At 46.9% G+C, this 264,309-nt stretch overlaps 10 protein-coding genes and 2 long non-coding RNA genes across 16 annotated transcripts; 4 read left to right on the plus strand and 8 right to left on the minus strand.

The window, feature by feature from the left end:
* Positions 1–4,556: 4,556 nt before the first annotated feature.
* LOC143785186 (uncharacterized) lies at positions 4,557–8,045 on the plus strand. The gene is made up of 2 exons (XR_013217956.1): positions 4,557–5,961; positions 7,828–8,045. It is a non-coding gene; the product is annotated as an uncharacterized LOC143785186 (long non-coding RNA).
* Positions 8,046–11,718: 3,673 nt separating this feature from the next.
* LOC143785188 (apoptosis-associated speck-like protein containing a CARD) lies at positions 11,719–29,209 on the plus strand. The gene is made up of 5 exons (XM_077273900.1): positions 11,719–12,057; positions 23,549–23,608; positions 23,930–23,959; positions 26,072–26,341; positions 28,486–29,209. Exons 1-4 carry the CDS (start codon positions 11,790–11,792, stop codon positions 26,332–26,334), a joined length of 621 nt encoding a protein of 206 aa, XP_077130015.1. The 5' UTR covers positions 11,719–11,789; the 3' UTR covers positions 26,335–26,341; positions 28,486–29,209.
* LOC143785187 (NACHT, LRR and PYD domains-containing protein 1b allele 3-like) lies at positions 25,316–47,578 on the minus strand. 4 transcript variants are annotated; one of them, XM_077273899.1, is made up of 10 exons: positions 47,373–47,575; positions 45,400–45,505; positions 43,925–43,977; positions 43,077–43,309; positions 42,545–42,831; positions 41,174–41,299; positions 40,880–41,027; positions 38,717–38,755; positions 25,584–25,649; positions 25,317–25,489 (listed from the first exon to the last, which is right to left on the minus strand). In XM_077273899.1, exons 2-9 carry the CDS (start codon positions 45,487–45,489, stop codon positions 25,633–25,635), a joined length of 993 nt encoding a protein of 330 aa, XP_077130014.1. In that variant the 5' UTR covers positions 45,490–45,505; positions 47,373–47,575; the 3' UTR covers positions 25,317–25,489; positions 25,584–25,632. The 4 variants fall into 4 exon arrangements, with proteins under 4 accessions (XP_077130013.1, XP_077130014.1, XP_077130012.1 ...); XM_077273898.1 differs by having other exon boundaries at positions 25,316–25,649; XM_077273897.1 differs by lacking the exons at positions 25,317–25,489; positions 25,584–25,649 and adding an exon at positions 37,541–38,374 and having other exon boundaries at positions 38,717–38,752; positions 47,373–47,578.
* Positions 47,579–67,163: 19,585 nt separating this feature from the next.
* UBE2T (ubiquitin conjugating enzyme E2 T) lies at positions 67,164–67,947 on the minus strand. The gene has a single exon (XM_077273903.1). The coding sequence runs from the start codon at positions 67,846–67,848 to the stop codon at positions 67,306–67,308; it is 543 nt and encodes a 180-aa protein (XP_077130018.1). The 5' UTR covers positions 67,849–67,947; the 3' UTR covers positions 67,164–67,305.
* A 23,709-nt stretch (positions 67,948–91,656) lies between these two features.
* LOC143785191 (apoptosis-associated speck-like protein containing a CARD) lies at positions 91,657–105,893 on the minus strand. Of its 2 annotated transcripts, XM_077273904.1 has the most exons (4): positions 105,319–105,890; positions 101,450–101,506; positions 97,774–97,812; positions 91,657–92,066 (listed from the first exon to the last, which is right to left on the minus strand). In XM_077273904.1, exons 1-4 carry the CDS (start codon positions 105,593–105,595, stop codon positions 91,804–91,806), a joined length of 636 nt encoding a protein of 211 aa, XP_077130019.1. In that variant the 5' UTR covers positions 105,596–105,890; the 3' UTR covers positions 91,657–91,803. The 2 variants fall into 2 exon arrangements, with proteins under 2 accessions (XP_077130019.1, XP_077130020.1); XM_077273905.1 differs by lacking the exon at positions 97,774–97,812 and having other exon boundaries at positions 105,319–105,893.
* Positions 105,894–120,284: 14,391 nt separating this feature from the next.
* LOC143785320 (apoptosis-associated speck-like protein containing a CARD) lies at positions 120,285–137,041 on the minus strand. The gene is made up of 7 exons (XM_077274069.1): positions 136,746–137,041; positions 132,672–132,719; positions 131,846–131,884; positions 131,458–131,710; positions 125,402–125,470; positions 124,760–124,779; positions 120,285–121,276 (listed from the first exon to the last, which is right to left on the minus strand). Exons 1-7 carry the CDS (start codon positions 137,020–137,022, stop codon positions 121,005–121,007), a joined length of 978 nt encoding a protein of 325 aa, XP_077130184.1. The 5' UTR covers positions 137,023–137,041; the 3' UTR covers positions 120,285–121,004.
* Positions 126,963–157,918, plus strand: TRIM72 (tripartite motif containing 72). The gene is made up of 9 exons (XM_077273909.1): positions 126,963–127,285; positions 131,533–131,915; positions 148,199–148,362; positions 151,622–152,018; positions 153,206–153,301; positions 155,446–155,676; positions 156,736–156,758; positions 156,863–156,981; positions 157,188–157,918. Exons 4-9 carry the CDS (start codon positions 151,623–151,625, stop codon positions 157,751–157,753), a joined length of 1,431 nt encoding a protein of 476 aa, XP_077130024.1. The 5' UTR covers positions 126,963–127,285; positions 131,533–131,915; positions 148,199–148,362; position 151,622; the 3' UTR covers positions 157,754–157,918.
* Positions 157,919–159,500: 1,582 nt separating this feature from the next.
* LOC143785197 (beta-2-microglobulin-like) lies at positions 159,501–167,522 on the plus strand. Its single transcript, XM_077273910.1, has 4 exons — positions 159,501–159,652; positions 165,683–165,958; positions 166,381–166,403; positions 166,613–167,522. The coding sequence occupies exons 1-3, from the start codon at positions 159,583–159,585 to the stop codon at positions 166,389–166,391; spliced, it is 357 nt and encodes a 118-aa protein (XP_077130025.1). The 5' UTR covers positions 159,501–159,582; the 3' UTR covers positions 166,392–166,403; positions 166,613–167,522.
* Positions 167,523–176,297: 8,775 nt separating this feature from the next.
* TNFRSF12A (TNF receptor superfamily member 12A) lies at positions 176,298–190,816 on the minus strand. Its single transcript, XM_077273913.1, has 6 exons — positions 190,694–190,816; positions 190,021–190,297; positions 181,344–181,445; positions 181,123–181,260; positions 176,906–176,960; positions 176,298–176,716 (listed from the first exon to the last, which is right to left on the minus strand). The coding sequence occupies exons 2-5, from the start codon at positions 190,094–190,096 to the stop codon at positions 176,908–176,910; spliced, it is 369 nt and encodes a 122-aa protein (XP_077130028.1). The 5' UTR covers positions 190,097–190,297; positions 190,694–190,816; the 3' UTR covers positions 176,298–176,716; positions 176,906–176,907.
* Positions 190,817–205,625: 14,809 nt separating this feature from the next.
* Positions 205,626–220,743, minus strand: LOC143785200 (gap junction beta-1 protein-like). Its single transcript, XM_077273914.1, has 2 exons — positions 220,488–220,743; positions 205,626–207,364 (listed from the first exon to the last, which is right to left on the minus strand). Exon 2 carries the CDS (start codon positions 207,362–207,364, stop codon positions 206,639–206,641), a length of 726 nt encoding a protein of 241 aa, XP_077130029.1. The 5' UTR covers positions 220,488–220,743; the 3' UTR covers positions 205,626–206,638.
* A 33,426-nt stretch (positions 220,744–254,169) lies between these two features.
* Positions 254,170–256,563, minus strand: LOC143785203 (uncharacterized). Its single transcript, XM_077273917.1, has 2 exons — positions 256,432–256,563; positions 254,170–255,681 (listed from the first exon to the last, which is right to left on the minus strand). The coding sequence occupies exon 2, from the start codon at positions 255,635–255,637 to the stop codon at positions 254,711–254,713; it is 927 nt and encodes a 308-aa protein (XP_077130032.1). The 5' UTR covers positions 255,638–255,681; positions 256,432–256,563; the 3' UTR covers positions 254,170–254,710.
* Positions 256,564–258,095: 1,532 nt separating this feature from the next.
* LOC143785204 (uncharacterized) lies at positions 258,096–261,414 on the minus strand. Its single transcript, XR_013217957.1, has 2 exons — positions 261,282–261,414; positions 258,096–259,315 (listed from the first exon to the last, which is right to left on the minus strand). It is a non-coding gene; the product is annotated as an uncharacterized LOC143785204 (long non-coding RNA).
* Positions 261,415–264,309: the final 2,895 nt, after the last annotated feature.

Consider the following 264,309-nt stretch of genomic DNA (forward strand, 5'->3'; position numbering starts at 1 on the left):
TGAGAATGAATAAGAGCAACAGTAAGTTTTTTTGCAGAGTCGAAAGTAAGAAAAGGTTGAATTCTAGAAATGTTTTTGCGTTGTAGATGAGCAAGCCAGCGATCAGATGAGTGAATGACCTGAATCAAGGATGAGCCCAAGGCAGCGGACATGTTGCTTGGGAGTAATGGTGGAACCACACACGGAGATGGCAATGTCAGGCAAAGGTAGGTTAGTAGAGGGAGAGAACACGAGGAGTTCAGTTTTTGACAGGTTCAGTTTCAGATAGAGGGAGGACATGATGTTGGAGAGAGTGCTAAAACAATCACTGGTGTTTTGTAATGATGCAGGCATGATATCAGGAGAAGTGTATAATTGGGTGTCATCAGCATAGAGATGGTACTGGATACCAAATCTACTGATTGTCCAATAGGGGCGGTATACAAAGAGAAGAGAAGGGGGGCCTAGGACTGATCCTTGAGGAACCCCAACAGTAAGGGGAAGATGAGAGGAGGAAGAACCAGCAAAACATACAGGGAAGGATCGGTCAGAGAGATAGGAGGAAAACCAGGAGAGAACGGTGTCCTTGATGCCGATGGAGCGGAGCATAGTGAGGAGGAGCTGATGATCCACAGTGTCGAATGCTGCGGAGAGATCCAAGAGAATTAGCATGGAGTAGTGACCATTAGATTTAGCTGTTAGTAGGTCATTAGAGACTTTAGTGAGGGCAGTGTCAGTAGCGTGTAAAGAGCGGAAACTGGAATTAAGAGGGTTGAGAAGTTATCTGTGAGATGGCGGATTAGATGGGAGTGGACCAGGCCTTCCAGGAGTTTAGAGATGAAGGGAAGATTAGAGACAAGTCTATAATTAACGGCACAGTTTTGGTCGAGGGATGGTTTTTTAAGTATTGGATGTATGATGGCATGTTTAAATGAGGAGGGGAAAAATACCGGAAGAGAGAAAGGTTGAACATTTTTGTTAGATGAGAGGTGACAGCAGGGGAAAGGGACTGGAGGAGATGTGAAGGAATGGGGTCACTGGTGTAAGTAGTGGGGCAAGAAGATACAAGGAGCCTGATTACTTCTTCTGTGACTGGATGACAGAGTGAGCGAGATGCAGTGGGGAGGGAGGACAGTGCATGGTATGAAGGGATTGGGAGAAAATTTCCTGTCGACTATGGTCAGTTTCATGGGTTCATCATGGGAGCTGTTCACATTGAGGTCTTGCCAAAGGGTCCTTGTGTTGAGGTGACCAGGGTGGTAGTCATGGCAAGGGGCTGCTGTCTTAGCACACCCTGGCAAAAAAATAATGTCTCATCTGTTGTGTGATGTGTGCAATGCAAGTCACTCACTGCTAGATTGATGTGCTCCTTGGGTTGCAGGGTCCCGGTTCCAGATATCATCACACACTGACAGAGTCCAAGTCTATTTTTAACAAACCAACATTACAGTAATTCTCATTGATCATAGATCCTTTCCTCTGTTCTGTGCCTTGCTCTCCTGGCAATCTTTGATCCGGTACTGTGGCTTCCCAACTAGCCAGACTAGTTCTTGCCTGGGGGTTCCCGCCTGTTTTCCCTCTGAGGGCGAAATAAAGGATGTCTTTTCCAGACCGTAGATCTTGGATGTTCGGGGATTTCCCACTGAACCTAGTCACTGCCGCTCTCATGCTGCTCCTGTTCCCTCGTACTCGTATGACTTGGAGTTCTTAGACGGAGCCGCATCCTCAGGACACAGATGCATCTGCATACGACGGTGCAGGAGCGTGTGGTCAGTCATGGGATTGAGCCAGAAGCTGAAAACGTTTCAACATTACGTCTGTCTGAAGCTGCATTCATATATGATGTGATAATTTTATGTAAATAACAACCCAACCACCTACAAAGCTGACATAAAAGAAGCCCTCATCCTCCTCCCATCAGTTTTTGTCGTCTTCATATATTGCAGTCATCATATTATACAGCACTGTGTACTTACTTGCTCCTTTTGTCCTTCTACCCAGATAATTCTTTTCTATAGGATCTATGGCCTCAAGTGATAATCTTCTAAAGGTACCGTCACACTAGGCGATATCGCCAGCAATCCGTGACGTTGCAGCGACCTGGATGGCGATATCGCTGTATTTGACACGCAGCAGCGATCTGGATCCCGCTGTGAAATTGCTGGTCGCTGCTAGAAGGTCTGCACATTATTTGGTCGCTAGGTCGCCGTGTATCGCCGTGTTTGACAGCAAAAGCGACGATACCAGCGATATTTTACACTGGTAACCAGGGTAAACATCGGGTTACTAAGCGCAGGGCCGCGCTTAGTAACCCGATGTTTACCCTGGTTACCAGCGTAAAAGTTAAAAAAACAAACAGTACATACTCACCAGCGCGTCCCCCAGCCTCTGCTTCCTGACACTAAAGCGCCGGCCCTAAACTGAAAGTGAAAGCAACAGCGGTGACGTCACCGCTCTGCTGTTAGGGCCGGAGCTCAGTCAGCGTCAGGATGCAGAGGCTGGGGGACGCGCAGGTGAGCATGTACTGTTTGTTTTTTTAACTTTTACGCTGGTAACCAGGGTAAACATCGGGTTACTAAGCGCGGCCCTGCGCTTAGCAACCCGATGTTTACCCTGGTTACCCGGGGACCTCGGCATCGCTGGTCGCTGGAGAGCTGTCTGTGTGACAGCTCTCCAGCGACCACACAGCGACGCTGCAGCGATCGGCATTGCTGTCGCTATCGCTGCAGCGTCGCTTAGTGTGACGGTACCTTAAGTGCTATGTAGAAACTGGAAGTCTCTTCCCTCCATGAGTCACGATTAGAAATACAATCCTACATCACTGACAAAAGAAACTCGGCCGGAGTGAAGTGTAAGCAGCGCACAAACTATCGGCGTGCAGCAAGTCTACCTGGTAGTGGAGACGACCGCCGGAGTGACAAGTCGGGTAGACCACTCGGCACGAGGATGTTTCTCGTCACTGAGGTTCACTGCACTCTCACTCCTCATACACCAAAGTACAGCCCAGATTTTGGTTCTGTCGACCGTCTCTTTTAGAAGTTACAGCAATTTTTCCTGGTAAAGTAGCTAGTGAATCACCCGGTATATTGCCGTGTTTCTCCTGAAGAAAATCTAAATCATAGGATAGATAAAAGTTTTACAAATGTATAAGTTAAGTAAAAGGCCCAGAATTGTTCCCAGCGTAAAGAGGTTAAATAGCGTAAATGTGCGATAGTGCCAAGGGGGAGGAGCACATTTCTGCCTCATTGCTCCAGTCCTCACTTTTTCCACCATATGCCATTGTGATAGGACTCAGATCATGTAGTAGGATACTAGATACTGACACTATACTGCTCATTATACTGAAGCCACGCCCCACACAGTGATTGACAGAACACACTGCAGCATGTGTGCAGAGTATGCGCAGCGTGTGTGCTGCAGGAGTGTGTGCAGTGTGTGTGCTGCAGGAGTGTGTGCTGCAGGAGTGTGCACAGCAGGCTGGCAATTGAAGTGCTCCTGCACTGCTCCTATGACTGGAAGCCACAGATGCAGGGAGGTTGTAATTTTATTTTCTCATTGTAGCAGTAATCTGGGCAGACATCTATATGAATTTTACATGTGGATTACCCCCTGTAGCAGTAAGATGGGCAGACATCATCTGTATGAATTTTACATGTGGATTACCCCCTGTAGCAGTAAGCTGGGCAGACATCTATATTAGTTTTACATGCGGATTACCCCCTGCAGCAGTAAGCTGGGCAGACATCTACATGAATTTTACATGCGGATTACATCCTGTAGCAGTAAGCTGGGCAGACATCTACATGAATTTTACATGCGGATTACCCCCTGTAGCAGTAAGCTAGGCAGACATCTACATGAATTTTACATGTGGATTACCCCCTGTAGCAGTAAGCTGGGCAGACATCTACATGAATTTTACATGCGGATTACCCCCTGTAGCAGTAAGCTAGGCAGACATCTACATGAATTTTACATGTGGATTACCCCCTGTAGCAGTAAGCTAGGCAGATATCATCTATATGAATTTTACATGTGGATTACATCCTGTAGCAGTAAGATGGGCAGACCTCTACATGAATTTTACATGCGGATTACCCCCTGTAGCAGTAAGCTGGGCAGACATCATCTATATGAATTTTACATGTGGATTACATCCTGTAGCAGTAAGATGGGCAGACATCTATATGAATTTTACATGTGGATTACCCCCTGTAGCAGTAAGCTGGGCAGACATCATCTATATGAATTTTACATGTGGATTACCCCCTGTAGCAGTAAGCTGGGCAGACATCTATATAAGTTTTACATGCGGATTACCCCCTGTAGCAGTAATCTGGGCAGACATCATCTATATGAGTATTACATGCGGATTACCCCCTGTAGCAGTAAGCTGGGCAGACATCATCTATATGGAATTTACATGCAGATTACCCCCTGTAGCAGTAAGCTGGGCAGACATCATCTATATGAGTATTACATGTGGATTACCCCCTGTAGCAGTAAGCTGGGCAGACATCATCTATATGAGTATTACATGTGGATTACCCCATCGCAGTAAGCTCTGCAGACATCTATATGGATTTTACATGCGGATTACCCCCTGTAGCAGTAAGCTGGGCAGACATCTATATGAATTTTACATGCGGATTACCCCCTGTAGCAGTAAGCTGGGCAGACATCATCTATATGGAATTTACATGCGGATTACCCCCTGTAGCAGTAAGCTGGGCAGACATCATCTATATGAGTTTTATATGCGGATTACCCCCTGTATCTGCAGGTAAACAGTGTTTCTTGCCATTTCAGAAATAAACCAGACTGGTGGGTAATGAGTGGACAGCATCCTTCCGTATTCTCCCACCACACGTTATCTGTTTTTTTCTTCCTCTTAGGTTGCAGCAGAGCTGTGTTTTCCGTGTGCTGTGGAGTTCTGCAGCCGTGTCTCCCGCGGGTGGGGTGCTGCTTTACGTCCTTCGCACCGCCCTCCTCGCAGGCTCTACAAGTCTGGGTTTGCAGGTATTTCCGGCACTTGCAGCCAGGCTTGTTAGGACAAAGCCTGGGCTGGGGCCGGCTCATCTGTACGGTAAGCTCCGGACACCAGACTTTGGACTGTTTGTTATTGATTTTCGGTATTTCACTCCCATTTGTTTCTGTGCTGCTTTTTTAATATTACAGAAAATCTTTGATTCTGCACCTAAAAATGCAACAGCGTTTTATTTTCTTCATGCTTTTTTTTTTTTCAGAAGAAGCCTATAGAGAAAAAATGCACCCAAACCGCAGAATTCAGCATCGTCTTCAGACCACAGGGAGCGGAGATTTCACGGAATCACGTCCACTTTGCTTGGACATTTAGACCGTGTTCACATGTAGGGATTTGTTGCTGCTTTTTTTTTTTTTGCACAGAAATTCTGCTGTCCAAGTAAAGTGGATGTATTTCATGAGAACGGCGCCCCCTGTGGTCTGAAGATGTCTATCCCTAATGTACATTGGCCACTTTACAGCTAATTTCTCCCGCACAGTAACAATGTAAATGTTTGTATGACGACCCTCCCACCCTGTAGCGCGGACTCCGAGAGTCGTGCTCCAACCTGCCGTGAACGAAGGTGACGACAGAGATAAGACTCTGTCACTAGTAAAGCCCTGCTGTATTCATGATCTGCAGCAGAAGGCGCTGTCACCATGTGACTGATCGCAGAGGGGACGCTGAGAACAGAGCTGTTCTCCAGGGAAGTTTCTAGAGAGAACACAAGAGTCCCACCGCTCCTTTTTGCTGCACTCGATCTCAGCGTCCTGTGAGGAGGAAACATTGGTGGCAGAGGAGAAGCAGAGTCTGCCTCAGGGGAAGAGCAGAGCCAGTGGAGGAGAGGAGACAGCCACACACTGGATGGTGTGAACAGCGCCCTGGCCAGAGTGACGCAGAGATGATCACCGGCCCTGAAGCCATCTGACACTACAGGATCCCTTCTAGCTGCGGAACATGTAAGACAAAAGACGCGGAAAGTGTAAGACAAAAGATGCCATTATTCTCACTACTCTGATTATTCTCACTATTCTCATTATTCTTTTTACTCTGATTATTCTCACAGTTCTCATTATTCTCACTATTCTCATTATGCTGATTATTCTCACTATTCTCACTATTCTCATTATGCTTATTATTCTCACTGTTCTCATTATTCTCACTATTCTCATTCCACATCCAGTTGATGACGACCAGTCCAATGACATCTGCACATTTCTCTGCTGTTCTAGTTAAGCATTGGATAATCTTCATATGTAGCAATCGTACTACAATTATTGCACAGAACCGTTGTAAAACCGTTCTTTATAACCTCCATTCTGTGTACAGTAAACAGTTACAGTGCCCTGAAAAAAGTATTCACACCCCATGAACTTTTTCACATTTTTTCTCATTACATCCAGAAACCTAGATGTAATGTATTTCGATTTTCTGTGACACAAACACTAAGTAACAGTATTTGTGACGTGTAAAGGAAATTATAGAGTTTTTAAATTATTTTAGAAATATAAATCTAATACTTGTTTTGTCCATTTGTATTCATCCCCCCGGAGTCAGCACTTTGTAGGACCACCTTTCTCTGCATTTACTGCTGCCGTCTTTTGGGGTCTGTCTCTACCAGTTTTGCACAGAGGTGACATTTTTACCCCGTCTTCTTTTCTGCACACTCTCTCTCGCACTAGGTCAGATTTGTGGAGTATACGACTAATAGTCGTCCTGTGGACAGATTCTCCCCTGAGCTGTGGATCTGCGGCTCCTCCAGTGACCATGGGCCTCTCTGCTGCTGCTTCTCTAGTTTGTGCTCTCCTTGCTTGGGATGTCAGGTCAGGTGGACGGCCATGTCTTGGGAGGTTTGCAGTTGCTCCATATTCCTTCTATTTTTGGATGATACATGGCACAGTATTCGGTAAGATGTTCAGAGCTTGGGTTATTTGTTTTATGACCTAACTCTGCTTTCTTCTTCTCCACATCTTTATCCCTGACCTGTCTGGTGGGCTCCTTCTTTGTTTTCATCATGCTGTTTGATCTCTAATGTTCTCACACAAACCTCTAAGGCCTTCACAGAACAGCTGTAGTTATACTGAGAAGAAATTACACCCAGGTGGACTCAATGTACTTATTATGTGACTTTTGGAGTCGATTGGTCACTCAGCATTTTACTTAGGGGCATCAGACTACAGGGGGCTGAATATTAATGCACAGAACCATTATCTGATTTATATTTGTAAAATAATTAGAAAACCCTGTATCATTTCCTTTACATGTCACAAATACTTGCTCTTAGTGTTGCATCATAAAAAATACATTTCAGTTTTTGGGTGTAACGTGAAAAATGTGGAAAAGTTCACGGGGTATGAATACTTTTTCAAGGCGCTGTATACACATCAAGTGCTAATATGGTGTCAGCAGGGAAAGATATACCAGTATAAGCAATATTTGCCAATTCTCCTGCAACATCTGGGAAAAGCGGAGACCTTTGAGACACAAGGAGTCATCAAACCTCGAGGCGCCACCTAACTTCCTAGAACAATGATTTTCAGATTGTTTCCTGTTCCGATTGTGCTTTCGAGGAGCCTGGACATAAAGAAGCCGGGTGTGGGGGACCGGTGCTGACAATTTCCAGCAGTGAAACATGAATGGGTCACTGAGGGCATGGAGACTGTGCTCACACGTTGGGTCCACACGTGACTTTGGTGCAGGTCTCGCCGCAGGTTTCCCACATGTTGCAGTTTTGCCTAATTACTGTCTCTGTTATCTCTCTCATGGTCCGCATCGGAAGTTTGTGATAAATTATTGTAAAAGATAAAATATTTCTTACTTTACAGGATTTAAAGTTTTATCGTTTCCGGGAGCTGAAGTTTAAAGTCTCATGACTTGTGGAGTCCAAGCAGTAGGAGATCATTTTCCTCCGAGTCCATTAATTTGTGCTCCAGGTCCAGTAGAAGTCTCCGTATATTAGTCTCTGCAGCTCTTCCTCCCTCCAGCGACACAAGTGTCCAAGAAACTGACCAGTCTTAGGAACAAGGTGGAGATCAAGAAGAGCGTAGTACCAGTAGCGTAGCTACCAGGGGGGCAGAGGGGGCGGTCGCCCCGGGCCCTGTGCTCTGAGGGGGCCCACCCGGAGCTACGCTACTGTCAGGGCCGGCGTTAGGGGCCCCTGCCTCCGGTCAATGATTATCTTTCATTTCCCCTGCGTTTGTACTGTGTATGTAGCTAAAGTAACATGCACGGTACAAACACTCACAGGGAGTCAGCAGAGAGAAGGAAGAGAAGGCCTCCAATCAGAGTGCAGGGAGTGAGTCATGTGATCGCTCTTCTGCAGTCTGTGGAGGAGAGGGGGAAGGGAGGTCACTCACCCAATCCCGGCTGAGCGCGCTCTGCTCAAAGCTCCTGTGCTGCAGAGAAGTGATCAGCTCGAGCAGCAGCAGCCAGGGACGCAGGGGGTCTCTGCCTGTGACTGTGAGCTGAGCTCACTGCCTGCACATGATGTCTGCAGCATCTGACTGGGAGGAGCCTGAGGAGCAGCCCCCAGGACCAGAGGACACTCTCCACACAGCATGATGAGTATCTTGGCACATGTCATTTGCTATTTCATATGTCTGATCTGTTGCCTTGAATACATACATACAGGCACAGTATATAAAGCAATGAAGGTTCTTAAAGGGAACCTGTCACCCCGTTTTTTAAAGATGAGATAAAAATAGCGTTAAATAGGGGCAGAGCTGGGCTTTACATTAGTGTCTTTTTTGTGCCTTTATTACCCACTTATGCTGCTGAAATACCTTTGTAAAGTCGCCGTTTTGGGCTGTCACGCTGGTCTGGTCAAATGGGCGTGGTGACATCGTTGTTTCTTTCCCCAGATCTTGCTTATCTGTCCGTTGGTGGTGTAGTGGTGTGCGCATGTCCAGCTGCCGAATCCACTGTGCAGATGAAGGAAAAGAGCGCGATCTGCGCTATTCCCCTGGTGACCGGTGGGGGCGGCCATCTTCCTGAGGCTGCACGTGCGCAGATGGAGCGCTCTGCTGCACGGGGCTTCAGGAAAATGGCCGCGGGATGCCGCGCGTGCGCAGATGGAGATCGCGGCGGCCATTTTCCTGAAGCCCCGGGAAGCCGAGCACTCCATCTGCGCATGTGCGGCCAGAGGAAGATGGCCGCCCCCACCGATCACCAGGGGAATAGCGCAGATCGCGCTCTTTTCCTTCACCTGCGCAGTGGATGCGACAGCTGGACATGCGCACACCACTACGCCACCAACGGACAGATAAGCAAGATCTGGGAGAAGAAACAGCGATGTCACCACGCCCATTTGACCAGACCAGCGTGAGTGACAGCCCAAAATGGCGACTTTACAAAGGTATTTCGGCAGCATAGCTGGGGAATAAAGGCACAAAAAAGACACTAATGTAAAGCCCAGCTCTGCCCCTATTTAACGCTATTTTTATCTCATCTTTAAAAAACGGGGTGACAGGTTCCCTTTAAACTTGTACGTCTTGTTTATCCTGCAATCTGGACAGACACTGAACACTGACATGTGATCGATAAGTGTCTTGCACATAATGTATTTACTGCTGATTAGCTTATGAGAAGGAGAATGATTATTTTCTTAAGTTTGCGAGCGGCTGGAATCTTGCAGGACGGCTTTTACATGTGGGAGCCTGTCATCATATAAGGTCTGGCCAGCATCTGTACGCCCTCACATAGTGTTCTAGAATGCTCTCTATGTCCCCAATCCTCTATGCAAGGCACAAAAAAGAGCTTTTATTATAATCGCGGATGGCGCGGTCCGGGCGTCACAGTCTTGATCCGGCGCCGACCCTCTTCCTGTGATCGCTGTCCCTCTTCGTGTGGAAGATGCGTCCTACATCCTGCATTCAGTATCCTCTATCACACTCCCATGCAGGTGCACTTCTCTTTGCCCTGCTGAAGTCAGAGCACAGTATTGTAGTGCGCATGCGCCAGCTTTATTTCCAGGTAATCAGCGCCCTTTGGCCTTTCCCAGCGCACATGCACTACAGCACTTGGCTCTGCTTTCAGCAGCGCAGACAGAAGTGTGCCTGCACAGGAGCGCGATGGGTGACACTGTGTGGATGACGTAGGATGTGTCATCCAGATGAAGCAGTAATGGAGGATGGCGATCTTAAGTCAAGACCAGCTATGCCTTGGTGAGAGCCATTGGTGAGTATAATGAGAGGTCATTTTTATGCCTCGCGGAGGGGATTGGGGACACATTTACAGCCTTCCTTATAGAGGCTGCCTATGGGAGCTGCATTATACTATATAGTCTTCCTATGTGAAGGGCATTACACTATAGGGTCTGCCTATGGGGAGTGCATGATACTATATGGAGGCCTATGGGGAATGTATTATACCATATTGAGGACTATCTGGTGTATTATGCTATATGGAGGCTATCTAGAGGGCCATCATTCAGTGTGGAGATTACAGCGACGGGGCCATCATACAGTGTGGGAGCCAGTTTGGGGGATATTAACAGGTCAGTATATACAGTGAGGGGGCATCATACTGTGTATAGGGGAACTGTACAGTGGGGGAGACTCGGGACTTTATTAAATGTAAAGTGGGCACTTATTCTTACAGGGGAACTCAGGTTACTGTGACTATCAAAGGGTCACACACAGAGGGTATTATTACTTTCTAGGGGACAAAATGTGGGCACTGTTTTCTAGGGCACTTGCACCTGGCATTACTATATTATAGAGGGGTGCTTTAGAATTTAGAGGGCACAGAGAACCACACAGCAGGTGCAGTAATAGGGACACATACGGCAGCAGCGGCTCAGTATTGGGGTATCAGGGGCAGTAATAGGGACACATATGGCAGCAGTGGCTCAGTATTGGGGTATCAGGTGCAGTAATAGGGACACATACGGCAGAGGCTCAGTATTGGGGTATCAGGTGCAGTAATAGGGACACGTACGGCAGCAGTGGCTCAGTATTCGGGTATCAGGTGCAGTAATAGGGACACATACGGCAGGAGCGGCTCAGTATTGGGGTATCAGGTGCAGTAATAGGGTCACATACGGCAGCAGCGGCTCAGTATTGGGGTATCAGGGGCAGTAATAGGGACACATATGGCAGCAGTGGCTCAGTATTGGGGTATCAGGTGCAGTAGTAGGGACACATACGGCAGCAGTGGCTCAGTATTAGGGTATCAGGTGCAAGTAATAGGGACACATACGGCAGCAGCGGCTCAGTATTGGGGTATCAGGGGCAGTAATAGGGACACATATGGCAGCAGCGGCTCAGTATTGGGGTATCAGCAGGATGAGGAGGTTGTGCAGGTTGGGAATAGATGGTGATGGGACTGGAATGTGAGAAGTGAAACGTGTCTTTGTTGTATTCTCTGCAGATGAGTTGTAGCTGGAAGAAGTTGTCATGTCGGTCTGGGCCAGATGGAAAAGACGGGAAAAATGAACGATTCCATCAGAAAGAACGTCAGCGGTAATTCATTATCTGTAACTGTGCAGTGATCTGTTATATGTTCTGTAGGACTGGTATCTACCACTGACCATATGGCGGTAATATCAGTGTTGGTCTTTATATAGAGATTATCTTCAGTAACAGCGCGGTCATCTGCTGAGGTTCTCCTCCACTATTAGGGCGCATCACTGAATTGTAATGAAGGTTACCTGGTTAGGGGCCCACTCAGAAGCTTCGCCCCCCCTGGACCAAAACCCTAGCTACGCCTCTGCGTAGTACCGTCCATACTTTCCATTGATCTGCTGCGGAGGAACCAGATCATTCGTAGAGTCACTATTTAGGAGGCGATGAGGAGAACTATAAGGGATGTCCTGATCGACACACTTGAGAATTTGGGTAAAACGGCATTTAAGAAGTTTAAGAACAAGTTAAATGACCTGGAAGAACACAAAAGTATCCCCAGAGGTCGGTTGGAGTTTGTGGACCCTGAAGACCTGGCTGATCTCATTATTCGCTACTACACAGATACCAATTGGATTCATGTGACCTTAAAGGTACTAGAAGCCATAAATGAGAATGGGGAGGCGATGAAACTAAGGAACGCCTTTAAGACAGGTAAGAACCAGAAAATCTGGTTATAATACGAGCAGCAGTCCCGGTATTACTATCAGAAGACATAGAGAAAATACTAGAACTGGAGGGCGGTAGACCTGAATCTGTCACTTATCAGGAGCCGAATAACACACAGTACAAGAAATGTAGATGTTATCTGCAGTCCCTATGATAACTCTGCTTGTGTGGCCTATGACCCTTCACTCAGCACCCCATCAAGGATGGAGCAGTGACTTAGGCTACGTTCACATTTGCGGTCGGCGCCGCAGCGTCGGGCGCCGCAGCGTCGCCGCATGCGTCATGCGCCCCTATATTTAACATGGGGGCGCATGGACATGCGTCGCACTTGCGTTTTGCGCCGCATGCGTCCCTGCGGCGCCCGCGTCCGGGCGCAGAGAACGCAGCAAGTTGCATTTTTGCTGCGTCCAAAATCAATGAAAAAAAGGACGCATGCGGCGCAAAACGCAGCGTTGTGCATGCGTTTTGCTGCGTTTTTGTTTGCGTTGTGCGTTGCGGCGCCGACGCTGCGGCGCACAACGCAAATGTGAACGTAGCCTTACATGGACTAAGTAGGGTTCAAATGGAGCAGATGTTTACTCAACACAAAGCAACTAGCAAAGGGGTCACAGGTCTTCAAGAATTGTGTGTTATTGTCAGCTACACAGTATTGAGGTACAGAACTGGTGGGTTATACAGCAGAGAAAAGATTCGGAGCTTGGTGGGTATATGTCAGAGCTGAGGCACAGAGCTTGGTGGTTACATAGGACTGCAGGTGGCATCTACTATATTATCTGTACTCAGAGAGTTATCACTGTGTTATCTGTGGTGTTACATAGGACTGCAGGTGGCATCTACTACATTATCTGTACTCAGAGAGTTATCACTGTGTTATCGGTGGTGTTACATAGGACTGCAGGTGGCATCTACTATATTATCTGTACTCAGAGAGTTATCACTGTGTTATCTGTGGTGTTACATAGGACTGCAGGTGGCATCTACTATATTATCTGTACTCAGAGAGTTATCACTGTGTTATCGGTGGTGTTACATAGGACTGCAGGTGACATCTACTACATTATCTGTACTCAGAGAGTTATCCCTGTGTTATCTGTGGTGTTACATAGGACTGCAGGTGACATCTACTACATTATCTGTACTCAGAGAGTTATCCCTGTGTTATCTGTGGTGTTACATAGGACTGCAGGTGGCATCTACTATATTATCTGTACTCAGAGAGTTATCACTGTGTTATCTGTGGTGTTACATAGGACTGCAGGTGACATCTACTACATTATCTGTACTCAGAGAGTTATCACTGTGTTATCTGTGGTGTTACATAGGACTGCAGGTGGCATCTACTATATTATCTGTACTCAGAGAGTTATCACTGTGTTATCGGTGGTGTTACATAGGACTGCAGGTGGCATCTACTATATTATCTGTACTCAGAGTGATCACTGTGTTATCTGTGGGGTTACATAGGACTGCAGGTGGCATCTACTATATTATCTGTACTCAGAGAGTTATCACTGTGTTATCGGTGGTGTTACATAGGACTGCAGGTGGCATCTACTATATTATCTGTACTCAGAGAGTTATCACTGTGTTATCGGTGGTGTTACATAGGACTGCAGGTGACATCTACTACATTATCTGTACTCAGAGATATCACTGTGTTATCTGTAGTGTTACATAGGACTGCAGGTGACATTTACTACATTACCTGTACTCAGAGAGTGATCACTGTGTTATCTGTGGTGTTACATAGGACTGCAGGTGACACCTAGTATATTATCTGTACTCAGAGAGTGATCACTGTGTTATCTGTGGTGTTACATAGGACTGCAGGTGACATCTTCTACATTATATATACTCAGAGTTATCACTGTGTTATCTGTGGTGTTACATAGGACTGCAGGTGACATCTTCTACATTATATATACTCAGAGATATCACTGTTATCTGTGGTGTTACATAGGACTGCAGGTGACATCTACTACATTATCTGTACTCAGAGAGTTATCACTGTGTTATCTGTGGTGTTACATAGGACTGCAGGGTACATCTACTACATTATCTGTACTCAGAGAGATATCACTGTGTTATCTGTGGTGTTACATAGGACTGCAGGTGACATCTACTACATTATCTGTACTCAGAGAGTTATCACTGTGTTATCTGTGGTGTTACACAGGACTGAGTGTGGAGGACAGGTGCGCACAATCAGTCACACCCTGCTGGGAGCAGCACCTGTATTGTGAGCTCCAGGACTTCCAGCAGGAGGCCCAGAGTCTGCCTCTCTTCTCCCCAGGGAGAGGCAGGCTTCCTGGGAGGCCGACATGGCTTCCCAGGCTTCTGTTCCCCGGTCTGTGCCGGCGGGGGACAGAGAGCAGCAACAGCAACTGGCCCAAGAGGGACTGAGGAGGTCAGGACGGGTGAAGAAAACCTTACCCACCTACTCCAACCCTGAGACGGCTCATCGTCCGCCCAGAGAGGGAGACAGGGGCGCCCCAGGCCCCAGGAAGGAGAGCCCAGGAACATCCTGGGGGGAGAGGAGCTCCGGCGAGTCCACGAGTACCTTCTCCTCCCGAGTGGTCGCCATGCTACGTGAGTATGAGGACGCCGGCAAAGCACTGACCGAGCTGAAGGAGAAGCTGCGGGAGGCTCGGATCCTGAATACCCGAGCCTCTAGCAAGGAGAAACCTGTGACCTCCCAGAGGTTAAGAGCCCTCAGAGATGAGGTGGCCCGGTTAGTGCTCCTCCGGGAGGGGATTGAGAAAAGCGCAGGTCCCTTCCTGGAGAGGTTTAAGAACCAGCGGCGGTTCTCAGAAATGAAGGGGTTAAATACCTCAGGAGAACCGCCAGCCGGCGTCCTAAGCGACGAGGAGGAGGAGGACGCCGATGTGGTCGTGACTGGAGTCCTACAAGCTGGAACCAGCCGGGAGAGTGAGCTGCAGAGCCGACAACAGGGAAGCGGCCTCCCGGCACGGCAGAGGACTCCGACAGCACAGGCTGGAGTGTCAGCGGAGGAAGAGGAGGAGGGCGGTCTGCTACAGGAGATCAGACAGCTGGAGTCTCCAGTGAACCTGGACCGCTTCTCCTTCGGTGAGGACGAGCCAGCAGAGGAAACCAAGAAGAGGAAGAAGAAGACGACGGAGACCGCACGGGAGGTGGTGAGTTACAAATATGTACCGATGGATGATGTTACACCTACCACCTCCTGTGTAAACCCCACCAAACCTAAACGCACGGGCTCTGCAGTGGGTCCGGGGCATAGGCAAGGTGGGGAGAGGAGGAGGACGTCCGGCGGTGCTGCCGTCTGTGCGGGGAACAGTGCAGGGGGCGAGGCTGTGGAGGTACTCACGGCGCCGGACATAGGGGACCCCGAGGAGTTTCCCTCCCTGCCCTCTGCGGCTAAGCCGGTTATCACCGGGGCTGAGGGGGGTGAGGTGGGTGTCCACGCCGTTGCGAAAGGGGGACGGTGTGGGCAGACTCCATCCCTGCTCACTACGGCTGAGCCGGCCGACGCCGGGGCTGTGGGGGGCAGGTCCGAGGAACATGGTGCGGCGAAAGGAGGGCGCACTGTTGTGACAGGGGCGCAGTGCGCCTTAAAGGAGAACAGGCACGCAGCTGTGACAGGAGAGCAGCGTGTCCAAAAAGGACAGAAAAAGGATAAATCATCTGCAGGGAACAAGAGGCGCCCTGCTGTGACAGGGGGACAGAGTGCTCCAGCGCCCCAGCATGACACCAGGACTGCGAAGTCTGTGGGTGCGGGGCAGGCGGCGCCCCCCAACGAGCAGCGGGCCCAAAATAATAAAGTGCAAACTGCTGCAGTGGGGGGGCAAGGCGCTCCAAGGACACAACAGAGAGTCAGCACCAATCAAGGGAAATCGAGTGTGGTGCTGCACCCCTCCCCCGGTCCGGCAGGTGTGAGTGCAGAAAAGCTAGCAGACACAAGTGAGGAAGGAATGGATGTGACTGTGGCAGGTGCAGAGAACACTGGGACAAATGGTGGTGAGAATACTGGAAAAAAAGTGACGGGAAGTGGTGGCAGTGGTAAGAAGAATGAAAGCAGCTGTGCAGGAAATGATGGGAGTAGTAGTGGAGTGAATGATGGGAGTAGTAGTGGAGTGAATGATGGGAGTAGTGGTGGAGTGAATGGTGGGAATAGTGGTGGAATGAATGATGGGAGCAGTGGTGGAGTAAATGATGGGAGTAGTGATGTTGCAAATGATGGGAGTAGTGGAGGAGTGAATGAGGAGAGCATTACTGGTGTTGGTGGAGGGGAAGCAGGTAGTGGTCCCGCTGCCCCCCCAGCGGTGGCGGGGGCTTCAGCCCCAAGCTATTCAGCAGCTGTCACTGCTGGGGGTAGTAGTGCGCCCTTGTCTGGTGACCCTGAGGATGGTGACTTGCAACAGCGCTTCCTGGACGCCCTGAGGAGAGGGGAGAGTTCCATCAATGTAGAGGGGAGGGAGGTTGATCTGTCTTTCTGGATAGAGAGACACGGTCTTTCCGCCTTCCGAGATAGAGGGGCAGAGACTGTCTGGTCTCTGCCGACACCGGGGCAGAGGAGCAACCGTAGGAACGTGGCCCGTCTCCAGTGGGTAAGCAAGGATGCCTGTCCTGATCGGTCAAAGGTTGCTGAGCTCCTGCTGGGGATGGGCTTCGTGGCATATGACATCTTCGCCTTGATCCATCCCTATGGGACCTCCTACTTCGATGTCAGCTTCGTGAGACCGGAGGGCCTTGAGCTTTTCTGGTCTCGCCATGAGCTGGCTCGGGGTCGCCCCGAATGGCAGGGTTTCCTCGCTGTGGCAATATCTCGCCAGAACTCAGTCAGGAAGGTGACCGTTTTGACCAGTAACGAGTCACTTTCCTGTGTCGACATCTCCACCTGGGTTGGACGATACGGCGACATCGTCGGTATTCCCGAGAAGACCCTCGATGAGCATGGTATCTGGTCAGGAGCCTGGACCTTCATGGTGAAATTGAAGGTTTCAGGAAACACCGTTACCCATATCCCTTCCTCAACATTTTTGGGGAGGGACAGGATCTTGATTTTCTACCGGGGGCAGCCTAAGGTCTGTCACAGGTGCGGCAGCCCCACACACTTCAGTGCGCAGTGTACCACCCAGAAATGCGCACTGTGTGGGGACCTCGGCCATCTTGCTGCTACCTGTGGCAGGATTAGGTGTAACCTGTGTGGTGACCTCGGTCACCCGTTCAGTCGCTGTCCGCGTTCCTTTGCCAATGCGGTCCTGAAAGCGGCGAGTGCGGGACAGGCGAAAGCCGGGACTAATCTCGCCGGTGAAGGGACCAGCAGAGGCGGAGGAGGCAGGGAACCGGTGAGGAGCAGGCTGCCGCCATCCAATATCAGGCGGCAGGAGCAGCGCCATGGGAAAAGGGGGCAGGGAGTAATGACCCTAAACTCTGACCCGGGTGCTCCACTTGCAGCTGAGGATCCTAAAGACAGCGAATTGAGCGAGGAAGTCAAGAGACTTGAAAGAGAGGAGCAAAAGGACGCCATGTCTGCCCAGGAACCTTCATCCGGTGACAGTCTGGATGAGGGAGAGGGGGAGTGGTCACAGCAAAAGAAAAAGGGTAACAGGAAAACAACTAAGGATAAGAGGGGGTCCGGGCCTCGAGCCTCCTCCTCGGAGTGCGACCCCTCTGACTCCGTGGCCCTGATCCAGGTGCCATTGGAAGGTCCAGCCGCCCCCCCTCTGGTGGATCTCTCTAACCGGTTCCGGGCCCTCCAGGACTCCCCTCCAGAGGGGGGCGATGGGGACCCGGGGCCGGAGGTTGCGGACGGGGTTGTTGGGGCTCAGGAGGTCGCTGGGTCTTCTTCTCAGGGGGCAAATACAAAGCCTTCTGGGGGGGGGACTACCTCGGGACCACCAGACAAGGGCCAGAGTGTATGTAAGGAGAGAATGGATGAGTCAGTTTGTCTTAAGCGCACTAAAAACTCATCATTGTCAGAGGAAGAGGGTGAAACTGTTGGGGGTGGGAAGAAAAAGGCTATCTAATTCAATCAATCATGATGGCGGCACCCACCCCGTTGACGCTGGCAACCATTAATGTTGCCAGCATAAAGTCAGAAGCGGCAAGGTACACGGCCTTTCATTTTCTCGGCCAACTTGACGCCGACATTTTGTTTTTGCAGGAGACCAGGTTGACCGACCTATCAACCATGCATAAAGCAAGGCGGGAGTGGAGGCACGGGCCCTCCTACTGGTCTCTCGCGGCCGAGCCGTATAGCGGGGTGGCGGTCCTTTTTAAGACCGCAGCGGTTGAATGCAGACGATTGATCGAGTTAGAAATGGGGAGATGCTTGATCCTAGATGTCTCCATGGGGGGACAGGAGCTTCGGCTCATTAACATCTACAGTCCCCAGTCCAAGTGGGACCGCAAGTGTCTCTTCATGAAGATCAAACCTTACTTATTTTCGAGTCGGCAGGTGGTCTTTGGAGGGGATTTCAACAATGTCACGAGACCCTGTGATAGAGGAGGTTCCGTAGACCGGCTGGCTTACGATTGCGTCGCGCTAAATAGGATAGTAAGTGAGGCACGCCTGGTGGATGTCCACATCCGGCACAACACAGGCCACGCGGGGTTCACCTATTTTAGAGGTAGTCAGTGCAGGTCTAGGATAGACAGGTTTTATTTGAAGGAGGAGGCCGTTTCCTCGCCGTTGTCGGTTGTGGAGGTGGAATTCTCCGATCACTGTTTGATTATGTTTTCTCTGAGCGTTACAGAGACTCCTCGGATGGGAAGAGGTTATTGGAAGCTGAATTCGTCACTCCTTGAGGAAGAAGCTGTAAGACGGTCCTTTGAGGAATTTCTTCAGAGCCAGGTACCGCTGCTGGGCCTAAGTAACACTAAGTCGGAGTGGTGGGAGATGTTCAAACATCGGGTGGCGAGATTCTTCCGGCAACTCTCGAACCTCAGAAGCCTGAACAGGGATCGCCTGTATCAGAGCCTGAGGAGGAAACTCGAGCAACTTGTCTCGACTGGGGGTAGCCGCGAGGCGATCTCCAGTGTGAAATCCTTGCTAAAGAGGTGTCAGTACGATAGGCACGCATCTTTGGTTTTTGAGAGGGACTACGGGAAGTACTACTCGCCCGACCCCTACAGAAGCTGCAAGATGTCAGTGAATAGTAAGATAGTGACGGGGCTGATGGACAGTACGGGATCCCTGAGAAGGTCCAGATCAGGGATCTTGGAGGTCGTCAGTTCATACTACTCGCACCTCTTGGGAAGGAAGGAACTGGATCGTGACAGGATGTCGGCTTTCCTGGCTGAAGCTGTTCCTGAGCCAGGGGCTGACCTCTCGCTGGGCGGTTTGGCAGAAGCGATCAAAGAAGAGGAAGTGAGACTGGCGATCGATGGGCTCCGGCCCAAAAAATCGCCAGGTCCGGATGGCTTAACATCCGAGTTCTTTAAGACCTTTAGGGACTCCTTGGTCCCCCTCTTGACTCAGGTGTTTAATGAGTGTCTCTCCTCGGGCACTCTGCCGAGATCATTAAGGAGGTCGGCTCTGATCATTTTGTCAAAGGGTAAGGATCCATCACGCATTGAGAATTGGCGTCCCATATCACTTCTCAATGTGGACAGGAAGGTTTTGGCTAAGATACTCTTCAACAGGCTGGTGAAATTTGCGCCGCGGCTCCTTTCGGAGGCCCAGCACTGTTGCGTTCCTGGCCGTAGCACTTTCAGTGCTGTTCTGGGTGTCCGAGAGGCCGTGGAGCAAGGCAGGGCGGGCCTTTGGAAGGGGTTCTTGCTGACCCTGGATCAGGCAAAAGCCTTTGATCGGGTTGACCACGAGTACCTCTGGTCCACTCTTTTGAGGTATGGTCTGCCTGGAGGGTTTGTGGACTGGCTTAAGACCTTGTACGCAGGGGCTGAGACTTTCCCTCTGGTAAACGGGTGGATTGGACAACCTTTCGGGGTAGAGTCCGGTGTCCGCCAGGGCTGCCCTCTTAGCCCTTTGCTTTACGCGTTTGCGATCGATCCCTTCCTCAGAAGGGTCGATTGTGGGCCGTTGGCGGGGGTGGGGATGGGCGGGGTGGTGCCGGAGGCTATCCTGAGGGTAGTGGCCTACGCGGATGACGTCACGGTCTTTGTTTCTTCGCAAGAGGAGGCGATGGTGGTGATGTCAGAAGTGGAGAGCTACTCGGAGGCATCCGGGTCCAAGGTCAACCAGGACAAGTGTGAGAGTCTCTGGCTGGGAGGCGGGGATCCCGCGTTTGATCTTCCGGACACCCTCCCCGAACCCCAAGAACATGCCAAAGTCCTAGGCATCGAATTTGGCCAGGGTGATTACCCCACGAAAAACTGGGAAGGCAGAATCAAAGGTGTCGCCCAAAGAGTGGACCAATGGAAGGGTTGGTCTTTGACCCTGAGGGAAAGGGTTGACCTGTGCAAAGCTTTCCTGCTCCCCTTGCTAATCTACCTGGGCAGCGTCTGTGTCTTACCAGAGCCTCTCTGGACACGGGTCTACAGTCTGTTCTTCCAGATGTTATGGGGGAATAGACTGAATCTAGTCAAACGGGAGGTCACTTACCGCACGAGGAGACTAGGGGGGTTGAATATGGTAAACCCCGTGGTGTTCCTAGTGAACACCTTTTTGAAAGTTAACGTGGCAAACCTCTGGAAAGAGAGGGCTCCTCCGTGGGTATTCTCCTGCAAGGGATGGTTTCAGCCTTTCTTCCAGGAATGGGAGACAGGGGGAAGATTGAAGGATCTCCGCACACCGCACGGGCATCTCCCGGCTTATGTTACCCCGGTTCTGAAAATGATGCGCCGGTGGGGTCTGGGAATGTGGGAAGTGAGGTCCCTCCCGAGGAAACTCCTCGACATGCGGGTCTTGCTTTCGCATTTTCAGAAACCATTGGTCCTCAAGGACTGCCCAAGTCGGGATCTAGAGGTTGGGTTAAGTTTGCTAAATTCTAGCAGGATCCCCAAGAAGTATTGGGACTTGACTTGGCGCTGCTTCCAAGGTAAGTTGTATGTGAAGGACAATTTGAAGCACAGGAGCTCCGTGGACAGGAATTGTCCCCGTGAGGCTTGCGCTACCATGCTGGAAAGCATGGAGCACTTCCTGCTTCATTGTCCTTTTAATACAGAGGTGTACAACAGGCTGGGCGCTTCCATTGGTTGGCCGCGGCTGGCCACTCTGTCCTATGCCGAGTGGGCCTATGGAGCGTTCAGAGACCTCGGGAGAAGGGACCGAGCCACTTTATTCTTAGTCAGCGCAGTGGTCAGGTACTTCACGTGGAACGCACGAGTTTTAGTTTCGACGCAGCATAAAATCCTCCGTGTAGATGAAGTTTGTAGCAGCATCCTAGGTGCCCTGGTGAAGGTGCGTTCTCTGGAGTGCGAAAGACTGGGTGCCCGGAGGGCGGCCCATCTCTGGAGGGGTTTCTCCTTCGGGGTGCCTTAGTCCGTTAGCGCTCCTATATCCTGGTGGTGGGCTGATATCTTTACACCCTAGATTTTTGTTTTGTATCTCTGTTCCCTGAATAGAAGGTTTGCAGGCATCGAACTTGAGCCTTGGGTGGTGAGTATGTAGGTTGTGAAGTTGGTTTATGTATATATTGTATATAGTGTATTGTATATATTGTATATAGTGTGTATAATAGAGGGTCTTAGTTAGGTTGGGTGGGGGATTGGGGGGTTTCAACAGCGGTGATATGAGACTGATCTGGCCTGGCCCAGGCCCCGCCTGGGGAAAAACTTTGGGGCCTGATCCTAGCTCGGATAATTCCTGAACTTTGTGGCCAGAGCTGGATCAGGGGTGGCGGGATAGTTAGTGTAGGTGTGTGTATATATATATATATATATATATAAAATAAAAAAAAAAAAAAATAAAAAAAAAAAAAAAATTTAATAATAATAATTTTGTATAGTGTATTGTATTTAGGTTTGTTGTAGGGTGTATGTGGCGGTGCAAGCGGGTGGCTGTAAGGTAAGGCAGTGGGACCAGTAGGGTTTTGCTGTGTTTGCGGCGTTGTATAAATCTGTATATAATGTGTTTATAGTGTATATATTGTTTATATTGTATATAGGACGGTGTGAATGTAGTTGGGGTTGTATATAGTAGTATGAATGAAGCTGGGCCGGGGGTCTTGTATGATTTTATTACTATTTATAATTTTTACAGGGGTATTAATGTAAGTTATGAGTATTTTGTTTGTTGTCTTTTCTTTTTGCTTTCTTTATTTAATTGGAATTTTCTTTCTTGTCCCTGATTAGTAGGTTTCTTTTTTGTCTTTTGTGGCCGTCTGATTGGAGCTTTGTTCTTATGTTTTGTTTTGTTGTGTTCTATTTGTAGTGTATCATAGTTAGTGTCATGTGAAAGTATTTTATTTAATAAAAGACTCACTGTGTTATCTGTGGTGTTACATAGGACTGCAGGTGACATCTTCTACATTATATATACTCAGAGTTATCACTGTGTTATCTGTGGTGTTACATAGGACTGCAGGTGACATCTTCTACATTATATATACTCAGTTATCACTGTGTTATCTGTGGTGTTACATAGGACTGCGGGTGACATCTACTACATTATCTGTACTCAGAGAGTTATCACTGTGTTATCTGTGGTGTTACATAGGACTGCAGGTGACATCTTCTACATTATATATACTCAGAGTTATCACTGTGTTATCTGTGGTGTTACATAGGACTGCAGGTGACATCTACTACATTATCTGTACTCAGAGTTATCACTGTATTATCTGTGGTGTTACATAGGACTGCAGGTGACATCTTCTACATTATCTGTATATAGAGTGATCGCTGTGTTATCAGTGGTGTTACATAGGACTGCAGGTGACATCTACTACATTATATATACTCAGAGTTATCACTGTGTTATCTGTGGTGTTACATAGGACTGCAGGTGACATCTACTACATTATCTGTACTCAGAGATATCACTGTGTTATCTGTGGTGTTACATAGGACTGCCGGTGACATCTACTACATAAGGCTACGTTCACATTTGCGGTGTGCGCCGCAGCGTCGCCGCCGCAACGCACAGCGCAAATGTGAACACATGCACAACGCTGCGTTTTGCGCCGCATGCGTCCTTTTTTTCATTGATTTTGGACGCAGCAAAAATGCAACTTGCTGCGTCCTCCGCGACCCGACGCGGGCGCCGCAGGGACGCATGCGGCGCAAAAAGCAAGTGCACCGCATGTCCATGCGCCCCCATGTTAAATATAGGGGCGCATGATGCATGCGGCGCCGCTGCGGCGCCCGCCGCTGCGGCGGGCGCCGCTAATGTGAACGTAGCCTTATCTGTACTCAGAGAGTTATCACTGTGTTATCTGTGGTGTTACATAGGACTGCCGGTGACATCTACTACATTATCTGTACTCAGAGGTCTCAGTGCTGTACACGGATCGCGGTGCTGGTGAATGTTGCGCTCTGTGGTTGTGCGGGATGTTTGGGTCTGGACTCATTACTTCTGGTCGGTGTCTTTCAGTGAATGGTCGCGCTCCTCAGGAGTCAGCCATGGGGGCGAATCCAGGATCAGTAACAAGAGGTGAGCAGTAAACTGAAGCTTTGTCTTTTTTGGTTTTCTGCATCATTCACCGCTCAGTGATGATAAATCGGTAATTTAATTTTACAGGTTGATATAATGATGTGATCTATGTATAATATAATCTTCACGGATTATCACAGAATATTATTAGAGAAACTGTAACAGTGAATATTGATTATACCGGGCTGTACATTGTATCATTCTTACATTCATTGTGGTCATTTATTTTGGAACATTTTGATACTCTGTAAATGACAATGTGACACTAAAGCTCTCATTATCTGGGCTGATCCCTTTTCTTCTGTGATCTTTTTTTTTCAGGATCAATTAAGGAAACAGCGACATCGAGATGTAAGACTCCTTATAATTTCTTTATCAGTATTATCTCAGTATCTGTGCGCACACCGCGTCCTATAAAACGCTGAAACAATGACCAGAGGCTCTACAATGTCACAACCACTTCTTTCACGGCCTTGCAGCATTTGTTACGTCCATGTTCACACTGAGGTTCTTGCGTTTTTCAAGCAGAAGCTGTTTCTTTGCAGCCTTTTGGTCAGACAGCGCCCAGTTTCCAGAGGTTTCCTTCAGGATACTCATTATAAGGCTGCGTTCACATGATGAGCTTTTGATGTTGCAGATTTTCGGCACAATTTCTGCTCCTCCATTAAGTAAAATATGTTACTTTCATTTTTTTAAAAATATGCTGCGTAAAAACTGACCAAAAGCTCATCGTGGGAACGTAGTGATACGCATTTTTCCAAACGTCGCCAGGAAGAAAAAAAAGCTCCAAAAACTCCTTATAGGAACAGCAAAATCGATTTTCCATAGAATTTAATTAGAAAAGTTTAATTAAATCAAGAAGACAAAAAACGGCACTATTCTGACCGCACACCTTGAGCAGTATTCAGCGGAGACTTGATAGCAGCTTGCTAGTATCGTGGTATACAGGTGCTCCACCCAAGGAAAACAAGTCCTTGGTGCAAACTTCAGAAAGAGGAAAGGGTGGCTCTCTGACTCACGTCAGTATCTTGTATAAACTTTTATTCTTACAGCACTTTATACAACAGAGAACCAGGGATGGTATTCCTTCAGGATGACAGCCGTTTCGCGCTGCACTAGCACTTCAATGGGTACGTGCAGTGCGAAACCGCCGTCGTCCTGATGGAATACCGTTCCCAGCTCCACGTTGTATGAAGTGCTGGACTCATTGAAGCGCTAGTGCAGTGTTAAACGGTTATCATCCTGAAGGAATAGCGTCCCCGACTCCACGTTGTATAAAGTGCTGGACCCATTGAAGCGCTAGTGCAGTGTGAAACGGCCATCATCTTGAAGGAATTCTATCCCCGACTCCACGTTGTATAAAGTGCTGGACCCGTTGAAGCACCACTGCAGAGTGAAACGGGAGTCTTCCTGAAGGAATACTGTCCCCGGCTCCATGTTGCATAAAGTGCTGGACCCATCGAAACGCTAGTGCTGTGCGAAACGGCCGTCTTCCTGAAGGAATACCGTCCTCGGCTCCATGTTGTATAAAGTGCTGGATCCATCGAAACACTAGTGCTATGCGAAACAGCCGTTTTCCTGAAGGAATACCATCCCCAGCTCCATGTTGTATAAAGTACTGGACCCATGGAAGCGCTAGTGCAGTGTGAAACGGCAGGCTTCCTGAAGGAATACCGTCCCCAGCTCCATGTTGCATAAAGTGCTATAAGAATAAAAGTTTATACAAGCTACTGACGTGAGTCAGAGTGCCACCCTTTCCTCTTTCTGATGTTTGCACCACACACTGCATCTAGTCATATTCCGGCTCTTCTTAACGCTCCTTTATTGCTCTCTGACATCCTTCTTTCCTTCTCAGGACTCATGTACGCTCACATCTTCACACTATGACCACCCAGCATTTATAGTCATTATTAACCCTGATCTCTTCCCCCTCCTGTCCCAACGTAGCTTAAGAACTTTACACTAAGACACTCACATTCGGCCTTGGAGGAAGTTCTACGTCAACCCTGGCACATGTGTTTTCTTCAGTGGCACAAAACATCTAAGGAGAAAATGACATCTGTTAGAAAATTTCTATTACCATAAGATTAAGCTTAAGACCAGAGCTGACCAACAAGATTTTCAGGAGCTTGTGGTCCAGCGGCCACATCGTTAGTCACCGACTGCCGACCAGAGCCCCGTGAATCTCCATAATCCAAACCTTCCACTTCTGTCTCCAAGACTCCTCTCATGTTGCACCAGTTCTCTAGAATGCACTACCCCAGATAATCCAGATGGTTCCCATTATCGACAGTTTTAAGCCTGGCCTAAAATCACATCTTATTTAGGCCAGCTTATCACCCCCTAATCTAACTCTTCTCAGTTCTTTCTCTACTTTATTTCTTCTGGTCCCTTCTTTCATCTGTTAGAAAGATCGGATGAAGTGAGGATATCAATGACAGAAAATCTCATGTTTTATTACAGATGAGGAGCATTTTGTGGACCAACATCGAGAGGCTCTGATAGGACGGGTGACTCTGGTGGATCCGGTCCTGAAGGATCTCTACAGGAATGGTCTCCTGTCACGTGAAGAACGTGACCGCCTGAGCCGGATGAGGCCGTGCTATAAACAGATGCAGGAACTCTTCTGCTACGCTGCGTCCTGGGAAAGTGACAAGAAGGATCAGTTCTGGGACTCTCTGAGAGATCATAACCGGCCACTATTAAGAAGTCTAGAAAGAACATGAAGGAGAGGTGTTGTGAATTTGGATTCTGGGCTCCCCCGGTGGCCGCTTGTGGAATTGGACTTGTCATCCTCTTTCCTGTTTCACCTGGTTCCATCAGTAGTGGGTGTCGCTATTTAAGCTCATTTCTCTGGTGGTTTCTTGCCGGTCAACAATGTTATCTGATGCCTCTCAGTGCTTGTTCCTGCTTCTAGACAACTACTAGATAAGTTGGACTTTTGTCCATGTTTTGTTTTGCCTATTTGTTCCAGTTCACAGCTGAAGTTTTGTTACTGTGTCTGGAAAGCTCTCGTTGATCAGGGATTGCTACTCTGGCGTTATGAGTTAATGCCAGAGTTTAAGGTAATCTCTGGATGGTGTTTTGTTAGTGTTTTTCTGCTGACCATGAAAGTATACTATCTGTCTTCTGCTATCTAGTAAGCGGACCTCAAATTTGCTAAGACTATTTTCCTGCTGCGTTTGTTGTTTCATCTGAACTCACCGTCATTATATGTGGGGGGCTACTGTCTTCTTTGGAATATTTCTCTAGAGGTGAGCCAGGTCTTATATTTCCCTCTGCTAGCTATTTAGGTCTTAGGCCAGAGCTGGGCATCTAGCGATAAATAGGAAATGCTACCTGGCTATTTCTAGTTGCGCGGCAGGCTTAGTTCATGGTCAGTATAGTTCCATCTTCCGAGAGCTTGTCCCTCTATAGGCTTGCTATGATCTCTGCCTGCAGAGATCATGACAGTTTGACCGGCCAATAAAGTGTTAAAGACCCAGGTTGAGAAAGGAGAGTTATAAGAAGTCTGCTGGAATTTTTTTTTTTTTTTCCTCCGGTCAGGTGGAATCCTCGGATTGTCCTGGAGTGGATGCGGTGGTGGAGAGATTGCATCACATCTGGGGGCAGGTTATGGACAATTTGAAGTTGTCCCAGGAGAAGACTCAGCGTTTTGCCAACCGTCATCGTCGTGTTGGTTCTCGGCTTTGTGTTGGAGATTTGGTGTGGTTGTCTTCTCGTTTTGTCCCTATGAGGGTCTCTTCTCCTAAGTTTAAACCTCGGTTCATCGGCCCTTATAGAATATTGGAGATTCTTAATCCTGTTTCTTTCCGTTTGGACCTCCCTGCGTCCTTTTCCATTCATAACGTTTTTCATCGGTCGTTATTGCGCAGGTATGAGGTACCTGTTGTACCTTCAGTTGAGCCTCCTGCTCCGGTGTTGGTTGAGGGTGAGTTGGAGTACGTTGTGGAGAAAATTTTGGACTCTCGTGTTTCCAGACGGAGACTCCAGTATCTGGTCAACTGGAAGGGTTACGGCCAGGAGGATAATTCTTGGGTCAATGCATCTGATGTTCATGCTTCTGATCTTGTTCGTGCCTTCCATAGGGCTCATCCTGGTCGCCCTGGTGGATCTGGTGAGGGTTCGGTGCCCCCTCCTTGAGGGGGGGGTACTGTTGTGAATTTGGATTCTGGGCTCCCCCGGTGGCCGCTTGTGGAATTGGACTTGTCATCCTCCTTCCTGTTTCACCTGGTTCCATCAGTAGTGGGTGTCGCTATTTAAGCTCATTTCTCTGGTGGTTTCTTGCCGGTCAACAATGTTATCTGATGCCTCTCAGTGCTTGTTCCTGCTTCTAGACAACTACTAGATAAGTTGGACTTTTGTCCATGTTTTGTTTTGCCTATTTGTTCCAGTTCACAGCTGAAGTTTTGTTACTGTGTCTGGAAAGCTCTCGTTGATCAGGGATTGCTACTCTGGCGTTATGAGTTAATGCCAGAGTTTAAGGTAATCTCTGGATGGTGTTTTGTTAGTGTTTTTCTGCTGACCATGAAAGTATACTATCTGTCTTCTGCTATCTAGTAAGCGGACCTCAAATTTGCTAAGACTATTTTCCTGCTGCGTTTGTTGTTTCATCTGAACTCACCGTCATTATATGTGGGGGGCTACTGTCTTCTTTGGAATATTTCTCTAGAGGTGAGCCAGGTCTTATATTTCCCTCTGCTAGCTATTTAGGTCTTAGGCCAGAGCTGGGCATCTAGCGATAAATAGGAAATGCTACCTGGCTATTTCTAGTTGCGCGGCAGGCTTAGTTCATGGTCAGTATAGTTCCATCTTCCGAGAGCTTGTCCCTCTATAGGCTTGCTATGATCTCTGCCTGCAGAGATCATGACAGAGAGGTCTGGTGTTCGGAAGAGGTGGACTGAAGGCAAAGATTTCAAGGAGTTTTCAAATTTTAGAAAAGCGAACGCTAACAAAGCAAATAGTGGTAAAGAAACAAGTAGATATAGCACTCATCCTCCCCCGATGCAGCGACAACTGCCAGCAACCACTGCTCCAGTCTTTGGCTGCAGCGATGACAGAGAGATCAAAGCAGTGGCTGGACCGGGGGAGGGTGAGAACTTTGTTGTTTTTGTTTACTACTATGAGATTTGTTGGGGCCTAATTCTCTAAAAATGGAAACCCCCTTTAATTACTGTACATTGAGGATTTTATTGTCTGAGCTGCAATATTTCTTTAAAGTCTAATGGAAGCGGCCTGGATTTTTTGTTAGAGCGCCAGCTCCTGGGATCAGGGTCACGTAGACTGTCTAATATCTCAGGGTCTTCATACTTTGGTCCATTATCCGGGAAGTTCATGACTTTCTTGAAGTCTCTTACATCTTAAATGTGTCTAAAAGAAAATAAAACTTCCAGCGCAAATCTTACGTGTCTGAACGGTCTCTAATAACTGATATGGTGAACGGCATTCTGGGAATAGTCGTCTTTATACCGGACCCTCATCTGATGTAGGAAGAACTATCGGAAGCTATTCAGGAAAAATCACCTAATAAAAACTTAAAATCCAAAACCTGACAACTTTCTACAGACCCAGTACTCTTCACACCCAGTTTGCCGCCCCTGAATTAACCAGTTCATAACTGAGCCATTTACTCCCCTTCTTGACTAAGAACATCGATCGGATATTCAAATAATTTTGGCCTTTATCTTTCACAACACGGGCCTCATTTTTATATTCATTTTTATACTCCCTTTTTTTTTTTGCACTCAAATCAGGGAAAATATATATAGAAAAATAGGAAATACGTGTCTGATTTTTTAATTTTTAATTGACTATCAGAAAGGATCACTAAATTGTGTTCCCTCCTTTCCATGGTAATTATTTTTATACATTGGACACATTTTTTTCGATGGGGGTTGGGCTAGAAAAAGAAATTAAGATTGACGGTGTTCTTTTTTTTTTTTTTATTAAACATTTTCTGCTATTTTTGTTTTATAAATATGGTGCTGCCCCATAAATAAGATCTTAAAATGACACCTCCGTTCTCTCCCCAAATAATTTTAACACATCAATATATTTTTTGTTTTGCTGTTAATCCTTGTAACTAGGGCTGGGTATATTATCCCCAGTTACAGTAGAATGCGGCCTCCTGGCTACATAGTAGAGTTGTCTGAGTTTCCTAGGACCCAGCAGCTACTGCTCCCTCCCTGGACCTAGTGATCACATGTTCACTGGGTCCAGAGAAGGAAGCAGGGTAAGTGCTACTGTTTCCTAATCTGTACACATAAGTGCTGATTCAACACTGTGTATACAGAGATGGAGAAAATAAATAAATCGTGCTTATCTTCTGTCTGGGATGTCTGGCTGAGTGACAGCAGCTCCCCTCCCCCACAGCAGCACAATCAAATTCGGGTAGTGAGCAGATTGGTATGACGTCTTGTACCTCTTCTGACTATCTTGATTTTGAAGTTAAGGACTATGGAAAATCTAAATTCAGTCGTCTTCATTAAGAAAAGAGAAAAATCTAAAATTCTGCCCAAATTATCAATATTACATGTATGGCAGCTAGACTTGACGATGATTTTGTTGCCATCGGTCCTATATTATTTTCACTCCTCTTCAATTCAACTTTTTGAGGTGACAGGTTTAATCCCTTCACATAAATAGGTGATATTTATCTTATTACATGACGTGGTGCTGGTAGAGTGTAAAGGGAACGTGATCACAAGGGAATTTCTAAGAAAATAATCCTTTTGACATTAGCATTAGAGATATCTCCCAAAACTATTTATACAACGCAGGTTCCAGCTGGAAAGAGCCCTGTGATCCCTGATATTCAGCTTTACACTTGTGAAGAATGGACAACACAAAAAGAACAGAAAAATAAAGAAATCCAGAAAAGCAGAATTACACAATAACACATTTATCAAAACAAATATGATAGAACAAACTTTACATTATGACATAAAATAATGAACAATTATAGCAATAACATGTAGTAACCTGCACATCACATTCTCAGCATTTCACAGGGGACAGATCGGAAGAGACGACAGCGGAAAGCACAAGAAAAGCCGCCCGAGTCTCAGATCTTCTTACATAGATAAGTAAACAGATCCTGTATTATACCCCAGAGCTGCACTCACTATTCTGCTGGTGCAGTCACTGTGTACATACATTACATTACTGATCCTGAGTTACATCCTGTATTATACTCCGGAGCTGCACTCACTATTCTGCTGGTGCAGTCACTGTGCACATACATTACTGATCCTGAGTTACATCCTGTATTATACCCCAGAGCTGCACTCACTATTCTGCTGGTGCAGTCACTGTGTACATACATTACATTACTGATCCTGAGTTACATCCTGTATTATACTCCGGAGCTGCACTCACTATTCTGCTGGTGCAGTCACTGTGTACATACATTACATTACTGATCCGGAGTTACATCCTGTATTATACTCCAGAGCTGCACTCACTATTCTGCTGGTGCAGTCACTGTGTACATACATTACTGATCCTGAGTTACATCCTGTATTATACCCCAGAGCTGCACTCACTATTCTGCTGGTGCAGTCACTGTGTACATACATTACATTACTGATCCTGAGTTACCTCCTGTATTATACCTCAGAGCTGCACTCACTATTCTGCTGGTGCAGTCACTGTGTACATACATTACATTACTGATCCTGAGTTACATCCTGTATTATACTCCGGAGCTGCACTCACTATTCTGCTGGTGCAGTCACTGTGTACATACATTATATTACTGATCCTGAGTTACCTCCTGTGTTATACCCCAGAGCTGCACTCACTATTCTGCTGGTGCGGTCACTGTGTACATACATTACATTACTGATCCTGAGTTACCTCCTGTATTATACCCCAGAGCTGCACTCACTATTCTGCTGGTGCAGTCACTGTGCACATACATTACATTACTGATCCTGAGTTACATCCTGTATTATACCCCAGAGCTGCACTCACTATTCTGCTGGTGCAGTCACTGTGTACATACATTACATTACTGATCCTGAGTTACATCCTGTATTATACTCCAGAGCTGCACTCACTATTCTGCTGGTGCAGTCACTGTGTACATATATTATATTACTGATCCTGAGTTACATCCTGTATTATACTCCAGAGCTGCACTCACTATTCTGCTGGTGCAGTCACTGTGTACATACATTACATTACTGATCCTGAGTTACATCCTGTATTATACTCCAGAGCTGCACTCACTATTCTGCTGGTGCAGCCACTGTGTACATACATTACATTACTGATCCTGAGTTACATCCTGTATTATACTCCAGAGCTGCACTCACTATTCTGCAGGTGCAGTCACTGTGTACATACATTACATTACTGATCCTGAGCTACATCCTGTATTATACTCCAGAGCTGCACTCACTATTCTGCTGGTGCAGTCACTGTGTACATACATTACATTACTGATCTTGAGTTACATCCTGTATTATACCCCAGAGCTGCACTCACTATTCTGCTGGTGCGGTCACTGTGTACATACATTACATTACTGATCCTGAGTTACATCCTGTATTATACCCCAGAGCTGCAATCACTATTCTGCTTGTACAGTCACTGTGTACATACATTACATTACTGATCCTGAGTTACCTCCTGTATTATACTGCAGAGCTGCACTCACTATTCTGCTGGTGCAGTCACTGTGTACATACATTACATTACTGATCCTGAGTTACCTCCTGTATTATACTCCAGAGCTGCACTCACTATGCTGCTGGTGCAGTCACTGTGTACATACATTACATTACTGATCCTGAGTTACATCCTGTATTATACCCCAGAGCTGCACTCACTATTCTGCTGGTGCAGTCACTGTGTACATACATTACATTACTGATCCTGAGTTACATCCTGTATTATACTACAGAGCTGCACTCACTATTCTGCTGGTGCAGTCACTGTGTACATACATTACATTACTGACCCTGAGTTACCTCCTGTATTATACCCCAGAGCTGCACTCACTATTCTGCTGGTGCAGTCACTGTGTACATACATTACATTACTGATCCTGAGTTACATCCTGTATTATACTCCAGAGCTGCACTCACTATTCTGCTGGTGCAGTCACTGTGTACATACATTACATTACTGACCCTGAGTTACCTCCTGTATTATACTCCAGAGCTCCACTCGCTATTCTGCTGGTGCCGTTGGATCACCCCCAAGGGCTAGGGGTACTCGGTACCGGGTCTTTCGGTTCTCGGGGGGATGTCACCGTGGCTGACCCGGTCCGTGGCCCTCGGGAGGTCCGTGAAAAAGAGGGGAAAGGTCTTTAAAGGGGAAATGTTTGTGACGCCACCTGTGTTATTCGGTCAGGGTGACCGACGCTGCTTTAAGGGGTCCGCTGGGGTGATGTTATGGCAGCTAGATGGTATACCTTCCCACAGGTGAAGTGTATCCCCAGGGCTTCCCAGTGTGTAGATGGTGAATGGTGAGAGGCGCAGTGAAGAACGAGGACACAAGGTTGCAGTCTCTTTACCTTTTACTCAAGGCTTCAGCATCCACAGTCCTGAGCACCAGATCACAGGGCAGGCAGAGTCCGGCCGGTTTAAAGGCAAATCCAGAGTCCCCTTATCCAGGTGGATATCAGTAGTCTTCCTCTAGCGCTTGGTGTTGTAGTACCTTACTGCTGAGCCTCTCATAAGGTCCTCACAACTGTTGTAGATGTTCTAGATGTTGTGTCTCTCTCTGTCCCCCAGATGGATAGGACAAACCCGTATGACCGGTGGCCTGAGGCTTTTTACAGGGACTCTATCACGCCCCAGCCTCTCGTGGGTGCCACCTTGCCTCCTGGGTATAGGGTGGACAGATAACGTGGAATTAGCTGTCCTGCCGGTCTCTGGAGCAAGGCATAAAGGACTGTTGCTCCCTCGGTGTTCCGGCTACCGGATCCTGCGCCTCAGAAGGAGGTAGCCTGTGTTGGGCAGAACTCCTTCTGGTTTCCTCTCCTTTTGCTATGACTTCTTCTCACGCTTTACAATACAGTTCTCCTTCAGTGTCTCTTTCTTAGGGGCTGCCGCACAAGGGGCAGGTGCAGCTCCGTGACCTTCTGTCTAGGCCTCTGACAGGATCCCACCCCTGTCAGGGACCAACTACCTGAGCGGAGCTCAGCTAGCAGCTGCCTGAGTGAAGCTCAGCCAGCTTCTGCCTAACTTCCTATCCAGACCACCAGTTTTACCTAATTGTGAAGAGTGCCCTAATAAATAGGAGCATAGCTCCCCCTGGTGGACTGGAGTATGAAGTGTGTTGTGTGTTGGTGTTACCTGGTAAAGAGATCTCTTTTATTGTCTCCAAACGTAACATCACTCCCCCCCCCCCCAGAGGAGAATGATATTACTGCAACAACCGGGACCCTGGGGCGCTGTACAGTCACTGTGTACATACATTACATTACTGATCCTGAGTTACATCCTGTAATATACCCCAGAGCTGCACTCACTATTCTGCTGGTGCAGTCACTGTGCACATACATTACATTACTGATCCTGAGTTATTTCCTGTATTATACCCCAGAGCTGCACTCACTATTCTGCTGGTGCAGTCACAGTGCACATACATTACATTACTGATCCTGTGTTACATCCTGTATTATACCCCAGAGCTGCACTCACTATTCTGCTGGTACAGCCACTGTGTACATACATTACATTACTGATCCTGAGTTACATCCTGTATTATACTCCAGAGCTGCACTCACTATTCTGCTGGTGCAGTCACTGTGTACATACATTACATTACTGATCCTGAGTTATATCCTGTAATATACCCCAGAGCTGCACTCACTATTCTGCTGGTGCAGTCACTGTGCACATACATTACATTACTGATACTGAGTTATTTCCTGTATTATACCCCAGAGCTGCACTCACTATTCTGCTGGTGCAGTCACAGTGCACATACATTACATTACTGATCCTGTGTTACATCCTGTATTATACCCCAGAGCTGCACTCACTATTCTGCTGGAGCAGCCACTGTGTACATAAATTACATTACATTACTGATCCTGAGTTACATCCTGTATTATACCCCAAAGCTGCACTCACTATTCTGCTGGTGCAGTCACTGTGTACATACATTACATTACTGATCCTGAGTTACATCTTGTATTATACTCCAGAGCTGCACTCACTATTCTGCTGGTGCAGTCACTGTGTACATACATTACATTACTGATGCTGAGTCACATCATGTATTATACCCCAGAGCTGCACTCACTATTCTGCTGGTGCAGTCACTGTGTACATACATTACATTACTGATCCTGAGTTACATCCTGTATTATACCCCAAAGCTGCACTCACTATTCTGCTGGTGCAGTCACTGTGTACATACATTACATTACTGATCCTGAGTTACATCCTGTATTATACCCCAGAGCTGCACTCACTATTCTGCTGGTGCAGTCACTGTGTACATACATTACATTACTGATCCTGAGTTACATCCTGTATTATACTCCAGAGCTGCACTCAGTATTCTGCTGGTGCAGTCACTGTGTACATACATTACATTACTGATCCTGAGTTACCTCCTGTATTTTACTCCAGAGCTGCACTCACTATTCTGCTGGTGCAGTCACTGTGTACATACATTACATTATTGATCCTGAGTTACATCCTGTATTATACTCCAGAGCTGCACTCAGTATTCTGCTGGTGCAGTCACTGTGTACATACATTACATTACTGATTCTGAGTTACCGCCTGTATTCTACCCCAGAGCTGCACTCACTATTCTGCTGGTGCAGTCACTGTGTACATACATCACATTACTGATCCTGAGTTACATCCTGTATTATACCCCAGAGCTGCACTCACTATTCTGCTGGTGCAGTCACTGTGTACATTACATTACTGATCCTGAGTTACATCCTGTATTATATCCCAGAGCTGCACTCACTATTCTGCTGGTGCAGTCACTGTGTACATACATTACATTACTGATCCTGAGTTACATCCTGTATTATACCCCAGAGCTGCACTCACTATTCTGCTGGTGCAGTCACTGTGTACATTACATTACTGATCCTGAGTTACATCCTGTATTATATCCCAGAGCTGCACTCACTATTCTGCTGGTGCAGTCACTGTGTACATACATTACATTACTGATCCTGAGTTACCTCCTGTATTATACCCCAGAGCTGCACTCACTATTCTGCTGGTGCAGTCACTGTGTACATACATTACATTACTGATCCTGAGTTACATCCTGTATTATACTCCAGAGCTGCACTCACTATTCTGCTGGTGCAGTCACTGTGTACATACATTACATTACTGATCCTGAGTTACCGCCTGTATTCTACCCCAGAGCTGCACTCACTATTCTGCTGGTGCAGTCACTGTGTACATACATTACATTACTGATCCTGAGTTACATCCTGTATTATACCCCAGAGCTGCACTCACTATTCTGCTGGTGCAGTCACTGTGTACATACATTACATTACTGATCCTGAGTTACATCCTGTATTATACCCCAGAGCTGCACTCACTATTCTGCTGGTGCAGTCACTGTGTACATTACATTACTGATCCTGAGTTACATCCTGTATTATATCCCAGAGCTGCACTCACTATTCTGCTGGTGCAGTCACTGTGTACATACATTACATTACTGATCCTGAGTTACATCCTGTATTATATCCCAGAGCTGCACTCACTATTCTGCTGGTGCAGTCACTGTGTACATTACATTACTGATCCTGAGTTACATCCTGTATTATATCCCAGAGCTGCACTAACTATTCTGCTGGTGCAGTCACTGTGTACATACATTACATTACTGATCCTGAGTTACATCCTGTATTATACTCCAGAGCTGCACTCACTATTCTGCTGGTGCAGTCACTGTGTACATACATTACATTACTGATCCTGAGTTACCTCCTGTATTATACTCCAGAGCTGCACTCACTATTCTGCTGGTGCAGTCACTGTGTACATACATTACATTACTGATCCTGAGTTACCTCCTGTATTATACTCCAGAGCTGCACTCACTATTCTGCTGGTGCAGTCACTGTGTACATTACATTACTGATCCTGAGTTACATCCTGTATTATATCCCAGAGCTGCACTCACTATTCTGCTGGTGCAGTCACTGTGTACATACATTACTGATCCTGAGTTACATCCTGTATTATACCCCAGAGCTGCACTCACTATTCTGCTGGTGCAGTCACTGTGTACATACATTACATTACTGATCCTGAGTTACATCCTGTATTATACCCCAGAGCTGCACTCACTATTCTGCTGGTGCAGTCACTGTGTACATACATTACATTACTGATCCTGAGTTACCGCCTGTATTCTACCCCAGAGCTGCACTCACTATTCTGCTGGTGCAGTCACTGTGTACATACATTACATTACTGATCCTGAGTTACATCCTGTATTATACCCCAGAGCTGCACTCACTATTCTGCTGGTGCAGTCAGTGTGTACATACATTACATTACTGATCCTGAGTTACATCCTGTATTATACCCCAGAGCTGCACTCACTATTCTGCTGGTGCAGTCACTGTGTACATACATTACATTACTGATCCTGAGTTACATCCTGTATTATACCCCAGAGCTGCACTCACTATTCTGCTGGTGCAGTCACTGTGTACATACATTACATTACTGATCCTGAGTTACCTCCTGTATTATACCCCAGAGCTGCACTCACTATTCTGCTGGTGCAGTCACTGTGTACATACATTACATTACTGATCCTGAGTTATTTCCTGTATTATACCCCAGAGCTGCACTCACTATTCTGCTGGTGCAGTCACTGTGTACATACATTACATTACTGATCCTGAGTTATTTCCTGTATTATACCCCAGAGCTGCACTCACTATTCTGCTGGTGCAGTCACTGTGTACATACATTACATTACTGATCCTGAGTTATTTCCTGTATTATACCCCAGAGCTGCACTCACTATTCTGCTGGTGCAGTCACTGTGTACATACATTACATTACTGATCCTGAGTTACCGCCTGTATTCTACCCCAGAGCTGCACTCACTATTCTGCTATGAATATTAGCTGTATAGTTGGAGTTTCCTGTATTCTGTCGATTGCAGGGTCCTTATCTTACTAACACAATGTACTGTCATCAGTTCCCTTTGATGGTCACACACCGGGCGTCATTGACTAGGGGCCTCATACACAGTTGAAAGTTGTCCAAAGTGGCCAAGTTTGACCATTAAGAATGATTGTCGGCTGCATGAGTGACATTAACCATTATTTGCCTGACGAACGTTCGTTATCGGACAAAAGAATGATCGGACATGTTGGATATATTTATATATATTATAATCACTGTCTGTAATATCAAATGAATAAAATCTAACATGGCTGATTATTGTTATTACGGCTGACATACAAGCGACAGGTGACTTCCCCACCATTGCCCAGTGTGTCCGTAGTCCGATGGTCTCCGCGGTCTCACTTCTCCCTCCCGATCTCCTTGATGGTGGTCTTATGGTGCAGCCTCACAGCCTGGTAGAACTTGTCCTTGTCTCTCCGGCTCCAGCCGTCCACAGACGTGAAGATCTCCCTCATCTTCTCCTGAGACGTGGGCTTACTCCTCACCATACTGCAGGCTTCTTCTGACAGCAGATTCTGCCTCCTGAGCTCGTCCAGGATGGGCGCGACGTGTCTCACCTTCTGTATTAGGTCTGTACGATGTTTATCGATGAAGTGTTCTGCAGGATCTGCGGCAAATATCAGAATATAACGACCACCATCCCACAGATGTCACCTACACCTGCCTGCCTCTTTACTGGAGGTCTGCACCTGCTTCTCAGGTCTCCTGCTGGGTAGTGGAAGGCTCCTAAACAAGTCTGTGCACCCTGGAGGGGCAGTCTGCTGTACAGCAACCACTTCTACTCAAATGTCGGTGGATAAAACAACGTCTTCTCCGTACATTTCTTACAGTTGATGCCTTATGCCATTTCGGGGAGGTGGTAACTTATTTTGGGTGAGTTGCGATAATAATGTAGGACGCTAGATAAAGAGACACGAGTGTCAGCGACAGGAGGATATAATGGCGTTACCTCTCTGGGCGGCTTCTCCTGACAGTTCTTCAATATCTGCTGTGAAGAAACAGAAAATTGGTGTGAACAGGAGCTGAAATCTGTGCAGACGGCTCCCACCATTGTGGACCCAGACCAGAGACTTCAGGGCCTAAACATCTTGTTATCCCATATAAGAAGATCAATATATAACTTAAGGCCAGTAATAGCTGGGGCCCCTGTTGCAGATTTTGCTTCAGCTACAAATTACATCCCCAGATCCTAATTGTGTAAATGCCGGACAAATCTAATACCAAAGGGAACATGTACTCAGAGAATGATGGATTCATAGACCAGACTTTTGTGTTACATAGGGATTTTTTTCATACTACGATCTTTATAAAAAAAAAAAACTAAAATAGCAATCTCACAAATTTTCACATTGGCCATTGGGGTTAATTTAGACTCATACTTCCTGTCCTGTACTATGTCTGATAACACCTCTATATACAGCTCACCTCCTCCTCCTGTACAGTGACTGATAACACCTCTATATACAGTAGATAACACAGGATCCACCATTCACAATAGGTGATGTCACAGCTCACCTCCACCTCCTCCTCCTGTACAATGACTGATAACACCTCTATATACAGTAGATAACACAGGATCCACCATTCACAATAGGTGATGTCACAGCTCACCTCCACCTCCTCCTGTACAATGACTGATAACACCTCTATATACAGTAGATAACACAGGGTCCACCATTCACAATAGTTGATGTCACAGCTCACCTCCTCCTCCTGTACAATGACTGCTAACACCTCTATATACAGTATATAACACAGGATCCACCATTCACAATAGGTGATATCACAGCTCACCTCCACCTCCTCCTCCTGTACAGTGACTGATAACGCCTCTATATACAGTAGATAACACTGGATCCACCATTCACAATAGGTGATGTCACAGCTCACCTCCTCCTCCTGTACAGTGACTGATAACACCTCTATATACAGTAGATAACACAGGATCCACCATTCACAATAGTTGATGTCACAGCTCACCTCCTCCTCCTGTACAATGACTGCTAACACCTCTATATACAGTATATAACACAGGATCCACCATTCACAATAGGTGATATCACAGCTCACCTCCACCTCCTCCTCCTGTACAGTGACTGATAACGCCTCTATATACAGTAGATAACACAGGAGCCACCATTCACAATAGGTGATGTCACAGCTCACCCTCCTCCTCCTCTTGTACAATGACTGATAACATTTAACATAAAAACCTGATTTAATCAATAGGGTATTTACTGATGACACATTCCCTTTAAGTGAGCCACCTCAGAAGCTGCAGTATCTCCCACACCAGGACTACTGTCAGTGCGTACAGGAGATCCTGCAGGTCACTACTTGTGGTGGAGCCATCTCCTGATCACCCCGGGACATGGCAGGACGAGAAGGCACCTGATCACCCCGGGACATGGCAGCACGAGAAGGCACCTGATCACCCCAGGACATGGCAGGACGAGAAGGCACCTTATCACCCCGGGACATGGCAGGACGAGAAGGCACCTTATCACCCCGGGACATGGCAGGACGAGAAGGCACCTGATCACCCCGGGACATGGCAGGACGAGAAGGCACCTGATCACCCCAGGACATGGCAGGACGAGAAGGCACCTTATCACCCCGGGACATGGCAGGACGAGGAGGCACCTTATCACCCCGGGACATGGCAGGACGAGAAGGCACCTGATCACCCCGGGACATGGCAGGACGAGAAGGCACCTGATCACCCCAGGACATGGCAGGACGAGAAGGCACCTTATCACCCCGGGACATGGCAGGACGAGAAGGCACCTTATCACCCCGGGACATGGCAGGACGAGAAGGCACCTGATCACCCCGGGACATGGCAGGACGAGAAGGCACCTGATCACCCCAGGACATGGCAGGACGAGAAGGCACCTTATCACCCCGGGACATGGCAGGACGAGGAGGCACCTTATCACCCCGGGACATGGCAGGACGAGAAGGCACCTGATCACCCCGGGACATGGCAGGACGAGAAGGCATCTGATCACCCCAGGACATGGCAGGATAAGAAGGCACCTAATGTGATGGGGCACACTCTGCGCACACACGGCCCGCACCATAATACATGCTGGAGATAAAGCCGCCATACCTCTGGTTAGAAGTCCCTTCCACAAAAGTTCTGAGTCCAGACTCTTTTCTGTCTTCACGTTCAAAGAGATCTCCTCCGCGCTGTGGGAGATATTGATTTCACTGAACGGGTAATCTTCCATTTCTTTATGAGTCGTGAACTGCAAGATCTGCGAGAAACAGGACAAGACTCCAGTTATTCTGAGCCACCGGAGCGTCGACAGAAAAAAAAAAAACATTTATGACATTGGAAAGCTTCAGTTTTAGTTAATCTGCACATAACGTCTGCTGCGTCCCACGACCCTGATACTGTTACCTTAGGCCAGATGTTAGAGGTTGGCTTCCCGCTGATGATGTAGTTGGTTTTGGTGAACAAATTGTTGATTGCTCCGGGTTTATTAATGTTCTTAAACCCCTGAAGTTCCTTCAAGTCATCAAGTGTCTGGGAATTAAAAAAAAATGTTCAGATCAGCCACATGACAGAAATATAGAGTGAAATGGAAATAATAGCCGGTGAATGTAACCTCTACTGCGGGTAAAATCCTAAGAGACGCTGTCCTGGAGTATGTCACCAAGACCCAGCATCAGCACGGGCTTATGAGGGATCGGTTCCATCAGACTCATCTGATCGGCTTCTAAGAGGAGGTACGTTCCACACTGGACCAGGGAAGTGCAGTGGATGTTGTCTATATGGACTTTTCAAAGGTGTTTGATACGGGGCCACATAAAAAATTGGTATATAAAATGAGAGTAGTAAGACTAGTGGAAAATGCGTAAAATTAGTTTAACAACTGGCTCAGTGATAGGAAACAAAGGATGGTGACTAGTGGAACATTGGATTAGTGGATTATGTAACAGTGGGATATCACAGGGGTCAGTATCGGGTCACAGGGGTCAGTATTGGGTAGCACAGGGGTCAGTATTGTGCCCTCTTCTTTTTAATATATTTATTAACGACCTTGTAGGGGGCATACAAAGTAGAATTACAATATTTGCAGAGGATACTAAACTCTGCAGGGAAATCGTCACAGAGGAGGAAAATTTAATGTTACAGATGGATTTATATAAGCTGAAACATACCAACTGAAGTTTAATGTAGATATTTGTGAGGCCATGCACTTGGGTATAGAAACTAAAATGTATAATTATGTATGAGATTGTAAAACACTGGGTAAAAACGTCACTGAAAAAGACTTGTGTGTACGGGGGGACATCAAACTGAGCTTTAGTGACCAATGCCAGACAGCTGCTGCCAAGGCTAATAAAATAATGGGATGCATTCAAAGAGGCATCGACGCTCATGACAAGAACATGGTTTTGCCCCTATACAAGTCACTAGGGTGGACACACTTAGAATACTGGGTACAATTTTGGTCTCTTGAGTATAGGAAGGACAGCGGTGAACTAGAGTGGGTGCAGAGAAAAGCGTTCAAAGTTAATAAGGGAACAGGTGGTCTGCAGAAGTCAGGTTATCAACAAACTTGGGGTTATGCAGTTTGCCCAGTTGTGAAGATAGATAACCCTCATCCTATAGATATGCCATAAATGTAGGAGACCTCAATAGTCCTGTGTAATCATTGGCGGAGGGTTTCCATAGATGAGTTGGACCTGATGTGACAGTGTAACCTCCTGCTTATTAGCCGCGTTCTGCCATATTACACAATGATGCTCCGAGCCATGACGTTACCTCCAATCTGTGTCTGTCGGCAGGAATCAGGTAGAGGTGAATCCTGAACTCCTTAAGTTTATCGTTGTCGGCACAGAGCACCCGGCCGTATAGCACAATCTTCCCATTAAACGGGTACGGCTTCTTTCTCCTCCAAACAGATGTAACATATTCCCCAATAGGAGCAACGCAGGAGAAAGTGGGGTGCTCCAGGACCACATAGGAAGGGTCAATGCTACTTGGGGTTCTCAGGGAAACTTTACCGTCTTTTAAGTGACCGATTTTAATCATCGATTTGTCTCTAAAACCTGTAAATAAGAAAGGAGAATTAATAATTGTATCAAGGCAGCGCGAGAGAAGATCAGCGCCGGTGGAGCCGCTGACCGCAACTAAAGAAGGAGACCGCAAGACCCGACATGGAGACACTGTAATATCCCAGGGCTCGGCGGTCAGGCGCTGCAGTGATTGGCTGCAGTGGTCACATGCTGTAGACGCAATCACCACTGCAGCAATGGCAACCAAGGCCGACGGGCCGCATCGGAGGCAGCCTTACCGTCCAGACATACATAATGTGGCAGGTAGACGGCCGACACTTCGCCAGAAATGACTTGGACGTTGAATATGGGACCCAGCAGTTCATATCCGTGTCCCTGGATCAGGCGGAAGAACTCGTCCCCATACTCCAGTGAATACTCCAGGATCGCTTCATTCTCCACCTCGAACTTTACACCAGTTTCTTGGCAATAGAATATGGACTTGACACCGGCATCGACGTTCAATTCAATCCTTAAAAGAAGGAATTTCCATAAGTTCTCGGGGCGTCATTTTCTGTTGGGGTTTTAAAATATTCTATTTTGTCATCTTTTAAATATGAATGTGGCGGCAGCGGCGTATTGTTCAGCGAGTGTTGTGCAGGGGTCCGAGGCTCTCATGGTAAATGTGCTGAACGCTGTCATGATACCAAACTGCAGGGAAATCTGTCAACAGGTTGCCTGCTGCATTTTCAATAAGATAAGTGTTTTATCAGCAGGAGATTCTCACTACAGAACTAGGTGCCTCGTGCCTCCTGGTCCAACCACACTCACACCACTGATTAGCAGTTTTCTATCCCTCCAGAGTGTACACAGAAAGCTGCTAATCAGCGGTGTGGGTGGAGTTATTTAGAGAAACCGACAAATCAGTGGTGTGGGCGGAGTTATTTAGAGAAAGCGGCCAATCAGTGGCGTGGGAGGGGTTACACACAGCTCAGCATTCCGAGCTCTGCGCCACCTGCATCAGAGAACACTGATTGTATCACAACTGTAGCACCCAGTAAGCCGAGTGATACATCGCCAGTATCAGGGTCTTTGTACAAATCCATTGAGAAAAAAACAAATCTTTTCGGGTTGTGACATTTTTTACCTGTATCTGTTGTGGCCGATGACTTGTGCTTCTAAACCAGAAAGTTCAGTGACCTAAATCAGGAAAGAAAATACCAAAATTATATGAAGTTGCATCAATAAAACAATATGTCCTATGGTTGGAGATCAGCGATGTCCCTGTCACCCGTCGCACAATGATGGCGGAACCACACAGGGGTCATTAGTAGTTTTCCTAATGTTAGATGAGATATAATGGCGGTGTAGCCGCACCATGCACCCGGCTGACCTGCGGATACTCTGGTATCTCATTATTAGTGGCTGGTCTTATACTACAACCCAAGTGTTACATTGTAGAAGGAATCATCTTAATGAAACATATTTATAGGGTAATCTTTGGCCATGGAGTTTGGCAGCGAGAACGATCCTATCACCCAGTGAAATCTTTGCCTCCATCAATGGCTGCGGTTCTGATGCTGCTGGTTAGAGGATTGGATCTTGGGCTATAAATGGCGTCTTCCATGGCCTTTAAATGTCCCTTCTGAATGGTTTTCCAATGTACATGTGGCAGACTAGTGGTCATTGCACTTAGGTGAAGTTGTCGGGTTGAGGCGTCCTGAATATCTATTATGTTGACCCATCTCTATGTACCGTGCGTTTGATGGGACTGTCCTGGTGTTTGGCACTGAGGAGATAGTTTGTTCTCACCCAAGAGGTTCCAGGAGCTCGGGGGACAAGGCATTAGGTGTGTGGAGACTGAGCAGAGCCGTATGGGTGGGTATGTCGGTGTAAGCAAGCACTCCAAGCATCGCTCCATTCGGGGTCAGTGACAGAGGGCATGCAGGCAGGTTGGATCTTCATGCCATCTACGAGCCTGCCATGCCGGAAAGGACAAGTGTACTCACTAAATGGTGCAACGCATCTGGTTTACATAGGCGTTTGTCTCTGGGGAAGGAACCATTGCCCAGCAGTAATGATTTATAGAAGAGCCTCCCATGTGGCCGGACTGTGCCAGAGAAGGTGAGAGGCCTACCAGTATCATCCAGAGGGTACTAAGTGAGTATATCCCCCCTGAGCAAAGATAAAGAAGGTAAAGAGCTGCCAAGACTGCGACAGACAACCACACCCAAGATGGCATGAGCCCTAGGGCCGGTGAGCCGTCAGGGAAGTGCCACTACCGAGTGCCAGTGACTGGCAGAGGATTATCCTGGAGGGACTGGGTCCTGAAGAAGGACAGCAAGGCCAAATTACTGGACAGGAAAGAGACTTTCGCTATCGTCTGTGAAAAGTTCCATGCAGCGATTTCTTTGTGGGTCCAACCAAGTAGATGAGCACCAATGCCTCAATGTTCTCCTCCAGACCGAAGTGGGAAATCTCCCTGAATAGGACATCCAAAGTTTTCCATCAGTGACGCACCCTGACACACTGCAGGCCTGATAATGTGACCCTTCAGTGTGCGTCGTTATGGACCGTGTAGAAATCACTAGGGCAAGTGACATTCATATAGTATTTCTTTACCTTTACTGGGGGTCCGGCTGCCATCTTCTGTCCAGCAATGAGCTTTGTTGACGATGTGCCGACTGTTGTTTCTCGGCACGGCTCTTTCATGACGTGTCAACAAAATCTGCAAACCAGAAAATAGTAAAAATTCTCGCTAACATCGGTTACCTAAATTGTTTAGTTTTGACTTTGCACTTCAGGTTTCTAACTCGCTGACATCACCGAGGAGGATCATCATTGACTACACATCATCATTGACTACACATCATCATTGACTACACATCGTCATGGCACATACAAAACCTGGGATAAAAAGACTGCAGTGAGAAAATAAATGGTAACGCATGTAAAAAAAAACATAGGGTATGTAGTTATCAAAGAAATGTAAAGCCATCCCACTGCGACAAGGTGAATCCAATCAGGATGGTCCCTAACTCTAGGGATTCACCTCACTATGTGCCAACCAGGTCTCAAAATAGAAGGGGGTCAGAACAAGACCAGTGGCTGACTGTAATGGGACCTGCCCATGGAAAAGGTGGGTATAAAGGTGCACAATCCAGTGGGGGGGGAGGGTCACAGACCCTCAAATATACTGGGTACAAAAAGCTGAAGCAAAACCAAAAATAAGGCCACCAAATAGCAAGGCGAGTCACTAGCGTCAGGGACCATCCAGATTGGATATACCTTGTCGTAGTGGGAAAGTTTTTGCACTTTTTTTTATAACAAATTCCACTATGCTTTTTTTACTTGTGTTACCATTTCTTTACTTTAATCATTTTTAGACGAAGAGTTCCTTCCTGACAACAAATATGACAATCAGAAAAAAAAATCCCTGAATCAATGGTCCCAACTGCAGAAATGTAATCTCCATAGTGCACCTGCTTTTACAGTAAAGAATCCCCATCCCCGATGATGACAAAAACCTTGAAAAGTCGCTACGTTTTTGCATAACACAATTGAATCAGTTCCGCTGAAATGGGCGGACTGGGGGAGAAGCGAGGGCATGGCGGACAATACTGCGAAACACCATGTTTAAACACCATATTGCAAGGCTCGTTAAAGGGTCAATATTGACTTTTAGGATCGCTGCTTCCAATAGGTGGCTCTAGAGTTCAAGTCCTCTTCCTCTCTGAAGAGACAATTTGCATATTAAATTTCCCAGAGGTGCGTGCAAGGCGTTTAAGTCTCCTCATACTGGCATGCCAGAGCTGTCACTCTCCACGAGGAGAAACCTTACCCCTTAGATCCCACTATATGACATATGACCACTATAGTCAATCGCGGGCTGTATTGGGGCCCCACTGTGGTCAGGTCTATAGTGGTCACATTTCAAGAAAAAAATGTTGAAAAGATGACATTAAAGCAGATAAATGGAGGATAGCTATACCCTCCAGTGCACCGCAGTGACATTAATACTTGGATCTCAGCTCCCAAGCAGGAAATGGAAGAGACTGGAAAGATTACACAATATATAGGCGACAACACCTATGTACACGACATGACGGGGTCTAGGAAATAATATGGAAACGAACCCGATCGTAAATACACTCTATTATATACCGTATGTAAAATAGCAAATGTAAGGAGCAGCATGTAGGAGCCCAGCAGGGCTGGGGCAAGGAGGTCCCACCAGTAACTAACAGCCCAGCGCATACTGTAAGGACTAGATGTAATGTCATAGCACAGATAAATCACAGCTTAGAAGAGAAGATTAGTATTAGAGGATCTGAGAATACAGAAAAGCCACTGTTCCAAAGTCCTAATACAATATGCAGCCAAGACTCCTCCGTGCAAGGAAGCCACGACAGGACCACCAGGGAACGGTCAATGAGACTACATAAAAGGTAAAATAATGCCCCATGTAGAAAGAAGACACTAACAAAAGTGACAAATAGATATAAAATAATACCGAAGAGCAGCCAAGTAGTGGTCAGAGATTATAAGACCCTCCCTGGAAACAGAGACCCCAAGATAAATAAAATTATACTTACTGGTTTAAGCCAGAAAATGAAGCAGTTGAGTGACTGCTTGGGTATATAGGCACATAAAGGAGAGCCACGTAGCCACAAGGTGACCTCACTCACTGGGAGGTGTTAGTGGTAGGATAGGTGGAGGTGGGACAACCATCGCTCCTCCTCAGATAATAGAAGAGGTTTCTCGGAGGACCTTCCTCACCCCACGCAGGGAAGGGACTAGGAATGGAGGCAATGTCAGTGGTGGGACTGTAGGTGCCCGTACTTCTTTATGCTACATTCATTAGCTGTAATTATAATTCTGAAACATAAAGTGTATTTTCTCTGCTCTCGTGACTCTACCAAGAAAATATTCAGAGATCTGACTACAGGATACAGCAACCAATAAAGGATGTATGGGATCCTGACGAAAAATCTGTAATAAGACCCCCATCTAGGATGTGACATCTCTAATACTGGCCTCTTTATTAGCTTTTATGCCACTTTTAGTCACCATGGCCTGAGTTAAAAAAGGTAAGGATAGAAAAACTACTTTTATTTAGTCATGAAGAGAGAGGTTTAAGTGGGGGACATAATTAAGTACACTGCTCAAAAAAATAAAGGGAACGCTAAAATCCCACATCCTAGATATCACTGAATTAAATATTCCAGTTGCAAATCTTTATTTATTACATAGTGGAATGCGGTGAGAACAATAAAACATAAAGATTGAAATAAATAAAAATAAATGTCACTTGGAGGTCTGGATTTGGAATCAAAGTGGAAAATCAAATTACAGGCTGATCCAACTTCAGTGGAAATGCCTCAAGACAAGGAAATGATGCTCAGTAGTGTGTGTGGCCTCCACGTGCCTGTATGACCTCCCTACAACACCTGGGCATGCTCCTGATGAGGCGGCGGATGGTCTCCTGAGGGATCTCCTCCCAAACCTGGACTAAAGCATCCGCCAACTCATGGGCTGTCTGTGGTGTTGGTGGATGAAACGAGACATGATGTCCCAGATGTGCTCGATTGGATTCAGGTCTGGGGAACGGGTGGGCCAGTCCATAGATTCAATGCCTTCATCATGCAGGAACTGCTGACACACTCCAGCCACACGAGACCTAGCAGTGTCATGAATCAGAAGGGACCCAGGGCCAACCGCACAATGGGTTTCACAATGTGTCTGAGGATCTCATCCTGGTACCTAATGGCAATCAGGGTACCTCTGTGAGGCTCTCCTAAGAAATGCCTCACCACACCATTACTGACCCACTGCCAAACCGGTCATGGTGGAGGATGTTGCAGTCAGGAGAAAATTCTCCACGGTGTCTCCAGACTCTGTCACATGTGCTCAGTGTGAACCTGCTCTCATCCGTGAAGAGCACAGAGCGCCAATGACGAATCTGTCAATATTGGTGTTCTCTGGTAAATCCAATCGCCCATCATGGTGTTGGACTGTAAGCACAACACCCACTTGTGGACGTCAGGCCCTCATACCACACTCATGGAGTCTGGGCAGCATGGTGGCTCAGTAGTTAACACTGGAGCTGGGGTTCTGGGTTCAAATCCCACCAAGGACAACATCTGCCATAAGTTTGTATGTTCTCCTCGTGTTTGTGTGGGTTTCCATCCACATTCCAAAATCATACCGATAGGGAATTTAGATAGTGAGCCCCATTGGGGACAGCGATGATAATATTTGTAAAGCGCTGTGGAATAGGATAGTGCTATATCAGCAATGCATAATAAATAATAGTCTGTTTCTGACAGTTTGAGCAGACACATGGATGTTAGTGGCCTGCTGAAGGCCATTTTTCAGGGCTCTGGCACTGCTATTCCTTGCACAAAGGAGGAGGTAGCGATCCTGCTGTAGGGTTGTTGCCCTCCTACGGCCCCTCCACGTCTCCTGGTATCTGCTCCATGCTTTGGACACTGTGCTGACAAACACAGCTACCCTTCTTGCCACAGTTCGCACTGATGTGCCATCCTTTATGAGCTGCACTACCTGAGCCACTTCTGTGTGTTGTAGACACCACTTCATGCTATTGTACAGTACCTTTAGGGGTGAGAGCCATGATGAAATGTAAAAGTGACCAAAACAACAGCCAAAAAGGATAAGAACAGAGAAATGGTCTGTGGTCTCCCCCTGCAGAACCGCTTCTTTATAGGGGTTGTCTTGCTAATTGCCGATCATTTCTAGCTGTTGTCTGTTCCACTTGCACATCAGCAAGAGAAATTAATTCACAATTGGTGTTGCTTCATAACTAAACAGGTTGATTTCACAGAAGTGTGATTGACTTAGGGTTACATTGTGTTGTTTAAGTGTTCCCTTTATTTTTTGAGCAGTGTATATAGTGATCGACACTGGGGATGATTTTCTTGTAGTTGTACTTGTATCTCTTCCCTTTACTCGATATCTTCTCTCATCCCTCAGATGAATTTCATGGACATGTGCCTTTTCTTCCAGCCGTACAATGTAAGAATACAATGATAAGAATACAGCAATAGTGTGACAAAATTTACTTTATATTGAGGAGATGGACCCCATTAATGGAAATATGGATGAGTGATTGAGAATCTACTTATATTTTCTTTAAAGAAAAAAACAATTACAGCAATGAAGTAGTTTAAGTCACTTAAACAAGTCAGCAACAACCTGGTGCTGTTTACAGTTTAGTCTTCTCCAATATCGAATTCACCCAACAGTCATTTGTACAGAGGCCCCAGACAGATGATGTCGGGGAGATAAGGATCCAGCAAGTCCAATTTTTTTTTGTTGACGTTCGTCTCTAAGAGACGTCTGGCAATGGCTCTTTCATAAATATCAAATGAGCGCTAGGCACAGCGAGCACTCCTGTATATATGGGACACCTCTTCCGACAAGCCTACAACCTGCAGTAACCACCGATCAACCAACCGCAGCATGACCAGCTCTACCCTCACCTACTGTATCCTCACCCATCCCTTGTAGGTTGTGAGCCTTCGCGGGCAGGGTCCTCTCTCCTCCTGTACCAGTTATGACTTGTATTGTTTAAGATTACTGCACTTTTTATTATGTATACCCCTCCTCACATGTAAAGCGCCATGGAATAAATGGCGCTATAACAATAAATAATAATAATAATATGGGGCGTTGGGCGCGATAACTGACATTCGAACCGTTTTCAGCTGTACATGGGGGTTTTAGTGAACATAAACAACCTTAGGAGAAAAAAAATATATAAAAACTAGAAAAGCATGGCTGCTTTCTTCTGTAAACAGCACAACTCTGGCTTAAAGGAAACGTTTAAACCAAACACAAAATATGGACCACAGAGCAATAAATATCAAAAATCTAAATATGTTTTATTAGAGATGCATTAAAATAGTATTAAAAATCAAAATACATAACAAGAGTTAAACAAAGAAAATGGTGACACCTAAGTGCCACGTCCAAAATGGAAGGTAATATATATTAAACTTCGAGGGACGTCCCCCGAAGAAGCACCATAGCGAAACGCGCGTCGGGTCCCTCTTCCACGTCCATCCTAGGTTGGTTTGTTCACAGCATTCATTTGTTGATTTTTTCACTTGGTCTTACAGCATTATTATTGATTGTTGGCTTAATTTTTTGCCATAGTGATGAATTCCCTTATATAGGAGCTCCTTAGCTATTAGTATGCACTTGCCACTTTATTTAGTTTAATTGGGGTTCCCATCTGTGATATATTTTTCTACACTATATAATTTTATCATCATGCATATATTTTGCCTTATTACATAGCATTTTGTATCAGTTTAGTTTACGTGCACTGGTTTAATATATATTGCCTTCCATTTTGGACGTGGCACTTAGGTGTCACTTACCTCTTTCTTTGTTTAATTTTTTATGTATTTTGATTTTTAATACTATTTTAATGCATCTCTAATAAAAAATATTTCGATTTTTGAGATTTATTGCTCTGTGGTCCATATTTTGTGTTTGGTTTAGATATTGTATTTATGGATGAGCTATGATTATTTGGCCTCTTGTTTGGTAATTAAAGGAAATATTGCAGTTCAGCCCTGTGTACGAGTCGCAAAACCAGATACCGGCCATGGACGTAAGTGGTGCAGTTACTAGCAAAAAAAAAAAATGCTTTGCTTTTCTACTCGCTTGTAACCCATTAACATTTATCACTAAGAAGATTTTAAGTCAGTTTAGCACTGGATATTTGGGTGCGGAGTCGAAGGAATCTCCCCATTCTTATTCCTTTCACGGTTGGACTCCCAGGTCGCAGCCCCCACAATTAGTGACAGGTGGGCTCCAGCAAAGTCACAATTGTCAATTTCTGTTCCTGATCTGAAGATCTCTGCTTTTAGTTGAGATGAATCCGTGCTGCATTTTATGTCCATGATCAGTAGTGAGTGACCGCTGCTGTGGAGTCAGGGAAATTGAGGAGTCAGACGTTTGCCTTACCGACTCCACAGCCCTATGATGAACCATAAGGTTTTTACATTTTTAACTGAAGATGATAGGATACTACGAGAAGAGGAGGCAGCCGAGGCAGCGCGATGTTCAGGCAATTTCTGGGAAACATTTGGCCCTGGCAGTCATGTGGATGTTACTGTACCACGTACCATCTCTTGGAACATTGCAGACCAAGCGACGCCCTTCAGTAGATAATGCGCTGCACTGTTGAGGAACGGTTTGAGGATCATAATGAAGGTTTCACGTGGTTGACTTGATTCAATTTCTTTTGACTTCAATCTGATTGAGCACCTATGGAATGTCCTAAAAAAATAAATCCTGTCCAAGGGTGTCCCACCTGACAGAATCTATTGCTAACATCTTGGAATTAAATAGTGACACTATCACATCTTACCGTCTGCGCTGGCATTCACTACTCTCTAGGAAATTGTAGATAGATTGAAATATCCCATTATGCGCCAATGTTTGATTTGCCCTCAGTTCATTTGCTTGGCTGGTTGTGATGAATATATTTTGCCTCCATCGTATTATCAGGCAGTGTAGCTTATTTTCTAATTCTGAAGCGAACTGTGCAAGAATTTGATGAAGAAATCGTAATCATATTCGGGACATACGAGTTGAGAAATCTGAGACTTCTTCTGTTAAGGCCAAAGTGGGTGCTGGAAAATACTGATGCTGGGCCCCAAAATTCCTCCTAGCGATAGTCTGGTAATCCACAATCACTATCGGACTTAGTTTCACCCTATTAGCTTCCTCTACATTTCATGTCTGTAAAGCGCTGCGGAATATGTTGGCGCTATATAGATTCTTTTTTAACCGTTTCAGGCACTGAACTTACAAATAAAAACTAAATTACCATTAGCCTGAAGCTGGTTCTTCAATGCTTTCCTCTGGCAGTCACAGATCTGGTCCACTGAATAACATTGGGACCTATTTATAAGGCTATCCAGCGTAACCTCTAAGTCTACAAGTGCCTATTTATTCCTGCTTCATTCATTCATTCATTGTCCCTGGCCAAGAACGCAGCATTGTTCTGGATTATTTTGGATGGTACCACCGCCTGACCTGTATCCTTACAATAGTTCACACTTATTCCTTAGAATTTTTAGATACAGTTAATGACTGCTAACATCATTTCATAACTGTCCCAAATTTTTATGAAAACATTTACAGAACATCCTGCATTGTGCTACTGCACCCAATCTGTTATATATTTTAGGAGTCGGTCCATTTTATACAGACTCCACCAAAATGGACTCGGGAATCCACAGCGCTGGTTCATCAACACATACAGGGGCTTCTCACAAATTTAGAGTGATCTATTTCACATGTTCATTGGCTGTAAGCCACAATCATCAACATTAACAGAAATAAACATGTGAAATAGATCCCTCTGTGTGTAATGACTCTATAGAATGAGATTCACTTTTTGATGATATTCTAATTTTGTGAGAAGCCCCTGTACCTCCATATTCCAATTCTACTTCTCACAAGCTCATTTTAAGAGCTTCAGTGATATAGTGGGGTCAACAATATGCACATAGACTGGTCTGTAGCCGAGCACTGATGTGGTGTATTCTAAGACATCATAGATAGCAGTAACATTATCATTCCCCTGTGTTACAGGAGCTTACATGCCTGACAGGACCAGGTCACACCCCGTACGCACGGATAAGCATCGGGCACTATGACACAGTTGATGGTACACTAGTTTCCATCTTTGGTTACTCACCTGTCCGTGGCTCCAGTCTCGGGCTCTTCTTCCTCCCTCTTTTGTGGCCTGGCTCCCTTGGCTCCAGTCTCGGGCTCTTCTTCCTCCCTCTTTTGTGGCCTGGCTCCCTTTGCTGCAGTGCGTGTAGGGTTTTCATGGTAAACTCGACTTCACGAGGCCTTTTTAGGTCAGCTTAACCCCTTAGTGACAGAGCCAATTTGGTACTTAATGACCGAGCCAATTTTTACAATTCTGACCAGTGTCACTTTATGAGGTTATAACTCTGGAACGCTTTATCGGATCCCGCTGATTCTGAGATTGTTTTTTCGTGACATGTTGTACTTCAAGTTAGTGGTAACATTTCTTCGATATTACTTGCGATTATTTATGAAAAAAATGGAAATATGGCGAAAATTTTTAAAATTTTGCAATTTTCAAACTTTGTATTTTTATGCCCTTAAATCAGAGAGATATGTCACAAAAAATAGTTAATAAATAACATTTCTCACATGTCTACTTTACATCAGCACAATTTTGGAAACAATTTTTTTTTTTGTTAGGGAGTTATAAGGGTTAAAAGTTGACCAGCAATTTCTCATTTTTACAACACCATGTTTTTTTTAGGGACCACATCACCTTTGAAGTGATTTTGAGGGGTCTATATGATAGAAAATAACCAAGTGTGACACCATTCTAAAAACTGCACCCCTCAAGCTGCTCAAAACCACATTCAAGAAGTTTATTAACCCTTTACGTACTTCACAGGAACTAAAACAATGTGGAAGAAAAAAATTAACATTTTACTTTTTTTTGCAAACATTTTACTTCAGAACCATTTTTTTTAATTTTCACAAGTGTAAAAACAGAAATTTAACCACAAATTTTGTTGTGCAATTTTTCCTGAGTACGCCGATACCCCATATGTGGAGGTAAACCACTGTTTGGGCGCACCGCAGAGCTTGGAAGTGAAGGAGCACCGTTTGACTGTTTCAATGCAGAATTGGCTGGAATTGAGATCGGACGCCATGTCGCGTTTGGAGAGCCCCTAATGTGCCTAAACAGTGGAAACCCCCCACAAGTGACACCATTTTGGAAACTAGACCCCCCAAGGAACTTATCTAGATGTGTGGTGAGCACTTTGAACCCCCAAGTGCTTCACAGAAGTTTATAACGTAGAGCCGTGAAAATAAAAAATCGCATTTGTTTTCACAAAAATGATTTTTTCGCCCACAAATTCTTATTTTCACAAGGGTAACAGGAGAAATTAGACCACAAAAGTTGTTGTGCAATTTCTCCTGAGTACGTCGATACCCCATATGTGGAGGTAAACCACTGTTTGGGCGCACCGCAGAGCTTGGAAGTGAAGGAGCACCGTTTGACTTTTTCAATGCAGAATTGGCTGGAATTGAGATCGGATGCCATGTCGCGTTTGGAGAGTCCCTGATGTGCCTAAACAGTGGAAACCCCCCACAAGTGATACCATTTTGGAAACTAGACCCCCCAAGGAACTTATCTAGATGTGTGGTGAGCACTTTGAACCCCCAAGTGCTTCACAGAAGTTTATAACGTAGAGCCGTGAAAATAAAAAATCTCATTTTTTCTACAAAAATGATCTTTTTGCCCCCAAATTTTTATTTTCACAAGGGTAACGGGAGAAATTAGACCACAAAAGTTGTTGTGCAATTTCTCCTGAGTACGTCGATACCCCATATATGGGGGTAAACCACTGTTTGGGCGCACCGCAGAGCTTGGAAGTGAAGGAGCACCGTTTGACTTTTTCAATGCAGAATTGGCTGGAATTGAGATCGGATGCCATGTCGCGTTTGGAGAGTCCCTGATGTGCCTAAACAGTGGAAACCCCCCACAAGTGATACCATTTTGGAAACTAGACCCCCCAAGGAACTTATCTAGATGTGTGGTGAGCACTTTGAACCCCCAAGTGCTTCACAGAAGTTTATAACGTAGAGCCGTGAAAATAAAAAATCTCATTTTTTCTACAAAAATGATCTTTTTGCCCCCAAATTTTTATTTTCACAAGGGTAACAGGAGAAATTAGACCACAAAAGTTGTTTTGCAATTTCTCCTGAGTACGTCGATACCCCATATATGGGGGTAAACCACTGTTTGGGCGCACCGCAGAGCTTGGAAGAGAAGGAGTGTCGTTTTACTTTTTCAATGTAGAATTGGCTGGAATTGAGATCGGACGCCATGTCACATTTGGAGAGCCGCTGATGTGCCTAAACAGTAGAGACCCCCCACATATGACACCATTTTGGAAACTAGACCCCTTAAGGAACTTATCTAGATGTGTGGTGAGCACTTTAAACCCCCAGGTGCTTCACAGAAGTTTATAACGTAGAGCCGTGAAAATAAAAAAATCGCATTTTTTCTACAAAAATGATCTTTTTGCCTCCAAATTTTTATTTTACCAAGGGTAACAGGAGAAAATGGACCCCAGAAGCTGTTGTACAATTTGTCTTGAGTACGCCGACACCCCATATGTGGGGGTAAACCACTGTTTGGGCGCATGGCTGAGCTCGGAAGCAAAGGAGCGCCATTTGACTTTTCAATGCAAAATTGACTGGAATTGAGATCGGACGCCATGTCGCGTTTGGAGAGCCCCTGATGTGCCTAAACAGCAGAAACCCCCCAAAAGTGACCCCATTTTGGAAACTAGACCCCCCATGGAACTTATCTAGATGTGTAGTGAGAACTTTGAATGCCCAAGTGCATCACAGAAGTTTATAATGCAGAGTCGTGAAAATAAAAAATATATATTTTTTAACAATAAAGATTTTTTAGCCCCCAAGTTTTTATTTTCACAAGGGTAACAAGAGAAATTGGACCCCAAAGGTTGTTGTCCAATTTGTCCTGAGTATGCTGGTACCCCATATGTGGGGGTAAACCACTGTTTGGGCGCATGGCAGAGCTCGGAAGGGAAGGAGTGCCATTTTGGAATGCAGACTTTGATAGAATTGTCTGCGGGCGTTATGTTGCCTTTGCAGACCCCTAATGTACCTAAACAGTAGAAACCCCCAACAAGTGACCCCATTTTGGAAAATAGACCCCCCAAGGAACTTATCTAGATATGTGGTGAGAACTTTGAATGCCCAAGTGCTTCACAGAAGTTTATAATGCAGAGTAGTGAAAATAAAAAATATTTTTTTTCCCACAAAAAAGATTTTTTTAGCCCCCAAATTTTTATTTTCACAAGGGTAACAAGAGAAATTGGACCCCAAAAGTTGTTGTCCAATTTGTCCTGAGTATGCTGGTACCCCATATGTGGGGGTAAACCACTGTTTGGGCGCATGGCAGAGCTCGGAAGGGAAGGAGTGCCATTTTGGAATGCAGACTTTGATAGAATTGTCTGCGGGCGTTATGTTGCCTTTGCAGACCCCTAATGTACCTAAACAGTAGAAACCCCCAACAAGTGACCCCATTTTGGAAAATAGACCCCCCAAGGAACTTATCTAGATATGTGGTGAGAACTTTGAATGCCCAAGTGCTTCACAGAAGTTTATAATGCAGAGTAGTGAAAATAAAAAATATTTTTTTTCCCACAAAAAAGATTTTTTTAGCCCCCAAATTTTTATTTTCACAAGGGTAACAAGAGAAATTGGACCCCAAAAGTTGTTGTCCAATTTGTCCTGAGTATGCTGGTACCCCATATGTGGGGGTAAACCACTGTTTGGGCGCACGGCAGAGCTCGGAAGGGAAGGAGCGCCATTTTGCAATGCAGACTTTGATAGAATTGTCTGCGGGCGTTATGTTGCGTTTGCAGACCCCTAATGTACCTAAACAGTAGAAACCCCCACAAGTGACCACATTTTGGAAACTAGACCCCCTAAGGAACTTATCTAGATATGTGGTGAGAACTTTGAAAGCTCAAGTGCTTCACAGAAATTTATAATGCAGAGTAGTGAAAATAAAAAAATATATTTTTTTCCAACAAAAAAGCTTTTAGCCCCCAAGTTTTTATTTTCACAAGGGTAACAGGAGAAATTGGACCCCAAAAGTTGTTGTCCAATTTATCCCGAGTACGCTGATCCCCCATATGTGGGGGTAAACCACTGTTTGGGCGCACGGCAGAGCTCAGAAGGGAGGGAGTACCATTTGACTTTTTTAGCGCAAAATTGGCTGTCGTGTTTGGAGACCCCCTGATGTACCTAAACAGTGGAAACCCCCCAATTCTAACTCCAACCCTAACCCCAACACAGCCCTAACCCTAATCTCAACCCGATCCATAATCCTAATCACAACCCTAACGATAATCACAACCCTAACCCCAAAACAGCCCTAATCTCAACCCTAACCATAACCCTAATCAAAACCCTAAATCCAACACACCCCTAACCCTAATCCCAACCGACGCAAGTGTGAAAGAAGCCTTAGGCTACTTTCAGACATAGCGCATTTTTGAGCGCTATTTTGCGGGCGCTTTTCAAAAATGTGCAATGTCATTTTCGTCTGCCGGCAAAGTGAATGAGAAATTCACTTTGCCGTTCAGACACACCGCAAAAAAACGCGGCGCTTTTGTCTGCAAACACGCCGGCGTAAAAAGAATTGACATGTCAATTCTTTACGCAGCGGCGTGTCTGCGTATCCCCCTAGGGCCCCATATTACCTTCCACACACAGCGCCTTTGTCCTGGGTGTCGGCGTCTTTGTACGGAGGGGTTGACACCCAGGACCGGACGTGACGTCGGACAGGAAGAGGGAAGCCCCCGCCCCCCAGTGAAGCAGCATGGAGTCCTTCTGTGTGTGTGTGTGTGCGTGTGTGTGCGTGTGTGTGCGTGTGTGTGCGTGTGTGTGTCCCCATGCGACGCTAGTGCCACCATTGTGCTAAGTCGCCGTATGGGACTACTACTCCCATCCGGTATTAGGATGGGAGAGTTGTCCCTGTGTCCGGCGACTTAGCACAATTGTAAAGTTACACAAAACACCTACACACAATACACATACATGACACACAGTACATACAACATATAACACAGAGTATATACTCACCAACAGCACACTGGTAGGCGAAGCCTTCGATCCTCCAGGAAAAAATCCAAAAATAATAAACCAAATTCATACTCCCTGTCCGCAGAATCCATAAAACGAGTGTCCCACGCCGATCGGCTGCTCTCCGGCGATACACTGCCAGGAGCGAAGCTCCTAGCAGTGTATCGCGTACTGTTCCGGAGTTCAATGACTCCGGCGTCTCGGTTAACAGCAGTACAGCTGCGTTGAACTTTCCCACGCAGCACTGCCGTTAAGCGAGAGTGCCGGGGTCAATGACCGCCGGTAAACTCGCTCGCGCATGCGCAGTGACACACCGACAGGAACTATGGCTCCTGTCAGTGTGTTGCTGCAGCCGTGGAGAGCAGACATATCTCTGGATGTGTCTGTTCTCCATGGAAAATCTTGATACGTGGCACTTAAATATGTGGCAATTAAATACGTGACACGTGGCACTTATACGTGATACGTGTCACTTAAATACGTGGCACTGAAATACGTGATACGTGGCACTTTGATACGTGGCACGTGTCTCTTAAATACGTGGCACGTGAAACTGAAAGATGTGGCACGTGGCACTTTGATACGTGGCACGTGGCACTTTGATACGTGGCACGTGGCACTGAAATATGTGGCACGTGGCACTTTGATACGTGGCACGTGGCACTTTGATACGTGGCACGTGGCACTTTGATACGTGGCACTGAAATGTGTGGCACGTGGCACTTTGATACGTGGCACGTGGCACTTAAATACGTGGCACGTGGCACTGAAATATGTGGCACGTGGCACTTTGATACGTGGCACGTGTCTCTTAAATACGTGGCACGTGGCACTGAAAGATGTGGCACTTTGATACGTGGCACGTGGCACTTTGATACGTGGCACGTGGCACTGAAATGTGGCACGTGGCACTTTGATACGTGGCACTTTGATACGTGGCACGTGGCACTTTGATACGTGGCACGTGGCACTTTGATACGTGGCACGTGGCACTTTGATACGTGGCACTGAAATATGTGGCACGTGGCACTTTGATACGTGGCACGTGTCACTTAAATACGTGGCACGTGGCACTGAAATATGTGGGACACGTTGCACAAAAAAGTTACATGTAGTTTTTTTTGTGTCGACGGTCCGCCGAAGCACGACGCATCTGTCGCACGACGGATGCGACATGTGGCAATCCGTCGCAATGCGTCGCTAATGCAAGCCAATGGAGAAAAAACGCATCCTGCAAGCACTTTTGCAGGATGCGTTTTTTCTCCAACGACGCATTGCGACGGAAGCCAAAAAACGCTAGTGTGAAAGTAGCCTAACCCTAGCCCTAAATTTAGCCCCAACCCTAACCCTAACTCTAACCCTAACCCTAACTCTAACTCTAACCCTAACCCTAACCCTAATTTTAGCCCCAACTTGTCTTCTCCTGCCGGCCGGCAGATGGCAGCAGATGGCGGGCGCACTGCGCATGCGCCCGCCATGATGAAAAAGCCGGCCGGCAGGAGAAGACAGAAGAGGACCCAGGGACCCCGGGTGAGTATGATAGGGTCCCCGAATCCCCCTATTTCTCTGTCCTCTGATGTGCGATCACATCAGAGGACAGAGAAATAACTGATCGCTTTTTTTTTTTTTTTTTTTTTTGCGGTCGCCGGTAAACTGTTAATTACCGGCGATCGCAAAGCAGGGGTCGGTGCAAATCGACCCCGATCATGTTCTTTGGGGTCTCGGCTACCCCCGGCAGCCGAGACCCCAAAGAACATCCGGGTGCCGGGCGGCGGGCGTACTGCGCGTGCGCCCGCCATTTTTTCCCGGAAAAAAGATGGCGGCGCCCATGGGGAGACACGAGGAGCACCGGGGGAGGTAGGTAAGTATTGGGGGGCTATTGGGGGCCATCGGGGACCACATTTCTCTGTCCTCCGATGTGCGATCACATCGGAGGACAGAGAAATTAAACGGCAAATCGCGTTTTTTTTTTTTTTGTTGCGACCGCCGGTAAACGGTTAATTACCGGCGATCGCAACTCGGGGGTCGGTAAAAACCCCCCGAATCATGTTCTCTGGGGTCTCGGCTACCCTCGGCAACCGAGACCCCAGAGAAAATCCGACTCTGGGGGGCGCTATTCACTTTTTCCACAGCGCCGTTAATTAACGGCGCTGTGGTTTAAGTACCCTTAGCGGCCGCCGTTAAAAGGCGTATCGGCGGTCGTTAAGGGGTTAAGCTAGAAGTGCCAATTACATGAGAGAATCAATATTTTTGTGTCTTTTGTCTGTGATTTTAATAATAATATTAATTTTTATATAGAGCTAACATATTCCACAGCGCTTTACAGGTTGCACACATTATCATCACTGTCCCCGATGGGGCTCACAATCTAAATTCCCTATCAGTATGTCTTTGGAATGTGGGAGGAAACCCACGCAAACACGGAGAGAACATACAAACTCTTTGCAGATGTTGTCCTTCATGGGGCTTGAACCCAGGACCCCAGAGCTGCAAGGCTGCTGTGCTAACCACTGCGCCACCGTGCTGCCTGTTTGTTTTATTTACTGTAAATTATATTTGTTTGAAAAATCTTTATTTTTGTCTCCTATGCCTGGTTCGTCTTTTAGGTAGGGACTGTATAGAGTAAAAAGTGTGTAAAACGGATTACTTGACTTTGTCATTGGAAGCTGGAAAACATCTGCGCTGCCAAGTCAACATTCAGACTGATTAGATGAGAAAACACTCACTTCCTGACCCCTTTTGTGAACACCTCCTTACAAATTAATAATCTGACGAAACCAAAGACAAACAAAATGAACATTTACCCTGCTGTAAATAATTAAGTTTTGATCAAAAGCGGGGTTTGCTAATTGTCTTATTAGTTACATGCACTGTTGCTTTTACTGTATTTACTTTCAGTAGGGTATTTGTTCATTTTGTTTTGGTCTTAGGTTTTGTCTCTTTAGGCTATGTGCACACTTTGCGGGTGACCTCTGCGGGCTCTCCCGCAGCGGATTTGATAAATCTGCAGGGCAAAACCGCTGCGGTTATCCCTGCAGATTTATCGCGGTTTGTTCCGCGGTTTTCGCTGCGGGTTTCCGCCTATACTATTGATGCTGCATATGCAGCATCAATAGTAATGTTAAAATAAAAAAAAAAAGTTTACTCACCCTCTGACGTCCCGATCTCCTCGGCGCTGCACCCGGCGGTCCGGTTCCAAAGATGATGTGCGAGAAGGACCCTTCGTGACGTCACGGTCATGTGACCGCGACGTCACCGCAGGTCCTGTTCGCACAGCAACTCTAACCGGCCGGCCGCGTGCAGCGCTGAGGTGACTATAACATTTTTTACACACAAATATGGTTCCTAGGGCCTGGAGGAGAGTCTCCTCTCCTCCACCCCGGGTACCACCCGCACATTATCCGCTTACTTCCCGCAACGTGGGCATAGCCCCATGCGGGAAGTAAGCGGTTCAATGCATTCCTATGGGTGCAGAATCGCAGCGATTCTGCACAAAGAAGTGACATGCTGCGGAATGTAAACCGCTGCGTTTCTGCGTGGTTTTTCCCGCAGCATGTGCACAGCGGTTTGCGGTTTCCATAGGTTTACATGTAAATGTAAACGCAATGGAAACTGCAGCGGACCCGCAGCGGCAAAATCGCGGCGGTTCCGCGGTAAAAAACGCAAAGTGTGAACATGGCCTTAATGGCCAGTGTGAACAGACACACTGCATGTAAAAGTTGAATAAACTTTATTTTTTATCCACATCTGAGAAAATCAGATAACACTGATGACAGCGTGGTTGGCATAATGGGACCGATTTTCTCAGATGAGAGCAAATTGGTCCCATGACCTTAAGAGGATGTCTGCAGTTGGGCGAGTGCTTCCCATTGATGGCTTATGTTGAGGACCGGTCTTCAATATAAAAGCAGTGGATAAACCCTTTAATAGCCTGTTTAGACCACCCGACTGAGTTGCCATGCGAGTTCTCAGTAGCCCACGTTGCCGGCTTTTCTGTACTAAAAACACATTAAAAACACGGCTTCAAATCTGCACTTAAAACTAAGGGTACTGTCACACTCTGCAACTTTCCAACGATCACGACCAGCGATACGACCTGGCCGTGATCGTTGGAAAGTCATTGTGTGGTCGCTGGAGAGCTGTCACACAGACCGCTCTCCAGCGACCAACGATGCCGAGGTCCCGGGTAACCAGGGTAAACATCGGGTTACTAAGCGCAGGGCCGCGCTTAGTAACCCGATGTTTACCGTGGTTACCAGCGTAAAAGTAAAAAAAAAAAAAAAACGTACATACTCACATTCCGGTGTCCTTCAGGTCCCTTGCCGTCTGCTTCCCGCACTGACTGAGTGCCGCCGTAAAGTGAAAGCAGATCACAGCGGTGACGTCACCGCTGTGCTCTGCTCTTCTTACTTTCCGGCCGGCAGTCAGTGCGGGAAGCAGACGGCAAGGGACCTGAAGGACACCGGAATGGGAGTATGTACGGTTTGTTTGTTTTTTACTTTTACGCTGGTAACCACGGTAAACATCGGGTTACTAAGCGCGGCCCTGCGCTTAGTAACCCGATGTTTACCCTGGTTACAAGTGAACGCATCGCTGGATCGCTGTCACACACAACGATCCAGCGATGACAGCGGGAGATCCAGCGACGAAATAAAGTTCCAAACGATCTGCTACAACGTACGACTCTCAGCAGGGTCCCTGATCGCTGCTGCGTGTCAGATACAGCTATATCGTATGGATATCGCTGGAACGTCACAGATCGTACCGTCGTAGCGATCAAAGTGCCACTGTGTGACAGTACCCTTAGACCTTGTGAATGTTCTCCAGAGCCCTGCTATTAACGTGGCAGCCTGTGTGCTGAGCAGATTGAGCAGCATGAGCGAGCTCATGTCGAATTGTAAACAAGCGCTGAGGACTTTGCCACTGTTAAGTTTGTGTTCACTTTCTAATCTATAGGTGATGGACAGAAGTGCACGAAGTAATGCTGCAATCAGCAGGCCATGATTCAAGGACCCCATCACTGGAGGTGTGGATCTCTATGTATGTAAGGAAACCTTCACTTTAGGACAGAGGTAATCCTCGTTTATATTGGGTTTTCTGGCTTGTTCTCGGATCAGAATATGATGTATTTTAACATCCAGATATTTCACCTACAGGATGGTAGTTTACTACAGTTTCCATGTTGCACTGGGCACACGATGCAATAGGCGCTGCAGGGCGGGGAAAAAAAACATTTTTTTTTATTTTTACCTTTCCAATGCAGATATAAGCAATCAAAACCTAAAACAGTTAAGGCTTCTTGTACACTTTGCCGTGTTTTTTGTGGCCCATTTTCGCGGGTCGCATTGCCATAATTTTCACAGTCCACCACAAAAATCTTGCAGATCGCAGTTTTTCTTGTTTTGAATAGTAAGAGAAAAAAACCCCGTACGGCGCCCCAACCAAGTGGGCATCAGCAGCTCTGGTCATCACTGACCCGGAGAGCAGACTGTCGCGCTATGGTGGGGGCGTGTTCTTTCCCTGCTTATGATTGGTCAAGATCAGAAAAAAGGAAATACACGCCCTCAGTGAAATCTCTCTGGAAACGCCCACTTGATAAAAAAATAACTGTTTAAGAGCCAATATGTCTGCAACAGAAAGACCAAATTAGAATATATACCTTTATTCTGCACTGCAGCACCTATAGCAGTGTGTTACGGTCAATAACATTTTTTGTTAAAGTGCCTCTTCAAAACACTTTTTTATTGCTAGAATCCAAGTTCCCCGACTGTATTACACTCACCCGCCAGTGTCGTTACCTTTATCAGCACCATCTTGTGAACGAAACTTCCTAAATGTAAGTGTAAGAGCCAGAATGGAGGGGAGCTCCAGCAAACATTGGGGTGATCCGGAAAAGACCAATAGTAGCAATCGTGAGAGGTGAAGACAGCGGCAGGAAAGCATAAGACTAAGTGCAGGGAACTTAGATTTTAAGCACCACTCCAGCTGTAAAATAAAAATAATAAACAGCTGGAGTGGTGCTTTACTAGACATGCTAGACGGTACATATAACATACCCTACAGGCTATCTGCTCATTTTGCTTTTTTTCTTGGGTTTTGTCTGTGACATTGCCAGTGTATACCAGCTTATGCTCCGGCTCATTTCTTTGGTTTTGCTGTAGTTTCTTATACTTTGTACAAACAGGAGAGTGTCCCCCTATTAAGCCAGGCATCTATCTGTGTAGCTTCCCATGGACAGGTGGCTGAACAGTCAGGCCTGGATCCTGCTCCGCCCTTATTCACACTGGAGTCACCTGACACAAAGTCAGATTTTACTACTTGACAGATCAGGACCGTCCATACTGTTGTGGTGGGATAGTGTTTACACTTTTTTGCTCAAAATAGTATTTCCATGTCCTGTTACTATTTACTCAGCATGTTACCTGCTCATTGTTTTTTCTTTGCCTTTTTGTCTGTGAAATGGCCAAAGTGTGAACGTGCTCCTACATATCAACTTGTGCCCTCACTCATTTCTTTGGTTTTGCATTGATATAAAAAGGGGTAGACTGTAATTAGGTGGTTACACAAAGTCTGAGTGCTATACACAACATGAAAACTACTGTTAGCACCAGAAACCCAGGCAGACGGACAGCAGACGGCATGCTACCGAGGCCGGAGGTACAGGAGAGTCTGCAGACTGTGTCACTTACAGATAAACTAGAAATACATGAGAGACCAGGCGGGTAAAATCCTGCCCACTGAGGCGACCAACGACCGCATGATTGCCCGCCATCGATAGGCGGAGACACCGTCACATCACTGGCAGATCCCACACCCATCTGCTGTGCAGGGGCCAAAGATCAGCGCTAAGCCTTGTGCAAACAGAATAGGAAGAAATGGGGATCAGAAAGAATCTCACGGATGCGATCACATTGAAACCTTATCAAAAAGACTCAATAGAAACGTCAGATTGGGGATCAACAAAGCTAACAACGTTTAGCTTTGTTGGATTCAGTAGAACTTGTATTTTATTAATCAAAATCCCTGGTGTTTGTAGGGAAGTCTGGTGAGACCGCCCACTGGACTCTTCCCTACAAACAAGTGTTTACAATTAAGCAATTACTTTTTTCCCCCCCAACAAAAAACAACCTCAATCTGATCAGCTCCTCCGGCTCGATAACATCACCCGCCTGCAGGTAAACATGACCGCGGTTCCCTTTAAGGTTCTTTTACACATTAGTATTTATTATGTTAGTCTGAAGCTATTATGTTAGTCCTGATTCTTTAGTGCAACCCCAGATACCGCGGCTGATGGTGTGAACACGGCCCTTGCAGCAATGTCCCCAGATACCGCGGCTGATGGTGTGAACACGGCCCTTGCAGCAATGTCCCCAGATACCGCGGCTGATGGTGTGAACACGGCCCTTGCAGCAATGTCCCCAGATACCGCGGCTGATGGTGTGAACACGGCCCTTGCAGCAATGACCCCAGATACCGCGGCTGATGGTGTGAACACGGCCCTTGCAGAAATGACCCCAGATACCGCGGCTGATGGTGTGAACACGGCCCTTGCAGCAATGTCACCAGATACCGCGGCTGATGGTGTGAACACGGCCCTTGCAGCAATGACCCGATATCGCGGCTGATGGTGTGAACACGGCCCTTGCAGCAATGACCCCAGATACCGCGGCTGATGGTGTGAACACGGCCCTTGCAGCAATGTCCCCAAATACCACGGCTGATGATGTGAACACGGCCCTTGCAGCAATGTCCCCAGATACCGCAGCTGATGGTGTGAACACGGCCCTTGCAGCAATGTCCCCAGATACCGCGGCTGATGGTGTTAACACGGCCCTTGCAGCAATGTCCCCAGATACCGCGGCTGATGGTGTGAACACGGCCCTTGCAGCAATGTCCCCAGATACCGCGGCTGATGGTGTGAACACGGCCCTTGCAGAAATGACCCCAGATACCGCGGCTGATGGTGTGAACACGGCCCTTGCAGAAATGACCCCAGATACCGCGGCTGATGGTGTGAACACGGCCCTTGCAGCAGTGTCCCCAGATACCGCGGCTGATGGTGTGAACACAGCCCTTGCAGCAATGACCCGATATCGCGGCTGATGGTGTGAACACGGCCCTTGCAGCAATGACCCCAGATACCGCAGCTGATGGTGTGAACACGGCCCTTGCAGCAATGACCCGATACCGCGGCTGATGGTGTGAACATGGCCCTTGCAGCAATGTCCCCAGATACTGCGGCTGATGGTGTGAACACGGCCCTTGCAGCAATGTCCCCAGATACCGCGGCTGATGGTGTGAACACGGCCCTTGCAGCAATGACCCGATACCGCAGCTGATGGTGTGAACACGGCCCTTGCAGCAATGTCCCCAGATACCGCGGCTGATGGTGTGAACACGGCCTTTGCAGCAATGTCCCCAGATACCGCGGCTGATGGTGTGAACACGGCCTTTGCAGCAATGTCCCCAGATACCGCAGCTGATGGTGTGAACACGGCCCTTGCAGCAATGACCCGATACCGCGGCTGATGGTGTGAACACGGCCCTTGCAGCAATGTCCCCAGATACCGCGGCTGATGGTGTGAACACGGCCCTTGCAGCAATGTCCCCAGATACCGCGGCTGATGGTGTGAACACGGCCCTTGCAGCAATGTTTCCAGTTATAAAGTGACAGACTCACATTCACTTCTCACTATTACTGCCACCTGGTGGCCAGAGAGGAGCCTGCAGCCGTGCCCTGTGACGTCACCGCAGCCTCAGGTGACAGCAGTCCGCGGTGTGCTGTGACGTCAGTCTGTGACGTCACGGAGGTCCGGGCCGGGGCTTTTTGGCGGGCCCGGGCGGCTCCGCGCTGCGCCGTTTGTGCGCCGGTCCGTCCGTCTCCCGGGGCCTGGCGTGCCTCTCCGTCCAGCTCCGGGCAGTGGCGGTGTAGGCGGCCCGGTGGTACTTGTACTCCTGGGCGATGTCCGCCATCAGCGGGTCCTCCGGGTTCGGCTCGCTCATCAGCAGCTGCACGGAGGTGAGGACGGAGCTCAGGTTCAGCGCCGGCCTCCAGGCGCCGTTAGGCGGCGGCTTCAGGATGTCCAGGCAGATCCGGCCGGCGGTGTCGATGTTCGGGTGGTAAATGGGGGTGAGAAACTGCACCCGGGGCGGCTCGAAGGGATAACGCTCCGGTACCGCGATCTCCAGGCTGAACACGCCGCCCTCATAGGGAGAGCCCGAGCCGCCCACCACCTGCGCCCGCAGCTCGGCCGTGTTATCCTCCACCTGCCAGCAGCTGATCCCGGCCGGCGGCTCCGTGCTGAGGAGATGGAGCTCCCGCTTCAGCCGTGACTGTCTCTGCATCTCACACACAAGATGGCGGCAGCGGCGCCTGATCTGAGGAGAACTGGTCCTGACTCCTGTCAGAAAGCCCGCCAGTCTGGTCACGTGATAAGTGCGCGGGGACACTGCAACTGAGGAGAACTGGTCCTGTCAGAAAGCCCGCCAACCTGGTCACGTGATAAGTGGGCGGGGACACTGCAACTGAGGAGAACTGCTACCGTCAGAAAGCCCGCCAATCTGGTCACGTGATAAGTGGGCGGGGACACTGCAACTGAGGAGAACTGGTCCTGTCAGAAAGCCCGCCAACCTGGTCACCTGATAAATGGGCGGAGACACTGCAACTGAGGAGAACTGCTACCGTCAGAAAGCCCGCCAATCTGGTCACGTGATAAGTGGGCGGGGACACTGCAACTGAGGAGAACTGGTCCTGTCAGAAAGCCCGCCAACCTGGTCACCTGATAAATGGGCGGGGACACTGCAACTGAGGAGAACTGCTACCGTCAGAAAGCCCGCCAATCTGGTCACGTGATAAGTGGGCGGGGACACTGCAACTGAGGAGAACTGGTCCTGTCAGAAAGCCCGCCAACCTGGTCACCTGATAAATGGGCGGAGACACTGCAACTGAGGAGAACTGCTACCGTCAGAAAGCCCGCCAACCTGGTCACGTGATAAATGGGCGGAGACACTGCGACTGAGGAGACCGGAGCCTCTTAGGCCGGCGTCACACTCGGCGTAAGACAATACGGTCCGTTTTTTACGGCCGTAATACGGAGAAATGTTCCCAAAATAGTGATCTGTAGTCAGGGTGTGTCAGCGTATTTTGCGCATGGCATCCTCCGTATGTAATCCGTATGGCATCCGTACTGCGAGATTTTCTTGCAGGCTTGCAAAACCGACATCTAATGGATTTATGTGCTCAAATGTTAGGGAAAACATTTATACAGTATATATATATATATATGTCATTGAGACACATATATATATATATTCTGTATTTAGATTTCATTCAGCGCGATCTATGTGAAAAGCCGGTAATTCAATTGCCGGCTTTTCATTTCTCCTGCACAAACCCGACAGGATATGAGACATGATTACATACAGTAAACCATCTCATATCCCCTTTTTTTTGCATATTCCACACTACTAATGTTAGTAGTGTGTATGTGCAAAATTTCAGCGCTGTAGCTGCTAAAATAAAGGGTTAAATGGCGGAAAAAATTGGCGTGGGCTCCCGCGCAATTTTCTCCGCCAGAATGGTAAAGCCAGTGACTGACGGCAGATATTAATAGCCAGGAGAGGGTCCATGGTTATTGGCCCCCCCGTGGCTAAAAACATCTGCCCCCAGCCACCCCAGAAAAGGCACATCTGGAAGATGCGCCTATTCTGGCACTTGGCCACTCTCTTCCCACTCCCTGTAGCGGTGGGATATGGGGTAATGAAGGGTTAATGCCACCTTGCTATTGTAAGGTGACATTAAGCCAGATTAATGATGGAGAGGCGTCAATTATGACACCTATCCATTATTAATCCAATTGTAGGAAAGGGTTAAAAAACACACACACACACACATTATTAAAAAGGATTTTAATGAAATAAACACAGCGGTTGTTGTAATAATTTATTGTTCTCTCAAATCCATTTGCAGTCCCTCGCTTGGAAAAATAATAAACGCACAAGATACATACCCTCTGTTGAACCGTCACGTCCCACGAGGTAATCCATAGGAAGGGGTTAATTATTTTACAGGCAGGAGCCCTGCAAATGCAGCTGTGCTCGTGCCTGTAATTCCCCGGAGAATGAATGAAATGTAGGTCATTGACCTACATTTCCTTCAGTCGCGGTGATGCGCCCCCTGGTGGATGTCCTCATATGACCTGGAGCGTGGGAAAAAGTTCCCAGGCTGCAGTTCATGAGAACATCCAGCAGGGGCGCATCACCGCGACTCAATGTAAGTATAGATCACTGCTTTCCTTTCAGCACCCGGGGATTACAGGCACGAGCGAGTGGTTTATCGCAGCTCGTGCCTGTAATATTAGTTAACCCCTTCAGATGGATTACCTCGTTGGACGTGATAGGACATCAGAAGGTATGTATCTTGTGCGTTTATTATTTTGCCAAGCGAGGGTGTTGCTGATGGATTGAGCGAGCAATAAATTATTAAAACAACCTGTTTGTTTCTTTCATTAAAATACTTTTTAATCATGTGTGTGTGTGTTTTTTAACCCTTTCCTACAATTGGATTAATAATGGATAGGTGTCATAATTGACGCCTCTCCATTATTAATCTGGCTTAATGTCACCTTACAATAGCAAGGTGGCATTAACCCTTCATTACCCCATATCCCACTGCTACACGGGAGTGGGAAGAGAGTGGCCAAGTGCCAGGATAGGCGCATCTTCCAGATGTGCCTTTTCTGGGGTGGCTGGGGGCAGATGTTTGTAGCCAGGGGGGGGGGCAATAACCATGGACCCTCTCCTGGCTATTAATATCTGCCCTCAGTCACTGGCTTTACCATTCTGGCGGAGAAAATTGCGCGGGAGCCCACGCCAATTTTTTCCGCCATTTAACCCTCTATTTTAGCAGCTACAGCGCTGAAATTTTGCACATACACACTACTAACATTAGTAATGTGGAATATGCAAAAAAAAAGGGGATATGAGATGGTTTACTGTATGTAATCATGTCTCATATCCTGTCGGGTTTGTGCAGGAGAAATGAAAAGCCGGCAATTGAATTACCGACTTTTCACTAACACCGCTGCGTATTTCTCGCAAGTCACACTGCTGGTCAGTGTGGAATCCGTATTTTTCTCGCCCCATAGACTTTCATTGGCGATTTTTTTGCGCAATACGGTGACAAACGCAGCATGCTGCGATTTTGTACGGCCGTAGAAAGCCGTATAATACTGAACCGTAATATACGGCTAATAGGAGCAGCCCCATTGAGAATAATTGTGCCGTTTATTTTGCGAGTTTTACGGACGTAGTTTATGCGCTCATACGTCCGTAAAACTCGCCAGTGTGACGCCGGCCTTAGAAAGCCCGCCAGTCTGGTCACGTGATAAGTGGGCGGGGACACTGCAACTGAGGAGACCGGAGCCTCTTAGAAAGCCCGCCAGTCTGGTCACGTGATAAGTGGGCGGGGACACTGCAACTGAGGAGAACTGGTCCTGCCAGAAAGCCCGCCAGTCTGGTCACGTGATAAATGGGCGGCAAAGCCCAATAGCTCAGGGTTACTTCATATCTGAGGTAAATGTGGATGCCGCAGTGACGCCATACTTATCTTTGTGTTGCCCCACAGTTGCCATTGCTGGCTGCCACTTGGTGGATGAGGAGGTCAGTAGAGTTGGGCAGGTTCAGCACAGTTTGGGGGCATCTTGCTGGGGTCAGGTGCACATTCCTCCCGGCTGGGTTGCTCTAACACCACACGGTCTAACACCCATAAAGTTACCTCGCGTTCTTCATCGCTACACCGTGCCATACTGGTCTGTCAGGCTTCAGCCATCTTTTCTAGAAGATTTACAAAAATAATATGCAAACAGAGAAAAAAAAAATGGCTAAAAAGCCAAGGCCAGCTCACCAATCTCAGCAGGTGCACGGAGCTTCATCTTGGATCCAGATGGGAGAATATAGCAGCAAAGAAAGGAAGGCGCTCCAGCTCCATAAAAAAGTGAATTTTTATTAGTTCATTAAAATCTTCAAAACACTAAGAATCCTTGCCTCCGTACAAAAGCCCAGGTGTGGAGCACATGCGACGCGTTTCGATCGCTGACGATCTTAATGCATGAACTTTCTAGTACTACAATAAATCCTATATAATGTCAGTGGACCAATGATATAACTGACTAGGGTCACATGACCATTGTCTCAGGTCCTACACATAGGAAATCCATTACTTAATTCACATCTGATTCTATTTAAAACAACTAGAAACAACAACACAACAGAAAAAAACCCAAAAAAGTTTTTCTACATATACATCATAAAAATAACGTAATTCATGCAAACAAAAGAGCTATTGATAATGGTACATTATTTCATTTTTTCTATTAAGACCACCGGGGTATCTCGTTTGTAGATTATATATCCAGAAGGCTTCTCTAGTGAGAAGCCGTCTTCTGACATCTCCCCCCCGTTGTGGTAAATTAACTTTTTCTATGCCCTGAATGGTCATCATAGATATGTCTCCCATATGGTGCGTAAGAAAATGTTTAGCCACAGCTGATATATTTCTATTTGGTGTACTCCCGCTAGTGAGATCCCTCAAATGTTCCGTTACTCTAGTTTTTAACTTCCTTGTAGTGCATCCTATGTAAGATAAGTTACATGTTGTGCATTGAACTAATAAAAATTCACTTTTTTATGGAGCTGGAGCGCCTTCCTTTCTTTGCTGCTACAAAAATAATAGGTGAGTTTGGTGGATGGTTCATTTTTACGCAATACTAGATGGAGGCGCGGTGCTATCGGGAGGGCGGTGAAGTCGCGATGGGGGCAGGCGCTGCAGCGCTGAGAATCCCCCCCATGTGCTGACGTCTCCCGTCTGTGCTCTCTTTGACCTGTCTACCCCAGGTGCTCTCCCTCTTGTCTGCTCTCTCTCCACCACTGCTGTCTTCTTCCCTCATGTCACATCACGCATCTGCTGCCGGGATCAGCCGAATGATTCTCTTTGCCTGCGCAGAATTTGCGCAGGTGCAGAAAATCAGACCGCCGCCATCTTTGTGCAGACAAATATCAGCTATCACTGTTCTGTCTCCGCCATCTAAATTGTTACCTCCATTATCTGTTTGTATAATTTGCAGTTTCTCAGCCAGTATACAGGACTTGATATATTCATACCTTTATCTGTAGTGTTTTGACTCCCTCTAGCGGTCAGAGATATGTTGACTGTTCTATTTTTCTGCTATGTATTTTTTATGTCTGATCCTCCTTTGCAATGCATTATGGTAGCTCAGCCCACATTTCCCTCCAGTTTTCATTCACTTCCTCTAGTTTGCCTTCCAGGAAAGACGCTTACACTTCATTCCCCTTGCGATTGCATTGCCGGTATGTCTTTATGTTTTTCTCTAGATATTTCTGCTCTATATTAGCCTAGCTTAACCAGTTGCACTCCTAGTTCAGTTACTAGCCTTATAAATGTAATGCATAACGTTTATCATGTGTAGTATGTATTTGTTCCCTACCATGCACTGATTCTATGTATATCATTGTTCACAGTTTCACCGCATCAATATACCAATACTTTTAATAAAGCACAGACTCAACCACAGTCTCCTTATTGGACCCCGGTATAGCGGTTTAGCTGACTGGATAGCTACTTGGGCCTGTCTCATTTAGTGAGGACAGAACAGTGAAACGGCAGCCATCCAACTAGTGGGATTCAAGTCACCGGCTACTCAGAGACTAAATACAGCTACAGCAATCTCTGCACAGCCAAGCAGTTTCCCAAGACACCATGTCTCACAAATCGCATAGAACAAGATCTGTTACTTCCGTTTCCTCAAAGACAACATCCATCAGCAGCGCGGTCGCCATTGCCCGCGCAAATGCCGAAGCCGCCAAAATGCGAGCAAGCTTTGCTGATCAAGAGATGAAACTTAAATTAGAAAAAGCACGCCTAGATGACCAAGAGAGAAGGATGCAGTTAGAAAAGGCACGTGTGGATGCCGCCTTAGAAAGCCTAGCAGCAAAAAGGGAAGCTGCCGCAGCCCTCGCTGAAGCGGAATCGCTAGAAGCCGCGCAAAGCCCCAAGCTGCATAGCCAAAGCAGTACGTCAAGTCTGGAGTTTCCACTACAAGACACACCACAATGCACATCTCAGTATGTTAATGAACTTCCTGATCCAAACTATAACCCTGAACCAGAACGAGAATACGACGTCTCCAGCGAAGTGAGCGAGAGTCACCACGAGGCTCAGCTCCAGGACAGAAACAAACTCGAAAACGTGAGACAAAACAACTCTGCTAATGACTACCTTGCCCCTCACCAGGTAACCAACGTGGATCACCCTGCTGACACACCGTACGTCAGACCGAAGCAATACGACACCGGCTGGCGCCACCCTGAGGACACTAACAGGTATGAACGCACCTCACATCGCTATCAGGGCGATCCATCACCAGTGTACTCCACCGACAACCGGTTCACAACAGAATTTGCCAAGTTCTTCACACGACGTGAACTGGTTGCCAAGGGACTCATGAAATTCACTGACCAAGCTGAAGGTTGCAGAGCTTGGAAAGCTTCCTTCCAAAATGTCATTAGAGACTTGGGGCTACAACACAGGGAAGAGATAGACCTGTTAGTCAAATACCTGGGAGGAGAGTCAGTCAAACACGCAGTAAGGATCAGAGACATTAATATAAACCGCCCTGAGACCGGCCTCAAAGAGATCTGGAAGAGGCTGGATGAGTGTTACGGCTCAGCAGAAGTAATAGAAAGAGCCTTGTTCAAAAGAATCGATGACTTTCCTAAAATTTCTAACAAAGGTCTCCAGAAACTTAGAGAGCTAAGCGACCTACTAAAGGAAGTCCAAGTTGCCAAATACGAGGACGACCTACAGGGACTTGCATTTCTCGACACAGCCAGAGGTGTTAACCCTATAGTCCAGAAGTTGCCCTACAATCTACAGGAGAGGTGGCTCACACATGGTTCCACGTACAAATACAAACACAGTGTTCCATTTCCTCCCTTCTCCGTTTTTGTAGACTTTATACACCAACAAGCGAGAATTAGAAACGATCCCAGCTTTGAGTTTGCAATGCCATATGCCACACCGTCACCACCTGCAAATCCACACAGAACATCTGTGGCAGTACACAAGACTTATGTTTCTTCTCCAGGTTCTAATTACAGGTCTGCTGGCTGCTCCCAATCAGACACAAAGGTGCAGGACCCTGACAAGCAGTGCCCACTTCATCAGAAGCCTCATCCTCTCCTGAAATGCAGAGCCTTCAGAGGAAAATCTATGCCAGACCGCAGAAGCTTCCTGAAAGAGAACGGTATCTGCTACAAGTGCTGCTCATCCACAACTCATCTCGCCAAGGATTGCAAGGTCAGTGTAAAATGCACAGAATGTGGCACCACAGACCATAACACTGCTCTACACCCTGGCCCAGCTCCATGGAGTGCACAAAACACGCCAGCTGACAGTGAGCATGGCGGGGAGGAAAGGAACACTGATACAGCTACGCCAGAGATCACTTCACAATGTACCGAGGTCTGCAAAGGGACAATAGACAGTAGGTCCTGTTCAAAAATATGCCTCGTCAGAGTATACCCGAAGGGCCATAGAGACCAAGCTGTGAGACTGTATGCTATCTTGGATGATCAAAGTAATCGATCCTTGGCTAGATCAACTTTCTTTGACCTATTCAACATCAAAGGGCCAAGCACTCCCTACTCATTAAAGACATGTGCAGGTACTGTGACAACAGCGGGCAGGAAAGCTACAGACTACCAAATCGAGTCATTAGACGGACAATTCTGCCTACCACTACCTACGATCATCGAATGTAACCAGATCCCAGACAACAGATCTGAAATCCCTACGCCAGATGTAGCAATCCATCACGCTCACTTAAAGCAAATAGCACACCTTATACCAGAACTCGACCATCAGGCCCAGATAATCCTGCTGTTGGGGAGAGATATCCTGCAGGTTCATAAAGTGAGACGTCATATCAATGGACTCCACAATGCTCCCTATGCCCAAAGGCTAGACCTAGGATGGGTCATAATTGGCAACGTATGCTTGGGACGCATGCACGCCCCATCCTCTGTAACAAGCATGCTGACAAATACATTGGAGAAAGGACGACCATCTCTGTTTCAACCTTGTAACAATGAGTTCCATGTCAGGGAACTGCCACACAGCATCCAACTGCCCAACCATTTAATAGACTTTACTCACGACAGCAGTATAGTGTCGGGAAGCTATGAGGATCAGTTAGGGTGCACAGTCTTCCAGAGAACTAAACAGGACAACCAAGTGGCAATGTCGGTAGAGGACAAGTTGTTCTTAGAGGTAATGGACAAGGGACTCGTTAAAGATGAGACCAACAGCTGGGTCGCACCTCTTCCCTTCAAAACCCACAGACCACGTCTACCGAACAACAAAAATCAGGCATTACAACGTTTCTCCTCTCTCAAACGTAATCTGCAAAAGAAACCAGAGATGAAAGATCACTTTTTCTCCTTCATGTCAAAGATTTTTGAAAACTGTCACGCAGAACTAGCTCCCACTCTCAAAGACTCTGAAGAATGCTGGTTCCTACCCATGTTCGGAGTATACCACCCTAAGAAACCAGGCCAGATTAGAGTCGTGTTCGATTCCAGTGCCAAATTTAATGATGTCTCCCTAAATGACGTTCTACTAACAGGACCAGACCTCAATAACAAACTGCTGGGAGTACTTATGCGCTTCCGTAAGGATTCCATTGCCTTCATCGCTGACATCCAGCAAATGTTCCATTGTTTCCTTGTGAGAGAGAGAGAGACAGAAACTTCCTAAGATTCTTCTGGTACAGAGACAATGATCCTACTAAAGAAGTCACAGAGTACCGCATGAGAGTGCACATCTTCGGCAACAGTCCTTCCCCTGCCGTCGCCATTTACGGACTCAAAAGGTCAGCTCAGGAAGGAGAAGCAGAATACGGAGAAGATGTCAGAAGATTCATAGAAAAGGACTTTTATGTCGACGACTGTCTAAAAGCCATGCCTTCAAATGAGACTGCCATCAGTCTTCTCAGGAGAGCCCAGGACATGCTTGCCTGCTCGAACCTTAGGCTTCATAAAATAGCCTCAAACAGCCAAGAACTCATGGAAGCGTTCCCTTCTCAGGACCTATGTAATGGTCTCAGAGACCTGGACCTGGGGTCAGACCCCGCACCAATGCAACGCAGCCTCGGGCTTCTCTGGAATCTACAGTCAGAAACTTTCACCTTTCAGGTCAACCAGGAAGAAAGGCCTTTTACACGTAGAGGCGTCCTGTCTACCATCAACAGTCTGTACGATCCCTTGGGTTTCGCAGCTCCTGTTACTATACAAGGCAAGGCCCTACTAAGAGACTTAACTAGGGAAACATCTGACTGGGATGCACCTCTGCCACCTGATAAGAGGATCCAGTGGGAAGAGTGGAAGAACTCGTTAGCGGCACTCTCCAACCTGAATGTGCCAAGACCATACGCCCCTGTGCCATCTACTGAAATACAAAGCCAAAGACTACGTATTTGCAGATGCTTCTGTCAAAGCGATTGCCGCTGTTGCCTACCTGAGAACTGTAGACTCCAAAGGTCAGTGCCACATTGGTTTCATTATGGGAAAGGCCAAACTCGCACCACAACCAGAGCACACTATACCCAGGTTAGAGCTTTGTGCCGCAGTCCTAGCCATTGACTTAGCAGAGTTCATCACATCCGAAATGGATATCGACCTGACACAGGCCAAGTTCTACTCAGACAGCAAAGTAGTCCTGGGATATATCCACAACGAAACCAGGCGATTCTGTGTTTATGTCAATAACAGAGTGCTACGAATCAGGAGATCAGTTCATCCAAAGCAGTGGCATTACACACCCTTGGTTCCAGTTCCTAATGACCCTGAGGATCCCTTGTTATTGACTCCAGCTACTCTACTTACCCAGAAAATGGGACTGTCCAGTGCCCCTTCAGGAGGATTTGACGCTAAAGACCTCTACAAGCGCCAATGGAGACAGGTACAAAGTCTTGCAAATACTTTCTGGGACAGGTGGCACAAACAATATTTGTCTACCCTGCAGCCACGTACGAAGTGACAATCTACTAAACCTAATCTGAACGTAGGTGACCTTGTTCTTGTGAAAGACTGTCAAATTCACCGGAACCAGTGGCCACTTGGTCTAGTTACCGCAACGTTCCCCAGCAAGGATGGCAATGTCCGCAAAGTTGAACTAAGGATGACCAAAGGGAATGAACCTAAGACATTTTCCAGACCGGTATCTGAACTGGTCCTATTGTTGCCTTCGGAAGAAAGGAGTAGTGACATCCGTTGATGTCAGACGGGGAGTGTTCTGTCTCCGCCATCTAAATTGTTACCTCCATTATCTGTTTGTATAATTTGCAGTTTCTCAGCCAGTATACAGGACTTGATATATTCATACCTTTATCTGTAGTGTTTTGGCTCCCTCTAGCGGTCAGAGATATGTTGACTGTTCTATTTTTCTGCTATGTATTTTTTATGTCTGATCCTCCTTTGCAATGCATTATGGTAGCTCAGCCCACATTTCCCTCCAGTTTTCATTCACTTCCTCTAGTTTGCCTTCCAGGAAAGACGCTTACACTTCATTCCCCTTGCGATTGCATTGCCGGTATGTCTTTATGTTTTTCTCTAGATATTTCTGCTCTATATTAGCCTAGCTTAACCAGTTGCACTCCTAGTTCAGTTACTAGCCTTATAAATGTAATGCATAACGTTTATCATGTGTAGTATGTATTTGTTCCCTACCATGCACTGATTCTATGTATATCATTGTTCACAGTTTCACCGCATCAATATACCAATACGTTTAATAAAGCACAGACTCAACCACAGTCTCCTTATTGGACCCCGGTATAGCGGTTTAGCTGACTGGATAGCTACTTGGGCCTGTCTCATTTAGTGAGGACAGAACAATCACATCAAAACGGCGCATGCACTCCTCCTGTACAAAGATGGTGGTGGTCAGTGAATAATTCGGCTGATCCTGGGGGCGGCGTGTTCCTCTGGAGGTACCGCGCAAGAGGCTGCGTACGGCGTATACAGTGTGTGTGGTGCGATGGTGTTCCGCTGGTGGTACCGTACAAGAGGCTGGTACCACCAGCATCTTCCATATTGAGACACCCATCACTTGGGTGTCCCAATATGGCGGTCGGTTAACGTCCGCCGCTTGGAATTGTGGGATCCGGACGGAACAGGATGTGAAGACATTACAGGGTAAGTATATATCCTGATTATCAGCATCACGCAAACTGATGAATAATGTTTGATGATTTTGTAAATCTGCCCGAAAAACAAAGCAAATCGACTGTTCTGTAATAAATCTATCAATCCTATATAAGCAATGCATTATAATACTGATCCTGCGTGAAATGTTTAATTGGCTGCCATGAATTTATGTAAACTTGGAGATGGTGACGAGAAGAAGCGACTATGCTGCAGCACAGAGGAGCTGAGCAGTGAGATGAAGGCCACGGTACAGATGAGGTGAGGTGTTATGCGGATCTGACCGCTCGCCAGGGACCGAAAAGCTCAATTCGCCTCTCCGGAGTTCCTCTCTTCTCGAATCTAAAGCCCTAGCCCTATATCTGGAGACAGTGGTAAGGAGAACAGCTGGGGGTGGGCAGCATATCCCACCACTGTCACCACTTTGTCAGGGGATGCAACTTTGCTGCCTCCAATTAGGACAATTACACAAGTGATAGATGAGGCCACAGCTGCTTCCACTACTAGGCCGGTTATTGGGGAACTCACAGTGAGCATATGGTATATACACCTCCGGCTCCAAAACATGGAATATGTATTTTCAATAATGGCCAAAAGTGTTGGCACCATTAAGAAAATGAAACACTCTCATAAAGAACTGTCTTCCAGAAATGAACAATGATAGAAACCCAAACTTTTATTTTTGTTAGATCAAGGTTATACTCTCATTCCTCCCCTTGGTGAGCTCACATGGGGGCTGGTTGTGGGAGGTGCTAGGTCTTACGTTCCGGATTATTATTATTTATTTATATAGCACCATTAATTCCATGGTGTTGTACATGAGAAAGGGGTTACATACAGGGTTATAAATATCGTTTACAGTAATCAAGTTTACAGTGACAACTGGTACAGAGGGGAGAAGACCCTGTCCTTGCGGACTTACATTCTATGGGAGGATATATTTGCCTTCGGAGGCCCCAGGCTGTAGATATTGTTGCCATGTTTCCTATCGCGATTTTACCTTTCTAAGGAGATTAGACATGACCTGGATAACATAATCCATCGGACCAATGTTAAGTTGGACAAGTTAGAATGGTCTTAAAGTAATGTTAGTGAATGTGTTCTGATCTTCTGTTCACTAAGACGCCGAAGATATATCTTCCATAAATATCGAATCAATGCAAATACCAATATTCATCACTGTCCACTGGCCCCAGAAAATCTGAGATCAGTGCTTTGAATGGAGGAAGACCTTGCCTCAGAAATGTATACCTTACCACCCTGAGTATACAAATTATAGCCTTGATGGCTATTCCTCAGCAGATCTGTTGTAATTACCTGGTCAGTGCAGGAGGTCCTACAGTACAGACCAAAAGTTTGGACACACCTCATTTAAAGATTTTTCTGCATTTTCACGATTATGAAAATTGTACATTCACACTGAAGGCATCAAAACTATGAATTAACACATGTGGAATTATATACTTAACAAAAAAGTGTGAAACAACTGAAAATACGTCTTATATTCTAGGTTCTTCAAAGTAGCCACCTTTTGCTTTGATGACTGCTTTGCACACTCTTGGCATTCCCTTGATGAGCTTCAAGAGGTAGTCATCGGGAATGGTTTTCACTTCACAGGTGCCCTGTCAGGTTTAATAAGTGGGATTTCTTGCCTTATAATTGGTGCTAGGACCATCAGTTGTGTTGTGCAGAAGTCTGGTGGATTCACAGCTGATAGTCCTACTGAATAGACTGTTAGAATTTGTATTATGGCAAGAAAAAAGCAGCTAAGAAAAACGAGTGGCCATCATTACTTTAAAAAATGAAGGTCAGTCAGTCCGATTTTTGAAAACTTTGAAAGTGTCCCCAAGTGCAGTGGCAAAAACCATCAAGCGCTGCAAAGAAATTGGCTCACATGAGGACAGCCCCAGGAAAGGAAGACCAAGAGTCACCTCTGCTTCTGAGGATAAGTTTATGCGACTCACCAGCCTCAGAAATCGCAGGTTAACAGCAGCTCAGATTAGAGACCAGGTCAATGCCACACAGAGTTCTATCAGCAGACACATCTCTAACAACTGTTAAGAGGAGACTTTGTGCAGCAGGCCTTCATGGTAAAATAGCTGCTAGGAAACCACTGCTAAGGACAGGCAACAAGCAGAAGAAACTTGTTTGGGCTATAGAACACAAGGAATGGACATTAGACCAGTGGAAATCTGTACTTTGGTCTGATGAGTCCAAATTTGAGATCTTTGGTTCCAACCACCGTGTCTTTGTGCGACGCAGAAAAGGTGAACGGATGGACTCTACATGCCTGGTTCCCACCGTGAAGCATGGAGGAGGAGGTGTGATGGTGTGGGGGGGCTTTGCTGGTGACACTGTTGGGGATTTATTCAAAATTGAAGGCATTCTGAACCAGCATGGCTACCACAGCATCTTGCAGCGGCATGCTATTCCATCCGGTTTGCTTTTATTTGGACCATCATTTATTTTTCAACAGGACAATGACCCCAAACACACCTCCAGGCTGTGTAAGGGCTCTTTGACCAAGAAGGAGAGTGATGGGGTGCTACGCCAGATGACCTGGACTCCACAGTCACCAGACCTGAACCCAATTGAGATGGTTTGGGGTGAGCTGGACCGCAGAGTGAAGGCAAAAGGGCCAAGTGCTAAGCATCTCTGGGAACTCCTTCAAGATTGTTGGAAGACCATTCCCGGTGACTACCTCTTGAAGCTCATCAAGAGAATGCCAAGAATGTGCAAAGCAGTCATGAAAGCAAAAGGTGGCTACGTTGAATAACCTAGAATATAAGACATATTTTCAGTTGTTTCACACTTTTTTGTTAAGTATATAATTCCACATGTGTTAATTCATAGTTTTGATGCCTTCAGTGTGAATGTACAATTTTCATAGTCATGAAAATACAGAAAAATCTTCAAATGAGAAGGTGTGTCCAAACCTTTGGTCTGTACTGTACGTCAATGGAGAATGAATTGTAAGCTCGCGCTCTCTCACTTCCCCAGTTATAATTAATCTGTTAAATAAACATAAAAATATGTTCAATGTGAGGGTGATATATCCCTTCCCCAAAGATAATTTAGATTTTTCCTCAAGTCAGTCGCCCAAAAAAATGACTGACCACTAGTGATGTGGGGCAGTAGCCGTGGGCAAGGTATTTGTTTTTCACGCATCGGCACTCTACATGAAAATGGAGGTCCTAGCTGTGTGTGCTCTTTTTACCTTGGTGATACGTCTGCTGACTGCATGGTGCCGCTAGATAGGGCATGCTAGGACCAGTTGTTAGAAACTGAAATGAGGGAGACCAAAGTCCAACATTAAACTTTTATTTTAACTGAACATGAACTTGAGAAGAACTATGTACACCAGATAATAGGCATGTATCTTTGCTCTCTTGCCTCAAGCAGGCATGGGTACTTATCGGTTGAATTTAATAACACTTTGTTTCTCCCTCTTCAACCTTTTCCATCTCATGACAGTTTAGCAAACAATTATGGGAGACAGCCGCATGGGTCGAGGTGTAACGCTACTGCCAATCCCAGCTGCTCCTAGTTCCCAACTGACTAATATGGACCCCCTTTGCTTGAGATATGTCGGTACGACTCCTCACCAAAACCTTGAAAGTTCAGTGTTCTCCTTAGAGTTTAAGTCCCAATATGGTTACCATTGCCTCCTTTCATTGTAGATTACTGTTCACTAATGTCCTGGTGATACACTTCCTTCTCATTCAACCCCCTTTAAGTGGGCCTTCTACTCCCCCTTGGTTAAGTTCTGTATCGTTTAGGCGACCCCATCAGATATGTCTTCACGTTTCCATGGTCCTTAAAACGTATCATCTGATTTTTCTATAACGTCAGTCTGCCAACTGTGAGAACTTGGGTCTGTTTGCTGAACACTGGGCTCTAAGGCCTCTTTCACATTTCCGTCTTTTGTTGTTCGTCGCAATACGTCGTTCTGTGCAAAAAAACGCATCCTGCAAAGTTGCCCTCAGGATGCGTTTTTTGCACTTACCTTTTGCACTTTCTTACCGACGCATCCCGACGTATGGACACACGTTCCATGCGTCGGTATTTGGCGGACCGTCGTAGCGAAAAAACGTTCAAGGGAATGTTTTTTCGTACGTCGGGTCCTGCATTTCCTACCATGCATGCGCATCTGGAACTCCACCCCCTCCTCCCCGGGACTTTAGAATGGGCAGCGGATGCGTTGAAAAACTGCATCCGCTGCCCACGTGCCGAATTTTCACAACGTCCGTCGGTACGTCGCGCCGACGCTTAGCGACGGACGCGTACCGACGGGAGTGTGAAAGAAGCCTTACTGACTCAATATCAGAAAGTTGTCTTCCCACATAGCCCCTCCCATTCTGGGCTAGTTCCAACTGTTAACGCTATCTATTCCCCAACTAAGAGTATGAAAATTACTAAACAAAATAACATTTATAACAGTGCAATGCATTATATAAGAACACTTTTCTTTTCAAGGGGTGTGGGCAGCACCTCCATTTCCTTACACTGGGACAGCTCAAGTTGTGTGCGGCTGTCAGTAATTGCTGCTTTTAAGGTGTCATTGCAGCAATTGTTGATTTTGGCTGCATCAACTACCTATCCTATGTTATAGAGGTTTTCTAACTTCTCAGTAATCGCAAATTTTTGGTGAAGAAAGGCTCAGGCAACTGATAAGAAGTTTCTGGAAATATAAGCAAGCATGTCTATGTAGGAATAGAGACAAAGTTGATTTTGGTTGACAGCTTTTTATTAGAGACCATTCATATAATTTCACCTTTGTGATACATAGGTCTAAGGGGTAAGGTTTCTCCTTGTGGAGAGTGACATACCAGCTCTGGCTTGTCAAGGTAAGGAGACTTATTCGCCGTGCAATGCTCCTCTGGGAAATTTAATATGCAAATTGAATCTTCAGAGAGAAAGAGGACTTGAACGCTATAGTGCCACCTGTTGAAAGTAGCGATCCTAAGAAAAACCAAAAAGAAAGAGCTCTATTCTATCTTGATGGCCAGCATTCCTTGATGAACCCCCGCTATTCCCACGGGGGGAAACGCTAGAGATAGTTTATCCATACAATGTATTGGACGCGGTGAATGTGCTCAGTAGACATCAACGCTTTGGACGCAGTGAACATCTGCTGTGTCCAAAGCGCTACCAGTTGCGGATCATCTACACATTCCTTTAGGATTTAGTTCTCTTCTAGATTCTTCATGAGAGGTGCCATATGTCTTCTCAGAGATTGCAGAAACCAATCCTTGTCTTCATTCCTCCAATAATGAACATGACGGTAGAGCTCTCTCATCTGATCCTGGGAGGTCCTCATGCTACGCACTCTCGCGTATGCCTCAGTTGTCAGCAGTTTATTTTGATAGAGATCATCTAGGATTGGTTCTACCAGAACCACCTGACCTATCAGTGCAGCGCGGCGTCTGTCCACAAAATGATCCTTTTCTGTAATTAGAAAATATTGTCATCAGAAATCCTCCTAAATCTTTTTCCATCATGTGACAATTTTATGATTGTCTTTGCTGCTGAAAACTCTTCATGAAATTACCCGTATTTTGCGGTTTATAAGACGCACTGGATTATAAGACGCACCCCAAATTTTGAGAAGAAAAATAGGAAAAAAACCCTTTTAAATAAAATGGTGATGCTTCTTACAATCCAGGCATCTTATTGCTTACCGGGGGTAGTGGCTGTGGTGAAGCGGGGTACCAGGGTCGCTGCTGGTGTTCGGTGGAGCAGGGTCACTGCTGGAGGAGGCAAGAATGGCACTTCCAGTGTCCGGTGGTGCAGGGTCTCCACTGACATTTTGTGAAAGCCCAGAGCCCTTCACTGTTTACTATGCGGTGGACTTCGGGAAAATGGCTGCTGGGGCGGGGCATGCGCAGATGGAGATCTTGGTGTCAAGATCTCCATCTGCGCAGCATATGTGGCCATTTTCCTGGAGATATCGCGTAGTGGCAGGCGCGGATGGAAATCTCAGCTTTCCTCCATCTGCGCCGAGTTAGAAGCCGGACCCCAGGAGAAGAATGGCGGCCACCATATGCCGCTCGTCGCCGCAGCACCACCACACCCCACAGGACCACCGCAACACCCCCAGCTCCGGGCCCGCAGCATTGACCCCTCGGTAAGAACAGTGTTCAGTTTATAAGATGCACCCCCATTTTCCCCTAATTTTGGGGATCATAAGTGCGTCTTATAATCCAAAAAATACGGTAATAAAGTTTTCCTTTTATAAATCTACATCAGTCACTGAGTTTGTGTGAGTCTTACCTGCAGTTTATTCTGCCTGGCATAAACTGATTTTGTCTCTGCTGCATTAGCACTGAGCTTATGCTCTGTGTCTCCAGATTAAAGAAGTTGTCCACTACTTGGACAACTCCTTGTCATACCCCACGCTTGGCCCCAATAGAATAAAAAAAGCTTATACTCCCTGTACCAACTCTGCTCCTGCGGTGTTGGCACGCCCTCTCCACAAGAGTCCCTTGCGAATTGAACATGAAGAGAGTCCGGGATTAGCTACATCCCGGACATCCTCTTTATGTTCAATTTGACAAAAGGCTGGGACAGTGACGCCAGTGTCGATTGGGCGCTGGGGTCTGTAGTGCTAATATATTAATGACTGTCCAGATAATATGAATATGCCATCTTTTGAGTATATACCTAAATGGTCCATGGCTTTTCAGACACGCTGTGGGTTTTTCCGACCCCTCCCCCTCTTTGCTCTGCCTAGAAAGCTCTTCTGCTCTTTTAGCCTGCAGGCAACTTCCTCCCCCCTGCTATATAGTGTAATGTGAGACCAGTGTGCCAGCAAGAGGAATTTTTATGGCTCTGCTGCGAAAGCCTGTCTCTCCCTAAACCCTTCATCCCCCCCCCTTGCCTAATACTAGCTAAAACTGGTACAGCCATTCCTAAACTGCATAGGACTCTATTGTTCTTTTAAAGCTATGCATACTGGCACCGATCAGGGCTTGAGATATAAGGATTATATATTCTGGACGTCCACCGAGCGATCCATAGCTCACTGAAATCTCTAGGAGCTAAACCCAACGAGTGGCAAAGAGCGGATTTCTCCATAAGCGAGTCATGTAGCCACACCATGTTTATTCTTAAAATAGCCCCCCGACGTGAAAAACATCCTGATCATTGTGTCGTTCTTATGAGGTTCATAGAGCGAGTTATGTATAGAAATAGTTTGTCATAACTAAGAAAGGGGAGTATTCAGCCTCTGAGTGAGGTCACCACATGGGGAGTTACTTGATTTTGGGCTGGGAGATAAGTGAGTGAGACATCAGTCTTCACTAGTCTTTTTCCTGGGTTTAGCTGTGAGACAGATGTGTGATGCATCTAGATGTGTGCTCCTCCCCCACAGCACACAGTCAGCCATGAGATGAAATGTAAGTGTTTTTTTCAACTTTAATCCCATTTTATTTGTAATTGTACTGTACATACGATACTTGTCTACTTTTATAATACCTTTTTATACTTCTATAAACACTGCCTATCTTTTTGGAGTAAAATATATAAAATTACTAGCTTTGTCTCTCCTTGCTCTGTAACGTACTGTCACGTCCTCTGAAGTGAATTACGCTACTAATGTGGGTTGGCTCCGGACCCGTTATTAATTAAGAAATCGGAGCTGGTGGTAGCGGATGTGTACTGTGCATTTGGGAGGCTTTGTAGCGACGGCGGTGTTGATAATCATTGTTCCTGCCTGAGTGGGAGTAGTTATATCGCCCTCGCTGCAGTGTGCTCATTAGCCAGTAAAGTAAGGCAGCCTTTCTGTCGACTAATTATCCTAGGTGCAGTGCCATGTCTGACCTGAGGGTAAGGGGGGTGCCAGGGAGCTGCAAGTTCCAAACCGAAAGTGGGATATAGATAAATCCCCTTCAGAAAGGAACCAGGGGCAACCTAACAGCCCCGGTTCATGACAAATTGGTGTGAATGGTGGGGAAGATAAGGGTGTCTTCCCCGTGAACCGTGACAATGACCATCGGGAACCCAAATTGGTACTACCAGTAGAGCCTTAGAAGATATATTATTAGATATACAAAGTTGCCGAAAAGCTATCTTACCGAATAGAACAACTATAGATTATTGGCTATTAATTCACTATCATAGATGTCAAAAGTTTGAAGGTATGTGTTTTTAACTTGTCAGATCATTTTGCAGTCTCAGATCAGTTACATGATGATATTGGTACCAAGATATATTTATTTCCTGTATCATGATGATATTGATCACTTTAAGCAAAGTAATGGTAAATGATGAGTTTGGTTATTCTCCTGGTTGCCTGATTTAGGTTATTTACGCTCTATTTTAGGAGTAATTTTTGCTATAATTTACTGTGCTTGTATTGCTTTGCAATGTATTCCTTCTTTTCTATAAATGTATTGTTTATCTGCTGAAGCTATTCCCTTAGGACATGGTATTGTATATAAATGATATATGGTTTCCCGGTGGTCAAGGGTGGATTGTAGTGTTAATATATTAATGACCATCGGGAACCCATATTGGTAGCCTGTTATTAAAGACACCTTTAAGATATTATAAAGCAGCAGTTCAGTTCATATTAGCCTTGTAGTTTTCTGTAATTTTCCTAACACCTGGGCTGCATATTTTCTAGTGAGAACATGCTTGTTTATAGTATTCAGCTAATTATTATATAGTTCTTTTATCGCTGTTAGGTGAGAATGGTGTATGTTTATATTCTTCAGTGGGAAAGTGTATTCATCCAGTTACTGCATAGTTTCGTTATTACAGTTTGGTGAGAAATGTCGTGTTTATAATATGGCAGAACATCCGGTACTAGGAGAGTTTTTGGCACGTCATATCCGGGGTGACGTATTTGTCCGGTGTAATTTTACATCTGAAGAGCTGGCCACTTGGTTACGCAAGCATTTGTTTTTTCTAAACAATACATAAGCTGGGGAAGATGTCGGCTAAGACAGAAGCCTGTAACCTGTAGACTGGAGGGGACGCCCATGTGGGTCTACAGGTAGATATCCCAGGAATTCTGGCTTCTCACGGTTGATGTTATGGATAGATGATGCCCTTTTCTGGTGAAGTTTTTCTTATGTAGTGTGTAATGTAAGTATTTAACCTTTGTAATGCATATTATGCAATTGTACACAATATCACACTATTCCGTTTTCTGTAATCATTTAATTATTGTAATAAAATTAATTGCCTTCTTTAAAGCTGTATCCGATCCCTTTATGTACTTGGCAAAACAGGGTCACGTGTCACAACAACTGCACGAGAGTCCCGAGACCATGAGCGCTGATACCGCTGGAATGGCCCCGGCATAGGATGTGATTATAAGCGCTTTTATTTTAGATCAAGAAAGGGTTGTCCTAGTAGTGGACAACCCCTTTAATTGCATTGTCTACTGGAGTGTAAAGTAGTGTGAAATCCACAATTTGTCAGAATCTCAGACTGCATCTTTATACCTTAATGCTGCTTATCCTAACTCATGTGGCCAGTCTGGTTTTAGGGTTGGTATTACAGGAAAGAAATATATCTTGGTACCGTGTTAGCCAGTAGATAGAAAAATATTTAGAATTGAGAGTCCTCAGTGGTTGATACCTTTTAATGGCTAACTGAAAAGATGGTAACAAATTGCAAGCTTTCGAGACTACATACGTCTCTTCATATTCACTACATACGTCTTTGCCTGATGAAGAGACGTATGTAGTCTCGAAAGCTTGCAATTTGTTACCATCTTTTCAGTTAGCCATTAAAAGGTATCAACCACTGAGGACTCTCAATTCCAAGGGTTGGTATTGACACTTCTCAATAGGTGACAGTAAAGTTCAAGTCCTTTTCCTCTGTAGGAGGATATTTACATATGATAGCATTACTGGTTCTCTATAAATTGGCTATGTGCTTACAGACTTTTTTTAAGGCTTTCAAAAGTGATGATTTTTCAAGCAGAAATTCTTCAGGAAACTCCTTTTTTTAGGAGAGTTTGACTTTTTCTAAAGCAGTTTTGAATTTTTTTTTTTTTTCTCTGAGGCTTTTTTTGCAGCCTTTTCATAGGACTCTGTGCTTAGTTTGGGAACAACCTGCTCTAAAGAAATTACATGCATTTTTTTTTTCCATCCGGGTTGTTTCAAAACCTTTTCAGAAAAAAAAAAAAAAAAAGCTCAACAACTCCTCGTGTGAACAGCAAGGTGGATTTCCTATATACCGTACTTAAACTGGAAGAAGGTTTTCAAGAGTTCTCTAACCAGTTTTGAGAAGAATTTGAGAGAATCCGCTCCAAAAACTATTACAAAAAAAAATTCATTGTGCACATACCCACAGAGCATGTTTACACTATGTTTTTGTTTTGCTTTTTTTATCCATGGTTCTGCTTTGAAAAATGCCAGAAAAAGCAGTCATAAGAGACACAAAAGTATCTTCCTATTTATATAAAAAAAAAACTTGCTGTTCGTTTTCAGGCTTTTGAGCATCCTTTAAACTATTCAGTCTGTCAAAGACACTAAGTATTTAAGAGAAGTAACCGGTCTAATCCTTACAATAGAAGTTAAAGGGAACCTGTCACTGGGAATAACGCTGTTAACCTGCAGCTATGACTCTACATTGCGGCCAGCTGTCACTCGGAGGCACGGTTACAGCGCTGCTCTATATACTCAGAGCGGAGACTGAAACGGCACCAACTTCATGACTAAATACCGAATGCTGGCGGAAGAATAAAGATCATTTTCTCCCCGCTGCATTTGGCTACGTGCAGGCGCCAGGCAGCATAATAACGTTGTTAGCCTACAGGTTAACAGCGTTATTCCTGGTGACAAGTTCCCTTTAATAGGATGGCTAAAAAAAAAAGTACCTGGAAGACTCCAGGGCATCTCTTTAAGCGTTCTCAATTAAAAAAATCATAGCATTTTGTTTTGCTTAATGTGTGTCAAAAAATGTCTGAAAATCACCCAAAATCCCTAAAAAAAAATAGTTGAAAAGAGAGCATAAGAAACGTTAACAAAACACTTCAGACGTCAACAAGAAGAGGTATTTTTTTTTGTTGCTTTTTTTTTAGGTGAGTTTTCTAGAACAACCAGCTTCAGGAAACCCTCCTGTAGTTTTTGAAGTTTTTTTTTAATCCAAAAACCGTTCTGAAGAGTTAGGTTGAGTCCTCACAGTGAGTTTTTGACGCTTTGGATAATGTAATACACAACATACTAAAAAGAGACAAAAAACACAGCATCAAAAACAGGATAAAGATGCAGGTAAAAAAAGCAATGAGAAAAGCAAAAGTAACTCATTGTATCTCATTGGTGCAGAAATGTTGCAGAAAATCTGCAAACTGAAGATCACACCAAATACTCTTTGTGGAAACATAGCCTTATTGAAGTTTTTTTTCCTGAAGAGTATTTTGCAGTCTTTTGATTGGACAGTGCCTAGATTGACGCATATTCTACCAGAAGCTGCTGCAAAGATGAATCCTGGATTTATTTTGTTCCCACCAGATATTTTCCATAAAAGAAAGTGGAAAAAAGTGCTCAAAAGACTGAACACATGAAGAGTAAAATTGTTTTACAATATGAATTAATAGGAAGAGTCGATTGTATTTTACGGGGGGGGGGGGGGGTTTGTTGTTAGCGCACCGTTAGCATAAAGCCTCTGTGTTCGCATAGCCTTATAGGGCTAGAGATATTCTCCACGTCCTTCTAAAATAGAATAATTACATACGGTCTCTTTGATTGCTAGGTCTGTGAGCACTTACCAGCCATGCCTGGAGGCTCCTTCACATGCAGAAGGCAGATGTCTTATGCTGGGGTTAAGGTGTTTTTTTTCAAAAGCCAATAGATTACTCATTTAGAAAGTGAAAGTGAGTAAATTCAGAATTGGCGGGAACATGTATTAGCTTTCACATTGCCCGTGTTTCTTATTGTAAGTTTCTTTTAAAGGGCACCAGTCACAAAATGACAGAGCTTGATACAGAGGCATCCCTGAAATCTGTATTTTAACCCCTACAGCATGCCGTCTTCAGATTACATAGCAAAAACTGGCTGACGGATTACCTTTAAAGGACACCTGTCAGCTGATTTGCACTGCCCGAGCCACAGGCACTATGAATTAAGAGACTGGCTTTGTTACTGTAGATATGTATGTTTTGCCAAACGAATATTCGGCTGACAACTCTGTCATATGTATCACCAGCTTTAGGCTGCGACAGACGGCCGTAGATTCTGTCATGTAAGAGAATCGGGCCGATTATCACAGTGACACTGGACTCGGACTCTGTCGGAGATGAGCCGAGTGTTATCTTGGGGTGATCCGATTCTCTCAGATGAGACGGTTGTATCACATTTGTGGAAAAGACGGAGAACTTAATTGCCCCATTATCTCCCATGTCTGAGTTTGTCGATCTAATGACATCCGAGTGCAGTCTGATGTTTCATACGCACCCATAGACTTGTTTGAGTACACCTGATCCCTTTTTCAGAGCCACTCGCACTATGCTGCGACTTTTTTTTCTCATGGCAGATCGGCAATAGAAAAAAAAAAATCGCAGCCCTATAGTATAACACTGGGCCGAGTGCTGTCTGATAAAACATCAGCTGTGTTATACGCTCTTGTGTAATGTGTTTCAAGGCAGACCGTCCTCTTCATCAAGTTACCACAACACCAATACATGTAGGGTGTAATGCCTCTAGTGTAACCTCACCGGGGGGCAACGTTCTTCATACCCTTTTCATCCATTCTACCTAGTGTTGCTCTATGACGCGCTCTGGTTTTTTTCTTTTACATACATACACAGAATAATAGGAAAATCTCTTTATCTTCATTTATCTATGGTAAAAATAAAAGCCTCTTATTACAAGACTATTTCTTGTCATTGACAGAAAATGAGACAAAACAAAGAATAAATCTGGTTCAGGAATTTTTATTTAATCTGCTGGATTCATCAAGGAATCTGCAGTGAACTGGGATAGCACCAAATTGTGCTTCAGCTCCAAGACACTGACCCCAGGAGCTGACTCTGCAATCAAAATCCCAGACACTTTCTATTGGGCTTTATTTGCCTTCTAGATTCCTGATGAGCGGTGCGTTATGTTCTCTCAAAGATTTCAGGAACTGGTCCTTGTCTCTTTCTCCCCAGGAAACAACATAACAGAAGAGCTGTCGCATCTTATTCTGAGGGGTGTTCATGCTGCGCACTGTGATATAGTCTTGACTTGTCAATAGCTTCCACTGTAAGAGATCATCTAGGATTGGATCCACCAGAGCCACCAGAGCTATGAGCTGAGCGCGGTGTCTGTCCACAAAATGCTCCTCCTCTGTAAGCAAAACATATAACATGAGATGCAAGAATTTCCATCATACATGTCCTCACCTATTTGTTTATGGTCAAGTTGTGAGTAGGTTACGTGTGAATCGTCTATGACATACTGATAGGTTATGTAGATTGTAAGCCAAATGGGTCAGGGATGAAGATGTATGTAGAGTGTGGTGGAATATACAGTGGGTGCGGAAAGTATTCAGACCCCTTTAAATTTTTCACTCTTCGTTTCATTGGAGCCATTTGGTAAATTCAAAAAAGTTCATTTTTTTCTCATTAATGTACACTCTGCACCCCATCTTAACTGAAAAAAATCAGAAATGTATAAATTTTTGCAAATGTATTAAAGAAAAACTGAAATCTCACATGGTCATAAGTCTTCAGCCCCTTTGCTCAGTATTGGGTAGAAGCACCTTTTGAGCTCGTACAGCCATGAGTCTTCTTGGGAATGATACAAGTTTTTCACCTCTGGATTTGGGGATCCTCGGCCATTCTTCCTTGCACATCCTCTCCAGTTCCGTCAGGTTGGATGGTGGACAGCCATTTTCAGGTCTCTCCAGAGATGCTCAGTTGGGTTTAGGTCAGGGCTCTGGCTAGGCCGGTCAAGAATTGTCACAGAGTTGTTCTGAAGCCACTCCTTTGTTATTTTAGCTGTGTGCTTATGATCATTGTCTTGTTGGAAGGTGAACCTTCGGCCAAGTCTGAGGTCCAGATCACTCTGGAAGAGTTTTTCATCCAGGATATCTCTGTACTTGGCCGCATTCATGTTTCCTTCAATGACAACTAGTCGTCCTGTCCTTGCGGCTGAAAAACACCCCCATAGCATGATACTGTTACCACCATGCTTCACTGTTGGGATTGTATTGGGCAGGTGATGAGCAGTATTGTGAACTCTGTTCTCGAACTCCCTCCTGTGGTCAGGAGTGGTATTTCTGTGAGTTCTGTCCGTGGGTTCCCTCTGGTGGCTGAAAGTGGAGCTGCTGGTCTGGAAGTGGCTTCCTCAGCTGCATCGTTTAGGACTGGGCTGGTTCCTCTATTTAACTCTGCTCAGATCGTTACCTGATGCCAGTTGTCAATGTATCTGTACTGGTTCAGATCTCACTTGGATCTCCTGATGACCTGTCTACTTCAGCAGAAGCTAAGTCCCTGTTAAGCTCATTTGTTTTTCATTTGTGTGCTGAATATATTTCTGAGTACCTGCTAAGTTTTGTCCAGCTGGCTATCATGATATTGTCTCGCTAGCTGGAAGCTCTGGGTTGCAGAGTGGCACCTACCGCGCCGTGAGTCGGCGCGGGGGGTTTCTTGCTCACTCTGCGTGGCTTTTTGTAGTTTTTTGTGCTGACCGCAAAGATCCCTTTATCTATCTTCTGTCTATTTAGTAAGTCTGGCCTCCTTTGCTGAAACCTGTCTCATTCCTATGTTTGTGCCTTCCTCTTAACTCACAGTCAATATATGTGGGGGACTGCTCTTTTCCTTTGGGGAATTTCTCTGAGGCAAGGTGAGGCTATATTTCTCTTTAGGGGTAGTTACCTCTCAGGCTGTGAAGAGTCGTCTAGGCAGAGTCAGGTACGATCCACGGCTAATTCTAGTGTGTGTGATAATAGATTAGGGCTGCGGTCAGCAGAGCTCCCACTTCCCAGAGCTCGCTCTATTTTGCAGTTTTGACTATCAGGTCATTCCAGGTGCTTCTAACCACCAGGTCCATCATAACAGAGCAGTGCCTGGTTTTCTCCACGCATACCGCTTAGAATTATCACCAAAAAGGTCTATCTTCGTCTCATCAGACCAGAGAATCTTATTTCTCATAGTCTCGGAGTCCTTCATGTGTTTTTTAGCAAACTCTATGCAGCTTTCATATGTCTTGCACTGAGGAGAGGCTTCCGTCAGGCCACTCTGCCATAAAGGCCTGACTGGGGGGTGGAGGGCTGCAGTGATAGTTGACTTTGTGGAGCTTTCTCCCATCTCCCTACTGCATCTCTGGAGCTCAGCCACAGTGATCTTGGGGTTCTTCTTTACCTCTCTCACCAAGGCTCTTCTCCCACGATTGCTCAGTTTGGCTGGACGGTCAGGTCTAGGCAGACTTCTGGTGGTCCCAAACTTTTTCCATTTAAGGATTATGGAGGCCACTGTGCTCTTAGGAACCTTGAGTACTGCAGAAATTCTTTTGTAACCTTGGCCAGATCTGTGCCTTGCCACAATTCTGTCTCTGAGCTCCTTGGCCAGTTCCTTTGGCCTCATAATTCTCATTTGGTCTGACATGCACTGTGAGCTGTGAGGTGTTATATAGACAGGTGTGCGCCTTTCCAAATCAAGTCCTATCAGTTTAATTACACACAGCTGGACTCCAATCAAGTAGAATCATTTCAAGGAGGATCTCAAGGCAATGGACAGCATGTGACTTAAATATGAGTGTCTGAGCAAAGGGGCTGAAGACTTATGACCATGTGATATTTCAGTTTTTCTTTTTTCATAAATTTGCAAAAATTTCTACATTTCTTTTTTTTTCAGTCAAGATGGGGTGCAGAGTGTACAGTAATGAGAAAAATAACTTTTTTGAATTTACTCAATGGCTGCAATGACACAAAGACTGAAAAATGTAAAGGGGCCTGAATACTTTCCATACCCACTGTATAGAAGCTATATAGGGTAGTGTAATAATTTGTTCGGAGCTATGGGCTGTGTGTGTGTGTGTGTGTGTGTGTGTGTGTGTGTGTGTGTGTGTGTGTGTGTGTGTGTGTGTGTGTGTGTGTGTGTGTGTGTGTGTAGAGCTGGGAGACTTTATGTTCTCACCACCAGCTGGGAATGATTTAGGGCCATCCAGAGCTTGGACCCCATTCTCCAGGAGACCCATATTGTGGCATGTAGAAATTTGGAAACTCATGGTCAAAATTACTGTTTTTGTGAACAGTTAAGTAAGTTGAAGATTAAGTTATCTCTTAAAGGCCTAAAGTTACAGATGACACATTTAATTTTATTTTAGGCAAAAAAAAACACAATAATAATATAAATATATATATATTAGGGGTTGAGTTCCCTCCTCTGCACAGGGGGAATCTCGGGCCATCTCCGCTGCGGTCTCCCATTCTTCTCCTGCCGCAGTGGAGTCTGCTCAGCGGAGACGTCGGTCCCAGCGTCTCGCTCAGTCTGACTCTGTGCTAAGACTTACTGCTGCCTTTCCTGCTTCTGCCATTGGAGTCAGTGCTGGGCAGCGGCGAGCAGACACTTCTGGGTCTAAGTCCTGCTTTGCTCGTTCTGAGCATGCCCAGAGTAAGATCTCTCAGTGGAGATCGAGGGTCACATGATCTGATACTGCAGCTAAGGTCATTGGCTCCTTCAGGAAGGTCCTGTAGGTGCTCACGCTCTGGTGTAGCTTCTCATTGGTCCTTCTAGGAAGGTCCTGTACGTGCTGCAGCTATTTAAGGTTCGCATGACCGCACGGCTATGCGCTAGTATTGTTCTTTGTTAAGTGCTTTGCGCCAGTGTGGTCACGAGAGTATGTGTTCAGTGACCCGGCTGAAATAAGCCCCTAGAATGCTGGCACCTCCGGCGAGGACTTTTGTGTGCATGTGTGACCACTGACTGCTCTCTGTGTGAGCAGTTAGCCTGTGCCTCTGTGAAGCCTAACAGGGCACAGTGCTTTTCTTTCACGACTACTCGGTGAAGTAACTGAGTTAGTCCATACCGCCATATCGTGCCGCCGTTGCTAGCAGCAGGTACTCCTGCACGGTGGACCCCGGACTGTGAACGCACCAATATCAATAAAAACATCTCTATTTATTTGGTGTGTTCCGCTAGCCGTAATATATATATATATATATATATATATATATATATATATATATATATATATATATATATTTGTTTGTTTTAAGAACTCCAAAAATGAAAATGGGCAGATGCAAAAGTTTGGGCACCCTGCATGGTTACTACTTTAGCACCCCTTTTTGGAAGTATCATGCTTTTTCCAGCCAGCTAAGGGTCTTTCAATTCTTGTTTGAGGGATTTGCATCCATTCTTCCTCTGAAAATTCATCCAGTTTTGTGGGATTCCTGGGGTATCTTGCATCCTCAGCTATTTTGAGGTCTCGCCAGATTTTCAATGATGTTCAGATCGGGACTGTGAGGGCCATTGTAAGTCCTTCAGCTTGCGCCTTCTGAGGTCATCTATTGTAGATTTTGGCACGTGTTTAGGATCATTATCCATTTGTAGAAGTCATCCTTTCTTCATATTTTTTATAGATAGTGTTATGTTTGCATCAAGAATTTGTTGAAATTTCATTGAATCCATTCTTCTCTCCACCCATGAAATGTTCCCCATGCCATTGGCTGCAACACAACCCAAAAGTATGATTAATTCACTCCATGCTTAATGGTTGGCGAGATGCTCTACTCCTGAAATTCTGTGCCCTTTTTTCTCCACTCATACCTTTGATCATTGTGGCCAAAGATTTCTTTTTTAACCTCATCAATCCACAGAACTTGTTTCCAAAATGCATCAGCTTGTTTAAATGTTCTTTTGCATACTTCAAACTCTGAATTTTACGGTGAGGAAGCAGGAGAGGTTTTCTTCTGATGCCATATTTGTGCAGGTGTCTCTGAACAGTAGAACAATGTACCACAATTCCAGAGTCTGATAAATCTTTCTGAAGGTCTTTTGCAGTTAAGGGGCTGTTCTGATTTGCCTCTCTTGCAAAATCACGAGCAGCTCTCACTGAAATTTTGCTTGGTCTTCCAGACCTTATCTTGACCTCCACTGTTCCTGGTAACGGCCATTTCTTAATTACATTTTGAACTGAGGAAAGGGCAACTTGAAAATCTTTGCTGTCTTCCTATGGCTTTCTTCTTTGTTGGCTCCACCATTTTCATTTTCAGAGTGTTGGGCAGCTGCTTAGGCAAGTTTCACACCTGCGTTTTGCTGAGCTGCGGACTTCCTCTGTGAAGCGCCGCCCGAACCTCTGCCGTTCGGCTCCCCCTACGTCCGCATGCTGCTGCGTACCTTTCTTTAACATTAGGTATGCAGGTCGTGCGGATGCCTCCGCATGCGTCGTTTTGATGATGCGGCGACCCCCGTGAACTCAGCTTGTTGGAATTTATTTTTTTCTCTGCATCGTCAAAACGACGCATGCGGAGGCATCCGCATGACCTGCGTACCTAATGTTAAAGATAGGTACGCAGGCCACATACGGACGTAGGCGGACCTGAGCGGCGGAGGTGCGGCCGTGGGCGCTGCTTCACGGAGGAAGTCCGCAGCTCAGCAAAATGCTAGTGTGAAACTAGCCTTAGAAGAACGCATGGCTGCTGTTTTTTTTTTTTTACAGAAAGCTAGAGGAGGCTGGGTTTTCCTAAAGCTGGGACACTTGCATCACTTAGCCGTTCCAAATGATGATAGTGAATGAGCCGTAACCTTAGCATGGATAATTAATCTCTGAACCCTTGGTCAGCAAATCTCCAAGGGTGTCCAAACTATATATATATATAATTTTTTTTTCTTCCTACAATACAAAGAAAATGTGTCATCTTTAACTTTAGGCTTTTTAGGGTTCATTATTTCTTCAACCTGCTTAATTGTTCACACTAACAGTAATTTAGTGTTTTCCATTACATTATTAGATAACGGTTCAGATGTGCATTCCACCTTGTTACTACGTAATTCTTATAAAATGTCTTCATCAGCATCATTGGGAAGCCTCACAATGTTTCCATTACCTCTTGATGTCACCCCCTGAGCTGCTTCCTCAATCGGTGCTAAACAAAATGATTAGAAAGAAGAAAGATCAGCCGAGACAACGAGCGTCATATTTAAAGGGAACCTGTCACCCCCAAAATCAAAGATGAGCTAAGCCCACCAGCATCAGGGGCTTATCTACAGAATTCTGGAATCCTGTAGATAAGCCCCCGATGTATCCTGAAAGATGAGAAAAAGAGGTTATATTATACTCACCCGGGGGCGGTCCCGCTGCGGTTCGGTTCGATGGGCGTCGCGGTCCGGTCCGAGGCCTCCCATCTTCTTACTATGACGTCCTCTTCTTGTCTTCCTGCTCCGGCGCAGGCGTACTTTGTCTGTCCTGTTCAGGGAAGAGCAAAGTACTGCAGTGCGCAGGCGCTGGGCCTCTCTGACCTTTCCCGCCACCTGCGCACTGCAGTAGTTTGCTCTGCCCTCCGTAGGACAGACAAAGTACGCCGGAGCCTTCTTGAATACAAGAAGAGGACGTCATCGTAAGAAGATGGGAGGCCCCGGACCGCGACGCCCACCGCAGCGGGACCGCCCCTGGGTGAGTCTAATCGAACCTCTTTTTCTCATCTTTCAGGATACATCGGGGGCTTATTTACAGCATTACAGAATGCATAACAGAATGCTGTAGACAAGCCCCTGATGCTGGTGGGCTTAGCTCATCTTCGATATTGGGGTGACAGGTTCGCTTTAATTGTGATGAATAAAGTGTCTATTTATGCAGCGGAGAAATGTACTAAAATAATGTGAATTGTACATATGCGGAGAGGCATGCTACCATTCCCCTGAGATGGTGTCAGACCGTCATCCAAACGTGTCCCAATCACTGTGACTCCATCACTATCATCTTACCGTATGCTCAAGCTTAAGCTACTTTCACACATCAGGTTTTTTCCCTCCGGCCCAATCCGGCTCTTTTTTGAAAAACCAGAACCGGCGAAATCAAAAGCCAGATCCGTTTTTTTCTCATTGACTTCTATTCGCGCCTGATTGCACCTCATGGCCTACCGTTCCTTCCGTTTTTTTCCGGATCCGGCTAAAATTTCAATTCCGGCGTCTGCAAAAAAACGTCTACAGTAACGTTTTTTGTCTGCGGCGAAAAAACGGAAAACACCGGATCCGGCGCTTCCGGCTTTTTGCAAGAATGGGAGCCGGAAGGTGCCGGATCTGGAATGACGAATTCTGGCGCTGGATTCCGTTTTTTTAAACTGAACATGCTCCAATTTTTTTAAATCCAATTATCTGGATATGCTAGTTGGATCTGTCCTAAAAACGGATGCGTTGCATCAGTTTTTCACAATCTGCGACGGATCCCTTTTTTTTTTTTTTTCTTCAACATTCGACGGATTGTGCCTGACGGCAAAAACCTGATGTGTGAAAGTAGCCTTAGGCAGTATTTTTTTTTTTTTACTTAAATAGCCCTGCCTTTACGTACGCAATTAGACATGCAGATATTCTGACTTGGCTTTTACTGCATATTTGCATTAAATGAGTGTTACGTGCAGATCGCATGTGAATTTGCTGTGGACTTCATCATGTGTATAGCACAATAGAGTGAAAATCAGCAGCTTACAGTAAAACTATGGAGATTTCATAATCGCACTACAGGTCAGTATCTGCTACTGTAATATGCTGCAGATTTTCTTTGAAAATGTTTGTGCTAAAACAACGATCACAATTTTACCAATACTGTTTGTGCAGAAGTTTCCATCTTGCACATATTGATGGTGTTGGTGCGAACACTAGCAGAGTCTCAGCACCAGGATCATCAACATTGATTAACCACTTATCAAGTTGTTGCCCTGTTCTGTCACTACAACCCAGGAGATTGCACTCTGCACCCCTTACATTAGCTGCACCCTGCACCCCATACAGTTATGTTCAAAAGTTTACATACAACCCCCCCCCCTCCCCCCAATAATTTTTGCTTTCTTGGCCTTTCTTCAGAGAGTATGAATAATAACACTAAAACTTTTCCTCCACTCGTGGTTAGTGGTTGGGTGAAGTAATTTATTGTCAGACTACTGTGTTTTCTCTTTCTAAAACATAATGACAACCCAAAACATCCACATGACTCTGATCAAAAGTTCACATACCCTGGTGATTGTGGCCTGATAACATGCACAGAAGTTGACACAGAAGTTGACACAAAATGGATGTGAATGGCTACTAAAGGTAACATCCTCACCTGTGACCTGTTTGCTTGTAATCAGTGTGTGTGCCTAAAAGCTAAGTTTCTGGGATCCAGACAGACTCCTGCATCTTTCATCCAGCCACTGACGTTTCTGGATTGTGAGTCACGGGGAAAGCAAAAGAATTGTCAACGTATCTACGGGAAAAGGTAGTTGAACTGTATAAAACTTTAAAGGGATTTAAAAATATATCCAAGGAATTGATAATGCCGGTCAGCAGCGTTCACACTGTGATTAACAAATGGAAAATCAGGGGCTCTGTAAAAACAAAACCACGGTCAGGTAGAACAACAAAAATGTTGCCCTCAACTGCCAGGAAAAATGTTCTGGATGCAAAGAAAAACCCACAAATAACATCAGCTGAAATACAGGACTCTCTGAAAATTAGCGGTGTGGATGTCTCAAGATGCACAATAAGGAGGAACTTAAAGAAAAATGGGCTGCATGGTCGAGTCACCAGAAGAAATCTGTTACTGGACAAATGCCACAAAGTGTCTCACCTACAATACACAAAACAGTACAGAGACAAGCCTGAAAACTTCTGGAACAAGGTAATTTGGAGGGATGAGACCAAAATTGAACTTTTTGGCCACAACCATAAACGTTACATTTGGAGAGAGGTCAACAAGGCTTATGATGAAAGGAACACCATTCCTACTGTAAAGCATGGAAGTGGATCAATGATATTTTGGGGATGTGTGAGCTACAAAGGCACAGCAAACTTGGTCAAAGTTGAAGGAAAGATGAATGCAGCATGTTATCAGCAAATTTGCACTCACCAGCCCGGAAGCTGCGCAATGGGATGTACTTGGATGTTTCAACATGACAACAATCCAAAACACAAGGCCAAGTAGACCTGTTATTGGCCACAGCAGAACAAAGTGAAGGTTCTGGAGTGGCCATCTCAGTTTCCTGACCTCAATATCATTGAGCCACTCTGGGGAGATCTCAAGCGCACAGTTCATGCTAGACAGACCAGGAATTTACAGGAACTGGAGGCTTTTTGCCAAGAACAGTGGGCAGCTTTACCATCTGAGAAAATAAAGAACCTCATCCACAACTACAACAAAAGACTTCAAGCTGTCATTGATGCTAGAGGGGGCAATACACGGTGTTAAGGAATGGGGTATGTGACCTTTTGATCAGGGTCATTTGGATGTTTTGGGTTGTCATTATGATTTAAAAAGAGAACACAGTAGTCTGACAATAAATGGCTTCACCCAACCGCTAACCATGAGTGGAGAAAAAGATTCAGTGTTCTCATTCATATTCTCTGAAAAAAAACCAAGAAAGCAATAATTCTGCCGGGGTATGTAAACTTTTGAGCACAACTGTACATTAGCTGCACTCTGCATCCCCCTAACGCTCAACTGCTCTGCAAAAATACATATAGTTTTTGCTCAGTTTTATTTGCTTTCTGCCTTGACCTATTATGCGGAGCATCCAGTTTGCCACTCACCTCTTGATGTTGCTCTTTGATCTCCCATAGATGATTCCTGGGGTGCAAAGCCAGTCACTGAAAACACATAAGAGAAGCATTGAGGTCAGATGGGTACTAAAGCTGTACACACATTCACAAGTGCATATATTCTTATCTGTGGTGTTACATAGGACTGCAGGTATATATATATATACTACATTATCTGTACTCGAGTAGATACAATTGGAACCAGAAGTTTCCATCCATATATAAAAAGACATCTGCAGGTTTTTCTCAGTATCTGACATGAAATCGGATTAAACCTTTCCTGTTTTAGGTCATTTAGGATTACCATCTATATATATAATTGTCTAAGGTCCACTTCCATCTGTTTGTCTGTTTCACTGTCATGGAAATCGCACGTCGCTGATTGGTTGCGGCCGCCTGGGCACGACCAGTCAGCGACAGGCACAGTCCGGCCGCGAATTGACCCCTCACTACTCCCCTCCAGTCAGCGCCCACATAGCATTTTGGCAGCGTTAAACGGACTGCTTTACACCGTGGCATAACGCGGTGTAATGCAGTCCGTTAACGCTGCCATTGCGGCAATGACTCCAGATGACGTAGTGGTCTTGCGAGACCGCTACATCATCACGGGTTATTGCTGCAAGGCATTACTGGGAACGGAGCGTCGCGACGAGCATCGCTAAAGGCCTGGGCTGGATTCGGGGGCCGCCGGAAGGTGAGTATATAACTATTTTTTATTTTAATTATTTTTTTTAACGGATATGGTGCCCACATTGCTATATACTGCGTGGGCTGTGTTTATATACTGCGTGGGCTGTGTTTATATACTGCGTGGGCTTTGTTATATACCGCGTGGGCTTTGTTATATACCGCGTGGGCTGTGTTATATACTGCATGGTCTGTGCTATATACTGCGTGGTCTGTGCTATATACTACATGGCCTGTGTTATATACTGCGTGGGCTGTGCTATTTACTACGTGACCGCAATATACTACGTGGGCTGTGCTATATGCTACGTTGGCTGTGCTATATGCTACGTGGGCTGTGCTACATGCTACGTGGGCTGTGCTATATGCTACGTGGGCTGTGCTATATGCTACGTGGGCTGTGCTATATGCTACGTGGGCTGTGCTATATGCTACGTGGGCTGTGCTATATGCTACGTGGCTGTGTTATATACTACGTGGCTGTGCTATATGCTACGTGGGCTGTGCTATATGCTACATGGGCTCTGCTATATTCTACGTGGGCTGTGCTATATTCTACGTGGCTGTGTTATATGCTACGTTGGCTGTGCTATATGCTACGTGGGCTGTGCTATATGCTACGTGGGCTGTGCTATATGCTACGTGGGCTGTGCTATATGCTACGTGGGCTGTGCTATATGCTACGTGGGCTGTGCTATATGCTACGTGGGCTGTGCTATATGCTACGTGGGCTGTGCTATATGCTACGTGGGCTGTGCTATATGCTACGTGGGCTGTGCTATATGCTACGTGGGCTGTGCTATATTCTACGTGGCTGTGTTATATACTACGTGGCTGTGTTATATACTACGTGGGCTGTGCTATATGCTACGGGGGCTGTGCTATATTCTACATGGCTGTGTTATATACTATCTGGGCTGTGTTATATGCTACGTTGGCTGTCAGACTCTTTCGCCCGGGGCCCTCAAAAACCTGGAGCCGGCCCTGGCTTCACTAATTGGTCACGCCCGGCCGCAAACAGAGACAGACGCAGTCCGGCTGCGAATTTGCGCCGGATATGAACCACGCTTTGCTAATTGGTCGCGCCTGGCCAGCCGAATCCTGTGTATTCATTGCATTTTTCTGAAATCTTCATAAATAAACTACATACATATTCTAGAATACCCGATGCGTTAGAATCCGGCCACCATCTAGTTATTAATATTTGCCAAATGCCAGAATGAGAGAGAGAAGGTTTTCAGTAATTTTAATTACTTACTGCAAAGTCAAAAGTTTACATACACTAAGATTACTATACCTTTAAACAACTCTGGACTGCCCATATGATGCTGTTGTGTGTTTGGAAGCATTTTATACTTTTTGGGTAACATCTGAGTTAATTAGAGACACACCTGTGGATGTATTTTAATGCACACCTGAAACACACTGCTTCTTTGTGTAGCATCATGGGAAAGTCTCAAGAAATCAGCCAAGATATCAGGAAGAGAATTGTGGACTTGCACAAGTCTGGCTTAGCCGTGGGTACAATTTCAAGATAAATGAAGGTGCCTTGTTCATCTGTACAAACAATTATACGCAAATATAAACAAGATGGGAATGTCCAGCCATCATACTGCTCAGGAAGGAGACTGGTTCTGTGTCCCAGAGATGAACGTGCTTTGCTCCGACATGTGCATATCAACCCAAGGACAAACGCAAAAGACTTTTGTGAAGATGATGGCGGAAGCTGGTAAGATTGTGTTAATATCCACAGTGAAACGATTACTGTATCAACATGGACTGCAAGGCCACTCTGCCAGGAAGAAGCCATTACTCCAAAAGAAACATAAAAAAAGCCAGATTAATGTTTGCAAATGCACACAGGCACAAAGACCTAAATGTTTGGAGACATTTCCTGTGGTCGGAGGAAACTAAAATTGAACTTTTTTTGGCATAATGACTACCAGTACATTTGGAGGAAAAAGGGAGACGCTTGGAAGCCTAAGAACACCATACCCACTTTGAAAGACGGTGGAGGCAGCATCTAGTTGTGGGGTTGTTTTGCTGCAGGAGGGACTGGTGCACTTAACAATATAGATGGCATCATGATAAAAGAAGATTATGTGGCAATACTGAAGCAACATCTCAAGACATCTTCCAGGAAGTTAAAGCTTGGGCAGAAATGGGTCTTCCAAATGGACAATGGCCCGAAGCATACTGCCAAAATGGTAACAAAGGGGCTTCAGGATAACAAAGTCAATGTTTTGGAGCCATCACAAAGACCTGATCTCAATCCTATTGAAAATTTATGAGCAAAGCGGAAAAGGCCGGTGCGAGTAAGGCGACCTACAAACCTGGATCAGTTACACCAGTGTTGCCAGGAGGAATTGGCCCAAATTCCGACCAACTATTGTGAGAAGCTTGTGGAAGGAGATCCCAAACGTCTAACCCAAGTCATTTAGTGTAATGGCAATGGCACCAAATATAATGAAATGGATGGAAACTTTTGACTTTGCAGTCTTCTTCTCTCTCTCATTATTCTGGTTTGGTAAATATTAATAATTATGGTAATCCTAATTGTCCTAAACCGGGAAAGGTTTATTCTGATTTCATGTCAGACATTGAGAAAAACCTGCAGATGTGTCTTTATATATAGTGAATGGAAATTTCTGGTTTCAACCGTATACTGTGTTATCTGTGGTGTTACATAGGACTGCAGGTGACATCTACTACATTATCTGTACTCAGAGAGTTATCTCTGTGTTATCTGTTTTGTTACGTAGGACTGCCAGTGACATACTGCATAGATATCTAGAGCTGGTCATATACTTGCAGAATCTGATGCTTCTTAGGCTACGTGCACACGTTCAGGTTTTTTCGTGTTTTTTTCGCGATAAAAACGCTATAAAAACTCAATAAAATCGCATACATTATGCATCCTATCATTTAGAATGCATTCTGCATGTTTTGTGCACATGGTGCGTTTTTTTCCACGAAAAAAACGCATCGTGGTAAAAAAAAGCATCATGTTCATTAATTTTGCATATTTTCCGCTTTTTTCCCGCAATTCTATGCATTTGGAAAAAACGGACAAAAAAACGCATGAAAAAACGCATGCGGTTTTCTGGTCGAAATGTCCGGTTTTTGTCAGGAAAATTTCTGCAAGAAATCCTGACGTGTGCACATACCCTTACCTTCCATGATGGCCTTCTTGAGCTCCGCCGCCTCCTTGTTCTCATTTATGGCTTCTAGGACAGTCAGGGTCACCTGAATTCCATAGTGATCCTTGTAGTATCTGAGGATGAGATCTGCAGTGTCCAGGTCGTCGGCTTCCTGCAGCGTACCTTTGGGGATCTTGCTATATCCTTCCTTAATCTCTATGTCGTTTAACTTGTTCTTGAACTTTTTAAATGATTTTCTTTCCAAGTTCTCCAGCGTATCGATCAGGACGTCTTTCACCGTCCTCCCCATCTCCCCCTAAGCGGTGACTCCTCTCTCTGTGGAGGAGATGGGCTACAACGCAGCAGCCAGGATGGAAACTGAAAGAAAGAAGGGGTTTTGAACAATTTCCTGTTATTTTTCTTCTTGTGTTTTCTCCATTTGTTTGTGATTCTGCCTTCTTCTTTAGAAGAGCTGGGGTGTTTTTTCGACACGGATGCCTCAGCAGGGAGGAGCTGTAGGGGTTAATATATTCAGTAGGTTGTTCTTCACTTGCAGCACAATGTACTAGACCCAAAGGAAAAATCTAGTGTTAATCCCGGCCCCACCCGGCGGCGATAAGAGGCAAACTTCAGTTCCCGGAAATGGCTGAATTCCAGCAAGAAATGTTTATCTTCTGCTGTAAGCACTGGTGTACGTGGTCACACAAGTACAAGGCATAGACTAGGCATGCTACACAAGTATGGGGCATACGTTACACACAGTAGGCACCTATCACAAGCAGAGCGCACACACTATGCACACTTTACAAGGATGGGGCACACGTTACACAGTAGGCACCTATCACAAGCAGAGCGTACACACTATGCATACATTACTAGCATGGTGCACACGTTACACACAGTAGGCACCTATCACAAGCAGAGCGTACACACTATGCACACATTACAAGCATGGGGCACACGTTACAGTAGGCACCTATCACAAGCAGAGCGTACACACTATGCATACATTACTAGCATGGTGCACACGTTACACACAGTAGGCACCTGGCATGAGTAGCACGCACACCCTATGTATACATTACAAGCATGGGGCACATTTCACAGAGTAGGCACCTATCACAAGTAGAGCGTGCACACTATACACACATTACAAGTATGGAGCACACGTTATACACAGTAGGCACCTGTCACGAGTAGACCGTACACTATACACATATTTCAAGAATGGGGCACATGTTACACACAGTAGGCACCTATCACAAGCAGAGCGCACACACTATGCACACATTACAAGCATGGGCACATGTTACACAGAGTAGGCACCTGTCACGTGTAGACCGTACACTATGCACATATTTCAAGAATGGGGCACACGTTACACACAGTAGGCACCTATCACAAGCAGAGCGCACACACTATGCACACATTGCCAGCATGGGGCACACGACACAAGCATGCCATAATTACTATGCACGCGTCACACAACCACTATTCACTCATCACAAGAACAGTGTGCCCATTTCAAGAAGAGGACACATAACATTAATGAATACTCATATGTTTATTTCTATAGCGCCAACTCATTCTGTAGCACTTTCAGTTCAACTGAACATCACATGTTTCAAAGGGGAGAGCGGAGTTGGCCACTAATGGACGGCTCTAGTCGCTGCTTATCTGCTGACTTAAAAAAGAGTCAAGCACCAAAATTCGAACAGGTCGACCATTATCTCTGCTGTTATTGTCCGATGTCGGATTTGCTGATTTTAGTCTAGTGTGTATGGAAGCCTTTAATTTTACGTTTCTGGAGAAGCCTCTCTGTAAATGTGCACATCATGAATTACCAGGAATGCAGGAAATGGCGTAAATGTGTAATATCAATAGATACTGTTGGTGAAAGAGCGCAAAATAGGGTCTTATCCGAGATTCAGATGGTTAGACACAATAGGATTGTACTCACCAGATAAAGCCAGTTTATGGCTTATGGTAGTATTCGCTGCAACCAAAGGAAAAAAACAATGGGTAGATGTGGATTTACTCTGCGCTGCTGAATAAGTGAAAGTTCAGACGTACAGTTGTGGCCAAAAGTATTAACACCCCTGCAATTCTGTCAGATAATACTCAGTTCCTTCCTGAAAATGATTGCAATCACAAATTCTTTGGTATTATTATCTTCATTTAATTTGTCTTAAATGAAAAAAACACAAAAAGAATTGTCCTAAAGCCAAATTGGATATAATTCCACACCAAACATAAAAAGGGGGTGGACAAAAGTATTCAAAAAATCCTGTGATGCTTCTCTAATTAGTGTAATTAACAGCACCTGTAACTTACCTGTGGCACCTAACAGGTGTTGGCAATAACTAAATCACACTTGCAGCCAGTTGACATGGATTAAAGTTGACTCAACCTCTGTCCTGTGTCCTTGTGTGAACCACATTGAGCATGGAGAAAAGAAAGAAGACCAAAGAACTGTCTGAGGACTTGAGAAACCAAATTGTGAGGAAGCATGAGCAATCTCAAGGCTACAAGTCCATCTCCAAAGACCTGAAAAGAAAAATTGACAAGAGATTCCAACGCAAGATTGTGCTGATGTTGGATAAAGAACCTCGACTAACATCCAAACAAGTTCAAGCTGCCCTGCAGTCCGAGGGTACAACAGTGTCAACCCGTACTATCCGTCGGCGTCTGAATGAAAAGGTACTGTATGGTAGGAGACCCAGGAAGACCCCACTTCTTACCCGGAGACATAAAAAAGCCAGGCTGGAGTTTGCCAAAACTTACCTGAAGGAAGAATGTTCTCTGGTCAGATGAGACAAAAGTAGAGCTTTTTGGGCAAAGGCATCAACATAGAGTTTACAGGAGAAAAAAAGAGGCATTAAAAGAAAAGAACACTGTCCCTACAGTCAAACATGGCGGAGGTTCCCTGATGTTTTGGGGCTGCTTTGCTGCCTCTGGCACTGGACTGCTTGACCGTGTGCATGGCATTATGAAGTCTGAAGACTACCAACAAATTTTGCAGCATAGTGTAGGGCCCAGTGTGAGAAAGCTGGGTCTCCCTCAGAGGTCATGGGTCTTCCAGCAGGACAATGACCCAAAACACACTTCAAAAAGCACTAGAAAATGGTTTGAGAGAAAGCACTGGAGACTTCTAAGGTGGCCAGCAAGGAGTCCAGACCTGAATCCCATAGAACACCTGAGGAGAGATCTAAAAGTGGCAGTTTGGAGAAGGCACCCTGCAAATATCAGGGACCTGGAGAAGTTTGCCAAAGAAGAATGGTCTAAAATTCCAGCAGAGCATTGTGAGAATCTCATTTGTGGTTACCTGAAGCGGTTGGTCGCAGTTATTTTGGCTAAAGGTTGTGCAACCAAGTATTAGGCTGAGGGTGCCAATACTTTTGTCGGGCCCATTTTTGGAGTTTTGTGTGAATGATCAATGTTTTGCTTTTTGCTTCATTCTCTTTTGTGTTTTTTTATTTAAGACAAATTAAATGAAGATAATAATACCAAAGAATTTGTGTTTGCAATCATTTTCAGGAAGAAACTGAGTATTATCTGACAGAATTGCAGGGGTGTCAATACTTTTGGCCAAAACTGTATGTTTTTGTCTATTTTTAAAATAGACCAATCTAAAAGAGATGCAGATTTTATTAATAATGATATGATAAAATATGTATGTATAATAAACGATATATACTTTAAAATTGCATCCAAAAGTGTTTTTATTTAAAAAATATATTATATGTAGAATAAAACATGTCATTTAAAATAATTTTAATTCATATCTAATAAAAACATCAGACAACTTCTCCGTTTAAAAGAAAAAAGGAAGGAAGGAGGAAAACCTATATAGGGGATACAGTAGCACCATTTATCTACTATAAAAAATCAAAAACGTGTGGACAAGTTGTCAGATAATTTTAATCCATATCTAATAAAACATTTTAAATGACATGTTTTAATCTACATATTATACATTTTTATGATCTGATTTAAAAAAAATAAAATAAAATATGACAGTAGCAGAAAACACTCTTCAGTCCCACGTCCCTCCAGCGGAGGCCTCTCCAGCCGACCGCCAAGGACGGTGATAGTGGTAGGCAAACTGTGAAATGAAGTTCGTGTTTCCATCTCTGCTGAGATGAGCTGGACGTGCATGAACATTGTGCTGCAAAATGTGATCGGAGAAGCCTCGTCACACCAATTTGGGACAGACGGTTTGTTTACTACAATTGAACAACAGTCGGCAAAAAGTAAGGATCCGGAATACTATTTGGGTCAGTAACAGACATCTTTTAGCATATTCTGAAACTTTAGGAACCTTCTGCTAAGGCAGGGAGCAGTGAGGAGCGTCCATTAAAAAACCCTGAGACCACAGATGATTAGACGGGGAAGATGACTGTTTTTGCCCTTTCGAAGGACAAGATTTAGGAGGCACTCCCTCAGAAAATGAAGCAGGAGCAGCATCCACAGGAATAAAACAAGCGCCAGCAGTGAGTGAGCCCATGGATCGGGGATTGCCTGCAGCGTTCAGTTCTCCTAATCATTATGATGAGCGAACATACTCGGATAATGTGTTATCTGAATGTGCTAGCCGAGTGTCTTCAGCTGCTTTAAAAATATGTTTGAGTCCCCGACGCTGCTGTTCAACAACCGCAACACAAGCAGGGATTTTCTGTTTGTTAGGCTATCCCGGCTTGTGTTGCGGCTGTCAAACAGCTGCCGCGGGGACTCGAACATATTTTTCAAGCATGTTGCAGACACTCGGCTAGCACCCAAGCACGTTCGCTCATCACTACTAATCATATGTTTTAGGCTAGGTCACATCCACTCCTCGAGTCCTCACTTTGTGAGACAGCTGAACCATCTTCTACTCCAAGATCAGCAAGAAACGACCACGTCCTACAGCTCCTCACAGGCCCGGCTTACCACATGGCTCTTTACTCAATGGCTGTAGAATTCCCAAATTTATAGGCTTATTATAGTTATCTTCTACAAGCCTGGTGGCGCAGCATATGGGTGTCCTCATACTCCATCACACCAGCTGTAGTATATCTGCTCCTAGACGGAACAATACTTTTCTTCTTTGACTCTCCCCTAGAAGCCTTTTGATACTTGACTAGTCACAGCATAATTGAGGCCAGTGTGATGGGCATAGATCACATTGCTGCCCACATGTAGCCACAATGATTCCAAAAAAGAGCCAGCTACAATGCAGTTAAATCTATTAATTTATTTTTTTGTTTTGCATTGGGGATAAGCTATAGGGATGAGCTAAAGCGGAAAGTTCCAATGTAACCAGGACAGTAAGAAGAGATGTGGTTAATGATGTCATCTACTTATAAGATACAATGTATCATAGACCGTGTCACTACGGTACAATTTATTAAATGCTCAGTGCTACAATGTTATGCAAGCGTCCGTCACGCCACACAATGGAAGACAACCGCTACTGTTTCACAGTGAGAGTTTTACTTCCTATCAAGAAGTTACACATTTCATCACCTCCAAGCCATTCCGAGATCCGTGGCTACACGTTTCTGTCATGTTAAGGCACATTGTTCTTTATCTTGCTGTCATGACTCTAAAGACCAGAAACCCAAGGAAACGTTCCCACAGGGTGAAAACAAATGCAAAACAAACATTACAATCTCCTCCTTTTTTTCTTATTTGTTAAGAAAAATCTAAAAATGCAAAATAAAAATAAATGGTTTCTTTTAGGAACTGAATGTCCATAAAAGTCTGAACATTCAATATTTTGCTTCACTTATCCCACGTGGTCAACACTGTAAAAATAAAAATGCAAGAATTATTGTTTTTCTGACAATTCACCTTCTCAAAAGTAAAAACAAACAGCGTCCGAGCGTTTTTTGTTTTTTTTTCATGGACCTTTTCAGTTGAATGGGTGACTTTGGTCTACAACAGCGTAAACACGAAATATATTTAATTTCTTTTATTTATTTATTTATTTTTACAGACAATCTCTCCACAAAAATGGTCATGTGAATCATCACATTGATTATATAGGGTTCTAGAGCCCACCGATACCACACCTACCAAAACAACCGGATGAGCCCTTAGAGAGTTTTCACACATTTTTTGTGGCATTTGTTAATAGAACATTGCTTTTGTTTATTTTTTTGTTTGTTTGTTTTGCCCAAAATATGAAAAACTCTTCAAAACTTTTCTGTGTCATTTTGGTGGCTTTTTTTTTTCAATGTCAGTAGTCTTATTTTTAAAATGCAGAATATATGAGTATAAGATTGTTTTTTGGCTTCTTTACGATCGGCTTCTGTATTGAACTTAGAGCACTCGCGAAAACTAATGCCACAAATTAAATTTACTAAAATTAATCTACAAACAAAACCTTCACTGCGTCTTAAACAATAAAAATGCTGAAAAAAATGAGCTTGAAGCAAATCAAACAAAAACGCACCAAAAGCTAGAAATGTTGCGGTAGTTCAAGGAAAAATATGATCTTTGTACCGTGTTTGGTAGTAAGTAAAGAAAATAAAACTTGAGAATCACTGTTAAGTGATTGCTACCTTTAAATAACTAAATGAAGGGGCTCAATACTGGAAAGGATATGGTTTACATTTCAAGATTTAAAGAAATCTAAGAATGTTGTGGCTCCCAGATGATAGTGACATTCAAAAAAAGCAAGTTGGATGGCTATGTCTGCACTGTTTCAGATTCCTTTTAAAACAATTAGTACTAATTTATGTAACTATAAACTTGTTACTTATTTAATAAGTAAAAACACTTATTTTTACTTGAATCATTTATTGTGGTTTAGTTTTTATCTCTCCCTTAACAGTATGCTTAACCCCTTAATGACCCATGACGTGCTACGTCCGTCATAGGTGCTCCCCCTCTTTGATGCAGGATCTGGTGCAGAGACTGCACCTTTTCCAGCCCGTGACAGCTGATCTGATCAGCCGTCATGCGCCCCTAACAGCCGTGGGTAAAATCGCGATCTACCAACGGCTGTTAACATGTTAAATGCTGCTGTCAATCTACGACAGTGACATTTAACATGGCTGTCATGATCCAGTCCGGAGTTTGCTTTCTGCAATCCTCCCTCTGGACTGGTCATGCGGGGGTTAGCGCCCACTGCCTCTTTTTGGAGTTGGCTGGGCTTTTTCAGTTACTTAAATTAAAAAAAAAAAAAAAACCTAGACATGTTTGGTATCTGAGAACTCATAAAGACCTGGAAGAATCATAATAGCAGGTCAGTTTTAGCATTTAGTGAACATTGTAAAAAAAAATAAATAAATGGCACTTTTTTTTTTTTTTTTGCAATTTCACCGCACTTAGAATTTTTTTTCCTGTTTTCCAGTACATGATATGGTAAATTCAATGGTGTCATTCAAAAGTAAAACTCATCCCACAAAAAACAAGCCCTCACACAGCCATGTTGATGGTAAAAATAAGAAAGTTGTGGCTCTGGGAAGAATTGATTCCTATATTCACTACTACGCTGTACACACACGGTCGGTCTGCTTGTTTCTGACTGCGGACACGCTCGCTCTAATTCTAGCTCCATAGTCTATGGCCATTATTGTCATGAATAGGGCTATGATTGCTGTCTATCTGCTTCCTCTCCTTGCAAGGCTCGGCTGGGCTGTAACCACATATGCTTGGACACATCTTCCCAATAGCCATTGTGTTGAATGAAAAATCTTATTTAATGATATTGTGCCTTGTGTGACGACACGATGTCCAATGTTTATAAACCTGTTTTGATGTACTGACATCTTGTATGCACTTATAGTTGATTTCTGATTACCTCTTACACTGGGTAGGTGTTCTTTTAATTATCAAAGAAAATATTGTTTTTAATGGATTCTATGTTCACACCCTCCTTTCTATACACATGAACACTCTGTTCCGCCAAACCTGCTGTAAGAAAGCAGGAGGTCCTGGACGGCAAGGTATGTGTTACTGAGATGATTTTATTTTTGACTGGGTTTTGGTTCCGGGATTTGAAGCGACCAAAAGAGCCTGGGTGGGAATGGTCGCTCCCATACTCCATACTTACTGGCCTAATAAAATGCACCTGGTCTATCTAAGTAGTAGTAGTATGCTGAGGCTAGAGAAAGACAGAGCTGGTGGATCGTCTGTACTGCAACTTCAGAGGTTCCTGTAATACCAAGTTAATGAGACGCTGTGATTTACTTTGCCTTACCCAGAGAAAGCATTTTTTTTTATTTGTTTGTGCTAAAAAAAGGACTTTTGTTATTGATTTGTGCAGAAGAAAAGCTGTGTTCATTTTGGAGCTTTAAAGTTTTATAAAGCACAAACTTTATTCTGTTTTATTGGTGCGTATTCAACCTGAGAGCCGAATCCCCATACTAGATGTGAGAGGAGTGACCGCTGTCGCCTGTTCCACCACTGTTACATGCAGTTTTTTGGCCATGTTTGACCCTTCCACTTTGCGGGCACTCTCTTACTCCTTCATCCATGAGATTACTTATGACTGTATCAGACTGTGGGAAGTTGTCCAATTCATCTTTGTTGTGGCAAATCAGTATTGCTCTTTGTACTTGATCTTTCTCAGCCTTCTTGCGTCCACCTTTTGTTCCTTGCTCCTCTATTTGAATATGCTGATAGTAACTTTCACTTTTAGGCCGGGGTCACACTTGCGAGTGCAATGCGAAAGACTTGCATGAATCTCTCGCCTCAATACCCGGCACTGCCGCCGGCACTCGGGACCGGAGTGTGTGGCTGTGTGTATTTCTATGTAGCTGAACGCTCCGGCCCCGAGTGCCGGCGGCAGTGCAGGGTATTGAGGCGAGAGACTAGTGCAAGTCTTTCGCATTGCACTCGCAAGGGTGACCCCGGCCTTAGGGTTAATATTGCAGAGTTGAGTCCTGCCCCTCTCCAACAATCAAATCCAATTAAATTCTGGTAAATGGTTCAGAAGGACTGAAGCGACGTCAGTCTTCACGCTGGGACCATATTGTGGGGACTGACGACACGTTACTACTGGACTCGCTGTGTGGGATTCTCCTTCAGTAGCTCATTGGATATGGACAGCTTACAAACAAGGAATGATAGTAGCAGGTACATATGGCGGTGGTCTCTATAGATGTCTGCAATGGTCCTGGCTATGACCAGAATACCACAGTCTCTAGACTCTCCTGATATCCATCTCTACAGGACAGAGAGCAGAGGCTGGCAGGAGCAGAGGGGCTTCCACTGGAAATGAGCGCAGGGTAGAGGCTTCACCTGGAAAGGAGCGCAGGGCAGAGGCTTCACCTGGAATGGAGCGCAGGGCAGAGGTTTCACCTGAAAAGGAGCGCAGGGCAGAGGTTTCACCTGGAATGGAGCGCAGGGCAGAGGTTTCACCTGAAAAGGAGCGCAGGGCAGAGGCTTCACCTGAAAAGGAGCGCAGGGCAGAGGCTTCCCCTGGAAATGAGCGCATGGCAGAGGCTTCACCTAGAAAGCATACGCTCTTTTGTTTTTATTTTTTTGTGAGTTTTGGACAGTTTTATAAAATCCTTAGGAAACCCCTGAGCACCATGAAATAATTGGTGCTTTGAAATAAGAATTCTCTTATGTTTAAGAAAGCTGTCTATAATGATTCATCGCTGGAAACTGTCCTTCCAAATGTCACAGAAGAGAGTGTGACTGCAGGGAACGTCTGTTTCATCTTCTGTGCTTGCAAAGCGCATGGAATTTCCCAATCACACATGGCTTACTCAACCACTGCGGTTATAGGGAGAACATATTGCCTAATAAAGTGCATATAAATACCTGTGGTGTTACATAGGACTGCAGGTGACATGTGCTTCATTTTCTGTACTCAGTAATGACACTGACACTGGGGGTACAGGATAATGACACTGACACTGGGGTACAGGATAATGACACTGACACTCGGGGTACAGGATAATGACACTGACACTCGGGGTACAGGATAATGACACTGACACTGGGGGTACAGGATAATGACACTGACACTTGGGGTACAGGATAATGACACTGACACTGGGGGTACAGGATAATGACGCTGACACTCGGGGTACAGGATAATGACACTGACACTGGGGGTACAGGATAATGACACTGACACTGGGGGTACAGGATAATGACACTGACACTTGGGGTACAGGATAATGACACTGACACTGGGGGTACAGGATAATGACGCTGACACTGGGGGTACAGGATAATGACACTGACACTGGGGGTACAGGATAATGACACTAACACTGGGGTACAGGATAATGACACTGACACTGGGGGTACAGGATAATGACACTGACACTCAGGGTACAGGATAATGACACTGACACTCGGGGTACAGGATAATGACACTGACACTGGGGGTACAGGATAATGACACTGACACTCGGGGTACAGGATAATGACACTGACACTGGGGGTACAGGATAATGACACTGACACTGGGGGTACAGGATAATGACACTGACACTGGGGTACAGGATAATGACACTGACACTGGGGGTACAGGATAATGACACTGACACTGGGGGTACAGGATAATGACACTGACACTGGGGGTACAGGATAATGACACTGACACTCGGGGTACAGGATAATGACACTGACACTCGGGGTACAGGATAATGACACTGAGAGAGATATCACTGTTATCCGTGGTGTTACATAGGACTGCAGGTGACATGTGCTACATTTTCTATACTCAGAGAGATATCACTGTGTTATCTGTGGTGTTACATAGGACTGCAGGTGACATCTACTACATTATCTGTACTCAGAGAGTTATCACTGTGTTATCTGTGGTGTTACATAGGACTGCAGGTGACATCTACTACATTATCTGTACTCAGAGAGTTATCACTATGTTATCTGTGGTGTTACATAGGACTGCAGGTGACATCTACTACATTATCTGTACTCAGAGAGTTATCACTGTGTTATCTGTGGTGTTACATAGGACTGCAGGTGACATCTACTACATTATCTGTACTCAGAGAGATATCACTGTGTTATCGGTGGTGTTACATAGGACTGCAGGTGATATTTACTGAACTACACCTTATATCCTCTGGAGTGCCAGTTATATTATTGGCCTCTTATAGTAAGATCTCTACAGCTGGTTTTATTCTTGAAGGATTCTGGTTCTTGCCCATCTATAAGGCATGCATGTGGTCCTCTGCTTTTTCACCCCCATCTATTACTTCTTGAACAGCCAGGGTCAGCTCATAATTCAGCATCATCCTCGGTGTCTGCCTGCTCCATATTGGCTTTCCACCATTTTGTCATTGAATCTTCTCAAGAAAATCTTCAAAGAGAATTCTTCTAATAAGATCATCCACGTCCACATCTTCCAGCATATTGGAGATCATGCAAAATCCCTTATTATCAAGCATCATAAACGCCATCCTTCCCACAGCTTGGGTCAGGACATCAATAAAGATCTTCCCCATTGTCGGTTAAGCAGCGGATCTACAGATAATCTTTTTGTTCTGCAACATAGACGGGCTTATAAATTCTGCTCCATTTTGAAAACCATGTTTTTTACTGCAATATCCTCTTATTTTCTTTCTTTTGTTTCATCCATTATTGTAACAATGGTCTTTTTTTGCAGAAAGGATGAGCCGTAGGGGTCAATATACAGATGGGTGTACAGGACCTGCAGCTCGGTGCAAAAGACACCAAGGAGGAATCTAGTCGAAGAACTTTTTCCAAACCCACAAATAATCAAATCCTTATGTGGACCTCTCAGCTCTCCCCAGAGGAAAGAAGAGTTTCGCATCTTGAGCTTCAGCCTGAGCTTTTTGTTCAGATGGAAGATAAGACACCAAAAGTGTCAGGCGGTGGCCCATGTTCGCTCTCCAATGTGACGGCGCATGCGGGCTATCTATAGAGACCATGGAGGAATAACTGTCAGCTACACGTGCAGATGGATGACAACTGTCTCTTTTATGGCGTTCATAGCCCTTGAGAACACTTCAAACTTTGGTTTCTGTGAAAACCTGAACTAGCAATAAAAATGATCTTTTGCAGTAAAGGCTGATATACGAGAGTATCTCCAGTGTAAATGCAGAGGAGATAATAATGACTACTAGATCTAAATCGCCTTTACTTGTGGCCTTGAAGAACTCCAACTCGCATGTATAGAATAAATAGAAATGTGGAAAGGGCGTACAGGCGTGAGATCATTACACTTATCGCTACATCATAAAGTGCACACTGGATACAAATACAAAATGACAGTCCGTAATGTTATACAAGTATAAAAATGCAATAAGGATATAAATCGGAAAATTATGAGACAAAATAAAAACATGAACTTTACCCTTTGCCCTTCGTTATTTACTTTCAGTCAGCTAAACAGCCAGGTACAGAAGATCAGCCGTGCTGCGATAACATCTCTGATGAATTCAATGTTAGCAAATGCTGAATTTATCATTTCAACCTGGCGCCTTGTAAAAACAGCTGTGCACCGCTGCAGAGGCAGCGACCAAATTATCCAAAAAAACAAGACATCCATCTAACCTTGGCGACTAGATAACCACAGAGACAAAACAGGTTTGGTGACTTGTCAAGAGTAGTTTGTGCACATTGCAGTTTGTATCTTATGTTTTTGTCAGTAAGTGTATCATGGATTGATCTTCGTAGCATTTGAGTAGTAACAGTCACTGCAACGTTTTTTTAATCGGAGGTATGAAAAGTTTGGAATAAATAGTTTAGTTTTTGGCCTCCTGATCTCGAGCCATGAATATGCTGGAATTATAACAATCAGATGGAACACTGCCTTATGAATACACCGGACTCCTAAAAATGAGGTGGAACGCTGTCTCATGAATATACCGGACTCCTAAAAATCAGATGGAACACTGTCTCATGAATACATCGGACTCATAACATTCGGGTGGAACGCTGTCTCATGAATACATCAGACTCATAACATTCGGGTGGAACGCTGTCTCATGAATACATCGGACTCAGCATTCGGGTGGTACGCTGCCTCATAAATACACCGGACTCCTAAAAATCAGATGGAACGCTGTCTCATGAATACATCGGACTCATAACATTCGGGTGGAACGCTGTCTCATGAATACATCGGACTCATAGCATTCGGGTGGTACGCTGCCTCATAAATACACCGGACTCCTAAAAATCAGATGGAGCGCTGTCTCATGAATACACCGGACTCTTAAAAATCAGATGGAACGCTGTCTCATGAATACACCGGACTCCTAAAAATCAGATGGAACGCTGTCTCATGAGTACATCAGACTCATAACATTTGGGTGGAACACTGCCTCATGAATATACCGGACTCCAAAAATTCAGATGGAACACTGTCTCATGAATACATCAGACTCATAACATTCGGGTGGAACGCTGTCTCATGTATACATCGGACTCATAGCATTCGGGTGGAACACTGCCTCATAAATACACCGGACTCCTAAAAATCATATGGAGTGCTGTCTCATGAATGCACTGGACTCCTAAAAATCAGATGGAACGCTGTCTCTTGACTACACCGGACTCATAACATTCGGGTGGAACGCTGCCTCATGAATATACCGGACAACTAAAAATCAGATGAAACGCCGTCTCATGAATACACCGGACTCCTAAAAATCAGATGGAATGCTGTCTCATGAATACATCGAACTCATAACATTCGGGTGGAACGCTGTCTCATTAATATACCGGACAACTAAAAATCAGATGGAACGCCGTCTCATGAATACACCGGACTACTAAAAATCAGATGGAATGCCGTCTCATGAATACATCGGACTCATAACATTCAGGTGGAACGCCGTCTCATGAATACACCGGACTCCTAAAAATCAGATGGAACGCTGTCTCATGAATACATCGGACTCATAACATTCAGGTGGAACGCTGTCTCATGAATACTTTGGACTCATAACATTCAGGTGGAACGCTGTCTCATGAATACTCTGGACTCATAACATTCAGGTGGCTGCTGTCTCATGAATACTCTGGACTCATAACATTTGGGTGGCTGCTGTCTTATGAATACTCTGGACTCATAACATTCGGGTGGAACGCTGCCTCATGAATACACCGTACTCATAACATTGGGGTAGAACGCTACTTTATGATTACACCGTACTCATAACATTCAGGTGGAACGCTGCCTTATGAATACACCGTACTCATAACATTCGGGTGGAACGCTGTCTTATGAATACACCGGACTCATAACATTCGGGTGGAACGCTGCCTTATGAATATACCGTACTCATAACATTCGGGTGGAACGCTGCCTTATGAATACACCGGACTCATAACATTCGGGTGGAACGCTGCCTTATGAATACACCGTACTCATAACATTCGGGTGGAACGCTGTCTTATGAATACACCGGACTCATAACATTCGGGTGGAACGCTGCCTTATGAATACACCGTACTCATAACATTCGGGTGGAACGCTGCCTTATGAATACACCGTACTCATAACATTCAGGTGGAACGCTGCCTCATGAATACACCGTACTCATAACATTCGGGTGGAACGCTGCCTCATGAATACACCGGACTCATAACATTCAGGTGGAACGCTGCCTCATGAATATACCGTACTCATAACATTCGGGTGGAACGCTGCCTCATGAATACACCGTACTCATAACATTCGGGTGGAACGCTGCCTCATGAATACACCGTACTCATAACATTCGGGTGGAACGCTGCCTCATGAATACACCGTACTCATAACATTCGGGTGGAACGCTGCCTTATGAATACACCGTACTCATAACATTCGGGTGGAACGCTGCCTCATGAATACACCGTACTCATAACATTCAGGTGGAACGCTGCCTCATGAATACACCGTACTCATAACATTCAGGTGGAACGCTGCCTCATGAATACACCGTACTCATAACATTCGGGTGGAACGCTGCCTCATGAATACACCGTACTCATAACATTCGGGTGGAACGCTGCCTTATGAATATACCGTACTCATAACATTGGGGTAGAATGCTACTTCATGATTACACCATACTCATAACATTCAGGTGGAACGCTGCCTCATGAATACTCTGAACTCATCGCATTGAATCATCATCCAAACATTAATATTTTTTGGTTGTTTCTGGCAATAAGGAGCTGAGTTTCCTCCATACTGTGCTGCTTTTCTATAGGTGATGATGACAGAGCTGCTTTACATGGAAGCATTATGAGCTACAAGGATTTATTAAGTGAAATTTCTCACTAAGATCACTGCATTATTCCACAGACAGGTTCGGTGTCTCTGGTCCCCGGTGATCACCTGTGATAAGCAGGAGAATCTGTTCTGACCACGCAGTAGAAATGGAGCGGGACGTCCTCCGAGATCGGTCCCAAGCACAAAACAAAGATTCTTCCATCCATATTTACTGGATTTGTACAAAACAACATTTTTCATTGAGCCTTTTTGTTAATTTTATATTAACATTCATGTTTTTGCCTCGTTTTTGGCTTTTATATGGTCATTTTACACTGGTGTAATGATGAAATCACCTGTGATTTTCCACATCATATGACTGTACGGTGTAAAGACTACTCTCCCCAGACTAGGATTAGACATTTACAATCCAGACATTTCAAAAAGGTCGTGAACCTCAATGATGATGATGAACATGGACAAGCACTGAACGACACACCGTCCACAACCGCAGCTACACGACGCTGATCCCAGGAGCTGACTCTCTAGCCGAGCTCCAGCCAGTGTCCTTCAGGCTTTAGTTCCTTTCTAGATCCCTGACGAGCGGCGGGTTATTTTTCTTCAGAGATTGCAGGAAGCAATCCTTGTCTTTATTTCCCCAGGAATCCACGTGACGGTAGAGCTCTCGCATCTTCTCCTGGGAGGTCGTCTTGCTTCGCACCGTGTCGTAGTGTTCACCTGTCAGCAGCCTCCACTGACGGAGATCATCGAGGATCGGATCCACCAAAACCACCCGTCCTATCAGTGCGGCGCGATGTCTGTCCACAAAATGCTCCTTGTCTGTAATTCCTGCAATTGGAAAATATTGTCAAATCTGTTTCCCTCGTGTGACAGTAATAACGCTGTCATCTCTGCTGCTACAGACCTTTCATGGAAATAATAAGAGAATTGTGCTTTCCTGATGAATTATGGAATTCTTGCCTGCAATTTGTTGTCTCCGGCATAGGCCAAGGTCTGTGCCTTCAGGACTCCGCTATGATCAGTGGCTCCAGCTTCACTGCATTGTCTGCTGGAGTGTGAGGTTGTCTGACGCCACCTCCTGTGTATTCTGAGGCTCAGACTTCTCCTCTGCCTCCTCAAGCTATGAGCCACATGCACACCGAGCGGATTTGCTGCAGATTTTATGTGCTTGGATGTGTCTCCACAGTAACAGACCACAATGTGTCTCCATGGTAACAGACCACAAACAATGTGCCTCCATGGTAACAGACAAAGAGCACGTTGGGTTCGTTAAGTCTTACTGATGGGCATGTAGTAATAAGATGAGGCGTGCTACTTAGTGAGTTATCAATGGAGCCGAGCAGGATGTGGGATAGGAGCAGAGCAGAACCGCAGGATGCGGGACGGGAGCAGAGAACCGCAGGATGCGGGATGGGAGCAGAGCCGAACCGAAGGATGCGGGACAGGAGCAGAGCAGAACCGCAGGATGCAGGACGGGAGCAGAGCCACAGGATGTGGGACTGGAGCAGAGCAGAACCGCAGGATGCGGGACTGGAGGAGAGCAGAGCCGCAGGATGCGGGACTGGAGGAGAGCAGAGCCGCAGGATGCGGGACGGGAGCAGAGCAGAACCGCAGGATGCAGGACAGGAGCAGAGCCACAGGATGTGGGACTGGAGGAGAGCAGAGCCGCAGGATGTGGGACAGGAGCAGAGCAGAGCCGCAGGATGCGGGACAGGAGCAGAGCAGAGCAGAGCCGCAGGATGCGGGACAGGAGCAGAGCCGAACCGCAGGATGCAGGACGGGAGCAGAGCCACAGGATGTGGGACTGGAGGAGAGCAGAGCCGCAGGATGTGGGACAGGAGCAGAGCAGAGCCGCAGGATGCGGGACAGGAGCAGAGCAGAGCAGAGCCGCAGGATGCGGGACAGGAGCAGAGCCGAACCGCAGGATGCAGGACGGGAGCAGAGCCACAGGATGTGGGACTGGAGGAGAGCAGAGCCGCAGGATGCAGAACGGGAGCAGAGCAGAACCACAGGATGCGGGACTAAAGGAGAGCAAAGCCGCAGGATGTGGGATAGCAGCAGAGCAGAACCGCAGGATGCGGGACTGGAGCAGAGCAGAACCGCAGGATGCGGGACAGGAGCAGAGCAGAACCGCAGGATGCAGGACTGAAGGAGAGCAAAGCCGCAGGATGCGTGACGGGAGCAGAGCAGAGCCGCAGGATGCAGAACGGGAGCAGAGCAGAACCACAGGATGCGGGACTAAAGGAGAGCAAAGCCGCAGGATGTGGGATAGCAGCAGAGCAGAACCGCAGGATGCGGGACTGAAGGAGAGCAAAGCCGCAGGATGCGGGACGGGAGCAGAGCAGAACCGCAGGATGCAGGACTGAAGGAGAGCAAAGCCGCAGGATGCGTGACGGGAGCAGAGCAGAACCACAGGATGCGGGACTGGAGGAGAGCAGAGCCGCAGGATGCGGGACTGGAGGAGAGCAGAGCCGCAGGATGCGGGACTGGAGGAGAGCAGAGCCGCAGGATGCGGGACTGGAGGAGAGCAGAGCTGCAGGATGCGGGACTGGAGGAGAGCAGAGCCGCAGGATGCGGGACTGGAGGAGAGCAGAGCTGCAGGATGCGGGACTGGAGGAGAGCAGAGCCGCAGGATGCGGGACTGGAGGAGAGCAGAGCCGCAGGATGCGGGACTGGAGGAGAGCAGAGCCGCAGGATGCGGGACTGGAGGAGAGCAGAGCTGCAGGATGCGGGACTGGAGGAGAGCAGAGCCGCAAGATGCGGGACAGGAGGAGACCAGAGCTGCAGGATGCGGGACAGGAGGAGACCAGAGCTGCAGGATGCGGGACTGGAGCAGAGCAGAACCGCAGGATGCGGGACGGGAGCAGAGCAGAACCGCAGGATGCGGGACGGGAGCAGAGCAGAACCGCAGGATGCAGGACTGAAGGAGAGCAAAGCCGCAGGATGCGTGACGGGAGCAGAGCAGAACCGCAGTATGCGGGACTGGAGCAGAGCAGAACCGCAGGATGCGGGACAGGAGCAGAGCAGAACCGCAGGATGCGGGACTGAAGGAGAGCAGAGCCGCAGGATGCGGGACTGGAGGAGAGCAGAGCCGCAGGATGCGGGACTGGAGGAGAGCAGAGCCGCAGGATGCGGGACTGGAGGAGAGCAGAGCCGCAGGATGCGGGACTGGAGGAGAGCAGAGCCGCAGGATGTGGGACTGGAGGAGAGCAGAGCCGCAGGATGCGGGATGGGAGCAGAGCTGCAGGATGCGGGACTGGAGCAGAGCAGAACCGCAGGATGCGGGATGGGAGCAGAGCCGCAGGATGCGGGACTGGAGGAGAGCAGAGCCGCAGGATGCGGGACTGAAGGAGAGCAAAGCCGCAGGATGTGAGACGGGAGTAGAGCCGCAGGATGCGGGACAGGAGCAGAGCAGAGCCGCAGGATGCGGGACTGGAGGAGAGCAGAGCCGCAGGATGCGGGAGGGGAGCAGAGCCGCAGGATGCGGGACTGGAGGAGAGCAGAGCCGCAGGATGCGGGAGGGGAGCAGAGCAGAACCGCAGGATGCGGGACTGAAGGAGAGCAAAGCCGCAGGATGTGGGACGGGAGTAGAGCCGCAGGATGCGGGACAGGAGCAGAGCAGAGCCGCAGGATGCGGGACTGGAGGAGAGCAGAGCCGCAGGATGCGGGACTGGAGGAGAGCAGAGCCGCAGGATGCGGGACTGGAGGAGAGCAGAGCCGCAGGATGTGGGACTGGAGGAGAGCAAAGCCGCAGGATGTGGGACGGGAGTAGAGCCGCAGGATGCGGGACAGGAGCAGAGCAGAGCCGCAGGATGCGGGACTGGAGGAGAGCAGAGCCGCAGGATGCGGGAGGGGAGCAGAGCCGCAGGATGCGGGACAGGAGCAGAGCAGAGCCGCAGGATGCGGGACTGGAGGAGAGCAGAGCCGCAGGATGCGGGAGGGGAGCAGAGCCGCAGGATGCGGGACTGGAGGAGAGCTGTAGGATGTCGTTATGATTTAAGAAGAGAAAATACAGTAGTTTGACAATAAATGGCTTCACCCAACCACTAACCATGGGTGGAGGAAAGGTTTTGGTGTGATCATTCATATCCTCTGAAAAAAGCCCAAGAAAGCAAAAATTCTTCCGGGGTGTGTAAACTTTTGAGCACAACTGTACATAGGGTTAGTTTACACTTATGTTTTTTTTCTCTTCACCTTAACATACAGTATTACACTATGGTGCGCTCCTTTTTATTATCTAAAGTGGAGTAACTTTTGAAGAATTTGTTGGGTGGTCTTTGCTACACCCCACCCTGCTCATGTGCTGCTCACTTTGGTTGATCTGGCCGGGACTTGTGTGAAAAATCCAAAAGTCACAGCATTTTTGCTCACCTTTGAGTAGAGCATGGTTCTCCGGTTCTAGAGCCCCGTTCTAGTTTTTCTTAGGCTTTTAGGCTATATGCACACGTAGGAAAAGAGGTGCAGAATTTTCTGCAGAAAATCCGCATCTCCTGTCAGAATCCGCAGCCGCAGATTTGCCGCGGTTTTTATGTGGATTTTGTGCGGTTTTTATGCGGAATTGATGCGGATTTTCTGCTTTTTTTTGCCACTGCGGAATTTTAACATGGGGGGGGGGGTGGTGCAGAAAAGCTGCAGATCCGCACAAAAGAAGTGACATGCACTTCTTTGAAATCTGCAGCAATTCCGCACTGATTTTTCCGCACCATCTGCACAGCTTTTTTTTCCCCATTTAATAACATTGTACTGTACATCACAGTGCGGATCTGCAGCGTTTCTGCACGGAAAAATCCGCTGAGGATCCGCATCGTGTGCACATAGCCTTAGTGTATATACCGTATACTATATATACAGGGACGTGTATTTTTGTACAGGCAGCGTTTTCATCATCCAGCTATGACGTATTAGTCCATCAACATACACGGACTGCTGGATACAGGAACTTTGTGCACTTACCGGCCATGTCTGGAGGGTCCTTCGCACGCAGAATGCGTCCGCCGCCCTATGCTGAGGTTGTAGTATTTCCTGCAGAAACCAGGAAAGGAGATGACCTAGAAACTGAAAGCGACTATTGGAACTAAAGTGGCGGGAACGTGTATTAACTCTCACACTGCCGGAGCTTCTTATTTGCAGGCAGCGCAGTACTTGTCCTCTCCTTCTTTCATCTTCATGAGATCTTCGTTCTCACACCGTTAACCCCCTAAAAATGCAGAGTATTTAATTTTTGCGCTTTCAATTTTTCATAACCTTTTTTATATTTCTGTCTCCATAGCTGTATGAATAAAATATAGCATGAGGACCAAGCTCATATCATCTATACAACAGAACCAAACTCAAATCAGAAACACAGCACCAGAACCATGCTGCAAACAGAATTACAGCACCAGAACCAAGCTCAAAACAGAAATACAACAGAGCCAAGCTCAAAACAGAAATACATAATAATAATAATAATAATTTTTATTTATATAGCGCCAACATATTCCGCAGCGCTTTACAACTTAAACAGAACCAAGCTTAAAACATAAATACAGTACAAGGACTAAGCTCATAACATAAGTATAGCAACAGAACCAACCTCAAAGCATAAATACAGCAAATGCCACTGTCAGAGATTGACAACCACATATAAAGGGGATTTGTCAGTAGGATTAGCCATCTATATGTGCACGCAGGTCATAGGAAGCTGAAGAAAATGATACCTTCATAGCGGCCATCCAATATCTTTTTCCAGAGAAATCCATGTTTTCTTTATATGCAAAAGAGCTGTATGATCTGCTGTTAATTTCTCGCCCCACCACTGTATGTACATTATCCCCCTCTCCTTATGTGGCCGGAGTCTACGGGCTCCTGGTAGGGTGGATGCTAGAATGTAACTCACTACATAACATTTCTAAGAAGTTATCTGTAGATAGAGCCATTTTGGCGACTCGCCAGCGATATTTTTTTTAGAACTGCTACTGGATGAGATTTCCAGTGATTGCAAGTACAGGGGCTTCTCACAAAATTAGAAAATCATCTAAAAGTGAATTTATTTCCGTTCTTTAATTCAAAAAGTGAAACTCGTACATTGTACACACAGAGTGATCTATTTCACGTGTTTATTTCTGTTAATGTTGATGATTATGGCTTACAGCCAATGAAAAGCCAAAAGTCATTATCTCAGTAAATTAGAATACTTTATAACACCAGCTGGAAAAATTATTTCAAAATCTGAAATGTCGTCCTACTGAATGTATGATCAGTAAATGCCCTCAGTACTTGGTCACGGCTCCTTGTGCATCAATTACTGCATCAATGCGGCGTGGCATGGAGGCGATCAGCCTGTGGCGCTGCTGAGGGGTTATGGAAGCCCAGGTGGCTTTGATAGCAGCCTTCAGCTCGTCTGCATTGTTGGCTCTGGTGTCTCATCTTCCTCTTGACAATAATCCATAGTTTCTCTATGGGGTTAAGGTCAGGTGAGTTTGCTGCCAATGAAGCCCAGTGATACTGTTGTTTTTACACCAGGTATTGGTACTTTTGGCAGTGTGGACAGGGGCCAAGTCCTGCTGGAGAATGACATTTCCATCTCCATAAAGCTTGTCGGCAGAGGGAAGCATGAAGTGCTCTACAATGTCCTGGTAGACGGCTGCGCTGACTTTGGTCTTGATAAAACACAGTGGACCTACACCAGCAGATGACATGGCTCCCCAAACCATCACTGATTGTGGACACTTCACACTAGACCTCCAGCAGCTTGGATTGTGGCCTCCACTCTTCCTCCAGACTCTGGGACCTGGATTTACAAATGAAAAACACCTTGGACCACTGACAACAGTCCAGTTCTTCTCCTTGTCCCAGGTAAGACACTTCTGGCCGTGTCTATTGGTCATGAGTGGCCGGACACAAGGAATGCGTGTCAAGCCTGGGACTATTTTCCTGTAGTCTGGGACTATTTTCCTGTAGCCTGAGACTATTTTCCTGTAGTCTGGGACTATTTTCCTGTAGCCTGAGACTATTTTCCTGTAGCCTGGGTCTATTTTCCTGTAGCCTGGGACTATTTTCCTGTAGCCTGGGACTATTTTCCTGTAGCCTGGGTCTATTTTCCTGTAGCCTGGGACTATTTTCCTGTAGCCTGGGACTATTTTCCTGTAGCCTGGGTCTATTTTCCTGTAGTCTGGGACTATTTTCCTGTAGCCTGAGACTATTTTCCTGTAGCCTGGGTCTATTTTCCTGTAGCCTGGGTCTATTTTCCTGTAGCCTGGGACTATTTTCCTGTAGCCTGGGACTATTTTCCTGTAGCCTGGGTCTATTTTCCTGTAGCCTGGGTCTATTTTCTAGTAGGTTCTGACTATTTTCCTGTAGCCTCGGACTATTTTCCTGTAGCCTGAGACTATTTTCCTGTAGCCTGAGACTATTTTCCTGTAGCCTGGGACTATTTTCCTGTAGCCTGGGACTATTTTCTTGTAGGTTCTGACTATTTTCCTGTATCCTGGGACTATTTTGCTGTAGCCTCGGACTATTTTCCTGTAGCCTGAGACTATTTTCCTGTAGCCTGAGACTATTTTCCTGTAGCCTGGGACTATTTTCTTGTAGGTTCTGACTATTTTCCTGTAGCCTCGGACTATTTTTCTGTAGCCTCGGACTATTTTCCTGTAGCCTGAGACTATTTTCCTGTAGCCTGAGACTATTTTCCTGTAGCCTGGGACTATTTTCCTGTAGCCTGGGACTATTTTCTTGTAGGTTCTGACTATTTTCCTGTATCCTGGGACTATTTTGCTGTAGCCTCGGACTATTTTCCTGAAGCCTGGGTCTATTTTCTTGTAGGTTCTGTCTATTTTCCTGTAGCCTGTGACTATTTTCCTGTAGCCTGAGACTATTTCCCTGTAGCCTCGGACTATTTTCCTGTATCCTGGGACTATTTTCCTGTAGCCTCGGACTATTTTCCTGTTGTCTGGCACTATTTTCCTGTAGCCTTGGACTATTTTCCTGTAGTCTGGGACTATTTTCCTGTAGCCTCGGACTATTTTCCTGTAGGATCGGACTATTTTCCTGTAGCCTCGGACTATTTTTCTGTAGTCTGGGACTATTTTCCTGTAACCTGGAACTATTTTCCTGTAAGTTCTGACTGTTTTCCTGTAGCCTGAGACTATTTTCCTGTAGCCTGAGACTATTTCCCTGTAGCCTCGGACTATTTTCCTGTAGCTTCTGACTATTTTTCTGTAACCCCAGACTATTTTCCTGTAGCTTCGGACTATTTTCCTGTAGCTTCTGACTATTTTCCTGTAGCCTGAGACTATTTTCATGTAGCTTCGGTCTATTTTTCTGTAGCTTCTGACTATTTTTCTGTAGCCTGTGACTATTTCCCTGTAGCTTCGAACTATTTTCCTGTAGCCTGAGACTATTTTTCTGTAGCCTGGGACTATTTTCCTGTAGCTTCGAACTATTTTTCTGTAGCCTGAGACTATTTTTCTGTAGCCTGGGACTATTTTTCTGTAGCCTGGGACTATTTTCCTGTAGCCCGGGACTATTTTTCTGTAGCCTGAGACTATTCTCCTGTAGCCTCGGACTATTTTCATGTAGCCTGTGACTATTTCCCTGTAGCTTCTGACTATTTTCCTGTAGCCCGGGACTATTTTCCTGTAGCCTGAGACTATTCTCCTGTAGCCTCGAACTATTTTCATGTAGCCTCGGACTATTCTCCTGTAGCCTGAGACTATTTTCCTGTAGCCTCGGACTATTTCCCTGTAGCTTCTGACTATTTTCCTGTAGCCCGGGACTGTTTTTCTGTAGCCTGTGACTATTTCTCTGTAGCCTCGGACTATTTTTCTGTAGCCTCGGACTATTTTTATGTAGCCTGGGACTATTTTTATGTAGCCTGAGACTATTTTCCTGTAGCCTGAGACTATTTTCCTGTAGCCCTCGGACTATTTCCCTGTAGCTTCGGACTATTTTCCTGTAGCCTGAGACTATTTTCCTGTAGCCTGAGACTATTTTCCTGTAGCCTGAGACTATTTTCCTGTAGCCTGAGACTATTTTCCTGTAGCCTCGGACTATTTCCCTGTAGCTTCTGACTATTTTCCTGTAGCCCGGGACTATTTTTCTGTAGCCTCGGACTATTTTCCTGTAGCCTGAGACTATTTTCCTGTAGCCTGAGACTATTTTCCTGTAGCCTGGGACTATTTCCCTGTAGCTTCGGACTATTTTCCTGTAGCCTGGGACTATTTTCCTGTAGCCTGGGACTATTTTCCTGTAGCTTCGGACTATTTTCCTGTAGCCTGAGACTATTTTCCTGTAGCCTGAGACTATTTTCCTGTAGCCTGAGACTATTTTTCTGTAGCTTCGGACTATTTTCCTGTAGCCTGGGACTATTTTCCTGTAGCTTTTGACTATTTTCCTGTAGCCTGAGACTATTTTCCTGTAGCCTCGGACTATTTTCATGTAGCCTCGGACTATTTTCATGTAGCCTGTGACTATTTTCATGTAGCCTGAGACTATTTTCCTGTAGCCCTCGGACTATTTCCCTGTAGCTTCGGACTATTTTCCTGTAGCCTGAGACTATTTTCCTGTAGCCTGAGACTATTTTCCTGTAGCCTGAGACTATTTTCCTGTAGCCTGAGACTATTTTCCTGTAGCCTCGGACTATTTCCCTGTAGCTTCTGACTATTTTCCTGTAGCCCGGGACTATTTTTCTGTAGCCTCGGACTATTTTCCTGTAGCCTGAGACTATTTTCCTGTAGCCTGAGACTATTTTCCTGTAGCCTGGGACTATTTCCCTGTAGCTTCGGACTATTTTCCTGTAGCCTGGGACTATTTTCCTGTAGCCTGGGACTATTTTCCTGTAGCTTCGGACTATTTTCCTGTAGCCTGAGACTATTTTCCTGTAGCCTGAGACTATTTTCCTGTAGCCTGAGACTATTTTTCTGTAGCTTCGGACTATTTTCCTGTAGCCTGGGACTATTTTCCTGTAGCTTTTGACTATTTTCCTGTAGCCTGAGACTATTTTCCTGTAGCCTCGGACTATTTTCCTGTAGCCTCAGACTATTTTCCTGTAGCCTCGGACTATTTTTCTGTAGCCTGGGACTATTTTCCTGTAGCCTCAGACTATTTTCCTGTAGCCTGGGACTATTTTCCTGTAGCCTGGGACTATTTTCCTGTAGCTTTTGACTATTTTCCTGTAGCCTGAGACTAATTTCCTGTAGCCTCGGACTATTTTCCTGTAGCCTCAGACTATTTTCCTGTAGCCTCGGACTATTTTTCTGTAGCCTGGGACTATTTTCCTGTAGCCTGGGACTATTTTCCTGTAGCCTGGGACTATTTTCCTGTAGCCTGAGACTATTTTCCTGTAGCCTCGGACTATTTTCCTGTAGCCTCAGACTATTTTCCTGTAGCCTCTGACTATTTTTCTGTAGCCTGAGACTATTTTCCTGTAGCTTTTGACTATTTTCCTGTAGCCTCGGACTATTTTCCTGTAGCCTCGGACTATTTTCCTGTAGCTTCGGACTATTTTCCTGTAGCTTCGGACTATTTTCCTGTAGCCTGAGACTATTTTCCTGTAGCCTCGGACTATTTCCCTGTAGCCTGAGACTATTTTCCTGTAGCCTCGGACTATTTCCCTGTAGCCTGGGACTATTTTCCTGTAGCCTGAGACTATTTTCCTGTAGCTTCTGACTATTTTCCTGTAGCCTGAGACTATTTTCCTGTAGCTTCTGACTATTTTCCTGTAGCCTGAGACTATTTTCCTGTAGCCTGAGACTATTTTCCTGTAGCCTGGGACTATTTTCCTGTAGCTTCGGACTATTTTTTTGTAGCCCGGGGACTATTTCATGTTAGCGTTTTCATATTCAAAAAATGATAGAAAACCAGTAATAAATTCTGTACAAGATTTTTTATTTGTTTTTACGTATAAAAGAATGATGAAGGACAAGGTACCATAGAGTGATGTATGACACATCCCCTCCTCCATAGCTGCAGCTACAGGACTGACCCCAGGAGCTGACGCTCCACGCATGATGTGAGGCAGTTCAGTCTACTCCAGAGTCTTGATGAGCGGAGCGTTGTGTGTCTTCAGAGATTGCAGGAACTTATCCTTGTCTTTATTCCCCCAGGATGACATGTATCGGTAGAGCTCTCGCATCTGATTCTGGGGGGGGTTCATGCTGAGCACCGTGTCGTAGCCTTCATATGTCAGCAGCTTGTTCTGAAGGAGGTCGTCCAGGACTTGGCCCACAAGAGGCACCCGTTGTATCAGCTGAGCGCGATGTCTGTCCACAAAATGCTCCTGATCTGTAATGAGAACAGAAGACATGAGATCAATGATCGTCCTCCGTCCCTGACAGTAACCTATACCAGTGACTTCACTATTCGATGAGACTGATACGATTTACAAGAAGCCTCTCCTCCTCCTCCTCCTCCTCTCACCTCCGCATGTCGCTCCCCGAGATGTTTCCTGAATCGGTGCTGAAATAAAAGATCAAAATGAAGAGAAGCGGTGAGTCCAGACATGGAGGGCTGTAATGTTACATTGTGATGAGTAGAGTATCTCATGTTCGTTTTAGAGAAATTCTGTCTGTATTTTTCTTTTTTTAAATAATTGTATTCAATACCTTAGGGCATGAAGGGGCCCAGGATGGGGGACAATATTCCATGAAGGGGCCCAGGTACAGGGCATTATATTCCATGAAGGGGCCCAGGTGGAGGACATTATACTAAGAAGGGGCCAGGTTGGGGGACAATATTCCATAAAAGGGCCCAGGTGGAGGACATTATACTAAGAAGGGGCCAGGTTGGGGGACAATATTCCATAAAAGGGCCCAGGTGGAGGACATTATACTAAGAAGGGGCCTAGGATGTCGGACATTATACTAAGAAGGGGCCTAGGATTAGGAACATAATTTATATGGGGGGTGAACACATATGTCTATATAGGATCTAGAACGCTTTGAGGGCTTATATATCTGGCCAACATGCAGGTGGGGGCCCAGGTCTAAATTTTTCTAAGTACCTGATAGCATCCTCTCCCACCCCCTATTTCATCATAAGACCCTGTTAAAGTCATATACCACTCCCCCCCCAATTCATAATGGCGCTATCAGGGACTTCAATGAACGTGTGTGCGTGTAGGGAGGACACAGGACGGGGATTAAGGCTATATACACACGTTCAGGATTTCCAGCAGAACATTCTCCCTATTGGGTTATATCGAGGCCTCGGACCTATAGTGAGGAGGCTCCAGGCCACCGCTCACCTCTCGATGTTGCTCCTTGATCTTCTCTCTTGGTTGTACGACAATTCACTGAAAAACACAAAAACCAGAATCCCTGAGATCAGTCCAGGACTGGTCATCGCTTACGACTATTGGGAATACTTTGTGCCTTACATAGGACTGCAGATATTGGGGTATACTAGTTTTTCTTGAAGAGATAATAATAATAATCATTTCTGGAGGAAAACTATGCAAATTAGCTCTCTACCAGAAGGAAGAAACCTTATGTGCAGCGACACTGCCCTGTGAGTCAATGTTCCACCTATAATAAGGGTTTTCCCACTTTTTCCCCATTTTGCACAAGTGTAATATTTTCTACAAGCGTGCCTTCTTCATGTTTTGACGGCCTACTTTTTCGGTTCTTTTCGACCCCTGCGGTTCTTTTGTATTTTTCCTCCAGAACCTGTCACGTGACTCTCGTTCTACATTACCCATAAACTCTCTTGAACACTTGTAAAAAATACATTTCCTTCCATCTGAATTAGTAGGATGAAAAACTGTAAAGTTTCCGAAAGCTTTTATTGCACCCAAGTAGGAGAAACGTTCTATAAGGCTGTGTTCACACGTTGCAGATTTTTTGCGTTTTTTTAGCTATAAAAATGCGAAAAAAATGCATGCATTATGCATCCCATCATTTAGAATGCATTCCGCAATTTTTGTGCACATGATGCGTTTTTTTCCACAAAAAAAACGCATCGCAGTAAAAAACGCAGCATGTTCATTAATTTTGCGGATTTTTTTGCGAATTTCCCACTATATTATTGCATTGGGAACCTCCGGAAAAATGCTAAAAAAAACCCGCACCAAAAACGCGGTAAAAACGCTCAAAAAACTAATGCAGATTTCTTGCAGAAAATGTCCAGTTTTGCTCAGGAATTTTCTGCAAGAAATCCTGAACGCGTGCACAAAGCCTAAAAGTCAAAAGAGAGGAAAACTGAACTATTTAGGCTACTTTCACACTAGCGTCGTGCACTGCGTCGCTATGCGTCGTTTTGTAGAAAAAACGCATCCTGCAAAAGTGCTTGCAGGATGCGTTTTTTCTCCATAGACTTGCATTAGCGACGCAGTGCGACGCTTAGACACACGTCACAACTGTCGTGCGACGGTTGTGTCGTGTTGCGTCGAACCGTCGGCAACAAAAAACATTGCATGTAACGTTTTTTGTTGCGTCATGTGCAGCATTTCCGACCGCGCATGCCGGAACACCGCCGCCTCCCCCCCGCACCTCACAATGGGGCAGCGGATGCGTTGACAAACAGCATCCGCTGCCCCCATTGTGCGGCGCTTTCACTGCTTGCGTCGGTACGTCGCAACGACGCAATTCGTCGTGCGTCGTACGACGCTAGTGTGAAAGTAGCCTTAGAGATCGAGAGAACAGCCAGCAGTTTATTGACTCGTTTCTGCAGATAGACGACCATCATCATTGCGTTTGCATCCAAGATTTTGCGGTTTGTTGCCTCTGCTTGCCCATGGAGTACAGGAGACGTGGTCCTGTCCACGGTGGCCATTATTCCAGCAAACACCCTTTTGCCTTTTCTTTCAGTGCCCAATTGCGGATTCCTATTTGATGCCCTCACAATATAAATGCTGCCCCTCTATCACGCTGCTCTCCGATTACATAGCAAAAACCTGCTGACGGATTCTCTTTAGTAAGTAATAACGGAGCAGCTTACACCATTTTTGATAACTGCTGACCACCGTGTCCACACAAGAGTGCAGAAAGACCCCAGCGGCTCCTGATCTGATCATTTCCCAGATGACAGGGTATCAGAGGAGGCAATCACAATGGAGTCAGTACGACACGCGCCTGCCCCCTACTGTCCGGACAGAGAAAGTGCACATCATCTCTAGTATAAACCGGCATTGCCCATGTTTATGCCCAGAATGAATCCGCATGCTCCGACTGTAAATCTAGGACCTCCAGGTCGCCCCGAGAGGAAGACCCCCGTGCTTCTACAGTATGAAGACCAACCTATGACTGGTGTTCATAAGACTCCGCGATTATTCTTACTATAGTATTGCGGTATATGGTAGAATCCATCTGCCGATCACAGGCTGAGATTTTACAAATAAAGTGAACAAAAAAAAAGTTTTAAAAAACTAAAACTAAAAATTCAAATATTGTTCCCCCTCATTTAAAATAAACCCCCAAAAATTAAACATTTGATATCTCCTCATCTGTAAAAATACGATCTATCAAAATCTAAAATTAATTAACCTGACCGCTAAGGAAAAAAACGCAACCCCGCAAAAAGTGCAATAAGAAACATTGTATCTAGACCAGAACGGTATCAATAAAAAAGTCAGATCAGTGGCAAAAAAACAAGTTCCCACGAAGCCCGACCAACCGAAAAATGAACACTTTTTATTCTTTATGGATGTCTGTATTATTTTTTAGCACAAAAATGTACAAGTTTGGTGTTACCGTAATTGTAGAGACGCGGCAAATGATATCTCGCAGTTTTACAGATTTTTTCCATTCTTCCGCACGATGAATTCTAAAATGAACATTGTTATTCAAGACTACAACTCGTCTCTCTAAGACCGTGGTGCGGCCGTGCGGAGGGAGAAAGAACGGATTTTCCACTTCCGAATAAGCTGCAGTGGGAATCCGTCTTCGTGGACCGCGCCGGCTGAACAGCTGATCGCCGCCACAGCTGCATGTGTCGCGGCTTTGTGTCACATGCATGGAGAGCCCAACACACAGGCAGCTGCGGCACCGGACAGCCGGCGCGGTCCACGAAGCCGGGTTCCTGCTGTAGCTTATTCGGCAAGCGCTATATACGGGGAACTGAAGATATTCGCTCATCTCTATGATGACCCGGCATTATTGTTCTCACTACATTTTAGTGGTTAAGAAAAATTCTAAACTTTGTAACAATTGTGTTTGCGTCACTAATTTGTGAGTCAGTGGAGCTCCGCGGGGCCTCGTCTTTTGCACGTCAAGCTGTAGCTTTTATTGATTACTTTTTGGGTAGATTCAGCCGAGTGATTGTCTGTTATGGCAATGGACATATATTTTTATATTTAACCATCACTGTATATGTGATGTCGTGTATACACTGATAACACCGAGCCCGGCTCTCCTGATAGCTAGCCAGGTCTCGGATTCGGCACACAAAGCTCACGCCATCCTGAGGACGCTCAGTCACACGGGTCATAGTCAGAATATTGATTTGTCGTATAGATAAGGCTATGTTCACACTGGGCGTTTTTGCAGCCTTTTTTTTAATGCAAATTTTCAGCTGCTTTTTACAGCACCAGCAAAGTCTGAGATTTCAGAAATCCCATGCACACACATTGGTTTTAATTTCCTAACTGATTTGGAAAACTGCAGCGGTCACTTCTTTCAGCGTTTTTTTTCACCCATAGGAAACAATGGGTAAGTGCAAAAACCACAGGGATCAGGCTTTGGTGCAAAAACCTAAGGAAGTTAAATCATGTTTTTTTTTTAGGGGGGCACTAAACTTAATCATCAGGTACAGGAGACAACAAAAATGCAGCAAAAAATCAGCAAAACCGGCATTTTTTAAGCAGCTTCTTTACTGCTGGGAGTGCAGGTTTTGCCTGTGAAAAAAATGCAGCAGCAAAAATGCAGCGTGTGAACAGAGTCTATATCTGATTTTGTTCCTTGGACACTGAGGTACAGGGTCGCTGCTGGAGACGTTTTCTTCCTTCTGGTGACATCTCCATCATCTGTACCACGATGGCTTTACTAAGGCTAGGTTCACATTAGCGTTTCTGTGCGCAGCATTTCATCTGCATGCGCAAACGCCTCCGCATCATCTTACGCATGACACACACACAAAAAGCTGCGTGTGCATGCGTTTAAATGCGTTTTGGCATGTGTTTGCGTTTTTTATGTGCATGGTGGTGACATCATTTCCTGGACATGCGCAGTCTAAGGTATGCATGTCCTTGCGTGCGAATGCGTTCCCATAGACAGTAATGCGTTTTTTTACGCACTCATCCAAAAGCGCATGATTGCACAATATTTGACGCCTCAAAAAATGCAACATGTTGCGTTTGCATCTTCCCAGATTCTCCGCTTCTTACCCGTCTTCCAGGCTGTCTCCAGCTCCTCCGCCTCACGGTTCTCGTTGATGGCTTCTAGCACAGCCACGGTGACCTTCATGCCATAGGAATCCATGTAATACCGTCTGATCAGGTCCACCACGTCCTCGGGGTCCGCCACCTCCAGCGGCCCTCTCGGGATCCGGGCATATTCCTCCTCTATATCCCAATCATTTAACTTGTTCTTAAACTTCTTAAAGGATTTTTTTTCCAAGTTCTCCAGGGCCTGGAGCAGGAGGTCCCTCACCGTCTTCCCCATCGCCTGCAGTGCGAAACCCTGAAACTGAAAGTGGAAGTAACTTTACACCGTTTTCTGTCCTTTTCCTCACCCCCTCCTCCTCTTCTAGCTCGGCAAGGGGACAAGCTGTAGGGGTTAATACAGAGCAGGATGTTCTGGACCCAGTGAGGCTGTTGTACTGCCCGGACCGGTTTTCAGACCTCAGTATTTGGCATGTAAGAACACTTGCCTGCCCTGTGAGGACTCACATCCAGATGTTGGCACAGACCTATTTATGGGGGCAAAACATGGAAGGTAATAAGGAATAAGAGAAATGTGTGACTATAATGATGACAGCAGGATGACATCTGCTCGTCATGTGCAAGGTATCGGTCACCGGCACCACATCACCTCAGCGTCAGTAACGCCACACAGTGAGGGCTGACCGCCTCCGTCCTCCTCGACCCCTTCATTACGATCATGTAAAGCACACCATTACATGTGAAAGGTTTCGTAGATGTATGATCAGTCATTTGCAAAAGTTTAGGCACCCCTCCAGGCACTGATCTTGTGTCAGTCACTGTGAGGGGCTAGCCAATTACTATTGGACCAATGCACATAGAGCGGAGTCCACGGCTCTATGGGATGCAGACTTTTTCCAGCACGGAGCAACGGTTACGTCGTTATTATTGTTGTGTTTTTTAAGTGTTTTGCTTGCTCAGGAATCAATGTTTCCATTCAGTGACAGCAAGCAGAGGACATGTAGGCTGGATCTTATGTATACAGAAGGACAGACAGGAGATTGACAAAGGTAAATGTAAAGCAATCCTTCTATTAAGGTACCGTCACACTCAGCGACTTTGCAGCGAGAATGACGACGATCCGTGACGTTGCAGCGTCCTGGATAGTGATCTCGTTGTGTTTGATACGCAGCAGCGATCTGGATCCCGCTGTGATATCGCTGGTCGGAGCTAGAAATTCAGAAATTTATTTCGTCGCTGATCACCCGCTGTCCATCGCTGGATCGGCGTGTGTGACGCCGATCCAGCAATGTGTTCACTTGTAACCAGGGTAAACATCGGGTTACTAAGCGCAGGGCCGCGCTTAGTAACCCGATATTTACCCTGGTTACCATTGTAAAAGTAAAAAAAAAAAAAACAGTACATACTCACCTTCTGATGTCTGTCACGTCCCCCGGCGTCCACAGGGTTACGCGCTGCTGCCGAGAACTTCCTGCACTGACTGTGTCAGCGCCGGCAGTAAAGCAGAGCACAGCGGTGACGTCACCGCTGTGCTCTGCTTTACGGCCGGCGCTGACACATTCAGTGCAGGAAGCTCTGAGCAGCAGCGTTCATGACCTCTACAGATCCATAAATTTTAAGCTGAGCAAAGATGTTCGTATGGTCTTAGGCTATGTGCACATGTCAGGATTTGTGGCAGAAATCTGCACGCGTTTTTACCGCGATTTTGACGCATTTTTTGTGCGTTTTTTTCCAAATGCATAGAATTGCGGGAAAAACGCGGAAAATCCGCAAAATTAATGAACATGCTGCTTTTTTTTACGGCGATGCGTTTTTTTCGCGGAAAAAAACGGACCATGTGCACAAAACATGCAGAATGCATTCTAAATGATAGGATGCATAATGAATGCGTTTATAATGAGTTTTTATAGCGTTTATATAGCGGAAAAACGCGGAAAAACCTAAACGTGTGCACATACCCTTAGTCTAGTGGCTGCGTCATTAATCTGTGGGCACCAGACCAGGTTCTTGCAGACCTCCTCCTACCTGGAGCATGCCAAGCAATATCCTGATTAGTAGGCCTGGAACAATGTCACAGTTGCAGCGCCGTGCATGCATAAGGACACGTTGGGCCAACTAATCAGAAGAGGCATCATGGATTCCGGCAAGTAGGAGTAGGTTCATAAGACTGTGGTACGGTGCCTTCAAATTACCAGCATGGCTCCTGGTCTGCAACATTTTCTGCTCAACTCTACAGTTGTGGCCAAAAGTATTGACACCCCTGCAATTCTGTCAGGTAATACTCAGTTTCTTCCTGAAAATGATTGCAAACACAAATTCTTTGTTGTTATTATTATCTTAATTTAATTTGTCTTAAATGGAAAAAACACAAAAAGAATTGTCCTAAAGCCAAATTGGATATAATTCCACACCAAACATAAAAAAGGGGGTGGACAAAAGTATTGGCACTGTTCGAAAAATCATGTGATGCTTCTGTAATTAGTGTAATTAACAGCACCTGTAACTTACCTGTGGCACCTAACAGGTGTTGGCAATAACTAAATCACACTTGCAGCCAGATGACATGGATTAAAGTTGACCCAACCTCTGTCCTGTGTCCTTGTGTGCACCACATTGAGCATGGAGAAAAGAAAGAAGACCAAAGAACTGTCTGAGGACTTGAGAAACCAAATTGTGAGGAAGCATGAGCAATCTCAAGGCTACAAGTCCATCTCCAAAGACCTGAATGTTCCTGTGTCTACCGTGCGCAGTGTCACCAAGAAGTGTAAAGCCCATGGCACTGTGGCTAACCTCCCTAGATATGGACAGAAAATAAAAATTGACAAGAGATTTCAACGCAAGATTGTGCTGATGTTGGATAAAGAACCTCGACTAACATCCAAACAAGTTCAAGCTGCCCTGCAGTCCGAGGGTACAACAGTGTCAACCCGTACTATCCGTCGCCTTCTGAATGAAAAGGGACTGTATGGTAGGAGACCCAGGAAGACCCCACTTCTTACCCGGAGACATAAAAAAGCCAGGCTGGAGTTTGCCAAAACTTACCTGAAAAAGCCTAAAACGTTTTGGAAGAATGTTTTCTGGTCAGATAAGACAAAAGTAGAGCTTTTTGGGCAAAGGCATCAACATAGAGTTTACAGGAGAAAAAAAAGAGGCATTCAAAGAAAAGAACACGGTCCCTACAGTCAAACATGGTGGAGGTTCCCTGATGTTTTGGGGTTGCTTTGCTGCCTCGCACTGGACTGCTTGACCGTGTGCATGGCATTATGAAGTCTGAAGACTACCAACAAATTTTGCAGCATAATGTAGGGCCCAGTGTGAGAAAGCTGCGTCTCCTTCAGAGGTCATGGGTCTTCCAGCAGGACAATGACCCAAAACACACTTCAAAAGCACTAGAAAATGGTTTGAGAGAAAGCACTGGAGACTTCTAAGGTGGCCAGCAATGAGTCCAGACCTGAATCCCATAGAACACCTGTGGAGACATCTAAAAATGGCAGTTTGGAGAAGGCACCCTTCAAATATCAGGGACCTGGAGCAGTTTGCCAAAGAAGAATGGTCTAAAATTCCAGCAGAGCATTGTAAGAAACTCATTGATGGTTACCGGAAGCAGTTGGTCGCAGTTATTTTGGCTAAAGGTTGTGCAACCAAGTATTAGGCTGAGGGTGCCAATACTTTTTGTCTGGCCCATTTTTGGAGTTTTGTGTGAAATGATCAATGTTTTGCTTTTTGCTTCATTTTCTTTTGTGTTTTTTCATTTAAGACAAATTAAATGAAGATTATAATACCAAAGAATTTGCAATCATTTTCAGGAAGAAACTGAGTATTATCTGACAGAATTGCAGGGGTGTCAATACTTTTGGCCACAACTGTACACAAGTCCCCACAAAACATGCACTGTGGTGGAGGGTTACACTACACGTTGTAAGTTTGAAGCCCCATCTTATGTATATGGAACCCGCTGAGATTTTCTGCTGTTTTTGATTGTTGGAACCATCACATCATAACAAGATCACAACCATCAAAGGGGTGGTCCGATACCTAAAATGTAAATGATACAAATCTATCTTTAACTCATAATCTTTCTTGTAATTTGCTTTATTATAAAATCCCCAACCATTCTCCTGATACTGTTCATCCCTAGATCAGTATTTTTGTTCTTTACTTCCAGTGATGTGTCATTTGAGGGCATGATCCTTCAGTTTCCTCTCTCTTCTAACAGGACGTTATCAGAAGGCAGCGCTGCAGTCACTTCTCCCTTCTAAAATTCCGCCAGGAACAGGATGTCATCAGAAGGTGGTGCTGCAGTCACTTCTCCCTTCTATCACCCTGCCAGGAACAGGACGTCATCAGAAGGGAGCGCTGCAGTCACCTCTCCCTTCTATCACCCTGCCAGGAACAGGACTTCGTCAGAAGGGAGTGCTGCAGTCACTTCTCCCTTCTATAATTCCGCCAGGAACAGTACGTCATCAGAAGGCAGCGCTGCAGTCACTTCTCCCTTCTATCACCCTGCGAGAAACAGTACATCATCAGAAGGCAGCGCTGCAGTCACTTCTCCCTTCTATAATTCCGCCAGGAACAGTACGTCATCAGAAGGTGGTGCTGCAGTCACTTCTCCCTTCTATAATTCCACCAGGAACAGTACGTCATCAGAAGGTGGTGCTGCAGTCAATTCTCCCGTCTATAATTCCACCAGGAACAGGATATCATCAGAAGGCAGCGCTGCAGTCACTTCTCCCTTCTAGAATTCCGCCAGGAACAGGACGTCATCAGAAGGTGGTGCTGCAGTCACTTCTCCCTTCTATAATTCCACCAGGAACAGTACGTCATCAGAAAGTGGTGATGCAGTCACTTCTCCCTTCTATAATTCCGCCTGGAACAGAACGTCATCAGAAGGTGGTGCTGCAGTCACTTCTCCCTTCTATAATTCCGCCAGGAACAGTACGTCATCAGAAGGTCATGCTGCAGTCACTTCTCCCTTCTATCACCCTGCCAGGAACAGGACGTCATCAGAAGGGAGCGCTGCAGTCACCTCTCCCTTCTATAATTCCACCAGGAACTGTACGTCATCAGAAGGCAGCGCTGCAGTCACTTCTCCCTTCTCTAATTCCGCCAGGAACAGTACGTCATCAGAAGGTGGTGCTGCAGTCACTTCTCCCTTCTATAATTCCGCCAGGAACAGTACGTCATCAGAAGGTGGTGCTGCAGTCACTTCTCCCTTCTATAATTCCGCCAGGAACAGTACGTCATCAGAAGGCAGCGCTGCAGTCACTTCTCCCTTCTATCACCCTGCGAGAAACAGTACATCATCAGAAGGCAGCGCTGCAGTCACTTCTCCCTTCTATAATTCCACCAGGAACAGTACGTCATCAGAAGGTGGTGCTGCAGTCACTTCTCCCTTCTATAATTCCGCCAGGAACAGTACGTCATCAGAAGGTGGTGCTGCAGTCACTTCTCCCTTCTATAATTCCACCAGGAACAGTACGTCATCAGAAAGTGGTGCTGCAGTCACTTCTCCCTTCTATAATTCCGCCTGGAACAGGAAGTCATCAGAAGGTGGTGCTGCAGTCACTTCTCCCTTCTATAATTCCGCCAGGAACAGGACGTCATCAGAAGGTGGTGCTGCAATCACTTCTCCCTTCTATAATTCCGCCAGGAACAGTACGTCATCAGAAGGCAGCGCTGCAGTCACTTCTCCCTTCTATCACCCTGCGAGAAACAGTACATCATCAGAAGGCAGCGCTGCAGTCACTTCTCCCTTCTATAATTCCGCCAGGAACAGTACGTCATCAGAAGGTGGTGCTGCAGTCACTTCTCCCTTCTATAATTCCGCCAGGAACAGTACATCATCAGAAGGTGGTGCTGCAGTCACTTCTCCCTTCTATAATTCCACCAGGAACAGGACGTCATCAGAAGGTGGTGCTGCAGTCACTTCTCCCTTCTATAATTCCACCAGGAACAGGACGTCATCAGAAGGTGGTGCTGCAGTCACTTCTCCCTTCTATAATTCCGCCAGGAACAGTACGTCATCAGAAGGCAGCGCTGCAGTCGCTTCTCCCTTCTATCACCCTGCGAGAAACAGTACATCATCAGAAGGCAGCGCTGCAGTCACTTCTCCCTTCTATAATTCCGCCAGGAACAGTACGTCATCAGAAGGTGGTGCTGCAGTCACTTCTCCCTTCTATAATTCCGCCAGGAACAGTACGTCATCAGAAGGTGGTGCTGCAGTCACTTCTCCCTTCTATAATTCCACCAGGAACAGTACGTCATCAGAAAGTGGTGCTGCAGTCACTTCTCCCTTCTATAATTCCGCCTGGAACAGGACGTCATCAGAAGGTGGTGCTGTAGTCACTTCTCCCTTCTATAATTCCACCAGGAACAGGACGTCATCAGAAGGTCATGCTGCAGTCACTTCTCCCTTCTATAATTCCGCCAGGAACAGTACGTCATCAGAAGGCAGCGCTGCAGTCGCTTCTCCCTTCTATCACCCTGCGAGAAACAGTACATCATCAGAAGGCAGCGCTGCAGTCACTTCTCCCTTCTATAATTCCGCCAGGAACAGTACGTCATCAGAAGGTGGTGCTGCAGTCACTTCTCCCTTCTATAATTCCGCCAGGAACAGTACGTCATCAGAAGGTGGTGCTGCAGTCACTTCTCCCTTCTATAATTCCACCAGGAACAGTACGTCATCAGAAAGTGGTGCTGCAGTCACTTCTCCCTTCTATAATTCCGCCTGGAACAGGACGTCATCAGAAGGTGGTGCTGTAGTCACTTCTCCCTTCTATAATTCCACCAGGAACAGGACGTCATCAGAAGGTGGTGCTGCAGTCACTTCTCCCTTCTATAATTCCGCCTGGAACAGGACGTCATCAGAAGGAAGCGCTGCAGTCACTTCTCCCTTCTATAATTCCACCAGGAACAGTACATCATCAGAAGGGAGCGCTGCAGTCACTTCTCTCTTCTATCACCCTGCCAGAAACAAGATGTCATCAGGGGGCAGCACTGCGTGCACCACACTTTATTACATCGCCGCCCTTTAATGACATCCGGAATCAATAGCAATAACTTAGGCTCAGGGAGAGGTGAGTGCAGTGCTGGCACACTTCTTCTGTCACCGCCGGCCTGCAGCTTGTTTATCTGAAACAGGTTGTCATCAAAGCATCCAACACCGCCCTACGAGAACTAGTGCAGCGCCCCAGAGTCCTGGTCGTTGCAGTACTGTGGCTCCGCCACTAAGGGGAGCTATGGTACGTCTGATGGCACTGAAGGAGTTCATCTGATCAGGTATCACAGACACCAATACATTTCACAGTCGGGCCTCCGGGGGGAGCTAAGGGTTCTATTCACTAGGCCACTCCCCACCATAGTGGGTAAACTGGGGGTCATGCAGGAAGTTAGATCAGAAAGCTGACTGGGTTGGAACCAGGCAACACCTTGTGGCAGAGGGTGTTGTGGGGGAAGATACAGTAGGGTCTCTGTCAGGGGTGGGATCCTGACAGAGGCTTGGCAACTAGAGCGAACGTAACGGGACCGTGCCTGCTCAGGATAGCGGCGGTGCCCAAGGAAGGATCAGAAGCGAGATAGATTGTGCTGAGTGAGAAACGAGATCAAGCAATAAGGAGAAATACCAGTAGGGGTCGTGCTGTAAGACCGAGGCAACATCCTACTGAGGCGCAAAACCGGTGGCCGGAACGCCGAGGGAGTATTACAATATTCAGCTTCAAGCAATACTCTAAACAACGGCAGGACAGTCAGTCTAAGGCGGGCTGTCTCACTTAAATCACCTATGCAGTCTTGGGGGGCAACTTGTGGAGAGGGGCGACTCTAGGGTCCCGGAAGAGCTCCGAGCCTACCCGTCAAACGGGTGCCGTCCCAACCAGAACACCAGGGAGGGACGGAGGATTAGAAGAACATCATCTAATTGAGTTGTGAGGGAACTTAAGAAACAGACACAACAGTTGTGGGGACTTTCCGTAAGCACAGCAGGGGAGGACCGCAACACATAGCGCTAGAGGGAAGGCACAGATTTCCACCTGTGAAGAGAACTCTGGAGGTGCCATTGGACCGGCCGGACTTGCGCAGCCTGGTGAACCGTATTCCGGACTGAGGACCCAGAGATCTTCAGTAAAGAGGTAAAGAGACTGCAACCTGGTGTCCTCGTTATTTACTGCACCGCACCACTACAGCCTCACCACCACCATCATCCGTCATACCTATCACTGTACGCCCCTCGGCAGGGTCACGGACCGGGCCTAGCCACCGTGACAACCCCAGAGCAGATACTCAGAGGCCCGGTACCGGGTATCCCTCGGCCCTGCGGCTGTGGGGGCGTTGCACTATCATCAGAGGGCTTGCGTTGTCGTCACTCACCTTGCTTCTATCACCGAACCCTGATGATGTTTGGTGTGAAATGTATTTTTACTCTTATGGTATATGATATTGTCCATTATCCTTTAAAAGTACATAAAATAATAAATGAGGAGGTAAGTGGTAGTGAGTGAGGTGCAAATGAGATCCACAAGCATCAAACATGGATGACGCTGCAGGAATCGCTATTCCATCTGTGCAGGAAGTAATGGAGGTCGTCGGGGTCCTTCCTCCTGGTGTCACTCAGTATAGCTGCAGCCTTACTGATATTCTTACACCGCCACCTCTTGCTCATAAATAATATTGACCTGAGCTCCGTCTCCATTTCCATTCTGTGAGACATGGCGACACGTTACACTCTGGGTCCGATTCATCATTTGCGGGTATTTGAAAGCCCCTTTTATTTTCTGGACCTGTGGTTTTTGATGGCATTTTTTCCTCGAGTTTCATCAATATGGCGCTCACTTTTCATGGATTTTTTTTACAAAGCCCAAAATTGTCTTTTATGTCTTTAAATGGATTTATGACTTTTCAATCGCACGTTTTGCAAAATATTGCAAAACATGCACCAGTATTGCATACATAGAAGCACTGTGGGGCCAAATTTGTGACTTAAAAAAAAAAAAAGTCACATTTCATGAATCAGTCTACAATATCTGGAAAAGCTGCATTGATGTAAAAATAAGAAAACTGCTAACCAACGAAAAAAACAGCTTGAGAAGGCAGAAATAGTCTAAAGAGTTTGTAGCAAATTAAATAGTCACTGACTGAGAGGTTTTATTAATGCCAAAAAACTGTCGGAATTGCAATGATGGATCAGTCCCTCGGTGTCTGTATGTGACCTATATTCTAGGGAACCTGTCACATGTAATTCTACGACTGTCCTCTAGAGGGTGCTGATATCTGCTGACACATACTAGTAGTCTATGGGGAAGAATTCCCATTAACCCCTATGTCACAAGGTCAAATGATAGCATGAGCCCACAGCTATGATCGGAAGCAAAAAGTTCAACTCTGGTCACTGGCATCGGCTGGTGGGACTACTACTACTACAGCCTATGCCTGCTGCCGCTGATAACTGTGAGAGCAGGCGGCGGCTGATGGAAGTATTCATCAGCCAGCGCTCTAAATAAATAATTAAAAAAAACGGTGTGGGTTCCCCTGTATTTTTGATAAACAGCCAGGCAAAACTCAGCTGGGGGCTGCAACCCTCAGCTGTCAGCGTTACCAAGGCTGCTTTTCAAGAATAGAGGGGTTTTAAATTATTTAAAAAAAACGGCATGGGGTCCCCCTATTTTTGACAATCAGCCAAGCTAAAGCAGACAGCTGGGGGGGCTGGTATTCTCAGGCTAATATGAGGCCATGGATATTGCCCCCCACCCCCAGCCTAAAATTAGCAACCTGCTGCCTCCTAGAAAAGGCACATCTATTAGATGCGGCAATTCTGGCGTGTTGCCCAGCTATTCCCACTTGCCCTGTGGCAGTGGCAAATGGAGTTCATATTTGTGGGGTTGATGTCACCTTTGTATTGTCAGGTGACAACAAGCCCGCGGGTTAGTAATTGAGAGGCTATCCATTACGAATTCTATTGTTACCTGGTAAATAAAGACACAGCCAGAATAAAGTCCTTTATTTGAAATAAAACAAAACACAACACTTTTCCATTTTTATTTAAAAATAACAAACACAGCTATACTCGCCTAACGCCTATTCCACTTAATGCCTTTTCTCCTTTAATAAAACAGAAATAAAAAACAACACTATCCCTCACCTGTCCGTCGATCTGTCCCGTGCCGTAATCTATGTTTGGGGGATAAACAGTTTTCAACCTGGATGATATCAAGATGCGACCCTCCAGGCTGAGAACCCCTGGTGAATGAGCTGCTGCGAGTGTAGCATCAGTGACTAGCGGTGACATCATTGAGGTTACTGCCGGTCACTGAGGCAGCGTTCCCAGCCGGGCTGAACTGCGGTGACCTCTGTGAGATCACTGCTAGCACAGTGAGGAAAAAATCTCACACCACACTTAGAGACCTCTCCATTACTAAGCCGGGGGCTTGATATCACCTGAAAATACAAAGGTGACATCAACCCCACAAATATGAACACCACTTGCCACCGCTACAGGGCAAGTGGGAAGAGCCGGGCAAAGCGCCAGAAATGGCGCATCTAATAGATATGCATTTTCTAGGCGGCTGTGGGCTGCTATTTTTAGGCTGGGGGGGGCTATATCCAAGGCCCCTTACCACCCGAAGAATACCAGCCCCCAGCTGTCTGCTTTAGCTGGGCTGGTTGTCAAAAATAAGGGCAACCACGCTGTTTTTTTTAAATTATTTATTTAAAGAATTTAAAAAAACAGTATGTGGACCCCTCTATTCTTGATACCCAGCCTTGTTAACACTAACAGCTGAGGGTTGCAGCCCATAGCTGTCAGTTTTGCCTGCCTGGTTATCAAAAATACAGGGGAACCAAACTAACGCCTTTTTTTAAAACTTATTTACATAGAGCACAGACTTGGCTGATGGATACTCCCATCAGCCATGCCTGCTCTCGCTGTTATTAGCAGCAGCAGGTGTAGGCTGATGGGAGTAGTAGTCCCATCAACCAACGCCACTGACCGGAGGTAAACTTGTTACCTCCAGTCACAGCTGTGGGCTCACGCTATCATTTGACAACATGTGAACCGCGGCTCTCTGACTGGAAGTAATGATTTTACCGCTGATCAGAGGCAGTGTTTGCCGCGCTGTCATGCACATGACCTTGTGGCAAACAATGGATGTTCGGGTCCCCCAATAAAGTGAATTAGGTTTGGGTACCAAACTTTTTTAACTCTTCGGCTGATCCTGCTGGACCCGAACATCCAGTGGTCTGCCCATCTCTATCTATGAGGAAATAGTGGGGACATAGAAGGTAAAGAATGGGCACTGGGAAGTAACCCGATTGTCCGAGATAGCACATTCCAGAGGACTGGTGCAGCACGAGAAGAGTGCACAGGCAGTATGCGATATTAATGACGTCACATGTTATGTGTGCCGACCCCATACCACGTAACGTGACATCTGTCTTTGTGCCTCCTGGCTTTCTTTAACTCTCAGCTGTTCCAGATAACTGAGTCAGAAATAACCTGCTGAGGGTGGAGGGGCCGGGACATATCTTCTGGACACTCAGGACTGGCAGCCGCCTCTTCCCTGGACATTGTGCCTTCATCAGTGGCCCCTCATCCCGTCTCTGTCTCCTGGACGACTTCTACAACTCTCTGGTACGTCTCCTCCGGGTCGGTGTTGGTGGTATTTGGTCGGTGGCCATTGGCCATCTCTGGTGGTCGGTGGCTATCGCATGTGATTATCGTTGTCTTCTGCTCTGTGGCCATCTCCTATTCCTCCCGGGGGCAGCTCCTGTCTCTGCCAGCACTGGTCAGTGTTTGCTGGTGTCTCTGTGCCATCTCTGGTCAGTCCGTCTCTTCTGGTCTCTGTCTCTGCTCCAGACAGTTTGCCTCTTCTGCTCTCTGTGTGTCTCTGCTCTGGACAGTCTGTCTCTTCTGGTCTCTGTCTCTGCTCCGGACAGTCTGTCTCTTCTGGTCTCTGTGTGTCTCTGCTCTGGACAGTCTGTCTCTTCTGGTCTCTGTGTGTCTCTGCTCTGGACAGTCTGTCTCCTCAGGTCTCTGTTTCGGACAGTCTGTCTATTCTGGCCTCTGTTGCTCTTTGCTCCGGACAGTCTGTCTCTTCTGGTCTCTATTTCTTCTCCAGACAGTCTCTCTCTTCTGACCTCTATCGGTCTCTGCTCTAGACAGTCTGTCTCTTCTGCTCTCTGTCTATCTCTGCTCCAGACAATCTGTCTCTTCTGGTCTCTATTTCTGCTCCGGACAGTCTGTCTCTTCTGGTCTCTGTTTCGGACAGTCTGTCTGTTCTGGCCTCTGTTGCTCTTTGCTCCGGACAGTCTGTCTCTTCAGGTCTCTGTGTGTCTCTGCTCCAGTCTGTCTCTTCTGGTCTCTGTCTACCTCTGCTCCGGACAGTCTGTCTTTTCTGGTCTCTACCTATCTCTGCTCTGGACAGTCTGTCTCTTCTGGTTTCTTGTCTGTCTCTTCTGGTCTCTATCTCTGCTCTGGACAGTCTGTGTCTTCTGGTCTCTGTCTGTTTCTTCTGGTCTCTGTCTCTGCTCCGGACAGTCTGTCTCTTCTGGTCTCTGTCTCTGCTCTGGACAGTCTGTCTCTTCTGGTCTCTGTCTGTCTCTTCTGGTCTCTGTCTCTGCTCTGGACAGTCTGTCTCTTCTGGTCTCTGTCTGTTTCTTCTGGTCTCTGTCTCTGCTCCGGACAGTCTGTCTCTTCTGGTCTCTGTCTGTTTCTTCTGGTCTCTGTCTCTGCTCCGGACAGTCTGTCTCTTCTGGTCTCTGTCTCTGCTCTGGACAGTCTGTCTCTTCTGGTCTCTGTCTGTCTCTTCTGGTCTCTGTCTCTGCTCTGGACAGTCTGTCTCTTCTGGTCTCTGTCTGTTTCTTCTGGTCTCTGTCTCTGCTCCGGACAGTCTGTCTCTTCTGGTCTCTGTCTGTTTCTTCTGGTCTCTGTCTCTGCTCCGGACAGTCTGTCTCTTCTGGTCTCTGTCTCTGCTCCGGACAGTCTGTCTCTTCTGGTCTCTGTCTGTCTCTTCTGGTCTCTGTCTCTGCTCCGGACATTCTGTCTCTTCTGGTCTCTGTCTCTGCTCTGGACAGTCTGTCTCTTCTGGTCTCTGTCTGTTTCTTCTGGTCTCTGTCTCTGCTCCGGACAGTCTGTCTCTTCTGGTCTCTGTCTCTGCTCCGGACAGTCTGTCTCTTCTGGTCTCTGTCTCTGCTCCGGACAGTCTGTCTCTTCTGGTCTCTGTCTCTGCTCTGGACAGTCTGTCTCTTCTGGTCTCTGTCTGTCTCTTCTGGTCTCTGTCTCTGCTCCGGACATTCTGTCTCTTCTGGTCTCTGTCTCTGCTCTGGACAGTCTGTCTCTTCTGGTCTCTGTCTGTTTCTTCTGGTCTCTGTCTCTGCTCCGGACAGTCTGTCTCTTCTGGTCTCTGTCTGTCTCTTCTGGTCTCTGTCTCTGCTCCGGACAGCCTGTCTCTTCTGGTCTCTGTCTGTCTCTTCTGGTCTCTGTCTCTGCTCCGGACAGTCTGTCTCTTCTGGTCTCTGTCTCTGCTCCGGACAGTCTGTCTCTTCTGGTCTCTGTCTGTCTCTTCTGGTCTCTGTCTCTGCTCCGGACAGCCTGTCTCTTCTGGTCTCTGTCTGTCTCTTCTGGTCTCTGTCTCTGCTCCGGACAGTCTGTCTCTTCTGGTCTCTGTCTCTGCTCCGGACAGTCTGTCTCTTCTGGTCTCTGTCTCTGCTCCGGACAGTCTGTCTCTTCTGGTCTCTGTCTCTGCTCCGGACATTCTGTCTCTTCTGGTCTCTGTCTCTGCTCCGGACATTCTGTCTCTTCTGGTCTCTGTCTCTGCTCCGGACAGTCTGTCTCTTCTGGTCTCTGTCTCTGCTCCGGACAGTCTGTCTCTTCTGGTCTCTGTCTCTGCTCCGGACAGTCTGTCTCTTCTGGTCTCTGTCTCTGCTCCGGACAGTCTGTCTCTTCTGGTCTCTGTCTCTGCTCCGGACAGTCTGTCTCTTCTGGTCTCTGTCTCTGCTCCGGACAGTCTGTCTCTTCTGGTCTTACCTCTGGAAGAACAATGTGATCGTCAGTGTGAAATCAGACATTCACAATCGTCCTCTCCCCGACCATCAGTCGTCCCCACACACATCAGACCGTCGGCTGACCCGTTGATATCAGCAGGTTCGTCCGGCTTTAGTCTGATGTGTGTGGGGTCTCGTGGGTCAGTGCTGTCTCTTTTGGGTGACTTTGTCTCTCCTGTGGTCAATGTCTCCTCTTCTCCCTGGTCAGTGCCTCCATACCTCAGCGGTCTGAGCCGCCATCTAATGGATCTTCTGCCTCCTCACTGGTTCCCGGGGTCTTCTCTCATACTGTGTGACCATCCCCAGTAATGGCTGATAACAGGGAGTAATAGATTGTACCCACTGCTCCTGCAGTCGCCTCTCCCTCTGTCACATCAGTTGTTACATTGTATTTACACGATCAGTAGGATGCAGCCTGCAGTGTAAAGCATGGGGGTCTTATATATCTGCTTATTACTGAGGTTGGGGTATATCCTTGGGCCATTCTCCATATGATTCCTCCCTGTAACTCGACCTCTCCGGCCTTTCCTAATATTCTATTTAAAGCGGCCGCCATCCCTCCCTGAATTCCTGCCATTTTCAGCCTCCCAGGTCCTGGCAGCTCCTGATTAACCAGCCTCATCTTAAAAGGATGGTACAAGAAAACATAGCTGCTCTCCTCCAGACAGCGCCCCCACTGTCCACAGGTTGTGTGCGGTACTGCAGCTCAGTCCCATTCATCATGTCATTCCCCAGTGATCAGTGCCATACCCTTATGTTCTAGGAAACCATCAGGGCCCTAAACTATGAACCCCCCAAACTAAGTAATGACCCTCACCCATCACTAACTGTTACTTCTTTCCCCCCAGAATGGCGACCCCCCAGCTCGTGCAGGGCATGCAGAATGACCTCACCTGTCAGCTCTGTCTAGAACTCTTCCGATCACCCGTCACACCAGAGTGTGGACACACGTTCTGCCAAAGCTGCTTGACCGGGGCCCCCAAGGGCCAGGACTCGAATGGCTCCACTCTCTGCCCCACTTGCCAAGCTCCATCCCGGCCCGAGACCCTTCACATCAATCGTCAGCTGGAACATCTCGTCCAAAGCTTCAAGCAGGTTCCGCAGGGGCATTGTCTGGAGCACCTGGACCCGCTGAGCGTCTTCTGCGAGCAGGACAAGGAGCTGATCTGTGGGGTGTGCGCCTCCCTGGGGAAACACAAGGGCCACAACATCATCACAGCCGCCGAGGCGCACGCCAAGATGAAGGTGAGCCTGCCCCGGGGTCCTCCACCAGCAGAATAGTGAGCGCAGCTCTGGAGTATAATACAGGATCAGTCATGTAATGTATGTACACCGTGTCTGCACCAGCAGAATAGTGAGTGCAGCTCTGGAGTATAATACAGGAGGTAACTCAGGATCAGTAATGTATGTACACAGTGACTGCACCAGCAGAATAGTGAGTGCAGCTCTGGGGTATAATACAGGATGTAACTCAGGATCAGTAATGTAATGTATGTACACAGTGACTGCACCAGCAGAATAGTGAGTGCAGCTCTGGAGTATAATACAGGAGGTAACTTAGGATCAGTAATGTAATGTATGTACACAGTGACTGCACCAGCAGAATAGTGAGTGCAGCTCTGGGGTATAATACAGGAGGTAACTCAGGATCAGTAATGTAATGTATGTACACAGTGACTGCACCAGCAGAATAGTGAGTGCAGCTCTGGAGTATAATACAGGAGGTAACTCAGGATCAGTAATGTATGTACACAGTGACTGTACCAGCAGAATAGTGAGTGCAGCTCTGGGATATAATACAGGAGGTAACTCAGGATCAGTAATGTAATGTATGTACACAGTGACTGTACCAGCAGAATAGTGAGTGCAGCTCTGGGGTATAATACAGGATGTAACTCAGGATCAGTAATGTATGTACACAGTGACTGCACCAGCAGAATAGTGAGTGCAGCTCTGGGGTATAATACAGGAGGTAACTTAGGATCAGTAATGTAATGTATGTACACAGTGACTGCACCAGCAGAATAGTGAGTGCAGCTCTGGAGTATAATACAGGAGGTAACTTAGGATCAGTAATGTAATGTATGTACACAGTGACTGCACCAGCAGAATAGTGAGTGCAGCTCTGGGGTATAATACAGGATGTAACTCAGGATCAGTAATGTAATGTATGTACACAGTGACTGCACCAGCAGAATAGTGAGTGCAGCTCTGGGGTATAATACAGGATGTAACTCAGGATCAGTAATGTATGTACACAGTGACTGCACCAGCAGAATAGTGAGTGCAGCTCTGGAGTATAATACAGGATGTAACTCACGATCAGTAATGTAATGTATGTACACAGTGACTGCACCAGCAGAATAGTGAGTGCAGCTCTGGAGTATAATACAGGATGGTATGAGGTTTTGACATATTATATCTCTTTTTAGAGACAACTTCCCCAGCAGCAGGTTCTCCTGCAGGAAGCACGATTACGGAAGGAGAAGACAGTGGCTCTGCTGGACAGACAGGTGTCTGAAGTGAAGGTCAGTGCTGGTGGGCGCTGCCCCCGTCATTACTTGCACCATACACCTGTCCTGAGATCTTCTATATGTGGTACATATATTTCCAGCATCTCCTGATGATTATACCACTGTCCCGTTCATGCTACCCCTTCCCATCCGCAGCCCCCTTTTCTCTATGGGTTTGATGTACACTGCTCAAAAAAATAAAGTGAACACTTAACCAACAGAATCTAACTCCAAGTAAATCAAACTTCTGTGAAATCAAACTGTCCACTTAGGAAGCAACACTGATTGACAATCAATTTCACATGCTGTTGTGCAAATGGAATAGACAACAGATGGAAATTATTGGCAATTATCAAGACTCCCTCAATAAAGGAGCGTTTCTGCAGGTGGGGACCACAGACCACATCTCAGTGCCAATGCTTTCTGGCTGATGTTTTGGTCACTTTTGAATGTTGGTTGTGCTTTCACACTTGTGGTAGCATGAGACGGACTCTACAACCCACACAAGTGGCTCAGGTAGTGCAGCTCATCCAGGATGGCACATCAATGCGAGCTGTGGCAAGAAGGTTTGCTGTGTCTGTCAGTGTAGTGTCCAGAGGCTGGAGGCGCTACCAGGAGACAGGCCAGTACACCAGGAGACATGGAGGGGGCCATAGGAGGGCAACAACCCAGCAGCAGGACCGCTACCTCAGCCTTTGTGCAAGGAGGAACAGGAGGAGCACTGCCAGAGCCCTGCAAAATGACCTCCAGCAGGCCACAAATGTGCATGTGTCTGCACAAACAGTTAGAAACCGACTCCATGAGGATGGTCCGAGAGCCCGACGTCCACAGATGGGGGTTGTGCTCACAGCCCAACACCGTGCAGGACGCTTGGCATTTGCCACAGAACACCAGGATTGGCAAATTCACCACTGGCGCCCTGTGCTCTTCACAGATGAAAGCAGGTTCACACTGAGCACATGTGACAGACGTGACAGAGTCTGGAGACGCCGTGGAGAACGATCTGCTGCCTGCAACATCCTTCAGCCTGACCGGTTTGGCAGTGGGTCAGTAATGGTGTGGCTCCACGGTACGGAGGGGCGGCGGTATCGCCGCAGCGGCGAAGCCGCTCGGCGCTAAGCCCCGCCCCCTTTCTGGGACGCGATGGTGCCGGATGTGTACAGTACACATCCGGGATGATCGCTCGCTCCCATAGGGCCCTGTGATATGCCTTGCGGGGACGCTGCGTCCCCGCAAGGTGTACGGACATGCTGCGATCTTAAAAGACGCGCAGCATGTCCGGAGTCGCAGGGCCGCCGCGTGCGGGTTTCCACACATAGCGGAGACGGGATTTCCTAAAATCCCCTCCACTATGCTGGAACATCTGGACGCTGCTTGTTTGACGCTGCAGCGTCAAACAAGCAGCGTTTACTTACCGTGGAAACATACCCTAATGGTGTGGGGTGGCATTTCTTTGGGGGGCCGCACAGCCCTTCCTGTACTCGCCAGAGGTAACCTGACTGCCATTAGGTGCCGAGATGAGATCCTCAGACCCCTTGTGAGACCATATGCTGGTGCGGTTGGCCCTGGGTTCCTCCTAATGCAGGACAGTGCCAGACCTCATGTGGCTGGAGGGTGTCAGCAGTTCCTGCAAGATGAAGGCACTTAAGCTATGGACTGGCCCGCCCGTTCCCCAGACCTGAATCCGATTGAGCACATCTGGGACATCATGTCTCGCTCCATCCACCAACGTCACGTTGCACAACAGACTGTCCAGGAGTTGGCGGATGCTTTAGTGCAGGTCTGAGAGGAGATCCGTCAGGAGACCATCCAGCGCCTCATCAGGAGCATGCCCAGGTGTTGTTGGGAGGTCATACAGGCACGTGGAGGCCACACACACTACTGAGCATCAGTTCCTTGTCTTGAGGCATTTCCACTGAAGTTGGATCAGCCTGTAACTTCATTTTCCTCTTTGATTTTGATCATCATTCCAACTCCAGACCTCCGTGGGATATTAGTTGTGATTTACATTGATCATTTTTAGGTTTTATTGTTCTCAACACATTCCACTATGTAATGAATAAAGATTTACTACTTGAATATTTCATTCAGTGATATATAGGATATGGGATTTTAGTGTTCCCTTTATTTTTTTGAGCAGTGTATATTTCACATTACAGGACACAGTTTCCCGCTTTAAGTCCAGTGTGCGGGATCAGCTGAACTCCATGCGCTCTTATCTGGACATCATGCAGAACTCACTATTTCGAGAAGCTGATAAAGCGGAGATAAACGCCTCCGGAGCCCTGCTGAGTGAACGGAAAAGTTTGGCCCATTATGTGGAGCAGCTCGGTCAGATGGAAGGAGTCCTGAAAGACGTGGAGGGACAGGAGCAGACAGAGTTCCTGAGGGTAATGGTGGCAGCTGGAGCCGATGTTGGGGAGGGTGGGTGGTGGTAGGGTGCGACATCAGCATTAGGGTTAGATATAAGTAGGGGTGAGGATTGGTGAGGGAAAGGGGAAAACTGGGTGTACCGTCAGGAGAGTGATCCGTGTGTTGTCTGGACCCCTCTATCCTCTGTAGATCCCTAAATCCTCTACAGACCCCTCTATTACCACTGTCCTCTGCATATCCGTATATGACCTCCAGACCCCTCTATTCTCCATGACCACTCTGTCCTCGGCAGACCTCTATATGACCTCCAGACCTCTCTATTCTCCATGCACCACTCTGTCCTCGGCAGACCGCTATATGACCTCCAGACCCCTCTATTCTCCATGACCACTCTGTCCTCGGCAGACCTCTATATGACCTCCAGACCTCTCTATTCTCCATGCACCACTCTGTCCTCGGCAGACCGCTATATGACCTCCAGACCCCTCTATTCTCCATGACCACTCTGTCCTCGGCAGACCTCTATATGACCTCCAGACCTCTCTATTCTCCATGCACCACTCTGTCCTCGGCAGACCGCTATATGACCTCCAGACCCCTCTGTTCTCCATGACCACTCTGTCCTCGGCAGACCTCTATATGACCTCCAGACCTCTCTATTCTCCATGCACCACTCTGTCCTCGGCAGACCGCTATATGACCTCCAGACCCCTCTGTTCTCCATGACCACTCTGTCCTCGGCAGACCTCTATATGACCTCCAGACCTCTCTATTCTCCATGCACCACTCTGTCCTCGGCAGACCCCTATATGACCCACCAAGATGTTGTAGAGGTTGGAGGTCCATTTAGCGTTGGTGACGGGTGCAGGGATTGGGTTATCGGGCGATAACTCGGGGGAAGGGCAGTGTTGGGGGGAGTGATGGGATTAGGATCGGGTGTAGCTGTTGGGCTCCTGGATTTCGGTGCCGGTGATGGGAGATCCGGTAGCACAGAGAAGAGGTCGCCGTGTGGTGGATGGTCATAAGGCTGATGCCAGAGATTATAGCCTCCGCTGATCTTGTTTTTTCCTTTTCAGAAATTCTGTGTGGTGACGGCCAGGTAAGTTCCCTTGTTCCCGTGTATTTCCTCTCCCGGATAAGCCACCGCCGCCGGTCCCTCAGGGGCGATGCATCGGATTTCTTATTGTCGCCTCCTATTTACAGGCTCGGGAAGATCTTATCAGAGTCTCCGCTCCCTGGACGCCTGGACATCCAGCTGCCCATCATCTCCGATGAGTTCAAGTTCCAGGTGTGGAGGAAGATGTTCCGGGCGCTGATGCCAGGTGAGAATGGGGCTGTGACACAATGGAGGATGCTGAGAAATACGGAAGATACATTACCAGCCGCGACCACCAGGCGGCAGCACCGTCCGTCCATTACGCTCACCCTCCAATTGTGGTGAAAAAAGGGTTTGAGGTTTTTACTTTTTTGGCAGAAAGTTTCTGTAAACACAATTTTTTTTTTTTTACATGAATTTCTTTCTTCCAAGGTCTGGAGAACCTGACGTTTGACCCGGACTCAGCCCAGCAGAACCTGGTGGTGTCCGGAGATGGAAAATCCGTGGAGTGTTCCGACCACAAGCAGCCGGTGTCCGACGATCCCGGACGCTTTGACAAAGGCAACTGTTTGGTCACCAAGCAAAGCTTCACGGAAGGAGAGCACTACTGGGAGGTGGTGGTGGAGGACAAGCCCAGGTGGGCGCTGGGTGTCATCTCCGAGACCGCCAACCGCAAGGGCAAGCTCCACGCCAGTCCCTCCAACGGCTTCTGGATCATGGGCTGTAAGGAAGGGAAGGTGTATGAGGCCCACGCCGAGGCCAAAGAGCCGCGTCTCCTCCGCGTGGACGGGCGTCCGGAGAAGATCGGGGTCTACCTGAGCTTCTCCGATGGCGTCGTGTCCTTCTTTGATTCCGGTGACGAGGACAACGTGAAGCTCCTGTACACCTTCCACGAGCGATTCTCCGGCCGCCTCCATCCGTTCTTCGATGTTTGCTGGCACGACAAAGGGAAGAACGGCCAACCCCTAAAGTTCTATGTGCCACCAGGCGGCCAGTGATGGCGCCAGAGAGGCCCACACCGATCTCATGGACGTGGATGTGACGGATCCTGCACAGATCTACCCCGCTCCCCGGGATCCGCTCTGTCCGCGAGGCTGTAGACCCTGATCCCCTCTATATTGGGGTGTGAAGTCTTTTACATCAATAAAATGTTTCCCACCACACCCGCTGATTTGTACATGATCCATAACAGTGCTGAGCATGCTGGGACTTGTAGTTACTGACCACTCATTTACTCAATACATCTATGGATACGTGCTGACGGTGCGAGGGTCCCTACAGCGATCAGTACATGTGACATCTCCTGTCTCGGTGATCACTACAACAGCGCCCCCACATGCCCAGGTCGTGTGTGGTATTGCAACTCTGTCCCCTTCACTCCAATGGAGTTTTAATAGGAGGCACAAGTCCTGAATAGGCCGGCACCTCTTAAAGGGGTTGTCCAGCGCTCGCCCTGGTGTGGCGCCATTAGCCGGGTCAGTAGGACGAGATTTGCCAGCGGTGATTATAGTGACTGTTGGCAGCGCTGATCACCTCCAGATGCAGAAGAGACCCCTGCCATAGGGGCACAACATATACACCCTGATGGAGCGCTCCTACACCCCTCCCCTATATACAGTTCCATACCGGGGAACGGAGGCTTGGTCAGGGTATGGGGATCGGTCAGGGTACGGGGATCGGTCAGGGTACGGGGGGGGGGGGGGGGCTCGGTCAGGGTGCGGGGGTACTCGGTCGGGGTACTCGGTCAGGGTGCGGGGGGATCGGTCAGGGTGCGGGGGGGGGCTCGGTCAGGGTGCGGGGGTACTCGGTCGGGGTACTCGGTCAGGGTGCGGGGGGGCTCGGTCAGGGTGCGGGGTGGCTCGGTCAGGGTGCGGGGGTACTCGGTCGGGGTACTCGGTCAGGGTGCGGGGGGATCGGTCAGGGTGCGGGGGGGGGCTCGGTCAGGGTGCGGGGGTACTCGGTCGGGGTACTCGGTCAGGGTGCGGGGGGGCTCGGTCAGGGTGCGGGGTGGCTCGGTCAGGGTGCGGGGGTACTCGGTCGGGGTACTCGGTCAGGGTGCGGGGGGCTCGGTCAGGGTGCGGGGGGGGGCTCGGTCAGGGTGCGGGGGGGGGCTCGGTCAGGGTGCGGGGGGGCTCGGTCAGGGTGCGGGGTGGCTCGGTCAGGGTGCGGGGGGGGGCTCGGTCAGGGTGCGGGGGGGCTCGGTCAGGGTGCGGGGTGGCTCGGTCAGGGTGCGGGGGGCTATGTCAGGGTGCGGCGCCTGGTTACACCTTGGGTCGGGGATTTCCATGGCGGCCATTATTACATAGTGACTCATGAGCCATCAGAGGTGAAAGTGAAAGGAAGACATGTCACCATCTCAATAACGGGGTGAACAGATACAGGGGGCCCTTACTGCAGGGGCCACAAGGCCGCACTGCTTATGTGTGGGGATTTCGGGGATTTCGTTTGTTTTTTTTTTACTAATAGACATAAAAAAATACATAAATGAGGAGCCGCTTTAGAAAAAAATAAAGCATGAATTGTGCTATTTTATATAGATACATACATAGGAGGGGGCGGGGCATAATCCCCGCACATTTCCAGGCGATTCATGCGCCAGTCGCAGTGTAAACGCAGCGACAATCCGCGCAGTGCACAGAGCACGATGCGGTCATAGAGAAACACCCACGCATGCGCACTGCACCCTAGTGTATGCCTAGGAAGGCTCCTTCTCCTGACAACAGATGACGCAGCAGGACTCTGATAATGTGATTGGCCGATATCCCAGCCTTTATAAGAACCGCAGCTTTCCGTCCCAGCAGCACAGAAGTGAAGGAGCCGCGCAGCGATGAGGAGCGTCCTGAGTGTGAGCGGCGTCCTGCTGGCGCTGTGCCTGACCCTGGCCCTGGCTGACATCAGTGAGTAGTAGCTGCTACGCCTCAGCACCAGCTCTTATAGCGGATGAATTATTATTGTCGCTAGACGGACTGTAGTTACTTGGAAAAGTCGCTGACGGGCGACATTGTGTGGTGCGTTATTTGTCGCATAGAATTGTCGCTGACACAGAACTATTATATGTCGTATATATTGTGTTATAGGGAGCTGTCTTACCGGATTGTACCCCGAAATCCGTTTCTTTGGGGTAAAGGGGGGAGACAGTCGCGATATAACAAGTCACTGACCCTCACTGCGACAGACTGCGATATTCTCACCAGATAGCAAAGAACATCGTACAAACAATGGAGATCACAGTCCGCCAGAATCCCCCATCATCCCGGGAGGAGGCACCGGGGCTGGTTTCACTTTCATGTATGAGGGAAAATCCAGGACTGGTCCAACACCCAGCGATGGCTGATACCAGGGAGCAATAGAGTGTAGTCCCCAGCGATGGCTGATAGCAGGGAGCAATAGAGTGTAGTCCCCAGCGATGGCTGATAGCAGGGAGCAATAGAGTGTAGTCCCCAGCGATGGCTGATAGCAGGGAGCAATAGCTAGATTGTGCTGTTGCCTCTATGGGCCCCTCCTGTTTCCTGTGTGTCCATAGATGTATCTGTATTAGATGTGGATACATGTTGTTACCATTATTCGGCACCTGTCTCCCATGGTCCTGGTGTTGTTGTTGTTACCATTATTCGGCACCTGTCTCCTATGGTCCTGGTGTTGTTGTTGTTACCATTATTCGGCACCTGTCTCCTATGGTCCTGGTGGTGTTGTTGTTGTTACCATTATTCGGCACCTGTCTCCTATGGTCCTGGTGTTGTTGTTGTTACCATTATTCGGCACCTGTCTCCTATGGTCCTGGTGGTGTTGTTGTTGTTGTTACCATTATTCGGCACCTGTCTCCTATGGTCCTGGTGGTGTTGTTGTTGTTACCATTATTCGGCACCTGTCTCCTATGGTCCTGGTGGTGTTGTTGTTGTTGCCATTATTCGGCACCTGTCTCCTATGGTCCTGGTGGTGTTGTTGTTGTTGTTGTTGTTGTTACCATTATTCGGCACCTGTCTCCTATGGTCCTGGTGGTGTTGTTGTTGTTACCATTATTCGGCACCTGTCTCCTATGGTCCTGGTGGTGTTGTTGTTGTTACCATTATTCGGCACCTGTCTCCTATGGTCCTGGTGGTGGTGGTGTTGTTACCATTATTCGGCACCTGTCTCCCATGGTCCTGGTGTTGTTGTTGTTACCATTATTCGGCACCTGTCTCCTATGGTCCTGGTGGTGGTGGTGTTGTTACCATTATTCGGCACCTGTCTCCTATGGTCCTGGTGGTGTTGTTGTTGTTGCCATTATTCGGCACCTGTCTCCTATGGTCCTGGTGGTGTTGTTGTTGTTGTTGTTGTTACCATTATTCGGCACCTGTCTCCTATGGTCCTGGTGGTGTTGTTGTTGTTACCATTATTCGGCACCTGTCTCCTATGGTCCTGGTGGTGTTGTTGTTGTTACCATTATTCGGCACCTGTCTCCTATGGTCCTGGTGGTGGTGGTGTTGTTACCATTATTCGGCACCTGTCTCCTATGGTCCTGGTGGTGGTGGTGGTGTTGTTACCATTATTCGGCACCTGTCTCCTATGGTCCTGGTGGTGGTGGTGTTGTTACCATTATTCGGCACCTGTCTCCCATGGTCCTGGTGGTGTTGGTGTTGTTACCATTATTCGGCACCTGTCTCCCATGGTCCTGGTGGTGTTGTTGTCATTATTTTGTATACATTCCGCTCCCCCGCTCAGCAAGTCTTTATAAAACACACATTTTATTGAAACCATTGTATAAACAGGTAATGAAGGCGCGAGGTGATCCAGAGAGAAGCCCATGGGGTGAATGTATCAATCCTTGGTCCCAGAGTGATCAGAGTCCGGTTCTTGTTTGTGTGGATCGTTAGGGTATGTGTCCACGTTCAGGATTTTTCATCAGTATTTGTAGCCAAAACCAGGAGTGGAACAATTAGAGGAAAAGTATAATAGAAACATCTGCTCCACTTCTGCATTTATCACCCACTCCTGGTTTTGGCTACAAATACTGATGAAAAATCCTGACCAAATCCTGATGCAATCCTGAATGTGGACACATACCCTTTGATCTCAGAGAGGCCGTATTATCACATGGATTCCTATACAGTAACCATCCAAAAATTAGTGCACCCTGGCCGAGAATTAACCCCTCATTATTCCAAACAAGTTTTAAAGAAGATACAAAGTTACAAGTGACTAGATAAAAATCCTAACAAGACTAATATAGGCAAAAAGGAGAGGATATCTATCTATCTATCTATCGACAGTGCATAGGGCGCATGAATAATCAGTGCAGGGGCATAGATCACACACAATAAGTGTCAGTGCGTTCAGAGACCCAGATCCGCAAAGCACATGGATCACCAGGGATCTACTGAGAATCCTTGCTCCACATACAAGATGATCCCGCTTCAGAGCTGAGGCAGGAAACAGATGACATTATGGACACATTCTGTCCTACATTGTATCCACTTGTTGTACATTGTTTCTGTTCTGCACCTTCGGGGGGCGCTGTATTCCTGACCGAACTTAGTTTTGTAGTTTCCATCTGTGATTTTTGGGGTGAGTGAGACTTCACCCTCTTTAACCCTTCATACTCCAGTGATTTTTATTCTGTTTTTTTTGGGGGGGGGCTTTTGTTTTCCGCCCCGGGGCCCTCACTATATTGGGGTATTCTTGGAGTTGTCAGGAGAGGGGGCGCTGATCTTATAGGGAGGTCACAGATACATCCAAGATACAGATACATAGAGGAAGGTGCAGGGTCCTCAGCAGCACAGAGGATGTCAGGAGAGGGGGCGCTGATCTTATAGGGAGGTCACAGATACATAGAGGAAGGTGCAGGGTCCTCAGCAGCACAGAGGATGTCAGGAGAGGGGGCGCTGATCTTATAGCGAGGTCACAGATACATAGAGGAAGGTGCAGGGTCCTCAGCAGCACAGAGGATGTCAGGAGAGGAGGTGCTGATCTTATAGGGAGGTCACAGATACATAGAGGAAGGTGCAGGGTCCTCAGCAGCACAGAGGATGTCAGGAGAGGGGGCGCTGATCTTATAGGGAGGTCACAGATACATAGAGGAAGGTGCAGGGTCCCCAGCAGCACAGAGGATGTCAGGAGAGGGGGTGCTGATCTTATAGGGAGGTCACAGATACATAGAGGAAGGTGCAGGGTCCTCAGCAGCACAGAGGATGTCAGGAGAGGGGGCGCTGATCTTATAGGGAGGTCACAGATACATAGAGGAAGGTGCAGGGTCCTCAGCAGCACAGAGGATGTCAGGAGAGGGGGCGCTGATCTTATAGGGAGGTCACAGATACATAGAGGAAGGTGCAGGGTCCTCAGCAGCACAGAGGATGTCAGGAGAGGGGGCGCTGATCTTATAGGGAGGTCACAGATACATAGAGGAAGGTGCAGGGTCCCCAGCAGCACAGAGGATGTCAGGAGAGGGGGCACTGATCTTATAGGGAGGTCACAGATACATAGAGGAAGGTGCAGGGTACTCAGCAGCACAGAGGATGTCAGGAGAGGAGGCGCTGATCTTATAGGGAGGTCACAGATACATAGAGGAAGGTGCAGGGTCCTCAGCAGCACAGAGGATGTCAGGAGAGGAGGGCGCTGATCTTATAGGGAGGTCACAGATACATAGAGGAAGGTGCAGGGTCCTCAGCAGCACAGAGGATGTCAGGAGAGGAGGGCGCTGATCTTATAGGGAGGTCACAGATACATAGAGGAAGGTGCAGGGTCCTCAGCAGCACAGAGGATGTCAGGAGAGGAGGGCGCTGATCTTATAGGGAGGTCACAGATACATAGAGGAAGGTGCAGGGTCCTCAGCAGCACAGAGGATGTCAGGAGAGGAGGGCGCTGATCTTATAGGGAGGTCACAGATACATAGAGGAAGGTGCAGGGTCCTCAGCAGCACAGAGGATGTCAGGAGAGGAGGCGCTGATCTTATAGGGAGGTCACAGATACATAGAGGAAGGTGCAGGGTCCTCAGCAGCACAGAGGATGTCAGGAGAGGGGGCGCTGATCTTATAGGGAGGTCACAGATACATAGAGGAAGGTGCAGGGTCCTCAGCAGCACAGAGGATGTCAGGAGAGGGGGCACTGATCTTATAGGGAGGTCACAGATACATAGAGGAAGGTGCAGGGTCCTCAGCAGCACAGAGGATGTCAGGAGAGGAGGTGCTGATCTTATAGGGAGGTCACAGATACATAGAGGAAGGTGCAGGGTCCTCAGCAGCACAGAGGATGTCAGGAGAGGGGGCACTGATCTTATAGGGAGGTCACAGATACATAGAGGAAGGTGCAGGGTCCTCAGCAGCACAGAGGATGTCAGGAGAGGAGGCGCTGATCTTATAGGGAGGTCACAGATACATAGAGGAAGGTGCAGGGTCCCCAGCAGCACAGAGGATGTCAGGAGAGGGGGCGCTGATCTTATAGGGAGGTCACAGATACATAGAGGAAGGTGCAGGGTCCCCAGCAGCACAGAGGATGTCAGGAGAGGGGGCGCTGATCTTATAGCGAGGTCACAGATACATAGAGGAAGGTGCAGGGTCCTCAGCAGCACAGAGGATGTCAGGAGAGGGGGCGCTGATCTTATAGGGAGGTCACAGATACATAGAGGAAGGTGCAGGGTCCTCAGCAGCACAGAGGATGTCAGGAGAGGGGGCGCTGATCTTATAGGGAGGTCACAGATACATAGAGGAAGGTGCAGGGTCCTCAGCAGCACAGAGGATGTCAGGAGAGGGGGCGCTGATCTTATAGGGAGGTCACAGATACATAGAGGAAGGTGCAGGGTCCCCAGCAGCACAGAGGATGTCAGGAGAGGGGGCGCTGATCTTATAGGGAGGTCACAGATACATAGAGGAAGGTGCAGGGTCCCCAGCAGCACAGAGGATGTCAGGAGAGGAGGTGCTGATCTTATAGGGAGGTCACAGATACATAGAGGAAGGTGCAGGGTCCTCAGCAGCACAGAGGATGTCAGGAGAGGGGGCGCTGATCTTATAGGGAGGTCACAGATACATAGAGGAAGGTGCAGGGTCCTCAGCAGCACAGAGGATGTCAGGAGAGGGGGCGCTGATCTTATAGGGAGGTCACAGATACATAGAGGAAGGTGCAGGGTCCTCAGCAGCACAGAGGATGTCAGGAGAGGAGGTGCTGATCTTATAGGGAGGTCACAGATACATAGAGGAAGGTGCAGGGTCCTCAGCAGCACAGAGGATGTCAGGAGAGGGGGCACTGATCTTATAGGGAGGTCACAGATACATAGAGGAAGGTGCAGGGTCCTCAGCAGCACAGAGGATGTCAGGAGAGGAGGTGCTGATCTTATAGGGAGGTCACAGATACATAGAGGAAGGTGCAGGGTCCTCAGCAGCACAGAGGATGTCAGGAGAGGGGGCGCTGATCTTATAGGGAGGTCACAGATACATAGAGGAAGGTGCAGGGTCCTCAGCAGCACAGAGGATGTCAGGAGAGGGGGCGCTGATCTTATAGGGAGGTCACAGATACATAGAGGAAGGTGCAGGGTCCTCAGCAGCACAGAGGATGTCAGGAGAGGGGGCGCTGATCTTATAGGGAGGTCACAGATACATAGAGGAAGGTGCAGGGTCCCCAGCAGCACAGAGGATGTCAGGAGAGGGGGCGCTGATCTTATAGGGAGGTCACAGATACATAGAGGAAGGTGCAGGGTCCTCAGCAGCACAGAGGATGTCAGGAGAGGGGGCGCTGATCTTATAGGGAGGTCACAGATACATAGAGGAAGGTGCAGGGTCCTCAGCAGCACAGAGGATGTCAGGAGAGGGGGCGCTGATCTTATAGGGAGGTCACAGATACATAGAGGAAGGTGCAGGGTCCTCAGCAGCACAGAGTATTTCAGCAGACAGTGCTATTTGCGGGGGGCTGCGGACCCCCGCTCTGCCTCCTCCCTTCTCATGGCCGGTGTTCCTCCGCAGAGTCCCCCACAGTGAACATCTACAGTCAGACCCCCGTGGAGTTCGGGAAGAAGAACACTCTGATCTGTCACACCAGCGGCTTCCACCCTCCGCGTATCGACATATTGCTGAAGAAGAACGGCGTCCCCCTCGCAGACTGCACAGCGTCCGACCTGTCCTTCGGCCGAGAGTGGACGTACTTCATGACCAAGCACGTGGAGTTCACCCCCGAGAGCGGAGACAACTGGGAGTGCGAGGTCACACACAACGAGGGGAAACCTCTGACCTACAGGCTCGGTACGTCACCGCCTCTGCCCCCATGACAACACTGCCTGCTCTGGGTGATATTCCCCCAGTGTCCCTATGACAACACTGCCTGCTCTGGGTTATATTCCCCCAGTGTCCCTATGACAACACTGCCTGCTCTGGCTTATATTCCCCCAGTGTCCCTATGACAACACTGCCTGCTCTGGGTTATATTCCCACAGTGTCCCTATGACAACACTTCCTGCTCTGTTATACTCCCACAGTGTCCCTATGACAACACTGCCTGCTCTGGCTTATATTCCCACAGTGTCCCTATGACAACACCGCCTGCTCTGGCTTATATTAACACAGTGTCCCTATGACAACACTGCCTGCTCTTCGCGGTTAATGCTTCCTTTGTGTCATCCTCGTCCAGATCACTGACCATTTTGTATTTTCTTCTTCTTTTTCAGAAATTTTCTGATTTGTTTCCGAGGTGAGTGAAGAATTTGTCATTTCCTTAATTTCCACCCAAAATAAAATAATATAAATTTGATTGCCAGAAAGCTGTCTGCCGCCATGGCGGGCCGAGTCCTGAGCAGTAGAGACCCCAGCTGGTCACCAGTGGGGGTCCCCAGTATTGTGCCCCGGGGGTCCCTTTATCTCGCTGATGACCCTTTGTTTCCTCTCTCCTTTTATTTGCAGCCGTAGGTTGAAGTGTCGTCTTCCGCCGTCCGCCCCTCCCCCGCCGCCGATCAGCCGCTTCCACCTGCTCCACGGGACGCAGCTCTGAATGGGTTAATTCTGCTCCGGCCTCCGCCTGTTTCTCTCCTCTGAAGGTTTTAAAGAAGAAGTTTTCATGTTATTTTTCTGCCGCAGTCATGTGACCTCTTCCTCCGCTCCGGCTTTTCCTGTAATAATTCCTCCGATGTAGCAGAGCCGAGTCGGTCATTTTTGCTTGTGCTCCCGTTTTTGGGGTTTTAGCCTCCTTTTTTTTTTTTTTTTTTTTTTGTCCGTTTCCTCTTTGCTCCGGTGGATTTTGTTCTCTAGGCTTTTCGCGCTTGTTGTTGAGCTTCGTGCGATATCCTAACGGGTCGCACAGCCGATCGCTCTAAAATGTTGCTAAAAAAAACATAATAAAGATTTAATTCAATTTTGTGCTTAAAAAAAGGAAATGGACTAAAAAAATAACCCGCAAATGCTGAATCTGCCCCGTATGCTGTCTCTCTGGCTTTACATAGGACTGCAGGTTGTGCGCACTGACCTGTCCGGCTCTGCTGCCTCTGTGCTACGTATCGTGTGATAAGTTTGTGCCCCCCGCGCTGATTTCTTCGCTTTTATACGATCGCTGAATCATTCACAATATAACATGTTCTCTCCTCTGTGTGCACCGGGGCAGGAAAGTGTTAATGGGCCGCACTGTATGTGCGGAGGGTTAGCGCCTCCCCGAGGCCACAGCCGGGATTACACAGGATGGGATCCGGTCATCATGAGACCGTGCCATCAGACGGACCGATCCCTATGGTGTGGGCGGGGCCTCCCCTGTGGGCGGGGCCGGTGACGGTGTCTCTCTGGTGCATACAGACAATTTATACTAATAAAGTTTTTCCCGCCACTCATCCTGTTACCGTGTGTCATTACGGCATGTCAGGGCTCGTCCGCCCGGAGTGACGCTGTGAACGCCTCGGCCGCTCGTCTCCGGAGATGATCATTTCTGTGTTTTATAGTCTGGTCCCTGTAATTTATACAGTCGCGGGTGGCGGCCGCTCCCTGACGAAGCTGCGCTGCTCTCCACTCACCTCCGGAGCTGCACTCACAGTTCTGCGGGTGGATTCCTCCGTCTGATCCTGGAATCCATCGTGTGTGATCCTCAGATCCCGGAGGAGGTCGCTGTACGGAGCCGCGGAAAAATCCATTTTGATCAAAATCGAGTCCTCGGGGTCAATGCTGCGTAACGGGAACTGATGACACAGGAGCGACTCCGGCCTCCTCATCAGGGGCCGCAGAATTATACCGGAGATACTGGAGCCGGGAAGTTCTATCGTCACTGATGGGGTCTGATCCGGGGTCCTGACGCCCCACTGAGGGCCATCAGTAACTGTCACTCTGGCTCCTATGAGCTGCTCCAATGTTTCGGCCACGTCCGTCCTCCCCTCCGCCTGCCGAGGCTCCTCCGTCCCATCACTGCTCGGTCCGGGGTCCATTCTGCGACTCCTCAGATCTTCAAATTGTCTCTTGAGAGCAGAAAACGACTAAATCTAGCGCCACCTATAGGGGGAAGCAATCCTAACTATCGCCCCCTTCAGGAGCCTTGCCACATGACTTGGGATAAGAAGCCAGACCCGTCTATGTGCTGACACGGGTTTTGGGGTGTTTGCCCATCATCAGCGCAAAGCAGGAGGTCTGATTGTCTGCGGGGAGGCTTCTGACGGGTGGTCACCTCTCTCCTTCTGGTCTCGGGAGTTTTTCCATCCAGACAAATCGGACCTCTTGCTTTGCACTGATGAGGATTAAAGGGATGAGATTGATAATTTTAGTATAGGTGGCGCTACAGTTCTCATCCTTTCTGAAGTGCATGGCCTATAAGTCTCCTTACGCTGTGTAGTCACCCTCCACAAGGAGAGGTTTGTGTGCTAGATGATAAGGCCGGAGGAGTCTGGGAGCTGCGGTTTCTGACATCTCTTCAGGTTTGCACTAATGACATCGATCTTTGCGGATTCTCAGTTTTGATGACTTGTGGCGTCTTTGTCCTTCCCACTCTGAGGTTAGTGTTCCTGTGCTGACATCTAGTGGCCAAGGAGAAAGGTGCAGAATACAAAATCACTGGTGCTCCATCTGGTGGAAGAACGCGGTATGACATTCAGCTTTCTATAAATCGCAGTCGGGAGCGATAAATTACTGGACACAACACCAGATGCAGACAGATAGGGGGCGCTGCTTTTCTGCCTGGCTGACATTTCTACTGCATGTTGTTAAGGGGTTTTCCTCCTCCAGGAAAGTGGACCCCAAACGCTTGGAGTCATAAAATAACGGCAGATGGGGCCGGGTCCAGCACTGCCTTCCTGCTTCTGTCTGTGTACAATTGCTGCAGCCAATCACTAAGCAGCTTGTACCATCTATATACGCAGAGCCACTGAGCTAAGTGATTGGCTGCAGCGGTGATGTGAGCTGTCCACAGGACTGGAGCTGCGGTGGAGCCAGTTCTGGACCCGAAGGGTGAGGAATGCTGTATCTTACAGGCCGCTAGCGTTTGGTGTCCACTTCCCTGAAGGTTGAAAAACCCCTTTAAGAATTGGGCAGTGAGATGTGCAGCTACAAAGGGCTTCCTGTTTTGTGTCTGCAGATCCATGTGTCTCCATAGTAACAGGACGCACCCTGTGTGTTGTAGTCCCGCTGTCTCATTGGTCCTGTTGTCCAGGTGGTAGAATAATATGGCTGCGGCTGTTACCATGCAGACACATTACCTGCATAGGAGCTGTGTACATGCATGTCTCGGAGTGGCCACCAGGTGTTGCTATTCATCAGCCTCTAGACTTGTGGTCTGGTGACACAGGCTGCAGACAGGAGCTCAGGAGCACCGTGACATCAGGACTCCTCAGCTCCCAGCGTGCGGCCCTCCGGACATCCTAGGAGTTGTATCAATAGCTGGAGATGTCCGCTATCCATTCGGGGATGGGTCCGTGCATCCGATTAATGTGGATCCTGGGTCACGTGACATTGACGGTCGCTGTGCCGCCTTATTGGAAACAACCAGCGCCCTCTACAGCTCAGAGCACGTAGTGCAGGCGATGACACTTTACTGCACTGCTGTGATTGATTCCTCAGGATAGCAAGCAAGGGCCTTTAAGGCAGAAAATAATGGAGGCCACACAAAATAGTCACACCTCGGGGTGTACTCACTTTTGTTGCCAGCGGTTTAGACGTTAATGGCTGTGTGTGGAGACAGGCTGAACACTGAGTACTGTACATTATATCACAGGCCGATCCTCAGTGTTGTCGCAGGAAAAGAGAATATTTACAGAAATGTCGGGGTGTACTCACTTTTGTGATATACCGTACGTCCATTATCCAGGGCCATCTTGGTATATACGTCTCTCGTCCTGGTATATATTTATATAAAGTTGTGTGAAAAATTCTTTGCCCCCTTCCTGATTTTCTTTTCCATGTTTGTGGGATCCTGCACTCCCCCAGATCTCCAGTGTGCGCGCCTATAATTTGCTCTCCCCACTTCCTCCCTGCACAGTCATCGCTAGGAACCATATGTATATGGTGCTGACTAGGGTTGAGCGAAACGGGTCGACCATTTTCAGAAGTCGCCGACTTTTGGCAAAGTCGGGTTTCATGAAACCCGACCCCTGTGTGGGGTCGGCGATCTTCTGAATCTGGTATCGGGATTCCGATACCGAGTACCGATATGTTTGCGATATCGGAAATCGGTATCAGAATCCACATTTAAGTGTAAAATAAAGAATTAAAATAAAAAATATTGATATGCTCACCTCTCCGACGCAGCCTGGACATCGCCGCTGGTAACCGGCATCTTCCGTTCCTAAAAATGGCGCTTGAAAGACCTTTCGAATGCTTCATGGCTTGTGATTGGTCGCGGCGGCCCACGTGACCGCTGAGCGACCAATCACAAGCCGGTGACGTAATTCTGAGGTCCTGTTCTGGTTCTCAGGTACATGAGAATTACGTCACGGCTTGTGAATGGTCGCTGAGCGGTCACGTGGGCCGCCGCGACCAATCACAAAGCCGTGACGTCATCGGAAGGTCCTTCACGCGTTCATTCTTAAGAAGGAAGGCTGCCGGAAAGAAGCCGAGGGTGAGTATATTCCTATTAGGTATATACTCACCCTCGTACGCACCCTGCTTCTTTCCGGCAGCCTTCCTTTTGAGAAAGTCGGGTTTCGTGAAACCCGACCCGATCGTATAAAAATAAAAGTCGCTCAACCCTAGTGCTGACTATGCAGGGTGGAAGTGGGGAGAGCATATTATCAGCGCGCACAGGACGCGACGGCGCAGAAGATCCCTGAATGCAGCGCCCATAGCAGGGAGGATGAGGCACGTATTCCTGAGGGAGTGCAGGGCGCAGGCGCGGGATTCCAGCTCCACAACTGACGCTGATGGGAGGGGGGTAGTATTATAATGAGGACAGGGATTTCTTACAGCACCGCTCGCCCCGAGCCTGGAAGAAATCATTAGCATAAAGACAGAATATAACATTTCTCCGCAACACGACCATTAATATGAGGCAGACAGGTAGGAGCAGTGTAACATTTCTATTACCTGTATGGTCATATTAATAGGTCATACATGTCCCGGGAGGACAGGTTCCCTTTAAATATTAGACAAAGATAACACAAGTAATCACAAAATGCAGTTTATAAATGAAGATCTTTATTTTTAAGAAAAAAAAGAAATCCAAACCTCCAGGGTCCTGTGTGAGAGTGATTTCCCCCTAAACCTAATACCTGGTTTTGCCGCCCTTAGCAGCAACTGCAATCCATCGTTTGTGATAACTGGCAGGGAGTCTTACAACGCTCTGGAGGGATTTTAGCCGCTCATCTTTGTAGAATTGTTGTAATTCAGCCACATTAAAGGTCTCTGAACATGAGCCGCCATTTTAAGGTCATTACAGCATCTCATTGGATTAAGGTCAGGACTTTGACTAGGCCACTCCAAAGTCTTAATTTTGTTTTTCTTAAGCCATTCAGAGGTGGATTTGCTGGGGTGTTTTGGACCATTGTCCTGCTGCATAACCCAAGTGCGCTACAGCTTGAGGTCACGAACAGTTGGTCAGATATTCTCCTTCAGGATTTTTTGGTAGACAGCAGAATTTATGGTTCCATTTATCACAGCAAGTCTACCAACAGCCCCGACCATCACACTACCACCACCATATTTTACTGTTGGTATGATATTGCTTTTCTGAAATTCTGTCTTCTAAGCCAGATGTAATGGCACATACACTTTCCAAAAAGTTCAAACTTTTGTCTCGTAAGTCCACACATTATTCTCCTAAACGTCTTGGGGAACATCAAGATGTTTTCTGGCAAAACTGAGACTAGCCTTTATGTTCTTATTTCTCAGCAGTGGTTTTCGTCTTGGCACTCTGCCATGCAGCCATGTTTGCCCAGTCTCTTATGGTGGAGTCATGAACCTTAACTGAGGCAAGTGAGGCTTGTGGTTGTTTGGGGTCTTTTTGTGACCTATTGGATGAGTCGTCATTGTGCTCTTAGGGTAATTTTGTTCTGTTCAGCCGGCCACTCTTGGGAAGGTTCACCACTGTTCCATGTTTTCTCCATTTGTAGATAATGGCTCTCACTGTGATTCTCTGGAGTCCCACAGCTTTATAACCTTTTCCAGACTGATAGATCTGTTACTTTGTTTATAATTTGTTTCAGAATTTCTTTGGATTGCGGCACGAAGTCTAGATTTTATGGATCTTTTGGTCTGCTTCATTTTGTCAGGCAGGTACTATTTAAGTGATCTTTTGATTGAGAACAGGTGTGGCAGTAATCAGGCCAGGGTGTGGCTAGGAAATGTGATCTCAGCTTCCCAAAGATGTGATAAACCACAATTAGTTTATGTTTTAGGCAGGGGAGGGAGCAATCACTTTTTCACACAGGATCCTGGAGGTTTGGATTTCTTTTTCCCTTCATAATAAAACCTTCATTTATAAACTGTATTTTGTGATTACTTGTGTTATCTTTGCCTAATATTTACATTTGTTTGGTGATCGGAAACATTTAAAAGCGACAAACATGCAAAAGAATAAGAAATCAGGAAGGGGGTGAACACTTCTTCACACAGCTGTATACGTCGCCATCCTGGTATATGCATGTTTTGATCTCCCCGAGGTCATTCATCCTTATGTTTATAGCCATCCTGGTATACACATCCCCCATCCTGGTATACACATCCCCCATCCTGATATACGCATCCCCCATCCTGGTATATACATGCCCCCATCCTGGTATATACATCCCCCATCCTGGTATACATCCCCCATCCTGGTGTATACATCCCCCATCCTGGTATACACATCCCCCATCCTGATATACGCATCCCCCATCCTGGTATATACATGCCCCCATCCTGGTATACACATGCCCCCATCCTGGTATACACATGCCCCCATCCTGGTGTATACATCCCCCATCCTGGTATACACATCCCCCATCCTGATATACGCATCCCCCATCCTGGTATATACATGCCCCCATCCTGGTATATACATCCCCCATCCTGGTATATACATCCCCCATCCTGGTATATACATCCCCCATCCTGGTATACGCATCCCCCATCCTGGTATACGCATCCCCCATCCTGGTATACGCATCCCCCATCCTGGTATACGCATCCCCCATCCTGGTATACGCATCCCCATCCTGGTATACGCATCCCCCATCCTGGTATACGCATCCCCCATCCTGGTATACGCATCCCCATCCTGGTATACGCATCCCCCATCCCGGTATATACATCCCCCATCCTGGTATATACATCCCCCATCCTGGTATATACATCCCCCATCCTGGTATATACATCCCCCATCCTGGTATATACATCCCCCATCCTGGTATATACATCCCTCATCCTGGTATATACATCCCCCATCCTGGTATATACATCCCCCATCCTGGTATACACATCCCCCATCCTGGTATACACATCCCCCATCCTGGTATATACATCTCCCATCCTGGTATATACATCCCCCATCCTGGTATATACATCCCTCATCCTGGTATACACATCCCCCATCCTGGTATATACATCCCCCCATCCTGGTATTCACATCCCCCATCCTGGTATACACATCCCCCATCCTGGTATATACATCTCCCATCCTGGTATATACATCCCCCCATCCTGGTATATATATCCCCCATCCTGGTATATACATCCCCCATCCTGGTATATACATCCCTCATCCTGGTATATACATCCCCCCATCCTGGTATTCACATCCCCCATCCTGGTATACACATCCCTCATCCTGGTATATATATCCCCCATCCTGGTATATACATCTCCCATCCTGGTATATACATCCCCCATCCTGGTATACACATCCCCCATCCTGGTATATACATCTCCCATCCTGGTATATACATCCCCCCATCCTGGTATATATATCCCCCATCCTGGTATATACATCCCCCATCCTGGTATATACATCCCTCATCCTGGTATACACATCCCCCATCCTGGTATATACATCCCCCCATCCTGGTATTCACATCCCCCATCCTGGTATACACATCCCCCATCCTGGTATACACATCCCCCATCCTGGTATACGCATCCCCCATCCTGGTATATGCATCCCCCATCCTGGTATATACATCCCCCATCCTGGTATATACATCCCCCATCCTGGTATATACATCCCCCATCCTGGTATATACACCCCCCATCCTGGTATATACATCCCCCATCCTGGTATACACATCCCCCATCCTGGTATATACATCTCCCATCCTGGTATATACATCCCCCCATCCTGGTATATATATCCCCCATCCTGGTATATACATCCCCCATCCTGGTATATACATCCCTCATCCTGGTATACACATCCCCCATCCTGGTATATACATGCCCCATCCTGGTATACACATCCCCCATCCTGGTATATACATCCCCCATCCTGGTATATACATCCCCCATCCTGGTATACACATCCCCCATCCTGGTATATACATCCCCCATCCTGGTATACGCATCCCCCATCCTGGTATACACATCCCCCATCCTGGTATATACATCCCCCATCCTGGTATACACATCCCCCATCCTGGTATATACATCCCCCATCCTGGTATATACATCCCCCATCCTGGTATACACATCCCCCATCCTGGTATACGCATCCCCCATCCTGGTATATACATCCCCCATCCTGGTATATACATCCCCCATCCTGGTATACACATCCCCCATCCTGGTATACACATCCCCCATCCTGGTATATACATCCCCCATCCTGGTATACACATCCCCCATCCTGGTATATACATCCCCCATCCTGGTATATACACCCCCCATCCTGGTATATACATCCCCCATCCTGGTATATACATCCCCCATCCTGATATATACATGCCCCATCCTGGTATACACATCCCCCATCCTGGTATATACATCCCCCATCCTGGTATATACATCCCCCATCCTGGTATATACATCCCCCATCCTGGTATACACATCCCCCATCCTGGTATATACATCCCCCATCCTGGTATACACATCCCCCATCCTGGTATATACATCCCCCCATCCTGGTATATACATCCCCCATCCTGGTATATACAGTCCCCCATCCTGGTATATATATATATGTTCCCCATTCTTGTCCCCCATCCTGGTATATATATATATATGTCCCCCATCCTGGTATATATATATATATATATATATATATATATATATATATATGTCCTCCATCCTGGTATATATCTCTCCCATTCTGCCGATGTTCTTTAACACATATAAGTAAACGAACGTTTCTCCTCCCCTTCCCCCGCTTCCACGCCGCAGTGTCCTCTTCCATAGTCATCGCAGAAGCCGGCATCTGACTTCAACCTGCAGTGACAGGCAGCGCCTGGTGCCAGTGACTGTCCGTCCTCATCGGCTGCCGTCCCCTGATTGGCTGGTTCAGTGTATGGCGGTGCAGGGAGCCCGCGGGTCTCTGCTCAGCGTGAAAGCTAAATGTGCGTCCTCGACCTCCCATCCAGCTGAACTATGCGTCGGCGGCCCCCTCCAGCACGTGCCTGCTCACGGTCACAGAGGGTGCGTGGTTATGCCCCCCTCCAGCACGTGCCTGCTCACGGTCACAGAGGGTGCGTGGTTATGCCCCCCTCCAGCACGTGCCTGCTCACGGTCACAGAGGGTGCGTGGTTATGCCCCCCGCCTGTACGTGCCTGCTCACGGTCACAGAGGGTGCGTGGTTATGCCCCCCTCCAGCACGTGCCTGCTCACGGTCACAGAGGGTGCGTGGTTATGCCCCCCTCCAGCACGTGCCTGCTCACGGTCACAGAGGGTGCGTGGTTATGCCCCCCGCCTGTACGTGCCTGCTTTTCTTGACTCGAGCAGCTTTACAAGCCAGTCACATGAACAATAATAAACATGATGCCACCATCACGGAATCTGCAGACCGAGCTGTCCCCGGACCACCGGACATGCTGACGGATATTCTAAAAGCCCCCGATAGAGGGGTCAGCCTGACATGCGTGCACATGCTGCTTATCTAGGCCCCGGCAGCAGCATGGTCATGCAGGTAATGGCAGACTGACGCTGGTACAGAGGGGCTGCGGTTTTACCATCGGGGGTTGTTGTGATGTTGGGGGGGCTTTATCACACTGATCACTCAGAGGCTGCAAAACAAAAACTCCACATTTTATTTGGTTCCCCTGCGGCCCTGACCGGGCACATGAGTCCCCAGGCGGGGGCGTCTCCTGATCCTCGGGGCTCTTAACCACTGCTCCGGGTGGAATGTGTCGTGGGTGGCGGCGGGCCGCGATCTGGTGCTCGTTTCTGCACATAGTGGGGTGCAAGGACGCAGCGTTAACCCCTCGTCTGCTCGGAGGGGGAGAACGAAAGACACCGCTCTGCAATTAGCCCTCCAAATCCCTTCCAGCGAGCGAGGGTTAAAAATAACGTGACGCTCTGCGTCCAGCGCAGGAAATATATATATATATACATATAGATACAGTATATACACCCGCTATACATATATGTATATATACACAGTGCTCAGCAGCATCCTCTGCAGGAGGAGGAACAGACGGCTGCGGTGATCTGGAAAATCAAGAGAAAGTAGAAGTTAGTGACCCCCATCGTCTGCAGAGCATCTCACAGGTTACTGGCCGACATCTGCAGAGCATCCGGCACGTTCCGTAAAATACCGCAATGTGGTGCACGGAGTCTGTGCAGAGCGTCGCACGCTCTACGTCATTACTGTAATGTCATGTGTGCCGAGCATCTCACCTTCAGTGTATGAGAAGTTCTTCAGCAGAGTGGGCTCCGGTCTCCTCTATGGGGGCTGAGAAGGCAACAGAGGAAAATATTAGAGCGCAGAATCTGATATCATAAAAAAGGATCCTGGATCTTCTCAGATCCACAATTATCACGTTGTTTCTAATATCAAAATTCAGCACAGAAAAAATTCTCAGAACATCATTCTTCTGACACAAAGCTCCAAACCATCTGCATAGAAAATATATTACACAATAATCTGTCTGCAGCCACCACTAGGGGGAGCTCCTTGTATACAGAGATACATGATAAGATCCTGTCTGCAGCCACCACTAGGGGGAGCTCCCTGTATACAGATACATGATAAGATCCTGTCTGCAGCCACCACTAGGGGGAGCTCCCTGTACACAGAGATACATGATAAGATCCTGTCTGCAGTCACCACTAGGGGGAGCTCCCTGTATACAGAGATACATGATAAGATTCTGTCTGCAGCCACCACTAGGGGGAGCTCCCTGTATACAGATACATGATAAGATCCTGTCTGCAGCCACCACTAGGGGGAGCTCCCTGTACACAGAGATACATGATAAGATCCTGTCTGCAGTCACCACTAGGGGGAGCTCCCTGTATACAGAGATACATGATAAGATTCTGTCTGCAGTTACCACTAGGGGGAGCTCCCTGTATACAGAGATACATGATAAGATCCTGTCTGCACCCACCACTAGGGGGAGCTCCCTGTATACAGAGATACATGATAAGATCCTGTCTGCAGTCACCACTAGGGGGAGCTCCCTGTATATAGAGATACATGATAAGATCCTGTCTGCAGTCACCACTAGGGGGAGCTCCCTGTATACAGAGATACATGATAAGATCCTGTCTGCAGCCACCACTAGGGGGAGCTCCCTGTATACAGAGATACATGATAAGATTCTGTCTGCAGTTACCACTAGGGGGAGCTCCCTGTATACAGAGATACATGATAAGATCCTGTCTGCAGTCACCACTAGGGGGAGCTCCCTGTATACAGAGATACATGATAAGATTCTGTCTGCAGTCACCACTAGGGGGAGCTCCCTGTATATAGAGATACATGATAAGATCCTCTCTGCAGTCACCACTAGGGGGAGCTCCCTGTATACAGATATACATGATAAGATCCTGTCTGCAGCCACCACTAGGGGGAGCTCCCTGTATACAGAGATACATGATAAGATCCTGTCTGCAGTCACCACCAGGGGGAGCTCCCTGTATACAGAGATACATGATAAGATCCTGTCTGCAGCCACCACTAGGGGGAGCTCCCTGTATACAGAGATACATGATAAGATCCTGTCTGCAGCCACCACTAGGGGGAGCTCCCTGTATACAGAGATACATGATAAGATCCTGTGTGCAGCCACCACTAGGGGGAGCTCCCTGTATACAGAGATACATGATAAGATCCTGTCTGCAGCCACCACTAGGGGGAGCTCCCTGTATACAGAGATACATGATAAGATCCTGTCTGCAGTCACCACTAGGGGGAGCTCCCTGTATACAGAGATACATGATAAGATCCTGTCTGCAGCCACCACTAGGGGGAGCTCCCTGTATACAGAGATACATGATAAGATCCTGTCTGCAGCCACCACTAGGGGGAGCTCCCTGTATACAGAGATACATGATAAGATCCTGTGTGCAGCCACCACTAGGGGGAGCTCCCTGTATACAGAGATACATGATAAGATCCTGTCTGCAGCCACCACTAGGGGGAGCTCCCTGTATACAGAGATACATGATAAGATCCTGTCTGCAGTCACCACTAGGGGGAGCTCCCTGTATACAGAGATACATGATAAGATCCTGTCTGCAGCCACCACTAGGGGGAGCTCCCTGTATACAGAGATACATGATAAGATCCTGTCTGCAGTCACCACTAGGGGGAGCTCCCTGCATACAGAGATACATGATAGATAGACATGGAGACAGGATCTTATCATGTATCTCTGTATACAGGGAGCTCCCCCTAGTGGTGGCTGCAGACAGGATCTTATCATGTATCTCTGTATACAGGGAGCTCCCCCTAGTGGTGACTGCAGACAGGATCTTATGTATCTCTGTATACAGGGAGCTCCCCCTAGTGGTGACTGCAGACAGGATCTTATCATGTATCTCTGTATACAGGGAGCTCCCCCTAGTGGTGACTGCAGACAGGATCTTATGTATCTCTGTATACAGGGAGCTCCCCCTAGTGGTGGCTGCAGACAGGATCTTATCATGTATCTCTGTATACAGGGAGCTCCCCCTAGTGGTGACTGCAGACAGGATCTTATCATGTATCGCTGTATACAGGGAGCTCCCCCTAGTGGTGGCTGCAGACAGGATCTTATCATGTATCTCTGTATACAGGGTGCTCCCCCTAGTGGTGGCTGCAGACAGGATCTTATCATGTATCTCTGTATACAGGGAGCTCCCCCTAGTGGTGACTGCAGACAGGATCTTATCATGTATCTCTGTATACAGGGTGCTCCCCCTAGTGGTGGCTGCAGACAGGATCTTATCATGTATCTCTGTATACAGGGAGCTCCCCCTAGTGGTGGCTGCAGACAGGATCTTATCATGTATCTCTGTATACAGGGTGCTCCCCCTAGTGGTGACTGCAGACAGGATCTTATCATGTATCTCTGTATACAGGGAGCTCCCCCTAGTGGTGACTGCAGACAGGATCTTATCATGTATCTCTGTATACAGGGAGCTCCCCCTAGTGGTGACTGCAGACAGGATCTTATCATGTATCTCTGTATACAGGGAGCTCCCCCTAGTGGTGGCTGCAGACAGGATCTTATCATGTACCTCTGTATACAGGGAGCTCCCCCCTAGTGGTGGCTGCAGACAGGATCTTATCATGTATCTCTGTATACAGGGAGCTCCCCCTAGTGGTGGCTGCAGACAGGATCTTATCATGTATCTCTGTATACAGGGAGCTCCCCCTAGTGGTGGCTGCAGACAGAATCTTATCATGTATCTCTGTATACAGGGAGCTCCCCCTAGTGGTGGCTGCAGACAGGATCTTATCATGTATCTCTGTATACAGGGAGCTCCCCCTAGTGGTGACTGCAGACAGGATCTTATGTATCTCTGTATACAGGGAGCTCCCCCTAGTGGTGACTGCAGACAGGATCTTATCATGTATCTCTGTATACAGGGAGCTCCCCCTAGTGGTGACTGCAGACAGGATCTTATCATGTATCTCTGTATACAGGGAGCTCCCCCTAGTGGTGGCTGCAGACAGGATCTTATCATGTATCTCTGTATACAGGGAGCTCCCCCTAGTGGTGGCTGCAGACAGGACCTTATCATGTATCTCTGTATACAGGGAGCTCCCCCTAGTGGTGGCTGCAGACAGAATCTTATCATATATCTCTGTACACAGGGAGCTCCCCCTAGTGGTGTCTGCAGACAGGATCTTATCATGTATCTCTGTATACAGGGAGCTCCCCCTAGTGGTGACTGCAGACAGGATCTTATCATGTATCTCTGTATACAGGGAGCTCCCCCTAGTGGTGACTGCAGACAGGATCTTATCATGTATCTCTGTATACAGGGAGCTCCCCCTAGTGGTGACTGCAGACAGGATCTTATCATGTATCTCTGTATACAGGGAGCTCCCCCTAGTGGTGGCTGCAGACAGGATCTTATCATGTATCTCTATATACAGGGAGCTCCCCCTAGTGGTGGCTGCAGACAGGATCTTATCACGTATCTCTGTATACAGGGAGCTCCCCCTAGTGGTGACTGCAGACAGGATCTTATGTATCTCTGTATACAGGGAGCTCCCCCTAGTGGTGGCTGCAGACAGGATCTTATCATGTATCTCTGTACACAGGGAGCTCCCCCTAGTGGTGACTGCAGACAGGATCTTATCATATATCTCTGTACACAGGGAGCTCCCCCTAGTGGTGACTGCAGACAGGATCTTATCATGTATCTCTGTATACAGGGAGCTCCCCCTAGTGGTGACTGCAGACAGGATCTTATCATGTATCTCTGTATACAGGGAGCTCCCCCTAGTGGTGGCTGGAGATTTGGCACTCTGTGTGATATATTATGAAACAGATCAGTGCACAATGTTGGATCTTATAGTGAGGTTTTGCAGGGATATAACACGTCTGTTCCATGTATCTAGGATTATTATGTGGGACACTATCTCCTGACGAGGTTTCTCACTTTCTGATACTCACTGGTGAATTTCTTTTTAGGCCGACATCGCACCAGGTAAATAGCGAGTCCGAGAACGAGGGTAACGAAAAAGACCGAGACGGCGGTGATGCTAATAACCATCAGCCACGGGAAGTCGCCCATCTTATCGGAGTCTTCACCTGATGGAAATGATATAAATCTGTCAGCCGTCTCTCAGTATTACGGTCAGCGCTCTCGCAGTATCTCAGCCGCCGTCTCTCACATTTCTGGCAGAAGTCGTCCTTGCTGGACGTGTCGCAGATTTTGCAGTCTTTGCATTTGCCGAGGTCGTTGCTCCACTGCATCCCGGGAGCGCAGCCGGACCCTGGAGAGAGAGCGGTGACATCATCAGTGCGCGGTGACATCATCAGTGCACGGTGACATCATCAGTGCGCGGTGACATCATCAGTGCGCGGTGACATCAGTGCGCGGTGACATCATCAGTGCGCGGTGACATCATCAGTGCGCGACACCGAACACGGGAGACATGGGGCCCAACGACCAGGGGCCACCGCGGCCATAGGGGCTGCTGTATCATAACCACTGTGCGATGCTCTGCAGCCTCTGTATATATGAGGACACTGTGCGATGCTCTGCAGCCTCTGTATATATGGAGACACTGTGCGATGCTCTGCAGCCTGTGTATATATGGAGACACTGTGCGATGATCTGCAGCCTCTGTATATATGAGGACACTGTGCGATGCTCTGCAGCCTCTGTATATATGAGGACACTGTGCGATGCTCTGCAGCCTCAGTATATATGAGGACACTGTGCGATGCTCTGCAGCCTCAGTATATATGAGGACACTGTGCGATGCTCTGCAGCCTCTGTATATATGAGGACACCGTGCGATGTTCTGCAGCCTGTGTATATATGGAGACACTGTGCGATGCTCTGCAGCCTCTGTATATATGATGACACTGTGCGATGCTCTGCAGCCTCTGTATATATGGAGACACTGTGCGATGCTCTGCAGCCTCTGTATATATGGAGACACTGTGCGATGCTCTGCAGCCTCTGTATACATGGAGACACTGTGCGATGCTCTGCAGCCTCTGTATATATGATGACACTGTGCGATGCTCTGCAGCCTCTGTATATATGAGGACACTGTGCGATGCTCTGCTGCCTCTGTATATATGAGGACACTGTGCGATGCTCTGCAGCCTCTGTATACATGGAGACACTGTGCGATGCTCTGCAGCCTCTGTATATATGATGACACTGTGCGATGCTCTGCAGCCTCTGTATATATGAGGACACTGTGCGATGCTCTGCTGCCTCTGTATATATGGAGACACTGTGCGATGATCTGCAGCCTCTGTATATATGAGGACACTGTGCGATGCTCTGCAGCCTCTGTATATATGGAGACACTGTGCGATGCTCTGCTGCCTCTGTATATGATGACACTGTGTGATGCTCTGCAGCCTCTGTATATGATGACACTGTGTGATGCTCTGCAGCCTCTGTATATATGAGGACACTGTGCGATGCTCTGCAGCCTCTGTATATATGAGGACACTGTGCGATGCTCTGCAGCCTCTGTATATATGGAGAAACTGTGCGATGCTCTGCAGCCTGTGTATATATGAGGACACTGTGCGATGCTCTGCAGCCTCTGTATATATGGAGACACTGTGCGATGCTCTGCAGCATCTGTATATATGAGGACACTGTGCGATGCTCTGCAGCCTCTGTATATATGGAGACACTGTGCGATTCTCTGCAGCCTCTGTATATATGGAGACACTGTGCGATGCTCTGCAACCTCTGTATATATGAGGACACTGTGCGATGCTCTGCAGCCTCTGTATATATGAGGACACCGTGTGATGTTCTGCAGCCTGTGTATATATGGAGACACTGTGCGATGCTCTGCAGCCTCTGTATATATGATGACACTGTGCGATGCTCTGCAGCCTCTGTATATATGGAGACACTGTGCGATGCTCTGCAGCCTCTGTATATATGGAGACACTGTGCGATGCTCTGCAGCCTGTGTATATATGGAGACACTGTGCGATGCTCTGCTGCCTCTGTATATGATGACACTGTGTGATGCTCTGCAGCCTCTGTATATGATGACACTGTGTGATGCTCTGCAGCCTCTGTATATATGAGGACACTGTGCGATGCTCTGCAGCCTCTGTATATATGAGGACACTGTGCGATGCTCTGCAGCCTCTGTATATATGGAGAAACTGTGCGATGCTCTGCAGCCTGTGTATATATGAGGACACTGTGCGATGCTCTGCAGCCTCTGTATATATGGAGACACTGTGCGATGCTCTGCAACCTCTGTATATATGAGGACACTGTGCGATGCTCTGCAGCCTCTGTATATATGAGGACACCGTGTGATGTTCTGCAGCCTGTGTATATATGGAGACACTGTGCGATGCTCTGCAGCCTCTGTATATATGATGACACTGTGCGATGCTCTGCAGCCTCTGTATATATGGAGACACTGTGCGATGCTCTGCAGCCTCTGTATATATGGAGACACTGTGCGATGCTCTGCAGCCTGTGTATATATGGAGACACTGTGCGATGCTCTGCAGCCTCTGTATATATGATGACACTGTGCGATGCTCTGCAGCCTCTGTATATATGATGACACTGTGCGATGCTCTGCAGCCTCTGTATATATGGAGACACTGTGCGATGCTCTGCAGCCTCTGTATATATGGAGACACTGTGCGATGCTCTGCAGCCTGTGTATATATGGAGACACTGTGCGATGCTCTGCAGCCTCTGTATATATGATGACACTGTGCGATGCTCTGCAGCCTCTGTATATATGGAGACACTGTGCGATGCTCTGCAGCCTCTGTATATATGGAGACACTGTGCGATGCTCTGCATCCTCAGTATATATGAGGACACTGTGCGATGCTCTGCAGCCTCTGTTTATATGGAGACACTGTGCGATGCTCTGCAGCCTCTGTATATATGATGACACTGTGCGATGCTCTGCAGCCTCTGTATATATGGAGACACTGTGCGATGCTCTGCATCCTCAGTATATATGAGGACACTGTGCGATGCTCTGCAGCCTCTGTTTATATGGAGACACTGTGCGATGCTCTGCAGCCTCTGTATATATGATGACACTGTGCGATGCTCTGCAGCCTCTGTATATATGGAGACACTGTGTGATGCTCTGCAGCCTCAGTATATATGATGACACTGTGCGATGCTCTGCAGCCTCTGTTTATATGGAGACACTGTGCGATGCTCTGCAGCCTCTGTATATATGGAGACACTGTGCGATGCTCTGCAGCCTGTTTATATATGAGGACACTGTGCGATGCTCTGCAGCCTCAGTATATATGGAGACACTGTGCGATGCTCTGCAACCTCTGTATATATGGAGACACTGTGCGATGCTCTGCAGCCTGTATATATATGAGGACACTGTGCGATGCTCTGCAGCCTCTATATATGGAGACACTGTGCGATGCTCTGCAGCCTCTGTATATATGATGACACTGTGCGATGCTCTGCAGCCTCTGTATATATGAGGACACTGTGCGATGCTCTGCAGCCTCTGTATATATGGAGACACTGTGCGATGCTCTGCAGCCTCTGTATATATGATGACACTGTGCGATGCTCTGCAGCCTCTGTTTATATGGAGACACTGTGCGATGCTCTGCAGCCTCTGTATATATGGAGACACTGTGCGATGCTCTGCACTCTCTGTATATATGGAGACACTGTGCGATGCTCTGCTGCCTCTGTATATGATGACACTGTGTGATGCTCTGCAGCCTCTGTATATGATGACACTGTGCGATGCTCTGCAGCCTCTGTATATATGAGGACACTGTGCGATGCTCTGCTGCCTCTGTATATATGAGGACACTGTGCGATGCTCTGCAGCCTCAGTATATATGAGGACACTGTGCGATGCTCTGCAGCCTCTGTATATATGAGGACACTGTGCGATGCTCTGCTGCCTATATATATGAGGACACTGTGCGATGCTCTGCAGCCTCTGTATATATGAGGACACTGTGCGATGCTCTGCAGCCTCTGTATACATAGAGACACTGTGCGATGCTCTGCAGCCTCTGTATATATGAGGACACTGTGCGATGCTCTGCAGCCTCTGTATATATGAGGACACTGTGCGATGCTCTGCAGCCTCTGTATATATGGAGACACTGTGCGATGCTCTGCAGCCTCTGTATATATGGAGACACTGTGTGATGTTCTGCAGCCTCTGTATATATGAGGACACTGTGCGATGCTCTGCAGCCTCTGTATATATGAGGACACTGTGCGATGCTCTGCAGCCTCTGTATATATGGAGACACTGTGCAATGCTCTGCAGCCTCTGTATATATGGAGACACTGTGTGATGTTCTGCAGCCTCTGTATATATGAGGACACTGTGCGATGCTCTGCAGCCTCTGTATATATGAGGACACTGTGCGATGCTCTGCAGCATCTGTATATATGAGGACACTGTGCGATGCTCTGCAGCCTCTGTATATATGAGGACACTGTGCGATGCTCTGCAGCCTCTGTATATATGATGACACTGTGCGATGCTCTGTAGCCTCTGTATATATGGAGACACTGTGCGATGCTCTGCAGCCTCTGTATATATGAGGACACCGTGTGATGCTCTGCTGCCTCTGTATTTATGAGGACACTGTGCGATGTTCTGCAGCCTCTGTATATATGAGGACACCGTGTGATGCTCTGCAGCCTCTGTATATATGGAGACAGTGTGATGTTCTGCAGCCTCTGTATATATGAGGACACTGTGCAATGCTCTGCAGCCTCTGTATATATGAGGACACTGTGCGATGCTCTGCAGCCTCTGTATATATGGAGACACTGTGCGATGCTCTGCAGCCTCTGTTATATGGAGACACTGTGTGATGTTCTGCAGCCTCTGTATATATGAGGACACTGTGCGATGCTCTGCAGCCTCTGTATATATGGAGACACTGTGTGATGTTCTGCAGCCTCTGTATATATGAGGACACTGTGCGATGCTCTGCAGCCTCTGTATATATGAGGACACTGTGCGATGCTCTGCAGCCTCTGTATATATGAGGACACTGTGCGATGCTCTGCAGCCTCTGTATATATGATGACACTGTGCGATGCTCTGTAGCCTCTGTATATATGGAGACACTGTGCGATGCTCTGCAGCCTCTGTATATATGAGGACACCGTGTGATGCTCTGCTGCCTCTGTATTTATGAGGACACTGTGCGATGCTCTGCAGCGTCTGTATTTATGAGGACACTGTGCGATGCTCTGCAGCCTCTGTATATATGAGGACACTGTGCGATGCTCTGCAGCTTCTGTATATATGAGGACACTGTGCGATGCTCTGCAGCCTCTGTATATATGAGGACACTGTGTGCAGTCATTACATCATTGTCACTGGCATTGTTACTATTGTTACTGGTATTATTACTATTGTTACTGGTAATGTTACTATTGTTACTGGTATTGTCAGGAATAAGTTCTGATTACTTCAATTACACATACAGAGCTCTCAGCTGCAGTTTCCTCTGCCTGCCAGCACAAGGCTGGAATTCTAAGCCACTCTTCCTCCCTCCCCCTTCTGTGGAGCTGTAATGGAGACCAGGGTGCCAGCAACATACTGAGGAATTTTTTTGGCTCTGTGCTGGGAAAGCCAGTCTCCTGTATAAACCGCTCATCCCCCCTCCTGCCTGATACCAGCTAGAACTGGTACAGCAACTTCCATCCGCATGGGACTCTTATGTTCTTGAAAAGTTATGTATACTGGCACCGATCAGGGCTAGAGATATAAGGATTATATATTACAGATATCCATCGAGAGATCTATAGCTCACTGAAGTCGCTAGGAGCTAAACCAAAATGCAAGGAACGGATTTCTCTGTAAGTGGGTCATATATCTATACCGTGTTTATACTTAAAAGAACCCCCCTGACGTGGTGAGCATCCTGAGCATTGTGTCGTTCTTCTACGAGGTTCATACAGCGAGTTATGTATAGAAATGGCTTGTCATAACTAAGAAAGGGAGGATTCAGCCTCTGAGTGAGGTCACCACAGGGGGAGTTACTTGGTTTTAGGCTGGGAGATAAGTGAGTGAGGCATCAGTCTTCACTAGTCTTTTGTCCCGGGTCTTTTGTCCCGGGTCTAGCTGCGAGACCCGTCTGTAATGCATCTTGATGTGTGCCCCTCCTCCACAGCACACGGTCAGCCATGATAAGAAATGACATAACGAACTGTAAGTGTTTTTCAACTTTAATCCCATTTTATTTGTAATTGTACTGTACATACGATACTTGTCTTCTTTATAATTTTTTTTTCATTCTTATGTAAACGCTGCCTAACTTTTTGGAGTAAAATATATAAAATTACTAGCTTTGTCTCTCCTTTATCTATAACTTACGGCCACATCCTCTGGAGTGAGTTACACTACTAATGTGGGTTGGCTCCGGACCCGTCATTAAGAAATCGGAGCTGGTGGTAGCGGATGTGTACTGTGCGTTTGGGAGGCTTTGTAGCGACGGCGGCGTTGATATTGTTCCCGCCTGAGTGGGAGTAGTTATATCGCCCTCGCTGCAGTGTGCTCATTATCCAGTACATAGCAGGCAGCCTTTCTGGTGACTAATTATCCTAGGTGCAGTACCCTGTCTGACCTGAGGGTAAGGGGGGCGCCAGAGAGCTGCAAGTTCCAAACCGGAAGTGGGATATAAATAAATTCCCTTCAGAAAGAACCAGGGGCAACCAAACCACCCCGGTTCATGACAAATTGGTGTGAGTGGTGGGGGAGATAAAGGGATCCTGCCCGTGAACCGTGACAGGTATTATTACTATTTATCACTTACTGCAGGATTTGTTCATTTTGTCTTTTTCTTAGGTTAGAAACATGTGATTGTGAGGTGACCCCTCCTTCGACCTCTGCACTCTGGAGGTGACCCCTCCTGTGACCTCTGCCCTCTGGGGGGGTGACCCCTCCTGTGACCTCTGCCCTCTGGGGGTGACCCCTCCTGTGACCTCTGCCCTCTGGGGGGTGACCCCTCCTGTGACCTCTGCCCTCTGGGGGGTGACCCCTTCTGTGACCTCTGCCCTCTGGGGGGTGAGGGGCGCAGTGTGGCCCTCAGGGCTCCGGCTCTCACACTCATACACCGGTGACTCACAGCTCAGACTGAGGGGCTGAAGTCAGGACCTAAAGTGGGTGGCGACTCCGGGGGAGGGGAGAATAGTGACCCCACATGTACCGGGACCCCAACCCACCGCACGACACAATACTCCGGTCACACCCGGAGCTGTACCCCGGAGCCGGCGATTACCGCTGTGTGTGCACCGGGCAGATTCCATTACTGCAACTATAAAAAGCCGGAGACCACGTGACCGGTCTGGGCAGGAAAGTACAGAGGGCGCCTGTGCCTTTAAGAATCTATTAAAAGTAACATTCCTTTGGGTATAACATCATACCCTCCTGGCCAATCAGGAGAGACCAGGGGCGGGACTCCCACAGGCATGTGAACTTGTCCATTCATAAAACATTGCTGCAGATAATCTCACCCCTGTACTTTCCCCTGCAGCACCTCTCACATCCCTGCACAGGTGATAAGTTACATAGGACTGCAGGCGACATCTACTACATTACCTGTACTCAGAGTTATCACTGTGTTATCTGTGGTGTTACATAGGACTGCAGGGTACATCTACGACATTATCTGTACTCAGAGAGTTATCACTGTGCTATCTGTGGAGTTACATAGGACTGCAGGTGACATCTACTACATTATCTGTTCTCAGAGAGTTATCACTGTGTTATCTGTGGTGTTACATAGGACTGCAGGGTACATCTACTACATTATCTGTACTCAGAGAGTTATCACTGTGTTATCTGTGGTGTTACATAGGACTGCAGGCGACATCTACTACATTATCTGTACTCAGAGAGTTATCACTGTGTTATCTGTGGTGTTACATAGGACTGCAGGCGACATCTACTACATTATCTGTACTCAGAGAGTTATCACTGTGTTATCTGTGGTGTTACATAGGACTGCAGGCGACATCTACTACATTATCTGTACTCAGAGAGTTATCACTGTGCTATCTGTGGTGTTACATAGGACTGCAGGCGACATCTACTACATTATCTGTACTCAGAGATATCACTGTGTTATCTGTGCTGTTACATGGGACTGCAGGCGACATCTACATTATATGTGGTGTTACATAGGACTGCAGGCGACATCTACATTATATGTGGTGTTACATAGGACTGCAGGCGACATCTACTACATTATATGTGGTGTTACATAGGACTGCAGGCGACATCTACTACATTATATGTGGTGTTACATAGGACTGCAGGTGACTTTCCCAGATACTTCTGTCTATAATTAAGAGCACGTTTCTCCCCCCAGGATATAGACTATTCGCCCCATTCACTATGTGCCCCCACCCCCCTGACTCACCCCCGCCCCCAGTTACTATGTGCCCTCTGCCCCCAGTTACTATGTGCCCCCCTCCCCCGATTCACCCCCCCGCCCACAGTTACAATATGCCCTCCCCCCCTGACTCGCCCCCCCTGCCCCCAGTTACTATGTGCCCCCCCACTCCCCTGACTCGTCCCCTCCCCCGCTCGTGTTGCGACATTCTGCACTTTCCCTCTGATACTTTGTTGCCGTTTCCTGATGCTGAGGTTCCCCGTCTGTGACATGGGGCTGCGCCTCTGACATGGGGCTGCGCACACATTACGGCCCGTCCGTCACTGCCCTTCCCTCCCACCTGTGGTATATTGTCAGCTCTGTGGATCCTCACTCTCATCATCCATAGTCGTAGCCATTACTGTCAGTCGCTGCAGCCCACGTTGGTGCCATCTGTACAGATCCCGCTCGCCGCCTCCTCCTCACCTGTGGATTCTCCATTGCTCGTCTCCACCAGAAGCAGAACAAGCAGGGGCTGCAGCAGGAGGCAAACTCTCCTCATCTTGTCTGGGACTTCTCCGCCTGGTGCCCCCTGTGCCGCCGGTGGTCCGCGCTCTGCCGCTCACTTGCCACGTGTAGAGATGGGCGACCTGGTACCGCTGCCAGCGATCCGCTCCTCGTTCCCTCACTTTCTTCTCAGGAATGAATGAGTCACTTTCCTAAGTCCTGGCACAAACCGCTCTGTCTGCCGGTCTCTAGCTGTCTGGAAGAATGAGTGAGTCACTGCGAGACCCCCCCTGTCTCTTTACCCCCCTGTCTCTTTACCCCCCTGTCTCTTTACCCCTCTGTCTCTTTACCCCGTCTCTTTACCCCTCTGTCTCTTTACCCCTCTGTCTCTTTACCCCCTGTCTCTTTACCCCTCTGTCTCTTTACCCCTCTGTCTTTCTCCTGTCTCTTTACCCCCTGTCTCTTTACCCCCCTGTCTCTTTACCCCTCTGTCTCTTTACCCCTCTGTCTTTCTCCTGTCTCTTTACCCCTCTGTCTCTTTACCCCCCTGTCTCTATCCCGCTGTCTCTTTACCCCTCTGTCTCTTTTTTTCCTCTTTCTCTCAGTCCCTCTTTTTTATCTCCCTGTCTCTTTGTCCTTTGGTCTCTCTTACTTTCTCTCACTTTCTCTCTTCTTCTTCTCCTCTGCAGTCTCTTCCTCTGCCCTGGTCTCTGTTCTCTCCCTTTCCTCCCTCTGTACAGGAATGAATGACTCAGTCTCGATATCCTGACTCCAGAAGCTGTACGTCTGTCCCATTTCCTTCATCCACCCCCAGAATAGTGACGAGCAGAGAGGGCGGAGGACAGAGGAGGAGGAGGGAAGCGAGGGAGAGTAAGAAGAGTATGAAAGAATTGGGAAAGTACAGAGAAAGAGTGAAAAAGTAGGAGGTGAAGAAAGAGAAGGAGAAAAGGAGAAGAGAAGGATTCAGCAGTGCGAATGGAAACATTGTAAAACTAGATCCAGCAAGAGCAACTTACTGAGCAGAGTAAGAGCAAAAGAGAGTAATGGGGGACGGCGGAAAAAGGTGTTAGGGAAGGCAGAGGAGAGTAGGGCAGAGCGAGGAAGGGCAAGAAAATGTGAGGGATGAGGACAGGTAGAGAGGTGTAAGGGGGAAAGTAAAAAGTAAGAAGAGAATGTGAGGAAGAGCAAGCAAAAGTATGAATGAGGGCTGGACGAAATATAAGGAAGGGCAGGAGAAAGTAGGAGGAAGGGCAAGAGGATGAGGGAAGGCAGGAGAGAGTATGAGGGAGAGTAGAAGAGAGTAAGGAAAGGCAGGAGAGAGTATGAGGAAGGGCAGGAGATAATAAAACGGAAGGCAGGAGAGAGTATGAGGGAAAATAGGAGAGAGTATGAGGAACGGTAGAAGAGAGTAAGAAAAGGCAGGAGAGAGTATGAGGGAAAATAGGAGAGAGTATGAGGAAGGGTAGAAGAGAGTAAGGAAAGGCAGGAGAGAGTATGAGGAAGGGCAGGAGATAATAAAACGGAAGGCAAGAGAGAGTATGAGGGAAAATAGGAGAGAGTATGAGGAAGGGCAGGAGATAAAATGGAAGGCAGGAGAGAGTATGTGGAAGGGCAGGAGATAATAAAATGAAAGGCAGGAGACAGTATGTGGAAGGGCAGGAGAGAGTATGAGGAAGGGCAAGAGAGAGTGTGAGGAAGGGCAGGAGGAAGTATAAGAAAGGGCAGGAGAGAGTATGAGGAAGGGCAAGAGAGAGTGTGAGGAAGGGCAGGAGGAAGTATAAGAAAGGGCAGGAGAGAGTATGAGGAAGGGCAAGAGAGAGTGTGAGGAAGGGCAGGAGGAAGTATAAGAAAGGGCAGGAGAAAGTAGGAGGAAGGGCAGGAGGAAGTATGAGGGAAGGCAAGAGAGAGTGTGAAGAAGGGCAGGAGAGACTATGAGGAAGGGTAGAAGAGAGTTTAAGGAAAGGCAGTAGAGTGATGGACGAGGCCGCAGCTGCTTCCACTACTAGGCCAGTTATTGGAGAAATCACAGTGAGTGTATGGTATATACACCTCCGATTCCAACTCATGGAATATATATATATATATATACACAATTTTAGGGCCATTTGACCAAGGAGGAGAGTGATGGGGTGCTACGCCAGATGACCTGGCCTCCACAGTCACCAGACCTGAACCCAATCGAGATGGTTTGGGGTGAGCTGGACCGCAGAGTGAAGGCAAAAGGGCCAACAAGTGCTAAGCGTCTCTGGGAACTCCTTCAAGATTGTTGGAAGACCATTCACATTGAAGCTCATCAAGAGAATGCCAAGAGTGTGCAAAGCAGTCATGAAAGCAAAAGGTGGCTACTTTGAAGAACCTAGAATATAAGACATAATTTCAGTTGTTTCACACTTTTTTGTTAAGTATATAATTCCACATGTGATAATTCATAGTTTTGATGCCTTCAGTGTGAATGTACAATTTTCATAGTCATGAAAATACAGAAAAATCTTTAAATGAGGAGGTGTGTCCAAACTTTTGCTCTGTACTGTATATACCCCGGAACTATTCGCTGCCACCACCAATCGTTTATACAAGCCGATTGGACGCCCGTTACAGGTAGCGTATGGCTTCAGAGTGCAGTGTACAAAACAATTACATTTTATATTTCTAATCCGGAAAGGTAGGCAGTGTTTATAAAAATATACGAAGATGATACAAAATGGAATCAAAACAATACGATATATGCAATTAGATAAAATAAAAGGAAAAACAAAAGAAAATGACTAAGCCTGATGTCATGGAAATTGCTCAGAGCTTAATGGAGGGAAGCAATTCGACTGGGAAAATGGACCGCCTCACAGCGAACTATGTCTTCCAGAATGAACAATGACCCAGACCCAAATACTGTCTCTTATTAGCTCCAGGTTATGCCCACATGCCTCTCCTTGATGACGCCATGTGGGGGCTGATTGTGGAATGTGTCAGGCCTGTTATAATGTTATGAGATCCCCAACTTACAGAATATCTTCGCCTCTGGAGGTCCCAGGCAGTAGATATTGTCATCATATTTCTTAACGTGATTTACCCATTACATAGGCATCAAACATGCCCTGAATAGCATCATCTATCAGACTGTTGTTAAGTTGGAGGGTAGGAAAGGCAGTTCTCCTTCTCTGCGCATCCAAATCTCAGTCTGGTTGTCTCTTTCCAAGCAAATCCCTGCTGTAATTACCTGGCCACTGCAGGGGGCTGCTACTTTGAAAGAAATGGAGGTGTTACCTCTCTTTCCTGCTTCCCCTGCTATAATTAGTTTTTCTCAGTTCTCCATATGTTTAATGTGAGGGTGATGTGTCCCCTTCTCTGGATTTGTCTGTAAGGATTTTAATTTTTCTCTGACACAAATTACAGGAAAGAGATTGACTAAGGGCAGGAGCAAGTATGAAAAAAGCTGAAGAGAGTATAATGAAGGTCAGTGGAAAGTATAATGATTTTGCTGTGGAAGTTAAAAAAAAGGTTAGAGAAGTGTTAGGGAGGACAGGAGGGAGTATGTCGTGATCTCCCCCTAGTGGTGGCTGTATAAATCTGTATGTAGTGAGCTCCCCCTAGTGGTGGCTGTATAAATCTGTATGTAGTGAGCTCCCCCTAGTGGTGGCTGTATAAATCTGTATGTAGTGAGCTCCCCCTAGTGGTGACTGTATATATCTGTATGTAGTGAGCTCCTTCCAGTGGTGGCTGTATAAATCTGTATATAGTGAGCTCCCCCTAGTGGTGGCTGTATAAATTATAAATCTGTATGTAGTGAGCTCCCCCTAGTGGTGGCTGTATAAATCTGTATGTAGTGAGCTCCCCCTAGTGGTGGCTGTATAAATCTGTATGTAGTGAGCTCCCCCTAGTGGTGGCTGTATAAATCTGTATGTAGGGAGCTCCCTCTCGTGATGACTGTATAAACCTGCATGTAGTGAGTGTCATATTTATAGCGACCTCTCGGGGGGGCGGTAGCGGATGGCACAACAAAGACACAATGGGATGGAAAAGGGGGGCCCTATCAAATAGGGAAATGAAGGAATGGTCACCTCCTGCTCAAACCTGAGCCTGACCCTGCACTCTCCTAAGGCCCTAAGTGGGTCCTTCCCCCCGCCACCATCAGGAACCTCGTCCCTCACTGTCACATCACACTTTCCTGGCTAGTGCACTGGCTGGTAAAGAGCGCTAGCCTCCCCACTGCCGATAGTATCACACAGGGGACAGTGACAAACACTTAGCTTCCAGACACTGCTGCCAAGCTCCACACCGCAGATAGCACAGCAACTGGACTCCAAAACACCCGTGTCAGTGGCTGACACCAGAGAGCTGCTCCTGTAAGTCTGGTCTCCATAGAGAAACTATCACCAACAGTCAGCTGATGCATCAGGTGACTAAAGGATGGTGGGCGTGGTCACCACCAAACCAGCTGACCCAACAGCACTGCAGTTACACCAGATTGCCAGCAAGTGGAGGGGTTGGCTGACATCCAAAAATGGATCGTGACAGTGAGCTCCCCCTAGTGGTGGCTGTATAAGTCTATACACAGTGAGCTCCCCCTAGTGGTGGCTGTATAAGGCTGGTTTCACACTTGCATTTTGATCTGCAGCGTTTTTAAAAAAAACGTAGGTGGTGAAAAAACGCATGTAAACGCATGCAAACGCTGCGTTTTTTAGACGCATGCGTTTTTGCATGCAGAAAAAAAACGCAGCGTTTTGACGTGTTTACATGCGTTTTTTCCTGCGTTTGCGTTTTTGAAACGCATGCTGAGAAGTGTGTGACAGCTGCCAATCATCAAAATCAACTAGAAAACCCACTATTAATAGAATTAGCTAGGGTTAGGGTTAGGGTTAGGATCCCTAGGGTTAGGGGTAGCTTTTTATTAGAAGAATGTCCTGGTCACCAGGTCAGTGATAAGCCACCCCCCACCATCAAGGTGATAAAGGGATCCAAACCCTAACCCTACCCCTAACCATAACCCTAGGGATCCAAACCCTAACCCTATCCATAACCCTTGGGATCCTAACCCTAACCATAACCCTTGGGATCCTAACCCTAACCCTAGGGATCCTAACCCTAACCCTAAGGGTTAGGGTTAGGATCCCTAGGGTTAGGATCCCTAGGGTTACTAGGGATCCTAACCTTAGGGTTAGGGTTAGGGTTAGGATCCCTAGTAACCCAAGGGTTAGGGTTAGGGTTAGGATTTTCTTGTTTTTTTCATGTTTTCTTGTGTTTTTCTATAGAAACGCATGCGTTTAAAAACGCATGCAAATGCATGTGCTTAAAAACGGCAAAAAAACGCCGCTAGAAATTACTACAGGTTGCATTTCTGCAACTAAACGCACGCATCAAAAAATGCACGTGTTGCCAAAAACGCTTCAAAACGCATGCTAAAAAACGCATGCGTTTTTAATGTTAAGTATAGAAAAAAAAAGCACGCGTTTTTTAGCGCTAAAACGCAGCGGCAAAAAATGCAAGTGTGAAACCAGCCTAAGTCTATACACAGTGAGCTCCCCCTAGTGGTGGCCATATAAGTCTATACACAGTGAGCTCCCCCTAGTGGTGGCTGTATAAGTCTATACACAGTGAGCTCCCCCTAGTGGTGGCTGTATAACTATACACAGTGAGCTCCCCCTAGTGGTGGCTGTATAAGTCTATACACAGTGAGCTCCCCCTAGTGGTGGCCATATGAGTCTATACACAGTGAGCTCCCCCTAGTGGTGGCCATATAAGTCTATACACAGTGACCTCCCTCTAGTGGTGGCTGTATAACTATACACAGTGACCTCCCTCTAGTGGTGGCTGTATAAGTCTATACACAGTGAGCTCCCCCTAGTGGTTGCTGTATAACTATACACAGTGAGCTCCCCCTAGTGGTGGCTGTATAAGTCTATACACAGTGAGCTCCCCCTAGTGGTGGCCATATAAGTCTACACACAGTGAGCTCCCCCTAGTGGGGGCTTCAGGTAGCATCTAAGATATTGGTCATGACAAGCAAAGTTTTGTGCGAGGCCCCTTCCATCATGGGCCCTACAGGAGCCCCAGCCTGGCCTCTATGGTAAGCAGACCTTAGAGAGTCTAGAGAAAAAAAAGATAATGGAGTGATTGTTGGAGCTGACCAGACAGAAGTGCAGGAACAGGCGCGATGTGTCAGTGTCTTGTCAGGTGTGCACACCTTGCCTGCGGCTCCTCTACAACGTCTTCTCTGCCAACATGATGGGTGTGTCTGGATTTTAAAGAATTTGCAGTAGGGCCACAATATTCCCCTAGTATTATGCTTTTTCTTATATAGCGCTATCTTAGCACTTTACACACATTATCATCGCTGTCCCCGATGGGGCTCACAATCTAAATTCCCTATCAGTATGTCTGGAATGTGGGAGGAAATCGGAGAACCCGGAGGAAACCCACGCAAACACGGAGAGAACATACAAACTCTTTGCAGATGTTGTCCTTGGTGGGATTTGAACCCAGGACCCCAGTGCTGCAAGGCTGCTGTGCTAACCACTGCGCCACCGTCCAGTGCTAACCACTGAGACTCCGTCCAGGGCTAACCACTGAGACTCCGTCCAGGGCTAACCACTGAGCCACGGTACAGTGCTAACCACTGAGACACGGTACAGTGCTAACCACTGAGCCACCCCACAGTGCTAACCACTGAGCCACCCCACAGTGCTAACCACTGAAGGTACCGTTACACTAAATGATTTAGCAACGATCACGACCAGCGATACGACCTGGCCGTGATCGTTGGTAAGTCGTTGTGTGGTCGCTGGGGAGCTGTCACACAGACAGCTCTCCAGCGACCAATGATGCCGAGGTCCCGGGTAACCAGGGTAAACATCGGGTTACTAAGTGCAGGGCCGCGCTTAGTAACCCGATGTTTACCCTGGTTACCATTGTAAATGTAAAAAAAAAAAAACTACATACTCACATTCCGGTGTCTGTCATGTCCCTCGCCGTCTGCTTCCCGCACTGACTGTGTCAGTGCCGGCCGTAAAGCAGAGCACAGTGGTGACGTCACCGCTGTGCTCTGCTCTTACTTTACGGCCGGCAGTCAGTCAGTGCGGGAAGCAGACGGCGGGGGAAATGACAGACGCCGGAATGTGAGTATGTAGTGGGTTTTTTTTACATTTACAATGGTAACCAGGGTAAACATCGGGTTACTAAGCGCGGCCCTGCGCTTAGTAACCCAATGTTTACCCTGGTTACCAGTGAAGACATCGCTGGATCGGTGTCACACACACCGATCCAGCGATGTCAGCGGGTGAGCCAGTGACAAAATAAAGTTCTGGACTTCTAGCTCCGACCAGCGATATCACAGCGGGATCCAGATCGCTGCTGCGTGTCAAACACAACGATATCGCTATCCAGGACGCTGCAACGTCACAGATCATTGTCGTTATCGTTGTAAAGTTGCTGAGTGTGACGGTACCTTGAGACACCACACAGTGCTAACCACTGAGCCACCGTGCTGCCCATGCTATCACTCTTGGCGTCACTCACTCCCACCGGTCCAGTTCTGGACCCCGGATATCAGAGCTACACCTGGGGGTCTCCTGTGCGAGCAGCTTATATGGCCGGGACGTCCAGCAGTCACAGGTTCTAAGGTCCAAAATAGCGATGTAGTCACCGAGCGCGGAGTCACCCCTGCACCCAGTCATGGGAGGTGCTGGCAGAGGCTCAGCCTGTCCTCTCCTCACTCCCGGCAGGGACAAAGCATGGATTCAGTGTGCAGAGACCCCGGGACCCCACCACCAACATCCAGGAATCACTGTCAACGCGAGCGAAGCCCCAAATGGAAGACTGGACCTGGAACAGCTGCAGCATCAATTACCAGCGTCACAGACCACCTGTATCCAGGGCCAGACCACCCATAAACAGGGCCAGAATGTCACATATAGAGTGCCAGAATGTCACATATAGAGTGCCAGAGGACCCCCATAATAAGGGTCTGGGTCTCCAAGAACTTTGTGCTCCAATAAACAAAGCCAAAGTTCTACCATATACAGTGTCAGAGTGCAGCCACCATGATCAGTGTCGGAGTGCAGCCACCATGATCAGTGTCGGAGCGCAGTCACCATGATCAGTGTCGGAGTGCAGTCACCATGATCAGTGTCAGAGTGCAGCCACGATTAGTGTCGGAGTGCAGTCACCATGATCAGTGTCGGAGGGCAGCCATGATCAGAGTCGGAGTGCAGTCATCATGATCTGTGTCAGAGTGCAGCCATGATCAGAGTCGGAGTGCAGTCATCATGATCAGTGTCAGAGTGCAGCCACAATTAGTGTCGGAGTGCAGCCACGATCAGCATCAGCGCGCAGCCATGATCAGAGTCGCAGTTCAGTAACCATGATCAGTGTCAGAGTGCAGCCATAATCAGAGTCGGAGTGCAGTCATGATTAGAGTCGGAGTGCAGTCACCATGATCAGAGTCAGATTGCAGTCATCATGATCAGTGTCGGAGTGCAGCCATGATCAGAGTCGGAGTGCAGTCACCACGATCAGTGTCGGAGTGCAGTCACCATGATCAGTGTCGGAGTGCAGCCATGATCAGAGTCGGAGTGCAGTCACCATGATCAGTATCGGAGTCCAGCCATGATCAGAGTCGGAGTGCAGTCTCCATGATCAGTGTCGGAGTGGAGTCACCATGATCAGTGTCGGAGTGCAGTCACCACGATCAGTGTCGGAGTGCAGTCACCATGATCAGTATCGGAGTGCATACATGATCAGAGTTGGAGTGCAGCCATGATCAGAGTCGGAGTGCAGTCACCATGATCAGAGTCGGATTGCAGTCATCATGATCAGTGTCGGAGTGCAGCCATGATCAGAGTCGGAGTGCAGTCTCCATGATCAGTGTCGGAGTGCAGCCATGATCAGAGTCGGAGTGCAGTCACCACGATCAGTGTCGGAGTGCAGTCACCACGATCAGTGTCGAAGTGCAGCCATGATCAGAGTCGGAGTGCAGTCACCATGATCAGTGTCGGAGTGCAGCCATGATCAGAGTCGGAGTGCAGTCACCATGATCAGTGTCGGAGTGCAGCCATGATCAGAGTCGGAGTGCAGTCTCCATGATCAGTATCGGAGTGCATACATGATCAGTGTCGGAGTGCAGTCACCATGATCAGTGTCGGAGTGCATACATGATCAGAGTTGGAGTGCAGCCATGATCAGAGTCGGAGTGCAGTCATGATCAGAGTCGGAGTGCAGTCACCATGATCAGAGTCGGATTGCAGTCATCATGATCAGTGTCGGAGTGCAGCCATGATCAGAGTCGGAGTGCAGTCTCCATGATCAGTGTCGGAGTGCAGCCATGATCAGAGTCGGAGTGCAGTCACCACGATCAGTGTCGGAGTGCAGTCACCACGATCAGTGTCGGAGTGCAGCCATGATCAGAGTCGGAGTGCAGTCACCATGATCAGTGTCGGAGTGCAGCCATGATCAGAGTCGGAGTGCAGTCACCATGATCAGTGTCGGAGTGCAGCCATGATCAGAGTCGGAGTGCAGTCACCATGATCAGTGTCGGAGTGCAGCCATGATCAGAGTCGGAGTGCAGTCACCACGATCAGTGTCGGAGTGCAGTCACCATGATCAGTGTCGGAGTGCAGCCATGATCAGAGTCGGAGTGCAGTCACCATGATCAGTATCGGAGTCCAGCCATGATCAGAGTCGGAGTGCAGTCTCCATGATCAGTGTCGGAGTGGAGTCACCATGATCAGTGTCGGAGTGCAGTCACCACGATCAGTGTCGGAGTGCAGTCACCATGATCAGTATCGGAGTGCATACATGATCAGAGTTGGAGTGCAGCCATGATCAGAGTCGGAGTGCAGTCATGATCAGAGTCGGAGTGCAGTCACCATGATCAGAGTCGGATTGCAGTCATCATGATCAGTGTTGGAGTGCAGCCATGATCAGAGTCGGAGTGCAGTCTCCATGATCAGTGTTGGAGTGCAGCCATGATCAGAGTCGGAGTGCAGTCACCACGATCAGTGTCGGAGTGCAGTCACCACGATCAGTGTCGAAGTGCAGCCATGATCAGAGTCGGAGTGCAGTCACCATGATCAGTGTCGGAGTGCAGCCATGATCAGAGTCGGAGTGCAGTCATGATCAGAGTCGGAGTGCAGTCACCATGATCAGAGTCGGATTGCAGTCATCATGATCAGTGTCGGAGTGCAGCCATGATCAGAGTCGGAGTGCAGTCTCCATGATCAGTGTCGGAGTGCAGCCATGATCAGAGTCGGAGTGCAGTCACCACGATCAGTGTCGGAGTGCAGTCACCACGATCAGTGTCGAAGTGCAGCCATGATCAGAGTCGGAGTGCAGTCACCATGATCAGTGTCGGAGTGCAGCCATGATCAGAGTCGGAGTGCAGTCATGATCAGAGTCGGAGTGCAGTCACCATGATCAGAGTCGGATTGCAGTCATCATGATCAGTGTCGGAGTGCAGCCATGATCAGAGTCGGAGTGCAGTCTCCATGATCAGTGTCGGAGTGCAGCCATGATCAGAGTCGGAGTGCAGTCACCACGATCAGTGTCGGAGTGCAGTCACCACGATCAGTGTCGGAGTGCAGCCATGATCAGAGTCGGAGTGCAGTCACCATGATCAGTGTCGGAGTGCAGCCATGATCAGAGTCGGAGTGCAGTCACCATGATCAGTGTCAGAGTGCAGCCATGATCAGAGTCGGAGTGCAGTCTCCATGATCAGTATCGGAGTGCATACATGATCAGTGTCGGAGTGCAGTCACCATGATCAGTGTCGGAGTGCAGCCATGATCAGTGTCGGAGTGCAGTCACCATGATTAGTATCGGAGTGCATACATGATCAGAGTTGGAGTGCAGCCATGATCAGAGTCGGAGTGCAGTCATGATCAGAGTCGGAGTGCAGTCACCATGATCAGTGTCGGAGTGCAGCCACGATCAGCATCAGCGCGCAGCCATGATCAGAGTCGCAGTTCAGTAACCATGATCAGTGTCAGAGTACAGCCATAATCAGAGTCGGAGTGCAGTCTCCATGATCAGTATCGGAGTGCATACATGATCAGTGTCGGAGTGCAGCCATGATCAGAGTCGGAGTGCAGTCATGATCAGAGTCGGAGTGCAGTCATGATCAGAGTCGGAGTGCAGTCACCATGATCAGAGTCGGATTGCAGTCATCATGATCAGTGTTGGAGTGCAGCCATGATCAGAGTCGGAGTGCAGTCTCCATGATCAGTGTCGGAGTGCAGCCATGATCAGAGTCGGAGTGCAGTCACCACGATCAGTGTCGGAGTGCAGTCACCACGATCAGTGTCGGAGTGCAGCCATGATCAGAGTCGGAGTGCAGTCACCATGATCAGTGTCGGAGTGCAGCCATGATCAGAGTCGGAGTGCAGTCACCATGATCAGTGTCAGAGTGCAGCCATGATCAGAGTTGGAGTGCAGTCTCCATGATCAGTATCGGAGTGCATACATGATCAGTGTCGGAGTGCAGTCACCATGATCAGTGTCGGAGTGCAGCCATGATCAGTGTCGGAGTGCAGTCACCATGATCAGTATCGGAGTGCATACATGATCAGAGTTGGAGTGCAGCCATGATCAGAGTCGGAGTGCAGTCATGATCAGAGTCGGAGTGCAGTCACCATGATCAGTGTCGGAGTGCAGCCACGATCAGCATCAGCGCGCAGCCATGATCAGAGTCGCAGTTCAGTAACCATGATCAGTGTCAGAGTACAGCCATAATCAGAGTCGGAGTGCAGTCATGACCAGAGTCGGAGTGCAGTCACCATGATCAGAGTCGGACTGCAGTCATCATGATCAGTGTCGGAGTGCAGCCATGATCAGAGTCGGAGTGCAGCCATGATCAGAGTTGGAGTGCAGTCATCATGATCAGTGTCGGAGTGCAGCCATGATCAGAGTCGGAGTGCAGCCATGTTCAGAGTCGGAGTGCAGCCATGATCAGAGTCGGAGTGGAGTCACCATGATCAGTGTCGGAGTGCAGTTACCATGATCAGTGTCGGAGTGCAGCCATGATCAGAGTCGGAGTGCAGTCACCATGATCATAATTGGAGTCCAGCCATGATCAGAGTCAGAGTGCAGCCATGATCAGTATCGGAGTGCAGCCATGATCAGAGTCGGAGTGTAGTCACCATGATCAGTGTCGGAGTGCAGTCACGATGATCATAATTGGAGTCCAGCCATGATCAGAGTCAGAGTGCAGCCATGATCAGAGTCGGAGTGCAGTCTCCATGATCAGTGTCGGAGCGAAGGGACCATGATCAGTTTAGAGACCAAAAAATAAAATGTGTCGCTTTCTATGGAAATCCAACAATAAGATTGAAATTACTTTGCTAGTGATATCATGGCGGACATTCCTGATGTCAGTAGGCAGTTTCGGTAAAAGAAGAACTAAACTTTAATCTCAGTCCTTGTCGGACGATATTCTCCTTGTGTTTGAGGCACAAATTTTTTGACAGCATGTGAAATTATATTGATACAGCCACCACTAGGAGGAGCTCACTGCATACAGATTTATACAGCCACCACTAGAGGGAGCTCACTACATACAGATTTATACAGCCACCACTAGGGGGAGCTCACTACATACAGACTTATACAGCCACCACTAGGCGGAGCTCACTACCTACAGATTTATACAACCACCACTAGGAGGAGCTCACTACATGCAGATTTATACAGCCACCACTAGAGGAAGCTCACTATACACAGATTTATACAGCCACCACTAGGAGGAGCTCACTACATACAGATTTATACAGCCACCACTAGGGGGAGCTCACTACATGCAGATTTATACAGTCACCACTAGAGGGAGCTCCCTACCTACAGATTTATACAGTCACCACTAGGGGGAGCTCACTACATACAGATTTATACAGCCACCACTAGGGGGAGCTCACTACATGCAGATTTATACAGTCACCACCTGAGGGAGCTCACTACATACAGATTATACAGCCACCACTAGAGGGAGCTTACTACCTACAGATTTATACAGTCACCACCTGAGGGAGCTCATTACATACAGGTTTATTGTATATAAAATGCCAGAGTATCCTATGAAATGTGTCAAGGTACTCCTGCAGACAGTCTTAAATAGCTCAATTAAGGCTGCTTTCACACTATCGTCGGTATGGGTCTGTCGCGCTGCGTCGGCCCGACGTACCGACACATACTGTGAAGAAAATGCCCGACGCTTCCGCTGCTTCATTGTAAGGTCTGGGGAGGAGGGGGCGAAGTTCCGGCCGCGCATGCACGGTCGAAAATGGCGGTCTCGACGCACAAAAAAAAGTTCCATGTAACTTTTTTTGTGGCGGCGCTCCACCAAAACACGACGCAACTGTCGCACGACGGTTGTGACGTGTGGCACTGTGTCGCAATGCGTCGATAATGTTAGTCTATGGGGAAAAAACGCATCGTGCAGACAACTTTGCAGGATGCATTTTTCTCCACAACGACCAGTGCACGACGCTAGTGTGAAAGTAGCTTACGGCTCATAAAAGCCGCACCAGGGTCCACCTAGACATTGTCAGATTGTCCACATGAACGCACCAGTGGCAGAATGGGCAGGGTCTCCTGTGATTAGTGCTAGAGTACCCCTATTAACAACAGCAGTGCGCCCCCTTAACAAATCCAGCGTGCCACCATAAATAGTACGAGTGCCCCTGTAGTCAGGCAGACCCCTAAGAACAGCCCCCAGTGATCATATCACCCCCACATTCCCGGCTGCCCCATACACTCTGGTTTAGGCCCCAAGTAACATGATCAGGAGCGCTGTCCCTATGAACAGTCCCACAGCGGCCATATTACACACTTCTGTCACTTTTCGATCAGTGACTGCTTTCTGTCAGCAGTGACCGGTGAGACCCCCACATCTCAGACCCTTTACTGCTCCCACTATTGTCAGTCACAAGGTTTCTTATAGTTTGCAGATTTTTGGGATTCCCGAACTAAAATCTGATGTTTATTATGGTGACGAGATCTGGGGGGGAAGACCCCACATAGTAACGGGGGTCACGTGATGGCGTCTGTGTCCTGGTTACCGGTAGTCACAACTGTGGGGCGGCCATGACGTTTCCTATTGCTTCCATGTATTCTAGCGACATCTGGTGGAGAAGCAATGTCAGTGCATCACCCTGCAGCCTGAGAGATGAATGGAAACGGTGTGCTGAGAGCTCCCCCTAGTGAACAACCAAGGTCACTTCACCATTTGTAGTGACGGCAGCTCCCCCTACTGGACAACCAAGGTCACTTCATCATTTGTAGTGATGGCAGCTCCCCCTAGTGGAAAACCAGGGTCACTTCATGATTCATAGTGATGGCAGCTCCCCCTAGTGGAGAATTTGAGCTATGCACCAGAAAAATCAAAGGCAGACTTGTTCTTGGACATTCTGATATATTTGTACATGAGATTATAGCAGTCCTTTCCTCTGACAAATTCCTACCTGCTGAACACTTCAATCTTTGCTTTTTTTTTTTCTTAACTCTGTGCATTATTTGCACCCATCTTCAAACAAAAGACGCATCTGCATTTTTTTTTTAATATGCAATCACAGTTAATAATAAAAAAAAATCTCCTGTTTCTTCCTTGGCACAAGCAGTTGCTTTGTAGCTTCCCCATGCTTTACACTGCAGCTCTGCTTGCTCAGACTGGCTGATGTGTATGTGCATCAACTAAGCAGAAAATCTTTAAATAGAGAGCGGCTTGGAAGCACAGATAGCATGGAATAAGTGTAACATTATAAGTAACTAGTGAAAAAGAATAATTAACTAATTACTATCCATAGACTGAAGTGAGGAGCTTCAGGGATCTCGCTAATACTATTACATGGAAGAAAAGTCTACTTTCAGCTTACAGACACTAGGTGGCAGCACAACGTGTTGGCCTAGTGAATAGTTCAGTGTCCTAATGTTGCCTCCTAGTGGTCAGAGTAATTCATTACAATCAGCACAGTTCGGCCTTTTTATTTCATCATTAGATTTTTATACCAAAACATCATCAAATATAGAAAAAAATAAGGTGGAAAAAAAACATGGCAAATGTTAGTGTAACTGTGTTCACATATGAAACCTCAGTTGAACACTTTTTGGAAGAGCGAAAAGCTTGAAACTACCACATGTAATGTCCAGAAACTGTATATTATACTGATGAGTCACATCCAGAGCTGCAGTCACTATCCTGCTATTACAACATACTCCAGTCACATCAAGAGCTGCGCTCACTAATATCTTGGACGTTGCTTTAGAATGGATTTCTTTGCAGATAAACATTGCAGTGTGAGTGAGAAAGGTTTGGATCAGTCAGACACAGTGTACAAATACTAAAGGCGAAAGAAATGTTCAGACTAATACTGTATATATTGTGAAACTATTTAGACATTTATATGTATACAGCAGTATTCAGCATGCTCCCCCGAGCGGTGGCTCTATAAATCTGAGTGTAGAGCGCTCCTAGTGGTGGCTGTATAAATCTGTAGGTAGTGAGCTCCCCCGAGTGGAGGCTGTATAAATCTGTATGAAGTGAGCTCCCCCTAGTGGTGGCTGTATAAATCTGTGTATAGTGAGCTCCTCCTAGTGGTGGCTGTATATATCTGTATGCAGTGAGCTCCCTCTAGCGGTGGCTGTATAAATCTGTATGTAGTGAGCTCCCCGTAGTGGTGGCTGTATAAATCTGTATGCAGTGAGCTCCCCGTAGTGGTGGCTCTATAAATCTGTATGCAGTGAGCTCCCCGTAGTGGTGGCTCTATAAATCTGTATGCAGTGAGCTCCCCGTAGTGGTGGATGTATTAATCAGTATATACTGAGCTTCCCCCTAGTGTCAGCTGTATAAATCTGTATGCAGTGAGCCCCTCCTAGTGGTGTCTGTAAAAATCTGTATGTAGTGAGCTCCCCCAGTGGTGACTGTATAAATCTGTGTGTAGTGAGCTCCCCCTAGTGGTGGCTGTATAAATCTGTATGTAGTGAGCTCCCTCTAGTGGTGACTGTATAAATTTGTAAGTAGTGAGCTCCCCCTAGTGGTGGCTGTATAAATTGTGTATAGTGAGCTCCCCCTAGTGGTGACTGTATAAATCTGTATGTAGTGAGCTCCCCCTAGTGGTGGCTGTATACATCTACATGCAGTGTTGACCCCTTGGTGGCGGCTTTTAAGCAGAATTTCCTCATTAATCTGTGTGATACAGAACAGTCCTGGGCACCGGTCCCATCCAGACTGATTGCTGTTTTACTTTTGGTGCATTAGGTTCAGTCTGGGGCTACACGGCACATTAGTCCATGATGGTCGTCACGTGCCCGAGGTTCGCTTGGTGACTCTGCTCCACTGTGGCGCTATAGGAAGAGGCTGGGTCGCATCGTGACACCGACACAACAAGCAAGTTGTCAAAAATCCATCCCAATGTGATCTGTTACTTGCCGGCCGCGGTTGTGTCGGTGTCACATTGTGCCCCCATCCCCTTCTATAGGGCGGCTATGTTTGTGGGGTCCACCTCACCCTATGGCCCCCCCGTCAGTGTCAGCTGTGCAGGGCTGGACTCCATATTGCTCCTTGGGTTCCCCCGATCTCGTCCCCCATGACTGGAGTGGCGCCTCCGTCCATCATGGCTGCTCACACACAACGCTCCGGGGGGGCCCGACAATTGGCCAAGTAATGGCAGATGCTATAGAGCGCGAAAATGACACAGACCAGAGCCAAGATGGCGGACAACGAGCCGAGGAGATAGAGGGACATGCGCTTCTCTGCCGGGAACCGCACCAAACAGGTGAAGGGGCCGGGGCAGAACAGGGTGGAGCATTCTATGGGGTCACCAGAAACCAGAGGGAGATGCCACCAGAAGAGGACGTACAAGAAGGAGACCTCGCCCAGCAGGCGCAGGAGGATGCACAGCAGGTACAGGAGCAGCAGCGTCCTCTGCTGGTGGAAGTCCAGGACCAAGTCCTTGTGGGCCAATTCCGAGGACCACACCCCCACCAGGGGCCCCTCAGGCTGCACCATCTTCTTCCTCATGGTCGCCTTGGTCAGGTTATGGCGGAGCTGGGAGGTGAAGAGCTCCATGAGGAGGACGGAGGCCACGAAGAAGACGTAGGCGCTGTTCCACGTGGAGACCACCGGCACCTGGAAGTGGTCGCTGAAGCACGCTTTACGGCAGAACTCCGAGGTCTCGTTACCGCGGCAATCAAAGTCCACATCCAGCTTACCCCAAGGAAGCTCGGATACATAGAGGGCGAGGAGGCGTACCACCGCGAAGCCGAACCACAGGGTCCTCCCCGTGTAATCCGTGGTGGCCTCCAGAGCCGTGCGGAGGATGGGGATCAGACCGGTGACCATTGCCATCTACGGGAGACGAGGGAGAGGAAGGTGACATGGAAGGCGGGTATCTAAGCCGACCCGATGTATCTATTCACACCATGCAAGATACTGTCTGCGGAGACGCAGTACCACCTCCAGACAGTATCACACAGGAGAGGATTAGATACACGGCTCAGCAGTCAGTATCACACAGGAGAGGATTAGATACACGGCTCAGCAGTCAGTATCACACAGGAGAGGACTAGATACACGGCTCAGCAGTCAGTATCACACAGGAGAGGATTAGATACACGGCTCAGCAGTCAGTATCACACAGGAGAGGATTAGATACACGGCTCAGCAGTCAGTATCACACAGGACAGGATTAGATACACAGCTCAGCAGTCAGTATCACAGAGGAGAGGATTAGATACACGGCTCAGCAGACAGTATCACACAGGAGAGGATTAGATACACGGCTCAGCAGTCAGTATCACACAGGATAGGATTAGATACACGGCTCAGCAGTCAGTATCACACAGGAGAGGATTAGATACACGGCTCAGCAGTCAGTATCACACAGGAGAGGATTAGATACACGGCTCAGCAGACAGTATCACACAGGAGAGGATTAGATACACGGCTCAGCAGTCAGTATCACACAGGAGAGGATTAGATACACAGCTCAGCAGTCAGTATCACACAGGAGAGGATTAGATACACGGCTCAGCAGTCAGTATCACACAGGATAGGATTAGATACACGGCTCAGCAGGCAGTATCACACAGGATAGGATTAGATACACGGCTCAGCAGGCAGTATCACACATGAGAGGATTAGATACACGGCTCAGCAGTCAGTATCACACAGGAGAGGATTAGATACACGGCTCAGCAGTCAGTATCACACAGGAGAGGATTAGATACACGACTCAGCAGTCAGTATCACACAGGAGAGGATTAGATACACAGCTCAGCAGACAGTATCTCACAGGAGAGGATTAGATACACGGCTCAGCAGTCAGTATCACACAGGAGAGGATTAGATACACGACTCAGCAGTCAGTATCACACAGGAGATGATTAGATACACGGCTCAGCAGACAGTATCACAGAGGAGAGGATTAGATACACGGCTCAGCAGTCAGTATCACACAGGAGAGGATTAGATACACGGCTCAGCAGTCAGTATCACACAGGATAGGATTAGATACACAGCTCAGCAGTCAGTATCACACAGGAGAGGATTAGATACACGGCTCAGCAGACAGTATCACACAGGAGAGGATTAGATACACAGCTCAGCAGTCAGTATCACACAGGAGAGGATTAGATACACGGCTCAGCAGTCAGTATCACACAGGATAGGATTAGATACACGGCTCAGCAGGCAGTATCACACAGGATAGGATTAGATACACGGCTCAGCAGGCAGTATCACACATGAGAGGATTAGATACACGGCTCAGCAGTCAGTATCACACAGGAGAGGATTAGATACACGGCTCAGCAGTCAGTATCACACAGGAGAGGATTAGATACACGACTCAGCAGTCAGTATCACACAGGAGAGGATTAGATACACAGCTCAGCAGACAGTATCTCACAGGAGAGGATTAGATACACGGCTCAGCAGTCAGTATCACACAGGAGATGATTAGATACACGGCTCAGCAGTCAGTATCACACAGGAGAGGATTAGATACACGGCTCAGCAGTCAGTATCACACAGGAGAGGATTAGATACACGGCTCAGCAGTCAGTATCACACAGGAGAGGATTAGATACACTCTCAGCAGTCAGTATCACACAGGAGAGGATTAGATACACAGCTCAGCAGTCAGTATCACAGAGGAGAGGATTAGATACACGGCTCAGCAGACAGTATCACACAGGAGAGGATTAGATACACGGCTCAGCAGTCAGTATCACACAGGAGAGGATTAGATACACTCTCAGCAGTCAGTATCACACAGGAGAGGATTAGATACACGACTCAGCAGTCAGTATCACACAGGAGAGGATTAGATACACAGCTCAGCAGACAGTATCTCACAGGAGAGGATTAGATACACGGCTCAGCAGTCAGTATCACACAGGAGATGATTAGATACACGGCTCAGCAGTCAGTATCACACAGGAGAGGATTAGATACACGGCTCAGCAGTCAGTATCACACAGGAGAGGATTAGATACACGGCTCAGCAGTCAGTATCACACAGGAGAGGATTAGATACACTCTCAGCAGTCAGTATCACACAGGAGAGGATTAGATACACAGCTCAGCAGTCAGTATCACAGAGGAGAGGATTAGATACACGGCTCAGCAGACAGTATCACACAGGAGAGGATTAGATACACGGCTCAGCAGTCAGTATCACACAGGAGAGGATTAGATACACTCTCAGCAGTCAGTATCACACAGGAGAGGATTAGATACACAGCTCAGCAGACAGTATCTCACAGGAGAGGATTAGATACACGGCTCAGCAGTCAGTATCACACAGGAGAGGATTAGATACACGACTCAGCAGTCAGTATCACAGGATAGGATTAGATACACAGCTCAGCAGACAGTATCTCACAGGAGAGGATTAGATACACGACTCAGCAGTCAGTATCACACAGGAGAGGATTAGATACACTCTCAGCAGTCAGTATCACACAGGAGAGGATTAGATACACAGCTCAGCAGACAGTATCTCACAGGAGAGGATTAGATACACGGCTCAGCAGACAGTATCACACAGGAGAGGATTAGATACACGGCTCAGCAGTCAGTATCACACAGGAGAGGATTAGATACACGGCTCAGCAGTCAGTATCACACAGGAGAGGATTAGATACACGGCTCAGCAGTCAGTATCACACAGGAGAGGATTAGATACACGGCTCAGCAGACAGTATCACACAGGAGAGGATTAGATACACGGCTCAGCAGTCAGTATCTCACAGGAGAGGATTAGATACACGGCTCAGCAGTCAATATCACACAGGAGAGGATTAGATACACGGCTCAGCAGACAGTATCACACAGGAGAGGATTAGATACACGGCTCAGCAGTCAGTATCTCACAGGAGAGGATTAGATACACGGCTCAGCAGTCAGTATCACACAGGAGAGGATTAGATACACGGCTCAGCAGTCAGTATCTCACAGGAGAGGATTAGATACACGGCTCAGCAGTCAGTATCACACAGGAGAGGATTAGATACACAGCTCAGCAGTCAGTATCACACAGGATAGGATTAGATACACAGCTCAGCAGTCAGTATCACACAGGAGAGGATTAGATACACGGCTCAGCAGTCAGTATCACACAGGAGAGGATTAGATACACAGCTCAGCAGTCAGTATCACACAGGAGAGGATTAGATACACAGCTCAGCAGTCAGTATCACACAGGATAGGATTAGATACACGGCTCAGCAGGCAGTATCACACAGGATAGGATTAGATACACGGCTCAGCAGGCAGTATCACACATGAGAGGATTAGATACACGGCTCAGCAGTCAGTATCACACAGGAGAGGATTAGATACACGGCTCAGCAGTCAGTATCACACAGGAGAGGATTAGATACACGGCTCAGCAGTCAGTATCACACAGGAGAGGATTAGATACACGGCTCAGCAGTCAGTATCACACAGGACAGGATTAGATACACAGCTCAGCAGTCAGTATCACAGAGGAGAGGATTAGATACACGGCTCAGCAGACAGTATCACAGGAGAGGATTAGATACACGGCTCAGCAGTCAGTATCACACAGGAGAGGATTAGATACACGACTCAGCAGTCAGTATCACACAGGAGAGGATTAGATACACAGCTCAGCAGACAGTATCTCACAGGAGAGGATTAGATACACGGCTCAGCAGTCAGTATCACACAGGAGAGGATTAGATACACGACTCAGCAGTCAGTATCACACAGGAGATGATTAGATACACGGCTCAGCAGTCAGTATCACACAGGAGAGGATTAGATACACGGCTCAGCAGACAGTATCACACAGGATAGGATTAGATATACGGCTCAGCAGACAGTAACACAGGAGAGGATTAGATACACGGCTCAGCAGTCAGTATCACACAGGAGAGGATTAGATACACTCTCAGCAGTCAGTATCACACAGGAGAGGATTAGATACACAGCTCAGCAGTCAGTATCACAGAGGAGAGGATTAGATACACGGCTCAGCAGACAGTATCACACAGGAGAGGATTAGATACACGGCTCAGCAGTCAGTATCACACAGGAGAGGATTAGATACACTCTCAGCAGTCAGTATCACACAGGAGAGGATTAGATACACAGCTCAGCAGACAGTATCTCACAGGAGAGGATTAGATACACGGCTCAGCAGTCAGTATCACACAGGAGAGGATTAGATACACGACTCAGCAGTCAGTATCACACAGGATAGGATTAGATACACAGCTCAGCAGACAGTATCTCACAGGAGAGGATTAGATACACGGCTCAGCAGACAGTATCACACAGGAGAGGATTAGATACACGGCTCAGCAGTCAGTATCTCACAGGAGAGGATTAGATACACGGCTCAGCAGACAGTATCACACAGGAGAGGATTAGATACACGGCTCAGCAGTCAGTATCTCACAGGAGAGGATTAGATACACGGCTCAGCAGACAGTATCACACAGGATAGGATTAGATACACGGCTCAGCAGTCAGTATCTCACAGGAGAGGATTAGATACACGGCTCAGCAGACAGTATCACACAGGAGAGGATTAGATACACGGCTCAGCAGTCAGTATCACACAGGAGAGGATTAGATACACGGCTCAGCAGTCAGTATCTCACAGGCGAGGATTAGATACACAGCTCAGCAGTCAGTATCACACAGGAGAGGATTAGATACACGGCTCAGCAGTCAGTATCACACAGGAGAGGATTAGATACACGGCTCAGCAGACAGTATCACACAGGAGAGGATTAGATACACGACTCAGCAGACAGTATCACACAGGAGAGGATTAGATACACAGCTCAGCAGTCAGTAACACACAGGAGAGGATTAGATACACGGCTCAGCAGTCGGTATCACACAGGAGAGGATTAGATACACGGCTCAGCAGTCAGTATCACACAGGAGAGGATTAGATACACAGCTCAGCAGACAGTATCACACAGGAGAGGATTAGATACACGGCTCAGCAGTCAGTATCACACAGGAGAGGATTAGATACACAGCTCAGCAGTCAGTATCACACAGGAGAGGATTAGATACACGGCTCAGCAGTCAGTATCACACAGGATAGGATTAGATACAGCTCAGCAGTCAGTATCACAGAGGAGAGGATTAGATACACGGCTCAGCAGACAGTATCACACAGGAGAGGATTAGATACACAGCTCAGCAGTCAGTATCACACAGGAGAGGATTAGATACACGGCTCAGCAGACAGTATCACACAGGATAGGATTAGATACAGCTCAGCAGTCAGTATCACAGAGGAGAGGATTAGATACAGCTCAGCAGTCAGTATCACACAGGAGAGGATTAGATACAGCTCAGCAGTCAGTATCACAGAGGAGAGGATTAGATACACGGCTCAGCAGACAGTATCACACAGGATAGGATTAGATACACAGCTCAGCAGACAGTATCACACAGGATAGGATTAGATACATGGCTCAGCAGTCAGTATCACACAGGAGAGGATTAGATACACGGCTCAGCAGTCAGTATCACAGAGGAGAGGATTAGATACACGGCTCAGCAGTCAGTATCACAGAGGAGAGGATTAGATACACGGCTCAGCAGACAGTATCACACAGGATAGGATTAGATACAGCTCAGCAGTCAGTATCACAGAGGAGAGGATTAGATACACGGCTCAGCAGTCAGTATCACACAGGAGAGGATTAGATACACGGCTCAGCAGTCAGTATCACAGAGGAGAGGATTAGATACACGGCTCAGCAGTCAGTATCACACAGGATAGGATTAGATACACGGCTCAGCAGTCAGTATCACAGAGGAGAGGATTAGATACACAGCTCAGCAGTCAGTATCACACAGGAGAGGATTAGATACACGGCTCAGCAGTCAGTATCACACAGGAGAGGATTAGATACACAGCTCAGCAGTCAGTATCACACAGGATAGGATTAGATACACAGCTCAGCAGTCAGTATCACACAGGATAGGATTAGATACACAGCTCAGCAGTCAGTATCACACAGGAGAGGATTAGATACACGGCTCAGCAGCCAGTATCACACAGGAGAGGATTAGATACACGGCTCAGCAGCCAGTATCACACAGGAGAGGATTAGATACACGGCTCAGCAGACAGTATCACACAGGATAGGATTAGATACACGGCTCAGCAGTCAGTATCACACAGGAGAGGATTAGATACACAGCTCAGCAGCCAGTATCACACAGGAGAGGATTAGATACACGGCTCAGCAGTCAGTATCACACAGGATAGGATTAGATACACGGCTCAGCAGTCAGTATCACACAGGAGAGGATTAGATATACATCTCAGCAGACAGTATCACACAGAAGAGGATTAGATACACGGCTCAGCAGTCAGTATCACACAGGAGAGGATTAGATACACAGCTCAGCAGTCAGTATCACACAGGATAGGATTAGATACACGGCTCAGCAGTCAGTATCACACAGGATAGGATTAGATACACGGCTCAGCAGTCAGTATCACACAGGAGAGGATTAGATACAGCTCAGCAGTCAGTATCACAGAGGAGAGGATTAGATACACGGCTCAGCAGACAGTATCACACAGGATAGGATTAGATACACGGCTCAGCAGTCAGTATCACACACAGAGCACTAATTGCAGGAACATCTTTTGCTCTGTGTCCATGTTATGATCACATCTGTACAATTTGCTGTTTTTGTGATTTCTCGTCCAGATCTCAGATAGAGGCAATCACTACATATGGCGCCGCCGTCACCCGCCCCCAGAGATATAATCACCCGCTGGACGAGGCCGCTCCGGGAAATCGTGAGGGAGAAAATCCCAACACGTGACCTGCAGATCGAGAATCACCTGGAGGGGGCGTGTCCGATATATGGTGCAGAGCGCGCCCCCTGGTGGCGGCAGGTGGAATTACTTCCTATATCTGTGATCGTAACATGGACACAAAGCAAAAGATGTTCCTGCAATTACTGCTCTGTGTGTGATACTGACTGCTGAGCCGTGTATCTAATCCTCTCCTGTGTGATACTGACTGCTGAGCCGTGTATCTAATCCTCTCCTGTGTGATACTGACTGCTGAGCCGTGTATCTAATCCTATCCTGTGTGATACTGACTGCTGAGCCGTGTATCTAATCCTATCCTGTGTGATACTGACTGCTGAGCCGTGTATCTAATCCTATCCTGTGTGATACTGACTGCTGAGCCGTGTATCTAATCCTCTCCTGTGTGATACTGACTGCTGAGCTGTGTATATAATCCTCTCCTGTGTGATACTGACTGCTGAGCCGTGTATCTAATCCTCTCCTGTGATACTGTCTGCTGAGCTGTGTAGCTAATCCTCTCCTGTGTGATACTGACTGCTGAGCCGTGTATCTAATCCTCTCCTGTGTGATACTGACTGCTGAGCCGTGTATCTAATCCTATCCTGTGTGATACTGACTGCTGAGCCGTGTATCTAATCCTATCCTGTGTGATACTGACTGCTGAGCCGTGTATCTAATCCTATCCTGTGTGATACTGACTGCTGAGCCGTGTATCTAATCCTCTCCTGTGTGATACTGACTGCTGAGCTGTGTATATAATCCTCTCCTGTGTGATACTGACTGCTGAGCCGTGTATCTAATCCTCTCCTGTGATACTGTCTGCTGAGCTGTGTAGCTAATCCTCTCCTGTGTGATACTGACTGCTGAGCCGTGTATCTAATCCTCTCCTGTGTGATACTGACTGCTGAGCCGTGTATCTAATCCTCTCCTGTGTGATACTGACTGCTGAGCCGTGTATCTAATCCTCTCCTGTGTGATACTGACTGCTGAGCCGTGTATCTAATCCTCTCCTGTGTGATACTGACTGCTGAGCCGTGTATCTAATCCTCTCCTGTGTGATACTGACTGCTGAGCCGTGTATCTAATCCTCTCCTGTGTGATACTGGCTGCTGAGCCGTGTATCTAATCCTATCCTGTGTGATACTGACTGCTGAGCCGTGTATCTAATCCTCTCCTGTGTGATACTGACTGCTGAGCCGTGTATCTAATCCTCTCCTGTGTGATACTGTCTGCTGAGCCGTGTATCTAATCCTCTCCTGTGTGATACTGACTGCTGAGCCGTGTATCTAATCCTATCCTGTGTGATACTGACTGCTGAACCGTGTATCTAATCCTCTCCTGTGTGATACTGACTGCTGAGCCGTGTATCTAATCCTATCCTGTGTGATACTGTCTGCTGAGCCGTGTATCTAATCCTCTCCTGTGTGATACTGTCTGCTGAGCCGTGTATCTAATCCTCTCCTGTGTGATACTGACTGCTGAGCCGTGTATCTAATCCTATCCTGTGTGATACTGACTGCTGAGCTGTGTATCTAATCCTCTCCTGTGTGATACTGTCTGCTGAGCTGTGTATCTAATCCTATCCTGTGTGATACTGACTGCTGAGCTGTGTATCTAATCCTCTCCTGTGTGATACTGACTGCTGAGCCGTGTATCTAATCCTATCCTGTGTGATACTGACTGCTGAGCCGTGTATCTAATCCTATCCTGTGTGATACTGTCTGCTGAGCCGTGTATCTAATCCTCTCCTGTGTGATACTGACTGCTGAGCTGTGTAGCTAATCCTCTCCTGTGTGATACTGACTGCTGAGCCGTGTATCTAATCCTCTCCTGTGTGATACTGACTGCTGAGCCGTGTATCTAATCCTCTCCTGTGTGATACTGACTGCTGAGCCGTGTATCTAATCCTCTCCTGTGTGATACTGACTGCTGAGCCGTGTATCTAATCCTCTCCTGTGTGATACTGGCTGCTGAGCCGTGTATCTAATCCTATCCTGTGTGATACTGACTGCTGAGCCGTGTATCTAATCCTCTCCTGTGTGATACTGACTGCTGAGCCGTGTATCTAATCCTCTCCTGTGTGATACTGTCTGCTGAGCCGTGTATCTAATCCTCTCCTGTGTGATACTGACTGCTGAGCCGTGTATCTAATCCTATCCTGTGTGATACTGACTGCTGAACCGTGTATCTAATCCTCTCCTGTGTGATACTGACTGCTGAGCCGTGTATCTAATCCTATCCTGTGTGATACTGTCTGCTGAGCCGTGTATCTAATCCTCTCCTGTGTGATACTGTCTGCTGAGCCGTGTATCTAATCCTCTCCTGTGTGATACTGACTGCTGAGCCGTGTATCTAATCCTATCCTGTGTGATACTGACTGCTGAGCTGTGTATCTAATCCTCTCCTGTGTGATACTGTCTGCTGAGCTGTGTATCTAATCCTATCCTGTGTGATACTGACTGCTGAGCTGTGTATCTAATCCTCTCCTGTGTGATACTGACTGCTGAGCCGTGTATCTAATCCTATCCTGTGTGATACTGACTGCTGAGCCGTGTATCTAATCCTATCCTGTGTGATACTGTCTGCTGAGCCGTGTATCTAATCCTCTCCTGTGTGATACTGACTGCTGAGCTGTGTAGCTAATCCTCTCCTGTGTGATACTGACTGCTGAGCCGTGTATCTAATCCTCTCCTGTGTGATACTGACTGCTGAGCCGTGTATCTAATCCTCTCCTGTGTGATACTGACTGCTGAGCCGTGTATCTAATCCTCTCCTGTGTGATACTGACTGCTGAGCCGTGTATCTAATCCTCTCCTGTGTGATACTGGCTGCTGAGCCGTGTATCTAATCCTATCCTGTGTGATACTGACTGCTGAGCCGTGTATCTAATCCTCTCCTGTGTGATACTGACTGCTGAGCCGTGTATCTAATCCTCTCCTGTGTGATACTGTCTGCTGAGCCGTGTATCTAATCCTCTCCTGTGTGATACTGACTGCTGAGCCGTGTATCTAATCCTATCCTGTGTGATACTGACTGCTGAACCGTGTATCTAATCCTCTCCTGTGTGATACTGACTGCTGAGCCGTGTATCTAATCCTATCCTGTGTGATACTGTCTGCTGAGCCGTGTATCTAATCCTCTCCTGTGTGATACTGTCTGCTGAGCCGTGTATCTAATCCTCTCCTGTGTGATACTGACTGCTGAGCCGTGTATCTAATCCTATCCTGTGTGATACTGACTGCTGAGCTGTGTATCTAATCCTCTCCTGTGTGATACTGTCTGCTGAGCCGTGTATCTAATCCTCTCCTGTGTGATACTGTCTGCTGAGCCGTGTATCTAATCCTCTCCTGTGTGATACTGTCTGCTGAGCTGTGTATCTAATACTGTCCTGTGTGATACTGACTGCTGAGCCGTGTATCTAATCCTCTCCTGTGTGATACTGACTGCTGAGCCGTGTATCTAATCCTCTCCTGTGTGATACTGACTGCTGAACCGTGTATCTAATCCTCTCCTGTGTGATACTGACTGCTGAGCCGTGTATCTAATCCTATCCTGTGTGATACTGTCTGCTGAGCCGTGTATCTAATCCTCTCCTGTGTGATACTGACTGCTGAGCCGTGTATCTAATCCTATCCTGTGCGATACTGTCTGCTGAGCTGTGTATCTAATCCTCTCCTGTGTGATACTGACTGCTGAGCCGTGTATCTAATACTGTCCTGTGTGATACTGACTGCTGAGCCGTGTATCTAATCCTCTCCTGTGTGATACTGACTGCTGAGCCGTGTATCTAATCCTATCCTGTGTGATACTGACTGCTGAGCTGTGTATCTAATCCTCTCCTGTATGATACTGTCTGCTGAGCCGTGTATCTAATCCTCTCCTGTGTGATACTGACTGCTGAGCCGTGTATCTAATCCTCTCCTGTGTGATACTGACTGCTGAGCTGTGTATCTAATCCTCTCCTGTGTGATACTGACTGCTGAGCTGTGTATCTAATCCTCTCCTGTGTGATACTGACTGCTGAGCCGTGTATCTAATCCTCTCCTGTGTGATACTGACTGCTGAGCCGTGTATCTAATCCTCTCCTGTGTGATACTGACTGCTGAGCCGTGTATCTAATCCTCTCCTGTGTGATACTGACTGCTGAGCCGTGTATCTAATCCTCTCCTGTGTGATACTGACTGCTGAGCTGTGTATCTATTCCTCTCCTGTGTGATACTGACTGCTGAGCCGTGTATCTAATCCTATCTCCTGTGTGATACTGACTGCTGAGCTGTGTATCTAATCCTCTCCTGTGTGATACTGACTGCTGAGCCGTGTATCTAATCCTCTCCTGTGTGATACTGACTGCTGAGCTGTGTATCTAATCCTATCCTGTGTGATACTGACTGCTGAGCCGTGTATCTAATCCTCTCCTGTGTGATACTGACTGCTGAGCTGTGTATCTAATCCTCTCCTGTGTGATACTGACTGCTGAGCTGTGTATCTAATCCTATCCTGTGTGATACTGACTGCTGAGCCGTGTATCTAATCCTCTCCTGTGTGATACTGACTCCTGAGCCGTGTATCTAATCCCATCCTGGGTGATACTGACTGCTGAGCCGTGTATCTAATCCCATCCTGGGTGATACTGACTGCTGAGCCGTGTATCTAATCCTCTCCTGTGTGATACTGACTGCTGAGCTGTGTATCTAATCCTCTCCTGTGTGATACTGACTGCTGAGCTGTGTATCTAATCCTATCGTGTGCGATACTGTCTGCTGAGCTGTGTATCTAATCCTCTCCTGTGTGATACTGACTGCTGAGCCGTGTATCTAATCCTCTCCTGTGTGATACTGACTGCTGAGCCGTGTATCTAATCCTCTCCTGTGTGATACTGACTGCTGAGCCGTGTATCTAATCCTATCCTGTGTGATACTGACTGCTGAGCTGTGTATCTAATCCTCTCCTGTATGATACTGTCTGCTGAGCCGTGTATCTAATCCTCTCCTGTGTGATACTGACTGCTGAGCCGTGTATCTAATCCTCTCCTGTGTGATACTGACTGCTGAGCTGTGTATCTAATCCTCTCCTGTGTGATACTGACTGCTGAGCTGTGTATCTAATCCTCTCCTGTGTGATACTGACTGCTGAGCTGTGTATCTAATCCTCTCCTGTGTGATACTGACTGCTGAGCCGTGTATCTAATCCTCTCCTGTGTGATACTGACTGCTGAGCCGTGTATCTAATCCTCTCCTGTGTGATACTGACTGCTGAGCCGTGTATCTAATCCTCTCCTGTGTGATACTGACTGCTGAGCCGTGTATCTAATCCTCTCCTGTGTGATACTGACTGCTGAGCTGTGTATCTATTCCTCTCCTGTGTGATACTGACTGCTGAGCCGTGTATCTAATCCTATCCTGTGTGATACTGACTGCTGAGCTGTGTATCTAATCCTCTCCTGTGTGATACTGACTGCTGAGCCGTGTATCTAATCCTCTCCTGTGTGATACTGACTGCTGAGCTGTGTATCTAATCCTATCCTGTGTGATACTGACTGCTGAGCCGTGTATCTAATCCTCTCCTGTGTGATACTGACTGCTGAGCTGTGTATCTAATCCTCTCCTGTGTGATACTGACTGCTGAGCTGTGTATCTAATCCTATCCTGTGTGATACTGACTGCTGAGCCGTGTATCTAATCCTCTCCTGTGTGATACTGACTCCTGAGCCGTGTATCTAATCCCATCCTGGGTGATACTGACTGCTGAGCCGTGTATCTAATCCCATCCTGGGTGATACTGACTGCTGAGCCGTGTATCTAATCCTCTCCTGTGTGATACTGACTGCTGAGCTGTGTATCTAATCCTCTCCTGTGTGATACTGACTGCTGAGCTGTGTATCTAATCCTATCGTGTGCGATACTGTCTGCTGAGCTGTGTATCTAATCCTCTCCTGTGTGATACTGACTGCTGAGCCGTGTATCTAATCCTCTCCTGTGTGATACTGACTGCTGAGCCGTGTATCTAATCCTCTCCTGGGTGATACTGACTGCTGAGCCGTGTATCTAATCCCATCCTGGGTGATACTGACTGCTGAGCTAATCTTATCCTGTATGATACTCCACACTGCATCCCCATCATGTTCCGTGAGTCTTGTACCTTTGCTGGGGGTTTCCTTTCCTCGCCCTCTGGTTAGAGCGTCAGCTCTTGGGGTCAGTGTATCCGGTGTAGATTCCTCGGTGGATGGAGCGTCAGCTCTTGGGGTCGATGCGTCCGGTGTAGATTCCTCAGTGGATGGAGCGTCAGCTCTGGGGGTCGGTGCGTCCGGTGTAGATTCCTCGGTGGATGGAGCGTCAGCTCTTGGGGTCAGTGCGTCCGGTGTAGATTCCTCGGTGGATGGAGCGTCAGCTCTGGGGGTTGGTGCGTCTGGTGTAGATTCCTTGGTGGATGGAGCGTCAGCTCTTGGGGTCGATGCGTCCGGTGTAGATTCCTCAGTGGATGGAGCGTCAGCTCTGGGGGTCGGTGCGTCCGGTGTAGATTCCTCGGTGGATGGAGCGTCAGCTCTGGGGGTTGGTGCGTCTGGTGTAGATTCCTTGGTGGATGGAGCGTCAGCTCTTGGGGTCGATGCGTCCGGTGTAGATTCCTCAGTGGATGGAGCGTCAGCTCTTGGGGTCGATGCGTCCGGTGTAGATTCCTCGGTGGATGGAGCGTCAGCTCTTGGGGTCAGTGCGTCCGGTGTAGATTCCTCGGTGGATGGAGCGTCAGCTCTTGGGGTCAGTGTATCCGGTGTAGATTCCTCGGTGGATGGAGCGTCAGCTCTGGGGGTCGGTGCATCCGGTGTAGATTCCTCGGTGGATGGAGCGTCAGCTCTGGGGGTCGGTGCATCCGGTGTAGATTCCTCGGTGGATGGAGCGTCGGCTCTGGGGGTTGGTGCGTCCGGTGTAGATTCCTCGGTGGATGGAGCGTCAGCTCTTGTGGTCAGTGTATCCGGTGTAGATTCCTCGGTGGATGGAGCGTCAGCTCTGGGGGTTGGTGCGTCCGGTGTAGATTCCTCGGTGGATGGAGCGTCAGCTCTTGTGGTCAGTGTATCCGGTGTAGATTCCTCGGTGGATGGAGCGTCAGCTCTGGGGGTTGGTGCGTCCGGTGTAGATTCCTCGGTGGATGGAGCGTCAGCTCTGGGGGTCGGTGCATCCGGTGTAGATTCCTCGGTGGATGGAGCGTCGGCTCTGGGGGTTGGTGCGTCCGGTGTAGATTCCTCGGTGGATGGAGCGTCAGCTCTTGTGGTCAGTGTATCCGGTGTAGATTCCTCGGTGGATGGAGCGTCAGCTCTGGGGGTCGGTGCGTCCGGTGTAGATTCCTCAGTGGATGGAGCGTCAACTCTTCAGGTCAGTGTATCCGATGTAGATTCCTCGGTGGATGGAGCGTCAGCTCTGGGGGTCGGTGCATCCGGTGTAGATTCCTCGGTGGATGGAGCGTCAGCTCTGGGGGTCGGTGCGTCCGGTGTAGATTCCTCAGTGGATGGAGCGTCAACTCTTCAGGTCAGTGTATCCGATGTAGATTCCTCGGTGGATGGAGCGTCAGCTCTGGGGGTTGGTGCGTCCGGTGTAGATTCCTCGGTGGATGGAGCGTCAGCTCTGGGGGTCAGTGCGTCCGGTGTAGATTCCTCGGTGGATGGAGCGTCAGCTCTGGGGGTCAGTCCCAGTCCGGCAGCGCAGATGTTGGAGTCGGGGGTGGGATGAGCGGGGGCGCGCCGTCCTCCTCATACATGATAAACGCAGAAAATGCAGTTTTTCCAGTTCCTCTGATTAACCCCGTGTGGTCTGGAGAAGGCGCTGTCCCCACACCCACCTGTGTCCTTGTAGCTGTCAGCCACCCGTCTAGCTGAACTTGATCAGAAACTCAAAGATTTGGAGGAGCTGGAGAGTTTCTGATCCAAAAAATCCTCGAAAAACTCCATGTGCCACAGCCTGAGGGCGGATATGTGCAGCATCGGACATCACAAGTCTCAGGTGTCACCTGAGAGACCTTTGTGTGTAACATGTCACACCCACAAGAGACTGCAGCACCAGGGGACACGGATCATAGGAAACCATAGTCTAGGGATAGTCATTGACTTCTATGGGACAGTGTTGTGGGCGTGCTCTCTGACCTGTGCAGACGTCCGGGGAGGAGGTGAGCTGTGACCATCAACTATTTTCTTCTATGGGAGATGTCACGGTTCGCGTGGAGGATACCCTTATCTTCCCCACCACTCACACCAATTTGTCATGAACCGGGGTTGTTTGGTTGCCCCTGGTTCCTTTCTGAAGGGGATTTATCTATATCCCACTTTCCAGTTGCGGTTTGGAACTTGCAGCCCTCTGGCGCCCCCTTACCCTCAGGTCAGACAGGGTACTGCACCTAGGATAATTAGTCGCCAGAAAGGCTGCCTTACTTTGTACTGGCTAATGGGCATGCTGCAGTGAGGGTGATATAACTATATATATATTGAGCGAGGTGTACTTATCCAATAAATTAGAATTGTATTTATAGCACTGGATAAAATTTACCCTTTATTAGGTATACTTTAAAAGGAACCAATCAATGGCCCATTTGTATATATCCTCGAAAAAACAAAAACAGACAAAAATGAATACCTATTGTGATAAGTGCCCTATTACCAACACAGAAAGGGGGAAAGAAAATATATCAACAGACAAATACAAATATAGACACATGTACCAACAGCACTGTAAGAGTAGCGAATCACTCACCAATCCACAATTATTTACATAGATACCCAAAATATAATGCAGTGTAGACTACCGTATGTAGATATTAATTATTCTCCCACAATACGGTTTTCACTATAACTGCTTGTATCTCACTAGAAAAAATGTATATAAGGAAACCTCTAATCAAAACTTACGGTGATTTCTAGACCACCAAAATCCGTATGCTGTGTGTTTAATAAATACACCAATGCCCTGCATACAAATATTCCACTTAGTCTGTACATTTAGATACTATGTAGGATTGGGGTACTTTCAGTGCTGATTAGCAAACCATACCAAGTATCTTTCAAGATGCAACCCCAACATAACTCCCCATCCGTATTCATGGGAGACTGCCTAACTCATTTTCATTATATGAGTGTTCCCTGATGGGTGAATGGTTGCACCTTATAAGGGTAATGATGGTGGGATATCCTTCATTAGAACGTTGCAATGCTTGGGACAAAATAACTATAAGTTTGGGTGGATCTCACCGCATATTTAGCTCAGTCATTTCCCAGCTGTTCCTCTCATCTCCGTCCACCTCATGTCCGTCCCTAATGTACCGGTATGCTGCTAGAAGGAGCGTCTCCCGACGCGTTTCTTCCTTATGGAGTCATCAGGGGAGAATGCTGCTGCCATTACGGGTCTCCCCCCTGTTCTCTGTGTTATTTATCAAATCAGCTCCGTGCCGCGCTAATCTAAGCTCCGCCCTCTGGCGTGTGACGCGCTAATCTAAGCTCCGCCCTCTGGCGTGTGACGCGCTAATCTAAGCTCCGCCCTCTGGCGTGTGACGCGCTAATCTAAGCTCCGCCCTCTGGCGTGTGACGCGCACACCGGGCTTACCCTTGTGTTTCCGGTTAGTTTCCAATGCTCTCCTGTGTCATTCAGCACTAGGATTCCCCGCTCAGTAGCGCATGCGCACCACCAAGTCTGGGATCTACATGTCCCTAGATATACGAGCACACTATTGCCGGATATATATACAGTGAAGGGTTATAACTTAAATGCATTTGTTAATGCTATTTAGTCCCCTTTGGTGCCTCTTCATACTGCGGCACTGATTCTATTCTCAATTCATTGTGCCGTATATCACAAGAGACCTTAATAACAGGAAAATCAATGTACTAATTAATCCTGTTCACCTATTGGCATGATTCATGATTTTCTCAGTTTCTTCTTTGACTACACAATTATAAGAGACCCAGGTTGTGCTCTCAAAAATCCCTTTCAATAATGTAACCTGGAGAGCAAGCAAGGATGAGAGCAGGAGTACCAGTAATGTATCAAATCATTGCAGTATGAAAATGATGATATGAATTAAAATAATATATATATACTGCCTATTATTAAACTAAATATGGGGTACAAATTCCCATGTGCGGGACAGCACCCCCCATCACCTTCAACAAACGTGGGAAAGGGTGACCCTATGGATGCCCTACTTCATGTATCTATACTCCTTTCCCTACCTGTCGCGGAGGTTGGCACCCTAGGAGAAACCTGCGCTTATGGCGCCCCCACTCAACGTAGACTATCCCGAATTAACTCTCCCTAAAAATCCCTCTCATGTACATAGGACAGCTGGAAGGGAGAGAAAAATATGTAAAAGAAATCGTTTATCCAGAATAACTTATAGGGGCTTCTTGAGGTGTTGTGGGGCATCTCACTATCTCTGGCCCTACCTATCGCGGGGGTTGGCACCCTGATAACTTTCGCTTATGGCGCCCCCACTCCACGATGGCTAGCCCTCATTAGGATTCTATTGTTCTTCGTATCAAATGTATTACATAGTTATTATCAGGACAGTCTTGTATAATTTCACTAAAAGCTACTGTATAGTTGTGTTTCGTTCTCTTCTCTTTTTTATAAGAGAAGAGAAAAAACAATGTACAGATTTAGGTATTGCAGATGATCTATTGCAGGATGTTCGTCTGTTGTTTCATCTGGGCGACATAGATCCAAATATGGAAGGCCGAGGTCCTTTCACGGAATTGAAGAACAAGAGCTCTAAGATGCCCCCAACTATGGGAGATTTGAGCTCTATTGACATTTTTTTGAATCTGGTCACAGAGGATCTTATAAGATTATCAGAAACTAGGATTGATAACCCTCATAATTTGTCAAAGAGTGAAATGAACTGTCTGTGTAATCTGGAAAAAGATAAGGATATCACAATAAAGCCCTCGGACAAAGGGGGAAATGTGGTGGTAATGGACACGAAAAAATATCATACCCTGTGTCTCTCATTGTTGGAGAGAGAAGATGAATATAGAATACTACCACATAGCCCCCTTAAACAATTTGAGGGTGAATTGAAATCCATCATTGAGGAAGGCTTTAGGGATGGAGTAGTAAGCAAGGATGAGAGAGAGTATTTGCTGCCAAGACATCCAGTAATTCCAACTTTTTACTGCCTTCCGAAAGTTCACAAAGGCACTAATCCGCTGAAGGGACGCCCAATTGTCTCAGGGAACAACAGTTTGACCGAAAAACTTGGCATTTACATAGACAGGATTTTGAAACCATTTGTGGGTGCCTTGAATTCCCATGTGCGGGACACCACCGATCTTTTGCTTAAGCTGGAGGATGTTTGTCTTGACCCTGACATGATCTTGGGCAGCATTGATGTGGAGGCACTGTACTCGTCGATCCCACATGACAAAGGACTCAAGGCTGTGGGCCATTATCTGGGCACGAGAGGTTTACAATATGAGAGACACAACAACTTTGTCTTAAGGGCCTTGGAGTTTTGTTTGACCCGAAACATTTTTTTGTTTGACCGCAAGTACTTCCACCAGCTCAGGGGTACTGCAATGGGCAGCCCTTGTGCGCCCTCGTATGCAAATTTGCTCCTGGGCTGGTGGGAGGAAACAGTCGTCTTCGGTGATACACATACCCATCCTGAGGAGAGGATAATTTTGTGGCTGAGGTATATAGATGATGTCCTTGTGATTTGGAGAGGGAAAATCAATGAGTTTGAAAATTTTGTTGAAGGGCTAAATAATAATGACTTGGGCCTTCGCTTCACCCATGAGGCCAGTACCACCAGCTTGGCATTCTTGGACATACACATTGAAAAGCGTCCCAATGGTGAATTAATCACAAGAACACACAGGAAAGACACAGCCACAAATTCTCTCCTCAGGTGGGAGAGCAGTCATCCTGCTCCATTGAAAAGAGGCATCCCCAAGGGACAATACTTTAGAATACGTCGAAACTGTTCAAATAATGACATGTTTCAAGAACAGGCTAAGGACCTAAAAAATCGGTTCCTGGAAAGCGGTTATCCCGAGGGTGTACTGAATAGAGCCTATAAAGAATCTTTGAGAAAAGAAAGGAAAGACTTATTGACACCTAGGCCTAAATCTGATGACGAAAACACGATTCGTCTCATTACCAGGTATTCTAACGGTGCAAATCAGATTAGAGAAATTGTCCAAAAACATTGGTCGATTTTACAAATGGATAAAGACATAAATAAATATGTCTCACCGGTACCTCAAATCACCTATAAAAAGGGTAGATCTCTCCGTGACAGACTTGTCCATAGCCATTTTGACACTGGAAACAGATCTGGTATAATAACAAACCAAGTGAGAGGCTGTTACAGGTGTGGAAATTGCAAAAGTTGCGCCTCCATTAGATCTTCAAAAAGTTTTGTAAGCAATGTCACGGGGACCACATACACGATTCGGCATTTCATCAATTGCCGCACGAAAGGTGTTATATATAAAGCCACGTGTGAATGTGGCCTTGAGTACGTTGGCAAAACAAAAAGGGAGTTTCGTAGAAGGGTCGGAGAGCATCTTTGTGACATTGCAAACAAGAGAGAGACTCCGGTGGCATCTCACATGAATCGTTTTCATGAGGGTAATCCTAAGAAAATTTACTTCATGGGGATCGACAGGATAGTGCCTCCACCAAGAGGGGGGGACTGGGACAAACGCATACTTCAAAAGGAGACCAGATGGATATTTATGTTGAGGACAGTATACCCGTCAGGGTTGAATGAAACACAATCATATAGTTGCTTTTTGTGAAATGTGATAGGATTATCCCGACCACAACTATCAGAGTATCTCTTTGAACGAAACACAACTATACAGTAGCTTTTAGTGAAATTATACAAGACTGTCCTGATAATAACTATGTAATACATTTGATACGAAGAACAATAGAATCCTAATGAGGGCTAGCCATCGTGGAGTGGGGGCGCCATAAGCGAAAGTTATCAGGGTGCCAACCCCCGCGATAGGTAGGGCCAGAGATAGTGAGATGCCCCACAACACCTCAAGAAGCCCCTATAAGTTATTCTGGATAAACGATTTCTTTTACATATTTTTCTCTTCCTTCCAGCTGTCCTATGTACATGAGAGGGATTTTTAGGGAGAGTTAATTCGGGATAGTCTACGTTGAGTGGGGGCGCCATAAGCGCAGGTTTCTCCTAGGGTGCCAACCTCCGCGACAGGTAGGGAAAGGAGTATAGATACATGAAGTAGGGCATCCATAGGGTCACCCTTTCCCACGTTTGTTGAAGGTGATGGGGGGTGCTGTCCCGCACATGGGAATTTGTACCCCATATTTAGTTTAATAATAGGCAGTATATATATATTATTTTAATTCATATCATTATTTTCATACTGCAATGATTTGATACATTACTGGTACTCCTCCTCTCATCCTTGCTTGCTCTCCAGGTTACATTATTGAAAGGGATTTTTGAGAACACAACTTGGGTCTCTTATAATTGTGTAGTCAAAGAAGAAACTGAGAAAATCATGAATCATGCCAATAGGTGAACAGGATTAATTAGTACATTGGTTTTCCTGTTATTAAGGTCTCTTGTGATATACGGCACAATGAATTGAGAATAGAATCAGTGCCGCAGTATGAAGAGGCACCAAAGGGGACTAAATAGCATTAACAAATGCATTTAAGTTATAACCCTTCACTGTATATATATCCGGCAATAGTGTGCTCGTATATCTAGGGACATGTAGATCCCAGACTTGGTGGTGCGCATGCGCTACTGAGCGGGGAATCCTAGTGCTGAATGACACAGGAGAGCATTGGAAACTAACCGGAAACACAAGGGTAAGCCCGGTGTGCGCGTCACACGCCAGAGGGCGGAGCTTAGATTAGCGCGTCACACGCCAGAGGGCGGAGCTTAGATTAGCGCGGCACACGCCAGAGGGCGGAGCTTAGATTAGCGCGGCACACGCCAGAGGGCGGAGCTTAGATTAGCGCGGCACGGAGCTGATTTGATAAATAACACAGAGAACAGGGGGGAGACCCGTAATGGCAGCAGCATTCTCCCCTGATGACTCCATAAGGAAGAAACGCGTCGGGAGACGCTCCTTCTAGCAGCATACCTGTACACTAAGGACGGACATGAGGTGGACGGAGATGAGAGGAACAGCTGGGAAATGACTGAGCTAAATATGCGGTGAGATCCACCCAAACTTATAGTTATTTTGTCCCAAGCATTGCAACGTTCTAATGAAGGATATCCCACCATCATTACCCTTATAAGGTGCAACCATTCACCCATCAGGGAACACTCATATAATGAAAATGAGCTAGGCAGTCTCCCATGAATACGGATGGGGAGTTATGTTGGGGTTGCATCTTGAAAGATACTTGGTATGGTTTGCTAATCAGCACTGAAAGTACCCCAATCCTACATAGTATCTAAATGTACAGACTAAGTGAAATATTTGTATGCAGGGCATTGGTGTATTTAATAAACACACAGCATACGGATTTTGGTGGTCTAGAAATCACCGTAAGTTTTGATTAGAGGTTTCCTTATATACATTTTTTCTAGTGAGATACAAGCAGTTATAGTGAAAACCGTATTGTGGGAGAATAATTAATATCTACATACGGTAGTCTACACTGCATTATATTTTGGGTATCTATGTAAATAATTGTGGATTGGTGAGTGATTCGCTACTCTTACAGTGCTGTTGGTACATGTGTCTATATTTGTATTTGTCTGTTGATATATTTTCTTTCCCCCTTTCTGTGTTGGTAATAGGGCACTTATCACAATAGGTATTCATTTTTGTTTGTTTTTGTTTTTTCGAGGATATATACAAATGGGCCATTGATTGGTTCCTTTTAAAGTATACCTAATAAAGGTTAAATTTTATCCAGTGCTATAAATACTATGATATAACTACTCCCACTCAGGCGGGAACAATAATAATCAATTCCGCCAGTCGCTACAAAGGCTCCCAAACGCACAGGACAAATCCGCTGCCATCAGCTCCGATTTCTTAATTAATACTGGGTCCGGATCCCACCCAAATTAGTAGCATAATTCACTTCAGAGGACGTGACAGTTCGTTATAGAGCAAGGAAAGACAAAGCTAGTAATTTTATATATTTTACTCCAAAAGAAATAGGCAGTGTTTACAAAAGTAGAAAAAGGTATTATAAAAATAGACAATTATTGTATGTACAGTACAATTACAAATAAAATGGGATTAAAGTTGAAAAACACTTACATTTTGTTCAGATCATTTTATCTCATGGCTGACCATGTGCTCAGGGGACACATCAAGATGCATCACACCCATCTCACAGCTAGACCCAGGACAAAGACCCTGAAGATTGCTGTCTCACTCACTTATCTCCCAGCCTAAAACCAAGGCACTCCCCCTGTGGTGACCTCACTTAGTTGCTGAATCCTCTCTTTTCTTAGAGTTATGACAAACCATTTGTACACATAACTCTCTGTATGAACCTCGTATACGAACGACACAATGATCAGGATGTTCAACACGTCAGGGGGGGTTCTTTTAAGTATAAACACAGCATTGATACATGACCCGCTTATGGAGAAATCCGCTCCTTGCAATTCATTGGCTTTAGCTCCTAGTGATTTCAGTAAGCTATAGATCTCTCAATGGACATCCGGAATATAGAATCCTTATATCTCTAGCCCAGATTGGAGCCAATCTACATAACTTTACAAGAACAAAAGAGTCCGATGCAGTTTCTGTACCAGTTTTGGCTGGTATTAGGTGGGAGGGGGAATGAGGAGTTAGGGACAAACTGGCTTTCGCAGCTCCGAGCCATAAAAATTCTTAAGTTATTCCAGTGAGTGTTGCAGGCACACTGGGCTCAAATTACACTATATAGCAGGGGAGAGGGAGTTGCCTGCAGGTATAAAGAGGAGACGAATTTTTTAGGCAGAGTGAAGAGGGGGGGTCAGAAAAGCCCACAGCGTGTGTCTGAAAAGCCATGGACCTTTTAGGTATATACTCAAAATATGGCATATTCATATTATCGTGACATCTCTCCTTTTGGACCACACTAGAGAGGCAGAACCTCTCGGTGTTCCTCCATGCGCACCTCGGCAGGTTCGCCCCGGCGGGACAACCCATCTGCATTGCCATGCTTGCTGCCCTTTTTGTGTTTCACAGTAAAGTTGTACTGTTGGAGGGCAAGGCTCCAGTGTAGCAACCTTCCGTTGGTTCCACACATGGCTTGTTGCCAGTGCAAAGGGTTGTGGTCAGTCAGCACAGTGAAGGTGCGACCATACAGGTAGGGCTGCAAACGTTGCAGGGCCCAGACCATGGCCAGGCACTCCTTCTCGATGGTGGAATAGGCCACTTCCCTCAGCAGAAGCTTCTGGCTCAGGTACAACACGGGGTGCTCTTGATTCCCCAAGTCGACCTGGCTGAGCACAGCATCAAGGCCAAACTCACTGGCGTCGGTCTGCACCAGAAACAGTCCACTGCTGTCGACTGCTATTAACGTGGGAGAGTTGCACAGGGCTGTTTTCAAAGCCTTGAAGGCCCCCTCACAGCCGTCGGTCCAGTTGACGATGTGGGGTAGCTTCTTCCTGGTGAGGTCGGTCAAGGGTTTTGCCAGGCTACTATAGTGCTGTACGACGCGCCTATAGTACCCTGTAATGCCCAGGAAGGACATTACCTGTTTCTCGCTCCTGGGGTTGGGCCAGGACGTAATCGCATCCACCTTCCCAGGCTCTGGCCTTATGGAGTTCCCACCTACCCAGTGCCCCAGGTGGTGGACCTCTTTCATTCATGCCCGTCTGGCACTTTCCTGGCTTGATGGTCAGACTGGCTTGGTGAATTCGCCTCAGCACCTCCTGAAGATGCTGCAGGTGTTCCTCCCAGGAGGAACTGAAGATGGCAATGTCATCCAAGTACGCCACAGCGTACTTCTCCAGTCCCTGAAGCAGGTGGTTGACCATCCGCTGGAAAGTGGCAGGGGCATTCTTCATGCCAAAGGGCATGACCGTGGACTTGTACAGTCCGAATGGTCTGATAAAGGCGGACTTCTCCTGCGCCTCGGGGCTCAGGGGAATCTGCCAGTATCCTCGACTCAGATCCATTATGGTCAGATATTCTGCGCCAGCTAACTGCTCAAGCAGCTCCTCGATGCGCGGCATTGGGTGCGTGTCAGAGGCTGTGATGGCATTGAGCCCCCTGTAGTCCACGCAGAATCAGGCGGTCAAATCCTTCTTTGGCATGAGAACTACAGATGAGGCAAACTGTTATGATCCGGTGACTTTGGAGCCGCATGAACTTTCTCTGGAGTAGGTGGAAACTGTACTGACCTCAAAACCTGAACTAACACCGCAACTAGAAGTAGCCGTGGGGTGTGCCTAACAAACCCTAGACACCTCGACACAGCCGGAGGACTAAATACCCCTATAGATAGAAATAGGAATACTACCTTGTCTCAGAGCAGAACCCCAAAGGATAGGCAGCCCCCCACGAATATTGACTGTGAGTAGGGGAGGAAAGACACACGCAGGCAGAAAACAGGATTCAGCAAAAGAGGCCACTCTAGCTAAATAGGGAAAGATAGGACAGAATACTAAGCGGTCAGTATTAAAACCCTTCCAAAAATATCCACAACAGATAATACAAAAAGTTCCACAATCTAACTAAAGACATGGAATGTATATCTGCCACTCCAGAGAATCCAACAAGACTGAGAAAATACTGACACAATCTAAGCTGGACAAAAAACACGGAATAGCACAGAATTATTAAGCACACAGCATGTGTGCCACAGAAACAAAACCAGACACTTATCTTTGCTGATTTGGCAGAAGGCAGAAGGAACCAAACCAGGACCAAAACCTCCCAACAACCATGGACAACTGGCAAGGACTAATAAATCCTGCACGCCTAAATACCCCAGTCAGAACTGCAATCAGCAGATACACCTGACCAGGACTGCAACTCAGGGGCAACTGCATTACCACCTACAACCACCGGAGGGAGCCCAAAAGCAGAATTCACAACAGCAAACATGCTTTTTGACCGTTGAATCATCCCCAGCTGTAACATCTCATCGATCTCCTGACGCATAGCCTGCTCCACCTTGTCAGAGATCCGATAGGGTGTTCGCCGTAGTGGGGCATGATTCCCTGTGTCCACCTCATGGACCGCTAACTCAGTCCTTCCAGGTCGGTTGGAGAACACAGCCCGGAAGGGTTCCAGAGTGGTCCACAACTGCGACCACTGGGGGGTTAGGTTAACAAGGCGCTTACCTCCACGTCCTTGATGGACCCACCGGCCTTGGCTTGGGCCAGCATGTCCAGGAGGGGGTCTTCCTCCCCATCTTCGGGCAGGCTGCAGACCGGTAGGACGTAGGCTTCACGTTCGTGATGAGCCTTCATCATATTGACGTGAAAGGCCTTTCGCCTACCCCGAGTGAGGTCAAGCGTGACCACGGAGGTGACTGGGTTGAGCTGTTGGTGGATGACGTACGGGCCTTCCAAGGCTGCCTGAAGCTTATCCTTTGGTACGGGGACCAGCACCCACACCTTTTGACCCACCTGGTAGGTCCGCTCCTGGGCGTTCTGGTCGTACCCAGGGGCGGATTATCAGAGGGTCAATATGGGCGGCAGCCCAGGGCCCAGTGGTGTGGAGGGGCCCTGGGCTACCGCACAGATTGACCCTCTGATAATCCGCCCGAGTGTGACTGTGAATGCCCGCCGGGCGCCAGCATTTATGTGCCCCCGGACCCGGTGGGCAGAGAGAGGGGGCCTGCATCGGGCCCCTTCTCATCTGCTCACCAAGCCCCTTCCGGCGCTGCGGCGGTTTCCTATTGATGCGCGGGCGTGCGCGCGCACGTCAATAGTTAACAACAGCCGCCAGCCAATTGGAGGCTGGCAGCTGAAGTCGGCCGCAGAGCACACGTCGCCGGCGTCTGACGTCATTGTCAGTCGCCGGCGAGTGTGCGCTGCTGGAGGGAGCTCGCCGCCTGGAGCGCTGGTCAGGTGAGGAGACTGTTTGTTTTTTTTTGTTTTGTTTTGTTTTGTTTTTTGGTAAGCTAACGGTGGACACACTGGGGGCAATGCTGGAGGACACACTGGGGCAATGCTGGAGACACTGGGGCAATGCTGGTGGTGACACTGGGGCAGATTGCTGGACACACTGGGGGCAATGCTGGAGACACTGGGGCAGATTGCTGGAGACACTGGGGCAATGCTGGAGACACTGGGGCAGATTGCTGGAGACACTGGGGCAATGCTGGAGACACTGGGGCAGATTGCTGGACACACTGGGGCAATGCTAGAGGACACACTGGGGAAGATTGCTGGAGACACTGGGGCAATGCTGGAGACACTGGGGCAGATTGCTGGACACACTGGGGGCAATGCTGGAGGACACACTGGGGCAATGCTGGAGACACTGGGGCAATGCTGGAGACACTGGGGCAGATTGCTGGACACACTGGGGGCAATGCTGGAGACACTGGGGCAGATTGCTGGAGACACTGGGGCAGATTGCTGGAGACACTGGGGCAATGCTGGAGACACTGGGGCAGATTGCTGGACACACTGGGGGCAATGCTGGAGACACTGGGGCAGATTGCTGGACACACTGGGGCAATGCTGGAGGACACACTGGGGCAGATTGCTGGACAAACTAGGGCAATGCTGGAGGACACACTGGGGCAGATTGCTGGACACACTGGGGGCAATTCTGGAGGACACACTGGGGTAGATGATTGCTGGAGACACTGGGGCAATGCTGGAGACACTGGGGCAATGCTGGAGACACTGGGGCAGATTGCTGGAGACACTGGGGCAATGCTGGAGACACTGGGGCAGATTGCTGGAGACACTGGGGCAATGCTGGAGACACTGGGGCAATGCTGGAGACACTGGGGCAGATTGCTGGAGACACTGGGGCAATGCTGGAGACACTAGGGCAGATTGCTGGAGACACTGGGACAGATTGCTGGAGACACTGGGGCAATGCTGGAGACACTGGGGCAATGCTGGAGACACTGGGGCAATGCTGGAGACACTGGGGCAGATTGCTGGAGACACTGGGGCAGATTGCTGGAGACACTGGGGCAATGCTGGAGACACTGGGGCAGATTGCTGGACACACTGGGGGCAATGCTGGAGACACTGGGGCAGATTGCTGGAGACACTGGGGCAATGCTGGAGGACACACTGGGGCAGATTGCTGGAGACACTGGGGCAATGCTGGAGACACTGGGGCAATGCTGGAGACACTGGGGCAATGCTGGAGACACTGGGGCATATTGCTGGAGACACTGGGGCAATGCTGGAGACACTGGGGCAGATTGCTGGAGACACTGGGGCAGATTGCTGGAGACACTGGGGCAGATTGCTGGAGACACTGGGGCAATGCTGGAGACACTGGGGCAGATTGCTGGAGACACTGGGGCAATGCTGGAGACACTAGGGCAGATTGCTGGAGACACTGGGGCAGATTGCTGGAGACACTGGGGCAATGCTGGAGACACTGGGGCAATGCTGGAGACACTGGGGCAGATTGCTGGACACACTGGGGGCAATGCTGGAGACACTGGGGCAGATTGCTGGAGACACTGGGGCAGATTGCTGGAGACACTGGGGCAGATTGCTGGAGACACTGGGGCAGATTGCTGGAGACACTGGGGCAATGCTGGAGACACTGGGGCAGATTGCTGGACACACTGGGGGCAATGCTGGAGACACTGGGGCAGATTGCTGGACACACTGGGGCAATGCTGGAGGACACACTGGGGCAGATTGCTGGACACACTGGGGCAATGCTGGAGGACACACTGGGGCAGATGATTGCTGGAGACACTGGGGCAATGCTGGAGACACTGAGGCAATGCTGGAGACACTGGGGCAATGCTGGACACACTGTGGGCAATGCTGGACAATTGGACATACTGGGGCAGATTGCTGGACACACTGGTGGTAATATGCTGGACACACTGGGGCAGATTGCTGGACACACTGTCTGGGGGCAATATGCTGGAGTCAGACACTGGGGAAGATTGCTGGAGACACTGTCTGGGGGCAATTCTGGACACACTGGGGCAGATTGCTGGACACTAGGGCAATATGCTGGACATACTGGGGCAGATTGCTGGACACACTGGGGGTAATATGCTGGACACACTGGGGGTAATATGCTGGACACACTGGGGCAGATTGCTGGACACATTGGGGGCAGGACTGGAGGCATTGGGCAGAATGTAGACACGGGGCAGAATGAAAGACATGGGGCAGGATTGGATCATGGGGCAGGATGGATACGATGGAGACAGATGGGGCAGGATGGGGAGATCATATGGTGTAGAATGGATACTCATGAGGGCAGGATGGGAGAACATATGGCTGGAGCCATGAATGAGACACACGGGGCCAGGGTGGGGAATATTATTACCATAGGGGCTAATTAAGGGATATTATTACTGCAGTGATGTATTTATTTTATTTTTTGAGTATACTGTTTTAAATGGGGGGGGGGGGCGGTCCTGTTACTGTGCAGTGACACTATATCGCCTTTTTTTCTCCATGTGGTGTAATGTAGAAGTTGTGAAAAATTAAGTAATGTGTTCTGCAAGCGGAGCTCGAGATAACTGTGTTATTTCCTGCAGAAACGAGTCCTGGCTGGAAGAAATGATGGCGGTCTGTGCTGGATGAAAGATGAAGGACTTCACCTAGAGACGTCACTGGTGAGTCAGTGTTACCTATACACTGACACTATACACTGTATACTATATACAGAGCTCCTGTATATAATGTCACCAGTGATCACTGTATTACCTATACATTATATACAGAGCTCCTGTGTATAATGTCACCAGTGATCTCTGTATTACCTCTACACAGACACTGCATACTAAGTACAGATCTCCTGTGAATACTGGCACTTATGGTGATAGTATTGTGTTTTTTTTTATTATTACTGATCAGTATTGTAGTATTCAGTCACTATGTGGTCTGGAAATGGTGTTGTGGTATTTGTCCCTTGAATGTGCTATTTGGTCACCAAGTGGTGGTAATATGTGGTCTTGACATGGTGCGGTGGTATTTGTTCCTTGTATGTGATATTATTCGATCACTGTGGTTGTAATTTGTGGTCTGGTCATGGCACGGTGGTATTTGTTCCTTGTATGTGATATTGGTCAAAATATACCTAAATTGTATTGCAGATTTTAACAAATATTTAATAGGTTACAGTAGAGTAGGGCCCGGCCATTTTTCTGGAATAATCTGGTTCGGGTATAACATGACCCCCATCACATGACCCCCGTCACATGACCCCCATCACATGACCCCCATCACATCACCCCCGTCACATGACCGGGGGAGCCCACAGTGTCTGAACAGCCCGGGGCCCTGGCTACCCTTAGTCCACCCCTGGATGTACCAGTGCTTGTGAACAGCCTTAGCCTGCGTCACGTGCATGAAATACTCCACTATGGACACTTCAGAAGGGTTCGGCTCCTCTTCCCAGGATTCTCTTACCAACCCCAGGGGTCCGCGAACTCGCCAGCCGTACAGGAGCTCGAAGGGAGAGAACCCTGTCGAGGCCTGCGGAACCTCTCAGTAAGCGAATAGCAAGTGTGGGAGGTACCGCTCCCAGTCGCGCCCTTGTGTCTCAACCAGCATGCGTAGCATCTGTTTGAGGGTACCATTGAAGCGTTCACACAAGCCATTGGTCTGTGGGTGATACGCACTCGATACCAGGTGCTTCACCTGCATTTTCTTACAGAGAGCCTCCATTAGGTGAGACATAAATTAGGTCCCTCGATCAGTGAGCATCTCTCTGAGAAATCCTGCCCGTGAAAAGATGGCCAACAGAGCATCCACCACCTTATGTGCCCTGGTTGAGGACAGAGCCACTGCCTCTGGGTACCGGGTAGCATAGTCTACCACAGTGAGGACATATTGCTTTCCAGAGCTGCTGGGGATGGCCAGCGGGCCCACAATGTCCACCACGATCCTCTGGAAAGGCTCCTCTATCACTGGCAAAGGGATCAGGGGAGCCTTAAGAGCCGGCCCCGCCTTCCCCACTCTTTGGCAGGTGATACAGGAGGGGCAGTGGTTTGTCACATCTGTCCCCATCTTGGGCCAATAGAAGTGTTGAGACAGCCAGGTCTTAGTTTTGCTGATCCCCAAGTGTCCAGCGAGCGGGATCTCATGGTCAATCCGCAACAACTCACCCCTGATTTGGTACGGGAAGACCAGCTGTCTTTCCCTCAGCCACTCCTTTTGGGATCTTCCAGGTACTGTCTCCCGGTACAACCTCCCTTGTTCCCAGAACACCCTCTCCTTATCAGTCACGGAGGTGGGCGTCTCGGCGAGGTGTCTCAAATTCTCCAGGCTCAAGCATCTGAGTGCAGAGCAGCATGAAATTCCTGGCTAGGGGCAGCCAGAAGCAACATCAGGGTCCCTCCCCCACGGGAATCCTCTGGGACCTGCTCTGGGTCCATCTCTGGTTCAGTCACGCCTTGACTGAGGAGGGTCCAGAAGGCAGAACGTTATCTGCGTAACTGGCACTCTGACTGCGGGTGACAGCAGCTACATAGGCTGTCTCACCTGGGATTTCCACAGACCCATCAGCCGGCGCTGCTATGGGTACTAACTCCCCATCCACCCCCAACATCTCAGGAGCAGTTACCTTCCTCTGTGGCACTGGACAGTTGCACGGCATCACCTTCCTCATGGTTCCCATGCATCTCCGCATTTCCCTTAGCACCATCGCTTGCTCCTGTTAGGGGTTCCTCAGCCATCCCACCCCTCAGAGCGATGTGGCTGAGCTCTCTTGCACCTGTGAACACATCATTCTTAGGAAATAAAACATGCATATTTTCATCATCAGCATCATCAGTATATGTCACGGTTCACACCGTGCTGCCAACAATATGTCAAACTACTCACACCAATTTGTCACGAACGGGGGTTGTTTGATTGCCCCTGGTTCCTTCTGAAGGGGATATATCTATATCCCACTTCCCAGTTCCAGTTTGGAACTTGCAGCTCTCTGGCGCCCCTTTTACCCTCAGGTCAGACTACGTACTGCACCTAGGGTAATTAGTCACCAGAAAGGCTGCCTGCTATGTACTGGCTATTGGGCACTCTACAGAGAGGGCGATATAACTACTCCCACACAGGCGGGAACAATAATTATCAATGCCGCCATCGCTACAAAGATTCCCAATTGCACAGAACAAAGTATGCTGCCACCAGCTCCGATTCCACAAGGGTTAATGGGCCTGGAGCCAACCCAGATCAGTAGCGTAATTCACCTCAGAGGACACGACAGTTCGTTTATAGAGCAGAGAGAGACAAGCTAGTAAATTATATATTTTACTCCATAAAAACGTAGGCAGTGTTTACAAAGTATAAAAGATATTATAAAGAAGACAAAATCATGTGTACATTACAGATTACAAATAAAATAAGGATTAAAATTGAATAGAACTTACATAGCGTTCAGATCAATTCAGCTTGTGACTGGCCGTGTGCTATGGAGGAGAAAGGGCTTCCATATATCCAGATGCATGAACACAGCTTTGCCGAGCTGTTGTTAGCTTGCTTCCTGGACCAATTCTCTTCCCATTTCAGCAGGGGTAAAGATATGCCCTCTAGTCGTGACATCACTGAGTGGGCTGAGTAATGACATGCACTTCTTTTCTACTGTGTATGTTTTTTGAGTTCCCAGACAAAGGCATTCCTTGAGAATGGGGAGGGGGAAACAAGTGGCTTTATGGGATTGGTCGTCTGCTGTTTAAAAGCCATAAACTGCTCACACATTGGTATCAAGTTGCACAGAGTCTCTACCATAGGGCTTTGTTTGTTGTATGAGCGAATGCAGAGGGGGAGAAATCGGGGGTCGAAAACTGCAGTGTGTGTGTCTGTGACATGGTACTTTCTAGAACTAATCTCACCTTATGACATTTTTACATTATAGTGACAGTATTACCCTTGGCATTTTCAGAAAAATGATTATCAGGTACATCATTAATCGGTAAAGCATTGTCGGGTAACACATGCAATTTCCCATCGCTATCATCAGCATTCGATTGGAGAGGGGAGTCAGGGACATAGTATGCAACCATCCTCCCCAAATCGGTCCCCAATAAAACAACAGTGGGCAAGTTATTGGACAGCCCCACTTCCTTCACCACGCTCCCAGCACCCCAATCTATATACACCCGGGCCATGGGCAGGGGACAGCGGACGTCCCCAATCCCGGTGACAGTCAGGGTTTTCCCCGGAATAATCTCTTCAGGGGGCCACCAGTTCGGGTCGGATGAGGGTTCGTTCAGCCCCGATGTCCTTGAGGTCTTGAGCAACATGGCCCCCACGGTGACGTGCTTCACGTTGTCATAGACCCTCCCAACTGCCCCACCCACCAAAAGAACTGCTGCATTAGGCCCTGGGGCCTTGGCTGGGAGGTTCTTCTGCTTCTCTGGACAGTAGGGACTGAAATGACCATTTGCAGGAAAAACACTGGTGAAGGTCGGTGGTAGGTCTGGTGCTATTGGCAATGGGGACAGGGCCTCTGGTGAGCAGGCTGGCAGGGGCACTGACACTGGTCGCAGGCTTACCCCCTCTCCAGCTGGCAGTGACTGGCTTCCGCACTTCCGATCTACGGTTGGCCTCATAGGCATCGGCAATCTGTGCTGCTTTAGCCATGTCTTTGGGCTCTCTGTCCATCACGCACTGTCGCACCTCAGCTGGGCAAAGATGTAAGAACTGGTCTTTGATCATCAGGTCCCACAGCTGTGCAAAGGTGGTCACTGATAGTCTTTGGGTTCACTGGTCATAGTGGGTCCCGAGATCAAGCGCCACATTGCCGTAGCTGTCGTGTAGGCCACGTTGGAGCTTCCGGAACTTTCCACGGTAAACCTCAGGAGTCAGTTAGTACTTCTTTATCAGGGCCTGCTTGATGGCCTCATAGTCACCATCTTGGTCTTGATGGAGAGCAGCAAACGGATCCAGAGCTTTGCCTCTTAGCCCTGGGGTCAGGTATCAGGCCCATTCGTCATCCGGCAGCCGATATTGTCAGCAGGCCTTCTCGAAGGCCCTCAAAAAAGTGTCCAAGTCCCCGTCCTTTTCCATCACAAGAAAGTGCTCTGGCCGGGGTTTTGGGAACTGAGTGTTGCTGTACTCACTGCTCCGCGTGATATACGGTACGGCTCTGAGTTGGGCCATCTGCAGTTCATGGTCCCTCTGAGCTTTGGCCTCCTGCTTGGCCCACTTGCACTTTCTCGTGGTATTGCTGGATCAGCTGCAGACGTCCATCACGGTCATCAGCAGGGAGTTGTTCCAAGGCCGCCAGCAGGTGGGGGTCCAATCCGCCCTGGTTGCAAGTAAGGCCAGCATTCAGTGGTTGGACCTCTGCTGCAGCACCATTTTCGCTTGAGCCGGCTTCTGTGTCCACTGGGCTCTGAGAGCCGTCTTGAGCGGCTTCCCATTGCACCAGATCGCGACCAGTTGGTCTTTGTTTTTGCCCGCAGAGTCAATCTGCTTCGATATGCACAAGACCATAAGAGCGTCCTTGGTCTGCTTCTTATAAAAGGTTTCTCCCAGCATAGCCATGGTTGCCAAATAAAAGATAGGACAGAAAAACAAAGAGAAGGGAGGGGGTAATTGCAAGTACACATGGTATCGTCTCAGGACTAGTAAACACTGAGCTTGGTCTCCAAAACATTTTGCGCAAAGTCCTCGCAAGAACTGTGCAAGTTTTTAGTGAAAGGAATGATTGCTCAGACCCGATCACTAATACTCTATTATCCCACCGCTGCCAACAATATGTCACAGTTCACGGGGAGGATACCCTTATCTTACTTACTATGTTACCTTACTAACTATGTTACTATGAACAATATTGTATCATACAATTATTAGGTTCTGTAAAAGGACGTAGATCTGGGGATTTATTATGATGGAATATAGGCTGAACTGGATGGACAAACTAACTATGTTACTATGAACAATCTTCCCCACCACTCACACCAATTTGTCATGAACCGGGGTTGTTTGGTTGCCCCTGGTTCCTTCCGAAGGGGAATTATCTATATCCTACTTCCCAGTTGCGGTTTGAAACTTGCAGCTCTCTGGCACCCCCCTTACACTCAGGTCAGACAGGGTACTGCACCTAGGATAATTAGTCGCCAAAAAGGCTGCCTTACTTTGTACTGGCTAATGGGCACACTGCAGCGAGGGCGATATAACTACTCCCACTCAGGTGGGAACAATAATTATCAATGCCGCCAGTTGCTACAAAGACTCCCAAACACACAGTACACATCCGCTGCCACCAGTTCCAATTTCTTAATTAATACCAGGTCCAGAGCCCACCCAAGTTAGCAGCGTAATTCACTTCAGAGGACGCGACAGTTCGTTATAGAGCAAGGAGAAACAAAGCTAATAATTTTATATATTTTACTCCAAAAAAGGTAGGCAGTGTTTACAGAAGTATAAGAAGGTATTATAAAAGTAGACAAGTATCGTATGTACAGTACAATTATAAATAAAATGGGATTAAAGTTGAAAAACACTTACATTTCGTTCAGATCATTTCATTTCATGGCTGACCATGTGCTCAGGGGACACATCAAGATGCATCACATCCGTCACGGAGCTAGACCTAGGACAAAGACACTGAAGACTGCTGTCTCACTCACTTATTTCCCAGCCTAAAACCAAGGCACTCCCCCTGTGGTGACCTCACTCAGATGCTGAATCCTCTCTTTTCTTAGAGTTATGACAAACCATTTCTATACATAACTCGCTGTATGAACTTTGTATGCGAACAGCACAAAGATCAGGATGTTCACCAAATCAGGGGGGTTCTTTTAACTATAAACACGGCGTAGAAACATGACCCGCTTACGGAGAAATCTGCTCCTTGCAGCTCGTTGGGTTTAGCTCCTAGCAATTTCAGGGAGCTATAGATTTCTCAGTGGACATCCGGTATAATCCTTATATCTCTAGCCCAGATCGGTGCCAATATACATAACTTTACAAAAACAAAAGAGTTCCATGCAGTTTCTGCACCAGTTTTGTCTGGTATTAGGCGAGAGGGGGAATGAGGAGTTAGGGACAGACTGGCTTTCGCAGCTCCGAGCCATAAAATTTCTTCAGCGATTCCAGTGAGTGTTGCAGGCACACTGGGCTCACATTACACTATATTGCAAGGGGCAGGGAGTTGCCTGCAGGTAAAAAGAGGAGAAGAAATTTCTAGACAGACTGAAGAGGGGAGGTCGGAAAATGCCACAGCATGTGTCTGAAAAGCCAAGGACCTTTTAGGTATATACTCAAAACATGGCATATTCATATTATCGTGACAAGAGAGTGTTGTGGGTGTGCTCTCTGACCTGTGCAGAAGTCCAGGGAGGAGGTGAGCTGTGACCGTCACCTATTGACTTCTATGGGAGAGTGTTATGGGGATAATGACATAGAAAACAAAAATCTCCAAGTACTAAAAAATCATGTTTGCAATAAAACCTCAATGGAAGCAATGTGTCTAATGGAGACACAGGACTGTACTTATCGCCATTGGTACTGCATCTCAGCTGCTTCGGATACAACTAGTCATTTTCCAGTTCGGGGTTAATCCCCTCGGCCTCATTTTGGAGCTGGCTGGGCTTTTTCAGTCCTCTGCAGTCTGCTGGCCAGCGTCAGTGATAGATCATGATTCCAGGAGAGAGCACCTGACCCTCATACCCTGGTGATCCTTCTGCCTCTGACTTCCCCTATTTGTATTAGACCCGTTCCCTTGTGTTTGTCTGGTTGTGTCCCTACAGTGTATGACTCGGCCTGATCTCTGCACCCTGCCTCTTGTTTTCCGTCTCTGATACCACGTTTCCCGACCGGCTTTGACTCTCTAGCTTGTACCCCGACTACATCTTACATCTCACATTTTGGATACCGAGCTCTCATTTGGCTCTGACTTCTGGCTTGTCTCTGACTATGTGTATTGCTGTTACTTCTGGTACTTCTGCTACTGACAGGTTCTGACTCAGCTCGTCTGACCACTCTTTCGTTACCTGTGACACCTGTGCAGCTGCTCAGTGTTGCTGCGCTGTGAGTGTGCGGTCTCGCTTCCCTCTCCAGCACCCCCTGGTGGAGGTTGTGCTACACTGCACTGCAGCCGCAACATACAGCTGTTGTGTCCCGGAAATAATGAGGTTTCATTTTCAAAAACTTCTCCATAATGATGACTGCAGGCAACAAATCTCACTTATCCTACCTCAGTCCCTGAGTGACGAAAACACAAGAAAAAGCACTCAGCAAATCCAGAGAAAGTAACATATGGGGCAGTGTTATTGTAGTTATATTCTTGCACATAGGAGCAGTATTATAGTAGTTATATTCTTGTACATAGGAGCAGTATTATAGTAGTTATATTCTTGTACATAGGGGCAGTATTATAGTAGTTATATTCTTGTACATAGGAGCAGTATTATAGTAGTTATATTCTTCTACATAGGGGGCAGTATTATAGTAGTTATATTCTTGTACACAGGGGCAGTATTATAGTAGTTATATTCTTGTACATAGGAGCAGTTTATAGTAGTTATATTCTTGTACATAGGAGCAGTATTATAGTAGTTATATTCCTGTACATAGGAGCAGTATTATAGTAGTTATATTCTTGTACATAGGGGCAGTATTATAGTAGTTATATTCTTGTACATAGGAGCAGTATTATAGTAGTTATATTCTTGTATATAGGGAGTAGTATTATAGTAGTTATATTCTTGTACATAGGAGCAGTATTATAGTAGTTATATTCTTGTACATAGGGGCAGTATTATAGTAGTTATATTCTTGTACATAGGGGCAGTATTATAGTAGTTATATTCTTGTACATAGGGAGCAGTATTATAGTAGTTATATTCTTGTACATAGGAGCAATATTATAGTAGTTATATTCTTGTACATAGGGAGCAGTATTATAGTAGTTATATTATTGTACATAGGGGCAGTATTATAGTAGTTATATTCTTCTACATAGGGGGCAGTATTATAGTAGTTATATTCTTGTACATAGGAGCAGTATTATAGTAGTTATATTCTTGTACATAGGAGCAGTATTATAGTAGTTATATTCCTGTACATAGGAGCAGTATTATAGTAGTTATATTCTTGTACATAGGGGCAGTATTATAGTAGTTATATTCTTGTACATAGGGAGCAGTATTATAGTAGTTATATTCTTGTACATAGGAGCAGTATTATAGTAGTTATATTCTTGTACATAGGGAGCAGTATTATAGTAGTTATATTCTTGTACATAGGGGCAGTATTATAGCAGTTATATTCTTGTACATAGGGGCAGTATTATAGTAGTTATATTCTTGTACATGGGGGCAGTATTATAGCAGTTATATTCTTGTACATAGGGGCAGTATTATAGCAGTTATATTCTTGTACATAGGGAGCAGTATTATAGTAGTTATATTCTTGTACATAGGAGGCAGTATTATAGTAGTTATATTCTTGTACATAGGAGCAGTATTATAGTAGTTATATTCTTGTACATAGGGGCAGTATTATAGTAGTTATATTCTTGTACATAGGGGCAGTATTATAGTAGTTATATTCTTGTACATGGGGGCAGTATTATAGTAGTTATATTCTGGTACATAGGAGCAGTATTATAGTAGTTATATTCTTGTACATAGGGGCAGTATTATAGTAGTTATATTCTTGTACATAGGTGGCAGTATTATAGTAGTTATATTCTTGTACATAGGGGCAGTATTATAGTAGTTATATTCTGGTACATAGGGGCAGTATTATAATAGTTATATTTTTATACATAGGGGCAGTATTATAGTAGTTATATTCTTGTACAAATGGGCAGTATTATAGTAGTTATATTCTTGTACATAGGAGCAGTATTATAGCAGTTATATTCTTGTACATATGGTCTGTACTATAGTAGTTATATTCTTGAAAATAGGAGCAGTATTATAGTACTTATATTCTTGTACATAGGGGCAGTATTATAGTAGTTATATTCTTGTACATATGGGCAGTATTATAGTAGTTATATTCTTGTACATAGGAGCAGTATTATAGTAGTTATATTCTTGTACAAATGGGCAGTATTATAGTAGTTATATTCTTGTACATAGGGGCAGTATTATAGTAGTTATATTCTTGTACATAGGAGCAGTATTATAGTAGTTATATTCTTGTACATAGGGGCAGTATTATAGTAGTTATATTCTTGTACATAGGTGGCAGTATTATAGTAGTTATATTCTTGTACATAGGGGCAGTATTATAGTAGTTATATTCTGGTACATAGGGGCAGTATTATAATAGTTATATTTTTATACATAGGGGCAGTATTATAGTAGTTATATTCTTGTACAAATGGGCAGTATTATAGTAGTTATATTCTTGTACATAGGAGCAGTATTATAGCAGTTATATTCTTGTACATATGGTCTGTACTATAGTAGTTATATTCTTGAAAATAGGAGCAGTATTATAGTACTTATATTCTTGTACATAGGGGCAGTATTATAGTAGTTATATTCTTGTACATATGGGCAGTATTATAGTAGTTATATTCTTGTACATAGGAGCAGTATTATAGTAGTTATATTCTTGTACAAATGGGCAGTATTATAGTAGTTATATTCTTGTACATAGGGGCAGTATTATAGTAGTTATATTCTTGTACATAGGAGCAGTATTATAGTAGCTATATTCTTGTACATTTGGGCAGAATTATAGTAGTTATATTCTTATACATATGGGCAGTATTATAGTAGTTATATTCTTGTACATAGGGGGCAGTATTATAGTAGTTATATTCTTGTACATAGGAGCAGTATTATAGTAGTTATATTCTTGTACAAATGGGCAGTATTATAGTAGTTATATTCTTGTACATAGGAGCAGTATTATAGTAGTTATATTCTTGTACATAGGAGCAGTATTATAGTAGTTATATTCTTGTACATAGGAGCAGTATTATAGTAGTTATATTCTTGTACATAGGGGCAGTATTATAGTAGTTATATTCTTGTACATATGGGCAGTATTATAGTAGTTATATTCTTGTACATTTGGGCAGTATTATAGTAGTTATATTCTTGTACATAGGGGCAGTATTATAGTAGTTATATTCTTGTACATTTGGGCAGTATTATAGTAGTTATATTCTTGTACATAGGAGCAGTATTATAGTAGCTATATTCTTGTACATTTGGGCAGTATTATAGTAGTTATATTCTTGTACATAAGGGGCAGTATTATAGTAGTTATATTCTTGTGCATAAGGGGCAGTATTATAGTAGTTATATTCTTGTACAAATGGGCAGTATTATAGTAGTTATATTCTTGTACATTTGGGCAGTATTATAGTAGTTATATTCTTGTACATAAGGGGTAGTATTATAGTAGTTATATTCTTGTACATAGGGGGCAGTATTATAGTAGTTATATTCTTGTACATAGGGGCAGAATTATAGTAGTTATATTCTTATACATATGGGCAGTATTATAGTAGTTATATTCTTGTACATAGGAGCAGTATTATAGTAGTTATATTCTTGTACAAATGGGCAGTATTATAGTAGTTATATTCTTGTACATAGGAGCAGTATTATAGTAGTTATATTCTTGTACATAGGAGCAGTATTATAGTAGTTATATTCTTGTACATAGGGGCAGTATTATAGTAGTTATATTCTTGTACATATGGGCAGTATTATAGTAGTTATATTCTTGCACATTTGGGCAGTATTATAGTAGTTATATTCTTGTACATAGGGGCAGTATTATAGTAGTTATATTCTTGTATATAGGAGCAGTATTATAGTAGTTATATTCTTGTACATTTGGGCAGTATTATAGTAGTTATATTCTTGTACATAGGGGCAGTATTATAGTAGTTATATTCTTGTACATAGGAGCAGTATTATAGTAGTTATATTCTTGTACATAGGGGGCAGTATTATAGTAGTTATATTCTTGTACATAGGAGCAGTATTATAGTAGTTATATTCTTGTACATAGGGGGCAGTATTATAGTAGTTATATTCTTGTACATAGGAGCAGTATTATAGTAGTTATATTCTTGTACATAGGGGCACTATTATAGTAGTTATATTCTTGTACATAGGGGCACTATTATAGTAGTTATATTCTTGTACATAGGAGCAGTATTATAGTGGTTATATTCTTGTACATAGGGGCAGTATTATAGTAGTTATATTCTTGTACATAGGGGCAGTATTATAGTAGTTATATTCTTGTATATAGGGGCAGTATTATAGTAGTTATATTCTTGTACATAGGGGCAGTATTATAGTAGTTATATTCTTGTACATAGGAGCAGTATTATAGTAGTTATATTCTTGTACATTTGGGCAGTATTATAGTAGTTATATTCTTGTACATAGGGGCAGTATTATAGTAGTTATATTCTTGTACATAGGGGCAGTATTATAGTAGTTATATTCTTGTACATAGGAGCAGTATTATAGTAGTTATATTCTTGTACATAGGAGCAGTATTATAGTAGTTATATTCTTGTACATAGGGGCAGTATTATAGTAGTTATATTCTTGTACATATGGGCAGTATTATAGTAGTTATATTCTTGCACATTTGGGCAGTATTATAGTAGTTATATTCTTGTACATAGGGGCAGTATTATAGTAGTTATATTCTTGTACATAGGAGCAGTATTATAGTAGTTATATTCTTGTACATAGGGGCAGTATTATAGTAGTTATATTCTTGTACATATGGGCAGTATTATAGTAGTTATATTCTTGCACATTTGGGCAGTATTATAGTAGTTATATTCTTGTACATAGGGGCAGTATTATAGTAGTTATATTCTTGTACATAGGAGCAGTATTATAGTAGTTATATTCTTGTACATTTGGGCAGTATTATAGTAGTTATATTCTTGTACATAGGGGCAGTATTATAGTAGTTATATTCTTGTACATAGGAGCAGTATTATAGTAGTTATATTCTTGTACATAGGGGGCAGTATTATAGTAGTTATATTCTTGTACATAGGAGCAGTATTATAGTAGTTATATTCTTGTACATAGGGGGCAGTATTATAGTAGTTATATTCTTGTACATAGGAGCAGTATTATAGTAGTTATATTCTTGTACATAGGGGCACTATTATAGTAGTTATATTCTTGTACATAGGGGCACTATTATAGTAGTTATATTCTTGTACATAGGAGCAGTATTATAGTGGTTATATTCTTGTACATAGGGGCAGTATTATAGTAGTTATATTCTTGTACATAGGGGCAGTATTATAGTAGTTATATTCTTGTATATAGGGGCAGTATTATAGTAGTTATATTCTTGTACATAGGGGCAGTATTATAGTAGTTATATTCTTGTACATAGGAGCAGTATTATAGTAGTTATATTCTTGTACATTTGGGCAGTATTATAGTAGTTATATTCTTGTACATAGGGGCAGTATTATAGTAGTTATATTCTTGTACATAGGGGCAGTATTATAGTAGTTATATTCTTGTACATAGGAGCAGTATTATAGTAGTTATATTCTTGCACATAGGGGCAGTATTATAGTAGTTATATTCTTGTACATAGGAGCAGTATTATAGTAGTTATATTCTTGTACATAGAGGGCAGTATTATAGTAGTTACATTCTTGTACATAGGAGCAGTATTATAGTAGTTATATTCTTGCACATAGGAGCAGTATTATAGTAGTTATGTTCTTGTACATAGGGGGCAGTATTATAGTAGTTATATTGTACATAGGAGCAGTATTATAGTAGTTATATTCTTGTACATAGGGGCAGTATTATAGTAGTTATATTCTTGTACATAGGAGCAGTATTATAGTAGTTATATTCTTGCACATAGGGGCAGTATTATAGTAGTTATATTCTTGTACATAGGAGCAGTATTATAGTAGTTATATTCTTGTACATAGGGGCAGTATTATAGTAGTTATATTCTTGTACATAGGAGCAGTATTATAGTAGTTATATTCTTGTACATAGGAGCAGTATTATAGTAGTTATATTCTTGTACATAGGAGCAGTATTATAGTAGTTACATTCTTGTACATAGGAGCAGTATTATAGTAGTTATATTCTTGTACATAGGGGCACTATTATAGTAGTTATATTCTTGTACATAGGGGGCAGTATTATAGTAGTTATATTCTTGTACATAGGAGCAGTATTATAGTTGTTATATTCCTGTACATAGGGGGCAGTATTATAGTAGTTATATTCTTGTACATAGGGGCAGTATTATAGTAGTTATATTCTTGTACATAGGGGCAGTATTATAGTAGTTATATTCTTGTACATAGGGGCAGTATTATAGTAGTTATATTCTTGTACATAGGAGCAGTATTATAGTAGTTATATTCTTGTACATAGGGGCACTATTATAGTAGTTATATTCTTGTACATAGGGGGCAGTATTATAGTAGTTACATTCTTGTACATAGGAGCAGTATTATAGTAGTTATATTCTTGTACATAGGGGCACTATTATAGTAGTTATATTCTTGTACATAGGGGGCAGTATTATAGTAGTTATATTCTTGTACATAGGAGCAGTATTATAGTTGTTATATTCCTGTACATAGGGGGCAGTATTATAGTAGTTATATTCTTGTACATAGGGGCAGTATTATAGTAGTTATATTCTTGTACATAGGGGCAGTATTATAGTAGTTATATTCTTGTACATAGGGGCAGTATTATAGTAGTTATATTCTTGTACATAGGGGCAGTATTATAGTAGTTATATTCTTGTACATAGGGGCAGTATTATAGTAGTTATATTCTTGTACATAGGGGCAGTATTATAGTAGTTATATTCTTGTACATAGGGGCAGTATTATAGTAGTTATATTCTTGTACATAGGGGGCAGTATTATACTAGTTATATTCTTGTACATAGGGGCAGTATTATAGTAGATATATTCTTGTACATAGGAGCAGTATTATAGTAGTTATATTCTTGTACATAGGGGCACTGTTATAGTAGTTATATTCCTGTACATAGGGGCAGTATTATAGTAGTTATATTCTTGTACATAGGGGCAGTATTATAGTAGTTATATTCTTGTACATAGGGGCAGTATTATAGTAGTTATATTCTTGTACATAAGGGCAGTATTATAGTAGTTATATTCTTGTACATAGGGGCAGTATTATAGTACCGTAGTTATATTCTTGTACATAGGGGGCAGTATTATAGTGGTTATATTCTTGTACATAGGGGCACTGTTATATTAGTTATATTCTTGTACATAGGGGCAGTATTATAGTACCGTAGTTATATTCTTGTACATAGGGGGCAGTATTATAGTGGTTATATTCTTGTACATAGGGGCACTGTTATAGTAGTTATATTCTTGTACATAGGGGCAGTATTATAGTACCGTAGTTATATTCTTGTACATAGGGGGCAGTATTATAGTAGTTATATTCTTGTACATAGGAGCATTATTATAGCAGTTATATTCTTATACATAGGGGCAGTATTATAGTAGTTATATTCTTGTACATAGGAGCAGTATTATAGTAGTTATATTCTTGTACATAGGAGCAGTATTATAGTAGTTATATTCTTGTACATAGGAGCAGTATTATAGTAGTTATATTCTTGTACATAGGGGCAGTATTATAGTAGTTATATTCTTGTACATAGGGGCACTATTATAGTAGTTATATTCTTGTACATAGGGGGCAGTATTATAGTAGTTATATTCATGTACATAGGGGCAGTATTATAGTAGTTATATTCTTGTACATAGGAGCAGTATTATAGTAGTTATATTCTTGTACATAGGAGCAGTATTATAGTAGTTATATTCTTGTACATAGGGGCAGTATTATAGTAGTTATATTCTTGTACATAGGGCAGTATTATAGTAGTTATATTCTTGTACATAGGAGCAGTATTATAGTAGTTATATTCTTGTACATAGGAGCAGTATTATAGTAGTTATATTCTTGTACATAGGAGCAGTATTATAGTAGTTATAATCTTGTACATAGGAGCAGTATTATAGTAGTTATATTATTGTACATAGGGGCAGTATTATAGTAGTTATATTCTGGTACATAGGGGCAGTATTATAGTAGTTATATTCTTGTACATAGGAGCAGTATTATAGTAGTTATATTATTGTACATAGGGGCAGTATTATAGTAGTTATATTCTTGTACATAGGAGCAGTATTATAGTAGTTATATTCTTGTACATAGGGAGCAGTATTATAGTAGTTATATTCTTGTACATAGGAGCAGTATTATAGTAGTTATATTATTGTACATAGGGGCAGTATTATAGTAGTTATATTCTTGTACATAGGAGCAGTATTATAGTAGTTATATTCTTGTACATAGGAGCAGTATTATAGTAGTTATATTGTTGTACATGGGGCAGTATTATAGTAGTTATATTCTTGTACATAGGGAGCAGTATTATAGTAGTTATATTCTTGTACATAGGAGCAGTATTATAGTAGTTATATTCTTGTACATAGGGAGCAGTATTATAGTAGTTATATTCTTGTACATAGGAGCAGTATTATAGTAGTTATATTCTTGTACATAGGAGCAGTATTATAGTAGTTATATTCTTGTACATAGGGAGCAGTATTATAGTAGTTATATTCTTGTACATAGGGAGCAGTATTATAGTAGTTATATTCTTGTACATAGGAGCAGTATTATAGTAGTTATATTATTGTACATAGGGGCAGTATTATAGTAGTTATATTCTTGTACATAGGAGCAGTATTATAGTAGTTATATTCTTGTACATAGGGGGCAGTATTATAGTAGTTATATTCTTGTACATAGGAGCAGTATTATAGTAGTTATATTCTTGTACATAGGAGCAGTATTATAGTAGTTATATTCTTGTACATAGGAGCAGTATTATAGTAGTTATATTCTTGTACATAGGGAGCAGTATTATAGTAGTTATAGTCTTGTACATAGGGGCAGTATTATAGTAGTTATATTCTTGTACATAGGGGGCAGTATTATAGTAGTTATATTCTTGTACATAGGAGCAGTATTATAGTAGTTATATTCTTGTACATAGGAGCAGTATTATAGTAGTTATATTCTTGTACATAGGGAGCAGTATTATAGTAGTTATAGTCTTGTACATAGGGGCAGTATTATAGTAGTTATATTCTTGTACATAGGGGGCAGTATTATAGTAGTTATATTCTTGTACATAGGAGCAGTATTATAGTAGTTATATTCTTGTACATAGGGAGCAGTATTATAGTAGTTATATTCTTGTACATAGGGGAAGTATTATAGTAGTTATATTCTTGTACATAGGAGCAGTATTATAGTAGTTATATTCTTGTACATAGGGGCAGTATTATAGTAGTTATATTCTTGTACATAGGGGCACTATTATAGTAGTTATATTCTTGTACATAGGGGCAGTATTATAGTAGTTATATTCTTGTACATAGGAGCAGTATTATAGTAGTTATATTCTTGTACATAGGGGCACTATTATAGTAGTTATATTCTTGTACATAGGGGCAGTATTATAGTAGTTATATTCTTGTACATAGGGGCAGTATTATGGTAGTTATATTCTTGTACATAGGGGCACTATTATAGTAGTTATATTCTTGTACATAGGGGCACTGTTATAGTAGTTATATTCTTGTACATAGGGGCAGTATTATAGTACCGTAGTTATATTCTTGTACATGGGTGCGGTATTATACATTTCTGCCACATGTAGGTATATTTATGGTGTCAGGAGCACAGTGTTGCTGTGGCGCCCGCGGTTGTTCTCTGGTGTCTTTCTATTCTTGTATGTGTACATATGATGTCGGTGCCTTTTTTAGACTTGTGGAATCAGTAGAGACGTTTGAGGTCTCCGGTTGCAGAAGTCTCTTCTGTCCTGTTTGCCGGGTGCAGACTTTTTCCTCTCGGGGTGTGATCCGTTCTGTTTGACTAGTCAGGCGCGGTCTCGGGTATCGCACAGTCCTTTGTGTGTGACACTAGATATTGTGATGTAATGGAAATGATGTCATCAGTTTAAAGAGACAGTCGCCCCAATCATTTCATATAGTTCTCAGTTTCTGTCGGGAGCTGAGTGTTCTACATCCACAGACATGGAATATTTCTCCCATTATCGCGGTACTTAATTCACCTAGCAGATTGTGGCGACATTGTGAGACCCCAATGTACGGCGTCTCTGAAGGCCGTACACCCCACTCCTCACAGACTCCATGATGGGATGACAGCAAGTGATGATCAGACACAAAGCATCATGGGTAACAGCAGATCCTGGCCTGTGCCTCACTGAGACCATGGGAGTGTCCCCCCCTGCTGGCTGCTGGGAGTACTGCGGGGGTATTATACACTAATACTAGTACCATTCTGACTACTATTATTACTACAAATACCACCATTAATACTATTACTACAAGTATCACTACTATCAGTACTAACATTACTACTTTTACTCTTACTACCACCATCATCCTACACGTACCATTAATATCATTATTAATACTACCATTATTAGAACTACTACCACCGCCATCCCGTTACCATTACTACCACCACAGCTTGGTGCAGGATCTGGCTGATAACAGAGAGCACTAGCCTGAAGGGCCGGTGTGATATGGCCGCCCCCAGTTCTGTCACTTGTTACATTTTTTATTGTGGTTTCTTTGCTCTTTGTCATTTTGCTGCTCCACCCAAGAAAACCCTTAGCAACAGCAGCACAGAGGATTTCAGCGGCCCAAGAAGTAGCAACTCAGAGATCAGGAGATAGAAAATAAAAAATATTTAATGAGAAAATATATTCATTAACTAATTACAGAAGTAATGGCCGAGCGAGAGCAGCCGCACCACGAGGACATGAAGGCGACGGCGCCATCACCCCAGAACTGGACCCGGGGGCCCAACGTGGCTGCCACCTGTATAATGCACATATAGCAACTATGCAACTAATGCAGAAAATACAGTATTATAGAAAGTCCCCGAGGGATGCAGACACGGTACATGGACGGCGGATCGACAGGAGATATTGGATACATGGATAGATGTGATATGAAGGGTTAAGCTGGAGGATCCCGGTGCCCCCTGTACAGGTTCTCGTCCCGGGGTCCATGCTCCGATCTTCACGCTCTGAGTCCAGTGTGAGATTATCCCATTAGCAATGTCCGCCGCGGACGCGTTGGATGAACCCTTCAGTGATATAGTCCTGTACGTTATATGTGCTGCCGGCTGTACGTAATACACTGTACATTATACTGCTGGACGCTGACCCGGCGTCTGACCAGGTCGGTGTTTCTGTCCATCTCACACGTTCAGAGCCGCGGCCGTTTCATCCTTGTCCTGAGGACCGTCCTCCAGCAGTGGATTCTGCTCCTCCTGGGCGGCTCCGTTATTCATCTCGTTCAACGCCTCCACGGAATCGTTCTTCTTCTCGCTGATGAACGTGATCATCTCTTGTTCCTTTTCCGGTTTGTTCCCAGCAGCCCCATTTTCCGTCCCTACTGGACGCTCTGTCATCTTTCCATCTCCGAGGTCGGGGACCTGTCCCGCCCAGACGTTCTCCCGTTTGGAGCTTCTGCTCTGGGTATGGAAGCTTTGAGAACCGCTTCTTCTCTTGTTCCTCACCAACACAACTATGACAGCGATGAGGATTAAGACTAGGATGACCATGCAGACCGCGATCAGGATGACTGTCTTCGCACCTTTGTCATCTTGTTTCCCTTTGGGTGGTGGCGACATAGGATTTGAGGGTTTTTTTGAGTCCACAGGTTTAGAAGTTCCCACTGTCTCATAATTTGGGTGTGAAGGAGTCGTCTCATGTCCATCCGTCTTATTGCCCTCATGGCTTGTGACTGAGAGATCTGTAGGAGGGCTGACCAAGTCAATGACGGGTCTAAGTCTGAAAAATGTAGGTGATGGCTCGCTGCTGCTGGAGGTGGATGCTTCTTCTACAGATGTCCCACCAGCTGACCTCATCTCTTGTTCCGGGGTTACTCCCGACTCCTCTGTACTTGCACGGAACGTCGGAAGTTCTGCAGTTGACATTTCGATCTCTCCAGAGACCTTCTTATTGCTGGTTGCATCATCTCTGGAGGCATCATAAACTGGACCAATGGTGGTGAAATATTTTTCATTGTTCTTCTCAACGATGTTGACCGCTGGGTCCTGGGATGAAGAACAGGTCCCTAACAGGAGGAGCAACATTATCTTTACAAGTACACCTTCCATCATGGGGTTCCCAATGTGTTCAATTCTCTTCTGCTTCTTTTGGAAACCTAAAAATAAAATATAAATGTCACAAAAAAACATCTGAACATGGTTGTCCAACCAGCAGCGAATGCTAGTGATTGACATGCCATAGCCTGCCTAGCCCCATCAGTCTATGCTGGTGAGGACCACCACTGTGGCCACCAGAGGAAGTTCTATCTTGTGCTCGGCTCGCATCCTCAGGGCCTTGTCTCTCTTTCATCTAAAGAACCTGAGTTATGGTACCGGAAGGGTGCTGGCTGCTCCTGTGCCACAAGATTTAGTAATTTCCTGTGGTTGGAGCAGTAAACGAGAAGAAATCATTTAGAAACATGGTGACGGAGGAGATAAGATGTGAGAAGCGTAGTCTCTGAGAAGTTACAGATCTAAGGACATGGATTCTTGGACTAGTTTAGTCTACGATCACTCCACCCGCTGTTGCCAAAAACGTCGGCACTAAACATGCTCCCCTCACCTCCCGATATGGTACATCGGTCCCGTCGCCCCTATGGACGCTATAGTATAGATGGTCTACTCGCTCCACAATTATGCCTCTGCCCAAATTTACTAAAACAATGGAGTCTGGAAAACTTTCTGTAAGTTTTTTTAAATCCATTAGGATTGTGCTGGGGTCATTTTAGGTCGAGGTTTCCCGAAGTCTCCAGCCGCACCCCACGGAGTCGTGGACACACACAAGGGACGGGCACTTACTGCCCCTATAGGGTTTATGAGAACCCCCAAATATTCTAGAGGTAAATGGCGGGACGCGGGCGCCTTACCTAGAACTGGTCCCCGAGGATGGTCCGGAGCTTGTGTCCCAGTGCCGCGCTCTCACAATGTGCGCCTCTTCATTTCCTCCAGCCGTGGTATATGCTGGCGTCATGCGGCTTTGCTCAGTATTCTATCTCTGCCTGTGTAACTTCCTTTTCATATGATGGGAGGGTCCGCAGTAAATCAGAACTGATCATGGTCGCCCCCGTCCCGCCTCGCCCGCGCTGCTCCACCAACCGTTACTATGAAACATGCACAAAAATAAAACTTTTCTAAAAAATGGAGGTTGTACGATGGTTATGTCTCGGGGGTCGGGGGGGACTAAAATGTGTCAATCGTCATCTCTCCAGGACTAAGCAGAGGGACCCTCCAAACCTGAGATCTTCAGCTCCGATTCCCCACAACAATCCACGTAAAAAGTTTCAAATCTGCGAACAACAAACTTCTGCTTCATTAGAAGGAGACAATCTGTCCTCGGAGCGCACGCCATGCTTTTTCCATGTGTTAAAAAATGGTACATTTTTGACTCTATTTCAGAAGGTCAATGGAGGCAAAGTTTATATTTTTCACGGTTCTTGAGATGGAAACGCATCAAAATCCACATCAGGTTGATACAATCCTCATTATAGTAAAAAAAAGGGTCAAAATCTGCGCTGAAATCCACCTGTTTTATGAGCAGTTTTGTAATGTGGATTTTTCAGGTGAAAAACTTGTTGCGAACGTACCCCAATAGATGCTCACAAATGGGGGTAAAACTCTTACAGGGGAAGGAGGGACAGATGGGGCCCGGGGAGGTCCAAAAAATGGTCATAGGGCTCCGGTGTGAAAGATCCCGCGACCTATTTGATAATTTTGTGTCAGTCTATACTGCAGTGTTCACATTCTATTCATGAACCAGGAAGCCCAGGATGAATCATCAGGCGGAGGGAGGACACTTCTACGAATGCATTATCACATCACTTGGTCTTATTTCACCTTCCTTCCCCTTTTACTTGCGGCTTTTGGCCATGGCCGATTGCTCTGTTTCCCAGTATCTCGGTCTGGGTGCAGATTATGCAGCACCCGCCGTCCATGGAAAGCAGAAGTCGATGAGTCCCGGCACTTCCCGTCTGCCTCCCAGGGTGATAATCAGCCCTTAAAGGGATCAGAAGGGGGCAGTAATGGTGGAGGCCAATGACCGACCCAAGACCGATGGCATTAGGGGTATCGATCAAGAACGCAGCCCCCATAACAGACTCTACATGGACCCCCTCATTGCTGCATAGGGGCCCTCTGCTCTGAGATCTCTCAGAAAAGTCAGCAGATGCCCCAAATGTCACCTTCGGACCACAGCGAGGGGCGCGCAGAGGAGCTGGGGACAGAAGAGCGGTCATGGGGGCAAGGGGATCACTACCAGACAATATGGGGACAGTGCCTACCATAAGGTGCCACTATGGGGGGCTCTAAACCATCTACGGGGGCACATATTGGGGCATAGCTGCAGCTCTGGGGTTACTAAGGCATCCATGGGGGCAGAGATGGCTTTACAGGGTCACCAGGTGGAGTATGGTTGTTATGGGGTCACCCTGGCATTTTGGGGGTATACTTGGTATCATGGGGTCCCGGTTATTGTTGGGGATCCTCCCCGCACCTTCATGTGACCCCGGAGTAATGACACTGCCGCTGAATCCTCCCCTGTTACTTTCATCTTTATTAATGGAAAATGAAGACAAAATTTACAACACAAAATGTTAATTAAAAACCTCAAAATAGAGAAAAATCAGCCACGGTCCGCCCACCGTGTCATGTGACCGCACCATGGTTAAATCACCGCCGTGGTACAGGCTGAACAAGAGACACTTGGAGGGTGTGGAAACTTTTGCAACCCTTCTCTAATGCCCTTTAATTAAATAACAGAAAAAAAAACCACAGCTTTAATTGTGTATATAGCCCCTATGCATTGCTATGTGTCTCCATGGTTACAGACTACAAACAGACCCTGCGTAGTCAGATCCTGTAGTCGAGTCTTAAAACAATAAAGTGCTTGCAGAAGTATCCACACCCTTCTAATGTAAAGGTGGAGGGATGAATTGCACGGCGATCAGTCTACCGGAGCGGCCCCATCATACATATTGTAATCTACAGACCTCTCCCCTCCCGGTTTAGGGGTTCATAGTCTCCTCCATATTGGACATCTATGTACGAGACGTAAAAACAGGGATACAATTCTTAGTCGGTACAATATGCCGACTCTCGGCACCTATAAGACACCCCAATAAAGCCAATTAGGAGGGTAAAACATTCCCCCTAGCCAGCTCAACTGACCAATCAAAAGCCAAGGTGAGGAACTTGCTCCGCCCCTTGGACTCAAGGAGCAGCAGTATAGGAGTCTGAGAGAGTCTTTAGGATTCTGATTGGCTGAGAGAGCTCTTCATTTGCATACAGCTCTTCTGTTGGTTCTGCCAGCCAATCTCCCCCTATTCCTGGTTGGCGGGTGTGGAAGGAGGTCACACGTCTCTGTAGTTCCTCCACCAGAACTCATCGATGTCCTGCACTGTCACCCGCGGCTGCCGAAACAAGGCATCGGCCCAGTCACTGTTGGGCGGGGGACAAGGTGGCATCACTGGTTCTGTGGGCCACAGGAGGTTGGTCTGGCTTTGTGAGGTTGGCGGAGTTGCCCATAATTCCAGGGGCACAGAGGTGACCACGTCTCTACTCTGGCGAGACTGCCTGGACCTCAGTGACAGCTTAAAGGACAGCGACAGGCAGACGACCATGAAGAGCGCTGTGAGAGCGCCGAGCACCAGTATGGCCACCAGACACTGGCCGCAGGAAGGAGGCAGGAGAGGGTTAGCTGTGGGGAGGTCGGCAGAGATCGCTGGAGGTGCCGCCATATCAAGGGAGTCGGACAACCTGTGACAGAAAGGGAGAAGCCAAAATCATGAAGGGGTTAATGTTCTGTGACCGACACCTAGGGTTACATCAGGTCCGGTCAGAACAGGCGCGATGTGTTAACAGTTCCATGTAATAATGTAGTCACCAAAATCATTCACTCCGTTACAGATCAGGTTTAGGAGGCTCGGTGACGTCTGTAGGGAAGCGTGGTGGTGGCTCGATGACATCTACAGTGGAATGTGGTAGGGGCTCGACGACATATAGAGTGGAGCGTGGTGGGGGCTCGATGACATCTACAGTGGAGCGTGGTGGGGGCTCGACGACATCTACCGTGGAGCGTGGTGGGGGCTCGACGACATCTACCGTGGAGCGTGGTGGGAGGTCGACGACATCTACAGTGGAGCATGGTGGGAGGTCGACGACATCTACAGTGGAGCATGGTGGGAGGTCGACAACATCTACCGTGGAACGTGGTGAAGGATCGACGACATCTACAGTGGAGCATGGTGGCGCCTCGATGACATCTACAGTGGAATGTGGTGGGGGCTCAACGACATCTACAGTGGATCGTGGTGGATGCTCGACGACATCAACATTGGAGTGTGGTGGGGGATCGACGACATCTACAGTGGAGCGTGGTGCCATCCACAGTAAAACGTGGCTGTGGCTTTATATCTACAGTGGAGTGTGGCAACATTTGTAGTGAAGCATGGTGGGAACTCTAAGACATCTACATTGGAGTGTGGTGCCATCTACAACAAAGCTTGACTATGACTACAGGGAAGCGTGGGGAGTGCTCGGCCATGTCTACAGTAAAGCGCGGCAGGGGCTCAGCGCCGTCTACAGTAAAGCGCAGTGGGTGCTCGGCAACATCTACCGTGATGCTTGGCGACGTCTACAGCGAAGCGTGGTGAGGGTTCGGTGACATCTACAATTAAGCACAGTGGGGGCTCAGCGACGTCTACAGTAAAGCGCAGTGGGGGCTCGGCGACGTCTACCGTGAAACTTGACGAAATCTACAGTGAAGTGCGGCGAGGGTTCGGCGACGTCTACAGTAAAGCGCAGTGGGGGCTCAGCGATGTCTACCGTGATGCTTGGCAACATCTACAGTGAAGCATGGCGGGGGTGCGGCGACATCTACAGCTAAGCACACTGGGGGCTCGGCGACGTCTACTGTGAAGCTTGGCGACGTCTACAGTAAAGCACAGTGGGGGCTCGGTGACGTCTACAGTAAAGCACAGTGGGGGCTCGGCGACGTCTACATTAAAGCACACTGGGGGCTCGGCGACGTCTACTGTGAAGCTTGGCAACGTCTACAGTAAAGCACAGTGGGGGCTCGGCGACGTCTACCGTGAAGCTTGGCGACGTCTACAGTGAAGCGCGGCGGGGGCTCAGCAATGTCTACAGTAAAGTGCAGTGGGGGCTCAGCGACGTCTACAGTAAAGCGCAGTGGGGGCTCGGCGATGTCTACAATGAAGCGTGGCGGGGGCTCAGCGATGTCTACAGTAAAGCGCAGTGGGGGCTCGGCGACGTCTACAGTGAAGTGCGCTGACTGCTCAGCGATGTCTACAGTGAAGCGCGGCAGGGGCTCGGCGACGTTTACAGTAAAGCGCAGCAGGAGCTCGGCGACGTCTACAGTGAAGCGCGGCGGGAGCTAGCTTGGATGGCGTTAGACTATTGGATCTCCCAAGAGGACTTGGCTAAGGCTCCTCAGGAACACTGCCATAAGCTGGTGTCTGGCAATGCAGCAAGTTATAAACACCAGAGGGGCTCCATTAAGTACAAAAGATGCTGCTAATAGTGTGAATAACTGATTGCACCCAGTACGTGTCACGGTGTAGCAGTGTGTGTGTATATACACCTCTCACTGTGTAGCAGAGTATACGCCAAATCTCAGGACCTGATGTAGCAGTGCTCATACAGAAGTGCCATGTAGCAGGGTCTGACCAGGACCCCTGTAAATTTTCCCACCCTTTTATCATACCTTAGTTTTTCACCCCGATCAGTCTTGGCTCCGGCCTCGTACAGTCGTGTTTGGGGGGTAGAAAGGCGGAAATTGCAGCAGTTTATGAAACCACAAAACTCTAACGTATTTCTGCATTCAGCCCTCTCCATGCACCACGTGAGAGGAAGTGTGACGAGCGCTGCACCCTGTACCACTCAACCTGCGCACGGCGAGATCACAGAGCCCAATACATACACATCCTGTCCTAGTCCTATTACCCCAGAGCTGAATTCTCTGTTCTGATGATATATCCTGTTATACTCTAGTCATCACCAAAGCTGCATCTACATTTCTATGTTCCGTATACTCCAGTCACCCCCAAGCCCTCACTCACTATTATATTGCTACATCTTGTCTCAAACCAGACAGCGACAACCCTGGCACACGCTGCAAACACGTTTCCTACAGTGGTGCTCCAGGTGCGCTGAACGTTTGTGGTGAAAATCCAATCTGGCCGAGGATTTCATCCATTATAAGTTTATGCTTAACATACAACTCTGCCCTTCACCTCTCCAAACAAACCTATTTTAACACCCTCATCACCTCATTGTCCAACAACCATAAACTTCTCTTTGACACTTTTCATTCCCTACTCAACCCAAGAGTGCAGGCCCAAACCATGGATCTCCGCGCTGACAATATGGCCAATTACTTCGAAGAAAAAAATGACCATATCGGACAGGAAATTTTCTCCCAATCCCCTCATACCATGCACTGTCCTCCCTCCTCCACTGCATCTAGTTCACTCTCTGTCTTTAAACTGGTCACGGAAGAAGTAATCAGGCTCCTTTTATCTTCTCGCCCGACCACTTGCACCAGTGACCCTATTCCCTCACATCTCCTCCAATCCCTTTCCCCTGCTGTCACCACTCACCTAACAAAAATATTCAACCTCTCTCTCTCTTCTGGTATTTTTCCCTCCTCATTTAAGCATGGCATCATACATCTATTACTTAAAAAACCATCCCTCGACCAAAACTGTGCCGCTAACTATAGACCTGTCTTTAATCTTCCCTTCATCTCTAAACTCCTCGAACGCCTGGTCCACTCCCGTCTTACCCGCTATCTCTCAGATAACTCTCTTCTCGACCCTCTTCAATCTGGTTTCAGCTCTTTACACTCTACTGAAACTGCCCTCACTAAAGTCTCTAATGACCTACTAACAGCTAAATCTAATGGTCACTACTCCATGCTAATTCTCTTGGATCTTTCCGCAGCATTCGACACTGTGGATCATCAGCTCCTCCTCACTATGCTCCGCTCCATCGGCATCAAGAACACCGTTCTCTCCTGGTTCTCCTCCTATCTCTCTGACCGCTCCTTCACGGTATCTTTTGCTGGCTCCTCCTCCTCTCATCTTCCCCTTACAGTTGGGGTTCCCCAAGGATCAGTCCTAGGCCCCCTCCCCTTACAGTTGGGGTTCCTCAAGGATCAGTCCTAGGCCCCCTCCCCTTACAGTTGGGGTTCCTCAAGGATCAGTCCTAGACCCCCTCCCCTTACAGTTGGGGTTCCCCAAGGATCAGTCCTAGGCCCCCTCCCCTTACAGTTGGGGTTCCTCAAGGATCAGTCCTAGGCCCCCTCCCCTTACAGTTGGGGTTCCTCAAGGATCAGTCCTAGGCCCCCTCCCCTTACAGTTGGGGTTCCTCAAGGATCAGTCCTAGACCCCCTCCCCTTACAGTTGGGGTTCCCCAAGGATCAGTCCTAGGCCCCCTCCCCTTACAGTTGGGGTTCCTCAAGGATCAGTCCTAGGCCCCCTCCTCTTACTGTCGGGGTTCCTCAACGATCAGTCCTAGGCCCCCTCCCCTTACAGTTGGGGTTCCTCAAGGATCAGTCCTAGGCCCCCTCCCCTTACAGTTGGGGTTCCTCAAGGATCAGTCCTAGACCCCCTCCCCTTACAGTTGGGGTTCCCCAAGGATCAGTCCTAGGCCCCCTCCCCTTACAGTTGGGGTTCCTCAAGGATCAGTCCTAGGCCCCCTCCTCTTACTGTCGGGGTTCCTCAACGATCAGTCCTAGGCCCCCTCCCCTTACAGTTGGGGTTCCCCAAGGATCAGTCCTAGGCCCCCTCCCCTTACAGTTGGGGTTCCTCAAGGATCAGTCCTAGACCCCCTCCCCTTACAGTTGGGGTTCCTCAAGGATCAGTCCTAGGCCCCCTCCCCTTACAGTTGGGGTTCCTCAAGGATCAGTCCTAGGCCCCCTCCCCTTACAGTTGGGGTTCCTCAAGGATCAGTCCTAGGCCCCCTCCCCTTACAGTTGGGGTTTCTCAAGGATCAATCCTAGGCCCCCTCCCCTTACAGTTGGCTTTCCTCAAGGATCAGTCTAGGCCCCCTCCTCTTACTGTTGGGGGTCCTCAAGGATCAGTCCTAGGCCCCTCCTCTTACTGTCGAGGGTCCTCAAGGATCAGTCATAGGCCCCCTCCTCTTACTGTCAGGGTGCCTCAAGGATCAGTCCTGGGCCCCCTCCTCTTACTGTCGGGGTTCCTCAACGATCAGTCCTAGGCCCCCTCCCCTTACAGTTGGGGTTCCCCAAGGATCAGTCCTAGGCCCCCTCCCCTTACAGTTGGGGTTCCTCAAGGATCAGTCCTAGGCCCCCTCCCCTTACAGTTGGGGTTCCTCAAGGATCAGTCCTAGGCCCCCTCCCCTTACAGTTGGGGTTCCTCAAGGATCAGTCCTAGGCCCCCTCCCCTTACAGTTGGGGTTTCTCAAGGATCAATCCTAGGCCCCCTCCCCTTACAGTTGGCTTTCCTCAAGGATCAGTCCTAGGCCCCTCCTCTTACTGTCGAGGGTCCTTAAGGATCAGTCATAGGCCCCCTCCTCTTACTGCCTGAGGTTCCTCGAGGATCAGTCCTGGGCCCCCTCATCTTACGGTTTTGGTTTCTCAAGGATCAGTCCTAGGCCCCCTCCTTTTACTGTCGGGGTTCAAGGATCAGTCCTGGGCCCCCTCCTCTTACTGTCGGGGGTTCCTTGAGGATCAGTCTTAGGCCCCCTCCTCTTACTGTTGGGGTTCCTCA

The sequence above is a fragment of the Ranitomeya variabilis genome, chromosome 7 (genome assembly GCF_051348905.1).
Source record: "Ranitomeya variabilis isolate aRanVar5 chromosome 7, aRanVar5.hap1, whole genome shotgun sequence".
Taxonomy (NCBI): Eukaryota; Metazoa; Chordata; class Amphibia; order Anura; family Dendrobatidae; genus Ranitomeya; species Ranitomeya variabilis.

What these genes read in the sequence shown, in the direction of transcription:
- TRIM72 (XM_077273909.1), top strand. Translation starts at nt 151,623, where the DNA reads ATGGCGACCCCCCAGCTCGTGCAGGGCATGCAGAATGACCTCACCTGT. An exon ending in AGGCGCACGCCAAGATGAAG is followed by an intron (nt 152,019 to 153,205) that starts GTGAGCCTGCCC and finishes ATCTCTTTTTAG; the next exon opens with AGACAACTTCCCCAGCAGCA. An exon ending in TTCTGTGTGGTGACGGCCAG is followed by an intron (nt 156,759 to 156,862) that starts GTAAGTTCCCTT and finishes TCCTATTTACAG; the next exon opens with GCTCGGGAAGATCTTATCAG.
- LOC143785200 (XM_077273914.1), bottom strand. Translation starts at nt 207,364, where the DNA reads ATGGCAATGGTCACCGGTCTGATCCCCATCCTCCGCACGGCTCTGGAG.
- LOC143785187 (XM_077273896.1), bottom strand. Translation starts at nt 45,489, where the DNA reads ATGAAAGAGCCGTGCCGAGAAACAACAGTCGGCACATCGTCAACAAAG. An exon ending in ACATTATGTATGTCTGGACG is followed by an intron (nt 42,832 to 43,076) that starts GTAAGGCTGCCT and finishes TCTTATTTACAG; the next exon opens with GTTTTAGAGACAAATCGATG. An exon ending in AGGAGAAGCCGCCCAGAGAG is followed by an intron (nt 38,375 to 38,716) that starts GTAACGCCATTA and finishes TATTTGCCGCAG; the next exon opens with ATCCTGCAGAACACTTCATC.
- LOC143785188 (XM_077273900.1), top strand. Translation starts at nt 11,790, where the DNA reads ATGAGGAGAACTATAAGGGATGTCCTGATCGACACACTTGAGAATTTG. An exon ending in AAGGAACGCCTTTAAGACAG is followed by an intron (nt 12,058 to 23,548) that starts GTAAGAACCAGA and finishes GGTGTCTTTCAG; the next exon opens with TGAATGGTCGCGCTCCTCAG. An exon ending in GGAAACAGCGACATCGAGAT is followed by an intron (nt 23,960 to 26,071) that starts GTAAGACTCCTT and finishes GTTTTATTACAG; the next exon opens with ATGAGGAGCATTTTGTGGAC.
- UBE2T (XM_077273903.1), bottom strand. Translation starts at nt 67,848, where the DNA reads ATGCAGAGACAGTCACGGCTGAAGCGGGAGCTCCATCTCCTCAGCACG.
- LOC143785203 (XM_077273917.1), bottom strand. Translation starts at nt 255,637, where the DNA reads ATGATGGAAGGTGTACTTGTAAAGATAATGTTGCTCCTCCTGTTAGGG.
- TNFRSF12A (XM_077273913.1), bottom strand. Translation starts at nt 190,096, where the DNA reads ATGAGGAGAGTTTGCCTCCTGCTGCAGCCCCTGCTTGTTCTGCTTCTG. An exon ending in GGACGACTTCTGCCAGAAAT is followed by an intron (nt 181,261 to 181,343) that starts GTGAGAGACGGC and finishes CATTTCCATCAG; the next exon opens with GTGAAGACTCCGATAAGATG. An exon ending in GCCTAAAAAGAAATTCACCA is followed by an intron (nt 176,961 to 181,122) that starts GTGAGTATCAGA and finishes TTGCCTTCTCAG; the next exon opens with CCCCCATAGAGGAGACCGGA.
- LOC143785197 (XM_077273910.1), top strand. Translation starts at nt 159,583, where the DNA reads ATGAGGAGCGTCCTGAGTGTGAGCGGCGTCCTGCTGGCGCTGTGCCTG. An exon ending in CCTGGCCCTGGCTGACATCA is followed by an intron (nt 159,653 to 165,682) that starts GTGAGTAGTAGC and finishes GTTCCTCCGCAG; the next exon opens with AGTCCCCCACAGTGAACATC.
- LOC143785191 (XM_077273904.1), bottom strand. Translation starts at nt 105,595, where the DNA reads ATGGGGAGGACGGTGAAAGACGTCCTGATCGATACGCTGGAGAACTTG. An exon ending in TCAAAGAGCAACATCAAGAG is followed by an intron (nt 97,813 to 101,449) that starts GTGAGTGGCAAA and finishes CATTTTGTTTAG; the next exon opens with CACCGATTGAGGAAGCAGCT. An exon ending in TCAGGGGGTGACATCAAGAG is followed by an intron (nt 92,067 to 97,773) that starts GTAATGGAAACA and finishes TTTTGCTTACAG; the next exon opens with AGGAGGAGCATTTTGTGGAC.
- LOC143785320 (XM_077274069.1), bottom strand. Translation starts at nt 137,022, where the DNA reads ATGGGGAAGACGGTGAGGGACCTCCTGCTCCAGGCCCTGGAGAACTTG. An exon ending in TCAAGGAGCAACATCGAGAG is followed by an intron (nt 131,885 to 132,671) that starts GTGAGCGGTGGC and finishes CTTTTATTTCAG; the next exon opens with CACCGATTCAGGAAACATCT. An exon ending in GGACCCTCCAGACATGGCCG is followed by an intron (nt 124,780 to 125,401) that starts GTAAGTGCACAA and finishes TTTTCACACAAG; the next exon opens with TCCCGGCCAGATCAACCAAA.